The 282,716-nt window shown below is 37.2% G+C and overlaps 1 long non-coding RNA gene across 5 annotated transcripts; it reads left to right on the top strand.

The window, feature by feature from the left end:
- Positions 1–95,761: 95,761 nt before the first annotated feature.
- LOC141492612 (uncharacterized) lies at positions 95,762–250,390 on the top strand. 5 transcript variants are annotated; one of them, XR_012469981.1, is made up of 5 exons: positions 95,762–96,210; positions 96,306–96,366; positions 107,205–107,315; positions 153,819–153,898; positions 249,176–250,390. It is a non-coding gene; the product is annotated as an uncharacterized LOC141492612 (long non-coding RNA). The 5 variants fall into 5 exon arrangements; XR_012469979.1 differs by lacking the exon at positions 249,176–250,390 and adding an exon at positions 231,294–237,166; XR_012469980.1 differs by lacking the exon at positions 249,176–250,390 and adding an exon at positions 195,554–199,944.
- Positions 250,391–282,716: the final 32,326 nt, after the last annotated feature.

Below are 282,716 nucleotides of genomic sequence, written 5' to 3'. Positions count from 1 at the left end.
TAAGAGAAAAGAAACAATTGGTTAATGCCAAGAGAACCATTTTAGAATCAGTTGCCTTCATTCAGTAAGATCATCAGTTAATTAGGACAAAGGTCAAGAATAACATAAATTATGGGAAAGGATAAAGATGAAAAGAAGACATGTAATTACAACATCCACAACCTCAACTGAATTTTAAAAGCTGTGGTACTCTGACAAAAGTGAAAGGAGAAAAGTAAAGATAGTGACCCTATTACAGTTGTAGAAGTTTAACCAATTTTGTAAAAACAATCACCCAAACAAGGAAACCAAAAAAAAAAAACCACAGAAACCATTTCAGCCAGAAACACTTGTTCTACTCACCTAGTAACCTGGAAGCCAAGAACACCATTTAGGAATGTACAGTTACTTGTAAACTGTTATTGAGCATGGAAGAGCATGAATAGTATTATCTCTCAGATCTCTGAAAAATGGGATGTGGGGGAAAGAAACTGCCAAAAGTATATCATTTGAACAATTAAGTCATAGCATGAACTTTTAAAGATAAAATTAGAAGGAAAACAGCAAGCAGAAGTAAAAATGAACTGTTTTTCCTGTAATGACCAATTTTTATCTGTGATTGAAGTAAAATTGCCATATAACAAAGTAGAAATAGTACTCAAGAAAATAAACTCTTAAAAAGTAGATAATATAAGCATATGAACACAATGAATATTAACAACAGAAATCTGTGCTAGAGACAACATGGCTTTTACAGATAATAGAGGGACAGCTAGGTGGCACAGTGGATAGAACACCAGCTCTGGGGTCATGAGGACCTAAGTTCAAATCCAACATTGTCTAGCTGTGTGACCTTGGGCAAGTCACTTCACCCCATTGCCTTGCAACCCCCCCCCCTCCCAAGAAAGATTCTTAGGGATTAATGATCAAGATACCTCAAAAAAAAAGATTATAAAAGAATGGGGAAAATTTTACTTTTTTACTCTCATGAATCTGTAATCTTATCAATGTGGGAATTCCCACCCTTAGTGCAGATCACAACTCAAGGATATTTGCACATCCTGTACAATTCATGTCCCTCTCCACCTATACACCTACCACTGCAGATCCCCCCAGAGTTCAAGAGACCTTCCTCTAAATCATTTAACTTCGCTTGGATAGCAATAACAATACACTTTATCTTTTTTTCTGGTCAAACATTTGTCTATTGGCATCCTTTATGCTATAAGTATACTCTGCAATTCCTCTTTGCATAAAAATTGTACATAAGGTATTGATACTATAAAAAGGCTACTGAAAAGACATTAGTAAATACTGCAGTTTCTGCTTTCTCAGCTATAAAATCCTTGAGAATGGTATATGTGTATATTGAAGGTATCCTTGATGAAAATAAAAGGAAGCAATCAGGTTTTTTCAGAAAACTACATCTTCACAGGTAGAAAATTTTATAGTAAAGTGTAGAAAATGTACAGTTCTGCTCTGCTTATTGCTTACAAAGAAGCTCTTGCTTCAGGAGAGCAAATGTAATCTTGGAAAATCTCATCATCCAATAAAACACTTCTGTTGCACATGTTAAGTTTTTATAAGATTCTTGGATCTATGCAAGCACAGAGATCTTTATCCAATCATCTTTTGACTATATCATCAAAACATGGAGATATCTGCTTATAGAAAGCTCTCAACAGGCATATCTTGGAGATATTTGGTTCCAGTCCACCATAATAAAGTAAATATTACAATAAAGTGAGTTACCCAAATTTTTTGGTTTGCATATAAAAGTTATGTCTATACTATATCATAGTTTATTAATTATGCAAAAGTATCATATCTTAAAAACCAATGTGCATATCTTAATCAAAAATATTTTATATTAAATAAGGTTATCATCTGAACCTTCAGTGACTTGTATCCTTTTTGTTGGTGGTAGGTCTTACCTCTTGCTGTAGCTGACTGATCAGGGTGGTGGTTGCTGAAGGTTTTGGTGGATGTGGCAATTTCTTAAAATAAGACAGCAATGAAGTTTGACTCTTCCTTTTACTTGAATACATAGAAACCATTGTAGGGTTATTAATGACCCGATTTCCATATTGTAGAGTCTCAGGGAATAGAGAGGCCTAAGGAGAGAGTAAGATGGGGAACAGCTGGTTGGTGGAATAATCAGAACAAATACATTTATTCATTGTTTACCATTTTATATGAATATGGTTTAAGGTGCCCTAGACAAATTATAATAATAATATCAAAGATCACTAATCAGAAACCACCACAGCAAATATAATGATAGTAAAAGTTGGAAAATAGAAGAATTACCAAAATATGACACAGAAACATTATGTGAGCTTATATTTTTGGAAGAATGACCCCAACAAGACTTACTCAACCCAGGGTTGCCATAAGCCTTTGATTTGTTAAAAAAAAACACCCCACAATATCTGTGAAACACAATAAAGCACAGTGCAATAAAACAAGGTGTAACTATATACAAATGTATGCAAATATAAAATATATGAGACAAATTATATTTGTATATAGATGTTTACATGGGTTTGTTTTTTTCATATAAGATTGTGAGCTCCTTATGAACAAAGACTGATTTTGATTTTTGTTTTTATCTCCAGAGTTTAGCATGGGTCAGTTGACTTGACTTAGCAAAGTTGAGTCAAAATGATTTGCACAGATAATGAAATTCTCCAGATGTTTCTATTATATATGCTGCTGTACATATTCCATTAAACCCTCAAAATTAGGGCAGCTAGGTGGCACAGTAGATAGAGCATCAACCCTGGAATCAGACAGATCTGAATTCAACTCTAACCTCAGACAGTTAATAATTACCTAGCTATGTGACCTTGGGCAAGTTACTTAACCCCATTACCTTGCCAAAAAAAAAAGCAAATAAATAAATAAAAATACCCCCCCCCCAAATTGCAGTACTGTTTCATAGAAATTTAAGGCCATTCTAAAGGGATCAGTCTAATTATTCGGATGGGAAACACCAAGTGGATGAAGATGTATATTGCTCTTGTCCACAATATTATATATAGTTTGATAGACATTAGTGAATCAGAAGGCATATCTATGACTATGAACTGTCAAATGAGCAGTAGGGCCCAGAATTAAACAAAAAGAAAAATAAGTGAATTGTGTTTAGGAATCTGTATAAAACTTTTATTGTTCCAAAGTTGCTTCCTGCCAACAAAGTCTAGTTTTTGAATATTAAAATTTTCTGAGTGATTCTATATGCTATGGCCAAGAACCATGGGAAAAAACATGATCTCTAAAAAAATAAATTGAAGGTGATCCAAGAGTAATGGAAAGGTGCATGATGGGTAGAAGTACTCTGCAACATGCTAATAATAATGATTTCTGCATGGAAAATAGTGTAAAAGAATTAAAAATATGCATGAATAAAAAAGGGGTGCTCTAGTCACCAACCAATCCAGAAGGATAACAGATGGATAAACTTATTGGTCTTGTTTTGCACTGGCATCCGTTTAATATTAAAAGACCCAGAAGAAATCTGTTAGCATGTTCTATAAACATTCTATGGAAGAGTTAGTGAAGAACATTGATGACCTTTCTCACAAGATGAAAAGGCATGGATAGATTGAGGCCAGCTACAAGTAGAAGAGGTAAAACTAAAGAAATTACAGATATCTCAATGAATGGATCAGTGCAAGCATCCAATCCATAGTACATAGCTTCGACAGTCGTAATCCTGGATGTATTCCCCTAAATATTTAGAAATTAATGATTTCATGCATGGACTATGAATAACAACATTAGCAATAACAACATTTATGTAACAATTTTTAAAGGTTTATGATTGCTAATATGATTTATTGTTTTATGGCTTATTCCATGTTGTTAGAAAATTCTCTTTTTCCCCCCCTAAAATATCAAGTTTTTATTTTTTCTAGAATACCTATAACTCAGACAATCATTAGACATTCTATTAAGATTAGATATATAAAGAAGTCAGCATTCTTTCTATTTTACTATATTTTGATTTGCTCTGAAAATAACTCTTCCGTTTTGCTGAATTTCAAATGTGGTGTTGATGTTGTTTTTCAAAGAGACTTTCAGAATTCTCTGGAGAGATCCCCCATTTTCTAAATTATTTGTTGTGTTTCTTGTTTTTCCATTGAGAGTTATTACATCTGCCCAAATGTCCATCCTTCTCTCTTCCTTTAATTCTTCTGAAAGATTCTAGTGGTTTTTTGCAGTAAGAAATTTTACATGGACTTCATCTATAGGGTTTTCATTTAGTTTGTTTTCACTAAGTATTATAATTATGGGTAAAATCTTTTAGAAAATCCCCTTCTAGCATCTTGAAGATTAGTCTGGTTTAAGGTCTTAAAAAAGAGCAGCTAGGTGTTATAGTAGATAGAATATAGGACCTGGAGTCAAGAAGTCTAATCTTCCTGAGTTCAAATGCAGTCTCAGGCACTTAGTGACCCTGGGTAAGTTACTTAACCTTGTTTGCCCCAATTTCCTCATCTGTAAAATGAACTGGAGAAGAAAATGGAAAACCACACCAAAATCTTTATCCAAAAAATCCCAAATGGGGTCATGAAATATAACTGAACCACACCAAGGACCTAAAGAATTATGTAACAAGGGGGCAGAGCCAAGATGGCAAAGTGAAGGAAGGAATCCCCAGAAGTTCTTCTCCCAAAAACTCCAAATGCTATAAAATTACAACTCTAACCAAATTCTAGAGGGGCAAAATCCACAGAAAGACCAAGTGAAACAATTTTCCAGCCCAAGACAACTTGGTAGATCCCTGGGAAAAGGTCTATTCCACCAAAATTGAGGTAGAAAAGAGCTGTAGCACAGCCTTGATTTCTGGAGTGGAACAAACCAGCCCCAACCTTCCAGGAACAGCCTGCAGGGTCTCTGGGGGCTCCTGGGTCCAAGGAATTTGTAGTGGTTTCCAGACCTCTTGGCCCAGGGATTTCTGGTTGGAGGATTGGAGGATTGGTGAGAGAACTCTGCCCCCACCAAAGTGAGAACAGAATCCTGGCCAGCACTGGCCTCAGGAGAACCCTACCCTGGGAACCTATGGAGTCACCCATCATTTGCTTCCAGAGGAATCAGCCCACACACAATAAGGAGGTGGGGAGAGACTGCAGAGGTCTCTCTCTGCTATCCCTGGGGAAGGATTCTGCTGCTTTGCCCAAACCACCCTAGAGGAGCAGGGACCCTCCTCACAGCTCCAGGGCAGAGGAGAATGCCTGTGGTCATCTATAGACTAGAGCATAGGTAAGAAAGCAGTCAGAGCCTCTCATAAGAGGAGCAAACCAAAACCTCCCAAAAGTTTTGGAAGTACATTTAAATCAGGGCATGGACTGAGGAAATGAGTGAACAACAGAAAAAAAAAAGAAATCTCACCATAGAAAATTACTTTGATCCTATGGAGGAAGATGATATAGTCGAAGTTTTGGTATCCAAAGTCTCTAAGAAAAATAGGAATTGGTCTCAGGCTATGAAAGAGTTTAAAAAAGACTTTGAAAAGCAAGTAATGGAGGTGGAGGAAAAACTGGGAAGAGAAATGAAAGCTGTGCAGGAAAATCATGAATACCAAGTCAGCAGCTTGGTGAAACAAACAGAAAGTTTGATCTTTACTGAAGAAAATAACAAGTTAAAAAACCAGTTTACTGGAAATGGAAAAACCAGTAAAATAGAAAAAAGCAGTTCAAAAGGTCAAGGAAGAGAATAAAGCCTTAAAAAGCAGAATTGGCCAGCTGGAAAAGAAGATAAAAGAGCAACTCTGGAGAAAATAACTTCTTCAAATGTAGAATGGAGTTAAAAGAAGCTGATGACTGTGAGAAATCAAGAAACCAAACAAGCCAAAAGAATGAAAACTAGAAGAAAATGTGAAATATCTCATTGGAAAAACAACTGACCTGGAACACAAATCAGAAGAGATAATTTAAAAATTATTGGGCTACCTGAAAGTCATGACCAGGAAAAGAGCCTAAAGTTCATTTTTCAAGAAATAATCCAACAAAATTGCCTTGATATCCTAGAAGCAGAGGGCAAAATAGAAATTGAGGGAATCCATCAATCACCTCCTTAAACAGATGCCCCTCAAAAAACTCCCAGGGATATTATAGTCAAATTCCAGAACTACCAAGTCAAAGAAAAAAAATACTACAAGCAGCCAGAAAGAAACCATTCAATTACCATGACACTATAGTCAGAATTTGCCAGTCTCTACATTAAGGGCTCATAGGGCTTGGAATATGATATTCCAGAAGGCAAAAGAACTAGGATTACAAATGAAAACTACACAGAAAAAATGAATATCCTCTTTCAGGGGAAAAGATGAACATTCAATGAAACAAAGAACTTTCAAACTTTCTTGTTGAAATGACCAAAGCTGAACAGACAGTTTGATCTCTAAGCATAGAGAGTGGGTGGGAAGGGCTAATTATGATGGATTCAGTGATGTTGAACTATATATTCCTGAATGGGAAGAAGATTCTGATAACTCATATGAACTTTCTCATTTATAAGAGTTGTTAGAGGGAGCATATATAGATAAGGTACAGGAGGAGCTGAATATAATGGTATAATATAATATAAAGATAGAATCATTGTGTGAAAAAGTAATATCCTGGGGGGGGGTGTGGCTAGGTGGCACAGTTGATAGAGCACCAGCCCTGGAGTCAGGAGTACCTGAGTTCAAATTTGGCCTCAGACACTTAATAATTACCTAGCTGTGTGGGCAAGACACTTAACCCCATTTGCCTTGCAAAAATCTAAAAAAAAAAAAAAAGCAATATAATAGGAGAAAAGGAAAAGAGAGGTAGAATGGGCTAATAATTTTCACATACAAGTCAAGAAAAACTTCTGCAATGGTATGGAAGTGGGGAAAGTGAGGGGGAATCAGTGACCCTTCATTTTCATCAGAAATGGCTCAGAGAGGAAATGACATACTCACTCAATAGGGTATAGAACTCTATCTTACCCTAGAGGAAAAAGGAGAGAGAAGGAATGGGAGAAGGGGGACAGGGGAGGGGAGGGGGGTGTAGGTGATAGAAGAGAGGGAAGATCCTAGAAGAGGGTGATCATTCAACACACTTCTGAGGAGGACCAGGGTGAAAGGGGAGAGAGAGAGAGTAAAATAAATGGGAGTGAGGAGGAATAGAATGGAGGGAAATATAGTTAACAATAGCAACTGTGAGAAAAAATATTGAAGCAACTTCTCTGATGGACTTATGATAAGGAATAGTATCTGAACATAGACTGAAGTACACTTTTTTTTCCCTCTCACTTCAGTTCCCTAGAGGTTTCTTTATCTTTTTTTGGGGGGAGGGGGTTTTATGTTTACTTTTACAACAAGATTACTATAGTAATGTGAAAATAAATCATTAAAAAAAGAATTTTTGCAACAAAAAGTTTCATAAGCATGGCAAATAAGAGACATGGCTATAAAATAAGGTGATTTATATTAAAATAAATATATCAGAATTTACAAATCTCAATGAGTACTCTCAAGCTGCCTTTGCTCAGAGTGTTTCTGGAAATCTTGGAATTGCCTGAAGTGTCTGCAATAGATCCTTATGTGTATTCCCCCAAAGAGGCTAATTTTTAACCTTGAAGGGTGGATTGATTTTTGGAAGCAGAATAAAAGTAATTTGAAACCAATTCCTGTGATGAAGTAGGTGATTGAGCTGAGTAACTTAGGAAGCTGGCATACCATTGCACACAATACTTCCTCTCTTGATTCTGGACATTTTCATCAACTGAGTTTGGTGCCTGGATTCTCTACTCCCTCTGTTTCCTTGATTCCCTGGCTTTCTTCAAGCCTCAGCTCAAGTCCCTTTTGCAAAAAGTCTTTCCCAGTCCTCCTTAACCCTAGCATGTTCCTTCTGAGAGGATCTCCAACTTATCATGTATTTCTCTTTTTCTGTTTTGTCTTCTCCATTAGGCTTGGAATTCCTTGAGAGCAGAACCTAGTTTTTACATTTCTTTGCATACTACATGCTCTGTATATAAGTAGACAGTTCATAGTAGTTCACCCACCAAGGTTCTTGAACTTATTGTTTGTGAGATGATCTTAGTGCCCTCCCTTGGGTTCTTGGACTTACTTGTTTGTGAGAAGATTGGCTTGTAGTTGGTGGCAGTGGTGGTGGCAAGGATTGTGGGTGATTATACACAGTGGTGGATTTCCTCTTTGATGTCTATAGGGGATGGCGCAGAAGCAGGACCAATTGTCTGAGGGGGCATTGCTATTTCAGGGACTTAGGCCATCTACCAGAACCAGAGAAAGTGTAGTGATTCAGGGGGTAGCAGTAGTTGGATCTACCTGGCAATGAAATACTGCTGTTCTCTTTCTCAGGATAATTTGCTGTTTCAGCCAGCCTGGTTTGCCTAGAAAAAAAAAATTAGGTTCTAGAAAACACTAATTCAAGGTACCAGGAAAGTCTTTGTGGAGGAGGAAGTTGTTAAGCTTAATCTGAAAAGAAGATAAAACTCATGAAAGTCAGAGGGGGAGGATAGTGCTCTTTAGACTAGGGGAAATTGCTTGGAAGTGGGTGATAAAATAATGAATTCTGGGAAGTCATTCAGTTGATTGATATGTAGAATTAAACCTATCCTGCCACCATCCCTGGGCATCTTGTTGCTACCCTACCCCTTCCTAGAATAATGTCCTCTTGGACCAATCTTCTCGAATAGCTTCTGCCTGGGGGAGGGTTTTAACCCAGTTAACTTCGGGCATCTTGATATCTACCCTGCTTATCTCTTCTTGTTCTGGGAGCAGTAATTGAGTCAATATTGTCCTTGCTTCTTTATAGGACCTGATAATAGATATTCCTCTGGTTCCCTTCACCATTCCTGCCATACTCTTAGAGCAAAGCCTTCTAACATGTGCTCTGTTTCCCACCAGAATATAAATGATACACTCCCTGAGGACAGGAATTATCTGTCTTGCTTTTTTCTTTGGATTTGGATTGTGTAGCTCACTGAGTGCCACAGAAAAGGCACTTGATAAATGATTTTTGATTCAGTCATTAATTTAGTCATGAAGGGGAATAGAATGGAATAAGGTTGAGTAGGAATGTGGGAACTAAATAGAAGAGAGCCTTCATTATCAGGTTGGGTTTGCATTTTAACCTATAGATGATATGGAATTTTGAGAGCAGGGGAATGACATAGTCAGACTTGTTTCTTAGGACTAATCTATTATGTAGAATTATTATATTACTATGTGGAAGATAAGCAGTGGATAAGATATCAGAGTTGGAGTCAGAAAGATCTGAGTTCAAATGTGATATCAACTATTTACTAGCTGTGTGATCCAGGGCAAGTCACTTGACCTCATTTGCCTCAGTTTCTTCATCTGTAAAATGAGCTGGAGAAGGAAACGGCAATCCTTCTTTGCCAAGAAAAGTTCAAATGGGGTCATGGAGAGTCAGACACATGTAAATAATAACAACTATGGGCTAGGCAATGCACTCATACGATTCCTCATTTGTGCCCATTAAAATTTGTCATACTAGATTTGGCCCATTGCCCCTGTCTGTGAACATTTTTGGGGATGCTGATGGCCATCCTCATAACTAATCCCTTCCAGTTTCTTGTTGATTGCAAATTTAATGAGTTCATCATAGAGTCAATTAAAAATATTTTCTATCTTTAGAACTATACTCTGAAAGAATGGGACATGGAATAGGTAGGTGACTTGTGACAGATCAGAAACATGGAGATACTGATCTCAGAAAGTTTTATTCAGCAATGGTTCTATGGAAGGATCTGTGGTAAAGGGTGAGGATCAGAGATAATAAAAAAGTCTCTGCATTCAAAGGGTTTGTATTGTCAGGGAATACAACATATCTTCATTGAGGAGGGAGTTACCACAAACTGGACTGATCAGGTCAAGCTAAATGGAGGAAATAGCTCCTAAGTTGAGCTTTGAAGAAAAATAAGAAATTGGAGGAGGGCGTGCATTCCAAACATGGCGGGGGGAGGTGGGGGACAGGAACAGTATTGCAAATGCAGGGAGGAAGGAGATGAAATATTGAGTTGGGAGAAAGCGAGGCAAGAGTGAAGAAAGTAACAAGCAGGTGTGTAGATCTGGGGTTGGGAGTGCTGCCAGGTGGTTGGGAAGTAGAGTAACCTCAAAGGGAAGATTTACCTACTTTGTGATTTTTTTATTCTGGAGTGGGTTTGACCATGGTTTAATATCTTAGAGAACATTCCAGAAGACAATTTGGCATTTGAAAACTTGTCTTTTCTAAGTAACTTAGGTCACCTTTCTGGCACACACCATTAAGGTATATTTTAAAAAATTTCTTGGCTAAAGCACAGCCATAACTTACTACTTAACCCCCCAAAAAAGTTTCTCCTTATATTATCACATTCAAGGTAACCCACTCGAGTCTTTGTTCAACTACATGGAAGAAAAAAAACAGTTAAAACTGAGTGGCTAATGTCTCCATCTATCACTCTCTCCATCTACTGAGATTGAGACAGAGGAAGCCTCACGTAGACTTGAATCTGGTCCTGAAGTGAGGGAGAGAACAGTTGGAATGAAAGGGACTTGATGGAACAGAACAAGATTGCCCTTGTTTTGTGTCTCTATATGCTAGGAAACTTTGTTGAAATGAAAGTTGGAAATCAGTATAGTGAAAAGCATATTATCAGAATAGGTCACTCTTAGAGGTGACTCTAGGGACTTCATATCAAATTTACTCTCTGAGCTGTAAAAAAAAGTCACCTGGTCCCTCCCTGGAGAGGAGAACCGGTCCCAGAAAAATCAGGGTCCATAGAACAGTTGAGAACAGTAAGATCATCTCCATCTTTCCTGAACTACCATTTCCCAATGCAATATGTTGCTTTTCTCAATCATTTCTTAAAAGTAAACATGAGCTGGAAATACTTGCAATACCTGTAGTTTCTGAGGCTTGACTTCAGGAGTTCTGAGTCCATACTAAATCTGACACCAATAGAGTGAGTCATTAGGATGGAGGACCATTGGGTGCCTAAGGATGGGCAAAATAACCCAGGTTAGAGATGGAACAGGTCAAATCTTCTGTGCTAGGGATCAGGTCATGAGCGACCACAGCACTTCTAGTCTTCATAAAATCAGAGTTTGTAGATGTCCAATCAGGATCAACTCTTTGTGACCCCATTTGTAACTTTCTTGGCAAAGATGCTGGAGTGATTTGCCATTTTCTTTTCCAGTTCATTTTATAGATGAAATAATTAGAGCAAACAAAATTAAGTGACCTGCCCAAGGATACACAGTTAGTAAGTATCTGAGGTCAAATTTAAATTCATATCTTCCAGATTCCAGGTCCAGTGTTCTATCCTCTGCAACATCAAGCTGTCCCCCACCCCCAAAATCAATATAGAGTTGTAAGTGGCCGCAAAAGAGATACCAATTGAATATATTTTAATCCTTGAAAAATGCACACCAACTTCCAACTCACGTAAACAAAATATGCTGAGAGTAAACTAAGTTCATCTAAGAAGTTCTTTTGATGAATCCAAGTCACTGAGTTAGATATAAAAGAATTAAAAAGATGAATCTCCTTTTTGACAAGTAATCTGTAAGTTATCTCTTAGTATGAATCTGGGAGACTTGTGGTAGGAATAAAAAAAACCCCTTTACTGAGATCAATATCCCCTTTTAAAAAAAGTGTGATTCAAACACAGTGTCCTTCTTCAGCCAAAGTCCCCATTCCTTTAATATTCAGTGACTTTAGTAAACTCCAGACCATAAGAGAAGCACCTGAAAATGCAGGATGGCTAATGTTCCATCTTGTTTCTAGGCATCCCTCCTAGTAAGCAGAGCCTGATTGATGATCAGTTACTAGACAAGCATCTTAAAGATCTGGGTTTACACTACATCTCAGATATAAAGAAAGAGGGTGATACAGGAGTCAGAACACTTGTGTTTGACATCACTGCTACTTTCTACCTATACTACCTTGCCAAATGACTTAATCTACTTGGTTCTTAGTTCCTTTATCTAAAAAATGAGGAGTTTGGACTGGAAGGGAAGGGGCAGGAATAGGAGGAAAGGGATTAACTATCTACTATAAATAATTTTACCTCATTTGATCCTCACAATAATCCTGTGAAATATTATCCTCATTTTACAATTGGGGAAACTAAGGCAGGGGTTAAGTGATTTGCCAAGGGTCAAAGAGGTAGCAAGGTCTGAGACCAGATTGGAACTCAGGCCTTTCTACTTCTACACCTATCACTGTATCCACTGTACTGCCTAACTGGGTCATTGAAGCTCCTTTCAACACAAAATCCATGAAATATATAATTATATGATCTGAGTCAAGACACAGCCTCTTTGAACCTTGTTTCCCCATCTATGAAATGGAGATTATAAGAGCAGCAATCTCATAGGGCTTGTATAGGGATAATAGAAAGTAAAATATTTAGTATAAACATATAGAATAAAGCATAAACATTTAAGTTAAACAGCTATGGAAATGTATTATTCTTACAAAACATATGCCTTCTAGGTCCAGTCTTGTGCAGAGTTTGATAAAGTTGAAAAGATTTGTTTTAATGAGTCTCACATTCCTTTGTCTTTCTTATCTTTGCTGGTCATCCCTTGTCTACTCCCCCATTGTTCTCATATTATCTAGTCACTGCCTAAGTCCTCTACCCTTAGCTCATACTAGGTTTGACCTTGATAAACCAGTTCCTCAGTCTCAATATATATTTTCCTTTTTCATTCTGTCAAATAGCCTCCTGACTTTCCCTCCATTTCTCCAAAATCCTTCAGGGTTTTGCTGTCCATTTTCCAAAAAAAATTTGAGAAACTACTAGATAGGAATACCCCTTAAACTTTCAGAATCTGTTTCCTTATCTGGAAAAATGAGGGGTAATAATATTAGCATTGCCATTTTGCAAATTTTTTTCCATGTGGAAAGCCAAAGCATGTTGTTGGGAACAAAATGTGGATGTAAGAGGTATAAGGTGAATTTGGGACTGAATCCTACCTCAGACATTTATTAGCTCTGTGACTCTAGACAAGTCACTTCCCTTTTGGGATCTCACTTTCCTTGTCTAAAAGAGATAATTCTAGATCCCTCCTAGCTTTAATCCTATGATCCTAAGGACACCCAGAATATTTGGACAACTCAAAATAACTATTGAGGACAGTGGTTAAATGGTAGGGTCTGTTGCCTAAGCAGGGATACAGGAGTGATTATCAATCAGTCATTCAACTAGTTTTTATCAAGTTTCTATTATTAGACAATGACTGTGTTAAGTACTGGGGATACAAAGAAAGGCAAAAACTGTCTCTGCACTCAGAGAACTCTGAGTACAAGAGGAAAGGAGAACACAGAACAACATGTTCAACTATGATCAAATGAGATGGATAGAGGTTAATAATGATGGGAAATCTCAGAGGGAAGGCATGACGATTAAGGGAAATTAGGAAAGGTTTCTTGCTGAAGGTGGGCCTTTAGCTGAGACTCAAAAAACTAGAGAAATTAGGAGTTGGGAATGAGGAGGGAGAGAGCATTCAAAGGTAGAAGACAACCAAAAAAAAATGTTTGGAGAAGAACCCCCTCCTTGTTCAAGAAACAATAAGGGGGTGAGTGTCCTTGAGCTACAAAGCAAGTTTAAGGGTATAAGGTGCAAGAATATTGGAAAGGAAGATTTAGAAAGACTTTGAAACTGAAATTTAGAATTTTCTACTTTATCCTGAAATTAATAGGGAGCCAAGAGAGTTTATTGAATAGAGGGAAAGAGGAAGTGATAATGGTCAGACTGAAATTTTAGGAAGCTCAGCTTAATAGCTGGATGAATGATGGGAAAAGACTTAAAGAGGACAGATCCACTAGCAGGCTATTTTTTAAAATTTTTATTTCATTTATTTTTTAAAATTCTGAATTTACGAAATAAAACAAGCATTTCTACAACATAACAGAATAGAAAAAAAGGATAATTGCACATGAAACTGCAAATATATTTTATACCACTTGCTTTTAAATATTGAATAAAGTTATCATGTACCTTTCTCCCTCCACTGCTCTATCCCTAGAGATTGCTAACATTAGACAAAAGTGTGTTTGTGTTTGTGTGTGTGTGTGTGTGTGTGTGTGTGTGTGTGTGTGTGTAAAATCATTCTACACATACTTCTATTATTAGATCTTCCTCTGTATATAGTAGTTTCCTTTACAGGTCCTTTAAAGTTAATTTGGGTATTTATAATAGTCAACATGATAGCCACTCAAGGTAGTAATTGCAATATTTCAGGTATGAGGTGATGACTGGGCGGTGTCAATGACAGAGGAGAGGAGGAGACATATATATGAGAAGTTATAAAGATAGAAATGTCAGAACTTGACAACCAATTAAATGGCATGTGTGTGTTTATATCTGTGTGTATATGTGTATATACCCTCAACAGCATCAAATAAGCTAAGACAAAGGGAGCATTTTGTGGGAGTAAGAAAATGTTTTGGACATATTGAATTTAAGATGTTTATGCCACACCCAGTTTGAAATGTTTAAAAAGCAATTCAAAATGTGAGACTGGAATTCAAGAGAGAGAGATTAGGGCTGAACAAGTAAGTCATTTCCATAAAACTGGTGATGATAATGATGATGATGTTTTTGTCCTACATTCTTGAAAAAGACCACAACATCAGGGAGGTCATCTGCACATGAACTGGATTTGAGTGAGAGGGTGCTATGTTAAGTCACAGACTCACTTTCTCTTCTAGTGCTATCTGGGTCCAGTGGCCAGGTATGGATCAGGAAGACTGGAGATGACCCTGGATTCGAGGCAGTCAGGGTTAAATGACTTGCCCAAGGTCACAAAACTAGTAAGTGTGAAATGTCTGAGGTCAAATTTGAACCTAAGTCCTTCTGATTCCAGGACTAGTGCTCTATCCACTGAACTATCTAGCTGCCCACATTTAACTGCTATTGAAGCTATGGGAGCCAAGGAGAACACCAAGTAAAAAAGTACTAACGAGAGGGAGAGATCAGGGTCATGAGAAAGTCTTGGGGGATTCCCTACTGAGTGGCCATTTGTCATTTTTTCACTCAGGAGAGAATGAGGAAATGAGTTTAAAGAGAAGGATCTAGGCTAAACAGGAAAAACTTCCTGATTTGGGGACTGGTGAAGAACTAAAAATTTATTTTTAAGAAAAGATGACTTTTATTTTGAGGGGGTAGTTTATAGTTTTGCTGGGAGGCAAGATCAAATGACCAGCTGCGTTCCTTACAGCTTTGTGAGTCAGTGACAACTAACTTCTTCACAACAGGAATCCTCTTAAGAAGGCTATTTTCTGATTAAAGAAGCCTTGGTTAGGGAAATTGGTGAGGAAAAAAGAAAATAGTTCCCCATAGTTACCCTCCCTAGGGTAATGGATTAAAATTACAGACCTCATCAGCTCCTTCAGTCCAGCTGGCATTGTCCTTGTTGAGCTGTTCATTTATTTGGGGAATAAAATAGGTAAAATTTATCATAGGAAAATGTACACCTTTGGCACTGTTGGAGTCAGGAACAAAATAAATGATATTTGGTAACCAGAGAATGCTGCCTGAAATACAAATACACAAAGTTAGTTTTTTCTGCCAAGAAACTTTGTAAAGAGAACAGAGGGGTGAAATATGTAGGAGTCTCTTAGCCATTTATGACTCCCCAAATAATACTTAGCCAATGTTGTACCATGTGTAAGCCTGTCAGAGAAAAGCAAAACTCAAATTTTTTGTTTAGTTTCTACTATGATCTACTTCACAGAAAAACTCACGTGAAAATTGCTGTTTTTCTGCCACTGTCTCCTAGGTAGGGTGAGGGGAGTGTGAGTACTCAGGTTTTCTACAAGTAGGGTGGGAAAAGCCAAGTTGGAGCAGAATAATGTCTAAGTGAGAGAACCCCTTGCTACTTCAAAAGAATAGAAACCTAGGGAGATGTAGGAGACACCATCAATTTATTTATTAGCTCCTGGAGTTGGTCCAGTGTAATTATGGTGTTGAACTCCAGATCAGATTCACTTGACATATGAGAAAGTCCATGGAAAAGAATAATAATAAATTGAAAATAAACCTTTCTGTCCCAAGCAGTAGAATATAGAAGGGGCTACTAGGGAACATTGAGAAAGAGCCTCTCAGAGGATGAGATTTGTTACCTTTTTTTTTTTTGCCATATTCCCCCAACTAAATCCCTAAAAACACCAAAGAAGTGTTGGGTCTTGTGCCTGTTTGTTGTTAAGAGGAAGGCTGCAGCGAAATTCAGATCTGATGGATTCTGGGAGATGATCCAGGCTATTCTAATGGCACCATTTTAATCATTTACTGAAAACAGTACAAAAACAAGTTATATAAAGACAGAAACAAATAACATTTGAAAAGCAGACCTATTTTTATGAAACTTTATGGTCCTACAAAAGGCAGTCTCAGTGCAAGCATTCTGACTCTCAAAATATTTCTTCAAGTACTACTTGATTTTTGAGAAAACTCAAAAAATGTTGAGTAAGAGGTAAATAGTTCTCTGTGATTGTGTTGGGTTGTATGTATATTGGGGGGTTAAAAAACAAGACTACAAACCTTGATAGAAACCAATTAAAAAAAAACAACCCAGTTATCGGTACAAAGATATTCATGTTAGTATTACCCATAATGAATAGCAAAAACAAAACCCAAAACTACCTAATCATCCTGTGACAGGAGAATGGTTAAATAAATTGTGGAACATTATTGGCATAGAATTCTATCATTCTATCAATTATAGCATTCCATCAAGACTAGCAGGTGTGGAAATCACAAAGAGAACGAGAAAGAACCATAGGAAATAATACAAAACAAACACTTTAAAAAAATCAAACTGGAAGCATGGAATCTGTACTCACCTAACCATATACCAGGAAATGAGAAAGAGAATGAATGGATAAAGGAAGACTCTCAATGATGACTTAAAGAGGGAGAGGAACCAAAAAACTGTTATAATATTTTATGTATTGAAATTAAGGAATTTAAGTGTCAATTTTTATCTAAACAAGTTTAGTTGTTTTAATGTTAATCTTAATAAAATATTAGCAAAAAAACCCTGCATATTTCCTTTTGAATTATTTAATGTTTTCCAGCTGCTACACAAAAGACAAAGATTAGCACCAGTGTTTTCTACATCTGAAACATCCCTGGTCTGTGCCTTTCCACTGAAGACACTGAAGGTGTAACCTGAGTGGAGGCAGGGCTATCTGACATACACACTGACATAGCAGCATGCAGTTTTCAATTTTTGGTTGGCAAGGGCAACAGCTGTTTAGTTTTTCATTAGGGCCTGGATTAACACTCAGCTAACTTTCTTTTTTCACTGCACCTGCCTCGTTAGTGATCGTATTGGGTATCACAGCAGGCCTGAAGCTGTGATGAACATATGGGGGAAGGGGTTAGGAGAAATAAATAAGGCACCATGTGTTGGGATTTCTATCTGCTATTAGCATCCTTGGGTCATCCTCTTTTGTCCTCACTCATCATGATGATGGTTAATCATTCTGTATTCGTGGGGACTGCAGACATCAGAGAGGTTTATCTTAAAATGATGTTCCAGTCTTCTTTTGGTTTTATAATGAATTCAGTTATATCTTTGGGCAGCACAAGATGGAAGTCAGTTCATTTTTTTAAAATCAAGATATTTTGTGATCTTAGGACATAGAATTAGAAGGATTTCTATTCCAAATCCAGAACTGACTTGTTTGGATCAGATTATATTTCATCAACTATAATGACTGATGAATTAAAAATTGATAACCTAGGACTGTGGACAGAATTTGACCAAGATCCTGAACACTTGTCATCACAGGGTATTCAGAAGGATAGGAGATCCCGAATTCAGTTCAGCCTAGCAGCTGGTCTCATCACCCTCCATTTAGATCAAGGCCACAGATAATCCAGAAATGCTGATTGCACCCATTCTTAATATTCACTACTCACTTCCTACAAATATCAACTGTTTGCAAATTACAGATGCATATGTGACATAGGGGTATTTTGAGTCTCATCATGTCTCACCTTCACTATTGCAATGGCCTTCTAATTTGCCTCTCTGCTTCCCTCTATCTTTCCCCACATCTGCAAAATTGATATTTTGAAGGCATTTATCTATGTCATTCTCTGCTTAAGAAGATATACAAATTTTCTGATATGTCTAGGAAAAAAATACAGCCTTTTCACCTTAGCATTTTAGGTATCTGACTCCTACCAGTTTTCCAGACTAATCTTGCATTACTTCTCTCAAATTCTGTTTTAGCCAAACTAGGCTACATGCCTAGTTTGTCATCAATGACATTCCATTTCTCACTACAATGCCTTTACAGACCCTCTCCCATCCCTGAAATGTAGTCTCTCCTCCACTTCTTGGTACCGCTAACTGCCTTCAAGACATTCAAGTCACATTTAACATCCTATATAAAGCATTTTATGATCTCCAAATTGCTATTGCCCCTCTTTTGATCAATATAAATTTACTTAGTAAATATTTTATTTATAAGTAGATATTTTATATCTACTTACTTGTGTACGTGTTATTTTCTTCAAAAAAAATAAGCTTCTTGAGAGCAGGGAGTGTTTCTTTTCTTCTTTATATTTCCAGTATTTGCTGGTAGTGAACAAGTATAATAAGAAAGAGTTCTTTTCTTTAGGTCCTTATTTTGTCCTTTGCTCCCTTGAATTTAGAATTGAGTTTTTCACCCACTGAATAAGAGAAACATAGATGACTACATTTCCCAAATGGGCCTCAAAGATGAGTACATTTAGATGAGGTCTACATTTCCCATTATGCTGTGTAATTGTGCCATAATCTAAGAGAGGGAAGATGATGGAAGTCTTGATTGGGGCTTTGTGTTCATGATAGAGGAAAAAAAAAAGACTGAAAGGCTTTAAAGATCCTTAAATGGCCTATATCTGAGAACAGCCAAGCACAGAATTGCAGGAAGAAGCAGAATGAGAGAGCAGGTAGAGATCCTGGTGGGTAGCCTTTTTCAAGATGTGGTAACAAAATTATCTCCATTAATGACTTGAATCCTTTCTAAGACTAGTAGTGCATGAGTGTTGGAGAAGATAATTTCCCAAAAACTCTGGGGGAAAAAGGGAAGAGAATGTTTTCAATAGTTAAACTACATGAGATTATTTTTCCATTCAGTATCTATTAAATACTTAACTCTATAAAGACATGACTCCTTCCTGGTCTTTAAGTATGGTGCAACTTGAATTTAGTTAACCTTAGGTGTTCCTGAAAAAATTAGGGCAAATAATCCAGATGAGGTAAATTATCTTCCTAAGTACCCTAACATTGAACCCCAATCCATAAATCCATAGATAATTGGAACAGATATTATTTTGGAAGAAGGGTTCATATGGGTTGTTAATCTGCCAGCTCAAGATGATGGGAGATTTATTCAAGAAGTATGAGAGGTGTTTAAGCATGTTTCAAGTAAGATTTCCTAATTCTAGCTACTTACTTTGAAAGTGTAAGCAACAACATGAGTTTAGAGTTAGTGTGGTAGATTTCTTGTTGCTATATTGCTGGCAGATAAAGAATACATGAAGTATCCTTATAGTGTCAGAGTACTTCATGCAGGCTCTCCCAAACAGAAACCAGAAGACTTCCACAATAGGAAAAGTCTTGTGGGAGAGATAACTTTCTACATATGGTTTCCCTGCCAAAATTCACTCTGATCTGGGTCAAGATTTTGAGAGAAAGCTATTCAAGGAGGTGCTAGCTTTGGCAGGAGACAGAACAGCTGGAACAATTGTATACTAGCCAAAGCATTGCTGAACAAGTTGAAGACCCTAAGGTCTAAATAGAAAGTTCAGTCAATCAATCAAGTGATATTATAAAGCACCTACTATGTTAAGTCTGGTTCAGTGGAGATGACTTGTGGTCTCTTTAGCACATACATAAAGGACCATCAGGAATTAGGTCCCAGAATTCACTCCATATCTATTGGCATTTGGACAAGGCCCACAGTTTCCTGTTCAATTGTGCTTTGGAAAGATTAGTAAAATATGGAAGCTCACAGCCAGTGCATAATTCATTTGAGGGATCTGTTAAAGAAAGCCTAAAGAGCACATGGTATGATACTTTTGTTTGTTTTTAAGAATCCTGGCCAAGGAAGAGAGTCTTCCTAAGAAATCTTGGTGTCAGGGACAAGTACAAGACCAAACTAGAGAGTGGATTCACACTGAGAGATTGAAAGAACTGGTTGTATGCTGGGTTAAAGATAACCTGAGAATGGTCAAGACTATACAATGAAACCAACTACTACTCATAGGGGAGCTGCAAACTCTAGCAAATGAGGACAAAGACAGTAGAATTGTGCATTCAGGCACCAAAATCCAGGCCACTAGCCATGGACAGATGGTGGGTGCCAGATGATGCCTCATATGGGTAAGACTTGAATCAAAATCCAGGAGATTTGAAATCTCATTTTGATAAACTCTTGTGGTTTGGACATATCTGCAAAGATTGCCTCATTTGTTTATTTCTATTGGATTCCTAGCCACCTCAAGAGAGGATAATCCACTCCAAAAAGCTAGCCTTGTAGAGGATAATGAGAGAAATACCCTTCAGACTGAAAACAACATACTGGACCTGGAGTACTGAGAACACAAATAATAAATCCACTAAGACAAACAGGCTAAGGATAGACATACATCCTTTTTTGGAGAACAAAAGTTTGATATTATGACTCAAAGGATCATAGGATTGCTGATTTAGAGTTGGAAGGGACCTTAAAGTCCAGGAAGAAGGCCAAAATCAATGTGAGTGGCAACATTTGAGGTGGGAGGGGTGAAGAAAGTCTTTGAAAGCCTCAAACTAGTTCATATCATGAGCTGCCTCAGGAACATGTGGCCTTGAGACTATCAGGGTATAACCATGGATACTCAAAGGTTTTTTGAGAAACAATTCTCTTTTCTTTATCAAGTGTGAAAATGTTTTACAAATATTATCTTATCCAGTCCTTGCAACAACTCTGCAAGGTAGATGCTATTATCCTCAAATTATAGAAAGAAACTTGCCCAAGTAAAGACCTTCAATGGTCAGCCTACTCTCTTATTAAAGGAATTACAACAGATGACTAAAATGACTGGAAGGAGCAGAGTCTGAGATAATTTTTTTGTTGCCCCTAATCTGTCTATTCAAGGTATCCCAGCAGTCATAGTGGAGTTTTAAGCTAATAAAATTTAAACCTGCACTAAAGGGATCAGCTAGATGTCAGAGTGGTTAGAACATTGACCCTAGAGTCAGGAGAACCTGAGTTTAATTCTAGCCTGGGCAAGTCCCTGAACCTCAGTTTCCTTAACTGTAAAATGAGAATAAGAACAGCTTCTACCTCTCATAGTTGTTATCCACCTTATTCTTAGTGCCTTCCTTTTGAAGAGACACCAATTTATCTTGGATGTATTTTGTTTATATGTTGTTATTTCATTCCTTTTAGACTGTGAGGTACTTGAGATCAGAGATTGGGTGGGTGGGGGGATGTTTGCATGCATTCTTCTGTATCCCCATCACTTAACCCAGTGAATGGCATACAACAGATGGTTTAATAAATTCCTGTGATTGATTGATAGTCAGTTGCTATATCATGTTGTTTCTCTCTCCACAATATCTCTCATGTCTGTCCACTGTCCACATATCATTTCACAAAGTCACAGTCCCAGCTCAGACCCTCACCACTCATCATCTGGACCATAGCAATGGCCTACTTACTGGTCTTTTGTTACAAGGCTCTCCGTCTCTTGTCCATCTTTCAAATAGCTCCCAGAGTGATTTCCCTAAATTAGAAATCAAACACTGTCACCTCTTGACTCTATAAACTCCAATGGTTCCTTATGGGCCCTAAATCAAATACAAATTTGTCTGTTTAACATGTAAGACTCTTCACACCCTAGTCTCTTCCATCTAACTAATTGTCTCCCTTTTAGTCTGCCTTGTACTCTCTGACCTAGTTATATTGGACTACTATTGTTTCTCTCAAGCTGTGCTCCATCTTCAGTCTCCTTGGCTTTGCATTAGCCATCTCTCATTCCTGGAATGTTCTCACTCCTGTACTGAACTTTTTAGTTTCCCTGGTTCATCCCAAAGACCATCTTCTCCAGAAAGTCTTCCCATTACTTGCAACAGCATTTATCTTGAATATGCTATTATACATATATATTAGACTGTAAGCTCCTTGAGGACAGGAATTATTTTATTTTTGCTCCCCCCCCCTTTGAATTCATAGGACCTGGCCCAAGCTTGGCCCATACACCTAACTAACACTGTTCACTTATTGGTTGATTTGGGTACAATTTAGTTCCTAAAAACATTCAAAGGAAAATGAAAATTAATGCTTTAGAATAAGAGTTTTAAAAAGGAGAAGTTATAAGACTGAGAAAGGATTAGAATTAACTTTACAACTGCTACTACAATTTCCAGTTAAGTCTTAGCATTTTTATTCAAAATTAACAGCAAGAACAAGAGGAAATGAAAATTTTAAGGAACAGGAAAAAAAAGAGAAGATTAACTGCCTCTCACCAAAATTAAGCTCACCTATTCCTTGACCTCCATTGCTTCTTGGATTTCTGAGGCTTAAAGACTTAACAGAATTAATCATTTTTTTCTCTTTAGTGAATGACACTATATAAATAACATATTGCAAGGCAAATCAAGGTCTGGATTCTTTTGCCTTGTCAAGTCCATCTTCCCTGAGCTACTCTCCTGAGGTCAGCTAATTCAAACACATTTCCAAGTTGGCCATCTGTGGCCAAAACTTCTCTGGAATTCTTGAACCTTATGGAATATGTTGTTTTGAATCTTTTCTTCACCTTCCAGAAAATATAGGGCAAAAAGAACTCTTCTCACACTATATAACAAGGCTTCTTAACCATTTTTCATGTCATGTACTCCTTTGGCAGAGTAGTGAAACCTATGGATCTCCTCTCACAATAATGTTCATCATCTACATTTATAATTGAAATACTACATTTTAGTTAGAGATTAGTGAAAATGAAGATGAAATTTTCCCCCCCATTAAATTTCATGATCCCCTAACAACTATCCATAGAATTCTTGAGAGTGTATGGATCTAAAAGATAAGAACGCTTGTCCCAGAGGAACTTAGATCTTTAAAAAAAGAGAAAATAGTAACCTGGTTTGGTGGACAGAGTTTACTTAGGGAATAAATATAGATGCCAACTTTGGATCTAAAATAGCATATTAATATGGAAATGTTCACACAAGTAAACCAGTATTTTATCTATACTTTTCCCCAAAGAAAGGGGAGTAGTACTCTTTCTTCTTCTTCTTCTTCTTCTTCTTCTTCTTCTTCTTCTTCTTCTTCTTCTTCTTCTTCTTCTTCTTCTTCTTCTGCTTCTTCTACTGTTTCTTCTGTTCTGCTTCTTCTGCTTCTTCCCACTCCCCTTCCTCTTCCTCCTTCCTCCTCCTCCTCCTTTTTTCTTTCTTTTCTCTTTATATTTTGAATATCGACAAATATGAACCTTTCCAAATACAAATAAGAGAAAAAAGATTGCAAACAAAAATTGTGTTTGATTTAACTTGTTTCCTTTTAAAAGTTCAATTCAACAGATGGTTTCAGAGTTATCTTGCTCTTCATTTCATGTTACATTCTATTTTGCTATTTGATGCATTCCCACATGCAAGTCAAAATATACCATTTAGAGCAACAATCATAATCTCATTATTATCCAGCAGTCAGGGACTTGACTGGTACTAAGGAGAGTTCATTCAGAATGATGCCATAACTATCAACCTGAAACCAGATCACATGAAATCTTTTTTAATTTAATTTAATTCCTCTTTTTTTGCTACTTTGGTTTACAAAGTGCAACTACATAGTAGGTACTATGCTACCTACTGAGTATACAAATTAAAAATGAAGCAGTGGGGCAGCTAGGTAGTGCAGTGGATAAAGCACCGGCCCTGGAGTCAGGAGTACCTGGGTTCATATCCGGTCTCAGACACTTAATAATTACCTAGCTGTGTGGCCTTGGGTAAGCCACTCAACCCTATTTGCCTTGTAAAAACCTAAAAAAAATGGAATTTATAGCTTTCTGAAAGGTAATCATGTGTATACTGAATAAATATGAAAATATACAAAATTAACCTGAAGTAATTTCCAGGACTTTCTTAATAATTAATTTCCCTTAAATCACTTTTGCATCCTTGGAAATAAATTACAGCAAACCATGCTTCTCTCCATTGATCTAGAAGTCATATAAAATTTGGATCCCTTAAAAGACCATGGAGTTCTAGTCTTTCTTTCTTTCATCCCTACTTCACTTGAAGCACCATTTCTATATCTTTGTTAGGATTCAAATGTAGTACTTCCTAGGCCACTGATGATGAAGAGGAAATGTCATAGAAAAAAATGACAAATATATTCCATTTTAATGGTGATCCTTTCTGTATATTTTCCATAGTAATCCTCTTGGGGTCATTGGACTTCATAGGATCCTAGATAAGGATGAAAGTTCTATGGCTAGAATACTACCACCAAGAGAACAATTTTTCCAAATAAGGAAATCAATCCAGTTGAAGATGTGTAGATATTTTAGAAACAATGGTTATTTGTTTGAAACAAAAACCAGCCTGACTATCCATATTTTTTTTTCAAATTTTTGGACTATTGAATAATATCTTCTCTATGCATCTGGCCCATTTCAAGTTGCAAGTCAAAGTTTTTTTTTTTTTTTTTAGATTTTTCAGGGCAATGGGGTTAAGTGGTTTGCCGAAGGCCACACGGCTAAGTGTCTGAGGTCGGATTTGAACCCAGGTACTCCTGCCTCCAAGGCTGATGCTCTATTCACTGGGCCACCTAGCCGCCCCAGCAAGTCAAAATTTTTGACTGACTAGAAGTCAGATGTTTTAGGTATATTTATATCAGGTCAGAATTTTCTTTCTAAAATCTGGGGTTTTTTTTGTTTTTTGTTTTTGTTTTTTTTGCAAAATGTTGCCTTAAAGATCTGCCTAGATCCATTTGCCAGTTCAATTTACACAAGTGGCTCTAACTTTTCTCCTTAATTAATTAATTAATCATTATTATTATTTTTTTTAGGTTTTTGCAAGGCAAATGGGGTTAAGTGGCTTGCCCAAGGCCACACAGCTAGGTAATTATTAAGTATCTGAGACTGGATTTGAACCCAGGTACTCCTGACTCCAAGGCCGGTGCTTTATCCACTATGCCACCTAGCTGCCCTCTCCTTAATTTATAATCTGACAAATCTACAATTCTATTGGCTGTGCACAATAGGATCTTAGAATTAGAAGACACCTTCTAGTTTTCTCATCTGCAAAGTGAATTAGAGAAGGAAATGGCAAGACCCCAATGACTTGACTAAGGTTACAAACATAGTTATCAGTGGCAGAGTTAGGTCTAGGACCTAATCCCTGCCTCTTGGCATAAGGCTCTTTGTATCCAAGTTCCTTTTCTCTTGGAGACAAAGCATTTACTATAACAGATGAATATGGGCCTGTGTCAATATCAACATAATCAACCACAAACATTTATTGACCCCCCCCATATATGCTATAGAATATGGGTTGTCTAGATTCATTTCAGGATGCCGATCTGGGTCAGATATTAAGTAGCAGCTGTAGGAAAAAATTGAAATTGCCAGCTTCTGCCAAGTGCAATTCCACATCTCCAAAGGAATAGTTCATAAAGGATAGATTAAGAAAATCCTGTAGTAAGGAATGCAAGAAAGTACCCAACTAATGTTACATATACATATGTGTTAGTAGTGCCAAATTGTAACTTTTTTGATTATTGTGTACACTGCTGAAAAAAAGATAGGGGTCTATAAAACCCAGTAGAACTTTATATGTCCTCTGTGCTAAATGTTAACTTTTAGAGGTGTCTAAACTTGTATTTACTTGTATTTTAAGATATAGTAAGTCTACTTTTGTTTTACTTTCAGATATTCTGAAAGTTTGCAATTTTTAAAACATATTAACATTTCTATTGCAATCTTTTTTTTACTTGTGAAGTAAATGCATGCCTTATTTTAAATCACTTTGTTTTCATTTGGATGCATATGATCCATCATATCAAATAGAATGCTCTCATGTATAAAAAATTGATTTAGGTTAAAAACAGATCACTCTTCCAATATTTGGGAAGCTTTGATGATGGGAAAATCAGAGATATGGTCTTCTGTAACATGAGGAGGATCTCTAAAGGAACTACTTAACTGCTTCAAGAAGTTAACTATCTTAACTAGGTCATCTGGACTATGGAGATGGTGGATTATTCCCTCAAGCTGGCTAAATTTAATGGGGGGAAGAACCAGACTTAGAAGCCACATCCAAAACAGATTCCTTCCCTGGAGCTTTGTTCACATTCCAACAAGATTCAATTCCAGACATCACAAAAGAGCTCAGGGTAATCTGTTTAAAGACAAATGGAAAAAAATTTCTGTGTACATTTCTTACATACAAGTAACATGTATGTATCCCTGTGTACAAATGCATGCAATTCTGAAATAGGAAATCAGTTTTGAATAAATGATAATCTATAAATATAGGCTATATGTGTATAGACAGCTAGGTGGGACAATGGATAGAGCATGGCCCTGGAGTCAGGATTTCAAATCTCTGACCCTGGGCAAGTCATTTATACCTGTTTGCCTTAGTTTTCTCATCTGTAAAGTGAACTAGAGAAGGAAATGGCAAACTTTCCTAGTATCTTTGCCAAGAAAGTCCCCAAATGGAATTATAGCTCTTACCTTTCACAGAATATTTTTTGAAACATCTGGGCCATATAGAGGATGGAGCACTGAGCTTGGAGTCAGAAAGACCTGAATTCAAACCCAGCCTCAGAAAAGTCCAGCCTTGGGCAAGTCAAATAAACGTTTTGTCATTGGGAAAAGAAAATGGAAAAATACTATTGTATCCTTGTCAAGAAAATCCCATGGACAGAGGTCCACAGGGTCATAAAGAGTTGAACACATCAGAAAAGAAACTGAACAATAATGAATATAGTTTCTTAACCTGGATGGTTTATTTTTTTTTCACAACTGTATCTTGATATTCCTTGGCAATCTCCTTGATATTTTGATATTCCTTGGTAATTTTATGAATTTTATTTAAGACATTTAAAAGCATTCTTCTAAGAAGGACTCCATTAATTTCCCAAAGGAGTCCATGATTAAAAAAGTTAAGAACCCCAATTTCATTTTACTCTTATTTACAATTTTATTTTATTTTACCAACCTCCTTGTTTTATCAGTGAATAAACTAATATAGAAAGGCAAAGGAACTTAGTTGAGGTCATTTGCAACTGATGGAACCAGATCCCAAAGCTCCTGACCCCTACCAAGGCCAGAGCTCTTTCCACCTTATTATGTTGCTGCTACATAAGGGGAAAAATTATCTAATAGAAACGCTGGAAATCCCTTGAGCAGTTGTTGATATCCAAGTTAGACAATAGCAACATAGGACCCTAAACATAGGGCTCACACTGACATTTGAGATGCTTCACTCACCAGGCCAGTGATTTTCTCCTTTCCCTTTTTGCTTCACCCTTTGAACTCAGTGGGCAGAAAGATGGATGGGGAATGAGAATTGGACCCTTGCCTGATAGTGGAAGATTTGAGTAGGCAGGGTGAGTAGCATTGTGCCTTCTAGGATATTGAGTGAACTGTCAGGGCTTCTTAGATTGATGGACCGGGTCTCCACAGTTCAAGTGAAATGGAGAATTGAAATAGTCACGTGGAAAATAGAAGTTTAAAAGTCCCTATCTTAGACAGCAACTTAGTTTTATTGTAGAATAATTCCGTAACTATCAATAATAATGATGATGGTGCACATAAATAAAGGTTGCACAATGAAGACGTGGGTTCAGATTCTATCGTCATAGCCACTATTAGTAAGAAGAGTTATTTTTTTGGCTTGAGTTTCTTTTTTTAATATTATTTTATTTTTCCTTATTTACATATAAAGACAATTTTCAACATTCATTTAAAAAATTTGAGTTCTAAATTTTCTCTCTTCCTGACATGTATAATCATGCAAACATATTACTATATTAGTCATATTTTGAAAGAAGATATAGATGAAAAGGGGAGGGGAAAAACACAGAAAGTGAAAAATGCTATGCTTTGATCTGAGTTTTTTTTTTCTTTTGGAGATGATAGAATTTTTAATAATGAGTCCTTTGGAATTGTCTTGAATCATTGAATTACTGAGAATAGCTAAGTCATTCACAGTTGGTCATAATACAGTATTATTGTACTGGGAACAGTGTTCTCCTGGTTGAACTAGATAATATCCTAGGTCTGTTCTATCTCCTCTATATGATCTTTGTTGGAGTTCAGCCAGGGAAGACTCATATTTGAAGGGGGAATAAAACAGGTCTTCTTTCTTTGCTTTTTCATAACTTTCCTCTCAGATAAATCCTATAATCAACTGTTGGTCACCATGTTATGTACCTAGAGTTTTCTGCTTCCTAGAACTGATGATAAGAGAATTAACTAATGATGTTGAGAACTGTTTGGAGGTAGAACATTTCTGAATTAAAATCATGAGATGATTATAACTTTTCATCCAGACTAGGGACTAGTGTGTTTCTACTTTTCAATCCCCAGTGTCTAGCCCAATCTAAGCCAATTCAAACAAAAAAAGTATTTTTATATATCTGTTCTATGGAAATCACTATGTAGGCATTGAGGATAAAAAGACAAAAAGAAGTCAACATTCTACTAGCATCTAATGATGTTTATTTACCCTTAATTCTCAAAAAAGATTGACATCAAGGGGAGGTGTTGACAAGCACATGAATTGGATTTAAGTGAGGGGAGGTTGTGCTAAGTCACCAGCCTTACTTTCTCCCCAGAGATATCTGAGTCCAGTGGCCAGATATAAATTAGGACACCTGAAAATGGCCCTGGATGTGAGACAATCAGGATTAAGTGGCTTACCCAAGGTCAAACAGCTAATAAGGGTCAAGTGTCTGAGGCTGGATTTGAACTCCCATCCTCCTGATTCCAAGTTCAGTGCTCTATCCACTGCATCACCTAACTGCCCTACTAGCATAGAATAAATATAGAAGTGAATCTACTCATCTGAATTATATAATTTATTTCCCCACTAAAATCCCAATATGGTGGGAACATGAACCTGCATTCTCAAATGATATGACAGTAGAGAGCAAACTCTGATGGGTCCTACTAAGTTGTAAAGAATTTGAGTATGGGGGCAGAGCCAAGATGGCAGTGTGAAGACAGCATTTCCTGGGAACTTCTCCCCTTCAAAACTCCAAAAGTTATCAAATTATGCTTCTAGTCACAATTTAGAGCAGAACTCACAGAAAGACTGAGTGATACATTTTCCCAATCCAAGATAATTTAGAAGTTCCACGGGAAGGGTATGTTTCACCAGGACCAGAAGTTGGGGTCCAGCCCAGGAACAGCTTGAAGGGGCAGTGAGAGAATTCTGCCACACCAGAATGAGTGTTGAGTAAGGTGCACTGGCCCATAGAACCTGCAGCAAGAATCAGGAGAAACCAGTCTCCACCTCCAGAGCATAGCCCATAGATGGTAAGGGGGTCAGGGGAGACTGTAGAAATGTCTCTGCTCTCCCTGGCGGGCAGGACTCTGCTGTTTGCCCACACTCAGATCTAGGTTGCAGTTTGGGCTTCTATACTAAGATAACCAAGCAGGATCCTCCTTACAGCTCCAGGGCAGAGGGGAGTGCTGTGGTCATCTACATATCAAAGCATAGTCAAGAGAGCATAAGACCTTGGAGGAATAAAGGTCCCAGTGGGATGCCCCCCCCCCAAAATCCCCAAAGCCTTGGAAGTGCTGTAAATTAGTCCTGGGCTGAGGAAATGAGCAAACAACAGGAAAAGAAGAATCTGACCATAGAAAATTACTTTAGTTCCATGGAAGATCAAAACACATATTCAGATGATGACAAAATTGAAGCTTCCATATCCAAAACCTCCAGGATAAGTAGAAAATGGGCTCAGACTATGGATGAGCTCAAAAAAAGACTTTGAAAAGCAATTAAGGGAGGTAGAAGAAAAATTGGGAAGAGAAATGAGAGTGATGCAGAAAAATCATGAAAACCAAATCAGTAACTTGGTGAAAGAAATACAGAAAAATACTGAAGAAAATAATATGTTAAAAATCAGTTTAGGTCAAATGGAAAAAGCAAATCAAAGTCAAATGAGGAGATGAATGCCTTAAAAAGCAGAATTGGCCAGCTGGAAAAGGAGATAAAAAAGTTCTCTGAAGAAAATAACTCCTTCAAATGCAGAATGGAACTAAAGGAAGCTGATGACTTTGGAAGAAATCAGGAAGAAATAAAATTCTTCCAAAAAAAAGCCAAAAATTAGAAGAAAATGTAAAATATCTCACTGGAAAAACAACCAACCTTGAAAACAGATCCAGAAGAAATAATTTATAAGTTACTGGGCTACCTGAAAGTCATGACCAGGAAAAGAGCCTAGACTTCATTTTTCAAGAAATAATACAGCAAAATTGCCTGAGAGCCTAGAAGCAGAGGGTAAAATAGAAATTGAGGGAATTCACTGGTCACCTCCTGAAAGAGATCCCAAAAGAAAAACTTGCAGGAATATTATAGCCAAATTCCAAAACTCCTAAATCAAAAAGAAAATTCTAAAAGCTGCCAGAAAGAAACAATTCAACTACCAAGGCTACATAGTCAGGATTACACAAGATCTGGCAGCATCTACATTAAGGTCTCATAGGGATTGGAATATGATATTTCCGGAATATGATATTCCGAGAATCAACTACCCAGAAAAACTGAACATCCTCTTTCAGGGGAAAAGATGGATTGTCAATGAAACAGGGGACTTTCAAACTTCCCTACTGCAACAACCAGAGCTGAACAGAAAGTTTGATTTCCAAGTACAGGACTCTGGTGAACCATAGAGGGGGTGGATGAGAAGGACTAACTATGTGGAACTTAATGATATTGAACTGTTTGTATTCCTGCATGAGAAAAAGATACTGATAACTCATATGGACTTTCTCATTTATAAGAGCTGTTAGAAGCATATATAGACAAGGCACAGGGAGGAGTGGAATATAATGGTATAATATAGTAAAAAGATGGAGTCAATGGGTGATAAAGGAAAGTACTGGGAGGAAGGGAAAGGAGATGAAGAAGCAGCTAAAAAATTTCACAAAAAGAGGCAAGAAAAAGCTTTTTCAATGGAGTGGAATGGGGTAAGGCAAGGGGGAATGAGTGAGTCTTCATTCTCATCAGAAATGGCTCAGAGAAGAAATAACATACACATTTAATAGGGTATAGAAATCTATCTTACCCTAGGAAAAAATGAGAAGAAAGGGGTGGGATAAGGGGAAATGAGAGGAGGGAAGGGGGGAATAGGTGATAGAAAAGAGGGAAGATTGTGGGACAGGATACTCAGATACAATACACTTTTGGACAGGGCCAGGATGAAAGGAGAGAGAGAGAGAACAGAATAATTGAGAGTGGGGAGAAATAGAGTGGAGGGAAATACAGCTATTAATAGCAACTGTAGGAAAAGGTTTGAAGCAACTTCTCTGGTGGACTTATGATAAAGAAGACAACTCACCCCAGAGGCAGAGCCATTGGAATCTGAACACAGACTGAAGTACATTCTCTTTCTCTCTCTCTCTCTCTCTCTCTCTTTCTCACTATTCTTGAGGTTTCTCATCTTCTTGGGGGGGGAAGGGGGGTTTATGTTTACTCTTATAACAAAATTATGGTAATAATATAAAATGAATAAATCTAGATTTTAAAAAAGTAAAAAAGAATTTGAGTATGGTCCATGGACACATTATGTTGTTAGTCTTTCTTTCCTGAGTCTTTCTTTTGAATTGGAGTTCAGTGAGGAAGAACTGTGCAAAGTTATTAGAAAGTCATCCTCACTCTCTCCTCTAGTCATTGGAGTCCAGGTAAGATAAAAGTCAAGATGATTGGCCATGGTCCGGGATACAGTGGGTAGCCTTGTGTTTTCTCAGGAATACATCATACATTGCATATCCAAGAGTCAGCTAAATTAATTTGGGAGTAGTTTGGAATTAGGTCACTTCACAGGCTCTGGAGTCAGGAGTATCTGAGTTCAAATCCGGCCTCAGACACTTAATAATTACCTAGCTGTGTGGCCTTGGGCAAGCCACTTAACCCTATTTGTCTTGCAAAAACCTAAAACAAAAAGGATGGAATTAGGTCACTAGATGATTTTATTTTTGATATAGCAACTCGAGATATAGTATAAAAGTATTGGACTTTGAATCAAAGATCTTGGATTTAAATTCTTACACTCCATTTACTACCTGTCACCTCAGACAAATTTTTTAATCTACAATTAATCTACATAATCTCAGTTTTCTTATCTGTAAAAGGAAGGGGAAGGCATTTTCAGCTCTAAATCTATGCTATAATCTACTAAATCTGAAATGTTAGGATCTTTACCAGATCTTGGAAGTCAGACACATCAAATAAAATCACAATCCACAAAGTATTGAAATATATTAATATGGTACAACATGATAACAGTATTGTAGGAAATATGGTTAATCATAATGGAGGAACACTATTAGGATAAATCTTACAAAATAAGCATAACTACATAGCTACTCAAATACTAATTTTTTTTTTTTTAGGTTTTTGCAAGGCATATGGGGTTAAGTGCCTTGCCCAAGGCCACACAGCTAGGTAATTATTAAGTGTCTGAGACCGGATTTGAACCCAGGTACTCCTGACTCCAGGGCTGGTGTTCTATCTACTGCATCATCCAGCTGCCCCAAGTCATGGTATTTGTTATAAGAGTTTTGTTTCTGGAAAACAGTGTGACAAAAATTAGGCATAGACCCATATCTCACAAAATAAGGTCAAAATGTGTACAGGAGTTAGACATAAAGTGTGACACCACTGATCATTTAACAGATCAAGAAATATTCTACCTGTCAGATCTATGGAAAGAGGAAAAATTTATGACCAAGCAAGAAATGGAGTACTTTATAAATTACAAAATGAATGATTTTGATGCTAATAAATTTAAAATGTTTTGCACTAATAAAACCAATGCTGCCAAAATTAGAAGGAAAACAGAAGGCTGGGAAACAATTTTCACGGCTAGGGGTTCTGATAAAGGTCTCATTTCTAAAATATATAGAGAATTGCATCAAATTTATAAGATTACAAGTCATTCCCCAATTGATAAATGGTCAAAGGATATGAATGGTCAAATGAAGAAATTAAAGCTGTAAATAATCATATAAAAATGTTTCAAACCATTATTGAGAAATGCAAATTAAAGAGAAATACAAATTAAAACAACCATAAGGTATCACCTCATTTCTATCTGATTGATGAAGATAGAGAAAATGATCAATGTCGAAGAGGTTGTGGGAGGATTGGGACATTGATGCATTGCTGGTGGAGTTGTGAACTGATCCAACCATTCTGGAGAGCCATATGGAACTATGCACAAAGAACAAAAGCACCAATCATACCCTTTGACCCAGCAATTCCAATACTAGGCCTATAAGCAGAAGAAATAATAAAAAAAAATGGGAAAAGTCCCACATGGTCAAAAATATTCATAGTGCCTCTTTTTTGTAGTAACAAAGAATTGGAAATTGAAGGGATGCCCATCACTTGGGGAACTGTTGAACAAGTAATGGTATAGGAATGTTATGGAATATTATTGTTCTATAAGAAATCATGAATGGTTGGATTTCAGAGAAGCATGGAATGAATTATAGGATCTGATGCTGAGCAAAGGAAGCAGAACCAAGAGAACATTCTACACATTAACAACATTGTAAGTTGATCAACCTCGATGGAAGCAGCTGCTCTCAGCAGCACAGAGAACTAAGACAAACATATTAGACCAACTATGGACAATGCTATCCCCAGAGGAAGCAAAACAAAACAAAACAAAATAAAACCACTTTACAATCTGATGAACACTACATTCACTTAAGAAAAAAAATTCTATTGTGCATTTCTTTCCTATCCCATGGTTTTCTTTCTTTTCCCTTAAGCCTAATTCCTCATACTGAAAATGACTAATCTGTAAACATGCTAAACATGAATATATGTGTACAATAGTCACCTGACTGTTTGACACTGAAGGGAGGGGGGTAGGAAGGGAGAGTGGAAGAAAATTACATAACTTAAAAATATATATATATGCATATGGATGAATGTTGAAAAACTTTCATAATATGTATCTGGAAAAATAAACTGTCAATTAAAAAAACAAGGGTTTTGCTTTTAACTCTTCCCAATGAAATTGATGAGATGAGAAGGAATGAAAATAGATTTTTTTGTTAATTAAATTTTTTTTATTTTGGAAGAATAATTTTGTTTAGCTTTCATGAATTTCTCATTTTCTAGATGAAAAATAAAACTAAGGAAGTTATATTAGTGGCTCTAAATAGAAGTCAAGGACTCTCTTGGCAATCTGGTGAAGCTTAGGGAGCTCATATAAGAATATGTTTTGGAAAATTAAAATAAAAAACACAGAGTTAGAAAATTAAAATAAAAAACACAGAGTTAGAATCAGTAAACCTACTGTGTGCTGAGCATTGTGTAGAACCCTGGAGATACAAAGGAAGGCATGAGTCTCCTCAAGGAGCTTACAGTCTAAGACATGGTTGTTCATCCATGATGCCACCTTGTGATATGAAACTTGGAATACAATTGCTATGAAGAGACTAAGCTAAATTATGAACCCAATTCCTACTCCACAAATTGAGGTAGTATATGGCAGATTATGACTCTTAAGGTTTTGGGGAAGAGAATACTAGAAAATGTCGGAAAAGCATTGGTGAAAGGGGCAGTTAGATAGTATGACGGCATGATGAAGTCCTGTAGCTTGGAAGGGAGGTGGTTTGAGGAAGGTGATTCTGAATTTATTTCATCTTTCAGAATGGTGCTTTTCTGGAGACCATGAAGTTCATAAAAGCAACCTAGTGGGAAAGAATGAAGTAAATTCCTCAGAGAACTCTCCTTATATGGTGGAGGATTAAGAAGGAGGTCTCCAATATCCATCCTCCACCCTATCCAACCAGAGGGAGTGAGGGTCTGAGGGGCAGAAGGAGTTTCAGAGTTGTTTTCATTTTTTTTTTTAGATTTTTCAAGGCAGTGGGGTTAAGTGGCTTGCCCAAGGCCACACAGCTAGGTAATTATTAAGTGTCTGAGGCCGGATTTGAACTCAGGTATTCCTGACTCCAAGACCAGTGCTCTATCCACTGTGCCACCTAACCACCCCTAGAGTTGTTTTCATCTTACAGAATGATGAGATTGTTCAGTTCAGGGAAGCAACTGGGTGGAAAAGGATGGGATGAATTCCCAAAGACATGTTATATCCAAGAAACAAGTTCATAGATCCCAGATTAAGAATATCTTCTCTAAAACAATGGCCAACTGGCATGTTTCTTATGCAATAAAATGTTATAGCTCTACTCTTATAAACAAAACCAATTCTATTGAAATACAACTATCAGAATATTGATGTACAACGTGGTATAGATCATGTGCAGACCTTATAGGCTTACTCAGTCTTTCCATAAGGAAGATGTTGGCAGATGGCATTCCAGGAGATTTGTGACAGTGTATGAGGATAGACTGTGGATCCTATAAAAGCATTCAGTAACTAGTTCCTATCATTTAACTAGATGGTGGCTCTTAAACTGGATGCAAAAGGATACAAAAAGACCTGCAAGCTTTACCTACTATCTTTTTGTTTCTTTCAGTTCTTTTACTCATGATATCCATGAAGTGAAGGCAGAATAGCTTCATGACTCAATGTATTCAAAGATCATCATGAGGGTATTCCAGTACTCTGACAAGGGATTGATCTTCAGAAGCAACCTTCAGAGTTAAAAATGAAATGAAGAAAGCGACATTTGAAAAGATTGAAGAGTTATGATTTCTGAGTAATTTAATTATTTTTTAATAATGTCAAAATTTTAATAAAAGGATGGTCATTCGACTGTCTCTGTCTTAAACCAAAGACAATCATGATGGTGCACTCATGGATTATATGCCCATTGAAAGAAAGGTGTTCCCAAATCAAATCTGACTGATTAAAAATAATAATAGAATGAATGTAACAATGAAGGACTGAACCTATTCAAATCAATGTTGATTACATCATTTGCTTCTAAGATACCCTCAGCCTTGGGGAAATTATTCAGAGAATTTATTCCCACTCAAACTTGAGTAGAGCACAAAGAGTTTCCTTGCTGAGTGCTGTCTGGATAGAGGAGAAGGTCAGTTCCAGAGACTGAGGTCTTAAAATGAGGTTAAAAGAAAAAGGGAAATCTGAATCTCCTTAAACATAGGTTATTAATAACCATTTCTTTCAAGATTTATTCAACTGTGATACTACCTTGGGATCTGAAACTTGGGAGGACCATTGCTATATAGAGACTAAGCTAAATTATGAACCCAATTCCTTCTCCCCAAACTGAGGTGCTATATGAGAGATGATGACTCCTTTGGGAAATTACTTGCACATGTATCCATGTTATAACTTTAAAATAAATATCCCTTTATAATAGTTAATTTGTGCGAAGTGAGTCAGTGGAACTGGAATATTAACCACTTACAGCTAACAAAAAGGAAAACATAGCCAGTAGGAGCTCAAACTAATTGAAATTAAGAAGAGATATCCCAGGGTGGCTAGGTGGCATAGTGGATAAAGCACTGGCCCTGGAGTCAGGAGTACCTGGGTTCAAATCCGGTCTCAGACATTTAATAATTACCTAGCTGTGTGGCCTTGGGCAAGCCACTTAACCCCATTTGCCTTGCAAAAACCTAAAAAAAAAGATATCCCAAGTCTTCAGGTTCTGGTGGGGAGATGTAAACACCAGACTTTAAGAGAGTGAGGGAGGGGCAAGGCTGAATGACATGTTATATCCAAGAAACAAGTTCATAGATCCCAGATTAAGAATATCTTCTCTAAAACAATGGCCAACTGGCATGTTTCTTATGCAATAAAATGTTATAGCTCTACTCTTTGATACTTTGGCAAATGTCTTGATCCATTTTTGAGAATCAATATAAAGGATGCCTTAACATCATCCCTGCTTTATTACTACCACCATATAGCCATCTGGCAGACTACTGGAGTGGTTGGATTATGTTAAGGTTTTATGAGGGAAATATTGTCTCTAACCATTAGCTGAAAATCAAAGAGGATGTGTTCCCACATTAGGCAGTTTTTGAAACCAGTGTCCTAAAGCTTCCCTTTTATCTTATCTATATTGAGGAGAAGCTTCTTTCATTTCTTTGAAACTTTGAGAGTCCTGGTAGGGACAAGATATGGATGTTATGGAAGACAGATAAGGATTGAGGACAGCAAAGGTGATTGCTGGAGAGGGGTCTGGATGTATTGACAGTTAGTTCTTGGAGTGAGGAAGGCATTGCCTACAGTTATATGTACCAGTGAAGCCTGGTCCAGGAGAAGTGCTATGGTTCCAGCAATCTTTGAAATAGACCATGTAAGCCTAGTAGTTTGGCATATGAGCCTTTACTGTATCTCAGGGCAGAGGCTGTATTTTTTTTGTCATTAGTATATTTAATTTTCTGTGTATTACTTACTTCTTTGTCCACAAACCTCAATTTAAACAAGGAATACTCACTGAATGTCCTGTACAGATACAGAGCTAGAAAAGAGTATAATGTAGTATCAGTGAAAGAGAAAGAGATAAAACAAAGTAAGGACAGCAAAAATCTTCTGTCTTCAAGGATGAGAGAGAGTGAGAGAGATAGAGACACACAGAGACAGAGATAAAGAGATAGAGAGACATTAAGAGGGAGGAGGGGAGGGAGAGGGAGACAGAGAGACACAGATAAAGACAGAGACAGAGAGAGAGAGAGAGAGAGAGAGAGACAGAGAGACAGAGAGACAGAGAGACAGAGACAGAGAGAACCAGTGGGGAAGAGTGATGGACTTGGTAAGGGAAGAAAGACTCAAGTTCAAATCTTGTCTGAGTCTTTCTTGCTATGTGACCCTTGGCAAGTCACGTCACCTCTCAGCTTTAGTTTCATCTATAAAATGGAGTTGTAAAGAGGATGCAATGAGATGTTTTATGTATAGCACTTTTTAAATCCTCAAGTTCTATTATAAATGCTAGCAATTAGTGAACCTCTACAGACCAAGTATGTATTCATGCCTCTCCAGGTTGCACTCCTGACTCTCTAGCCTTTTTTTCCCATGTCCCCACACCAGTTGCCATCATTCCTTCCCCTTTTCTCTAACTCTGTTTTTAAGCTTTTTAAATATTTTTTTCATTGTATGCCCCTATTAGAATGTATTCTTCTTAAAGGGCCTGTTTTTCTTTCAGCTTATATTTGTGTTTCCAAAACTTAGCACAGTGCATGCATACAGTAAGCATTTAATAACAGCTTGTTGATTTGAATTGAATAGATCCAGAGAGTCAGAGTGCTCATGGGAATGAGCCTGAGAGAGAGCCAGGTCTAAAACTTGATTTGTTTCTTTCTCTTCCTGACTCATCAGCTTCCCTAAGGTTTCCAGCTGCAAGACAAAACCATTGTGAGATGTAGCAGTATGACTGTGAAGTGGGGAATTTCAAACCAGAAGGAGGTAAATTTTAAATAGGAATAACAACAAACCATCAGGGAAAAAAGTTGACTGATTCATGAGGTCAAGATATAGGCAGCAGGAATCCGGGGCTAAAAGGACTTTGTAGTGGCCGAGGAGGTCACAAACGGGCAATGGGCCCAACACATTCCATTTGGAACTCAGTAGGGCAGTTACCATCTTCTCTGTATGAAAACATCTATTCATACAGAGGCATTGTAGCATATTGACTGGAGCAATGAACCTGGAGTTAGGGAGACTTGGACTCAAATTCAACCTCGGACACTTAGAAGCATAGTGGTGCTGGACAAGTTACCGAAATGGCCTCAGTTTCCTCATCTGTAGGTTAGATTTTAAAATAAAATGCAAACTTTGAGATTTTTAAAAGTAAATTTCTTCTATATATATGAATATAGTAAACATCAGCACTTCAGTAAAGATCAAAAACCTAGATTGTATCTGAAATAGATTATTCTTCTCTTAGTTTTTTTAAGTTGCATATTAAATTTAACTTAAGGGTGACAAAAATGACCTCTTTGTGTCCCTCTCAGAGTTTTTTGTTTTCTTCTGTGTATTTAAAAATATTTTAATGATAATTCAATTTTTTCATCTGTCATTACCCACCCTTCTGCCTTATAACAAATAGCTATGTTTAAGTCAAATCACTCAACACATACCATATCTATAAATACGCTGCATCATTTCTAGTTCATCATCTCTGCCAAGAGGTGGATTACTGGTTTCACCATCAGTCATTGGAAATCATGATGGCTTGCTGTCATGATCAGAGTTCTCTAGAATTATTTTCCTTCGTATTCTTGTGGTTATTTTATAGATTTTTATAATTTATAAAATTCGGTTGAGTTGTGAGGATAAAAGGATATAACATGTATAAAACAATTTTCAAACTTAAAGCACTAGAGATATGGGACTTGTTATTCTTAGTGGTTTGCTGTTTATAGATACTCATGAAGATCCCACATAATCCTGGAGGCACAACAAAGTCAGTTATATGTTCCAAGTATACAAGAAAGAAAAGGTAGATAATTCATGAGCATGTTTGCTTTAGATTATATCTCAATAGATTCTGAATTAGGGTGTTAGAAGGGACCTTGAGAGGTTGACTAATGTGCTGTCTGTCTTCAGGCATTATTCTACTTAAGCCTTATACAGATGAGAATCTAGTCTATTTTTAAAGATTTCCAGAAAAGGATATGCCATTACCAGCCTCCCCACCCCCCAGTCACCCATTCCAAAGTTTAATAATCCTCCTTGGAATTTTTAAACCTCACACAACCTAAATTCCCCCATGCTGCTATCTAAGCCCATTCCTCCACATTCTATCCCCCATGGAGATAGGGAATAGGAACAGCTGGTCACCATCCTTCCTGTAACAATATTTCATATATTTGGAAAGCATTATCAGGTCACCTCACATGTTAGATGCCAATTCATTTAATCTTTCAGGATAAGAAATATTTTTTCTATCTCTTTAATCATAATTTCTATAATTTTGTTCTGAACTGTGTCTTCTAGTCTTTAGATGGAGAGCCCAGAACTATACACAGTTTACTAAGGGTCTCACTCAGTGCTAAATATAATGCAAGATTTGCCTCATGTTCCTTATATACTTTTTGCAACCTCTCACCTATCCAGAACACCATATCCCATGCTTACTACTCCCTCTCAGTTTATAATCCAAGTTCTTTTCTACTGGGTCCTGTTCTCAAAATCTCCCACTTAGATGTAGGCTGATATTGATAGAGCCAGATAGGTGGTACAGTGAATAGAGTGCTGGCTCTGCAATCAGGAAGATCTGAGCTCAATTCTAGCTTCAGATTCAGTAGGGCAGTTACCATCTTCTCTGTATGAAAACATCTATTAATACAGAGGCATTGTCGAATATTGACTGGAGCAATAAACCTGAAGTTAGGGAGAGTTGGACTCTGGGCAAGTCACTTAACCTTTGTCTAAGTTACCTCAACAGTAAAATGGCAATAGTTATAGTACCTATCTCCTTGCATTATTATGAGGATCAAATGAGAAAATTTTGTAAAGTAGTTAGTACAGTGCTAGCCATCATCATTGTTATTGTTATTGATTTATGGTTCCTACTTTACTAGGTGTTAAAACAATCAATACTCTTGAAAATGACAAAGAATCTATCTGACATCATGGTAGGCAGAGAAGAGATCTGGATGCACTGAATCTTCCTGCATTTTAAGTTATGGTGCTATATTGCTGACTTATGGTTGTCCACTAAAATACTTATTTTTTTCCCTCTAATATTTGCATATAAAATCATTTTTTTATTTTACAATCTTTATAATTTTGGATCAGTTGACTTTACTCTGATCTATAACTCTAGCTAGGCTTCTCAAAAATGCCTTTTTCTTTTCTTGAGAACATTTGTGGGAGAGTGAATGGTTCATGCCTGATCCAATGTTACTATTAACAAATTGCTGCCCAGTGAATACTCCATTGATTCTAAAAGTTTCATCTTTGTATGTGGAAAGGACAGAATTCTATATAACTATGTAGTTACCAGAATATATATTTATATTTTTTAAAGATATACATATATGTATATATAGGCAGCTATGTGTATCAATTTTGTAAAGGTGTTTTGTTGTTCTTAGAGGCAATGGTCCTTCATTCATGAAAAGGACCAATGACATTATGAAGGGGATTTCTTAAATTGTGAGTGCCCTTGATATGAATGGGACAGAGCTTCACAGAGTCATCAGCCTCCTTCCCTCCTTCCTTTCTTAAGTGGTATATTCAACTCTCGGCCTTACTGGTCTTTGTTTATTTCTGATGACTGCTTCCATTTAGAATAATTAGTTAATAGAGTTGTAAGCTACCTTACCTTAGAATATATCTAGGAAGGGTTTTTTTTTGTTTGTTTTTTTAGGTTTTTTGCCAGGTAATGGGGTTAAGTGGCTTGCCTGAGGCTGCACAGCTAGGTAATTATTAAGTGTCTGAGGCCGGATTTGAACTCAGGTACTCCTGACTCCAGGGCCGGTGCTCTATCCACTGCGCCACCTAGCCACCCCGGGAAGAATTCTTAATCTGGAGTCTTATTTTTTAAAAAATTGACAACTATATTTCAAATAGTACAATAGTCAGTAAATCGTCATTAAACTATTATTAGTCAGGCACTGTGTTAAGCCTGGAGCAAACAAATATAAAAAAAAAGAAAAAGCAAAAGAACCCTGTCCTCAAAGAGCTTACAATCTAATGGAGAATGACAAGACACAAAAGGAAGCTGGAAAATGGGAGATAGGAGGGGAAATGGAGGGGAAGGAGAAGGTATGGAATGAGAAGAGTCAATCAGATAAGCCCTAAAGTTGTGCAGCCAGGTGAGAAATGAGAAAACATCTGAGCTGTGCTCTCTCCTTAAAAGATTTGGGGTTCATGGCCCCACCCTCGGATCAGGTAGTAAGGTGACAGAGTACCAAGGTTGATGGGATCTTATAGGATGATGAATTTATTCTAATAATGAACTTTCTGGGACTTAGTGGAGAAACCAGTCAGTCAGGCAAGAAATGAGAAGAGGAATATAATTGTTTTCCTTTATTATCCTATGTATATACTATCATATTATTTGAGAAGGGGTTTCTAGGCTTAACCAGATTTCCAAAAGGATCCATGACACAAAAAAAGGTTAACTCATGATCAAGTCCAGCCCCAGTTAACTAAATTTGTATCTTTCTCATGCAAGCAATATGATACCTGAAAATATACCCTCATCAATCAGTAAGCATTTTTAAAGTACCTACTCTGAACCAGGCACTGATGGGTTTAAAAACACAAATGAAACAATCTTTGACTTCAAGGAGCTCTCTTTTTTATCAGAGGAGATGTGTGATATAGTAATATATACAAAGCAGAAAAAGTATAGATTCATTCTTTTGACCTAATTAAATATGAATTTTTCTATGGAGTCTTCTATTAAGAAGTCATTATTCCTGGGAAGGGTTACACCTTAGTGTGACTCAATTGATCTTTCTGCTTTTCTCCATCTTAGGAGGGATCATGGTGATGTGGGAGAACAGGGGAGTAGTAGTCAATTATTGTAGCTCTATCATTTAGCTGTGTGATTTTGGTAAAGTCAGTTAATTTCTCTGGACTTCAAATTCCTCATCTATAAAATAAAGAGGTTGGACTAGATGATTTTGAAAGTCCTTTTAGTTCTTAAAAAATTATTGCTGGAGTAAGAAGCCTACATAGCTGTCTAAGGAAAATTGATGAAATGAATGGGTTTGAATGAGGTTAAAAACACAGGGAAGACTTTCTCTTCTTCACAGTTTTTTCTGGGTTGTCCTTCCCTTTTACCCTTGAAAACATTTTAAAATCTTGGCAGTCATTTCCCAGTTTAAGCGTTCACTCACTCATGACAACCTAGCTTGTTTTTTTTTTCTTAAATGTTAACATCACAAGATTCTTCAGCAGGGTCTCCAATGTGGGCATTCTCTACCTAAAAGCATTCTTTGCACTCATAGATGATGAATCACAATCATGAATAACAAATACCATTGTTGGGGATTTCCCAGTGCAGCAATTAAAAATGTTTTACAGATATCAACTTGTCCTCCATATGAGGATCATGGGCAAACCTGATTTGATATCTGTCCAGTTTTTGGTAAGGAGACTAAGATAAAAGAAAGTATAATACCTTAAGTCTAGGAATGAATTGTACTTTTCCAATGGATTGGTTTAATGTGGCATGATAGGGAAATTAGTAGTCAAAATCATTCTCCCAACATGCAATAAGTGAAATGGTTTTAGATATTCCATTTTCTAAGGACAGAAGAAGAGCTATGATCTTGGTGGCACCTCTGTAAAAGAAGGGTGATGTCTATTGTACCTGCCCCATTGGCACAGAATTGCACAGATTAACTGAAAATACAATGTATTTTTTAAGTGGGTAAAAGCTATACAAAATATTATGGTATTATTAATTATAACAATATCCTAGTTATTAACAGTAATTATAAAAGAGTTGATGAGGGATTGTTCATTAGAAAAAGAAAACAACTCTAAAGCTTCATGTTTTCACCTCATTATCAAGGGGAAACTGGTGGTTAATGTGATAATCAAATAATGGTTTAGATTGCCCCCTGAGATCCAATTTTTGTTTAGTTTCTGCTAGATACTCACAACTAAATCTGTTTAAATCTTTGATCCCCATTAAGATATAGCAGATGATCTGAAACAAAGCTATCAGCCCTACAATGTTATTGTTTGTCCTTCCTTCTTGAAGATCATGATATCAAGGAGGCAATGAAATGACATGCTGGTGAATTGGATATGAGCATGGGTGGGTGCTGGGCAAAGTCAACCAGCCTCACTTTCCCCTCTGAACCATCTGGGTTTGGTGGCCAGTTAAGAGTTCAGGGTGACTGGAGATGGCCCTAGATGTGAGGCAACCAGAATTAAGTGACTTGCCCAAGGTCACACAGTTAGTAGATCAGCCCTACATAGTTATATATGTATATGAAAGCATACAAATATAGACAATGATCATTAAAGATAGAAGGTACACCCAGGTTTTATTATCTCTCATTGCTCCTATGGATTAGGCTATAATAATATTATTATTAGAACCAGTATTTATATAGCATGTAAAGATTTGCAAAACTCTTTTCATAGTTTATTTCATTTGAACCTCATAACAACTTGGTGAAGTAGGTGCTATAATTATCCCCATTTCACAGAAGAGGAAACCAAGGCTGAGAGACATTAAGTGACTTGCCTAAAGTCTCACAGCTAGTGAGTGTCTGAATCTGGATTGGAATTCAATTCTTCCTGACTCCAAGTCCCAGGCTTTGCAATGTTCCAGCTATATGCAATTATGTCTCAGACAGACTAGAGACCAGTCACTACTTGGGGCTTTATTTTGACATTGATGATATTCTCAAGTTGAGATACAAATTCCTTCTGTTGTTCTAGGTTGCTTATTAAGGGTGACTAATTTATAGCTAATTCATAGCCTTATGTTATACCCTTGGACAAAGATAATTTTTATTTTTTTCCTAATTCTTATATTTTTTATTTTTTTCCAATTACATATACAGAGAGTTTTCAAGATTCATTTTTGGAAAGATTTTGAGTTTCACATTTTTCTCCTTCCCCTCTCTTTCCTCCTTCCTCCCTTTGAAATTGAGTGGTCAGATTTGGGTTATATGTGTATAACTATGTTAAACACATTTCCACATTACTTATGTTGTGAAAGAACAATCAGAATAAAAGAGAAGAAATATCATGAAAAGGAAAAAAACATAAAGCAAAATTTAAAAATTAAAAATAGTATACTTTGGTCTTCATTCAGACTCCATAGTTTTTTTCTCAGAATAGGATTTGGTATTTTACATCACAAATCTTTTAAAATGTTTTGATCATTGTACTGGTGAGCAGAGCTAAGTCTATCATTATTGAAAAGATAGCCTTTAAAAGAGAGAGAGATCAGAGACACAGGAGCACAGAGAACAAGAGCTAGAAGGTCAGACACAGAGAAACGGATAGGACACACATGGATTTAGTTACCTGGAGGGAATCTTGCTTAGTCATTTGTTTCCTACAGTGAACTGTGGATACCAGAAGACTTTGTGCTCTAGGGATGTTTTCAACTATTTTCTCTTCAAGTAGCTTCACAGCTCTTCTCTTTATCTCTGTTTGTCTCTCTGTCTCTGTCTCTCTGACTGTCTCTCTATATTTCTCTTCTCTGTCTGTCTCTGTCTCTCCCTCTCTGAGTAAGGGTCCCTGTAGATAACCATCCCTAATAGACAAAACAAAATCCTAATCAGCATTAGGGCAGTGATAGTCCAGGACAAACATTGGGTACATCTTTTACACCACTAAGATTTACTGCAACCAGAAAAGAATACAAATCATTCTACTTATCTTTTAAAGTGGGGTAAAAGAACAATCCTGAAAGTCAAAGGAATTCTTAAATACTACATATAGAAAAGTGTTAAACAAATCATCAGAATGATTAGTAAAGAATAGGGTACTAGACACAAGCCAAAGTTTTGGAAGTCTGGAATATCCAGCAAATTATCATCTCTTTCTAAGGAAGAATACTAGATATTCTAATGATTTTTGAATTTGACTTGTCAAAGGATTTGGTTCCATTTTGCAAGATATAGAAGTATGTATAGAATTCTTTTTACCATGTAAATATGTATTAGACACATACTTATGTCTAACGGTTAGCCATTTCTAAGGTGGGGGAAGGAAAAAGATAAAAAAATTACACCATAACTTTATTATATATTTACAAGGAATAGCAAGTTGTACATAATAGGCAATTTCATACACATTTTTATACTATGCTATAGAAATAATTATTTCATTTCATAAATCAAAACAAAAGAAATAAAACATAAAAATATATACTAATCAATCATTTAGAAAGATGTGCTCATTACCTCTTATGATATTAAGTTTTGATAGGGCACCTGGGGTAAAGGAAAAAGTGACTGTGTGACCTGAGGCATTTTCCACAGAGAAATAAGGGCATGATAGAGATTCTGTCTATCACAATTTTTGTCTTCTTAAAAGCTATTTTCATCCCTAAGCACTGGATTAAGAGTCAGTAAATCTAGACTTGAGTTTTTATTTTATCTCTAATACCCGAGTGACTATTTGCAAGTTACTTAATCTCTCTCTCTGACTCGGGGTAAGAGAGGTATAATAACGCTTTCCCTTCTCAACTTATAGGATTGATGTGAGTATCTATAAAATGGGACAGCTGGTCTAGAAGTTTCTTCCAGCTGCAAATCCCATTATCCTATGATAAATAAGAAGGGAAAGTACTTTGAAAAAGACTAGATATTGTGTCACTCTAATATGCTATTATCATGATGCCTGATTATAAAAACAAAATCTTATTAAGAATGTGACAAGATCCTCTAAACAAAGTAAATATATCCCTTGATTCTTCTTGATTTGGATGCAAGGTGGGCTCAAGGGAAGCTGGAGGACATAATTAGTCCAAAGGTTTATGAATGACTCAAATACCTCATGTTAGTTGATCATGGGTTCTTTTTTTAATGAATTCTTTTTATGAAAGGAATGTCAACTTGGGCTAATGACAAGTGACAAGTACCTACCAATAACATAAAAAGGGAAACTGATTGGATCTTCACAGACAAGAAATGAGCCATCTCATGTAGAAGTCATTTCATAATCAACTGTGCAAGTATATATGGGAGTCATCTTGTCTATCAGTTAAAGGTCAAAATCCAAGACAAATTAGGGGGAAAAAGCTAAAAATAAAATGATGACACTGTATACAGCTATAGCAGTTATAGATAAGTTGTCGAACCCTGGGAAGTGGGAAATGAACAAAACAAACGACTTTAATTCTGCTCTTCAGGACATCTTGGAGAATTTTAACAGATGCCACATGGTTACCACCATGAGTGAACTAAAAGAATCTATGCCACTTCAGCCAGCAAACACAATTTCTTCACCACACACAGGAAAAAGCAGAGGACAACACTATTAGTGTAAGTTCATTTGCAAAACCCTTATGAAGAAGGAGGATGGAAGAATGGTGAAGAATTGCCTCATAAAACTGCAAAAAGAGGGAAAGAGTAGGCTATAGAGGGTGAGATCCAGCAAGTGTATGTGGCTCGTCCTGAAAGTATTTATCAATTGAAGTAGAAGGCACAAGGGTAGATGGGTGTCAGAGGGGGATAGAACGTCTAAAGCAGGTCTCAATCCTAGAGTTAGGGTGTGTGTGTGTGTGTGTGTGTGTGTGTGTGTGTGTGTGTGTGTGTGTGTGTGTAAATAGAGATAGGGAGAGAGAGTGAGTCAATGAGGCAGAGGAGGAGAGGAAAACAGAGACAGAGATAAGATATTTAGACAGTAAGTAAATACTAAAATGCTTCAATGTATCTGTGATTTCATTTATTTGAAGTTCTTTTCAAACACGAAGACAGCTCACACATCAAACTCTTTTCCATTTTCCCTCCTAAAGTTTGTCACAGAGAATCGATCCTGTATTTTAGAGGCCATTTTCAGTTTGTCCTGATTTTTTCCTGAGGATTCCAGCAACATCCCTCTAGCCATACACCTGCCATTCCCAACTCTTGCCAAGTGACCTAGCCATACCTTCTCCCCCCGCCCTTCTTTCAAGTATTTGATGTCATCTCTTATCCCTGCTCTTCACAATTTCTTATTGGTCATATATAGCAGCCTGCTCAGACCCACTATTTACTTCCCTCTCTTTGGAGGCAACTGTGTTCCATTTTTTGATGTCATTAGCCACACAAAAGTAAGAGATTCCGAATATCAGTAACTCTTGGCAGGGACATGCTGGAGCCATTTCATACCAGTTTACAATAGCTGATTGTTAAATTTTATTATGAGCATTTGTATTTCAGAAATCATAAAAATAATTCAAATAAATCAGAATTTGATTTATTGTTTTGTTCATTATCTAGACTTAAGAAAGGGATGGAGAAAATGTTAGCAATGCAGATGAAATCTTAAAATTATTGAGTATACCTATTCTCCCCCAGAAAGTCAGTTGCTAAATATTTATTAGCAAACCTCTGCTTGCCTATATGCCTACTTTTTTCATCCTATAAAATCTTCTCAAGAATAATCTATATGAAATGCTTATCAGAAAAGAAGTCAGATTTTTGCTGATTTTCTACTACAGAACATTTCTTTGTGATGTCATAATTGCCTGATATGGGATATCAGTGTCTATTGATTACCAAAAAATTGGAATTAATTTGCTAGATTGAAATTCAGTTTTAATATACTCTTTTAAATAAAGCATCTTGAATGCATATTTAAACTTATACAAGATTCCATGATAGACATAACTCTGTTCAATAATCCACTGAGAAGCAGTCTCAGGTAAGAGAATGCCATTGATTACTACTCCCTGGAGTGATGATTAAACATTATTAAAGGGCTTTTATTTTAATTTGCATAATAAACTGATCAACAAAATGAGAAAATGCAAAGTAGAACTAACATAATATAACTTCTAGGTTCCAAACCATTAAGAAATCCCTTGTTACCTTGAGGCCACCTTTGAATCAAAGTAATTGAGTAAATAATAATCTTTTTGTTTACCTAAGGTGTTAATCACTACAGGATATCATCAGGGACAAAGTCCAAAAACAAGGAGGATTCTGTTTGAAGGTCAAGGTTTTTCCAGGTTCTCTTTGTAGATGATATTGTGCTCATGAAACCATGTCACCAAGTCAACCTTAATGAAATTAATGGAAGTCCAGAAGATATTGGTATCCACACTGGAAAAAGAAAGTAGATTATGACATGAATTTGAATGAGTAGTTCATTGAATTCAGCCAGCTTCTACTAACCCAGTTATCTTGGGCAGACTTTAGAGACTGACAATGAACTAAAACAGGAGGAAGAGAATAGATTAGATTGCACTTTCAGTGCTTTCAAACTATTGCATAAAACCTTCTTTGGTGATGTCAAAGAGATGTAAATCATGGAATAATAACACAATCTCCAAAGAATCAAAAAGTAGAGGTGACCCAAAGGGCAATGGAAAGTTGCATGACCAGTAGTACAAGCATACTGCTATTAATGATGGCCTGTGGATGAGAAATGATAAACAAGACATCATCAAGAATATATATATATAACCAGAAAAGGAAGCAGACCAGTCATATGTAATGGAATATGCACAGAAAGACATCCATAAGGATAACAAAGAAAGAGAATGTGAATCATCTCTAGTAGAGGGAGCAGGTTCTGGTGAAATCCATTGACTGAAATATACTCATATTGAAAATATATTGGGGTAGCTAGGTGGCACAGTGGATTGAGCACCAGCCCTGGAGTCAGGAATACCTGGGTTCATATCTGGCCTCAGACACTTAATAGGTGCCTAGCTGTGTGACCTTGGGCAAGCCACTTAACCCCACTGCCTTGCAAAAAAAAAAAAAGAAAACATATTGAAATATTCTCTTACATATTTGCTCAGCACATCCATTTAATCTAATACACTAGTAATTACCTGGTAAGGACACTTCATACACAATGTATTACTGATATATTTAGTGAGGAAACCAATCCTCCCTTGATTTTGGAAACATCTTTATTATCCTTTAGGTTAAGTTCTTGTCCCACAATTTAGTAGATCTTTTAATATATTGCCTGATAAATGACAACAAAAAGTATTTATTCTACCCCAAATAACAACTCTAATAAAACAGTGAAGGATATTATCTATCTTTTTTATATATTTGATATTATCCAAATTAGAACTTCAAATATCGTGTAAAATGAATAAGGTGCTATTGCTGCTTAGGAGTCTACATAATTCCTATAATGCCCCTCCTTTAATAACCTAAATGATATTTTTACAACTTGCTTTTCCCAAGTGATTCTTATAGAGTCATCATCTTTATCCTTAGGTCTTCTACAATGCCATTGGACTAAAGGGACTATTTTACTGTGTTATTTACATGGTATGGAAGGTCTTGGGATGCAAATCTTGGCTTGGTCAAAATGCTAGCCCCATCTAGGTTGATGATGAGTAGAAATTCCTACACCAAGAAGAAAGATAAAAAAGAGATTCCCATCCCAACCATTTTCTGGAAAGCATCTAAACTGTTAATTTATCTTCATGCTAAGTGGCCCTCACTCCGAGTTTAATGAGCCATCTCCAGAAGTAGATGAGTATTCATAGGCCTGTGGCATGAAGAATTGTTTTGAGGACTGAAGTGTGACACTTGGCATTCCAGTTGAGAAGGTAAAGAAGCAACAACACTCCATAACTATGGAAATAATTAACATATTGACAGAAATTCATTTCAGTTTTATGATTTATTTCCAAACTGTATCTAGTTTGTTCCCCATAACATAGAAGGTGCACTCCACTGGTCCGCCGGCTGTGAGAGACTATCAATTCTCCTTTTCACTCACCAAGATTCTTTCCTTCATCCTGGGAAAGAAAGATTCCTGTGTTCCTTTGAAATTATGAGTGGACGATTAAGCAGTCCCAGTTCCTAATAAGGCTGTCCAGATTCTTGCAGCTACATAATGAAGTCCATGTTCTCTACGTAAGGAATGTAGGGCTGCAAGACAAACATCTATTTATATGTTTAGTGATAATGATGTTTATCTACTGTTTAATCATTTGTCTTAAGCCTTACCAAAAAAACAAAAGAATCTGGACTCTTGGTAAATTATTCTGGTATGAACCATTCACATCCAAAAACTATAAAACTGGAAGACTGGGAACAGTACAACTAAAACAACATATTCTTTATGCTATGTACTCCAACATTAACTAATTATGTTGAGGATGAAGATAAGATCCATTAGCAACTTCGGTTAATAAATAAAATTATCTTGAGATGATGCTAGCAGGAGAGTGAGTTGAAACTGTCTGGAGGCCTGGCACTTTGTCTCCCTTTAGAGTGGCATTTTATTATATTTGAGGGGAGTGTCCTTCCCTAGCTGCCCCAGTCTGAACTGAGAGTGGAATGCACTACAGAATAAAAGAGGACCAGTGTAGGACAATGAAAACAGATGGTTCTATGGATAACATGATGGAATGCTAAACTAAAGCCGGGCTCTGACTTGCCTGGAGGGGCTTGGGGGGCAAGGCCCTATTTGGGGATGCCTGGGTTGCTGCTAGAAGCTTCTCCCCTCCCCCACTCCAATTACTTACATTTTTATGAGCCCACAAGTATTTCTGGGGCCCCTTCCATATAAGATTACTGCATACAGTCCTAGGAGAAAGTTTTTCCAATCTGGTAAAAACATAAAAAGCAGTGACTGTCCTTATTTCTGAAAAAATAGGACCAACTTACAGATCAGATGATTCTTCTTGCTTTGTTTTATCTCTTAGAATACTCTAGCTTCCTTCAGGGTTAGGCTCAAGAGCCACCACCTCCTCCATACATCCTGATCCATGTATGTACATATGTATGTATGTATGTATGCTCTGTTCCAAGTTTTTGTAGTTGTTTACTTGATTAATTGTATTTAATTCTCCATGGACCCCATTTGGGATTTTTTTGGTGAAGACAATGGAATGGTTTGCCATTTCCTTTTCCAACTCATTTGAGAGATGAGGACCCTTAGGCAAACAGGGTAAAGTGACTTAGCCAAGGTCATACAGCTAGTAAGTTTTGAATTCAGGTTCTCCTGATTCCCAGGTGGACTCTCCATCTACTGAAATACCTAGCTGTCCTTATCCAAGTTACTTTGTTTTTATTTATCTGTAGCTATGTTGTTTCTCCCCAGTAGTATGAAAGCTTCTTGAGCTGTAGACTTTACCTGACCAAGTGTCTCACATTTAGCAGTCACACAATAAATAGTGGCTTAATTTAATTTGATTCTATTTGTCTACCTTACTACTGGCCCTCTGCTTCCCCTTGTTCTGGTGCCCTCTTTAGACTCTGAACTCCTTGACAGTAAGAATACTGTTTTTATTCTTTGGGTTGTTTTTGTTTGTTTGTCTTGGTTTGTTTTGTTTTTGTATCCCCATCACCAAGCACAGTAGTAGCATAAGTAGTAGATACATAGGAGAAGTGCTCAGCATAATAAATTCTTTTTTTTTTTACTCAACATAATAAATTCTGACTTTTGACTGGTTACCTTGGATTTACTTTCTATATTTTCTGTATCCTGTATCATGTCTCTTTGGATAGAATGTAAACTCTTTGAGAGTAAGAGACTGTATCATCTCTGCCTTTAAATGTCTTGGGGGCTTAACAAATAAATTCTTGTTGATTGGTTATGCTTTCTCCTACACATACTTCCAAAAAATAGGGGGTAGTTACATGATCCATCTGCTCCTCTGTGTCATCTGAGGCCTAGTAGCTGAGGAGGGACAATATCATCAGTAGCAGGTGTTTTTTCAGAGCATAATGCTATTGTACTATTTAGAGCCAGGAAGTATCCAACCTGTATTTTATACAGAAGAAAGCCATCATCCAATGATATCATATAATTAGGTATTTAGAACAGGACAGAACCTCTGCAATTATCTATTCCTAACCCCTTCATTTTACAAATGAGGAAACAGAGGATGGTAGAAGGAATCAAGAATAAGCCATCTTTGTGGTCCAGCTAGAAAAACAGAGAGGAAAGAACCCCTGGACTAGGAGTCCAGAGGTCTGAGTTCTTTTCATGATTCTGGTACCAAATAAGAAGTACTGTGAAATAGTAGATTGACTACAAGCATTGGAGTCAGGAAGACCTTGATTCAAATTCTTCTCTAGAGACTAACTTGGTGACCTTGCACATGTTACTTAAGTTTCATGTACTGCTTTTCCTAATCTATAAAATGAGAGGTTGGACAATAAAGTCCCTTCCAGCTCTAAATCTATGATCCTTTAATCTATGAATTAGCTGAGAGAGTGGCAACAATGAGTCAGAAGACCTGGATTCAAATCCTGCTTTTTCACAATGATAGTGGTGGTGTTTGTCCTTCTCAAAGAAGACAATGACATTAGGGAGGTGTTATCGTGATAATCAAGTGAATTGAATTTGAGTGAGGGGGTTCTGTGTTAAGTTATCAGTCTCACTTTCTCCCCTGAAGTCATCTGAATCTAGTGGCCAAATATGAATCAGGACAACTGGAGATTACTCTGGATGTGAGAAATCCAAGGTCTCATGCCAAGTACCTGAGGCCAGAAGGGCAGCTAGGAGGTATAGTGGATGGAGCCCCAGCCCTAGAGTCAGGAGGTACTGGCAAAGCCTCAGACACTTGACTACATAGATAAGCCTAGGTTCTACTTTGGAGAAGTCTCTGGATTCATCTAAATATCTATTTCCTCATTTATGAAATGAGAAGTTTGGACTCAAGAATTCTTAAACTTCCTTCTAGTTCTAAAATCCTACTTCCTGTATGAATACAAGGTGTGGCCATATTCTGATCCTGGGATGCTTGAAGGAGCAGGGCACACTCCTAACCAAAGATCCTAGCTGGTTTAGAGCTGCTGGAATCCAACCCTGGCAGGACAGCTGCAGAACCATCCCAGGGCAAAGCTTCCTTGACTTTTCTTTCCAATCTGAACTTCCTGGGAAGCTCAGCCTCCTCCTCCCTGATTACTTTAGCTTCCATTGATTGGCCTTTCTCTTTTCTAAACTCTTAGGGCTTTCATTATCTGTTAGGTTTACTTATCTCATAGTTTTCACCCACTGCTTTTGGACACCTGTTGTTTTCTTGCTTAATATTAAGCAATATTAACCTCCCTAATTAGATTATAAATACCTGGAGGGCAAGGATTAATTTTTCTTTTTTTTTTTAATACCCTTAATTTTTCAAATGTTATTTCAAAAGATACTGTTGTAGAAGGTGTGTGGGAGAGGCATATTAGAAAAAGCCCTGAACTTAGTGTCAGAAGGACATTCAAATTCAGCCTAAGACACTTATTAAGCTGTGTGACCCTGGGTAAGTCATCCTTTAACCTCAGTCTACCCTTCTGGAGATAATAATAGCTGTTCCTTCACAGGACTGAAGAAAGGATCAAAAGAGATGGAATATGAAAAGTAATTTGCAATGTTTAAAGCAGTATATAAACAATAGTTATTAGAAACAAGTATTTCCAAAATCAAAGCATTATTCATTTGATTTCCTTTTTAATACTCATAACAATACTATAACATTGGTATTATTATTATTATTATTATTTCCATTTTAAAAATGAGGGCTGAGGCTAGAAGATGTTCAATAATTTGCCCAGGATCACACAAATGGTTAAGTATTTGAACTAAAATTTGAACTTAGATACCCTGACTCCAAGTTCAGCACTTAAGAATATCTAGAAGGACCCTACTGCATGAATTGATAGTGCAATTTTTCTTATTTGTAGCAAAGAAAATAGAGTTAGTAGGATGAAAATTTTAATTTCAAAGTAAAATTATAGTATCTGTGATTATTTGTGTTTAAAACACATTTGCACAGATAAAAAGAATTATATGCATCTCAATTGTCATGCTTGTTCTTTCTGTTGTTAAGATGGAAGAGGGGCACCTAGGTGGCCCAATGGATAGAGCACTGGCCCTGGAGTCAGGAGGACCTGAGTTCAAATACGACCTCAGACACTTAATAATTACCTAGCCGTGTGGTCTTAGGCAAGCCACTTAACCCCCTTGCCTAGAAAAAAAAAAGATGGAAGAAACCAGAATTCTTTCAATTATAATGGTACCTGAATATATATTTTTTGAAAGAATGAATGGATGAATGGAAGTTTGTTGAGAAAACTTTTGAGAGAAAGGTGAGTAATAAGTCAAAATTTTAATTCAATAAGAGAAATATTTGATTATATGGAGATATTCTTAGCACAAATCTTAACAGAATAAATAAATGAAACAGATTAAAGAATTGGATAATGAAAATTTTAAAGATTGTCTGAGATAACTAAATTTAAAGGAACCCAATTCCTCAGTAAGACACAATCAGTCAAAAATTAGTACCTTAAAACTGGATCTTTTGGTTCTTTTAGTCAAATGATCTACACGTGCAAAACTGAAAGCATTTGGATGAGTCCGTTGAGTGGTCTTTTTTCTCTTTCTGATAAAATAGTCAGAAAGGATGCTCTGCCAAGTAATTCATAAAAAACAAACATATTTTTCTAGTTTTATTCTTTATTTTCTCATTTTTAGACATTCATTATTAGATTTATTTCATTTATTGAACTCAAGGTGATGATGGTTCTCACCATGAGAAAGAAATGTGTTCATCTTTCACTGATAAAAATTTTGGAAAGTTACCCTAAACCACAAAGGAAACCCTTAAACAATAATAAATTCTTTCAGGGATTCACTGTGCCTTTCAATAATTCTCATTATCTACTCTATCATTTAAATCATGGACCCATAAACTTTCCTAAATTTATGTAAAACTTTCCTAAGCGGCCTCCTGTATCATCCTTCAACATACCCACTCTAGATCCTAGAAGGGAAGGGGTGGTGGCGAAGAGAACTATGGAAGGCTTCTTTTAAGAATTCCCAGATATTAGAGAGGCAACTTGTTGGCAACTACATTGGATTCTCCCTTTATATAGTTCCCACCCATTTCAGAGGGCCCAGTTTGTGGGAAATACACAGGAAAATACAATTTAGCCCAGTGTTTTAAATTTTCCTTTCATTGATTCTTCAATAAATAGTAAGATGACATATTTTCTAGACATAGCAAACTATTGTCCTTCCTTCTTTTTCCTTCCTTCTTTTCTCTTTTCTTTCCTTCCTTCCTTCTTTCTCTTTCCCCTCTCTTCTCTTTCCTTCCTTCTGTCCTTTTCTTTCTTTTATCAATAGTACATCATGTTCTTTTAAAATATTTCTCATAATAAATTTATTATTTATTATAAATATAAGAAGCATTCAAAGTCCACTCTGCACAATATGGAAAAACATAGACACTTGGAGTTTGCATTCCAACTGTCCAATCTGCTGTTCCCAAATTTGTCATTCCACTTCCCATTTGTGTGCCTTTGAGTGAACTACACTGAATGACTGGATTGCATCTTCTCATCATTATAACCTCTTAAAATTCTCAGCTTCCTTCATGGCTTAGTTAAGGCACAACATTTGATGAGAAAATTATTTCAGGTTTTTCTATCTATTCATTCTCTCTGCCTCAAATTATATTACATTTATTAATTCATTTGAACATTGTATCTATCCTCTACTTTTTCCCTATAGATAAAATTCCTATATGTATGTTGAATAATAATTAGACTACCATCTTTTTTTTTAAATTTAAAACATCTCTTTATAATGAGAAAACTTTCATTATTTCTTCAATGCAAATAGTCCTAGTTCTTGACTTTAGAGACATACTTTTAGTCACATTTAAGAGGGTCCTTTGATGCCTATGATTTTTAATTATTATTTTTGTTTTAGGTTTCTGCAAGGCAAACGGGGTTAAGTGGCTTACCCAAGGCCTCACAGCTAGGTAATTATTAAATGTCTGAGACCAGATTTGAACCCAGGTACTCCTGACTCCAGGGCTGGTGCTTTATCCACTATACCACCTAGCCACCCCAATTTTTAATTATTTTTAAAAATAAATAAGTGGTATATTGTAATCACACATTTTTCCTATATCTATTGAGATGATCAAAATTTTGTAATTTATATATTGTTTGCAATTTTTTCCTAATGTTGCCCTCTCCTTGCATCTGTTATGAAACTATTTTGTCAGTGAATTATCTTCTGGATATAGTTCTATAGTCTCTTTGCTAAGACGCCATTGAAAATCCTTAGCTACACCATTTGGTGCAAAGTGGAATAATCTTATTTTCCCATTTTCTATGGTATTAAAACAAAATATACTTTCTCCTTTTCTCTCTTGACATCAGCTTTTAAAAAAAATTGAAATTTCTGATTTTTTTAGAGTCACTTAAAGCATAGAAGATTCTTTCCTTTTTTATATTTTATTTATTTACTTTTCCAATGACATGCAATAGTAGTTTTTACCAATTTTTTTTGCAAGGCAATGGGGTTAAGTGGCTTGCCCAAGGCCACACAGCTAGGCAATTATTAAGTGTCTGAGGCCGGATTTGAACTCAGGTACTCTTGACTCCAGGGCCGGTGCTCTATTGTACCACCTAGCTGCCCCGTACCAATCATTTTTTTTGCAAGTTTCTGAGTTTTACAATTTTTCTTCCTTTTTTTTTCCCCCTCTCCACATCTATGACAAAAAGCATAGACTCCATATTTATCACCATGCTAAGCATAGATCATATTGAACATTTAGTGAGAGAAGACTGAGATCCAAATGGAAGAAAGAAAACATTAAAGAGAAAAAAAGACATAATACATAAGACAACTTTGAAAAATTGAAGATCTCAAGCTTTAATCTTCATTTAAACTCCATAGTTCCTTCTCTGGATATGGATAGTATTTTTCATTACAAGTTTTTTAAAATTGTCTGTGATTGAAATGAACAATTCCATCATGGTGATCATCATTCCATGGTATTGTTCTTCTGATTCTGCTCATTTCACTCAGCATCAATTCATGCAATTCTTTCTAGGCTTTTCTGAAATCTCATCTCTCATGACTTTTTTTTTGGGGGGGGTTTTCAAGGCAAATAGGGTTAAGTGGCTTGCCCAAGGTCACACAATAGGGAATTATTAAGTGTCTGAGGTCAGATTTGAACTCAGATACTCCTGACTCCAGGGCTGGTGCTCTATCCACTGCACCACTTAACTGCACCAGAACAGTTTTTTCATATGACCATAGATAGCTTTGATTTCTTTGTCTGAGAATTTCCTTTGACCATTTATCAATTGAGGAATGACTTTTCTTTTTTATAAATTTGACTCAGTTCTCTCTATATTCTAGAAATCAGTCCTTTGTCAGAAATACTAGTTGTCAAAATTGTTTCCCAGCTAACTATATTCCTTTTAATCTTGGTTACAGTAGTTCTGTCTGTGTAGAAAGTTTTTAATTTAATGCAATCAAAATTATTCAGTTTGCTTTTTATAATTTTCTCTCTCTTCTTTGATCATAAACTACTCCTCCTTTCCATAGATTTGACAGGTAAGCTATTCCTTGTTTTCCTAATTGGCTTATAATATTCCCCTTTATAGACATAAATCCTGAAACCATTTCAACATTCTCTTGGTATATGGGTATGAGGTGTTGGTCTATGCCTAGTATCTGGCATCTTCCAGTTTTCCCCAGCAGTTTTTATCAGAGTGAAATTTTATCCCAGAAGTTGGAATCTCTGGATTTATCAAAGAGTAGATTACCATTTCTTGCTCTCTCTTTACATCTAATCAATTCCACTGATTCACCACTCTATTTCTTAGCCAGTACCAAACAGTTTTAATGACTGAAGCTTTATAATCTAATTTTAGATCTACTGTGGCTAGTTGCAGAAGATTTTTTTTCTATCCTACCATTTTCTTCCTATATGTGTCTGAATGTTTTAAATGAGTTTCTTATATATGACAAAATTTTAGGCTTTGAATTTTTTGTACATTCTTCAGTTCTCTTTCTTTTTTATGGTGAGTTTATTCCACTCATATTTAGTATAGAACTGTACATTTCTTTTTTATTTTTATTTTTTGTATTTTTCCCTTTTTCTTTTATGTTCAAATTTAATTTAAGTAGTTTGTTTTGTTTACACTAATCCTCCTACTAGCTCTTTTTCTCATTTCTCTCTTTCTTTTACAGTTGAGGTAAGAGTATTGTATCTACTCCTTCCTTTCATCTTATTGCATCATACCATTCTCTGACATTAATATGTAATGCTCCTTTCCAAGAAATATCACTTTAATTCTATCTTCTTCCTTACTCTTCTCCCTTCTGGGATATACCAGAATCCATTCATGGATTTTGAGCTTACACATTTCTTGCTAATTATGTGTCCTTTAAATTTATTGGGTCTCCAGGGACCTGAAAGGTCTCCTCTTACTTCTATGCAGTCCACCTACTAGTATGATTATAAAATTCTCCTTCTTTCCACCCCCTGTTATCCAGCGCTCTCTCTCTCTCTCTCTCTCTCTCTCTCTCTCTCTCTCTCTCTCTCTCTCTCTCTCTCTCTCTCTCTCTTTCTCTTTCTCTGGCTCTTCTTGGAACCCTCTTTTTTTAAGGAATATTAATTCATAAAGAAAGCAATAAGATACAAAGGGAAGTACTTTGTAATCCAAGCCCCAGGGGCCCCATCCTATTTCTCCTTTTTTTACCTTTATCCTATAAATCTCTCCCTTGGAACTCTATGCTTTTCTTTGTACTTTTCTGAGTGGGGTCCCAAGAACTAATTCTTTTCCCCATTCCTCTAGTTAGACGTCCAAGAAGCAAGATTCCCATTCAAGAAGTTGTTTTCCTGAAGTATTAGATTCATAAACTTAGAGCTAAAAAGGTCCTTAGAGGCTATTTATTTAGTCTAACCCATTCATTTTTACAAATAAGAAAAGTGAAGAACAGAACAAGGAAGTAATTTACTCAAAGACTCATGTAATGAGCCATTGAGCTGGGATTCAAATCCACAATTTCAGGTTCCAAATCCAGCAATTTTCCCACTGCATGCATTTCACAGCTTAGGCTTAAGAGGAGTATATTCTCTTGGAGTTCATTTTGTCAAAGACTTGTCATTGATAATAAATCTGTCTCAAGGGAATAAAGATGACCAGTTAGCAGGAACTCAATAGCAAATACTAGGGCAATAAGGCAATTAAAGTAACATCAACTAGATCATTAAAGAAAAAAATGAGTGTAATTGATCTTTTATGTAAATCCTAATGCAAATCATAGCAGAAAATTCAATGAAAGCAAGGGAAAACTGAGTGAGAAATTGTTGGGGGCAGTTAGGTAATACAGTGGATACAGCACCAGCCCTGGAGTCAGGAGTACTTGGGTTCAAATGTGACCTCAGACACTTAATAATTACCTAGGTGTGTGACCTTGGGCAAGTCATTTAACTCCATTGCCTTCCACAAAGAAAAACCAAAAAAAAAAAAAAGAAATCAGTTGTAAAGTCACTAAGAGAGCAAAGAAAATTTGGAAGCAGTTGCAAAATGTATCTTCAGATTAAGAATGAAGAGTATAAGTTTAAATCTTTCTCTAAAGTAAAAGAGTTGGAAAGAAATAGAGAACTGATGAGGTGCAAATCTGGAGGAAAGTTGTTCCAGATAAGGGAAGGTTGAGAAGAGGAGACTCATTCCAAATGAAGAAAGATCACTGCCTAGAATCTGTCTGGGAAATGCTAACCTCTTGTCATTGGCAAGCAATTAGTTATTCCTATGAAAAGTGATTGCCTATACCCACCACAGTCATCTGGTTCCTCCTCTTTAATGTCAAGGAATTGGTTATCATGAGAGATTGAAGAAAATGAAGGATTGGTTCCTCATTCTAATTTTCATTTCCTTTGTAGAATCAAAGATTAGGAGGTAGGGCAATCAGAATCCTTATTGAGAAAGTTCTAGTTCTTTAGGCAGAGGGAATCTTAGGATAAAACAAGAGCTAAAAGGGACAGGGAGGGTCAAGAAATGGAAATAAACTGACTCAATCATGACATGCTCCTGGAAAATAGAAAAATATGGAACATAAAGGAAATAATATAAGTAATAATAAAAACAGCTAACATTTAAGGTTTGCAAAGTACTTTTCATGCATATGCCCCTTGTTGGATAGGGAGTGAAGATAAATGAAGGGGGGAAAAAGGAGAGTAAAGGAAGATAGCTGTACTCAATGAGGGAAAATTGTGTAAATGAGAAAACTATGGGGGGGAAATATGTTAAAAATCATAAATAGAGGAGGTGGCCTTTGAATTTGACTTTAAAGGCTAGATAATTTGAACAAATAGAGGAGGAAGTACATTCCAATCACAGAGAAAAATGATATGGTGGCAGGCATGCTGAGGGCTTGAACAGATCACAGTCATTCTTTTCATATCATGACTTTACCTATTTCTGTTTCTATATATCATGGGTCAGCATAAAAAATTAAATGGGAATTTTTTGAGAGTTTCTCAGAAACTACAGATGATTCACAAAGGCCAGCTGACGACACAGAGATTATAACCAAGTACTTAACCCAAATTTTAAAATAATGTACTATAAACATCCCATAAAAGAAAAAGAATAATTCAGCCCTTTTCTCTGGTATGAAGAAAGAGTCAAAAAATTTTATGCAGATTTTTCATATCATGGGGGCACCATACCCCTAACCCCCATAATGTGGAAGGGATAACTATAGTTTGGCTGGAATGAGGAGTATGTTAATGAAGAATAAAGAATAAAGAATGAAAAGGTAGGACAAAGGTAGGTGAAGAGTCTTGATCTTCAGTGAAGAAAGTTTGAACTTTTCTAGTCATCCAATGAACAGCCATTGTTGTTACTGCTCAGTCATTCAGTTATGTCCAACCTTTTGGATTTTCTTGACAAAGATAAATAGTTTGCCATTTCTTTCTCTAATAGATTAAGGTAAACCAAGGTTAATTGATTTCACACAGTCAATAAAGTATCTAAGGATGAATTTGAACTTGGGTCTTCCTCACTCCAGACCCAGCACTCTATTTGGACCACCTAAGTGCCATTAGCAACTGAAATTAGACTCAAACAATAGTCTTTATAAATGTTATTTCACTTGATCCCTGCATGAACCCTGAGTCAAATATTATTATTCACCCCATTTTGAGGCTAAAGGATATGAAGTTTTGATGTTAAAATTTTTGTTTGTGGTCACACAAATATATGTAGAAGGCAGGCCTTATATCAAGATTTCTCTTGATGCTAGGTTCAGTGTTCTTCTCTATTACACCATACTGTCTCATCTCTGACTAAAGACTAATGAGAGACTTGAATTTAAATCCTTCGTTGGAGAGAAGGTGGAGGCAGGGCAGGAGGTAGGGAGGGTTAGTCCCAGGCATGTTGGTTCTCATGTTCCTCTGTGAGAACTGGAAGCATGACCCAGAACCAATAAGGGACCTGTCAGTTCTTAAATGTCACTGGAGCATCTTGTTAGGACCATTTTGATTTGGAGGAAGGATAGAGCAGAGGGAAAGTTAGGCTATGTAAATTTTTTATTATTATTTTTCTATGTAAATTAAGAAATATCAATAAAAATATTTTTATTTGAAAAAAGATTAAGTATTCTGACAAAGCAAACATTTTAAGAACATCAGAAAGGTAAGAAATGTACATGGGATGGAAAGGGATTCATTACCTTAACTATGATTTAGTTGCCATAAAGTTAGTCCCAAGATAATCCCTGAATATGCTTACTGTACCTCAAGCTCTGCTTTGAACCCAGTTTACCAGTTCACACACTGTGGTCCTTGTCCATTTTGAGATGTTCAGTCTAGAAGGGAAAGATATCAAGTGTATACTCTTGGAGGTAATATGAAACGGCTTTGGTAGATAGTTTTCTATAGTAGTTCACATCTTCAGAGTGAAAACGTTAACTGAGATATGTAGGAATGCAAGATCCATTTGTATCTATTAGTTGTTAAAAATAATTATGTTCAGAGAACAAAACACAATTGTTGAAGCTCTTCAACAAGGTGCTCCTACTCATATTTTAGGATCATTATTCCATAATTTATGGCAGATAAAATCAAAGTGTCCATTTTGTTCAGTATTGACAGGGGAGGCCTTGTGGAACAGGGATCGAAGGACCTGAGATGTAATGGATATTCTGCCACTTACTACCTGTGTGACCTTAGGTACAGTATGTCATTTCCCTCCTCAGTTTTGGCCTTCTCAGCTTCCTTAATTAGTAAATTGATAGATTTACTAGGTTACTTCTATGACTGCTTTCAATTCCTAATCTATCATTCCATATGATAGTAAGTGATGTTTGAAAAAAGGGAGTTATATACATATATATATACACATATAATTATTTATCCATAAACATGCATGTATATGTGTGTATACAGATGTATGTATGTACACTTACCAAAATGTCATAGAAGACTCTCAAGTATCAACAGAAACAGAATTCCCTACAAATGATGTAGCTTTACAGATGTTCTTTTTTGTGGGTGCCATTATGTTGCTTACCTCAAAGCCCAGAATAATAAAAAGCTCCAGTGGTTTCTCATATTAGCTGACTGCACAGGAAAAATAAAATGAATGAATAACACACATTGCTGAGATTATAGTTTGCAGTTTGATAAACAGTCCATTGAGTTAGTTCATCAGTATCTTGGACAAGCACTGAAGATAGACAATAAACCAAGTCACCAAATTGAATGGGAAATTGGGATTTGATTAAATTTAGAAAATTGTACAGTACCTTTAGTGATCCCAAGCTAAATGCTGCTAGGAAAACCCCAGCTTTTTAGTATCAGTGTTCTTCTACTGATGTTCATGTTCACATGAATCATGAATATGATCACAGAAGAATGAAAATTGTAGGTAATTCAAAGACTAATGGGAAGATGCCTGATGGATATAATTAGGTTGCTGAATGTTACCAATGATCACTTATACATAAAAAATTGTATAAAAGATAACAAGGCATAATGACCAGGAAAGGGGGAAAGTCTAAAATATGCCCAGAGTGAGGGATAACAAGAGGACAGACTAAACTCTGCTCTAGTAGTTACCAAAATATGAAATAACTAAAGGAAGATCATCAATGTCTCTATGGAGGAATTAGGATAGGAAGACAAAAAGAGGTTTCAGATAACACTGTTTGAGTTCATTGGTACTCACATCAGTGGAACTTGGATCCCTTGAAAAAGAAAAGATATGATTACATGGCACTTTGTTTTACTATAATGCAGAATGCTTATTAATCTACCTTCACACTATTTAAAAGAATTCAGTCATAAATTTTGCCCAAAGTCTCTATCGTTAATTTGTACCTAAAAATTCTAAATTTATTGAAATGGTGTACAAAGTGGTTTTGAAATCTCTTCTTCCCTGCAAAAATGTTATGAAAGTATGTCTTCCAAGAAAAAGAGTTCCTTTGAACTCAACACTTTTTGTCTATGTTACTCATTTGCCAATTATACTACATAACCTTGGCTTCTCCAAATCTATGCTCTGATGACCCTATGAGTCATGAATTGTCTTATGACATTTCTCATATTGCTACTTAAGCATTTTTTGTATTTATACCTTATCTCTCCAACTATGACATAAGCTCCTTGAGGGCAGAGAACAAATCTTGTTTATCTTTGTTTTGGCATCAGAAAAGTAATTATAAGACTTAGAACTAGAAGAGATTTTAGCAGTCATATAGACTAACACTTTGATTTTATAGTTGAGAAAACTGAGATCCGAGGAAGTGAAGAGATTTTTCCCAGGGTCACACAGGTTGTAAGTGACAGAACCAGGACTGGAACCCTCTCTCTAGTGCACCACAATGTTGACTTTATTGAGTCAATTCGCTATTTTCTGACAATTCTGAAACAATTTAAAGTTATTTAAGAATAGCTTTGCCTTGTCAAAGAAATCCAAAAATTTTGACTAGCCTACATTAATATAGGCATACATGTGCACACAGTTGTACTTACATACATAAACATATATAAAAGTTCTCATAAATATGTAACAAAATAGCACATACTCATTTAGAAATGAGGAAACAAGACATCACATTATCTGCCTACTTATGTTTTGAAATCATAGCTCATCAAAATCACAGAACTTAAAAAGATTAAACGATCACATCAGCTAACCCACCCCCTTTATTTTACACTGAAGAGAATTGGGGCCTAAGAAGATTAAACGACTTGCCCAGAATTGGTCAAGTAGTGTAAGAGATTAGACTTGCTCCATGTGTAGTTCCATGGAATAGAAGGCTTCCTTAGCTGAATGACTTACTAGCTAGTTAGCAACAAATTCAGCACCAGAATTCAGGTCTCTTGACTCCTAGTTCCAATTACCTTTTAAAAGGAGGGAAAAAAATAGAGCTATAAGTCTTTCTTTGTTTCTACCTCCTGGGCAAAAGAGATAACTACCATTCTCACTCCCCCAACCCCACCCCAAACCACTCACATACAGACTATTCTTTCTATAAAAGGTCTGGAAGGGATAATGCCCTACAGTCCCTTGATAAGGAACTCATTGCATATCAAATGTAATGTTTAAATAATCCTATTTTTGCCTTTCCTTGACACAACTGTGTCTGAGAACTGACAGAGGTAGTGGTAGGTAAACAAAGATAGCAGCCAATCAATGAGAGGGGGAGGGTGGCATGGGGCATGAGTTATTGGGGCACTAGAGGTCTTAGTCCAAGAAAACCACAACATGGAGCACCCATCTGCCAGTCAGCAGGGCTGTAAGAACTGTTGTATTTAGTAAGACAAATCATTTGGACAGAGAGATGAACAAGAATAGATTAATACCACATGTTTTGTTCCCATGGAATGGCAAAGAAATGGGGGGGAGTGAAGTGGGGTTAAGGACAAATTGTTAAATGTCAATAAGCCAATTGCCAGCTGTAGTTCTAAATGATTTCTCCAATAATTTGACATTTGGTTACCAAAAAAAGAAAAAGAGAAAGATTAGGAGATGTGATATCAGCTTTTCTGGACATGCAAGGGGAAGACAAGTATATAATTTGACCAGTAAGAAAATAAATCAACAGAGCAGTGAAACTTCCCAAGGAATGCAACCCAGATGCTTATTTTCTTTATCATGACTTCAGGTTAAAAAGAAGCATACAATCCAGGGTATGGGTCCCCAGTGACTGCTCAAAGTGGTATGATTAGAGAGGAGCCCATGTGACAGTGGGCTGCAGCTTTGTTCATTCATGGGGCCCATGGTATGTTCAGTGGGCAGTTTTCCCTTCTGCAAAACTTGTGGTACCACTGGATAGTTAGGTTCTTTGAGTCCTTGCCATCTGAACAATGATGTTCTGAATTTTTATATGGGCAGTCATCGCTCAGTGTTTCGCAAGTCATTTTCCTTGCTTCAGACCATACATGGTTAGGGTTTATGTCTATTTATTTTCAAGGTTCAGTTAGTTAGGTCCTGCAGGACTTCACATGCAACCCAGTGTAAACCTAGAGCTTTGGTATTCTAGAAAAAAAAAGTGTCTTGGGAGTAACTGGGAAAGTTACCCATCTACAAGACTAACAGAGAGAGGCTGTGAACTCTATGGGAATTTCTACAGGTGGGCTCTGACAACATACTTTTTTCTAAAAACAATGTGTTCAGGCAAAGCCCTGATGTTTTAAAATGACATGAAGTTGGCAGAAAAATGGGTCTGAATTATTGCTCTGTTGATGGAATTTACACTTGTCACTACAATGTACTTGCTGTAGGTGAAAAAAAGAGAGCTGTGATTTTGTTCAGAGATAAGTATGTTCAGAATACACTTGCTGATTTATAAGCATCATGCATGGTTCAGGAGGAGTCCCACCCCATGAATGATTTATAAACAAAAGAGAAATTGGGGTGGGAAAACACACTTAAAACTTGGGGTGGGGAAAGACACTGGTGTTGTGGTTCTTTTTCCAGTAGCAGACCCCCAAACTAATACACAAAAGAAAAAACTTTTTATATTGGAAATGAATTATTGCTGAATAGCTTTAGAATATGGTCACATATAAAGTAATGTGTGTATGGAATTTGATGATTTTTGAGCTGAAAGTGACTTGAAAAGAGATGACCTAAGCCAGATCTCTTTTTTTTATAACTGTGAATATGTTTGAAGACTATTGAGAGAGAAAGGAACAGAATCAAATAGTATTGGCACTGAGATTTAATGTACTCTTTTAAAGAAAAAAAAAACCACTGGAGTTGTTCATCGATTCTTGTGCAAACCTCTGTCTTTTCCTTGCATATGGAAATGTTCATGCTTATTAAATTCACAATAAGGTAAAAAAAATTTTCAAGACTGCTGGCAGTATAACAGCTGTTAGTTTTAAAAAGCATGAGAAGAAGCCTTCTGGTAGAAATCTGGAAAAAATATTTTTCCTTTTCAACTGAGACATTGCTAAACCTTTGATTTCAAAGGTATGTACTCACTTCACTTTGTGAACAAGTTCATCACCTTCCACCTCTGTGACTTTGTGCAGGTTTGTCCCCATTCTTGAAATGCTCTTACCCATCACTTCTACCTTTCAGAACTCCTAGCTCCATTTCACTAGCTGAGTTAGAGTTCTATAAGGTCTCTCAAGATCACCATTCCTCACTCCTCTAACTTGTTTATTTTTTTGGATTTACTTATCAGTATATTTGCTGTCCCTCCCACTCTCAGTAAGTGCAATTCAGTAAAGATTTATTAATTTCCTACTACTGTGCTAAGCACTGGAGATAAAATAGAGAAAAAGATAGTTGCCACCATCAAGGAACTTATAATCTATTGGGAAGACAAGACATAAAAGGAGGGATGAAGAAGGAGGCACTAGGGGATGGTACAAGGGCAATTTGTTTAGTGGAGTTGAAACCAGGAAGAGCAATAGACACAAAGTGGAATGAGCTTAGAGTCCAGTTTCTGCTCCTTATAAAGGAAGGCATCTGGAGGAGTTTGGTACCTCTCTAGTGTTCCAATCAGAGAGAAGATGAAACTGAGGGTGGTGGTGTCAATCAAAGTTTGAGTCAGCAGCATAATGATAAGATTAGAAGTGATGAGTTTATCCTGGGAGGGGCATTTTTTTCCCAGGGAAATGAAACCAGGGAGAGTGGCTGATGTAAAAGTGGAGTTCCTCCTTCAGGGGAGGGATTATTAGGTTTTTGTCTTTGTATTTCTGGGGCCAAATATGGTGCCTGGCACATTGAAGGTACATAGTAAAGAACTATTGAATTACTGAATTGAAATATCTCATCTGAGAGGTAAGGTGATAAGAGTGGATTCAACATTGGCCTTGAAGGCAGGAAAACCTGGATTTGAAACATGCCTCTAATATGTGTGAGCTGTGTGATCTTGGGTAAATCAAGGCATCCTCTCCTTCAATCTCAGAAGTTAAGATGAAGAATCATCTTGCCAAAATTAATCTCTTATCCTGTGACTGTAATCTTAATCCTTTCCTATTTCTTTAATTGCTTACTTTAATTCATTATCCCCTCTCTCTGTAAATCTCTTCCTCTCTACTAGTTTCTTCCCTATTGTCTACCCACATATTCAGGTTTAAGAAATAAATAAAAAAAAAACCAGTCTTTCCTTTATAAGCATACTAACTCTATAGCCATTTTGATTTTCCAACATCCCGGAAAACAATTTGAAATGATGTAAAAATAAGTTCCTAACTTTTCATTGTCTTGACCCATAGTTCTTACCACTAGGTTTGTAACTTAAGGAAACTAGTGATGGGAAGAAAATATCCATATGTATAAAAATATTCAGAGTCACATTATAAATAATAGCAAAAATGTGGAAATAAACTATGTTCCAAATGATTAGTAATGGTTAAGCAAATTATATATATATATATATATATATATATATATATATATATATAAATATAATGCAATTTTATCCGCTAATAAAGAATGATAGATGTGAAGAATTCAGAGAACATGGCAGCACTTGTACATCATAATGCTAGATGAACAGCAAAGTTAACAGCAAAAATTAACAGAGCACATAATGACTAAAATAAAGGAAATAAGTAAGTGTGAAGAGTTGCCAACATTCAATTCAAATTCAGTAGACAACACTGGTATCAAGTGATTAAAGTCAAAACATTTTTCTTTTCTGTTATTAATTATTAAACTACAAAAAAAGGAAAGTGACATGTGCTATCATTTACAACTACTTTTTTTTTCAGATGATTCTGCTGAACTGTTTTGAGGGAATAGTCCATGTGGAGATTTGTGCATTTGTTATGATGGATCTGCTGTTTCAAGTCAAAATATATCAATAAAATACATTTTAAAGAAATCTTTCCTTCATCTTTCCATCCCCTCATTCTCCTTCTTTTCACTGCACAAATTCTAGAAAGAGTAGATTTGGCTCATCTGCTTCTCAGTTTCTTGAAATTTGTTTCCAGACCCCAAACTGAAATTGATTTTTCCAAAGTCACATGACTCAGCTCATTTCTCATTCTTCTCGACCTTTCTACCTCTAGCTGATGCTATCCCTTGTCCTTTGTTTTGATAGAAAGACTCCTTTCTGGAGTAGAACTACTAGAACTACTCCAGCACTTCTTAATCTCTTTTGCTATTTCATTGTCCTCTTACCCCTCGTCCAATCACATATTGTCCTCTTAAATTTTGAGCTCATAGGTCTCTATTTAATCCTCCCTCTTCTATCTATTCTCTCATCTGTGTTCTCATTTGCTCCAGGTGAATTCAGTTATCACCTCTATACAGATGACTTCCAGCTTGTATGTCTAACTCTACTCTTTTATCCTGACTCTAACTGCAGACCTCCAGCCTCCAGATGAGATTTCTTCTTTTACCTCCTCCTTCTTCTCCTCTTATTGGTATCCAAAACTAAACTCATAATCCCCCACCCATTTTGTCCCTTCCATTTCTGTAGTCTCAAAAATATATTTGAATTTTCCCTCTCCATCAATCTCCAATATCTAATCAATTTTTAAATGTTATTGATTTTTACTTCTTTAAAATCTTTTCTCTTTTCTCTACTCACATGTTGCCACACTAACTCAAATCCTTATTACCTTTCACTTGTATTACTGTAATAATCAAACACTGGTCTCCCTAATTTCCTCTCTCTAATTCATTCTTTATATATCTGGCAAAAATAATTTTTTTTTGCCAAGGTACAGATCTGATTCCATATCTCAAAAATTTTTAGTGGTTCCTGATCATTTTTTCCACTGCCTATAAGATAGTCTAATAAATTCCTTAAACTTCCATGTAACTCTCTTCACAATCTATTTCCAAATAATCCTTCCAATCTGGTGTCATGTTATTTCACTTCATGAGTTCTCTGGTCCAGCTAAATGGGATTTCTGACTTTGGACTCAATATGCTATACATCCCGTCTCTGTGTACAATGACCTCATGATTGGAATTCAAACCTTTCTCATCATTATCTTTCCAACTTTCCTTAAAGGTCAGGTCATGAGCAACTTTCTCTCTGAGCCCTTCCATCAGACCCCAGCTAAAATTGTTCTCTCCCTCCTCAAATATTCCTAAGGCACTTTGGACCAATCCCATCTTAACTTATATTGGCTTCTTTGTCAGTTCTTTCCTCCCAGTAGAATGTTAGTTCCTTAAGTTTGATGACTGGGTCAGTTTTTAGTCTTTTAATCTCCAAAGCTAAAAAGAATTTTAATTCTTAGATCCCTAACGTTTGTTTTTGAATATTGTGTTTTTTATTGCTTAACTTTGAGTCAGGAAGACTCATCTTCAGGAGGTCAAATCTAGCCTCAGACACTTACTAGTAGTGTGACCCTGGGCAAGTCACTTCATTCTTTTTGCCTCAATTTACTAATGTGTACAATGAGCTGGAGAAGGAAATGGCAAACTATTCCAATATCTTTGCTAAGAAAACCTCAAATGAGGTCATGAAGTGTTGAACATGAGTGAATGACAAAAGGTACAAAGATTAAGGTTCATTTTAAAGGTTGAAGACCAACTACACATTTTACAGAGACAAGAAATATGGACAGGTATATGCTGGCAAATGTTTAACAACTGTTTCAATGAGAGAGAAATGTTTTCATTACTCTGGTAAGGGAAATCATAGACTCAAAGAGACAAAGATATGAGACTTCAGAGATCATCAAATCCAATCCTCTTATTTTATGGATGAAGAATTTGACACCTCAAAGGGGAGAGTAATTTGCCTAATATCATACATCTAATAATTGTCTGAGAGGGAATTTGAACCCAGGTCTTCCTGACTCCAAGCTCAGAGTTCATTTAGTTTGAAATGAATGTTCCCTTATGTCCCAGACCTGTTTCCCATACTTAAAAACTTGTTGGTTTCACTAAGGCTAAAGGGCAGATTAAGGAAAGAAGGTGGTAAATTGGAGCCCTATTGTGGAGAATTTTAAAGGTAGGTGGGGGTTACTAACCTGTTGAGTGTAGCCAGTTTGGCCTACATGTAGAAGATGGAGCAGCATCCAGACAACTTAGGTCATGGGTATCTAAGGAGATTACCAGAAGCAGATCCAGGGAGAGTTTGATGGAAAATGTGATATCAGTTGTGCAGCTAGGTGGTGCAGTGGATAGACCACTGGCCTTCAGAACCAGATACTTATTAGTTGTATGATGCTGGTCAAGTCACTTAACCCCAATTGCCTCACCTGACCCCCCCCCCCCCCAGAAAATTTGGCATCATTTCCTCAGACTGATTTTTTACTGTTTCCAGTTCATTCTCTCCCTTCTCTAGCTTCTGTCATTAACTTCTGCTTTGTTCCTCCTGCAGCTCCTCAACCCCATTCTATTCTCCCTCCTGTTTCCCTGTCACTTTCTCTTGTCTCTGGTCAGACACTTCTGAACACTCCAACCTTCATCCTGGTATTTACTCACCACACAGGAAATAGTACTATAAGTCATGTAATGGAAAGGTTATAATAATTACATAACCTAAAACAAATAGATTAAATAAATAAACCTACATGTCATAAATGTTGCTACATTTGTTTCTTTTCCAGAACTGTAAGCATAATTTCTCTTTTCTTAACTTTGCATAAATGAGTAGAGAATAATTGTATCCAAATACTAAATAATCCTAGACAGAAGGTGAGGGTGAGGAAAAATATAGGTCATTTTTGGAAATAAGAAGAGAGATCAAATTTAATCCAAATATGATCCACATCACCTTCACCTCCCAAATCCTCTGTCAATGGTATTTCCTTCTCTCGGTCATGTAAGTCTGAGAACTTGGAGGCATTTTTTAATTCCTTCCTTTCTTTCATGTCTAACTTCTATTTTTTTTACCAAGTACTATCTCCTTCCCTTCCCATCTACCTTTAAAGTTCTCCACAATAGGGTTCCACTTTACCATCTCCTTTCTTAATCTATCCTCTAGTCTTAGTGAGGCCAGCAATATTTGAGTATGGGAAGGAAGTCTGGGACATAAGAGAGTATTCATTTATACTTTTTTTTAAGATTTTATTTATTTTGAGTTTTACAATTTTTCCTCCTGATCTTACTTCCCTCTCCCCACCCAAACACAGAAGGCAATTTGTCAGTCTTTACATTGTTTCCATGCTATACATTGATCCAAATTGAGTGTGATGAGAGAGAAATTATATCCTTAAGGAAGAAACATGAAGTCTAAGAGATAGCAAGACCAGACAATAAGATAGCAGTTTTTTTTTCCTAAATTAAAGGTAATAGTCCTTGGTCTTTGTTCAAACTCCATAGTTCTTTCTCTGGATACAGATAGTATTCTCCATTGCAGACAGTCCCAAATTGTCCCTGATTGTTGCACTGATGGAATGAGCGAGTCCATCAAGGTTGATCATCACCCCCATGTTGCTATTAGGTTGTATAGTGTTTTTCTGGTTCTGCTCATCTCACTCAGCATCAGTTCATTCAAATGCCTCCAGGTTTCTCTGAATTCTCATCCCTCCTAGTTTCTAATAGGGGAGCATTCATTTCCTCCACCTCTTCCTTTCCCTTCCTTCTCTTTCTCTTCCCTTTTCCTTTCCTCTACTTTTACTTTAGTTTCTCATCATCTCAACTACTATCATTTATCTTGTCTCCTTAATTCCTGTTTTTTCCAATGCAACCCATATTCCCTATACAAGTCAAATACTTCTTCCTACAATTGCTATCAAAGCACTCACCTGCACAATCAAAAACTGATTACTTTGGTCCTGTTTTTGTCATAGCACACCTTTGACTATAACCCCTCCCATAGAACCTTATTTCCCACTATCCTTCAGGGTATACTATTCTCTCTACTCAGTATGGTCTTTTCAGCCTACAACATATTCCCATTTAATCCTGGGAAGTCCCTTAAATTTGTACTGAATCTTCTCTCAGCCTGATTTCCCTCATCTATAAAATAAAGAAAATAATAGCACCTACTTCTCATGATTGTTTTGAGAATCAAATTTTTACATGTAACTACTTAAACCACTATATAAATATTGATTACTAATTTTTATTAACCTGGATTGGGAGACACTCTAAATTGGAGTCTAAAATTGGTTTTCATTGAGTGGCCAATAAAAGGCTCAGTACAAGTCTCTGTGACTCATTTAAGTTTTGATAGATTATAATGAGGGCAAATAGCAATGGTTTTCTGTTCTGACCAGAAACTCTAATTGCCCTCCCAGATTGATATCTTTGGGATGACAAATTGGACCATGATTCCTAACAATGACACTCTTTAGCTATGTGACCCTCTGGGTCTTGGTTTCTTTATCTGTAAAAAGAAAAGGTTGGATAGGATGATTTCCAAGATCCTGTCTAGCTAAAACTCATAAATATAAATATACTCATACATATGATGTAAAACAATGAAAGCAGAATCAGATCAACAATATAACAATTGAAAATTTAAAAAACTCATAAATTCATAGACACAAAAATGGTTGGAAGAACACCAAAAAACTAATGGTGTCAATGGTTGTGGGTGGGGAGGGGGGTGTTCTTGTTAAAGTTTATATACTACATGTATGTCATTGAATGGGTATGGCCCCAGTCAAACTTGAGACTTGGGAAAGAACTTAAGGGTATAGCAAGGCCAAGATCACCCATTGCATCCTGGGTCATCACCAGTGGTCGTGACTGGACTCAGATGACTGGAGGAGAGAGCAAAGCTAACAATTCTTGAGCAGCACCACCTCACTTAAGTCCAGTTTCTGCACAAGTCAAGATCATATTTGATTGGTCCTCTTCAAGAATAAAGGATGAACAAGAATAAAGGACGTATTGGGAATCACTCTAAATTTGCATATAAAGTTTGAGGTCCATAATAAGGAGAGTTTCCAGAAATTGCTCAGGTTCTATTCTTTCTTTGATTTATTTGGCAGTATTGTTTTCACAGATAATCAGCTAATCTATCAAGCAAACATTTATTAAATCTTAGTTATTTGATAGGTTCTATAGATATAAAAAAACAGTAACAACAAAATCCCTGCCCTCAAAGGACTTCTATTTTAATGAAAGAGACAACATATACATAATGCACAAGAAAGATACGAAATAGATGCAAAATATTCACTTGTATGCTGTGAAGGTAGGGAACTTTTAGAATAGTTCTAGCAGGCTGGCTATGTACCCACACCATGGGCTCCCTGCCTGACCAAGAGGAGGCTTGATGATCTTTGAGATCATTTTCCATCTGAAAGTGTGAGTGTATCTTAAAGTCAGCCTTTAATCCAAAGGTTAAGGAAGTCTGTTAGTCTCGTCTTCATTATCTTTGCTGGTCCATGAAATTGCCTATCACTGACAAACTCTTTCCAGGGTGGATCAGTAGGGGTGAGAGGAGGAGATGTCAAAATTTTTGATTGAGGGGGACTGGCACTGGCACAGTGGAAAAGATGTTCCATTTCCAAGTTTGAGGCATGGTGTTGAGTCCCTCCCCACTTTCATGAGGACTAAATTCAAGCTTTTATTTAGACAGGTATTCTAAACATTGCCATGGGGTTGGGGGGGGGGGAAATGCTTTGCTAGGAACCTTGTGATCCCTCACTAAAGTACTATGAGGTCACCTTGGCTGAGGAATGATTACAGGGACGCTTTTCCTTTGTCATAAGGAAGAATTCAAAGGACTCTTCTCCCTCACTGTTCTTCCCCACTTATTCATACCCTTTCACTTTAAAAAATTATTTATTGTAGACTTAATAATCAAGACTACCAAAATAAGCTAAAAAAAGAAAAAAGGATAAAATCACATATAAAGCTATGAGCTCCAGATTTTTTGCGATTGTGTGTGACACAGACCTGTGATTCTAGTTACTAATGGTGATTAGTCCCTAATCTGCAATTTACAGTCTTACAGAGAGTGCTGAGAAACAGCGAGGGCACTGTATATTCTGTCAGGGTCACACAAACGATATGTGTCTCATGCAGGAATTGGATCCTGGTCTTCTGGATTTCGGGGTCAGCTCTTCATCAGTTTTGCCATGATTGCCCCTAAGTTTTTTAAAAGGAAAAATACATATAGGTATATAAACTTTAACAACAAACTCCACCCCCCCCCACCATTGACACCATTTGCTACTCAGTCTTCTAACCATTTTTTGTGTCTATGAATTTATCAGGGCTTATAAAAAATGATGTTGTGTTATGTTGTTAGTCTGATTCTGTTTTCTTTGCTTTGCCCTATATGTTAGTCTTCTATGAGTTTTATCCCGCTAGGACCTTGGAAATCATCCAATCCAACCTCTTCTTACAGATGAAGAAACCAAAACTGAGAGGGATTAATGACTTGCCCATGGTCACATGGCTAACAGGAGTCATTGCCAAGGCTCAGACATAAGTCTTCCCACTCCAAATCCACCAATCTGCATCTTGTATCTAGGCATAATAAGACTTCAAATTGTATGTTTCTTGGAGTTTCTGGGGCTGCCTAGAAATATCATATGCAAGGAGATTTACTGAGCAAGTTCTGGCTGCAACCTGAATGTATGACATTCTATGAAGTGTCAACAGTTCATTCTGTCTGAGTTAAATATACTAGAATAGTGTAAATAAACACACTAGGTAGAACAGTGGGCCTGGGGGGACTACCAAATGAGGGTGCTAAAAAGTCGGCCTGTACCCTGATGGAAAAACTGAAGTAGACTAAATACCTGGCCAATTTCTTCTCTGGAGAGCAGAAGCAAGAATCATTCTCGCCAAGATAATAACTAGGAAGATTTCATTAAATCCTTTTGTAGACAACAAAAGTCCTCACTGTCTTAATTTCCAACAGGAAGGGAGAGATCCAAAAGAATTAACACATGCAAAATGGTTATGCTAGGGCATAAGTAGTAGATACCTATATAGTATAATCTGTGGGGTCCTGGGAAAGGTCCTACCAGTGATTTAGCTATCATTTATTAAATCAGAGTAAGTCAAATCAGAAAGCACTAATGAAGTGTCTACTGTACTAAATAATGGAGATACAAAGAAAGTAAAAAAAAAAATCCCTGCCCTCCAGGAGCTCAATTTCTAATTTCAACTAGACAATTATGTACAAATATATAGGAAAAATTGAGAGTTATCTCAGAAGGAAAATTCTGTGATAAAGAGGGATCAGATAAGTTATTTTTATAGAAAGTGGGATTTTAGTTGAGACTTGAAGGAAGCCAGGGACAAAGGGCAGAAAGATATAAAAAGGCTAGAAGGGTAGGAAGAGAATTGTTATGAAGGACTTTGAAATCCAATCAGAGTTTTGATTTTGATCCTAAAGGTACTAAGAAGTCAATCCATCTTTATCATTAAACTCTAAAATTCTCTTGGTACAATTAACTCAATAGATTTTGTGCTCCGAAAATAATTTTCATGGTGGGCCCAACAGACTCATTATGTGATACCATCCTGAAGGACTTCTGTCCGTAAAGATTCTGGTACACAAACCTTCATTTGGGGGAAAAATAACAAAACTATCTTACTTTTTCCCTAACCCATTAATATAAATAGTCATGAGTAGGAAAGGGCAACTGGGATTTTGTTTTAGGGTGCCGATATGGAGTAGGCACCTCCCTCCTATGACAGTCATTTATCTTGCTATCCTAGATCTTAAGGTCCTCTGTTAAAGTTGTATCATATAGTACAAATGTCTCACTTCCTCACCTTGCCCAGAGTCACCATATCCTTTATCCACTGACAAGTCTCTTAGAGTTTATCTCTTTTGATCATGGCTCTCTTATATCTAATGCTAGTAGTTTGTGGGGCTGTGGTCAGGCCATAGGAGCATAGGTCTGACTCTCTGAAGATAGTTTCCTTCTCCCCGCCAAAAAAACCAGCATCTCAGACTATTTGTGGCATCATCCCTACTCCTTCTGTCCCTCTCCCCCAACAGAAAAAAGGGGGGAAAAGATCCTGATTTTATTCCTGGAACAAGAATTTTTAGTTATAACTCTAACCTGTAGATTACTTTTGGGGGGGGTTGTTTTTTTTTTTTGCAAGACAGTGGGGTTAAATGACTTGCCCAGGGTCACACAGCTAAATAAGTATTGGGTCTGAATCTGGATTTGAACTCAGGTCCTACTGACTCCAGTGTTGTTGGTGCTCTATCCACTGTACCACCTAGGTACCCCTTGTACAAATGATTTCTAACCTGTAATATTTGTGTAAACAAACTATCAACTTTTTGATAGCATTTAAAAAGATGTAAAACCACTACTGGGCCTATACACTCTGAAGAGATGATGAAAAAGGGTAAAAATATCACTTGTACAAAAATATTCATAGCAGCCCTATTTCCAAAAGAATCGGAAATCAAGTAAATGTCCTTTAATTGGGGAATGGCTTAGCAAACTGTGGTATATGTATATCATGGAACACTATTGTTCTGTTAGACACCAGGAGGGATGGGAATTCAGGAAAGCCTGGAGGGATTTGCATGAACTGATGCTGAGTGAGATGAGCAGAAGCAGAGAAATACGGTACATCCTAACAGCAACATGAGGGTAATGATCAACCTTGATGGACTCACTCATTCCATCAGTGCAACAATCAGGGACAATTTGGGGCTGTCTGTGATAGAGAATACTTTCTGTATTCAGAGAAAGAACTGTGTTTGAACCAAGACTAAGAACTATTACCTTTAATTTAGAAAAAAAAAACCTGATATCTTATTGTCTGGTCCTGCTATTTCTTTTACTTTATGTTTCTTCCTTGAGGATGTAATTTCTCTCTCATCACATTCAATTTGAATCAATGTATACCATGGAAACAATGTAAAGACTGGCCGATTGCCTTCTGTGGGGGGTGGGGGGAGGGAAGTAAGATTAAGGGAAAAATTGTAAAACTCAAAATAAATAAAATCTATAATATGGTGCAACATCTCTCAAGGCATAGGAGAAATACCTTCTGCCTTCAAAGTTATGTTAAGATCCTTTAGAAACATTTAAAAGCACAAAAATTGAGGATTTCAGATTCAGAAGATCTGTCAGGGAGAGAGAATAGCAGTTAGACATTAAGACTATATAATTCAGACTGACAAAAGAAAAAGTCAGTTTTAGGGACAGATATACTTGAAAGAGTTAGCACTGTAAAATAGAGGAATCGGAAGACCTGGGTTCAAACTCTGCCTTTGTGTCCATGTCACTTAGTCTCCCAGTGCCCCTGGCAATTATAAATTACCAATAATTTACAAAAGTGGAGAGTTTTCCACAGTGACAAGAATCTGCGGCTTAATGAAAACTTAGATGATGAAGATGGTGATGATGTTGATAATACTTGGAAACAGGGAGTTACACTAAGCATAGAAAATGTCTTTGAGAAGGTGTCATTTACAAGAGGGAATGATAACATAAATACAGAACTTAGGTTTATGTCTAAAGTCCCTGCCGTCAGAGAGGGGAGATGAGAGAGTCCACTTCTCATTGCCTTTCTTTTTTTTTAATGTTTTTAGGTTTTTTGCAAGGCAAATGGGGTTAAAGTGGCTTGCCCAAGGCCACACAGCTAGGTAATTATTAAGTGTCTAAGGTCTGATTTGAACTCAGGTACTCCTGACTCCAGGGCCAGTGCTCTATGCACTGTGCCATCTAGCTGCCCCTTCTCATTGCCTTTCTACCACAAAAAAATCAGGTAGCCTAGGAAGGTCAAGGGAGATTGTTTTTAGGTCAACAAAAGAAAGGTCTTGCTAAAAATTAAAATGTCCAAAAATAAATGAACTGCATCAATAGAGCATAAACTCCTCATTATTAAAAGTCTTCAATAAATGACTAAAAGATTACTTATAAGGATGTCTTTAGCATGTGAATTCCTCAGGGCCTGAAATTTTTTTATTGCTGTCTTTGTGACTTTACTACCTAGCAGAATACTTCATAGATAGTAAGCGTATAATAGATGCTTGATGAAGTGCTAAACTGATGATGTTCATGCTTAAGATAGTAGTGGAACTAGAAAACAATTGAGTTTCCTTCCAACTCCAAGATTCTTATTTTAATATTCTAGTTTGGGAATTTCATGATTTATGTACAAAATAATCAATCTGGACTAAGTTAAACTAAACCTAAATTTGGCTTGCTAATAGTTAAATAAGTCAAATAGAAATCCCCCCAAAAAGACCATGCAAGAGAATACATATGCATTTTGCAATTATGCACTATTTTCTTCTATATTTAAAGAAAAGGAATTTCCATAAAGGATGTATGACTGTATGTATGTGTTTGTGTGTGTGTGTGTGTGTGTATGCATGCAGGCATATGTACTGTACATCTGGCATCAGATCTGTTCAAGATCACTATAAAAATATTATTTAAAACTGAATAGCTACTTTTGTTTACTGCATGGATTACATCATCATCCTGCATAGTTACAATAAACCACCATTTCCCACTTTTATTACATTTGTTATCCAATGTATGGCTCCAGCACAAAAACCCTTATAAAAAGTTATCCAGCAGATAATGAATAACATTTGATTCCTCTCTCTCTCTCTCTCTCTCTCTCTCTCTCTCTCTCTCTCCTCTCTCATTATCACTCTCCAGTTAGGACTGTATCAGATAAGAGTGGAGGAAAAAAAATAATAATATTTGCATTTGTCTTTCATTGTATGGTCTTACATGTTTATATATGCCTTGTCCTGGCACATTATCCATAGAAGTGCTTTAAAAATTTATTAAAGATGATAAGGACCTAAATTAATCCTCCTAACAATCTAGTAAAGAAATTATTATCCACATTTTACAGGTGAGGAAAATGAAACATGGAGAGGATTACTTTCTTCAATGGCCCCCAGCTAACTAGTGCCAGAGCTAGGACTCAACTCTGTCCAGTATTCATTCTTTTATCTCTCCTTGTCTTCCTTTATCATTTTGACATTTCTCATTTTCATGAGAGAAAAGCAAAGTAGGCAGAAGGTCCTATCTAAACCCAGATCATTTCCTCATCTCAAAATATCAAGGACTGCATTGAGAAAGGTAAAACAACAAAAAAGAGAAGAAAAGGGAAAGTAATCTCAAAAGAAAGTAGCCCAAAAAAACCCACCAAAGAAATTGAATAAATAAGGTTTTAAAAAAGATACTTCCAATAAGATTTAAAGAATGTTACTGAGGGGCAGCTAGGTGGCACAGTGGATAGAGCACCAGCCCTGGAGTTAGGAGTACCTGAGTTCAAATCTGGCCTCAGACACTTAATAATTACCTAGCTGTGTGGCCTTGGACAAGCCACTTAACTCAACTGCCTTGCAAAAACTAAAAAAAAAACACCAAAAAAAACCACAACACCAATGTTTTCTGTGTATAAGCAACATATTTAAATACAGTTCAAATGATGGGCTGTAAAATAATTTTTCATGCTTTATCTGAATTACAAAAAGTAGAGATAGCAATTATCATTTCAGATAAGGTATCAGTAAACATAAATATTGAAATACATAAAGGCACCATAGTTAATATTAGTATTAAAAATTAATATTAAAAATAAAAAATAGCTAAGCATTTAATCAGGGAATCTTAATCTTTTTTGTAACATGGACTTCTTTGGCAGGCTGGTGAATCCTATAACCTCTTCTAAGAATGAGGTTTTAAAGTACATAAAGTAAATTACAAAGGATTATAAGTAAATTTTAATCAATCTTAAATATAGTTATCAAAATGTTTAAAAACAAAAAAACAAGTTCACATACTCAAGGATAATAATCCTTGATTTGAGTTGTTCATAACTACCAAAGTATAAATTGCACTTAAGACTTTGAGACACAAAGCTAACTGAATTATAAAAAGAGCTAATTACTAAGGCAACAGTTAGATTGATTTCAATGTGTTTCTCTTATATGTAGACAAATCTAACAGAAAGTAAAACGAAAAAGAATTATAATTATGATAAAATGTTAGAAAATTTATAGTAGAATTGATTAGGTGTTAGGAGAACACACAGAACTCAAAGAAATACTAATTAGGGTCTAGAGATCTTAAATTCAGACAGTCAAAAGAATTAAACTTATCTATGGACAGTAGCAAAATAATGACTAGAATCTTTTAGATTTAAAAGAGAAAACCTTGATGTGGACCAGAAAAACATACACATTTTATATAGTAACTAAATAGCAATAAATTAACCTCAAATATAGGCTATGATTTGTGGGAATGATCTATTTTTAAGCTCCATGAGGAATCTTGGCATCCCTTCTCTCTCCTGGTGTTTGTTCTCACAATGGTTGCACAGTCTGACCTTATAGGGTCAAGCCTGAGTGGTGTGAGTGGGTAGAATCATGCTGAGGGAACAACTTGACTCAATGTCTCTCCATCTGAAAGTGGTTTGTTGTAAAGGATAGACTTGAGATTCTTGAGTTCTAGCTCTCTCTCCCTTTTGTGTGCCTTTGGGCAAGTCATTTAAATCTCTCTGTGACTCAGTTGTTGTAACACAAGGAGGCTGTATTAGATGATTCCAGCTCTAAGCTACTGTGACACCATGTGTGATAACTGCTATTGCGCTCTCTAAAAATGGGTTACTCTTCTAAAAGAAGAGAAAAGAGAATTGATTCTGACTCACATACAATCTTCTAGTCTCTTCTCAAAGTCTTTTGATCCTTTGAGTGTCTTTAAAATCAATAGTAATGGAAGAAAATCAATACTGATGGACAGCTTTTGTCCTTGTTGGTACCTTCCACTCCCCAAACTTCATGAGTATAATCATTGTTTCTGTTCTTCCTGTTAACAGCCTTTGACACGAATCCAGATGTTACCATGTGAATTTCCTCATATTGTTGTTTCCCTTCCTCCCCCAAAACTACCTTATTTATCTCAGACTGTGATTCATGGCAGGAGCAGGAAGCTGGGGCAATGCAGAGCCCTCACTTATCTCTTTCATCTTTGGCTGTTCTAAGGGGCAGGAATAGCAAAGGCAAATCTTTGTCCTCCTAGCCCTAGCTGTAGAAACACAATAAAGCCCAGGGAGTCCCACATGAGCCAGGCGCAGAATGGGAAAGGAAAACAGAGATGTTTGATGGAACAAAAAACCCCAACCACAAATCTGGTTTTGAACTGGGATGTCACTCAGATCAGAATCAAGTACTCAACTATTCTAAGTATATTTCTAAGCAGAAAATGATATTACCTATTCTTTGGAGTTAGAGTTTTTGATTGGCAAAGTACTTGGCAGATAATATCTAGTTAGTGTTTTTAAAGAGGGGAGAATGGGATAGTGTTGACTTTCCAGAGGAGATAATTGGTAAATTCAGAAATAGCATATTGGAGACTTACAACTGAATCTGTCAGCAATTAAGACCATTCAAATTGGTTTTAGAATCTAAACAAGGTCACTAAGAATCTTTTTTAAAAAAATAAAATCAGTTTTCAATTTTTATTAAAAATTTTCATTTAACTAATTTTCATTTGACCTTCCTTCTCTTGACCAGTGAGTCATCCCTTGTAACAAAGAATAAAAAAAGAATGAGAAAAATATAGTTCAGTAAAATTACCCAACATACCACCCAGTTCTGATGGTGTCTGTAGCATTCCTCACTCACTTCTGCAAGAGAAGGAAGGAGGCACATTTCCTCAACTCTTCCTCAGAGTCAAATTGGCCATTGTAATTAAAACATATTCATTTTAGTTTGCCTTTATTCAATTTACATTGTTGTAGCCATTATGACTATTGTTTTCCTGGATGATTCTGTATCAGTCCATATGTCTTCCCATGCTTATTTGAATTCTTCATATTTGTTTCTTATAATGCTGTAACATTCTTGTACCATAAAAAGTTGAGGGATTTTCTTTAACTTTATTTTAATACACAATTGACCTATGAGAGATATCTTGATCCAAAAGACTAAGGTTGTTGACAGCATACTGCAGTGAATAGAGCACTGGTCTTGGAGTTAGGAGGACAGGAGTTTGAATCCAGCCTCAGACATTTTACCTTTTTTTTTTTACTATGTACATTCACTTTACTAGGCTCTGGGTATAAAAAGAATAAAATGGAACAATTCCTGCTTCCTTCTATTGAAAGAAGGAATATGTACATTTATAGTGATACAGAGAAGAAATACAAAATAAATACAAGGCAGTTAAGGATGGGCACTGGTAGATGAGGAGATCATGGAAGGCTTAATTTGGAAAAATAGTTTTTACCCTGGTACTTTTTCCCCCTAGGAATAAAGTGGACTTAATTTAATTTTTTAAAAAAAGTTCATCTATTTTTTTAAACATTCATTCATTCATCCATATGCATATGTATATTTATATTTATGTATATATACAAAATTTCCTTCTACCCTCCCTTCCCATCCCTTCCCCTCAGTGGTGAACAGTCAGATTAACACTGTACATACATATTTTTTGATAAACATGTTTATAGATTAGCCATTTTCAGTATGAGGAATTAAAATTAAGAGATACATGAGATAATTTTTATAAAGTGTTGATCAGATTCTGAAGGATTAGTTTTGGGTTTTTTTTTTTTTTTTTGTTTTTCTTCCTCTGTATTGGTATAACAAAGTCCATAGTGGTCTAATATGGTTGTCCTAGCTCTCTTAATTGCTAACAGAAGCTGTTTCCATCAACAACCTGTGTACATTGTTCTCTTGGTTCTGCTCCCTTTGTTCAGCATCAGATCATTCCATGTTTCTCTAGAGTCCAACCTGTTATGGTTTCTTATAGAACAATAATATTCTATAGTATTCATGTACCATAACTTGTTTAGCCATTCCCCAATTGATGGGGATCCCCCTCACTTTCCAATTCTTTGCCACTACAAAAAGAGCTGCTATGAATATTTTGGAACATGTGGGACTTTTCCCATTTTTTTATGATTTCTTCTGGATGTAGACCTAGAATTGGAATTGCTGGGTCAAAAGGAATGAACATTTTTATTGCCCTTCAGATACTTGACCCTTACTAGCTGAGTGATTTTGGGCAAGTCATTTAACCCTGATTGTCTCACATCCAGGGCCATCTCCAGTTGTCTTGATTCATATCTGACCACTGAACCCAGGAGGAGAAAGTGAGGCTAGTGACTTAGCACAGCAACCCCCTCACTCAAATCCAATTCATGTGCTTGTCATGGCATCACCTCCCTGATGTTGTGGTCTTCTTCAAAAAATGAAGGACAAATATCATTCTAATAGAAAGACCTTCAGTCTAAACCAATGAATCTCTAGGATATAGCTCACCTACTTCTCACCTATTGACTTTCTGACTTCATGAATGACAACCTAGAAGGTTATAAACTAATTTACCCCAATTAATTGCCCTTACAGTGCCTATGTTTTGCTACTGGACTCTGATGACTCTGGAGGAGAGTGAGACTGATGACTTCACAGTTCTGCCTCACTTCAATCAAATTCATTTACAAGTCAAGACATCATCCTCCTGAGGTCATAGATCTTTTTGAATGAAGGATGAACACAATTTATGAGTAGTAGTATCTACCCCTGGGGATCTAGAGGCCAGTATCAGTTGGGTAATGCTGTTATTTCCTCTTCTTCCTACTCTTCTTCAAATGGAGAATCATTTTCCCCCCTCATCAATATCCTTACACATGGTTGCTCTGTCCAAAGAAATATAAATTTTGATCATTTATACTTTGCAAGGTATCTTGGGGTTCAGGGGCTTGGTCCTCCCCTTCCCCATTTATTGTTCTTACAGTGAAGTGTAGAAACTCTTCCAATCTTATCTAGAGTTCAAATTAAACATAGAATAGAGTGAGACAGGGCTGGCTCCAGGACTTCACCTAAAGCAACCATGGCCTAGTTCAGTAGTTCTTTTTTTTGTATAATGGATCCCTGTGACAGTCTGATGAGTCCCATTGACCTCTTCTTAGAATATTGCTTTTAAAAGCATATTTGGGGGCAGCTAGGTGGCACAGTGGATAGAGCACTGGCCCTGGAGTCAGGAGGACCTGAGTTCAAATCCTAACTCAGACACTTAATAATTACCTAGCTGTGTGGCCTTAGGCAAGCCACTTAACCCCACTGCCTTGCAAAAACTAAAAAAAAAGCATATTTGGGATTACAAAGAAAATAAATTATATTAAAATACAACTATCAAGATTTAAAAAAATCAAACAAGCATGCTCATGTCTCCCAGGTTAAGAAGCTTTGCTCTAGGCCCTCCTTTCTCTAATTATGATAGGTCCTCTAATCCTAGTTTGTGTATTTTTGCTTCATGTCAGTTGTATGATCAAAGAAATTATGTGAGTAAGGGACTTACTGCCTAAGTGATCTCTCCTAGGTTACTTATTTGTGCTGTAATCAGAACCATGCTGGAAGGGATTACCTTGTTCCAAAGAAAGAGATTAATCGGATGGTTACAAGAAATGGAGATCTATGGTAGTTGAACTGGAAGTGCCAGGGAGTCAGGCCTAGGTTAGAGTATTGCTGCATTCAATTTTGGAGTTCTATGGACTTAGGTCAAATAGAAATATCTGGTTCCACCCTATGCAATGGAGTGGAGGAGGGAGAAAAGGATATTATAATGCTTAGGCCAGCTACAAGAAGGTTAAAGAAAGCAGGCACAAAATTAGGATGAGTATAATGTCTATCTGCTTGGAGAACTATTGAGAATGGATGTTCAGCTCTTCCCCTTCCAAAGACAGAGGGAGAAGAACAGGAGATGCTATGAGGGGATAATTTCAGGGAGAGAAACCTCTCAAGGGAGTGATGAACACCAGAAGTTAGGCAATGCCAATGGAAAGCTATACCAAACAAAGAAGGGGGGGGGGTAGTAGCAGCAGGAGAGACTTTAGCCCTTCCCAACCTCCATTTCTGTACTTAATAGGGTCGGGGGGGTGGTGGTTAAATTTTGTGGATCAAAGATGGAAGGTATGATGCTGCTGAAGACCAGCTGCTACTACTATCTTGAATAATAGGTGGGAATGGATGGGAAAGGGAGATAAACTATGCTGAAGTCACTGGGGTAGGTACAGGAGAAACTACAGCTCTGTGTTTGCTGAGATCTAAGATGGTGACCTTTCCTTCTCCTGTTTGTACGAATTTTATTTGCTCAAATGCAAGAGAACAAGAGAGGGAGAAGATAAGAAAAAAGGAGAGACAGGCAGAGAGAGACCAAGACAGAGTCAGAGAGAGACAAGACAGACAGAAAAAGGCAGAGACAGAGAAAGAAGAAAGAAGGAGACAGAGAGACAGGAGGTAGTATTAATAACTGAGGTATCTAGAGATACACTAGAGAAATTTTTATTGCAAGTCTTTTATTAAACTTTTGAAACAAAGAGTTTAAATCTGGAATATTTATTAATTCCCAAGCAATGAATGAACTACTAAATAATAGTGATGGCTATTATTAATATTAATAGTAGATGATTAGAGGCTTGGTTGCCTCAGGGTCTCAGACATATCTCCTCTCTATTGTCTCATATCTTCCAGCTGGTTCAAGGAAATCCCCACCATTCCAGAGGTGAAGACAGGTTGGAACTAGAGAAAGTTGCCTGAAAGGAGTGGTTGAAAAAGAATGGCCCCACCCATACAAGGTAGAGGTGGGACCAAAAGGAGAGAAGAAATGATTCTGCTAATCCAAACCTAATCATCCCTATGTGTTTTATATATATATATATATATATATATATATATATATATATATATATATATTTTGTATATATTATTACTTCTAGGGATTAGTGATCTCATCCTGACTATTCCTTCTACAAGGATGATTCATGTTCTAGGCTTTCATTTCCCCCTAGAAGATCAATCCTATCCTCTCTTATCATGGTTTCAATTTAGCACTTGGGTTGTCCAGGAGGCTCACTTTCCCTATTCGACCAGTACACTCTTTTCTTTTCCAGCAACATATGGTAAGTAACTCTGATATAGAGGATTCAGGAGAGATCTGTCTTCAAATCCAGTTTCTGTTTCCTTATCTTTAAGACAGATGGATGGATGGATGGACAGATGATAGATATATGATAGATAGATAGACAGACAGGTAGATAGAGTGATAGAAACAGAGATAGATCAGTAGCTAGATAGGCAGATAGAAAAAGAGAGACAGAGAGATAGGTAGATAAATAGAATAGAGGATTTAGTAAGCTCTTATTTTATTTCAGGCTCTGACTTATGGATACAAATAGAAGGAAGCAAGACCATTCTTGACTTTCAGGAGCTTACATTCTTTTTTTAAAAATTTATTTATTTTGAATTTTACATTCCCCCCCACAATCTTGCTCTCCTCCCCCTACCCCCACAGAAGGCAGTCAGTCTTTACATTGTTTCCATGCTATACGGTGGTCTAAGTTGAATGTGATGAGAGAGAAATCATCCTTAAGGAAGAAAAATATAGTATAAGAGACAGCAAAATTACATAATAAGATAACTTTTTTTTTTTTAAATTAAAGGTAATAGTCTTTGGTCTTTCTTCAAACTCCACAATTCTTTCTCTGGATACAGATGGTATTCTCCATTGCAGAAACCCCAAAATTGTGCCTGATTGTTGCACTGATGGAATGAGCAAGTCCATTAAGGTTGATTATCACCCCCATGTTGCTTTTAGGGCATACAATGTTCTTCTGGTTCTGAGGAGCTTATGTTCTAATGGAGGAAGACAACACATAAAGATACTGAAAAGGGAGGAGGAAGGCTACCCAAGAAGGAAGGGGTTGTCTGCAGTTGAGGAGAAGGAGAGTTCCAAAGAGAGTTTATGTGAGATGGAGATGAAACACAGGTGGTATCCTTTAAAAAATGGTGGTGTTAGGGAGGGAGTCACAAACAAAGAGAAGAGCACACCAAAGGAGGTTTCTCAAGTGTCAATGCTGCAGGTGAGCAGAAGGAAAAAGATTTTGGAGAGTGACTACCTTATACCTATCCCACAAGGCTGTTGTGAGGTTCAAATGACATAATGTTTAGAAAGCACTATATCAGTGTCAGCTATTATTATTACATATGCCTTTTACTCAGCACTTTGCAAGCAACTGTCAATAATAAACTGCAGCCTGCTCACACCCACAATAAATCTTTACATTGTCTTTGGAGCAGTTACAACTTGGATTCTTCTGAGGTCATGGTATTCCGTGATTTGCAGTCATATACCACTTGAGTCAATATGGATGTTTTTAAAAGATGGACTTTTTGCCATAGAGAACAGCTTAAAATCTTTGAGAAGTCTTGTGTCTAAGATATATGTAAAGGTCACGAGAGGGATGAATGTCAGTCAAAGGCAGCTCTACCTCCTGAATAGTGGATGGAAGCCAAAGAACGTGAGAGGAAATAGTGAAATTCCTGGAAATTACATACAATCTAAAGGTTGCTATATATTTATTGATAATATTACATGTAATCATATTGCATCCTTGTAGTATAGCTTTCATTTTAAAGAGTACCAGTGACTTCATGGGGTAATGTCTTAATTTCTCATGAATTGGATTTAAGTGAGGCAGAGTTGCACAAAGTCATCAGCCTCATACTCATTTCCAGACTCTTTGAAGTCAAGTTCCATGGCAAAATTCAGAGTGACTGAGATGGCCCAGGATGCAGTGAATAATCTTGGCATCTTCAGCATCTGACCAAGTTCTAAGGGCTTCATAGCACCTGCTTCAGTGCCTTCATGGCCATTGGGATGTATTGTTCTCATTTGCCCATTCCACCATGGGGAGTCTTCACAAGCTTGGGGTAGACCTCCTTTGAGGTAAGTAAAGTACCTCCTATGAGGTTCTGTCTGTTGAAATTGTTTTACTAGACTGTGGTTGCTGCCCAGACCTTGGCACTCCAGGTGAGAGTTGGGTGAAAGGTAGATACCAAAGGTAGATGAGTAGTCCTAAAAAGTGCTCAGCAAGCCCTCATACCAGCAGTGTTATAGTATAAAGTAGCTTGTATAGCATCTCACTTTGCAGATGAGGAAACTGAGCCATCCAAATAATGCACATCCAAGTGCATTACTGGTTCCATGAACCGTGCTGCCTCAAAATGGAAAAAAAAAAGTCACAATGTGAGGAAAGATGAGTAAAAGCTGGCTAGCTGGAGGGCTTGGGGGAGGAGCAGTCAAATGTAAAGAGCAAAGACAGATGGGTCTGGAGTGAAGAGGTCAACAGCTGAACAGAGTCAACTCCCAGTCATCTGTGCCAACAAAGGGCTAGCATTGTACAGGAAATGGATCCTTTATACCCCCCTTCTTCCCCACTCCACTCCCCAAAGGAGAGATAATCCAAAATTAGTTTCTCTTTTGATTTGGAATTTATCTTATTTTTAGATCCAAACATGGGGTGTCTCTGATGTTCTGGGAAAATACAACACTTCAGGCTAAATAATGGGGCCCCACTCTGAAGGGCTGACTCAGCCAATGCTATAAAGCCAATCCCTTCTCCCTCTAACACCTGTGATCATTCCTTCTGTTTCTAGTCTTTCCTGGGAGGGCAGTACATTTCTCCTTATGCTGAGGTTAATGCATCTAAGCAAAGCAGTCTTTAGGTACCATGTTAACTACCTTCCTTACTCATGGTCTTCTTGTCCTCCATCTGCTACTGGATGGCATGAAGGAGCATGAGTAAATAGAATAAATAGTGTTAGGCAAGGGCCTAAGAAGGAAAGGGGAGGGAAGATGCCAAGAAAAATGGAAATTTTGCATTTTGCAGATTAATTGCAATGAGAAAACTTGATTTCCTCTTATGGAAAATGAGGGGGTTTAACTAAACACCTTTTAATATCTTTGGGTTTCAAAAGTCCTGTGATAGTAAGGGAAGAAGTGATTCATGTGAAACGGACAGATTATATGGAAATCTATGAACCTTTGGTCAGAAATCATGGTAGAAAAAAATTTAAATAATGATTAAAAGAGAGAAGAAAAGAAGTTATGTTTTTGTGGGAGTAAGCCAGCCACATGAGTTTATGGGTAATATTTTCCTAATAACAGATCATGAAATTGGCACAAATGCAAGAATGATAGCAACTTTAAAAAATCCATATATGTAAGATGAGGAACTAGAAGGTCTGATTTTTGTGAAAAGCCAAGCATCTGAAAATTACTGTTGACAATTTCTTCTCTTAGGAAATGGAGAAAGTATGTTCTGAGTCAAATTAAAAACTGGGGTGGAAGAAGGAGACAAGATCATCTTAGGGTCTGTAAAAGCAAGGAAACATTGGGCATAGTGAACTCGGATTTTAAAGTGTCATGGATAACAGGTGGAAGGTAGGAAATACAAAATCAAGGGTGAAAACATGAGAAGACCTTAGAGGTCATCTGGTATAATTGTTTCAATTTACAGATGAAGAAATTGAGTCATAGGAAGTCTAAGGGACTAGTCCAAGATCACAGAAGTAGTTAATTTTCAAAGGTAAGATATTAGTTCAGATCCACTGGGAACAGAATTCTCTTGATACATTCTTTCTCCCCCCTCTATATAGTACCCAGAATTATATGAATTTATAAGAAGAGAGGAAGGGATTACATAATTACCTTTCAGATGAGGGATAGAGATAGGCAGGATCCTGAAATGAAGCATATAGTTTTTTGTTTTTTTTTTTTTGCAAGGCAATAGGGTTAAGTGGCTTGCCCAAGGCCACACAGCTAGGTAATTATTAAATGTCTGAGGCGGGATTTGAACTCAGGTACTCCTGAATCCAGGGCGGGTGCTCTTTCCAATGTGGCACCTAGCCACCCCTAAGCATATAGTTTAATGATAACAAATGAGAGAGAAAAGGTAGAACTCACCAACTCCTAATTTTTATTCTGAATTCTTTATCAAGAGGCTTCATCATGGGGTGGCTAGATGGTGTAGTGGATAAAGCACCGGCCCTGGAGTCAGGAGTACTTGGGTTCAAATCCGGTCTCAGACACTTAATAATTACCTAGCTGTGTGGCCTTGGGCAAGCCACTTAAACCCCATTTGTCTTGCAAAAACCTAAAAAAAAAAGGCAATGACTAGATCAAGAGACACAAATAGCCCCACAGTACTTTTCATTGGCCAGAACCTATCTTAGATATTTTATCTAATTCTAGAAATGCCTTTGTTGTCCTGAGGTTGAAGTCCATTACCTCCATTACTAGAATGATGAAGTCACATCCCATGAGAAATCTTTTGTTCTTGTTGTTTTTGCAAGGCAAAGGGGTTAAGTGACTGGCCCAAAGTCACACAGGTAATTATTATATGTCTGAGGTTGGATTTGAACTCAGGTCCTCCTAACTGCACCATCTAGCTGCCCCGCTATGAGAAATTTTTGAAGAAAAAAGAATTTTTTAGATTAGAGAAGAGAAAATTTCAGGGTGGTAAGATGAAAGTCATTTTCAAATTTTGCCTCTTTTTACTTATAGCATTAATATGACTTTGGGCAAGTTTTTTGTCAAAAATGTAAAAGGAGATTCTATTCAATGACCTCTATGTTCCCTTTCAGCTCTTAAGATCATAACCCCAGTATTTCCCACAGAGCCTGATACCTAAGAAATACTTTAATAAATGCTTGTTGATTGATTGATGATTCAAATATTTGCAAAGAGATTAAATTTACCCTGGTTAGCTCAGGATGGTTGAGCTAATACAAAGAGGTAGAAACTATAGAGACATCCATTGGAGCAGGTCCCAAAAGGAATATCTTACCTTGTGTTATAAGGAGATTCCTGTTGCTAAAAGTATTCAAACAGAAGGTGAATATCAAGTATACTGTAGAGGTGAGATTATTGAGTGGTTGGATTAGATGTTTCCTAAATTCTCTTCTAACAAAATTCTATGATATTTGATTCCCTAAGGATATATAATATCATCAACTTGGGGCATCTCCAACGAGAAGGATTTCAGGTATCATTGCCTTTAGAAGGATATGTTTGGTGGTTGAATGTTTTGGTGCCTCTCGGATCACACCATGAAAGCACCACCACTACTTTGACCCCCATCTTGTTTTTGATAGACACAGCCCGGCATCCTGAACCCAAGAGCCTTGGAATAGCAACACATCCAGACCAACCTTGTTGTAGACCCTCTCCAGGGAAGTCACTCTAATGGAGATGCAACCTGGCAACTGCATCTGCAGGCATTATGGCCAAAGCTATTGAAGACCCAGAAAAGAACATTCTTCCCACCATTGTTCTTGGACCAGTTAAATGGTTCAGCATCAAAAACTGATGTGATTTTTTTGACAGACATTAACATCTGCTTTGCCCTTGCACCCTAAGGATTGTGGGGAACTTTCTTTCTGACTTGTAGCTGAACCCTTCCATATGTATTACTTTCCCCATTAGAATGTGACCTTTCTGTGAGCAGTTTATCTTATTTTTCTATTTGCATTCCCAGCCATTATCACAGTGTTTTGTATATAGTAAGTGCTCAATAATTACTTCATTCATTCAAACAGCTGTCTACTCTGTCAATGCTTAGGACTAGTATGCATCCCAGAATTTTATCCATTTAAGAAAAAAATCTTTTTCAAAACTTGTGATTAATCATTGACCTTACTGGGCCCAGACCAAGGTTCTGGCTTTGCATATTGGCAACCACAATCTCGTCGTCACTGGTCTGTAATGCAACTGGGGTAAAGTTAACTCATTTTCCATATGGTAGGGGGTGCAGAAAATTTAACTTTCCTCTTCATTTTTCCTGGAATGTTTGATCTTTTTCTGTCATGAACATTACACATCACATCTGGGCTATTCAGAGTAATAAAATGTCTTTCTCATTTATAGATGTGGATGATGAGATGTATAGATGGTCCAGGGGCTGACTTTCTTAAATGTATTTCTCTAATAGACTCAGAGCAGCTATAAAATCCTGGCCCTTTTCTAGCAGTTAGACCTCTGTAATTTTCCACATATACATTGTGGCACCTGCAAAGATATGAATGCTCTAACCTGAAGAAGCTTTGGTCTGGCTGCTCTTTTCACTGCAAAGCATGAACTTCATTCAGGTTTTTATTAAAATCAGATGGAGTTTGATGTCATGAAGGTTGGTTTGCCAAAATAGGTACAGTGCAGAAAAGAGAAGATAACCATAATAGATGGGAGTGTTGTTAATCAGTCATCTTCAACTCTTTGTGACAGCATTTGGGGTTTGCGATATCCTTCTCCAACTCATTTGACAGATGAGGAAACTGAGACAAACAGGGTTATGTGACTTGCTCAGGGTCACACAGCTGGTAAATGTCTTAAGTAGGATTTGAACTCAAGAAAATGCATCTTCCTGACTCCAGGTCACACACTCTATCCATTCATCATCTAGCTGTCTCATAGAAGGGAATAGAAGGTCCAAGCTAAGAGACAGGACTTTAAAACAGAATTTTACTTTTCAGAATGTTGGACCTTTTGGCAAGTTTAAATTTCCAGATTCCAGAGGGCCTAGATAGTCAGAGGCTTTAGCCTTCTCTCACCTAATTGAGATTCTGCCTTCTCTACAAAGACCTTCCATGATCCCCCTCTCTCTGTCTCTCCCCCATCAAGTTGACCATAATAATTTCCCTCTCTTGGAATTTTTTTTATTGCACATTGTCTGGGGTTCCCTTTTATACTTATTTTCAATTTGCATTTTATCTTTCTTCATAGTTCATAGATCTGAAGCTGGAGGGGACCTCAATCATTATTCATTTCAGATACCAAACACACAGCCTGAGGCCTGTATATCCTGAGTGAAGTCAGAATGAGATTAAAATGTCATTGAGAAATATTTTTAAAATTTATAATAGAACATAGATGATGTTACTATGTGACTTTCTAAATTAATAAGTAGCCTGTAGGGATTCTTATGTACAATGTACGTTGTTTCTATTTCAATTTGAATTGAATTATTGGAATAGTCTAACCCTTTCATTTTTCAGATGAAGGAACCAGGGCCCAGAGAGAGTAAGAGTCCTGTCCACAGTCACAAGTCTAGTATTCATCAAAGGCAGATTTTTGAACTGAGATTCTTTTTATACTCTAGAAAAAAAATACTCTTCTCCTTGTGCCAATACTGCCTCCCATCTTTGTCTCCCCAGTACACCCAGTATAGAACCTTCAAAATGGGCATTGAAGTGAAAGTGAACAATATGTCTAATCTGTAGCATGAACCATAAGAGTTAATCATAGTTACAGGAGACTTACCCAAGGTCACAAGCTAATATATTCCAGAGTTTAAACTTGAACCCAAGCTTTTCAAATCCCAAGACTGTGGAATTTTTAATTATTCTTTGCTGTTTGCTGATCACTATCACCAATAAGGAGGTTACTGGCTTCTTCAGGTGATGGTAGCATATTAAAATGATTTTTGCTCAGCTGGGCAAAATGATGGATTCTGTTTGTATTTGCTATTTTGTTTCCCAAGCTAATTCTTATTGTAGCAATGATATGGTTTCCATATCATCCCTGATTTCAGGAATACATTACATTACAAACTTTAAAGTTTAATCTGCAGTTTTAATATTTTTCCATCAATTTCTCAAATCTAGACATCCAATCAAGCTCTGATTTGTCTTATTTGTGACTTTCTGAGGTATAATTGTTAACACTGAAAATTGAACCTGCTCAAGCTGGCTCCAGTAAACATGAATAAAACATACATAATTTATATACATATACCCAAGGCTTTGGAGCATACAGGATCATACATGTAGGCATTTAGTTACATATGCACATTTATCAAGGCACTTGTTTATATATACACATATACTCATACATACACATGCATATGCATTTATGTAAATTAGTTTCTATAAGTCAACGTAGATTCATCAACATTCCTTTTTCTAAATTTAAAAGTTTGCTACTATAAATTGACAAGTGAGATTCTGGGATTTAGTTGTCGTATAATTGGGCATGCAAAATGGATGGAAAATCAAGAACATTTCCCCTAAAAGTGAAATTTAATTACTCTGAAAAAATAACACTTCAGATCCCAGGTTGGAAATTCAGTTGTTTAGAACAATAGTTGAAGAGATATATCTACCCCACTTCTGTATAGTGTTGGACTTAGGAAAAGAGCTCTCAAAAGGTCCCTCTACCCTTTTCTCTCCCCATCCCCCATAACCCTGTCCTAAAATCCTGCAGATTCCTGAAATTCCCCAATTTAGATTTTATTTATATATTTATTACATATTTCATATAAATATATTTATTATATATTATAATTTACATATTATTAGACACTATAGGCTTTTAAAAAATAATTATTCCAGAGGTTTTGCAGAAAGCCTTTATTAGTTTCCCCATGTCCCCTAGTTGATGCTAATAACTTTTATAGAGTGACTTTCTGTTTCTAGGGACAGTTAGGTGGTAGTGGATAGAGTAGTGGAATTGGAGTCAAAGAAGACCTGAGGTCAAATATGACCTCAGAAACTTATTCACTGTTTGACCCTGGGCAAGTCACTTAATGTCTTTGCTAAGAAAACCCCTTGGACAGCATTGGCATGCTAGGATCCATAGGGTCTCCAAGATAACAACAGAGTATTGAAACTTGGAGAGGGGGAGGCTCCTTATTCCTCATAACCTTGATTAGGAAAATTGGAAGTAGTTCCCAAACAAAGAACATGCCTTAAATCAGGAACTCATAGCCTAAAATCTATGAAGTTTTAAAAAAATACATATTTTGATAAATATATTTCAATAAAATTGGTTTTCTTTTTATATTTGATGCACTAAAAAGAACATTGTCTGGAAACTGCTTCCAATTTGTTAAAGCAAGGTTATAGCTACTGTTATTTAACCTTGGGGGTTAAGGAACCTCCTTCCCTCCCTCCCTCCCTCCCTCCTCCCCATGATTCCTTTGCTAGGTGGAGGAGGAGGGGAGGCCAGTTACTGCCCCACTGGACAGGCTTGGAAAGGGTGTGAATTCCTCAGACGTGTGTGTGTGTGTGTGTGTGTGTGTGTGTGTGTGTGTGTGTGTGTGTGTGTGTGTGTGAAGGGGGGGTGAAGGGTGTGCTTGCAGATTTCCAGATCTGGAGTAAAGGTACAAGGCTCCTGGTGGATGACCGAATAAGGCTTCATCCATCTTGTCCCCTTAGGACTCTGCCTAAAGCAGAGATAGGACTCTCTGTTCTTGCTGGCAGTCCCAGGGAAGCCTGCAGTGTTTAGGTTTGCTGTGAGCTGGCCAGAGGCCCCATGTGATTTGGGGTGCATCTCCAGCCAGGGCTGGGGAGCAAGATTCTCATGTTAGTCTCCTTTGGCATGGGCTTGTCAGATCCAAGAATGATGGAACCAGAAGGCAAGGGGGGGAGGGTGAGAACCTCAGAGTTGGGGCATCAATTATATTTGGACATATTTCCCCAAAACAATTGAAGCTGAAGAATGCTAGGAAGAGAGGAGGGAAAGAAGAGAGAGGAAAGAGAAGAGGTGGATTCAGTAGACATTTAGTTCAACAATCATCTCTTATATGGATCTACTATGTGCAAGGAGATGGGCCAGGTATGGATATTTAGTTCATTTTTTTTTTCTTTAGGGATGGGGGTTGGGAGGAGTAGGTCATATAATAATAGTGATTATTATTTTTTTTTTTACAGAAAATCAGAACATTTATTTTCACAGTTGTCACTAGAGTCCTCTCCAATACTATCATTCAATGTAGGTAAAAGTCTTAACATGTTAATGAAAACTCTGCTTCCTTTTTCATTTACTATAAAATTTTATCTTATTTTATGGAATAAAATGAGCACTTGTATAACAAAGTATATAATAATAAAAAAGATGATTGCACATGACACACCCTCTATACTACTCATCCTTGTGTGGCTGAGCAAGTAGCAGCCTCTCTGTGCCTCAGTTTCCTCATCTATGAAATAAAGGAAGGACTTAGAACTGATGATCTCTATGATACTTTCCCATACTCAATTGATGATCCATTCTATTATCTTAATATTTCCAAAGGTTTTCATGTACAGTATCCTGTTTGATTCTTAGAACAATCTTGTGATATATGTAAGGACAGATGTTATCTTCACTTGATATCAGAGATGCAGAATCTTTGGATCATTGGTTTAGAATGAGAAGGGACCTCAGAATTCAATCCTCTCCTGAAAGGGGTAGATTATGTTAAATGATTTCTCTAAATGCAAGTATGATAACTTAGATTTCTATGGAGTTGCCCAATGTTAGAAAGCATTTTCTTCAAAATAACCATGAAAATGAAAGTATTATTAATTCCATTTTACTGGGGAGGAAACTGAGGATCAGAAGGTCAGAGAGCTAAGTGGCATAAGTAGAAAAAAATACTGGTCTTAAGAGTCAGGGAGACCTGAGTTCGAATCTTATCTGGGATACTTATCAGATATGTGATCCTGGGCAAGTCATTTAAACCCTCTAAGTATCAGTTTTCTTATCTGTGAAAAAGGGGAATTAATAATAGCATCCACCTCATGGTCGTTTTTTGTTGTTGTTAGGATCAAATGAGATAATGAGACAAGTGTTTTGAAACCTAAACACACCATATAAACATTGTCTGACTCTTCATGATCTAATTTGGGTTTTCTTGGTAGAGACACTGGGGTGTCCTGCCATTTTCTTTTCCAGTCATTTTAAAGAAAAGGAAACTGAGGCAAAAAGGATTAAGTGACTTGCCCAGGGGCACTTAAGTAAGTATCTGAGACTGGATTTGAACTCAGCAAGAGGAGTCTTTCTCATTCTAAGCCCAGTACTCTCTCTAGCTGCCCACAGAAACATTAACTATTATTATTAATGATCCAGGTCTTACTAGCCCCTAAGTTTATAATTCTTCCCACAAGCTGCCTCTCCACAATAGAGCAGCTACTCAGATGAATGAAGACAGGTTTTGTTCTGGTGTAATTGAGCTTTGGAGGGGGAAGAAGGTGAAGTACATGAGAAAATTTAGGACTAAGATGAATTTTAGAAATAGCCTTTTGCTGAAATTTTGAGATATCCAGCTAGGAGACTTGGGAGTGAGGCTGGGACTGAGGGTAGGAGTCTGAGGAGGAATGGGGACATGAGAAGGAAATGTTCCTGTCCCTTCCATCACTATCGATTCATGCCCTATTCAAGGCTTGTTTTTATATCACTTCTGACTAAACTGTTCCTCTTGTTCTGGTCATCTTGTCCTGAATACTATGTCCTAAGACATTATTTTAGAAAAGAGTCCTGCCTTTGAGAAGGTCTATGTCTGGACCCATTTTAATGACTTAAGAGCAGACTTTTCATTCTGAACATAGTATTGCTGTGATAGCTACATAAATCCTCCTCTGATGGGTGAAATCCACATGCAGCCCCAGCCCTCAGGAAAACTGAAATCAGCCAAGTTCATCTTTAATGTTTTCTCTTGAATATCATCTGCTTCTTCCAAGGGTCTAAGGCATTCACAAAGAATCCTCAAGGCCCAGAGTTTCATATTCAGCACAGCTTTCTTAGAGTATTTTTTTTTTTTTGGTTTATGCAAGACAATGGGGTTAAGTGGATTGCTCAAGGTCACACAGCTAGGTAATTATTAAGTGTCTGAGGTGAGATCTGAACTCAGGTCTTCCTGATCAGGGCTGGGGCTCTATCCACTGCATCACCAAGTTGCCCCTTCTTGGGGTATTTTTGCTCTGAACTTTTTATCTTTCCTTATCAAAACTTAAAATGTCTCTGATAAAACAATTTATACTAAGTTGGGGGTAATTAATAACAGCTCTCTGGGTATCTGACTCCCAAGGTAGTCATTCTACTAGGAAACTGGTCAAAGAAATGAATCTCTAATGGTAGAACATTAAGGTAGAACATTAAGTGTAGAGGAACCAGAGGATACCTAGTCCAGACTGCTTTGGTATTATTTCTACCTTGTCACTATCCTGGGGTTAGGAGTCTTACTGTATAGACAATAGCTCTGAAGTAGCTAGAGTGGTAGAGTGGATAGAGCTCTGGACCCAGAGACAGAAATACCTGAGTTCAAATTTAGCCTCAGACATTGCTAGCTATGTGACCCTAGGCAAGTCATTTAACTTTTATTTTCTCAGTTTCCTCAACTATAAAATGGAGATAATAATAGAACCCATCTCCCAAGTTTATTAATGAGAATCAGGGCCTGGCACTGTAGATTATGTTTCTTTGAGATGCTTCCTGGGCCTTTAACCCCACTTGCCCAGAAACTTCTAAAAGTTGTGATAATGCCTGTTGATTGTGAACCTTTTCAAAGGTTTCTTTTAAAAATCAATATTCTCTTAAATAAAGCAGTCATACTGCCTTTCTTATAATATTAAAAAATAATCTGGGGGTGGCTAGGTGGCGCAGTGGATAGAGTCCAAGCCCTGGAGTCAGGAGTACCTGAGTTCAAATTTGGCCTCAGACAGTTAATAATTACCTAGCTGTGTGGCCTTGGGCAAGTCACTTAACCCTATTTGTCTTGCAAAAAAATAAAAAAAATAATCTGGTGATGGAAAGGTTTTTTTTTTTTTTATGAGGAGGAAAGGTATGGGAAGGAGCAAAGACAAAAGATTGCCTGAAGTGTCATCATATTCATTTGTAAAAATTTAACAGAAATGACCTCTTAGCATCTTTCTGAACCTTAGTTTTCTCTTCCTTTTCTAAACTCTTTTTTCAGATCATTTCTTATTTTGGCCATTAATTATAAATTATCTTATGTTATCTTATGTCATCTTTTGCATTGCTGTCTTTGGCTATATTGATCAGTTGTTTTCAGACTTAATGTGATCCTTTATGTCCCCATTTGGGGTTTTCTTGGTAAGTTACTGGAGCAGTTTGCCATTTTCTTCTCTCCTTTATTTTATAGATGAGGAAACTGAGGCAAACAGGGTGAAGTGACTGGTCCAGGTCATACAGCTAGTAGGTGTCTGAGGCCAGATTTAAATTTAAGTCTTCCTGAATCTGCCAGGTCTAACACTTATCCACCAAGATACTTAGCTGTCCTGTTCTGGTCTTTAACTTGTTACTGAACTCTTGTTTTTCTATTTAACTTCTCATGTTATATTTTTTTGTGTGTCACAATTTCCCTAACAACATTGTTAGTGCTCTGAGGTCAAGGATATTGTACATTTTATTTTATTGTGTATATATATATATATATATATATATATATAATATTATTATATTTTCCTTTGAAAACTAAGGGAAGAAGGAAAAACGGGAACAAGTATTTCTCTAGTACCTCTTATGTATCCACCAGGTACTTTACACATAACATTTCATATTGTTTGCTTGAATTCCTTTTCTCAATTGATTTCATAAGGGACAAAGTCAGAAAGAACATCAGACTACACATCCGAAGATTTTCCCCCTTACTAGTTGGACTTGCCCAACCCACTGAAGCCTCAAATTCTCCATCTGGAGAAAGGTGGGGTTGACCTGTCTCTAAGTTTCCTTCCAGCTCTTACAATTACAAGTTAGGGATTCTTTAGCCCTAGCTCTTCTGTCAATCAGCAACTAAATGTGTGATAATAGGTAGAAGAACAGGGCAGCAGGTTGGCACAATGGATCCAGTCAGGAAGAGCTGAGTTCAAATCCAACCTCAGACACTAGTTGGACTATGAGCAAGTCTAGAATAATAAATATTATTAGTAAGCTTATGGTAAGCACTATATAAATATTAGTGATAACCATTTAAAAATATGCATGTATACACAGACTCAATGAATGAATATATACAGGTATGTATGCAAACATACACACACATATAAATTGCAGATTCCTTTCTGTGTATGAACACATATTGGTACATATATACATGTATGTATATCCAGGTAAATGGAATGGATAGAGCACTTGGCCTGGAGTCAGGAAGACCTAAGTTCAAATCGAACCTCAGACACTACGTCACTGTATGATCATTGGCAAGTTGCTTTGCCCTGTTTGCCTCACTTACTCATCTGTAAAATGACGTGGAAAAGGAAATGACAAATCCCTCTAGTATCTTTGCCAAGAAAACTCCAAATGGGATCATGAAGAATCATCTGACTGAAAAAGATTGAGCAACTATCATCTATCTATCTATCTATCTATCTATCTATTCATCCATCCATCCATCATACATACATCTTTCTATCTGCCTGAATATATGTATATATGTATATGTGTATAGACATATATATATGTGTGTAGTATATATGTCCATATACATATATAATGTGTATGTATAGGTATTGATATAGATGGAGCCTCCATGTGTTTTTAACTGTCCTAAGCATTATACAGAATTAATCATTTTAGCTTCACAACAACACTTTCTTCTTTTTTCTTCCTTACTATACGAATGGTAAGGCTTAGTTCCTGTGGAAAACCTTTAGGAGTTCAAGCCATATTCAAAGTGAATAAACCCCATAGAACAGTGCACAATGTGTTGAATTTGGTACTGGGGGACCCCAGAGTTTGTGTGCAACCTGTGTTAGTTTGGGGAGGTCACTTGACTTCCCTGGCTTCAACTTCCCTTACTTGTAAAATGAAGGGGTTTGTCTGTTTGGCCTTGAAGGTCCCTTTCAGCTCTAAACTTATGATACCATGACAAAGCATTCATGGTGCCTCTTGGCTCATCAGTTAGACAGGGAGTCAGCAAGAATGGTGATTATGTGGCCACTGGGACAATAGGTGTCTTTTGGGAGGGAGGTGGAGCCTTTGCTTGGCAGTTTACTCAGACAATGACTACTTTAAGAAAAATCAGCAAACCCAAAGCCAGGCTGAACAACTCAAACTCCATCCCCATGAATAGGACAATAGAAAGAAGCAGTTGATGAGGTAAGCAGGTTCCATTGCTTTCCCAGCCACACCAGGCACCTGCCCATTGCCAAGATTCTTTATGGGAATCACAAAACACTTAGAACAGGGACTACTAACCTGAGGTCTATGAATTTGTTTTTAATATTTTGATAGTTTAATTTCAACATAACTTGTTTCCTTTCAGTATAAGTGAAGACAAGTTGGTGGTGCTTTGGATAAAATGCTGAACTTGTAGCCAAGCAAACTTGAAATCAACCTCAAATACTAGTTGTGTGAATTGGGTGGCGAATCACTTAAACTTTCTGAGCCTCAATTTCCTAATGAGTAAGACAGGGGATAATAATAGCACCTACCTCCCCGAGTCAGTGTGAGAATCAAATGTGAAACACATGGTTGGGGAGGGGGTGAAGAGCAGAACCAAGATGGCAGAGAAAAGACAGGTACTCTCCTGGGCTATCTCAAATTCTCCTCCAAATTATTTTAAGAAATGACTTATAACAAATTCTAGAGCAAGAGAACCCACAAAAGGATGAGTTGAAACAATTTTTGAGTCCAAGACATTCTAAAAGATTGGGAAGAAAGGTTTGTTGCACCAGAGAAAGAGTGGACAGCAGTTCAGTTAGAGCTAAGTCAGTGGCCATATCACAGGAAATCAGAAGCAGGCCTTCAAGGCAACTGAATTTATGGCTGCAGTAACTGCTTCTGCAATTCTCAGTCCACAGATGGTGGTGGTGGTGGGGATCAGACAACAGATCATCCAGGGATTGAAGAGGTCCTTTTGCTGACACTTGATGCAGGACTCTGTTGCATTACTTATAGTCAGATCTGGGTTGCAGTCCTGGGTTGCATTCTCAGTGTGTAGCAGAGCACCAGCACATCAGAGTCTGTAGCCTTTGGGAAACAGAGATCCTGATCAGTTCTAAGGCAGAAAAGAGTGCTTGTGATCACTCACAGACCAGAACACAGGCCAGGAGAAAAATAAACATGCCTTTCCTTATATCATACTGTCTTGAAAAGAACTGAAATTACAGAACTAATTCTGAAAACAATTTCACAAAAAGCCTGAAGCTTGGAAGAATGTCCTCTCTATCCAAGGAGTAGAACCCAACTTTAATATAAAGCTTAAATCAAGAAATGGGCTTGAAAAATGAGCAACCAACAAAAAGATCCTGATCATAGCAAGTTACTATGATTACAAGGAAGATCAAAATACAAACTCAGAAAAAGCCACCAAGTCAAAATACTTATGTTTAAGGCCTCAAAGAAGAATGTGAATTGATCTCAGGACAAAAAATGATTCCTGTAAGAGCACAAAAAGTATTTTAAAAATCAAGTAAGAGAGGTAGAGATAAATTGAGAAAAGAAATTAAATGATGCAAGAGAATCATGAAAAAGTCAACAGCTTGTTTAAAGGAGGCACAGAGGTGCGGCTAGGTCACACAGTGGATAGAGCACTGGCCCTGGAGTCAGGAGTACCTGAGTTCAAATATGGCCTCAGACACTTCTTAATAATTACCTAGCTGTGTGGCCTTGGGTAAGCCACTTAACCCCATTTGTCTTGCAAAAACCTAAAAAAAACTGAATTGGGCAAGTGGAAGCTAATGACTTCATAAAACATTTAGAAACAATAAAAGAAAATAAAAAGAATCAAAACATAGAAGAAAATGTGACATATCTCATTGGAAAATCAAACAACCTAGAAAATAGATCTAGAAGAGATAATTTAAGAATCTCCGCACTACTGGAAAATCATGATTTGGAAAAAAAAAGCCTAGACATCATCTTTCAAGAAATTATTAAGGAAATATTCTAAATATTCTAGAATTAGAAAATAAAATAGAAATCAATAAAAAAGTCCCAGGATTATTACAGTCAAATTCCAGGGTTCCAAATTCAAGGAGAAAATATTGTATACAGCCAAAAATAAGCTATTCAAATATTGTGGAGCCATAGTCAGGGTAATATAAAATTTAGCTGCTTTTATATTAAAGGATTGGGGGAGCAAAGAAGCTAGTATTACAACCAAGAATCATCTACCCAGCAAAACTGAATATAATCTTTTAGGGTTAAAAGTGAATATTCAATGAAACACATGACTTTAAAACATTCCTAATGAAAAGACCAGAGCTGAATAGAAAATTTGACTTTCAAATACAAAAGTCAAGAGAAACATAAAAAAAGGTAAACAGGAAAGAGCAATTCAATAAGATTAAACTGTTTACATTATTATATGGGGAGATAATATTTATAGCCCAAGAACTTTCTCATTATTAGACAGAAGGAATATACAAAGACAGAAGGAATGGGTATAAGTTGAATATGATGGAATGGAATATCTAAAAAAAAATTAAAGATTAAAAAAGTAATGAACTAGTAAAAGATGGAAGGGAGAGGTAGACTGGGATAAATTTTCTCACATAAAAGAGGCATGAAAGAACTTTTACAATGGTGGGGAAAATGGGAGAATTGCAGGAGCACTTCAACCATACTTTCCTTGGAATAAACAGACATATAGTTGGGTATAGAAATCTAGCTTGCCCTATAGGAAAATGGGAAGGAAAGGGGTTAAGAGAAAGGGGAGGGGGCTGATAGGAGAAAGAACCAATTGAGGGAGGCAGTAGTCGGAAACATAACACTTTTGAGGATGAACAGGGTGAAATGAGTGAGAGAGTAGGATAAAAAGTGGAAAGGAAAGTACACAGGAAGAAAACAGGATGGAAAGGAAGGACACATATTGACAACTATAAAAATATTTTTCAGCAAATATCTCTGATAAAGGTTTCATTTCTCAAATATATGGCAAATTTCTAAAAATAAGAGTTATTCCCTAATTGATAAATGGTCAAAGGAAATGAACAAGGCAGTTTTCATGCAAAGTAATCAAACCTATATTTAATATATGAAAAAATGCTCTAATTCACTATTGAACAGAGAAATGCAAATTAAAACAACTCTAAGGTACAAGCCCATGCCTATCAAATTGGCTATTATGACAGAATGATTGATGTTGGAAGCGATGTGGAAAAAGTGGAACAACATTGTTGGTGGAGTTGTGAATGTGAAAATATGAAAATATTTACATGAATTGATACAAAGTAAAGTGAGTAGAACCAGTAGAACATTATACATAATAACAGCAATTACTTAACAATTCTTAATAATACAGTGATACAGGGGCAACTAGATAGTGCAGTGGATAGAGCCTGGTCCTGGAGTCAGGAGTGCCTGGGTTCAAATCCAGCCTCAGATACTTAATGATTACCTAGCTGTGTGGCCTTGGGCAAGCCACTTAACCCCATTGCCTTGCAAAAACCTAAAAAAACAAAAAATCACAAAAACTAAAAAAAAAATAATAATACAGTGATACAATTCCAAAGAACTCATGATGAGATGTGCTATCCATTTCCAGAGAAAGAATTAATGGAGTCAATGTAGATCTAAACATACTTTTTTAAAAACTACTTTTGTTCTTTTTATTAGTTTTGTGCTTGTGTTTTCTTTCACTATATGATTAATATAGAGGTATGTTTTGCATGACTGAACATAAAAAAAGACTAGATGACAACTTTAGGGTGAGAAAAAGAAATGCATTGTATGGGTGGGGAAAATGACATTTATTAAGTACCTATTAGTGCTATGCCCTGTGTTAAGCCCTTTACAAATAGTATCTCATTTGAGCAGGGAAAGCACTTTGCAAATCTTCAATTTCTATAGTGTTCATGTGTATTATTCTTAATCCTCTGTAATCCTGCATATTTTATTTAATGCATTTATAGACATTACTCTGAGAAAGTTCCCTAGGCTTCACCAGACTTCCAAAGGAGTCCATGTGACAAAAAGGTGGAGAACTTCTGACTTAAAATCCAATCTCTTCAAGAATTTATTTGAAAAGGGAAGAAAATTAGACTATAATAGCTAACACATACATTACTTTAAGATTTGCAAAACACTTTACAAATATTATCCCATTTGATCTTCACAATAACCCTGAAAGGTTTTAACTATTATTATTATTCCTATTTTGTAGGTGGGGAAACCAAGGCAGAGAGAGAGAGAGGTTAAGTGATTTGTTTAGGCTTATGCAGCTAGTAAGTGAGGCTGGATTTGAATTCAGTTGTTCTTGATGCTTAGTCCAGCCCTCTCTCCACTGAACCTCATAATTAACTCTTTGTTGGTGTTTTTCAGTTGTTTTAGTCATGTCCAACTCTTCATGACCCTATTTGGGGTTTTCTTGGCAACAATACTGGAGTGGTTTGGTATTTTCTTCTCTAGTTCATTTTACAGATGAGGAAACTGAGGCACACAATGTCATATAGCTAGTCATGAATTTAGAGAATTTCCTGGCAGAGAAAGGACTTTTTCAAAGTCACTTAGCTAACATGTGTCACAGGCAAGATTAAAATTCAGGTTGTTTTTTTTTTTTTTGCAGGGCAAATGGGGTTAAATGGCTTGCCCAAGGCCACACAGCTAGGTAATCATTAAGTGTCTGAGGACGGATTTGAACTCAGGTGCTTCTGACTCCAGGGTTGGTGCTCTATTCACTGCTCTACCTAGCCACCCCAAAATTCAGTTTTAATTGACTTTTTTAATATTTAATTTTCCCTCAGTTACTTGCAAAAACAATTTTTAGCATTTGTTGTTAAGTTCTTAGTTTTAAATTCTATTCCTCCCTCCTTTCTTTTCCCCTTCCCTGAAATGGTAAATGAGATAGATATTACATGTGTAATCATGCAAAACATTTCTATATTAGTCATTTTGTTGAAGGAAACAAAAATAATTTGATAGAAAGTAAGAAGAAAGAAAAAGGAGAGAGAAAGAAACAAAGAAGGAAAGAGGAAAAATAGCATGTGTTGTTATGTATTCAGATGTCATCAGTTTTTCTCTTTCTCTGGAGGCAAATAGCAGTTTTCTTCATGAGTTCTTTGGGACTTCTTGGATCATTGTGTTATTAAGAATAAACTAAGCTAAAAACTAAGTCATTCACTACATCATAAAAAATTGGTGTTCTTATGAGCAATGTTCTCTTGGTTCTACTCACTTCACCTGCATCAGTTCATTTGAGTTTTTCCAGATTTTTCTGAAATCAATCTGCTCATCATTTCTTACTTCTCAATAATATTCCATTACAATTGTATACCTCAACTTGGTCGATCATTCTCCAATTGATGAGTAAGCATCCCCTCAATTTCCAGCTCTTAGTCACAACAAAGAGGATTGTTATAAATATTTTTGTACAAATAAGTTTTCCCCCTTCTTCACTCCCTTTAAACATCTCTTTGTAATACAGGCTTAGTAGTGGTATCACTGGATCAAAGGGTAAGCACAATGTGATAGCTTTTTTGGGCACAGTTCCAAACTCGAACTGACTTTTGTGATTATTCAGAAATTAAAAAAAAAAGACACAGAATTCATAGCCATTAAATCAACATCTCTCTTGGCACTTTGTTATCTGGAGGGGTAAGCAAACTCACTTGACATATTTCTGGGGTCTAGTGACAATTCAAAAGTAATAGGATGCCTTACCATTTCTAGACTGGTCATTTCAGTGCATCTCATTCTATCAACATGTCTATATACACACAAAATTATATTTAAAGTATGGCTTATGAACCTGGAATCCCATTTGAGAAAACATTTGATCTAGTTGGCATTTGCCTTCTCCTCTGCCCTTGTTTGGTTTCCATGGAAAGCTGTGTTTGGGCTAGAGCTCTGAGTATATTTGTCTCAGGCTAACAATCATTTTCTTTCAGCCTCCTGATGTGAAGAACAGGTGTCACTATCCCTAGGGGGTGAGAAGGACTCTGGACCCCAGTAGGAGGCTTCCAGGCTTTCCTGTCCCGTCTATAGGTATCATTCTGTGGGTAAGTTATGACAGCCATTTTGTTGGCTGGAGTATATTTTGGGTATCTCAGTTCAGATGAAATCCCTTTCTCCTCAATGTTTCAGGTACCTCTTTAGGTGTAGAAAATACCTGAGCTCAGGGTCCAGGAGAAAAGGAGTTCCAATTCTGCAAAGCCACATGGCCTTTCTCAAGTCATTTAACTCTTTTGGTTTGCTTCCTTAGCTATAAAATGTGGAGAAGAATGCCTGTTCTCAGGGTAGTTAATTGAAAGATTATAGAGTCCAAATTGTTTGGGACCTTCCCTTAGTCCAACTTTCTCTCACTGAACAGATAAAGAAACTGTGGCCAGGATATGACTTTATGTGTCTGTCACTTTATGTGTCTTCTTAGCAGGTAACCAATCATTCAGCAATCATTTATTAATGTGCCTACTATGTTCTAGATACTGAGTGTCCTGGTGATACAAAGACAAAAATGATTTTTTCCCCCTTCTGTTAAGGAGCATATGTTCTTGGGAGTATATATAGTATAATATATATATATATATATATATATATATATATATATATATATATATACATATATATGTATATATATAATCTAAAGATACTTGGGAGTATATAAATTAAGACAAGTACTATATACATTTATTTATAGTGTGTATGTATGTAAATAGACATATACATGCATTGTGTCCATGTATATTTGTTTATATATATATATACATACATACATATAGATTATGTAAAGTAAATGAAATGGAATTATTTTGTTACTGGTGCAACAGGATAAGAATTAGCTAGCATTTGAATTGGAAGAAAAATGAACTGAAAAGGAAATTCCTGTTTTCTTACAACTTTAAGTACAGAAATTTATTTAAGCCTCACAACAAATCATTTCGAACAAGACTTCTCAGCCTTTTAAAGTGCTCCTATTGGCTATTTGATGAAACCTAGGATGGATCCCTTTTCAGAATCATGTTTTTAAATAGCTGATGGCCATGCTAATTTTCAGTAAAAGTCAGTGAAATGAAGATGAGATTGGGGGTGGGGGTGGGTGGGTGGGGGTGCAATTCAAGTTCTTAGACTTCCTAAAATCTCTCTGTGGACCCCAGGCTAAGAATTCCTAATTTAGCTTTGAAAGTAGAAAAGAATTTGTTTCTGTCTGCTTGGTAGAAAGACTTATCAATAGACACTTAATAGAGATGCTTGTTGAATGTTAATGAAACTTTATATGGTAGGTGTTATTATCTCCATTTTACAGGGAAGGAAACTAAGGTTTAGGGAGATTTCTGGACTTGCTTATAGTAATGAAACTAGTAAGTGTCCCAAGTAGGACCTGATCTCCCAGTTTTACCATTTAGGAATTTAGGCTCTCCACCTTTGCTTCCCACACAATTTTTGATTGTTGGGAGGATCAAGTGAGCTAAGGGAGATAGAACTGCATTGTTTCAGGGAATTCATGAAGACTTTCTTCTCTCGGAAACTTCCACATAGTCTGTTTTCCATAATTCTCCATCTAAATTTACTGATGGAGTAAAATCTTCCTTTCATGCCATGGCTTTGGGTATATTTTAGAACTCAGCTCTCCATGGCCCTGTCTCATTGTGTGATGTTGCATTTGGAACCTTTGAGATAGTAATGAAATTGGCCAGGTAGCTAGATTTGTCTTCTGTGATAAAGTTGACTCCCATTCTCAGACTCTTAATGAGTTATCTTGACTTCTAGGACAAATTTTACAAAATTGTGTCCTATGCTCATAGCATGGGATGTATCCTCGAATCAACATATTAAAGATATTCTGTTGAGAGAACCTAGAGGGAGGAGTAGAAAGAGACCCAGGCCCCCTGTGGGAAGAGAGAAATTGAAAGGCTGCTGCTGAGAGAGCAGACCATCATGAGTCCCATTTTATTTGGGAGGTTGGAAAGGGAGAGGAAACCTATAACCTTATTCTAGCTTTAATTTATTTTGCATCAAACCTCCCCTTCCCTATTTTTGTTTCCCTTTCGAATGAAAACCTCTTGAGGGCAGGGTCTATATTGCTTATATTTAGTTCTCTCGGTGTTTAGCAGAGTTGTGCTTAATAAATATTTTCTTGCTAGCTCCATATATCCATCCATCCTTCTTTCTTTCTATCTATCTTTCATTTATGTATGTATCACTGTATTGTGATGTTTATAAAGTTCAAGAAACAATTTCTGGATCATTAGTTCTTTTGTTAATAATGTTAGCATTTCATATGGTACTCTTCAATGCCAAAGACCCTCATGGTGGACAGGCTTAAGGTTTATAAAATCTTGGAAAAGTGGATATTCTAGCAGATAGCAATCATTTCTGTTTGGCTAACAATTAATCAGAGAATTAATATCATAATGAGGGTCTGACCTAGTCTAATGAACTTTTATTATATTATTAATGCTCCCTAACCCCCAGTCTCGGGAAATCTAATCAAAGATTTATCCCTATCCAAACTTGAGTAGAACACAGTGAAATTAAATTCCTTTATAAGGCTGGGTGGGGACTGGCCAAGATTGAGGAGAGTTAATTCAATGCCCTTCAAGAGACTGGACTTTGACATGAGGACTATTAAAAAACTCTGGATCTCCCCAAATCATTGGTTATTCATTATCATTTCTCAGTATGTATATATATCATCTATTTATCTATTAATTCAATTATATCTAGATATTCTGAAAAACTAGGGGTTAAGGTCAATTGTTTCTATATTGAAGGATTTTGAATGCTGTATAAATTTTGCTGCACTGAAACAAAGTCCTGATTTCCCCACCCTAGTTATAGGTCTGCTCTCAGTCTTGTAAGCTTTGACATTCCAAGAAGGAATCTCTCTTTCTCCAAAAGATCTATTATATTTTGTCTGAGGAAAGATCTGAACCAGAGTCTTCTCAAGGCTATGCCCAGCACTCCGTCTACTAGTTCAAATGTTTCAATAATGTTATGTAATGATAATAATAACTGTTGGATTAATCTGAACTCATAAAAAAATAAGTAATGAAATCAGACCATGTCAGGAGGATGTTTTGTGGTGATGAACAAATAAAATATTTCTGAATGAAACAATAAAGTAATCAGACCAAATTTCTTCAGGGATTTGAGATCATGATCATGTGTCTGAAGTCATATTATGTGTGATCACCACAGTCATCAGCAAAACTAAAAGAAAGGAAATCAAATGGGAAATCAGGAGACTCAAGTCTTACCACTTATAAGCTGAGTTAATTTCTCTAAGACTAAGTTTTTCTAGTTATCAAAAGAGGACAATGATGTCTGCTTGCCTTGCCTCCTCCCAGCAATGTTGGGAAGGTCTATTAGATTTATGCATATGAAAATGCCATCTATCTGTTATCTTCCTGAGCTGCCGCTCTCATCGGAATTCCTCTGCTGGCCACATATACACTTATCTTCTCTGCTCATGTTCTTGGGAAGTTTCTGCTCAGTGAAACAGCTTTTATCAAAAACTTTCCATTTTATTATTTTTCATCAAAAAACTGAATATTTGTCCTGTGGGCCAGAATTTGTGATCAGTTATGGCTCTGCTTCAAGTACATTTTCTAGCACATTTAAAGCCTTTTAAAAAATGATATGATTAAATGTTGATTCATTCTTATTTTTTTTTTTGGTTTTCACAAGGTAATGAGGTTAAGTGACTTGCCCAAGGTCATACAACTAGGTAATATTTTTTTAAGTGTCTGAGGCTTCATTTGAACTCAATTTCTCCTGACTTTAGAGCCAGTGCTCTATCCACTGCACCACCTAACTGCCATATTGATTCATTCTTAGTGTTACCTCTAAGTTAGGGTAAACTATTGGTACATAATTTTTCTACCCATGGCTATTCCACTGTGCCTAGTCCATGTCTATCAAATAGGCAGATCCATTACACTGTGAGGGGTTGGGCCTTAGCCATGGAAGACCCAGCTAACTCTAGAGCAGGCTTAGGACTTCCTAGGAAATTTTTAATCTCGGCACTAGTGTATTACAGTGTCCTTGGCTACTGCACACAGAGTTATCATCTACAGAGACCTGGCAAATAAAAATTGAGGAGGAATGGCATTACAGGGCACATCGTGGTGAATGTGCAGAACAGGACATTCTTACAAATGCCAGGCTGTCCCTTTGAGGTTCAGAAGGGAGAAGTAGACGTTCTCATCTTCCCACTGGAGCGGCTAGAGTGTTGAAGCTCCTGCCCTGAGCTGGCATCCTGATGCTATAGTGAACTGGTTGTGTGACCTTGGGAAACACATTTCAGTTTAGTAAACTTCAGTTTTCTGTTCTGTAAAAGGAGAGGTCTGAACTGGATGGTCTTTAAATCATCCAAGGGTAAGGGTCAACAAAGATGAGCCTGGTTCTCGGACTGTGCCTCCTGTATTGGTGCCATTCCTTTTGGAGAAGTTACTAATTCCCTTCTGGGAAAACAGCCTCTTTGATAGCTTTCAAGAAGAGCAGGGCAGGGGAGGGCAGATTGGTCTCTGGAACCCAGAATATGATTATAATTTCAAATGTTCCCTGACACACAGAAAAACATTCTCTTTGGATCTTCCCCTAACTCCTGTTCTCAGAAATCTGAAGGCACAAAGTTCCTTGAAAGCTTGTAATCTTCTCTATATAAGGTATTCCAAAAAACTCAGTGTATCTATCCAGTATGATGACAAATATTCAGATATTTAAATATTGTTTAGATACCTTCCCCTTCTTATTTTGTGAAATCCATGAGGGCAGGAACTATTTTTGACTTTTATGAAGGCAAGAAACAAATCAGGAGTTTATGTCTGTCTAGAGAGTCAACATGTGCATATATAAATATGTGTAAGTTGAATACATAAATTCAAGATAATATTAGGTGGGAAGGTAGCTTGGAGAAATCAGGAAAGATCTCATATGGAAAGTGATCATGGAACTTATATTTGGAGACTAGGAATTTTAAGATCCCAAGGTGAGGAGGAGGAGGAGGAGGAACCTATTGGGCATGGAAAAGAGTTTATACAAAGATGTTGAGATGAATTATGGAAAACTGTTGTGTATGAGTAGTTACATGGTATGGGAAGGAAACTTATGTATGTTAAGACTGGGGAAAAGGTAGATTGGTGCCCAATTTTGAAAAGTTTTAAATGTCAAAGAGCAAAGTTTGTACCTGATCTTATAGGGAATGGGGGCTATCAAAGGAGTGACCTGATCAGATATGCACTTTGAAAAATGTATGGAGGATATACTAAATGAGGGGAGAGGACAAGATAGGGAGATCAGTTTGCCTTTAGAGAACATAATTTCTAATTATTTTACCCCCTCCTCATTTTTATGGGTTCTTTTCTCTACCATCTTCCTCTCTCTGATACTTCAGGAACCCAGTTCCCTTATTTGATCAGAAAGTCTGCTACAAAAATAAATTAAAATGTGTCATTGATATTTTTCATTTAAAGTGATTACTTGATTTCACTGAATCAGGTATTATTATTAGCAAGCCACTTTACAAAATCCTCAAAACTTCAGTGACACAGTGGATGGAATATTGGATGAAGAGTCAGGAAGACCCTTTTTCCTGATTTCAAATCTTGTCTCAGACACTTACTAGCTAGCTACCTGATCGAGGCAAGTCACTTCATGCTCTTCATATATAAAAATGAGCTGGAGAAGGAAATGGCAAACCACTCCAGTATCTTTGCCAAGAAAACCCCCAAAGGGGTCATGAAGAATGGAATGCTAATGAAAAAGACTGAACAACACCTCAAAACAGATCTTAAAATTGCTGGAATTAACTTTCTATCAGAGTTTATGAATGAAAAAATGAATGAAAAAACATTAAATGTGTTATAGGTAGTACACTTTTTAAATGCTAGGAAAACAAACAGAATAAAACAAATTGAAAGATAAGACTGTTTTAGCTTGCAAGGAGCCTATATAATACATATGCAGTGTTTCAATTGCAAGACACTTGAGAAGGTTCTATGGTCTATAGGGTGCACTGACAAAGCAGATGGTAATGCCCCTTTTCTAATGTTATTTCCCTTGATAAAATTCTATCACTTTTTGATATTAAACTTTATGACAGGGCCAAAGACTTTAGGGACTAGAGCTTTCAGTTACTATGGCTGTGGTACCTGCCAGAAAAATTGATAGGTTGTATCCTCATAATCTTGAATTATTGTCCAAGATGATAGCAAAGGACACTGGGTTGGAAGCATGATTATTTCCAAGGCTATTGGGTTCAGGGTGTGTTGAACTATCTCTGTTGGGGTCTGAAAGGAGATAGTAGTCAAGTTGGTGGTGATAGTTTAACTTGCTGGAACGTTCTACCTTTCATCTCTCCTTTGGCATATCTTGCTGCTTCTTCTAGATCAGATTGTCTGCCTTGTGGGTGGCAGTTGGTGGGGATGCCTGGCCCTTCTCCAGGAGTTTCTTCCCTGAATGATAGCTGAGAAGGCTGGGTTGAAAGCCGGACATGTGGTCTGGGGAATCCTGCAACTGAGGTCCTCTCAAAGTCCTCAGCACTAACCAGCTATGACCCAAGGAAAAAAAATCACTTTGTTGTTCCAGGATTATTTTCTTCATCTATCAAATAAAGGATTCAGACTAAATGACCTCTAAGATCCCTTTTAGTTTCAAATCCATAGATCCTTTGAATCTAGCTCATTTGATTCTTGCAAAACACACACAATTCATCTGTCTGTTTATCTGTTTCTGTCTCTGTTTTTCTGTCTCTCTGTCTCTCTCTGGAAGTGACCAAGATAAAAATAGAACTACTGACAAGGGTACAGTATATAGGGCATTAGAAAGCAAGACCCCCAGGGGTTGGTCCTTGGATGACAGATATACAATCCATTTGTCTCTGTCCTCTCTGTCTCTATCTTTCTGCAAGTGACCAAGATGAAAACAGGACTATTGACAAGTGGGGAAGATGTGGGAGATATAGGATGAAAAGCCAAGACCTCCTTGGGACTGGTCCTTGGATGACAGATAGACAATCCATTTCTTGGTCTGTAGCCCAGTTCATTAGGACTTACTGAACTTGACCTCTATTGGCATAGTTTTTGAGGACTGAAATGTACCACAGCATGAAAAAGGATAGGAGAAGAACATTAGACAATTCAAGATTCTTTACCTATTGTCTTTTAAATTACATTTCTAGTTGTGAATGAAAGCTTTGTTTCCTGTTTAGGGATTTTCAAACATCAACACATTGATGGGGGGAATATTTTAGGGGGAAGGGACTCTTCTTGGTACCTCTCCAATCCCATTTGGAAAACACCAATCCTAAGCAAGGTCATTGGTGATGCCTGGGATAGCTCCTTTGTCTGATTCTGATTCATCTTCTTTGAATCAGGATATATGAGAGCATAGACTTAGAGCTGGAAAGTACCTTAAAGACCATTGAGTATACCCAATTCATTTGGCATGTGAGGTTAAGTGATTTATCTAGGAACACATTGCCAGTATGATGTGGGATTTGAACCCAAATCTTACTCACTTTAAATCTAGCACCCTTTTCATAGAACAACACTGTTCCCTCAATTAAAATTGATCTTCATGTGCCCTCTTTTCCAGGATACCCTTCCTAGAAACTGAGACTTGGTAACTTGGTTTATCTCACTAAAATAATACCAGAGACTTTCCTAGCCCCCTGAACCTCAAAGAGAAGAATCCAATAAAGAAGAGCCCCATGCCTCTGACTCTCAACTGGAGGTTAAGAGTTGTTGCTATATAGATGACAACTTGGCAATGAAGCTATAGGTCCTACATCCCTCAATTTTAAACCAGGAAGACTCTAAACATTAATTATATTTCTTGAAAGTAAAAAAAAAAAGCACTAGGTCACTAGGTCATCAGGTTCTCTTTGCTTTGTGGAAATTAGACCATTCATTACAATAGAGTAATGTTTCCTGATGTGAAAAGGGAATGATACAGTAGAACCATGGACCAAGGCAGAGCAAAAGAACTGGCTCATCTGATAAGGTGGGATATGACCCTGCAAAAAAAGTTTTCTTGTCGTTGCCCAAATTGGAAGTTCCCTATCTGAACTGTCCCAGAATGTCCCTATCTGTATCCTCTCTCTTCTGCTTCCCTCCCCCACCTACTTTTTCTGGGCCATTCTCTTCTCACTCTCATTTATTACCCTTTCCCTCCTCCCTGGGATAGGGTTTCCTTTCCAAGGCCACAGCAGCCAATTGGGAAAGTAAACAAAAATAAAAGTCCTAGAAAATCAGCCTTGCTGAAGAGTTTGCTGATCTTCAGGGAGAACCAGACAGGAAATGTGGCCATTAGGTTCTTACTGACATCCCAGATAATGTAAATTCCCTGTTTCCTTTACAGCTGGTGTAGGACTTGGCCCCTTTGACACAATGAGGGGAGAATCAGTTTCCCATTTATTTAATTGTTGGACCCCACCATGCTGTTTTGGCTTTTAATGATCTATCTCCCAACCCTTCCCCCCTTGGTAAAGGTTCTGTTTTCTTCTCTTTTTCACCTTTGTCACTTTCAGAGAGAGAGAAAGACAGAGACAAAGACACCCAGAAATAGAGAGACAAAGAGATAAAGGTAGAGCTAGAGACAGGAGAGAGATAGGGAGAGTGGGAGACAGATGAGACAGTAAAAGAGCAGGAGTGAATGAGAAAATGAAAGAGAAAGAGAGAGGAAAGGGAAGAGAGAGTGAGATAGAAGCAAGAGAAAGAGGGTGAGGGAGAGAGAGATCAAGGAGAGAAAGAGATAGAAGAGAGAAGGGAGAGAGAAAAAGAGGAAAAGAGAGACAGAAGTGAGAGGAAGAGAGTGAGAGAAAAAGAGAAAGGGAAGAGAGAGCAGAGAAGGGTGAAAAAGAGAGAAGAGAGAATGAATGAGAGGGGGAGAAAGAGAGAAGAGAGGAAAAGAAGAGGATGAGGTGGAGAGAAAGAAGAGAGAGTAAGAGAGCACAACAGTATGGTCCTCTAATGATTTTTCATCACTGCTAAACCTGACTGGATCTTCATGTATGTGCAGAGGTTTTCTTTTAAAGCAGAAGGGAATGTGGTTCTGGATGCTAACTCTCATTTGACATATTGTTGTTATTCTTTCCAGTAAAAACATTTCTCCAAAAGAGAACAACTAGTGGTAACTGAATATGTTTGCAGAGAAGCAGCAATTAATATGCAGTATGTAAAATCCATGTGAAAGTTTAGCCTTCCCTGGACCCAGGCCCAGGCTAGTCCTTGCAGTCAGAATTATCTATGTCTTAGGTGTTACCATTAGTCAGTGGAGACAAGATGGGCTCATCTATGTTTAGCTAAATTGGAAGCCTTGTGGGCTGCCAATGCAGCCTATCAGCTGGGCTTTAATGACTGGTTTTTTAAAAAGTAAATAAGTATGAGATATTGGCCTTAATTTAAGTATGTCTATGAAAAACCATGTCCTCGGGAGCCTCTGTCTATGCTGTAGCAGGACAAAGTCAGGATTCAGTTAGACAGGACCACAGAGATAAATTACCAACATTCAGTAGATAAGGAAACTGAGCCCTGGAGAGGTTAAGCTATTTGTCCAAGCTGAGTGACACCATAATTATCAGAGTCAGTGTGGAACCCAGGCCCCCTGATTCCACCAACAGCTGTACCAAGGTCAATTGTCCTGTGAAACTTCCCTATGCTGAGGACAGTGATACATATTTCCTGTCAGAGGGGAGGCAGCTATTTCATTTGGGCTAATATGATGTCAGTACTTTCCAATACTCTTAATATCCTAGAAATAAGAGGTGATAATATCTAGCATTTCTAAAAATATTTTTTTAAGGTTTGTAGAGTACATATGTGATCTCATTAGATCCTTCTGAGGGAGGCCCAGTCCTCATCTTGATTTTACAAGTAAGGAAATTGAGGCTGATAGGAGTTAAGTAACTTGCCATGGATCACATAGATAGTAAATACCTAAGAAAGGATTTAAACTCATATCTTCCTAACTCCAAGACCAATGCTCTTAAGACCTTTGTATTTTCCTAAGCTCCAAGCTTTACTGGAAACCTTTCTCACATCATCCTTAGAGCCATGATTAAAGATAGTGGAGACCTTTGACCCAGAATATCTGTTTTTCAAGTTTCCTGCTCTTCAATGTGCCTTCTCTTGTCCTGTAAATTCAGAATCACCTCATAAGTTTGAAGGAGATATCTTGTCTTGTATTTACTCAATTCCAAGTTATTTATTGGCATTGATATTGAGTCTTTCTTTACTGAGCACCTCAATAAATCAGAGCGAGAAATGTTGACTCTACAGAATTTGACACAATGAGCTAATATTGATCTTATGGCTCCCTTCATAAACCAAGACTAAAATGCTATTATTTGTATGCTTAGAAACTTAAATTCTTTTCTTTCTGAAGTCACACAGTCTTTTTCAAAGATCATGTTGTACCTGGCCTTTGCTCCAGAAATCTTGGGAGGGCTCACAGTCAAAAACAATAGAATTCTTATGGAGAGGACTCTCATAGCTCCTTCCAACTCTATGACTCCATACCCCCCCACCCCCCAAAGAGTCCATTAAGAGAACTGACCATCCAGTTGTGGAGTGGCTGATTGTATAGAAGATGGGAACAGTAAGGTTGACATATGATGTGGTTTAGCTGCATGCAGTGAGTTTTCCAAATGTTTGGGATCTGGGAGATTTAATTTCTGTTCTGTTCATTCATTGGGTATTTTTCCTCTTCCGCTTTGTATTTGTAACTGTTTTCTTTTCTCCCCGGTTAAATAAAGTTTGAGCTCTCTGTAAGATTCTTACCATAAACCTTTGATTCTATGGCTTTTACTCCCATAGTGAATAAGACAATGACTTAGTTTTTTTTTTTTGTTTGACAGATGAGAAAACTGAGTGAAGCACTGAGATTGAGTGTATTACCAGAGGTCACACAGATAGTTGAGGGTAGAATCTGAAACCCAGCTCAGTTACTAATTTTAAACATGAGATATCAGAGTAGGAAACAATGTGATCACACTAGTTAAGTGAGAAAAAGGGGAACACTGGTACTCCTAAGTGTTGTTGACAAGCATTCAAATGATTTAGTCTTTTTTCCCTCATTTTGTCTTTAGATACAGTGACTAATGAAGAAAAAGGGGCCAAAAAGAGGGAAATGTGAAAGAGCCCCAGTAATCTAATTCACCCTTGGATAACTCAATTGATATCAAAACTACAAAAAGAGCTTTTTAAGATTTCATATGACATTCCTGTTTGGAGAAATATTTAATTTTTATATCAAGAAGTCCCAGGGAGACAAAATTGCTCATTCACAGGATTTTCCCTGTTGGAAATCACCTTAGAAATAATTGTACTCTAGCTATCTCCATTTATGGATGGGGAAATAGATTTTAATTTATTTCTTGGCAAGTTCCTCCATTTTTCCTAGCCTTTAGGACAAAGCAGAGTAGACCAAAACTTTCTTCCATAAGAAGGTCCTTCAGGGCAGTGAAGATTAAGATGATGTTTTTTCTGCATCTTCTCAGCTAAATATCTCCATTTCATCCAACCTGTTCTATGCATAGTCAACAGTTCTTTCACCATTCTGTTTTACAAGAGCTCATGAATGTGGTGCCCAGATATAAATTCAGTAATTTAGATGTGCTCTGTTTAGGGCAGAACACAATGATACTACTACCTTCCTTGTTTTCCAATAACACCTCTCTGAGAAGAGAATAGCTTTTAGCATTTTTTGGAAACCAAGAGACTGTGATTTATAGCACAGCACCCCTCCACTTAAATCCAATTTGTATACTTGTGATGTCACCGTCTTCTTCAAGTACAAAGACAAAGCAGCAGCTATCATCCATCTATCATCTATCTATCTATCTATCTGTCTGTCTGTCTATTTATCTATCTTTCTGCATATGTACTATGTAACTATGTATGCATGTATAAACAAGGGTTTGATATGTGTTCATAATACTTCTGATAATAGTCCATATTTGGAAGAGTCTAGGGACTTCACTTTTGAGAGAGTTGTCATATAATAGAAACTTGGAGAAACTTGAAAAACATTTGTCAAAAGCTGATTTATTGATTGGGTAGAAGGAAGTTGGGGGTACTTTCAAATGGCACTACTAACTACAATCTTAGATGCTTTCTCTTCCACTCCTTCTTAGTCAATCTTTTTGATTCTTTTGTTGACTGCTGTCTGGTGGAAGACAATGTTGAAAGGACAGAGACCTTGGGGTTTCTTCTTACAGAGGTTTACATGGAGCCTGAGAATATAGACTTTCATTCTTTTCCATCTTAGGCATTTGTTATTTTATTTTAGATGAAAGGATAGGAAATTGAGACTTTGAAAAGTTTGAAAGATTAGAAGAGGGAGCCATCTGAGTTCAGGCTTCTATGACTCTGGGAGACTTCATCCATGACTATTAAAGCAATCAATCTAGCATTGATACCATAATAAGCAAGGAGTAACCTTTAGAATCAACCTTTGGAATCTAGCTCAGCAGTAATAAGAGAAAAGGACTGATCCTACCTTGATGCCAAATTTGGACATGAAATTGGGAGAATAAATAATATATAGGGACCAAGTAAAGAATGCACTCACTCTCTTCAAGGTTTAAGGTTTAATGGGGAAAGACTGTGCCTCCAAGGTACTAGGGGAAATGTTTGTACTTTCGTTGTTATAATTTTGAATTTTTAAAAGCTAACTGATAAATTGTTAAATGCAACTGGGGCTTTGGTCACTGGCATCTAATTGTCTGGGGAATATATTGAGTTGGCACTTGAGCTGATAGCAAGAGAGGAGATAGGGTATCCCCAGTAGACTCTGGGATAGTAAGCCCAGAGCACACCAACTTCTCTTTAACCCATTTTATGATTAGTAGCAATGAAAAATGGAAACCCAAAGTCATACAGATAATCAGCATGAGATGCAGAATTTGAACCCAGAAATCTCCTCTTCCAGGGGATGTTCTTCCTGCTGCAATTAAACTGTCAACTTTCATTTTGTAGTCTACTTTTGACCTTCTTGGAGGTGGAACCAAACACTTTTAAAATGTACCAGCTTCATAGCCATAGGTTCACATGGCTACAAATCTTGAAGCCTGCTGAGGAATTTCAAATGCAATTTTGAAATGGCACTATGTTTTCTAGAGCTCAAATTGCTTATGTCTGCAAATGAATCCAATATTTGCCTGAGCAAATGTTCAGGCTCCTCCATGTTGGGTTAAGACAGGCTTGAATTGACTTTTAGATTATCTAGATCCCCTTTGATCTGACACAGTAGTTTGGAAGAATTGTAGCTTTGGGGGATTCAGAAGGATTTTGGTATATCATCAATCTGAAAGTCCTAAAAAAGGAAGAGAGAGAGAGAGTTTTTGGTTTTCTAGTAGAAAAGTAAACAGGAAGTCTATCCTTGAAAGAACTCAAAGGGAAAAAAACCTTCAACATCTTAGATGAACTGTCCCTTTAAGAACTAGAACCTGTAAATGGTAAACACAGAACGTGAGAAGGAAGCCCAATGCTTCAGCAAGAGAGCCTGTCAATGAGATTTAACAGATAGTGTTTTAGGTTCCAATGAAATAATTGCTAATGTCAGAGCAGAGTGTGCTGTTCCATGTCACAACTGCATCTTAAGAAAAAAAATATATTCACAAATATTTATTTTCCTATTTAAATCCTTCTTATAAATCAAGTATTTTTTTCACTGAGGTACACAAAGGAATACAATGAAAGCAACCTGATGTTCAGCACAGATCTGTCACAAAAAGGAAAAGAGAGATGCTGAACCGGTGACAATAACATGGTGCATATCCATTGCCTTTCCCATTCCCAAAGAGTTCAGCAGGCTCCTGAGGTTGCTTCATCTATCATAAAGAGGCAAGCCATGTGGTCCATGCTGTATGTGTTGCTTTACAGATGTTCAACAGCTGCTTAAAGTGCATTAGGCAAGAAGTAAAGGAGGAGAAAGATTAGCCCATGTAAATTTAAATTTGGATTCCTGTATTAAAATAAGAAAAAGAGCAGGTATGGCAAGGTAGTAAAGACCCAGCAGAACAAATGATTTGGGAATTTGTCTAAAGGATTTTGACTTTCCATTTCATTTGATAAGTGATACCTCATGTGGCACTGTATCTGTCTGACCATAAAGGAGGAGATGATGACCATGCGGGATATGATTGCCTTCTATTAAATTAAATCAACAGGTCCCCAAAACCTCCATTTTTGAATATTGAGTAAACTTGTAGATGTAATTAATTAATTATTGAGTCAATGCTGATGATCTTTGAAAGATTTTGTAGAATGAAAGAAATGACCCAACAGGAAATGGGTAACTGACCTGATTTTTCAAAAAAGGGAAAGATGGTAGATACCTCCAACTATAAACTAGTGACGTTGCATTAAATTCCTTATAAAATACTTGAAGGGTTGGTTTGTGCACAGTTGTACAGGGACCCAGGATAAATTCAGGGATTCATCAAGACAAATTTTTACATCTGAAACTCTCACAATCCTAAAATGATGGAAATGATATCTCAGATAATCCCATTATCAAATATGTAATCTGGACTATGTCTGAATTGCCCTCAGGGTAAATTACTTCCTTATTCCCAGTGGTATCAGGCATGAGGGACATTTGGGCTCCCTACATCACATCCCATTGATCATCCCATTGAGAAGGGCACAGAGAAGAAGTTCAGCATTAAAGCAATTCCTTGGAAGACACAGAGAATGGAAGTGTACCTTTTCTAAGACCTGGAGTCTTAACATGAATCTGTTCCTTTCTCTGCTGATAGCAAATTTCCCAGAAGCAATCAAGAGTTGAGAGCAACTTTATTATTTACCAAGAGTGACCAATTTACATATCAAGAAATGTCCCAGCTAAATACCACATCACAATCTCTATTTACCCTGTCCTGAGCTCCACTTATTCCCCAGCTTCTGTGCTTCATTCCCCACCCCCCCAAAGACCATGACATCAGGGAGGTGATGCCATGACAAGCACATGAATTCAGTTTGATGGATTGAAGTCACTTTGAAAAGGAGCGTCTGGTGGAATATTCTTGGCTTCCATCAGCAATTTGGAGGAGGAGTTGTGCTAAGTCACCAGTCTCATTTTCTCCTCTAGAAGTATCTGGGTACAGTGGTCAAATTTAAAACAGGACTACTGGAGATGGACCTGGATGCAAGACAATCAGGGTTAAATGACTTGCCGAAGGTCCACACAGCTAGTAGTGGTCAAATGTCTAAGACTAGATTCTAACTCCCATCCTCCTGACTTCAAGGCCAGTTCCATTTGGATAAAAAGTCTTTGAAAGAAAATATTATGATTTAAGAAAGACATTTGACAGCATTTCTCAAATTATTCTTCTGGACAAGATAGAAATATATGGACAGATAACAATATATCTTGGTGGATTCAATCTAATGATGAGATATGCTCATTGATGGATTGAAGTCACTTTGAAAAGGAGTGTCTGGTGGAATATTCTTGGCTTCCATCAGCAATTTGGATAAGCCTATAGAAAATATAATTTTAAAATCTATGGATGATGCAAAGTTGAAAGGAATGATTGACATGTTGGATGACAATATCAGAAGCCAAAAAAATGGCAAGTTATAATGTTGTGTTGAATGAATAAGATGGGTTTTAATAGGCTAAATGGAAAGTCCTGCACTTATTTTTTTAAAAAAAAATGAAATTGTAAATGTCCAAAGGGCTATAAAACTGTGCATTATCTTTAATCTAGCAATATCACTACTAGGTCTTTACCCCAAAGAGATTGTAAAATAGGAGAAAAGACTTGTATGTACAAAAATATTCATAACAACTCTTTATAGTAACAAAGAACTGGATTTTTAGAGGATGCCTATCAATTAGAGAATGGCTGATCTAATTGTGGTATCTGAATGTGATGGAATACTATTGTTCTATACGAAATCATGAGTGAGTGGATTTAGAAAAGCCTGGAAAGACTTACATGAACTGTTGCTGAGTGAAGTGAGCAGAATGAAAACATTGTGCATATTAATAGCAGCATTTTGTGATAATCAACTATGATTGATTTAGCTCCTCTCAGCAGTTCAACGAGCAAAGACAATTCTAAAAACCTTGTGATGGAAAATGCTATCCACATCCAGAGGAAAATCTTTAGAGTTCAAATGCAGACTAAAGCATGATATTTTCACTTTTTCAATTTGTTTTTCTGTGTTTTTTTCCCTTTCTTATGGTTTTTTTCCTCTTGTTCTGATTCTTCTTTCACAATATGAATAATATGGTAATATGTTAAACATAATTGTACATGTATAATCTATATTAGATTATTTGCTATCATGGTGAGGGGGAGGATAGGAAGAAAGGTAAAACTAAAATTTTACAAAAAATAAATATGAAAGTTATTTTTACATGTAATTGGAAATATTTTTTAAAAAGTATATCTTAAAAAAAATCAAATAGTTTCCATGTGTATAAGATGGGGGAGGTCTGGCTGGTCTTTACTACACAGTCATCTTCTCCCTAATAAATTTATTCTGGGGAATACCCAGAGAAGTTCAACTCTCTTGGTCCCTTTTAAATTCTGGAACTACAATCAAATCATTTCTGTCATTGCTCCTGGAAAGCAAAAGTCAATATAGTTCCTTTCCTTTCACCATCCAAAACAAAATACCCCTCCTTGAACACTTCTCCCCTATATATTGTCTCTTTAAGGACAGGGGTTGCTTCAGTTTTGTATTTGTACTCAGGGTTTAATGCACATTCATTCATTCACTCATTCATGTACATAAGATCTGGGAGATTTAGTTGATTATTTGACACAACAATGTGATGTAGTAGTAAAGTGATCCTGGTATGCATTAATAAAAGTTGAGAGTGCAAAACCAGAGAGAAGTTCGTCCTGCTGTTCTTTGTCCTTGTCAGATCACATCTGGACTATTGTAACCAGTATTTTTTTTTAAAGAAGAGTTTTTGCAACCTGAAGAGTGTCTAAAGGAGGGTGTCTAGAATAGTGAGCGGGGCTAGAAACCTTTCCCTATCAAGAAGGAAAAAACTAGATATGTTTAGCTTGGAGAAGATAAAATGTAGGGAATATGGATAAGAGAGCTGTCTTCAAGTATTTGAAGGGTGTCCTGTAGAAGAGGGATTCTATTTATTTTCCTTGGCCCTAGAGAGCAGTATAAGCAGTGATGGGAGAGGCTGCAGAGAAGTTGATTCTGGCTTGATATAAGAAATAGGTTTTCTAACAATTCAAATTATCCCAAAGTAGAATAGGGTGCTACTGTATGGGAGCTGACTCATGGCCATGGGCAGTCTTGAAAAAGAGGATGGAAGACTTCTTGTTGGAAAGGATGTAGAGGAGATTCCTACTTAGATTTGGGTTTCAATAAAGTCTCTCAGAGATTCCATTCAACTCTGGAACTCTGTGATATTGACCAAGAGGAGAAAAGAGTTAATTATTATTAATCATTATGCATGGACTATTTCTAGTTCTATCATTGAATTTCTTGCATCTTAGAGATCTTCTATTGATTGGCAATTGGGCTGATCAGAGACTAAGATTTTACTGGACCCTCCTCAGTTCTCTGCCAGCACAAACTGTCCCCTAACCTCAAGCAGTTGTTTCAAATACTTGCCATTGTCACTAGGGGGATGGCATCAGAATGTGAATGAATCATTGAGCTCATTACCACTATGAAAGCTATTAAAAGTGTATATTATTTGCCTGCCACCAAACAAATAAAAGGAAATGATACCATATCAGCATCTGAGAGAGGAGGTGTGGTTCAATGGGTCTCATGTTGGGCTAGGAATCCAGAACATTTGAGTTCAAATGGGCATATTTTAGTTCTGTGACTATGAACAGCTCTCCTTTTCCATATCTGTAAATTGGGCATGATAATAACTATTTCACCAGGTTCTTATAAATGAGATAATATATGTAAATGTTGTTTAAATGTCAGATGTGAATTCATCTATTGTCATTAGCCATCTAATGGCAGGAATGTAGTTGCTTATGATATATTATGCTTCTCAGGAATCGCTATTGCTTGGAAGAATGATGGCAAGTCAGTTCAGTAGTTATTGGGAGTTTGTCCTTAAAAAACTGCAGGAAAGCATCAATCTAATGAATTCTTAAAGGACATATTCATTTGAAAATGACTACTTTAAAACTGTGATTCTCAAAGAAAAGAAAATTCTTGAATATTGAAATATATTGGTTTCCATGATCCCGATAGTATAGGAGTTTGAAATATGATAGAGAATTAATTGAAGAATATTTTCAAATATTTGAACTGGAAAGGACTTAGAACATAGAATGTCAGAACTGGAAAGAAAGTTAGTTTCTTGGTCATTTTGTTGTTGTTCAAACATTTTCAGTCATGTTTTACTTCTTGTGACCCCAATGGGGTTTTCTTGGCAGAGATACTGAAGTAGTTTGCTATTTCCTTCTCTAGATCATTGTACAGGTGAGGAAACTGAGGCAAGTAGCGTTAACTGACTTGCCAAGGTGTCACATCTAGTAAGTAATGCCAGATTTGAACTCAGGATGAGGAGTCTTCCTCTAAGTTCAGATCTGGCACCCTATCCTCTGAGTCACCCAGTTGCCTATAAGAGGAGAAACAAGGACAACAAAACTTCCCTCAAAGAATTTACTAGAAGAAACAAATTGACTAATAACAATTCAGCTTTCTATAGCACATTTCAGTTAACAATATATTTTACTTCTACTAGCCTCCTGAGATAGGCCTTGTTACTCTCATTTTCCATTAGCGGTAAATGAAGTTTAGAAACTGTAAATGACTCTAGGATTTATGGAGAGAGGAAGTTTATGACTAAACAAGAAAAAGAGAACATTATAAATTACCAAATGGATGATTTTGATTTTATTAAATTAAAAAGGTTTTACATAAATAAAATCAATGCAGCCAAGGAATGCAGAAAGTTGGGGAATAATTTTTCACAGTTAGTGTTTCTGATAAAAGATTCATTTCTAAAATATATAGAGAATTGAATCAAAATTCTAAGATTACAAGTCATTTCCCAATTAATAAATGGTTAAAGGATATGAAAAGGCATTTTTCAGATGAAATTAGAGCTATTTTTAGTCATGAAAAAATGCTCTAAATCATTATTAATTAGAGAAATGCAAATTAAAATAACTGAGGTATGACAGAAAATGAACAATGTTGGAGAGGATATGGGAAAATTGGGATGGTAGAGAAGTGACCTGTTCCAGTCATTCTGGAGAACAATCAAGAATTATGTCCAAAGGACAAAAAAACTGCACATACCCTTTGATCCAACAACACCATTATTAGGTCTGTATCCCAAAGAAATCCTAAAAAATAGGAAAAGTCACATGTTCAAAAATACTCATTTCAGCTCTTTTTATGGTGACAAAGAATTGGAAAATGAGGGGATCTTCATCAATTGGGGAATGACTGAACAACTTATAGTATATGAATGTTATGGAGTACTATTATTTTGTATGAAAATATGAGTAGTCAGACTTTAGAGAAGCATGGGAAGACTTCCATGAACCAATGCTGAATGAAGCAAGCAGCACCAAGAGACTATTGTACATGTTAACAGAAAAATTGTGAGAAGATCGGGGCGACTAGGTGGTGCAATGGTTAGAGCACTGGCCCTGGAGTCAGGAGGACCCGAGACACTTAATAATTACGTAGCTGAGCGACCTTGGGCAAGTCACTTAACCTCAATGCTTGCAAAAACAAAATGAAACAAAAAAACTTTGTGAGAAGATCAACCATGATGGATGCAGCTCCTCTCAGCAGTTCAGATATCAAGGACAATCCTGAGAGACCTGCTATGGACAATGCCATCTACATGGGGGGGGGGGGGGAACACTATGGAGTCTGAATATAAAGCAAAGCACATTATGTTCATTTTTTAAAAACTTCTTTTTTGCTTTTCCTTTCTTTCTCATGGTTTTCTCTTTTACCTTAGTTTTAATTCCTCTTTGACAACATGACTAATATGAAAATATGTTAAACACAATTGTGTACATGTACAACTTTTACCACACTGTTCCTCTCCATGGGGAAGGTAGAGGGAAGGAAGGGTGGTAGAAAAATGTGGAATTCATAAGTCTGCAAATGGATAAATGTTGAAACTTCCTATACATGTAATTGGAAAAATAAAATAAAATTTCACACACAAAAAGAAACTGTAAATGACTTAGGATCATTGAAGTAGAGACCTTAAAAATCATCTAGTCCAATGTTTTCATTTTTACAAATGAGGAAATTAGCTTCAGAGAGATAAAAATTTTTTCCAAGGTCACACAAATAATACAAGTTGAGACCAAATTTTATTCCACATCCATCTACTTCCTACATGGCCATGCTTCTGACTTGCCCCATGTCATACAGATAATAAAAGAAAAAATTATGAGTTTACTTTATACCTTCTGACTCCAAATTCAGTCCTTTCCCCCCTACCATAGTATCCTACCCCTTTTAACTCATACCTTCTATCTAAAGTTTTGGCAAATCTTACAATTTTGAGCTGTCTCCTCTACCTCAGAAAGTCACCACCCTGATTTGAGTTCTTATCACGTTTTTCCTGAATTAAAACAATAGCCTGCTTATCTATCTCTCAAAATTCAAGTCTCTCCCTTTGCCAATGTATCCCACACACAGCTGCCAAATTAATATTCTTAAAACATAAATTAGACTGTGCCATTTCACAATCAAGAAGTATGAGTGAGTCTTTATTACCTCTAGGATAAAATAGAAGAAAATTCCTCTGTCTGGTATTTAAAGATCTTTATAAACTTGACTCCAACCTACATTTCCAGGCATATTTCATTTTATTCTCCCCATGCAATCTATGTTTCTGCCAAACTGGCCTACTTTTGGCCCCTTGTATACAACATTCTGTCTCCTATTTCCATATTGTTTTCCATGTACAAAATGATCTCTCTTCTTGGCTCCCATTTCTTAGAATTCTTGTTTCCTTAAAGTTTAGCTCAAATGACAACTTTTATAACTGTTCCCTTAGTTGCTGGTCTCTGTATCTTAAAATTTGAGAAATTACTGTTTGTTTACTTTGTGTACACATCCATAGTAAAAGGTAAACCATTTGAGAGCAGGGATCACATTTTACTTTTCTCTTTGCATCCCCAGCTTCTCACATAAGTACTGGTTCAAAGGACCTTTAGTAAATGTTTGTTGATTGAATTTTATGAATTTATTGAATTAATTAAAGAATTTGATAAGGTTCTTTAGGCTTCTCAGTAACTTTGTGGTTCAATGTTCTTTCCTTTCTCACCTGAAGAGACTAGAAGGTCACATGTGGGGGGGGTTAACATTGGAATTCACAATTTCAGTAGGGGTAAGACTAGGTGACCCATGGGTAGTCTTCAAGGTCTAAGACTCTATGATATACCAGTAGAGATGGATAATTTCTAGTGTTTCCCAGTAAAATCAAATTCTTCCTTCAGTATTCAGAAGATCTCCCTGCCAAGGGATTCATTGTGGTGGTTGTAGTAGGGGGAGTGGGGAGTTGTGATAGTGTGCCAGTTATAAAACTGCATGTATTAAAAGTTTCAGAACTTTGGTTCTGCCCTCCAAATTAAATCCTCAAATCTAAAAGAAACATAATTGAAAGGTGGAGGAATTAGTGAGCCCATGCATTTTATACATCTGTAATACTTGGAGTTTATAAACAGTTGAAATGGAAAGGGGTTTAACTTAAGCCCTTCTTGTTACAGATCACAGCTTTAACAACAAACCCTTGAATGCAGTAGGAGGAAATATAGCTTATTGGCAACTCCTTCTCTGCATCTCACATCTGACTTTTCTTCTGTTCATTCATTTAATGCTCAGTTAGTTTCTCTAGGCTATTATACAACCAGCTCACATCTGGCCCTAATGTAACATGGACGTTGACCTCAACTATATGGACTGATTCACTAGAAAGTCTTTGACTCCATATTACAAAAGGAAAGCCTCTAGAACCAGGACCTAGTACCAACACTTGTACTGAGGGTCCCTAAGCTATGGCCAAGAAAATCTGTCTTTGCCGAGAAAAGAATAATGTCAATCCCTTGGAATAATTTTTAATGAAAAAGAAATATTGAGTTACCATTAGGAACACAGTTTCTGGGTGGTTGGTTTTCACTTTGGCACTCAGGACTTAAAGGGGAAAATGCTATGGATTTAATAGTTTCCAGATGTTCTTTTGGTCCCAGATGAAAACCTTGTCATCATTTATGGTTAATATTTTTGTCAGCAGCAGAGTTTTGTTGTAATACCCCCATCTTAGTTGCAGTGACTATTAGTCATCAGAGAAGCACCATCTAAGAACTTAATCCTGGGGTCACTTTGCAGTGTTCCATCTTAGCTCATTTAATTAATAACTGTTTAGTGAGGTGACCTTCAGATCTCCCCTGTTTGTGTAATAAATGTACATTGTGACTTTCTCTCGGATGAAAACCATTCATTGGAGTCATTTATAAAATGTTATGTCCTACAATAACAATGACTGGCCTTACAGAAATTTCATGATGGAATGAAAACAAGGGTGTTTGTGCCAATAACAGATGGCAGCCATCTTGGATGAAGACTGAGAGCCAAAAAGGACATGTTTTGCAAATCAAAAATGGCCTTTCTCATCGTAGGGTTTAGATGAGATGCTTCACACCCTCCAGAGAACATTTAAACAAGTTCTTCCAGAGAAGACCTCTTCGGAGAATCTGCTAAAAGGAAAATCTTGGTCATTGGTACAATACAATTATTGCCATCTGTGCTCACTGAGAAGGGGACAAAAGTTGAACAAAGGCAGAGCTAGCTGTGGGAGACAATTTAATGGTTCTGACTGGCAGATAGTTTAATAATGATGAGCCTAATAGCAGCTGTGCCTCATTTTCCTCACTAATGAAATGACAAGATCATAAGGGGTCTCTTATAAAAGTCTCTTTTAAAAATGGTTATTTTTATCTTGGAAAGATTTGCATGAACTGATGCTGAAGTGAGCAGAACCAGGAGACTGTTGTACATACACATTATCAACATTTTGTGAAGATTATCTATGATAGATTTAGATCCTCTCATAGTTCAGTGGTTAAGGACAATTCTAAACGACCTGTGATGGAACATGTCATCCACATCTAGAGAAAAAAATTGCGGAGTCTGAATAGAACAAAGCAAACTATTTTCACTTTTTAATATTTCTTTTATATTTTTTCTTCTCATAATTTTTTTCTCTTTAGTTCTGATTATTCTTTCACAACATGACTAATATGGAAATATGTTAAATATGACTGTACATATATAACCTCTATCATATTTCTCACTGGTGAAAAACATTATGGAACTCAAATGCTTAGAAAAGATGAATGTGGAAAACTACCTTTGCATGTAATTAAAAAAATAAAATGATACAATATTAAAAAAAAAGAATGGTTATTTTTGTGTCCCTTTTGGAATCACAGTTAATGGCTACAGATTGATCTGGATGATTAGAAATAATAATCACCACTGCTAATCTCAGAGCAGAGCTTTAAGTAGACTATGGTTAGGTAAATATGTGAATTTCTTGAACTATATGAATTGTTTTCAAGTTATTTCCAAGTTTAAACTGTCATTTTAAAAGAAGTGCATAAATGCTCATATTGGCAGAAGGGACAAAATTTCTAAAGTTCACTTAGTGAGAAATGTTTAAGTGACTCTATTCATAGAGACCTGAGTTCAAATAGACTTCAAGTGCCTCTTAGTTGCATAGCCATGGACTAGTCATTTAATCTCTGTCTGCTTCAGTTGTTTAAACTATAAAATAGGAGTAATCACACCACTGACTCCCCCTCTTTACCCCTCCCCAGCTGTTTTGAAGATCAAATGAGATAATATTTGTAAAATGCTTAGCATACTGCCTGGTACATAGTATAAATAAATACTATTATTATTATTAATAGGTATAAATTATAGGACAGGGCTAAAGATCATTAAATTACTTGTCTACTAATTAATTTTGTAAGTACAGAGAAATAATGGAATTTACTTGAGATGTTATATTTTTATATACATAAGGTTGTCTGTGTGTATGTGAATGTGTTTATTTCTATATCTTTATGTATATATATATATGCACACACAGAGGCAAAGAAAATAAGTCCCCAGGTCCTATGTTTGATACCCTTCTGAAAAACCCATGTAATATTTCATTGAAATAACCTTTTCTCAGACCAACTATAACCCTGTAAGTCAGGTGCCATGACTCTTCCCATTTTACAAATGAGATAACTGAAGTTCAGAGAGAGCAAATGATTTTTCCAAGGTCAGACAACTGATAAGTGTTGGTGGTGAGATACACATGCATATAGACATCCAACACTCTATTTACTTATCTACCATTCTGTCTGCCAGTAGTAGAATTTATCCTGTAGATGGAGTCAGGAACGACCTGATTTCAAGTTTCATCCTTGCCTCTTGATGGTTATGGGATCTTTGAATCCCAGTTTCATTATCTGCAAAATGGGAATTATAATACTTACCTTACAAACTTGGGAAGTGCTTTGCAAGTCTCAAATCATGATGCATATGACAATTACTAATAATAGTGGGTTAAAAAGGTGTAACTTTGCTTTTCCTGGTTTTCCTTTTTACAAAGTGTGCTTCCTAGATCTCCACTATTTCATCTTCTTCCTTTAAGCTCCTAAATGTGGGGGAGTGTGCCCATTCTCTGTCCTTGGTTTTCCCTCTCTGCCTTGATTTCATTCACTCAAGGCTTCAATGATCACCTTTATGCAGATTTCAGTTAGAACTTATCTTTATCCATCCCTGGTAATACATTCATTCATTCATTCTAAAAGCATTTCGTCAGTGATCACTCATGTGTTTGATTCAAAGAAATCTTTCTAATGTACCAATCTCTTATTCAGCAATTTCTCTATTGTTTGTAGCTGTGGTTTCCAAATTCTTCGGATCACACATTACTATCAAAAAACAGTTTTTGAGTCTTGTTCCAAATATGTATATATACACTTATTAATAAATTTTATATATAGGTACTACTGTGTGATAATTTATATATATATAATAAGCTTTAAACACTTTTATAAACTTTAAAATTTTAAAAATATTGTTCAGTTATATTTGACTCTTTGTGACCACTTTTGGGGTTTTCTTGGTAAAGATATTGAAGTGATTTGCCATTTCCTTCTGCAGTTCATTTTTCATATGAGAAAACTGAGGCAAACAGGGTTAAGTAACTTGTCCATGGTCACACAACTAATAAAGTGTCTGTTGCCAAATTTGAACTCAGGGAAATGAGCCTTACTGTTACTTCAGGCCAATGTTCTATCTAGTTGCCCTTAAATATCTAACCAAAAATAGACATTTAAAAAAGAGGGAGGTTAAGGAAGGGGAGAGGAAAAAAGCATTTATACTCTTCCTTCCATGTGCTAGGAGATGGTGCTATTATTACTCCCATTTTACACTTGAAGAGGTAGACATAGATTAAGTGACTTGCCCAAGGTCACTATTAGTAAGGATCTAGGGCTGCTTTTGAACTCAGGTTTTCCTGACTACATATCTAGGTGCTCTTTACTCTTTGCCACTAGTGCATAAATATAAAATGGTATTTGCCCTTACATCAAGGTGTGTCTCACTAGAGTTAATTGAGTAGAGGACAACATGGTCAGACCTGTGCTTTAGGAAAAAATCACTTTGGCAGCTGTGTAAAATGTGAAGTGGGGAGAACCTTGAAGCAGAGAGACTACTGAAATAGTCCAGCCAAAAGATGATGAGGGTATTTGTTGATTGAGTAAAGTGAGGTATGAGAGATAGAACAGATATAGAAACATCAAGATTTGTCCACTGATTGCATATGTATTATGAGTAAGGGAGAATGATTTTGCTGAGAATGCTGAGGAAGATTTTAATGTTTAGAACTTGGTGTTTCAAAAATGGTGGTGTCTTCCTGAGAAATAGGAAAGAAGAAAGGATTTGAAGAAAAAGGTAAAGAAATGAGAGCTGAAGAACACTACCCTCTCTTCCTTATCTGCTCATTTTGTGGGACTCAATCTGTTTCACCAAAAATGAAAGGGGTGAAGGACTCTCACTTGCAGGCTGCAGTCCCAGAGTACAGAGGATTTGGGTGCAGGGTTGTGGATAGTGAATGGGTGGGGAAATTTTTCCTGCACCTCTCCTAGTGTAGGCACTAGGTCCTTGTTAGATTATGACACCCCAATGGACCTGTTCCATGGAGAGAGGGAGAGGTTGGGAGTTTCTACAGTCATTGGAGGCCACCAACCAGATGGGTAGAATAGGGAAGTGCTGGTGATAATGAATCAAAGGAATGTTTTGGTTGTGCTGTAAATAAATCCCCAAGGACTGATTATCAAAGGGAGGGTGCGATATCACCCATCTTTCCACCTTCTGAATAGTTAATCACACACTCCTGTCCCTCCCTTTCTCTCAGCAACAGCTTTAAAAAATCACCAGACTAAAACTAAAACAACATAAATCATCATCATTTCTATATATCACCAACAGAAACCCCTGCAAGAAAAGAAAGTAAGAAATATGCCATTTCATTTAACTGCAGATGGTTATCTGGGAGTATACCTGCCAAGACAAACCAGAAACCCTATGAACATTAATATAAAATACTTTTTATGCAAATAAAGTCAGATTTAAATGATTGGTGAAGTATTAGTTGTTTGTGGATAAACAGAGTCAAGATAATAAAAATGACATTTTTACCTAAATTATTCCACTTATTCAATGCCATCCCAATTTAATTAACAAAAAAGAGTTTTATTGAGCTAGAAAAAAATAACAAATTAATTTAGAAGAACAAAATATCAAGAATTATCTAAGGAATTAATGAAAAAATGTGTACAGGAGGGAGATTTAGCAGTACCAGATCTTAAACTATATTGTAAGACAGTAATGATCAGAACTGTCTGATATTGCCTAAGAAATAGAAAGATACATCAATGGAACAGAGTAAACATATTAATACACAATAGTAGATGATTATAGTAAACTTGTACTTGACAAATGTAAAAATTTAAGCTTTTGGGATAAGTATTCACTATTTGGTAAAAATTGTTGGGAAAACTGAAAAGTATCTGGCAGAAATTGGGTATAATCCAGTATCTTTTATTTATTTTATTTCATAAAAGAAAAATTTTATTTATTTTTAATTTTACAATTCTTCCCCTAATCTTGCTTCCTTCCCCCCCACCCCCTACAGAAGTCAGTCTTTACATTGTTTCCATGGTAACATTGATCTAAGTGGAATGTGATGAGAGAGAAATCATATCCTTAAGAAAGAAAAATAAAGCATAAGAGATAGCAAAATTACATAATAAGATAACAGTTTTTTTTAAAATTAAAGGTAATAGTCCTTGGTCTTTGTTCAAACTCCACAATTCTTTCTCTGGATACAGATGGTATTCTCCATCGAAGATACCTCCAAATTGTGCCTGATTGTTGCACTGATGGAATGACATATCCATTAAGGTTGATTATCACCCCATGTTGCTCTTAGGGTGTACAATATTCTTCTGGTTCTGCTCATCTCACTCAGCATCAACTCAATGCAAATCCTTCCAGGCTTCCCTGAATTTCCATCCCTCCTGGTTTCTAATAGAACAATAGTGTTCCATGACATACATATACCACAGTTTGTTAAGCCATTCCCCAATTGAAGGACATTTACTTGATTTCCAATTCTTTGCCACCACAAACAGGGCTGCTATGAATATTTTTGTACAAGTAATGTTTTTACCCTTTTTCCACAATCTCTTCAAAGTATAGACCCAGTAGTATATTGCTGGATCAAAGGATATGCACATTTTTGTTGCCCTTTGGGCAAGATTCCAAATTGCTCCAGAAAGGCTGCATGAGTTCACAGCTCCACCAACAATGTATTTCCCACATCCCTTCCAAAATTGATCATTGTCTTTTCTGTTCATATTAAGCCAGTATCTTTTAAATATCTTTTTTTGTTTTGTTTGTTTTAAACAGCATTTACCAAGATACATGGATATATGACTTAAATATAAAGGAAATATGATAATAGAAGATGAATTTGTGAATAGACAAAAGATAGAGAGAATTGTGAGATGCAAAATGGCTCATTTTGGTTACAATAAATTAAAAAGTTTTGCATAAATAAAACCAATGTAGCAAGTTAAGAAAGCAGCTAATTGGGGGAAATATTTTATAGACAATTTCTCAGATAAAAGTTCTCTCAAATACAGAGAGAATTTTGTCAGATTTATAAGAATATGAGTCATTCCTCAATTGATAAATGGTCAAAGGATATGAACAGGTAATTTTTTGATGAAGAAATAAAAAACTATATATAGTTAAATGAAAAAAATGCTCTGTCATTATTAGATAAATGCAAAAAGAAAACAGTTTTAAGATATCAGCTCACATTTTACCAGACTGGCTAAAATGATAGATGGGTAAAAATAATAAATGTTGGAGAGGAGATGGAAAAACTGGGACACCACTTGTTGGCAGAACTGTGAACTGATCCAACCATTTTGGAGAGCAATCTGGAATTATACTCAAAGAATTTCAAATAATATAACTATTGGGTCTGTTTCCCAGGATGATGATTAAAGAAAAAGAAAAAGAACCTATTTGTTTTAAAATATTTATAACAGTTTTCTTGGTGGCACAAAGAGCTGGAAAAGGAGAGGATGCCCATCAATTGGGGAGTTGCTAAACGAGTTTTGGAATATAATAATGATGGACCAATACTGTGCTGTATGAAATGATGAGTTGGTTGGCTTTAGAATAACATGGAAAGATTTGCAGGAAATAATAGAGAAGTAGAAGCAAGAGAACATTCTGTACAGTAACAGCAATATTGTTTGAAGAACAACTGTGAATGACTAAGTAACTGAGTATTTTATATACTCATAAACTACAAAGGACTCATGAAGGAAGATGCTGTCCTCCAGAGAAATAATTGATAAATGGAAGTATGAATAGCTTTAAACATGTGTTTAAACATATTAAATATGTGTTTAAACATATTAAAGTATATGTGTTTGTGTGTGTTTGAAATGATGGATTTTGGGGGCTGTCCCAAAGTGCAGGGTGGGGAGAGAGGGAGGAAGACTGGAATTTAAAATGTAACAAATAAAAATATTTTAAAAAGAAAAAAAATCACTGCACTATGTAGGACCAAATGCAGCCTAGAATTAGACTCCAAAATGAAATCTGGCTCCAATTTCCCTTTCTTATTTTATTTTATACAACTCTTGACTATAGCTACTCAATCAGCCAATCAACAAGTGTTAATTGTCTACTATAAGGCACTATCCCCAATCTCATCCAGCATTTTTAGCTATACATTTGTACTGAAAATGGTTTATTTCTGAAGAGAATATATACCTATTTTAATTCTTCTCTTTCTTACTAATCCAGTTCAGGTTTCCCTTTGTCCATGAAGTCTTATTTGATTTGCATTAGCTAAAAGTCATTTCTTCCTCCTCAGATTGCTTTACTGAAGTTTGTCAGGGAATCTTCTTTGCTCCCCCCTGCTCCCCATCACATCCCATCTTGCATAATTGATTCCTATTTCTGTATAGATCTGTTCCTCTCTGTTAAGGTTAGGGGCTTATAAACTCTGAATCTAGCACAGTGATTTTCACACTGATTTTATTGAATATATTCAATACTTTAATGACACCATGGTCTAATTGAGATGGGAACTTACTCCAATGGCTCGGGTCCCAATTCATTCATGCTTTCTTATCCTACATAATTTTTGTTTAGCATGAGGAAACTGGGTGGTGTAGTGAATAGAGTGCTAGACCTGGAGTCAGGAGAACCTGAGTTGAAATATAACCTGATACTTACTTACTACCCATGTGAATTTGGGGAATCACTTAACCCTGTTTGTCTCAGTTTCTTCTTCTGTATAATGAACCAAGAAAATGTTCAAATGGGATCACAAAAATTCAAAAAACTGCAACAATATATATATATATATATATATATATATATATATATATATATATATATATATATATACCTTGGATAGAAACCTTAGATTGCTTAGATTGAGGTATATAAGCCATACAAACTCTGGTATGCAATATGAATCCTTAAAATGTAATTGAGAAATCTTTCACAAAATAAATAAAAATATGATAGAACAAATATGTGATTTCTAAGTCAATGTGCAGCCTACAGGGATACTTACGATTAGTTTCTATTTGAGTTTGACATAAATGACCTAGATGGACAATGCCCCAGGTTCAAAATTCAGTAAGAAGAGAGTGAACTGAATTATATTCAGAAAATGACAGTACTTTTAATGAAGTCAAGTTGCTCTCTTGCGATAAAATCCCTTTTGTTTTTTTCTTTTTCAAACCAATCTTCTTCCATTAAAGCTTTATGACTGCACATCCACAGAAGAACCAAAATGAGGGTGGAATGGGCAGGAACTAAATGTTCCCCGGGGACTAAGCAGAAAAAGTCAAATCTCTTTTCCATCTAAAAATCTTCAGATTCTTCAACCTTGCTATCCAGTCCCCTTCTAACAGCTCAGAGAGTGTGATCTTGAGATCCTTCACAATCCTTTCTGCCCTCTTTTGTTCTCTTTCTAACTTATCAATATCTTTCCTAAACCATGGCATCCAGATCATTCCCCATACTTGTGATGCGGTCTGATCACAGCAGAATACAGTAGGATTTTCACCTCCCTAGTCCTGGCCACTGTTTCTCTCCTGGTACTGTCTTAAGTTCTCATGACAATGTGTTGGCTGCTGTTTGACTTTGTCAACCTACATTGTGCTTTCAAGTCTATTGAAATCCCCTAATCTATTTCTGACAAACTGATGTTTATTCATGCTTTCCTTAAATCCCATCTAAAAAAGATACAAAATCTAAATATGATATTTTTCACAGACTTTCATTGATCATCTTTTGATAGCCAGGACTCAAGGCATAATTAGGGCTCACAAGCTCTGCATGAACCCCAAGATTCTCTTTCCTTTCATAGTTTCATACTTCCTATTTCAGACATTGTAACTTAAAGAGGTTACTGTACCTAAAAAAAACCTTTTTAAGTATTTCAAAACTCCTTGAACTCACACAGGGCCAAATTTCTACTACCATTTTTCTAACAGTTACATTGAAACTATAAATGTAAATATACTTCTAATAAAAAAAACAACAAACAAGGATGTCCTAATTAGGAAACACCTACCAATGAATAGCAATGTCTGTCCTGCAACATATAATTTCAAAGCAAGGGTTCTCAACCTAGGTCCATGAACTAGTTTTCTTTTTTTTTTTTTATAAGAGATTTTATTTATTTTGAGTTTTACAATTTCCCCCCTAATCTTACTTCCCTACACCACCCCCCACAGAAGGCAATTTGCCAGTCTTTACATTGTTTCCATGGTATAACATTGATCCAAATTGAATGTGATGAGAGAGAAATCATATCCTTAAGGAAAAAACATAAAGTAAAGGAGATGGCAAGATCAGACAATAAAATGTCAGGTTTTTCTAAATTAAAGGTAATAGCCCTTGGTCTTTGTTCAAACTCCACAATTCTTTCTCTGGATGTAGATGGCATTCTCTATCACAGATATCCCAAAATTGTGCTTGATTGTTGCCCTGTTGGGATGAACAAGTCCATTAAGGTTGATCATCACCCCCATGTTGCTGTTAGGGTGTACAGTGTTTTTCTGGTTCTGCTCATCTCCCTCAGTATCAGTCCAAGCAAATCCCTCCAGGCTTCCCTGAATTCCCATCCCTCCTGGTTTCTAATAGAACAATATTGTTCCATGACATACATATACCACAGTTTGCTAAGCCATTCCTCAATTGAAGGGCATTTACTTGATTTCCAATTCTTTGCACCATAAACAGGGCTGCTATGAATATTTTTGTACAAGTGATATTTTTACCCTTTTTCATCATCTCTTCAGGCTATAGGCCCAGTAGTGGTATTGCTGGATCAAAGGGTATGCACATTTTTGTTGCACTCTGGGCATACATGAACTAGTTTTCAAAAATGGTTTGATAACCATTCAAGATTGAACAAGATTGTTCAAGTCAATAAAATTGGTTTCCTTGGTAATCCTATGTATTTTATTTTTTTCATTTAAAATATGATTGTGAGAAGCATTCCATAGATTTAACCTAGTTGTCTGAGAGATCTATGGCACCAAACTGGTGAAGAATCCTTGCCTTAAAGAAGTTTTGGATAAAGTTTTGGATAAAGAAGGGTTAAGTGAATTATCTAGATCTGCTTCAGAGAAGAGGTTAGAAACAGATTTCTTGCAAGGTTAGCTCTTTGGCCATGGGGCCATGCTGCCTCCTGACCTCTTAAATGGGTTTGCCAAATTCTGTATAAAAGCCTGTATAAAGTTGGCATAACTTCTAGGGCACAGTAGTTCTGTGTTTCATCTCCATCATAGCCAGACATTGTCACATAGAACTTTATAGTGAGAAGAGATCATTGGTCCATCACTTCCCCTTCCATTATAACCATTTAGATAAGACAAATGATAGCAATGGTTATATTTATCAGTTGACTGTTAAAGTGAAAGGTGGGAGGTGGGGAAGCAAAGCAGAACGAACCGTTCTGCTGTTTCCAAAACCTAACCACAGGGAGGCCTAGAAAGATCATTATTTTATTTGATAAAGAGAAGTATTTTGGTGCAAAGTTTTGTGTGATGTTCAGGATCATAAAGTTTTCCATTGTTCTATCCTTCTTTATCTAAGGAGTCACTAGGAAACTATAAGACATTATCAAGGCTCACAATCCATTTTTTTATTAAAGGGAAGGTTTGGTAGTCAAAAGATTAATATTACAAAGATGGAAAATAATTTTATTGCTGAGTATATAAGACTGGTAGACTAATTTGACAGATTTGACTAGCCTAAAAAAAAGCTACTTTTTTAATTAATAAAAGAGAAAATTTTTAAAGAGATTTCTTTTAATTCTTTGGAATTTGGAGATAAACTCCAGTTGGTTGACACTGTAATCTTGTTCCCTGGAGCAAATGGAAACATCTTTCTCACTTGGGTCCCTGAAGAGAAGGCTTTTGAATCCAAAGATCTCAAAGAGCCCTTCTGAGATTATTTAATCTTGGAGTTAATAACTATAGTGTGGTGTGTTATCGTTCCATTTTACAGAGACTTAAACCGAGCTCAAGAGGGGAGCCAGCTTTCCTAATTAACCCAAAGGCAAAGCTTTGCCAGTAGTCTGCTCTTTCACTGACAATCGTTACATCTCATTTAGCTGCAAAGAGAAAGGAAGATGTTATGTACTGGAATCAAGTTTAACCAGCTCAAGAAAACTGAATGCTAATCTTTTAGAATAAGCATTTACACCTTAGAAATTGGTAAATGCTGTAAACCAAGTCTTGATTTATTGTTTGGCCTGTCTAGACTTAAGAAAATCATGGCAAAAATGCTCATTGTTCTTATTCAGTGGTGTCCAATTCTCTGTGACACCGTTTGAGGTTTCTTGGTAAGGATATTGGTATGGTTTGTTATTTCCTCCTCCAGCTCAAAGATGAGAAAACTAAGAAAAATGGGGTTAAATGACTTGCCCAGGGAAAGAAGATGAGTCTTCCTGACTGCAGGCTCAGAACATGCTACCTGATAAAAATGTTAATACTGAAGATTAAACTTTAAAGAATGTCACATATTTTTAAAAACCTTCCATTTTTCTATAAATTTATTTTCTTCATCATTATTATAGATGAGTAAGGATCATGGAAACCCAATGCCATTTTTACAATTGTGTCTTATTAAATCATAAATAAAGATAATAAAATCTAGTTGCAAAAAAGTATCATATATATGTATACATATGCATATATATACATATATATATAATATATATATATAATATATATTATATATTTCTTGGGGTTCCAACCTCGGAAGACTGACTCAGTTCTCCAGATCAGTACAGGAGACTACACTTAAATTTCAACTTCTACAATGACATTATAGAATTATCACATTTTAGAACTCAAAGGGATATTTGCTCACTTGACAGATAAGGAGGGGCAAGCAATACATACAGTGAAAATAATATAATTCATTATTTAGAGGATCCTGAATTCAAATCACAACTCCGACACTATCATTTTAGCAAGTCATTTAACTCCCTGAACCTCAGATGGACTCAATGACCTTCCCAGCTCATGAGCCATGATCCTATGAAACAAAGGTCAAAAGAGAGAAAGTGACATCTGAAGTCACACAGCAAATTTGTGGCAGAGCTACCAGAGGACTATAGGGAAAATGTGCTGTTTCTACTTCTTTTATTATGCCTTTCATGATCTTTGAAATGATTTCCCTGAAGAGAAAACAATGTGATACATAAAACTGGAACTATTGACTCAATTTTTCCTTTCACTTTACCGCTATAAAATCATTCACTTATTCCTTAAAAGTGGTAATTATGATAATGCTTATGAGAGAAGTCATTACATATAAAGTACATTATTTAATCTTTAAACATATTATTATAGCAACTCTGTACAACAGGATCTGTTATTATTCCATTTGACATATTAGGAAACTAATGCTGAAAGAGGTTGTAATTTGTACAGGGTTACATCTGCACTAAGTATTGGAGTTGGAATTTGCATTTAGGTCTTCTTGACTCTAAGTTCATTGGTCTACTAATTATATTATTTGAGAGCCAGAAAATGAGAGATGATATGGACAGGAAGAAAGAAAGAAAGAAAGAAACAAACAAACAAACTAAACAAGAAGGAGGAAAGCAAGGGAAGGAAAAAAGAGAAAGGAAGGAAGGAAGAGAGAGAGAGAAGGAGAGAGAAAGGGAGACAGAGAGAAAGAAAGAAAGGGAGAGAGAAAGAGAAAGAGAAGGAGAGAGAAAGGGAGACAGAGAGAAAGAAAGAAAGGGAGAGAGAAAGAGAAAAAGAAAGAAAGGAAGTAAGGAAGAAATGAAGGGAGAAGGGAGGGAGGAAGAAAGGAAAGAAAAAGGGAAGGAAGGAGGGAAGGAGGAAGAAAGGAAGAGAAAGAAAGAAAGGAAAGAAGGAAGGAAGAAGGGAAGGAGGGAGGAAGGAAGGAAGAGAGGAAGGAAGAAAGAAAGAAAAGAAGGAAGAAGGAAAGAAGAAAAGGAAGGAAGAGAAAGAAGGAAAAGAAAGAAAGAATGAAAGGAAGGAAGAAAAAGAAAGAAAGAAAGAAAGAAAGAAAAGAAAGAAAGAAAGAAAGGAAAGAAGGAAGGAAGAAGGGAAGGAGGGAGGAAGGAAGGAAGGAAGAGAAGGAAGGAAGAGAAGAAAAAAAGAAAGAAGAAAGGGAGAGAGAGAAGAAATAAAGAAGAATGAAAGGAAGAAAAGAAAAGAAAAAAGAAAGAAGGAAAGAAGAAAGGAATTGATATGGAAGTTAGGATGAAGATTGAGGAGGACGGGGACTGAAATATTTAATTTCAGCCTTCCTGAGGAGGAACAATGCCAATTCAATGCCAATGCTTGTGTCTGCACTCAAGCTTTAGTTTTGCCCTCAACCTTGGAAGATTGGCAGCTCCATAACCTGAAATCTAGGATTTCAGATGAATTCAGAACAAACTTTCAGCTTAAGAGTTTTATTCTGCCACTAGCTTTTCCTTTTATGTAAGAAATGGTGTCTATGGTCGTTTTTCTAGAAAAGGTGAGACATTTTTCTAACACTGTTTTCCTGTTCCTTCTTTTAGCTTGTCATTCTTTGGGAAGAGAAGACAGAAAGTTACACTAAAGATATCATTTAGGGGCTGGGGATGGGAGATAATTTCTGAAGGAATAAACTATTATGGTTTGAGTTTGACATTTGTAAAGCTGAATTCTGGAATTTTTTTTTTTTGTTAGGGCTGGGGAGTAAATAGGAGGGTGCACTGATCTCTGACTTCAAATTGGAATTGGTTCTAATGGAGCCCTGAAAATAGGAATGAGATACATACAAATTTAAATAAGTGCAGTAGAGGAATTTCCAGCTGAGGCAATTCCCCCACTTTGCTTGAGGTTCTGGCCAGTCAATCAACAAACATTGATTCAAGCTAATTTTAGTCACTGTTTTCCTTCTCTTGTTCTCCTAGGAATCATGAATTCTGTGATTTCCATTTTTCTCCTAGTGTGTGGTAGCCCTTAACCCATTGGATCTGACCACTAATTTTTGTAGTTTATTGGTAATAGAAGGAGAAAGACCTGCCAATCACTATCATGAGCCTAGCTAAGGCCGTCACCAGGCAAGTCATCATAGAATTCAGCGGAAGATGATAATTAATTTTCACAACAAGCAACTACAATACAATAGGTACAGATAAATAAAGTCCTTTTTTTTTTTCTGGAGGAGAAGTTGCTTCTTCCCTAGATTTGGATAAAAAGAGATTTCCTGAGCCAATATCCCACTCACCACAGGTAGTGGGGTTATGAGCACATAATGAACCACATGACCTATGATCTGGTCTTTGAAGTTAGGATCAGAAGAATCTTAGGACACCCTAGGACTCAGAGCAAGATCGAACATCTGGTGGCTCGACTCTGGATGGAATCCAAGGAGGGGTCTTAGTTATGGAAGTATCTGCATTATTACTTTCCTTTGTATCTCCAGCACTTTCTGCAAAAAAAGCACTTAATAAATGAGATCAATAGATCTCATTCATGGAACAAAACAGTTTTCTAGGACCTTCTATTACCAATAAATGAAAAGATTCCAATGAATACTATTTCTGAATCTTGTACATAGGTAACTGGGTGACTCAGTGGAAAAAACACTGGACCTGGAGTCATGGAGATATGAGTTCAAATCCAGCCTCAGTTATTTACTATCTGGGTGACCCTGTTCAAGTCACTTAACTTCTGTCTGTCTCAGTTTTCTCAATGAGGATAATAATAGCTACCATCTCAAAGGCTTGTTGTGAAGATCAAATGAGATATTTGTAAAGCATTTTGCACAATAATAGGTTCTGAATTCATGCTTATTCTCCTCTCTTTCAGGAAAACCTTCCGAGGGGGAAGTCCTAATTTTAATGCTATGATTTTTAGTTACTTAAATCAAAGCCAAGAAACCAAGGTAACAAATGCCACTTATTTTAAATTGACTCAACTTCTAAGGTATCTCTGAGATCCTGTGGCATTGATCCAATAATCTATGTACTTTGCAAAAGTTTGGGGTGGGGGAGATTGGTCAGGAAGGAGATGGGAGAAGAGTGGCTATAGGATTCATTAACATATCTACTCCTTTGGCTTCTTCAGTCACACAATGGAAGTAGTGGCTACTATAATGCTTGATCTAACCTGATTTCTCTGGACCTTTGAGTACCTGAATGATGTCTATTCATGAGGTATGTTAAAATATTTTTGAGTTGTTTTTTCAGTCATATCTGACTGATACTGCTAAAATGGGTCCTTCCTCCTTAGGTAAACTCAGAATATGAAAATCTGGATTTTAGGCAAAAGGTAAATTAGGATATCCCCTTCCAGTTACTATTCCCACATTCTCAAAGGCCCTTATCATAAGTCAAGGTACAGTTGTCTATTGAAAACAGTTACCAGAGCACATAGCTGTTGAAATATGTTGAAATATGAAAGCATATCTTGGTTGAAATGCTGATGTGATAGATTCAAGATAGGATTGGGATACAGCAGCATCAAAAACGAGTGTTCATGAATCAATTGAAACCAAATGTTGTGAAATGATGATGATTAAACTTAGTCACAAAAAAAGAGATAAAGAAAGATATCTCCTCCAAGTCTATGCAGAGATGGGGGCCCATGGGAGTATAACATTGAATATAATGTCAGATTTTTGAATGTGTTAATTGATTGCTAAAATTTTTCCTTCTTTTTCTTATCCTCCATTATAAGGGATGGTTCTTTGAGAAGAGGAAGGAATAATTAATTATAGCTAGAATTTATATGATGCTTTAACGAACATACAAATGGTATCTCATTTGATTTGCCTAACAATCTTGTGCTGTAGATTGTATTATTGCCCATGTTTTACAGATGAGGAAACTGAGGCAGAAGGAGGCTAAGTGACTTGTTCAGGGTTACATAGTCAATATATGAAGCAGAATTTGAATTTAAGTCTTCCTGACTCCAAGCCTCTATTCATTGTGCCAACTAACTTGCTCATAGGAGAAATATATATAGTAATATAAAAGCAAAAGATACCTATAGAAATCTTTTTTAATAGAAAAATTTTTTTAAAAAGTTCATCTCAGTTCTGAACTGATTGCAAATAGAGGCTGATTTCTTTAATGACACAATGGTTTCATGTACATGCATCCCCCAAAGAAACAGATTAGAGGCCTCAAGCTAGGAATTTGAGTTGGGAGGATTGGCCCTGGATGGGACTACTGTACATAGAGAGTTATTAGTTGATTGTCATATTTTACAACAATTATTTTATAAAATGATATGTATAGGTGAGGCATTGGCAATTTTGCATTTAAGATCAATATAAGATATCATCCAAAATAAAAAAAGAGAAAATTCACACGTGAAGGTAACTTCTTTGTTTATACCTACCTGCTTCAGCCTTATATAAATAAGGAAAAATACAATTTGACAAGAAAACAAAATGCTTGTACTTCATTACAACGAGGGCTATACTTTGAAGATTAAAAGATGTGAGAAGGAAAGGAAGGTAGGTGAAGATAATGGTGAGTAACACTCCATTTTTAAATTTCATTCAAAAATTTGCTCATTTTTAATATGTCCAGGGATCTTATGAACTTTAGTCAACAAGAGGACCATAGAATAGCACCTTATGACCTCTCAATTGTCCAAATTCTACCATCTTAGAAGGTGACTTTTCCTTTCAGGCTTGAGTTGTATTTTGGATGTCTGAAATTTTACATTTCATAGTTGTTATTCTACAATAGTGAGGCAATGATAAATTATGAATCCAGAATGTCAAAGATGAAATACACCAATAACCTTCTAAGAAGTGAACATAAAATGCAGAGAGTCATGGCCAATGTGAGCGTTTTTTTTTGGATATATGCTTATGATGAGGATTTTATTTTTGTTTTTGTTCAATGAGGGAGGACAGATGATAAACATATGTAAAAAAGTTTATTTTTAAAAATTTTAGATTTCACCCATTTACTAAATGTATACACACAGTTTGAGGAGGTCCTGGTCTTGATTTTATTCAAACTAACTAGTTGTGTGAAGTCTATTTAAACCTTAGTTTTCACACCTGTCAAGTGATGGGATTCAACTTTTGTTGTTTAGTTATTTCAGTCCTGTTTAACTCTTTATGATTCCTTTTAGGGTTTTCTTGACAAATACACTGAAGTAGTTTATTATTTCTTTCTCCAGCTTATTTTACAGATGAGGAAATTGGGGCAAATAGAGCTAAATGACTTACCATCACACAGCTAGTATCTGAGGCTGGATTTGAACTCAGGTCTTCCTGACTCTAGGTTTGTCACTCTAAGTCCCTTTTAGCTCCAGAATTCTATGATTTCAAGAATAACATAGTTTGAAAAAACTTAGAAAGATTCAGTCTGGTGGCCAGGGACTTCAAATTACATGTTTGTTTTAAAGTCTAAACATTAATTTATTTTTACAGTAGGTAAAAAAAAGTTGGTCAAGGTAGTTCCTGGACAATTTAGATCGATTTTTAAGCATTTCCTTAAAGAAGAATATGTTCATTGACTTCTGATTGAATCAAAAGGATCAGGCTCAGAAATAAATTTGGAGCCATTCCCTGTCACCTCCTAGAGTGTGGGTTTCACTGAGGATGGTCAGTCCCAAGATGAATTAATTTCTTACTTCACATTCTAGGAAGGAAAGATTCTTGTGGGAAGAGCCACCCATTTGTTGGGCTTACCAAAATGATCTGGTTCTTTTGCATTTCCCATATTTCCTCTGAGATAAGTTCTTACCTGTTCAGCAGGATTGTGTCCTTCTCCTCCCTGCTCTTCCCCAGGCTGTCTTACAGACAGAAGTAGATATATGCTCATTCATGGGACCTGAGGGAAAGCTCTGACAATTCAGGTTCTTGGATCTAACTTTTTGAGTTAACTGCTAGTGATTGCTTCTCTAATAGCTGCAGGTTTGAATATCCTGATATCTGAACTTCTAGTTTAAAGAAAAAAGATTCTCTAGAATCATGATTGCAGAATCTAGTCTTCTAGGCAGAGAAAGGGAATTTTTTTTGAGCAATACACCTTTTATTTTGGCAAAAAGGGCAGATCACACTCCTATGACCCCACATACAGAGAAAAATAGTGTCTAGAGACTTAAGCATTGAGGCAATAAGGGATCTGAAGTTTTTCTTCCATCATCACCATGAGTAATTCAGATGGGATGGGTCAGATTAGTAGATGGGTTGCCCGTAAGCAGTCCCAAGAGCATTTCCCTTCTTGGAGAATCCAATCCTTCAAAATTGTCCCATGAGATTTATTTCTCATGGGTCCCCTATGGAATGCACTAGAGATCAATAACATGGTCAAGTTTAGTGAGTTTCTGAGAAGACCCTATTATGAAGCAGCACTGAGTCTGAAGGCCTTTAGGATCTGGTAGAAGTGAGATTTAATAAAGAGATAGAAACATTATATTCATTATTTATTAGTTATTGTGGATCCTTGCAATGTGTGTTGCTGGTTATTTTTTACATTTATTAATGGGCTCTTGTGAGTCCTCTGAATTTTCTGCATTAACGGTGGATTGAAGTAAAGACTGTTCTGTATAATATATACATGGCTATATTGAGTTCTTCTATGGAATCTGGGGGTCTCTTTAGCCAAATTGGTATAAACTTAGATATAAGCTTTAGGGTAAAATTTCCAAGTGTAAACTCTGGGTGGGGGTAATGACCCAAAGAGAATTATCTTTTAGGAATAACCAGATTCATCTGGTTTTATGTAGAACCAGGGCTTGGTTGCATTGGTCCACCTATTATACTACTGTTTAAATCTTTTTCTTTATAAATATTATATGTTATGACTTGTATGGTAGAGTAGGAGGAAGTCTGAAAAGCAAGCCCTTATCAAAATTTTTTCAGGTTTATGCTGAAATTCCATAGTCCTATGCTTTAAGAATCTAGGATCACTTTTCTTCCACACTGGGGTGGAATCTGAATCATACTAATGTTTTCCTATCTTGAGTCTAAAATGATTCTAGTTCCTTTAAACTTTCATCAAAGAAACTATTTCTCAATCCTTTATGGTTTCAGACCTTCTCTTCAAGATTTCCTCATATTGCCTCAGTTCTAATATCCCACACCAGACACTGCTCAAATATAGGGCTAAACAATGCTAAGTATAGCAGGAAGATTGTGGTCCTCAAACTAAAAATGCTCCTTTCTATGAACACATTCCAATTCTAGGCTCTATATTTTGTCTTTATTTTTCCTTTTCTGAACAAGTCTTGAACATTTGACTCATGTTGTCTCCCATGATCCCTTGATCTCTGTCTCCCACATTTTTTCAAAGCATTCTTTTCTTTCCTCCAACCTCCTACAATATCCCCTCCCCCCTTCCCTCTCAGCAGAGAAACTGAATGCCTATTTTACTGATAAAATGAAAACTATTCATTCAGAGTTTCTTCATCCTCCCTTTTAGACCTCAAAATCCATCTACGTTACCCTTTCCCCCTATTCTGTTCTCCTTTGCTACAGTCTCTAATGAAGAAGTGACTGTTTTAAAATCAAGGTCAATTCCCCTTCATAAGCCCTTGATTCTATCCTCTCTTGCTTTTTTTCTGGGATCTTCTCTCACGTCTTCTCCCTTTCTTTTTCCTTTTGAAGTCTCTTCTTATATACAGACTTCTTTTTGGGTGGCTAAAGGCAGAGTCACCTCTTCTCTGCCACCTCCCCATGCTATCATCCTATAATACTCTTTTCTAGTAGTCAAAATCCTGAAAAAGTAATCAGCACCATTGCCTTCACCTAATCTTCCACTCACTTCTTAATCCCTTGGAATCTGGATTCTAGCTCACCTCTTGGCTGGAATTTTATAGCAATGTCTTCATCATTAACTCTGATCGTTTTTCTCCTTTTTAACCTCTCTATAGTTTTTGATAATGCTGACCTACCCTTATACCTGGATGCTCACTCCTGTTCCTGGCTGAATAAACAACCTTAATTGTGAATATTTTCTGAAAGACTCGGAGGTTTCATCTCTTCTGTCTTCATTCTCTTGGCATAACTCAATAGCTCCCATGGTCCAGTTATCATTAACTTTATGCTGATGCCTTTAAAATTTTTCCATACAGTTTTACAACAATCTCTCTTCTGACCCCTAGATCCTCATCTCCAACTTTCTGCTAGATATCTCTTCCTGGATATCCTAACAGCACCCCAAAAACTTATCTTCTCCTTTCTCCCCACTTTCAAATCCACCATTTCCCCAAATATTCTTTTTTCTCAGTAGAAGTGATTCTTAAACTTCTGAGTATCAAGACTCCTAAATTGTTGAAGACTCCCAAAGAGCTTTTATTTATGTGAGTTATAGCTATCAATATTTACCATATTAGGAATTAGATCCCTGGAAAGCTATGTAAGGGGTCTCCACATTTTGAAAATTACTTCTTTAAATTTTTTTAAAACTTATTTAAGTCAATGGGGTTAAGTGACTTGCCCAAGGTCACACAGCTAGGTAATTATTAAGTGTCTGAGGTCGGATTTGAACTCAGGTACTCCTGACTCCAGGGCCAGCATTCTATCAACTGTGCCACCTAGCCACCCCAATCTTTCCCTTTCTTTAAGGGTCATTTTTATTTGGACTTCCTATATAATTGTTGGTGGGCTTTTCCCCCCATCTCTTCTAAAAAATCTTGAATTGGTTACTGTATTTACATGCTGCATTCTCAAATAAAAAATAAGCTTCTTGAGGGCAGTAACTATTTTTAAAAAACTTTTCTATCTCTCTGCTTTGCATACATAGCATCATACACATAATTATTTGTTGAATTGAATTGAAAGTCAGTTTTCTTGATTTGTGAAATTTGACTGTTTTTGCTAAGTCCACTGGGAAACCAGCTTTTGGCCTATTGTAGGTGTTGTTCCTGCCATCTGTTTTTCTAAAGTGAAGAAATAGGGAGGAGTAAGACACTAAAATAAAAAATATATATATCTGCTTTTCTTCTAAAACACCATGATCCTCTGAGACTCCCATTTTCTTCTGCTCTTTCACTGATAACAATGAAAAATGGTTTTTTGCCACTGCTTTCATTGGCTTAGCATTAGGACTCATAAGTACACAAATAGCTTCCCTGTGGACAAATACATTTAGGAAATTAAGAGATTCAGTTTGTTTAAAGGAAAAACGGGGAAAAAAACCCCCCTTTTTTTTTTAAAGGAAAGTACAGAACAATATGGAGTCACTATCCTGGAGATAAAACAAAGATAGTTACCTTATGAACTTGGAACCTCATGGACTTTGGATGGGCCACCTGCAAAGACCCCTTTCATTCAATGTGGATTTAAATGGATTCTGCTTTCACTAAGTTGTTTGTATTTTAATGGTTTGCTATTTAGTCAGATCACACTTATTTACTCTTTAGGGGAAACTATGAAGGTGTTTGGAGTGAAAGTCCCTTAAGTGGCAATTATCAACCTTAATTGCCTCTTTTGCTGCTGGCTGCCTCAATTTATTTACCATTCTTCCCCAGAATCCTAGAGTAGTGGGCCTGGAGGGAGCCAATCCTTCTTGACGTCTTGCAGTTTGGCTTCTGTCTTGATCTAAAGTCAATTAACTTCTTTTCATGAAATCCAAAGACCTTTTCAAAAAGTAATGAGATAAAATGGAGAGTGCACTGGTTTAGGAGGCAGGAAAGTTGGGAACCTGTTCTCATTTTGCTACCAACATGTTATGTGAGTTCAGGCAAATCATTTAAAGTCTCTGTCTGGGCTTCAGTTTAGCTGCCTGTAAAATGACAGTGTTGGACTTTCTTACTTCTTTGGTCCTTTCCAGCTCTCAAAATCAGTTATTATATTTGTAGCATTTGACAGTGATCTGGCATCTTCCTCGGACATGTTAATCTGTTTCTTCTCTCACTTATCCGATACTCCTCTATATGCTGTTGGTCCTATTCCGTTGTAGGAACACCCCAAGGCTCAACTCTTGACTCTCCATTGGTATCTTCCTTTGGAGAACGGATTCATTCATTCTCTGTGGATATGACTCCCAAATCCTCAATAATGATTTCTCACTTAAGATCAAGTCTTAGGTTTTTAATTATTTACTGGTGTCTTGAATGTGAATTATTTTTCATTACTTGAATCTAATTTATCATCTTCTTCAAAATATACTTTCCTTCCAAGCTTTTTTTTTTTTTTTTAAATCTTTGTCAGTGTACCACCTGGTTACCTAGGTTTGAAACCCGATAGTTTTCTTAAACTAATTTATCTCTTCCATTCTCTGAAGGGAATTGCTTCCATGGCAGGCAACATGGTTGAGTCATGTCAGACAACCACTGGAGCTAACAGGGCAAAGAGGCAGTAACTGAATTCACAAATATTAGAGCCACAATTCCATAGCTGTTAGGTTACTTTTAGAGGATGTGGGCAACAACTCTCCCAAGCATGCCAATGAGTAATAGGAGATAAAGTTCTAATTAAGGTTTTGCATTTTTCTAGTACTATGGAGATCAGCTTTATATTATATAGATAGTGTGTAAGAGGTGTCAAGGATGGGATTCTAGGAGTTTCTTCGACTAATAGTTGTATTGGTGGCTCAACTGGTGGTGGAGAGGATATCACACTGGGTCTGGAATCAAGAACTGAATTCAAATTCAGTCTTAGTCCTTTATTGGCATTGCAACCTTGAACAAGTCATTTAATCCCTATCTGCCTCAGTTTCCTCAACTGTAAAATGGGGTGATAATACCTTATTGGGTTGTTGTTTGTAAAACATTTAGTGCAATGACTGGAATATCACTGTTGCTTAATAATGTTTATTCCCTATCTTTCTCCCTCTCACTTTGCCCTTTCTTTTGAGTGAATTTGTTTTTGAGGTTCTGGTTACCAGGACTGACCAGAGGATGGTCTATTCTGTCTATGCATGTCTATATGCAACCAGAACTTAATATAAAGTGCTATAGAGAGGGAGAAGTTGGGTTGGCTGCAGAGTACCCTGGTTGGCAAGGCAGGGCTGTGCCAAGGGCTAGGTTATTGTCTACACTGGTGAATGTGTGTTGATCTTGTTATTCTGAGACTCCCCCTAGTGACTTCATGAAGAATGCACTTTGAGGACATAAGCTTCTAAGACACTCCTGAGGAGTGGTCAACCAGTCTTCCAGTTGAAGATAATTTACACATGTTTATTAAGCTCCCACTAGGTATGTGAAAAACTCAGTGTTAGGTTCTGGGAAGTATATGAAGGGGGTCTATGACCAGGTTAAGGAAACTGGATACTGGGGAGCCACTGAAGTTTTTTGAGGAGGGGAATAATCTGACAAAAGAATCATTTTAATACTCTAACAGTAGGATGGTTTAGATCAGAAGGAGAAGGATTAAGATCCTTTGGGCAATTAAGAGATTGATTTTTCCTTCAAAATTTCTCTCAGCCTGCTTCTTCCTTTATGCTTTTCTTTTAACGTTCATCTGGGTCTAAGTCCTTATCATCTCATGTTGAATTATAGCATTAACTTCCTAACTCCAATCACTCTCCCTGCCCATTTCCATTTATCCTGCTCTTTGATGACAGATTAATCTTCCTAAAACATTACTTTTATCATATCATTCTCCTATGCAAAACCTCCAAAGATTTACCATTGCTTACAAGTATAAAATATAAACTTTTCTTCCTGATATTTAAGGCCCCTTTCTGCGCAAACTTACTTGTTCCTACTCCCCAACACAAACCACTGCTCCAACTTCCGGTTGATATCCTCCACTAAGTTTTTTGTTTATGCTATTTTCTGGTAATGAAATAGCAACAACAATATTAATAGCATTTTGATATAAAAATGGATATTTATGTAGTATTTTGAAGTTTATAATAGTGCTCTAATCGTTACCAAGTTCTTTCTTTGCATTATTATCATTTTTCATATGAAGTAACCAAGGAATAGAAATAAAATGACTTGTCTAAGGTCTTAGAGTTAGTAGTTTAAGAGCCAAGGCCCAAGTTCAGATCTCTATGTCTTGTATTCTTTCTACTATACCAAACTTCAATGTTTCCTATGTTGGTTATCATCCTATTGTCATTCAAAGTCCTACCCCAAACCCACCTTCTTTCTTTGAAATGTTCCCAAACTACTTTCAGTCCTTTATTGGGGATCCTGAGTCCTTATAAGAGATGTTCAGGAAGGATCAGCACGTAGTGTGAGGTCTTTTCTAAATTATTCAATCTCCGTTGGTGTCTCACCTGTGGCTCAAAGAAGCTCTACCAGGTTCAGCAGTCATCTCTAGGTAAAACTGTCTCCAAGAGGAACTAACCAGTTTGAGGGTAACTGACAGGCCTCAAACCTGTTGGTGAGTTAGGGGATATCTACCTCCGGGTTTTCCCTAGCAGAATGAGCCCATGAATGTTCTGATGGCCGTGAAGGTGGGTGAAACTAGTGCCATGAAACACTTAGAGTTTGCTCAGACATCAGAGATGCCAAGATCATTCTCATCATCCTGGGTCACTGCCAATCATCTTGACTTTTTTTTTTTCAGCTGCTGGATTTCAATGACTCTGGAAGAGAGAAAGAAGCTGATGACTGTGCAAATTTGCCTCACTTAAGCCCAATTCACATGTAAGTCAAAACAATTACTCATATCATAGTCCCTTAAGCAAATAAAGGATGAAAAACAATCATTTTTCATCAATCATTTTTGGGAGAATGTAACAGTTATTTGTCTTATCTCCCCAACCAGATTCAATTTGGTTAAATTCAACATTTAGGAAGAAGCTACTTTTTACACAGTACTTTGGACTAGCAGTTTTCTCTCAAAGAGCTTACAATTTACTAGGGAGGGTATATAGTTCAGTAGAATATTAAGTAGGGTGTGACAGGACTCCAGAACTTTAGTGTGATTTGGAAAGGAAACAATCAACATCATCTCTGCTAGGCAATGGGAATACAAAGACAGCAATAAAACAAACCCACCTTGAGGTTTTCACTGTATAGAAGGTCAGAGAAGCCTTTATCTGGGTGGTACCAATGAACTGAACTTCAAAGGACAATTGGGATGCTTGATAATGATAGTAACAGCTCATATTTAATAGCTCTCTAAAGTTGGCAAAGCATTTCTTTCACAATAATTCTGTGAGGAAGTAATTAATTTTTTTTGTTTTTGCAAGGCAATGGGGTTTAAGTGACTTGCTCAAGGTCACACAGCTAAGCAATTATTAAGTTTTTGGATTTGAACTCAGATCCTCCTGACCACAAGACTGGTGCTCTATCCACTGAACCACTTAGCTGCCCCCTTAGTGACTGCATTTTTAAAATAAAAATTTTTGATAATTTTGTAAAAAATGATCTATATTTCCTAACACAGTCTTCTCCCATCTCATCCCACAAAATTAACAAAAATGGTATCAGACTCAAATAGAAATGAGAACCATTATTTAATATGTAAAGTTTCTGTCTATTGATTTAGTTTTCAAATGTGATATTATTTACACTTCATTATATTTTTATTTATTCATTAAATATTTCCCAATTATAGTTTAAAGTGGTTTCTGCCCTTAGTAGTATTGAGAACTACATCTTGGGGGCTCATTAGGTGACACTGCTGCTTAACAACATTAATTAGAAAACGAAGGAAAAAAGTTCAAGGAAAGTCAACCTAATATATTGAAAAAGTCTGAGATTAACTGCAGTGTTCATCTCCGAATAACTGTCATCCTGAATCATATCTGGTCATTGGACCCAGACGATTCCAGAGGAGAAAGTGAGGTTGGTGACTTAGCACAGCCTCCCCTCACTCAAATCCAATTCACGGACTTGTCATGGCATCACCTCCCTGATGTCATGGTCTTCTTCAAGAATGAAGGACAAGGGGCGGCTAGGTGGCACAGTGGATAAAGCACCAGCCCTGGAGTCAGGAGTACCTGGGTTCAAATCCGGTCTCAGACACTTAATAATTACCTAGCTGTGTGGCCTTGGGCAAGCCACTTAACCCCATTTGCCTTGAAAAAAAAAAGAATGAAGGACAAATATCATCATCACCATCATCATCATTCCCATAATCTTCCTTCCTCTTCAGTGAAATATCATTCTGTGCATTTGAAAGAGGACAGTGAGGCACAGGAAACTCAATCATCTTTCTCAGGCTCACAGTTATTAGCCCCCAAAAAGTCAGTATTCGGAGGTAGATCTCTTGAATCAGCATCCTGCATTCCCTCTGTTACAGCATGATTCTTTGCATGAGGAAAGTTCATCCAAGGATGAATTTGAAAATACATAGAGCGTGGAGATGGGTCAGTCCATCTCCAGATGGGAGAGGGAATTCAAATTTGACCTCAAACATTACTATTTGTGTGACCCTGGACAAGTCACTTAAGCCTGATTGTCTCCCTCAAAAACAAACAAAAAACAAATGAAGATAATAAAAGTGTCTACTTCATAATGTTGTTCTAAGGATCAAATGAGATAGTTTGTTTAAAAAAGAAAGCCCTAGTCCAATGCCAGGCAGATAGTTTGTATGTACTACATAAAAGCTTATTTCTTCTCTTCCCCCTTCTTTTTCCTGTAGGCAACAGGAGCCACTGTAGGCTTTAGAGCACAGGAGGAGTCAGCCTGGTCAAACTTGGACACAAGGCGGGGCTAGCTGGTGCAGTGGATAGACCACTAGCCCTGGAGTCAGGAGGACCTGAGTTCAAATTCTGCCTCAGACACTTAATAATTACCTAGCTGTATGGCTTTGGGTAAGCCACTTAACCCCATTGGCCTTGAAAAATCCTAAAAAAACCCCTCCAAAACAAAAAAAAAAATCTTGGACATAAGGCAGATTATTCTGGCAAGCATATGAAGGCTGAACTGTGGAGGAAGGGAATCTAAAGAAGGGTAGATCAATTTAGTCTAGGCAAGAAATGATCGAGAGGTCTTGAAGAAGGATGGTGTCAGGATTGTGTAGAGAGTTGTGGAGAGATGTGGAGAGGAGAGAGAAGTGAGTGATGTGGAATTGAACTCATTAGTGCATAATGACATTAGATGCGGTCTGTATAGGAAATAAAAGAATCAATAAAACTCCAAAGCTTCATGTCTTGGAAAGTGGGAGATTGATGGTGATGTTGACAGAAATGGAGAAGTTTGGACAAAGGACCAGTTTGGAGGGAGCAGGTCATATTGACTTTGATGGGTCAGTGGACCATCCAGCAGGTATCTGGAAAGGTGGGAATAGAGCTCAGAGGAAAAGCTGAAAATATGGATTTGAGTCATCTGTATAGAGATGATAACTGAATTCATGGAGGTAGATAAGGTTATAGTGGGAGAAATAAGAAGAGGGCCCAGGACAGAGCTAGGCAAAGGAAATTGTTCATTAGGACTAGAATTGTATCATATGCAGATTTTGTATAAAACCAAACATGGTACCTAGCACCTAGCACAGCGAGAAGCTTCCCCCACTAAGTTTAATTGAATCAAATTAAATTGGGAATACCTAAGATTCTCTTCTTCCAGAATGGAGCACACTCCCAAGGATTCAAATTAAATTGAACATACCCAGATTCTCTTCTTCTAAACGGAGACATCACCCCACTGACTCCCATTGTCTACTTTCCATAGCACTTGGCTGTGTTTCAACATGATATACTGGAAACGAATTAGGTCAGAGGTCGTGAATACCCAGGGGCTCTAAGGGCCTGCCCTATTGGGGGGAAAAAAAAACTTCTCTGATTTTGGCCAGGCTGACATTCCTTCCCTGCAGGACTTTATGAAATGTCTGCTCTGACAAATGTCAGTAGAATTGAGATTCACTATGATTGTTTATTTGAAGAACAGAACCCCTGTTCCTGACGTGACTGAGTTCAAAGCCAGGTCTCCTCTTGGATAAAGAATTGGCCAAGGAAATGCTGGAACATCCCTTGTACAATTCCCCACACTGTCAGAGGCAGGGAAACAAATCTTCAAGAAAAATTTCTGTTGTGGCCATAAAACTTTCCCCCATAGAAACCACAGGCAAGAGCAGCAAGGACAATTTCTTCATTGCCTTCTCTTGACTTAGATCCGTGCCTGTTTGTTGGCATTCCAATGACAGATGCCAGGTTGAACCTTTTGTCAAAGGCTTAGAATTATTCATTTTTTTAATTTTTAATTTTTTAAATTTTTTAAATTTTTAAATTTTTTTATTTAATATTTATTCTCATTTTGTACAATTAATGTTATTTTTACATTAGTAAAATATTCTTGTTTAAGAGTAAATGAGATATCCCCTCCCCCCATAAATATAAACTTGCTTCAGCGATAAAGTAAAGGGGAGAGAAAAAAAACTAAAATTAAAAAAAATAATAGTAATAATTGTAGGTATGGCCAGGTGGAGCAATGGACAGAGCACCAGCCCTGGAGCCACGAGCACCTGAGCCCACATCTGGCCCTGTACACCCAACAATCACCCAGCTGTGTGATATGTAAGCCACCCGAACCCCACTGCCCTGCAAAAACCAAAAAAAAAAAAAAGAAAAAAAAAAGACCCAAAATAAAATAAAATAGTAACAATAGTAGGGGTGGCTGGGTGGTGGACAGAGCATTGGCCCTTGAGCCGGAGCACCTGGGTCCAAATCCAGCCTCAGGCACCCAAGGATCACCCTGCTATGTGGCCCTAGGCAGGCCACCCAGACCCATTTGCCCTGCACCCCCCCCAAAAAAAATAATAATAAAAGATGTGCTTGAGTCTTTGTTCTAACACCAACAACTCTGTCGTGGGTGGATCACATTCTTTATGGTAAGTCCATCACAAAAGTTACTTCCATATTTTTCCACCTTTGCCATTGCTGATCACAACTCCCTCCTTTCTTATTTCTCCACTACCATGTACTATATTTTCTCTCTCCTTTCACTCTGACTCTGCTGTAGGGCCGCTGAGTGGCACAGCAGACAGATCCCTGGTCCTGGGGCCAAGAGGCCCTGAGGCCCCATACCACCCCTTAGGCCCAGAATCCACCTGGCCCTGTGGTCCCAGACAGGCTTTCCAATCCCAGGCCCTTGAAAGAAGTAAAAAAGAAAATATGTTATATCTGACCCCCCCCCATGGTCCATCCTCTCCTCCATCACTCACATCCCCCCCTTCCCCCTGTCCCCCCCTCTCCTTCTTACTCCAAATGCCTATACCCCATTGAGTATATATGCTGTTTCCTCTCCTAGCCACCTCTGTTAAGAGCGAAGATTCCCTTGTTCCCTCTTGCCTTCCCCCTTCCATATCATTGCAATAGATCATTATAATAAAGAAAAATCTTATTATATGAAATATCTTGGCCTATTCCCCCTCTCCTTTTTCTTTTTCCCATTACATTTCCCTTTTTTTTCTATTGACTCCATTTTTACACCATGTTTTATCTTCGAATTCAGCTTTCTCCTGTGCTTCAACTATAAAAGCTCCCTCTACCTGCTCTATTAACTGAGAAGGTTCCTATGAGTATTATCAGTGTCGCTTTTCTATGCAGGAATACATGCAGTTCATCATCATTAAGTCCCTCATATTTTCCCCCTCTCCTCCAATCTCCATGCTTCACCTGAGTCCTGTATCTGAAGATCAAATCTTCTGTTCAGCTCTGGCCATTCCAACAGGAACATTTGAAATTCTCCTGGTTCATTGAAAGTCCATCTTTTTCCCTGGAAGAGGACATTCAGCCTTGCTGGGTAGTTGATTCTCGGTTGCATTCCAAGCTCTTTTGCCTTCCAGTATATTGTATTCCAAGCCCTACGAGCTTCCAATGTAGCTGCTGCTAAGTCCTGTGTGATCCTGACTGCAGCTCCACGATATTTGAACTGTGTCCTTCTAGCTGCTTATAATATTTTCTCTTTGACTTGGGAGTTCTGGAACTTGGCTATGATATTCCTAGGGGTTTGTTTTTGGGGATCTCTTTCTCAGGGGGATCGGTGGATTCTCTCCATTTCTATTTTGCCCTCTGCTTCTAGGATATCAGGGCAATTTTCCTGTAGTAATTCTTTGAAAATGATGTCAAGGTTCTTTTCCTGATCATGACTTTCAAGTATTCCAATAATTTTTAAATTATCTTTCCTAAGTCTGTTTTCCATATCAGTTGTTTTTTCAATGAGATATTTCACATTTTCTTCTAATTTTTCAGTTTTTTGGTTTTGAAGTATTGATTCCTGATTTCTGGCAAATTCATCAATCTCCCTGAATTCTATTCTTTGTCTGAAGGATTTGTTCTCAGAGAGTTTTCTTATCTCTTTTTCCATCTGGCCCATTCTGATTTTTACCTCCTCAATAATTTTTTGAACTGTTCTATCCATTTGACCTAAGCTGTTTTTTAGCATGCTATTTTCTTCAGCATTTTTTTTTGGATTTCCTTGACTAAGCTGCTGACTTCATTTTCATGTTTTTCCTGCATCTCTCTCATTTCTTTTCCCAGTTTTTCTTCTAACTCTCTCATTTGATTTTCAAAGTCTTTTTTAATCTCTGTCATAGCCTGAGCCCAATTTCTGTTTTTCTTGGAGTCTTTAGATGTAGGAGCTTGTGCTTTTTCATCTTCAGACTGAGTATTTTGATCCTTCTTGGGCTCATTTGCAAAATATTTCTCAATTGCATTCCTCTTTTTTCTCTGCTTGCTCATTTTTCCCAACCTAAGCCTGTTTTTGGGGTGCTTCCAGAGCTTTTGGGACACTCCTACAAGGGTCTCAGTGTGTGAGGCTCTGTCCTCCCTCCTGGTCTGTGAATGACCATATGCGCCCCCCCCCGCCATGGGGCCAAGGTGGGGGGGCCCTGCTGCTCTTCTGGAGGGGTCTAGGCTGCGATCAGGATCTGAATGTGGTCAGAGCCCCAGAGTCCTGTTCCAGGGGCAGAGGACAGAGCTCTGCAGTCTCTCTTCACTCCACTCCCTCAGTTCAATGGACTCATGCCCTGAGGGCTCCTGCTTATGGGCTGCACCTGCTTCTGTTTCCTGGCTCTGGAATGCAGTGGCCAAGCAGCTTGCTGTGTGCCCTGAGGGCTGGGCTCCATGTGATCACTCTGGCAGAGGTCCCCCGCTGTTCCCCCACTTTGTGCCCTGTGCTCCCCAGGGCGCAGGTCAGGAAACTCCCCTGCAGCTGGGAGCCGTGGCTCCCAGTGTCCTGGGACTGCCTCCGGGAGGCTGAAGGCCTCTGGCAGGCTGCCCCTCCGACCCCGGGGAGCAGAGACTTTCTGCTCTTTTCCAGGTTACCTTGAGTAGGAGCACTGCCTCATTGGGTCTCTCTGTGGGTTCTGTCTCTCGAAAATTTAGTTAAAATCCTTAATTTCTAAGATTTATGAGAGAGCTCCTAGGACACCCTCCACTCTTTTTCACCATCTTGGCTCTGCCCCTCTAGAATTATTCAAGGATGTAACTTTCATCAAGGAGATAACCTGTCTTTGCCTTCTAAGGGTCAAAATAGCAGGGTCCGACAAGTTATTTACAAATCGTATTTTCACTTGACCTACTTTCTTAGTTGGGACTTGGTATAATTTCATCAATAGCTGGTGCTGAAGTTATTTCAGCAATGTTTTCATTGGCATACTACTGCTGACATCTACTATGCACAAGAGATTATGTTGAGTCTGAGGAGGCAAAAAGATATGACATGAGTTCTACCTTCAGGGAGGCATGACATATATATGTTAAAAATATCCATATAGTGTCAAATGGAGGGTGCAGATGTTCAGTAGTGCAGGAGCTGAATAGAGAGAGACATATCTGTACACTAATATTTTTCTTTTGTACAAGACTTTCGATTTTGGTTGCCTCCCTGAGAGTTAAATTAACTTACTCACTGTAGGCTTTAGAGCAGAGGAGGAGTCTTCTTAATTCCTTTTTGGGAAATAAAGATGATTGATATTTACACAGCTCTTTAGTTTTGTAAAGTGGTTTAAATTTAAATTCTACTTGAGCCTTGTGAGTTAGGTATTAAAGTTATTCCCATTTTATAGATGGGAAAATAGACTGAGAATTTAAGAGATTTTCCCATCATTACTTAGTAGGTTTTAAGGGAACTATCTTAATTCAGTTCTACCTAAATCCAGCTGTCTCTTCACTAGGTCTATTCTGCACCCTCACCCTTATCTCCTTCCCACAGGAATCTTGTATTCTGTCTCTGATAGATTAGCTTTCCACTTACTTATCTTTCCAGGGAACTAGACTTTCTTATCACTTACCAGCTGTCTCTTAACCATGCCATTGGACTCATATGCCCTCCCTGCTACCTATCCTTTCCTTTGCCCATTTATAGACTGTCTTCCTCCATTAGAGGAGAAGGAGGAGGAGAAAAGGAGAAAGACAGACAGATCCAAGCCCTTGGGAAAGAAAGGAAGAAAACAATTTTCTTGGCAAACTTAAATGGAATTGGGTCGCTGGATGTTGCATTTTTTACAGATAGCAAATCAAAAAAATTGGACATTAGATTGTGCTTAGTTGATCCTAGCCCTTCTGTAGTTCCAGACTCTTTATCTTACCCTGTGAGTCTCAAGAATACCTCTAGGCAGTTAAGCTCCTGGGTACAGAGCCCCCCACCCAGAAATTTTTCCTCATCCTATCTTACCATCTTAAAGCAAAAGCCCTATTTCCAGGTGTACTCTCTTGGAATGTCAGTCTTATTGACTTCCATGAGGCATCACAGGGAATACAACTCGCTGCACCCCTATCCCGTTATAAATTTTCTCTTTTCATGCAGATGAGAATAGAGATAAAAGTATTTTTCAGATTGTTCTTCACTTTTGTATATTTACATTTTCAATACACTCTTCTCTTTTCTGCTTCTTGTGTGAGGTTTGTCACCAGGAATGAAAGATTTTCTATTCTGCTGATTATTTCTTGTGTAGATCATTAATTCTGCTTTGAAAATTCTTATTTCTCTTTTAAGCTGTTCCTGCTGCTGCGTTTCTATGTTCTCTTGATAATCCACAGGGTCCTTCATCTCACCAGGTGTTGATTCATTTTCCTTTGTTTTGAAATATTCATTCATAGATATATGTGCTCATTTAGATGAGCTGGAGGCCATCTTCCCTTTCCTTAATAGTATCTTCCTTTTTAGTATATCTGCTTTGTGCTCCAAGCTTTTTCTTTCTGAAATCTTTGGTAATTTCCCTCCCTTCCCCCCACCCCCCCCCTTTTCTTCTATCAATCACTTCTTCCCTTTAAAAGGTCCTTTAGGACTGGATCTCAAGGCTGTCTCAACCAACTTCCTTTCTGGACAATTCACAGTTCAATTGCCTGAGACTTTACCTTAATTGAAAAATTGGGGAAAGAGGACAGAACTGGTCCTGGATGGATGCCAGGCCCCTATACTTCAGATAGGATACATACCTTCATGTCAGCATCCTTTCCCAGGTCCCTCTGTTCTTAGTTCTCTGAGGACTATTATAGCCTGGAGAGCAATAACTGGTTGCATTGCAGTCAAAGCAAGCTTCTGCCTTTTGGTTTTCTGCAATGCAGAGGGTCTGTGTGAAAGTGGGGAAGAAATGAACTGTCTAGCAAACCCATCAATGTGCTCATGCAGCCAGACCAGGTCACAGTGTCCCTTAAGAGAGGATGTGATGAATGACCAAGTTAGGGATTTGAGATTAGATTTCTCTGTTGTTCATTGGATTGTCACCTTGTTAGGGTTCCAGATTGGAAACAGTTGAAATTGATTTCATATCTTATATTTAATTCTGATTTAAAACAGATTAGAGAAGTAATGAGGATCAGAGAAAGCATCTAGTCCTCCATTTCTTGGTCACATCAACAAGAAATAAAATAAACTTCACATACTTTTAGAATACCTTTCCTTGATTTCAATCATACTCTTAAATATCTTCTACATTAAATCTCACTCTAAAGTTATTAAAGCAGAATAAAACTGATTGTCACTTTGCCTTATTTCTACCAATTCAATACAATAGAAACATGTTTCAAAAAAAAGAACTGGATTGAGTTAGGAGAAGCCTGTTTTTTAATTGAACACCAAGAAAACTCAGCTACTCCATTAACCAGCACCATGTCATCCATATGTAGATCCACTGATTACAGCAAATGGAGAAATTTTGAGTAAAGTGGACAAATTCACTTTCTTTAACAGTGTCCTTTCCAATGAGGTACACATTGACAATGAAGTTGACACTCACATTGCCATTGTGGGGGAGAAGAGGTATTAGATTAACCACCAACTGAGGGTCTACAGAGTCATTGTGCTGACCTCATTACTGTATACCTGTGAAACATGGACAGTTTATCAGCACCAGGTCAGGAAACTGAATCACTTCCATTTAAATTGTCTTAGGAAGATTATGAAGATCACCCAGCAGGAGAAGATACCAGACATTGAGGGCCTTTCTCAAACTACACTGCCTAGCATTCCAACTGTACTTCAGAGAATGCAACTATGATGGGCTGGGCACAATGTTAGAATGCCAAATGTACACTTGCCAAAAAAGACTGTTTTATGGAGAACTCACACAGGGCAAGTGCTGGCAAGGGGGTCAGAAGAAGAAATACTGAAATGCCCTGAAGGTCTCATTGAATTTTAGAATTGATTGTACACAGCATGGGAGACCCTGGCCCAGGACCACCCAGAATAGTGTGCCCTCATCAGTGAGCTCTATGAGGAACACAGAATGGAAGCAGCTCAAAGGAAACTTTCCATACATAAGTTTAGAGTACCCACCCCAGGTGATCACATGGACTATTTGTGTCCAACTTGTGGTAGAACATTCCAAGTTCATATTGGTCTGATCAGCCACAGTTGGAAACTGTAATCTATCTCAAACACAGTGATGTCATTTTTGGTCTTCTTTGATAAAAAAAAAAGGATAAGAACCAACCAACCAACAAGCTATGTTATTATGGGTCAATCACAATTTCTCTGAGAATCAGTTTCTTCATCCATAAGATGGGAACAATACTTCTTTTACTATTTATCTCATTGAATTGTTTGGAGGAAGATGCTTTGGAAAACTTTAAGTACTGTAGAAATATAGGTAGTCTTTATAATTTTGTCTGCAAATGCTAAGATTGTTGAAAAATTGGCAGGTGGAGAAAGAAGGTGCCTGGCCTATAGACGAAACAAATAATCAATTCTGGAAAAATTAAGGGTTATACTGGATTGATGACTTAGTTTGTGATGTAGATTTAAGATAACTGTGAATGGATTCCAAGAAGGCTTTGTATAAAATGTCTATTCACATAAAGAAGACCTTTTGGAAAAGTCACCCGGTCAATCATCATTCATTAAAAGTCCCTTATATGTCAGAAAGTGAGATTGGCATAGATATTTGAGTCAAAATTTAATTCCAGTCAATGCAAATCAATAAGAGATTGAATAGTCAGTTAAGCCTCCCCAATTAAAAATTTCTACCAATTAAACTGCAATAACCTACAAGAGGATTAACTTATTGAGAAGAGAGGAGACAGAAATTTGAGGTTATATATAAGAAATCAACATAATCATCATAGCCTACCACAAACTCAAATCCAATCACAACATTTAATAGTTTAATTAAGAAACCTGCATCTCTAACAAAGAGTAAGTTGATGGATGGGTTTTTCCCCCCCCTCAATTAAAGACTGTTCTTATGTGCAATTCCTATTTAAGACAGATTTGAGAAGTAATGAGAAAGTATCGCGTCCTCCATTTCACTGGTCACATTGACAAAAGATAAAATAAAGTCCACAAAGCTACATAATACTCTTGTCAGAGGACAAGTAGTAGAAATAACTTTCTTGATTTTGGAATTGAGTACAGAGATTTAATTGTGTTCAGTAACAAGTTTATCAGATTTCTTTTCCCACTTCCAAGCCAAATGAGGGTATATCATTTTTCTCTAAACATCCCTCAACAAACAAACCTTTAACTAGGAGAAGAAAACTAGGGCTTTGCCTCAAGGCACTACCATTTTAGAGGGTGATGACAGTATTTGTATTGTTTAGCCTGAAGAAACAATTGAGTGAAGTACCAACTTAGAAAGAATATTTAATTAAAATAGTATGCTTCCCTTTCTCAGTCCCTATGTAAACTCTTCTATTGGTTTGTTTCTGTTCTGCCTTGACCACTCCCTTCCACCAGAAGTCTCTCAGTGTCCTGGCATCTCCCCCGACAAAGGGCCTTGTGTTTCAAGGTCTAAGATCTCCCCACCAACTATATTCATCCTAAAAGGTTGATTTTAGGGCTCATGATATGACAACTCCCAAGGCCACTAGAAATGCTTAGCTATGGCTTTTCCCAAAGTCCTAGGTCTGAAACCCATTCTTTGCCCCCCCTAATTTAAGTCCCAGAATTGGTTTTTCCATTAAGACATTCTCAATTAGAATTGCAAACACAGAGATTTTCCTGTTGAAACAGCAATAACAGAAAGCTGAAATGAGAAATTACACATTCTCAAATCTGAGGCAATTTTGCCCAGTTTTGGGTCCATGTATCTAAATCATGTGCCACTAAATTGAATGACTTTTATAGTGGAACGGTGGGGAAGATAGAAATGTCCCACAAATCCCCTCATTAGGTCATAGACACATCTGGTTCCCACCAAACAGGCCCTTTCCCAGAGTTTTTTCTTTCAAAGCCTCCCATTTTATTGGGGCTCCCTCCTATTTTATAGGGAGGCACCTCAGCATATCTTTAAGTGACTTGTCTGTCAGGGGCCATTATGGTGATAGAACATGTTGAGCTCTATCTTGCCTGGAAGCCCTGGGGTTAGTTTGGGATTGGGCAAGAATATGTGCATTCTTGGCTTCAAGGGAAATGGAAAAGGAGAACAAATAAATTATAAGCATGAAACTTTGGGTCAGCTTTTCTCCTTAGTTATATTTTACAGCACAAGGATGGGAGACTCTGTTTTATCTTAGAAACAGAAGGGATAGGAATGGGATTGGGGAACTTTAAATTGAATCCAATGGGTCCTAACATTCCTGAGAGAACAGAACACTGTGCTTTGAAGTTTCAGGTCACTTGAATTAGACAGACTCCTGTAAGGCTGACTGTGGGGAGAGGATTTGAGCCAAGGGGCACCGATTCCCCGAGCCAGTCATGTGGAAGATGGAAAGGTCTATCATTGGAGTATTTGGCATTCATTGGCTTCTTCTATGAGACTGAGCCAGATGGGGTGGCTCCACAGACTGTGGTGTTGATTGCAGGAAAGAAGAAAATAGAGGCAGGAGGCAGGCTTTAAGGAAAAACTGGAAAACTCCAAAGAAATAAAGAGGAAACCTGCTTTTTAAAAAGGCATCAAGGTTTCCTGTGGTTTTGTTGGAGGTGAATTTGGAGGTAAGAAAAAGAACATGAAGAGGGTTGGAGGCAGGCAAGGGAAATTGTTGGGATTCCAGTCACTAGACTGCTTCCAAAAGCAGGGCTTGTGGAAGTCTAGTTTTCTCAGTCCTTCCTAGAAATTTGAGTCCAGAAACCTCAGTTATTCATCAGTAAACTCATTTGTCTGAAAAAATGTCATCTCTGTTAACTGTTACCCTGTTAACATTTCTTCTTGAATTCTGGAAAAAGAATTTTAAGTCCAATGACCTTACCCAGAGTGTGACCTCATCAGAGAGGGGCATAAATATCTGGCAAATTCAATGACATCCTATGTTGAGAGACAGAAGGAGCTGCTGAGGCCATCTAAAGCCCTACTCCATCATTTTACAAATGAGGAAACTGGGGCAGAGTAAGGTGAAATGGCTTTTCCCATATCATACAGATAGTAAGGCATTTGAACTCTCAATTTTCCTATTCTCAGAATGAATATTCAAAAATTCAAAAAGAAATAGGTAGAGAAACCAAGGCAGGAAGTCTATAACAATTTTCAGGGATGGTACATATTGACAAATGAGATTTTTAAAAAAATATTTCTCCAAAGCTGGAATTGAATCATAGAATATGCCACCATGGGTAACTGTGTAGTAACTGGACCAATAGTCAGTGGGGAGTAAAATAAGAATAAACTTAATTGTTTGTCAAAGTCTAGGGCCATATTGAAGTTCTGGATGGGGAGGTGAGATCTAAGTAAAATTGCTTTTGTAGAGTGTGTTGGTAAGAGAGGATGAAACCATTCCTTGTATTCCAGATGGAGAAATTATCTTAAAGGCTAGAGCTATGGTTACCTTTCCCCTAAAAGTATATTGAGATTTTAGAGTAAGAGTCAAGTTTTATGCAACTTCTTTGAAGTTTGCAAATGGCTCTGGGTTCATTGGTTTATTTGATACTCATAACAACCTTGAGAAGTAGGTACTTTGCTTATTTGCATTTTGTAGATGAAGACATAGAAGTTCAGATAAGTTAATAACTTCCTAGGAGCATGCAGCTAATTATTATAGGAATCTTAACTCTAAATAGAGTTGGTAGTAGTCATAATAGCTAGCTCTGGTGTATAATATTTTAAGACTTGCACAATGCCTCATATTTAATCTTTTGATCATCACAACCACCCTGGGAGGTATGAGCTATTATTGTACTTATTTTAAAGAGGAGGAAACAAAGGCAGACAGAAGTCATTGCATATATTACTTAATTTTATCCTGAGCCTAACTGTGAGGTAGGTGCAATTATTTCCCCCATCTTACAGAAGGAAGAGGCACACAGTTGGGAAGTATCCGAAATAGGATTAAGACTCCATTTTTTTTTTCATATTCCAAGTCTATCGTTTTACTCACAATTCCACAAAAGAAATTTGTATTCTTCTGGGATCCTGATTGGTATATATTTTTTAAAAAGCAACACATTTTTGATATCTTTCCATCATTCCTATTAAATATATTAAGACCTTTTCATTTCTAGAGTGATCTCCCTAGAGCGGAGAGAGTTGGAAGAGAAGGGTAAAATGATCTATCTTAGCTGATGTGAAAATTGGACCCATCTTGGGAGGAAACTTGACTGAATCTGGAGGAAACTTTTCCTTCAAAGATCATAATGGAAATATAATGCAAAAAAATTTGTGTGTAAGGACCAGTTTAAGGAGAGTTTTAGTTTAAAGAGCTTGTTTGAAAAAAGGAGAGTTTTTAAGTGAGGATTCAATGTTCAGTAGCTATTGTAGAGAAGTTGACTTGATCAGGTCGGCTAGGTGGTGCAGTGGATAGAGCACTGGCCCTGGAGTCAGGAGGACCTGGACACTTAATAATGACCTAGCTGTGTGGCCTTGGGCAAGCCACTGAACCCCATTGCCTTGCAAAAACCTAAAAACAAACAACAACAACAACAAAAAGAAGTTGACTCGATTAACTAACTCCTTTGTATTTTATTTGTATTTATTTTCTTTACTAACAAAAGTTAATATTTATATAGAACCTTCACATTTATAAAATATTTTGCATTTAACTCATTTAATCCTTAGAACTTTGTGAAATAGGTGATATGATTTTTCCTAATTTTACAGATGTAGAAACTGAGGCAAAGTGAGATTAAGTGACTTCTTTGGGTCACAAAGCCAGTAAGTGTCTAAGACTGGGTTTGAACTTAGGTTTTCCTGATTTCAATTTTTATACTCTATCTAGCCACTTTGCCATTTAGCTGCTACATTTCTTTATGTTTTTGTTTTTTCCCTATCAGAAAGTAAACTACTTCAAAGTAGGGATTATCTTTTCTTTTCTAATTTATTTATTTATTTGTTCATTCATTCATCTATTTATTTGTTCATTCATTCATCTATTTATTTGTTTATTTATTTGCTTGTTTGTTTGCTTATTTATTTTTCCAACTATATGTACTAAGAGTGATCAGCATTTTTGGGGGGTAAGGTTTTGAGTTCCACATTTTTCTCCCTCCCTCCCTTCCCTCTTCCCTCCCCTAGAAAGTTATTTATAATAACTGTATAGCTATGTAAAAATATATTTTCACATTAATCATGTTGTAAAAAAAGAATCAGAATAAAAAAGAAAAGGAAACCATGAGAGGAAAAAACCCTTAAAACAAAATAAATTTAAAAAATTGAAAATAGTATGCTTTGGTCTGCATTCAGACTCCAATGTTCCTTCTCTGGATGTGGATGGTATTTTCCATCACAAGTCCTTTAGAATTATCTTTGATTATTGTACTACTGAGAACATTCAATCCAACATAGTTGATCATTACACAATCTTGCTCAAATACATACAGTTTTCCTGGTTCTGCTCACTTTATTCAGCATCAGTTCATACAAGACTTGCCAGGATTTTTTGAAGTTCAACTGTTCCTGATTTCTTAAGGTAGGGATTACTTCATCCATTGTCTTTGTATTTCCCAGGGACTAACACAATATCACAGTAGATATTTAAGGAGGTTTGTTGATTGATTGATTACCCTGGTACAGGAAATGTTCCTTTAAGAAAACTCCCTCTACCAATGTAAGTTGGTCACTTCTCTGAAACTTAAGAGTTTTAGAGAGTTGCTTAGACCACCAAGAAAGAAAATGACTTTCCCAATGTCACAGTCCATTTATATTGGGGGAAGGTCTTGAAAAAAGTTCTTGAACTGGCTTCAAGGCCTGTTTTCTCTCTACTACCCTATCCTTCTGCTCAATGCATTTCACAAAAAGAATAAACATAAGATCTTCCAGAGAAATATGGTACTGTGGTATATGACTCAGAGGTAACCATTGCACAAATTGGTGTATTCTTTAAAACAATAAAATAAACCAATGGTGTCCAACACAAGTAGAAACAGGGTCACCAAACGATATAATAATGATTCCTGCAAGCCACATGTTGACCTGGAAAACCATACATGTTTATAAATTTCTTTTTTTTGGTTTTTAATCCATCAACATATTAAAATCAGAAGGAACAACATTTTGATCTGTTTAGGTATGAACTTTGGAGTGTGATGAATTGCATAGCTTTAGGAGCCACATGTACACTACCTCAGGTGTGGAAGGTATAAAATGTTTGGAAATACTTTGTGTGAACAGAGAATCCAATGCACAACTTCAAAATAAAATATGTTCTTAGTTTAAAAGAAAAAATGTGTTCCTTCATGGTATGTGGGGGGTGTCTTGGGACCTATTACAAAGAACTTGGGAAGATAATACCATTACCTCTGTCCTAGGCAGCAGGGAGCAAGTCAAGGAAAAATTCCCATCCTGTTAGATAAAAAAATAGATAGACTATAGAAACCTGAATAACAAAAGGAAGGAGGATGAGGAGAAAGAGAAGGAGAAAGAGGAGGAGGAGAAGAAAAAATGAGGGGAATGAGGAAGAGAAAGTGGAAGAAATAAAGGGGGAGAAGGGAAATAGGAGATGGAGAAGAAGAGGAAGAAAGGAGAAAGAAGAGGTAGAAAGTTGAAAGGAACAAGGAGGAGGAAGAGGAGAGGAAGAAAAGAGGAGGAAAAGGAGAAGAGGAAAAAGGAAGAAAGGGGAAGAGAAAGATGAAGGTATTGAGGAGGAATAGAAAGAGAAAGAGGAGGAAAAAGAGGAAGAGAAGGAGGATGAGATGGAGAGGAAGCAAAAAGGGGAAGGAGGAAGAAGAAGAGGAGAAAAGACAGGATGAAGAGACAGAGGAGAGAGAGAAAAAGGAAGAAGAAAAAAGGAGGAAAAGGTGGAGATGGAAAAAAAGGAGAGGGGGGGGAGGAGGAAGAGAAGAAAACAGGAATGGGAATGGAGAAAAGTTGGGCCTTGAATCCATTACAACCTTCATTAAAAAAGAAAAGCCTGTAAATTTGAATTTTGACAGACCTAGGTAAAACTATAATAAAATCATCTATCTCTAGGCCAGACCCAGATGGTTCCTGTTTTAGGGACTCTTAGTTGTGGTATAATGGAAATTATGTAGGATTTTGAATCAGAAGACCTGGTTCTCCCAATTTATTGCCTGTGTGACCTTGGGCAAATGTCATAGCATTAATTTTCTCATCTATAAAAAGGTTGCTCAAAGGTCCCTTTTGGATCTTAATCGATGGTTCTGTGAATTGTCAGTCAGAAGAGGAAGGAAAAAAAATCTATCTTATATCCTTGACCAGGGTTTCTTAAACTGGTTTTGAATTTTTTAAATAACTTGATAGTTTTATTTCAATATCATTGGTTTCCTTTGAAGCTTCTTTTATGCATTTAAAAATTATTCTGTGACAGAGAAGGGAATAAACATTTATATAATCCATCTACTACAAATTATAAATATTTTCTCAATTAAGTCTTTCAATAACCTCTTGAGGGAGGTAGCAATATTATCCTCAAGTTGAGGAAATTGAGGAGTTCAGTGATTTTCCTAGGGTGATCTAGTTAGGACATATTTGAGGTCAGATTTGAACTTAGGTCTTCCTGACTCCTGATTCAACACTCTATTCACTACAGGGTCACTGTCTCTAAAGGGGTACAAAGTCTTCACCAGTTTGCCTAGGGGGTCCATGATACCAAAAAAAATTCCTGACATAAACTATATGGGGACAAGCATTTTTTTAAATGTAATTTACTCTTTTCTGAATTAACAAAAATCTATTTTCTCTTTCTTACATAATCAAGTCTTTTTTTTTTGGCAAGGCAATGGGGTTAAGTGACTTGCCCAAAGTCACACAGTTAGGCAATTATTAAATGTTTGAGGTTGAATTTGAACTCAGGTCCCTCCTGATTCCAGGGCCAGCATTCTGTCCATTGTGCCACCTTAGTCCCCCAATCATGTCTTTACTAAATACTTGCTATGTGTTAGAAACTATTCCAAGTCCCAGTGACATAACAGAAATAACAACAAAATGATTGTAGATATAGTCAGAGGTTCAACTAAGCTAAGGCAAAGAGAGAATACCCCTTCCATAGAACAGATCATAGCTCACAAGTACCACTGAAGCAGGTGGTAAATGTTTCAACAACCAGCTCTCTGGGAAAAAAAAAGACACAACATGCTTTCCAGTTTCATCTATATTATTAACACTGTATCCATCATTTTCTATGGCTAGAGTCTTAATATAATCAAAATAAAAAATCAAACTTTGTGACATTTGCCAATTTTCAAGGTTAAAAACCTTGATACTGAAAAATGTAACAACCAGCTCCTACAACCCCATATAAGCTGGCTCCAGCACATCCAGTACTGTTTGTACAATACTATCCTGTAAACTCAAAGCCTATATTTGAAGTTCCCGTGGTACAGATTCTGAGGAATAATTTGATTCTATCATTGTAGATGTTGGATCCCTTCCAAAGCTGTCTTGGAGTTCCACTTTGGAGTGACCCTGATGCCAAGAACCTTTAAGTAGAGTCTTCTAGAGGGATTTTTAAGTTCAGTCAGAGAAGGTGCTAAGCAATTTCAATTTACTTAATTCTAAGTGGGTCAGGAGGACAAGAGAGGCTCTCAAAGTCACTATTTTCCTCCAGGGAAACTAGAGCAAGCATGAGAATCACTTAGTTCTCCATCCAGACTCTTGGGGGTACCACATACTTGGTATCTGGTCAAATGCACCTTGTTGGTTGTGTGACTGGCATTGAAACAGAGTAGAGATAAGAGACTGACAATACTCTTTTGGAGGTGACATTGAGGAGTAGATGTAGGGAAGATGACATCTAATGGTGTGACATGAGTGGGGCCAGGAAACAGAACCAGGAGATTCCCATCAGCCGAGAAAAGCAACTGACAATGTTAAGATGGGAAGAAAACAAGATTAAATGTTAGGGAAAGGAGAGAACAGTCCCAGACTAAAAAATGAAGGAATGGCATGGAAAGCACTGAGCAATGGAACAATGAGAAAGGGAATGAGATGTATCAAAGGATGGGTTGACAAAAGCACAGTCAAAGCCTTTGGTGCGGAAGGTGTATGGTGAACAGTTTTAGAACAAATCAGAATCTTTGAGATAGTCATAACTGTCCTCATCACAAGATATTTTACTTTTTTGCCCCCTCTAAGAAAGAGTTTTGGTGAGTACCTTTTGATTTAAAAAAATTTCTAAATCATACTCAAAATGTGACCCTTGAGAATATAGCTAGTAAGCATCAAAGGCAATATTTAAACTCAGGTCTTCCTGATTCCAGGACCAGCATTTCCATTCAGTATAATATTGTGCCTCTCTAGAGAAGAGTGCCTTGGACATTCTTTGATTCCCACCTCAAATAATATCTTTCTTTTTGCCCGTTTCCCTAACTCCTGTGCTCTGCCAACTTGTTAGCGCTCTCACTGCTACACCCAAAGTTGTTTTCTCTGTCTCTTGCTTGAACCACACCCGAAGGGTCTATTAGTAGCCTTTGATAACATGATGGATCAAAGCCAGGGTCCTCACCCTTGGCGCCAAACCTTTCATCAGGATAACCAGAATTACTTCACCTTCGACTTTTCCTCTGACCCTGCCAAATTCTCCCTTTCCTCCTAGGCTCAAAACTGTGGTAGTTTTAGTCTTCTTTCAATTAGTAGCACAGGTTTTAACTAAATTCCCCTTCTGCCATGCCCACCCTGGAATCAACTTTGCCCCATTGTTCTGAAAGCTTCTAGAATACCCTCTCAGGACCATAGGAGCAAGATATAGAAGTGGAAAAGATCTCAGTGGCCATTTGGACCAGCTCCCTCAGATATCTAGGGAAACGAGGAGGTTTGCTTGTCCAAGGTCCCATAAGCAGGGTTTGAGGGCAGACCCTCTAAGTGCAGTCAGGGCTCTTTTCATACTTTCCATAAGGCTTTGTCTTTTGTCTCTTACCTGCAAGCTTCCTGGGTTGATTGGATGAGAACTAACTTTCCTTTCCCTGTCTAATTTCCAGTTTTGTATTTTTTTCTATCATTCCCACTCCATATACATTCATCCTTTTACTTGTATGAGACTGATAACATACTTTATTTTCTAATTGGGCATTGTTTAAATCTTTGCATTATTGTTTGGACAATTTTGCGTGGGTATTTCTACATGTGTGTGTGTATATACACGTGAGTGGATTTGTTCATTTCTTAGTTTGCGAGTTCTCCAAAGTAGTAGGGAGGTCTGTATATCTCCTTATACAAAATCTTGTACAGTTCCCTAGTCAAAAGTTGCCTGGTTATGTCTAATGATGATGAAGAAGATGAAGAAGAGAAGGAAGAAGAAGGAAGAGGAGGAGGAGGAGGTGGGAGAAGGAGAAGAAGAAGGAGGAGAAGGAGAAGAAGCAAGGAGGAGGAGGAGAAGGAAGAGGGGAAGAGGAAGAGGAAAAGAACGAGAAGAAATTTACTTTGAGAGCGACATTTGGAAGTCATCTAAAAGAGCCCTTCAAAATTAGGAGAATGTAATTCACCAAAGCCAATAAGTGCCTGTTCAATGTGCAATTGCTTTTGAGAAGTCATCTTCTCCTAGGGGAATGATTCCACAAGCTTCCCCTCTGGGTTTTCTCTGGATGTTTCCCTGCTGTTCTGGAATGGGAGGTTTGTTTTGTTTTTTGGTTTTTAATCTTTGTCATTACCTAGGAAGATTTTGTGTTGTACTGACTATCTTTGTTTCTTTTGGCAAATTTGCCTGGGAAATGGCCAAGAAAGGAAGTGACACAGATCCCCCAGTTTAAGGCTAAAACCCCCATAGTTCCAATTCTGGTCATTTCTAGTTAGAGCTTTGTTTTTTCCCTTTTGTTATAATAACCTTCCTGGACTTTCAGGGGATTATTACTCCATTCATATAATGGAAACATGAAGATTCAAAGTTCAGGTTTTTCCCAATTAAAGGAAAAGGGAAAACAAAAAATGCTGACTTAGTTTTGAAAATATAAGCAGTGCCACATACAGGGGACTATACTTCCTAATAAAGCATATAGTACAGAATAAAACCTTTTTAATTAGACATTATTTGTATAGAGAATACTTATACAAAGCCTCTCATCCAAGGTTCTTGCCTTGCTTTGCTCACATGAAACAACATTTATCATCCCCACTTTGTGGATGGCTATGATGTACTCCAGGGATTTAACTGTGTTCCAAGGCAAATAAGGAAGTGATGCTGGAAATGCATCCAAGAGTTCTGACCTCTGTTTTTCAATTTAGACAGTCTTCCTCACCAGCTCTAGAGCAGAGTCCTTAGTTAAGCATTTTTGCAGGCCAGGACCCTTAGGTCATTGCCAACAATCCTTTGAGGCAGGACAGTAAATAGATTTGTAAATAAATCTGCAATAATTAAGATATATACATAATGAAATTTAATATGATCATGTAAGGACATTAAGCCTTACATTATATTTTAAAAATGAGAGGACCTTATTTTCATTCCATTTCTAATACAGAATACCTCACTTTTTTTCTTTGTTAAATGTCTAGATAATATCTAGCATCTCTTTAAGGTTTACAAAGCTATATATACAAATATATATATATATATATATATAGACATAAACATATATCAACATATACATATATGTGTGTGTATATAAAGATATCTCATAGATGTATGGATATTTTATCATATGATCCTTATAGTTTGTGAGGTTGGTGCTTTTATTATCATCACCATTTCACAAATGAGGAAAATACAACCAATTAAGAGTTTATAACTTGGTAATCAGTAAGTCTCTTAGGTAGAATTTGAACTCAGTTCTTCCTGACTCCAAGTTGATCACTATCCATTGTAAGCTGCCTTTATGGCTAAATATCCTCTGGGATCTCTTCTAACTTTACTTTTATGATCTTATTATCCCATGACATAAACCCATAAACTTCTTGAATCCGAGCCATTCTCTACCATTAAAATCCCCTTCCATCTGCTTTCTTTCTCACCGTTAAAGCCCCCATCCCCACAGGAAGCCTTCCTTCTTTTACTATGGAAGCTGCTAAAACCTTTGTTTAGTCTCCTTTCTTCCTTGTGACTAGTGGGTACTTTGCCACCTATGTTACCATAAGAGTTGGCATTATTCTTCCAAGAATAATAGAATCTTAGTTTTGGAAGTAATTCAGTAATTCAGTCCAATTTCTCATATAATGTAAAAAATGACCTCTACTACAATGTTCTGATAGCCCAAGGTCCCCTAGATGAAGCTCCCTTTTCAATTACATTCAAGTTCATAATATTGTTGGAATACTCAAAGGGTTTTCAGTCTTAATAGTGATTAGAAAGTCTTAGGACTTGAAGACCTAACTCTGAGACCCCTCCAGGAAATCATTTTTTTTTTATCAGACCAAGTCTGATGACACAAATTCAAATAAAAAGACAATTAAACAGGATAGAAAGATAAATAAGGAAGGGAGGAAAAGGTTATACTCTATCTGAGATTCCCAGATGGCTCTTTCCCCAGAAACTTATACTGCTATGGTTGTGTCCCAGCTGGAATAGCTTTCAGGGTTCTTTTGACTCAGTCTCTTAGCAGCCTATGGTGCCTTTTGACATGATATTCTAAATTCTAATTCTCTGCAGAGATATTTCTGTTGCCTGCTTCTGGGCCTCTTTCTTTGCTGAGCTATAGCTTACATCAGCTAGAGTTATCTTCATCATTATCAATCTTTTGTGAGATTGCTTAGGTCACAATATATCTCATAACATTGACTATATTTCTAGCTCTTTTACTTGTCAGGCCCATAGCCATAGTTAGTCAACAGGTAAATCAGGTAAATACTTTTGGGGGGGCATCCCCCCAAACCCCTCAGTATAGACTCCCTTGGCCTCAAGTTCTTTTTGGAGTGAGTAAAACCTTATCAGCTCTCATCATGTGCTGGATAACTAGATCAGTCATACAACCATCATCCAGGGGTATAATACCTGCAGAGGAGGGTCCTGCCATCCTGGTCATCACCAACTTCCAAGTGTTGATTTACTGTCAATGACAATCATTGTCCCTGTTTCTAGACTCCTTCAGTAGCTTATCATTTAGGGAAATAACCTTGTAGCTTCTTCTATAGGTGCTACAACTCCCCTCTAAAGCAGCCACAAATACCAAAGGCTCATAAAAGAAATTTCTCATGACCGAAGTCCTTGGCACCATCAAATGACTCAACATCAGAAATAGATATGGTTTTATTAATAGAAATGCCACTAGGGAAGATGTAGGACTATTTGCCTTGTTGTTGTACCATAAGGACTGTTGGGTCTTTTTATCTAACAGTTAGTCTCCTATTATACACACACACACACACACACACACACACACACACACACACACTGTCTATATCATTATAACATGAACTCTTTGAGAATAAAGACCCAGTACCCTTGGTACTTAGTATAGTGCTTTGAATAGAGGAAGTGCTTAAGAAATGTTTTACATTCAATAATTCTTTTATGTATTCATTCAGGCATTCGTTCACTGAGAAATCCCAAGGGCTAGGATGCAGCTTTCAACTACTACCCTGTATCCTATAGTAACATCCACATTGTCAACCTTATCCTAGAACAAACCTTTGCTTGAACATTTTCAGTGACAATAAGACAGACTTCTAAACATTGTATAATTTTCTTTCATTCACATGCTAACCCATCATTTATTGATAAGTAACTGTCTTATTCTCCCTCTCTTCTTCTTCTCTAGGATAAACAATTCTTCCTTTGGTAATTCACTTCCTCTGCACATGATGTAGTTTATCAATATGCCTCTACATGAGTGGTATCCACAAGTGAATATAATACTTTTTATGCTGTTCGACCAATGTAAAGAACAGTGGGACTATCACCTCCTTTTGCTCTGGATGCTGAGTTTCTATTAATAGATCTGAAGTTTTCCAGAATTATGAATATCTCTATTTGATTTCATCTTGAGAGTTTTGAACTATTCCTCCAGTCTGTTATTAATGTTTTTAAGCCTTGATTTTTGTCCTCCATTGATATTAACTATCCCTTTGAATTTAGTATTATCAGCAAATTTGGTAAATATGCTTTTTCCATCTTTGCTTAAGTAACTGATAGAAATTTTGAAGAGTCCAGGACCAATTACATAGCATGGCATGTCCAGAGTTCAAATCCTGGCTCTGTGTGACTGACTCATCTGTAAAATTAGAGAGCTGGAGTAAATAGCCTTGAAGATCCCTTTTGTCTCTGGATCTCTGAACCTTTATCCTCCTTGGTTTGAGGCAGTGTATACTTGAAAGTCTGAGAGCTATTCAGTCAGTGTGTATTTCTGGCAAAGCTGACCATTTCCTGGATGATCCTCTTATGTGTCATGGCACATCCTACACGAAGACAAAAGAAACCCTGGGTGGCTAGATCACAGATCAACAGCATGTCCCCGTTGTACCCCTTATAGAAATATCAACCAATTATTTCTAGATGAGTTCCCTATGAGCATGAACCATGTATATTCTTTTCCTTAGAGACAAATAGGCCATTATAATCACAAAGGTCCTTGCCAACTCTAATATTCTATGATCCATGTTCTTATCTTGGACTTCAGTTCCCTTTAAACCATGCTTGTTCTGCCCTTTGCAATTTGGAAATTTTTCTCCTTGACAGAAAAACAAAAAGGAAGCAAAGTGAGCTGAGTAATCTTGTTTTCTTTCTGTCATTTGTTAACATGACACCAACTGTGCCCAAGAAATGGTCTTATCTGTTCCTTGGACTTTTTTTGCTCTTAAGGTTGCTTGTTTTTTAAAGGTTTGTTTTTCTTACTTTTTTCCAGGTCTCAGCTCATTATGGGGTTTAGCCTTTTCCATCTTGCTTTTTATAAGTTTGTATGATTTTTTTTTTGTCCTTGGCTTTGTGCCCCTTCTCTCTTTTGTATGGAACTCTCAGCAGCAACATGGCTCTGGGTCTAGAGTCAGGAGAACTTGAGTTAAAATTCAGCCTAACAAGTTATTTGAAACTGTTATTTGAAACCCTTAACCTTTGTTTGCCTTAGTTTCCTTAACTGTAAAATAGAGATAACAATAATGCTTACCTCCCAGGATTGTTGTAAGGATCAAGTGAAATGATATTTGCCTGGAACTTGGTTATTTAATTAATAGTTTAATTTATTAATTAATGGTTATTTCCTTCTCCCTTATCCTTTTTAAAAGCTGAACTCTTGGAAGATTATTCAGCAGTCTTACAATCAAGCTAGAATATACACTAGGGATCATGTGGTTTAACCTTCTTGATAGGATCACGTTGTATTCTGGACTTCCCAAAGTCAGGAAAACCTTCATTCAAATCTTGCCTCTGACAATGACTAGCTGTGTGACTAGAGAAATCAATACCTCACAGGGCCTCGGTTTTCTCATCTTCTAAAATGGGATAAAAATGTCTATAGTAACAACTTCCCAGGGCTAGATTTGAGTAGTGGGACAAAGCTGTTCAAAACAAAGAGAATTTTCAATCCAACCTTTGAGGGAATGTATCTAGCTTCTAGATTTATTAACTCTGTCACAATGATAATAACTGACATAAACTTCAAAGGTTTGCAAAGCATTTTACACATATTATCTTATTTGAGTCTTCCAACAATCGTCTAGGTAAGGGTAATAATTATCATCATTTTATAGATGAGGAAACAGAGGCTCAGAGAGATTAAAAATGATGTGTCCACTTAAGTAACAGTATCATTTCTGATCCTACGGGAGCAGGAACTCTGAGGAGCAGTATCTACTGCTATCCCAAGGAATTCCTAGGTAACGATTAAAGTACAAACTAGGGGAGCCGTGACTATACTTCTCCCCAGATCAAAGTGCTACCTTGGAAGCACTAAAAACTAGAAAAGCCCAAGAATTATCTCTAAACACAGCGGGGCCAAAAAGTCTGAAGCCTGAGAGAGATTCCTCCATGCTTGGGACAGAATCTAACTTTAATATAAAGTTCAAAAATCTAGAAATGGGGTGGAAAAATGAGCAAAAAAAAAAAGAATCTGACCACAAAAAAACAACTGTGATGACAGGTAAGATCAAGACACAAATACAGAAGATAATGAAATCAAAACAACTACAAGCAAAGCCGCAAAGGGGGAAAAAATGGACAAAAGTCCCAGATGAATTCCTGGAAGGGCTAAACCTTGTTTCCAAAATCAAATAAGGATGATAAAGGAAAATTATGTAAAGAAATGAAAGCAAAGGAAGAAAATTATGAAAAGATAATAAACAACTTGGTAAAAGAGGCACAAAAAGATAATGAAGAAAAAAACATCATTAAAAAACCTACTATTATTACTATTTTATTTTGGGTCTTTCTTTTCTTTTTTTTTCTTTTTTTTTTTTTTTGGTTTTTGCAGGGCATTGGGGTTGGGGTGGCTTGCATGTTACATGGCTGGGTGATTGTTGGGTGTATGGGGCCAGATGTGGGCTCGGGTGCTCATGGCTCCAGGGCTGGTGCCCTGTCCATTGCACCACCTGGCCATACCTACAATTATTACTATTATTTTTTAAATTTTTAATTTTTTTCTCCCCTTTACTTTATCGCTCAAGCGAGTCTATATTTATGGGGGGGGCATTTCATTTACTCTTAAACAAGAATATTTTATTAATGGATAAAAACATTATTTGTACAAAATAAGAATAAATATTAAATAAAAAATAAAAATAAAAAAGATTTCTATTCCAAACAGAAAAAAACCCAGAACTGACCAAATGGAAAAAGAGGTATAAAAATTTAGTGGAAAAATAATTTCTTAAAAATTAGAATTAGGCAAGAGAAAGCTAATGACCTCATGAGACATCAAGAAACAGTAAAACAAAGCCAAAAGAATGAAAAAAGTAGGAGAATTTGAGATATCTGATCAGAAAAATAACTGACCTGAAAATAAATCAAGGAATTATTTGGCCACCTGAAATTCATGATAAAGAAGTTTAGACATCATATTTAATTTTATTTTTTAGACATCATATTTTAAGACATTATTAAGGAAAACTTCTCTGATATCCTACAACCAGTAGGTAAAATAGAAATGGAAAGAATTTACCAATCATCATATGAGATACCAAAAAAGAAAACTCTCAGGATTATTATGGCCAAATTCCAGAGCTCCCAGATCAAAAAGAAAATAAACTTCAAGTCACCAGGAAAAAAACCAACCCAAAACATTAGAATACTATGAAGTTATAGTAAGAATCATGCAAGGTTTAGCAGATACTATATTGAGGAGCTTAGAATATTATATTCCAGAGGGTAAAAAGAGGCAAGATTATAACTAAGAATGACCTACCCACAAAACTGATAATAATCCTTCAGGGAAAGAGATGGATCTATTTTTTAAAAAAATAATCAGAGGGTTTTCAGGTATTCTTGATGAAAAAAACAATGCTGACTATAAAATTTTACTTTCAAATACAAGATTCAAGAATAAAAAAGTAAATATGAAAATGGAATCATAAGGGACTCAATGAGATCAACTGTTAACCTTTTTGTATGGGAAGATAATAATGTAAGTTTTAAGAACTTTTTCATTGTTAGAACAATTAAGAAAATTCTACATAGGAAAAGGGCATGGAAATGAATCAACTATGTTGGTATGGTATAAAAAATGGGCGAGAAGAAGGATTGTTCTAGAAGAAGGGGAAAGGGAGAGAAAGACTAGGAAAAATCTATCTCACATAAAGGAGGTATAAAAGGAAAAGTTTTTTTAGTGGAGGGGAAAATGATGGGGAGTGAACAACCCTTGAACTTCACATCTAAATTGGTTCAAAGAGGGAATACACACACGCACACACACACGCGCACACACACACTCAATTGGTCTTGGAGATTTATCTTGCTCAACAGGGAAGTCAGAGAGGGAAAAAATAAGTGAAAGGAGGGGGATAATAAATGAGAAAGCAGATAAAAGAAGGCAGCAGTCAGAAATAGAAAATACAACATCTATTCCTATTAAGAACACTAGAAAGCATAGGAATAATAAGTAGTATCTATCTAAAATCAAGAGCAAGTATTAACTGTAACAAGGATAAGCTAGACACCTCAATAAGATCAGGGATGAAGTAAGAATGCTGGTTATCACTGCTAATATTCAAGTTGTACTGAAAATGTTAGCTATAAGAGGAAAAAAAAAGAAATAGAAGGAATTAGAATAGTCATTAAAAAGACAGACTATGACTCTTTGTGGATGATATGATGTTATACCTAGAATCAACTAAGAAATTAGTTGAAATTATGCAACAGTAAAGTTGCATGAATCCAGTAGTAAGACAATTCCAAAGGAGTCATGATTGAAAAATTGTTATCCACCTCTAGAACTGATGAATTCTAGATACAGATTGAAGCATATTTAATTTTACTTTCTTTATTTTTCTTGTTTTGGGGTAAGTGTGTTTTCTTTTCCAGCCTGGCTAATATGAAAATATATTTTGCATGACTTCACATGTATAATTGATAACAATTGTTTACTTTCTCCAGGAAGGGGTAAAGAGGGGAGGATGGAAGAAATTTAGAAATCAAAATTTTAAAAGATGATTATTAAAATGTATATAATTGGGAAATATTTAATTCTATGGTTATTCATATGTGTGTGTATGATTTTTTTTTGAATGTCCAGGGTCACACATCTAGCAAGTATCAAAGGCAGTGCTTGCACTGAGCAAGTAACAAGAACACTGAGTGTTCTATCCTCTACCCCACACTGCCTCCATGTACTTGCAGGTTTGTTGCACTTAAAACTGTGTAAGGGTAGCAGAGATATAAATGAGACATTCAGAAACCTGAGGGTCCTATTGGAGAAGGGCATAGTAGTCATTATTATTAAGAACTTAATATGACAAACACCCATACCAAATGCTTTTTAAATGGTTTCCTTCTGATCTCTACAACAACTCTGAGAAGTGGGTGCTTTTATTATTACTATTTTGTAGTTGAGGAAACTGAGAGAAACAGAGATTAAGTGACTTGCCCAGGGTCACACAACTAGTAAACATCTGAGGTCAGATTTGAAGTTAAGTTTTCTTGATTCTGTTGTCTTAATAACTATTTACAAGATCCCTTCTACTGGAAGTATCAATTCCTCTGGCTATTTAAAGGCATTGTAAGTGGGATGCTGTAGAGTATGCTTTAAAGCTTCTTAACTTGTGAGTGTATTTTTTTAAAAACTTTTTTATGCTTTTGTTTTTATCTCACCATCAATTTTTGCCATCTCATCATGTCACCCAGTTCCAGAATTTGTGAATCTTTTTAATCTATGTCTCTGACCCAGTTAGTTCTTCTTTATGAGCCATTAGTTTGTGGAAAGTAATGAGTGAAGGGTATTTTTCTGGGCAAATGATGCCAGGTCTGTTCCTTGACCTTTCTGCACATTGGCCAGGCAGCCATAAAAATTTAAGAGGAGCCATTAGTGGAAGCATTTCCAGGCCAGGAAGTAAGGTCAAATGTTTATTATTCTGACCTTTCCTTCAATATTTGATATTAGATCTCATTCTCAAGAACATAAATTGAAGAATCTTCCCCAATTGCGTGTTGAATTAGATTGAAATCAATAAAGACCTCTTGTTCCCTTGGATAAAGGGTCACAGCAATGAGTTCTGTCTGAAGTTTTTCTAATTTAGGCTGTAAAACTATTTGAACCTTTATAAAGCAGATTTAAAGAGACTGAGAGATGATGTAAATGTTTCAAAATGACAGGCAGCCCTTTGCCTCTTGTAGCAAGAACCAAACATGGTGGATCAACTTTATATCCCAAAGTGCCAAGGCATATGGTATTATATCACTATTAGTCAGTGCCTTGGGTTGAATGGATTGCTATAACTTCCTTCTAGTACAGTATATTTTATTAGATGTTATGTGTGACTATTGTAAAAGACCGTGCTTACCATGATGGAGCTTACTGCAGGAGGAGAACTCAAAACAGATAGAGAAAATAATCCTAACTTCTCCTCACAAATGCAAGGAAGTGGGGAACCATTCTCCCTCCCTTCCTCTTCTCTCTCTCTCTTTCTCTCTTTCTTGTGTATGAGTGTGTGTATGTGTGTGTGTGTGTGGGGGGTGTGTGGTGTGTGTGTGTGTGTGTGTGTGTGTATGTGTGTGTGTGTGAGAGAGAGAGAGAGAGAGAGAGAGAGAGAGAGAGAGAGAGAGAGAGATAAAATGTCCTTTCTCCACTGGTACAGCTATTTTAGGCATTTATGGGCTTAAAGAAAGAGTTCTCTGAAAGATGATCCAAAAGAAACATTAAATTGTTGTTGTAGTGACTGCTATCAGCTTTTCTGAAAAACCTCCTTGGGTTTCTTATAGACATAAATGTGGCCAGTGGGATCAATTGTCAAGCGACAGTCAATATAATTGATCTGCCCTCACCCCCCGCCAGGCACCTAACCCTTCAGAGCAAGATTAAATGTTGGAATTCCAAACTTTTCAGTTTTACAGATGAGGAAACTGAGGCAAACAGGGTTAAGTGACTTACCCAGGGTCACACAGCTATCAAGTATCTAAGGCTGGATTTGAACTCAGTTCTTCATTACAATCAAGTAGTGATTTATATTTTCAATTCCAATTTCCAATTCCAGCATTCCATCCACTTTGTCATCTGGCTGCCCCAGGAAACTCCCTCTGTAAATAGAAATCAGAACTTTCTATCTCATAGTCACAGAGTTGCTGAGAGCCTTGGTGTCAAATTCAAGTGGAAATAAGGGCCCTAAACTATACTTAGAATCCCTACAGTTGCAGGAGATTTAAAAAAAAAACCACTTATTAACATTATGTTTTATTGAATCTTTGTTTTGTTAAACATTTCTTTATTACATTTTAATCTGGTTCCACTACACTAAAGAGTGATATGAGTCTGACTTACCTAGGATCACCCACACCATATAGTTCTGTTCTGGGACCAGAGTTCCAGGCTTCCTGACTTCTGAAAAGTTCTCTCTACTACTACATGAAGTTGCCTCTCTGCTATTTACTAAGCACCCAATATAGTGCTTGGTACACAGCAGGCACTTAATAAATGTTTTTTGACTGGGTAAAAAAAATTGAGTTAAGTCAGGTCTCTCATTGAGCAAGAGTAAGTAAGGCATAACTGACAAACCACTTTCATACTGCATTGGTAACCAATGATGTAAGAGTCTCATATTGACATCCAAACCCAGAAGGGGATGCTTTCCCCCACCTCTGAAGAGAATCTGGCATCATCTCTGGGCAAATCTTTTCATTCAATAACTCCAGACTTCCAATGAATAACAGGTTTAATTGATTTGAACTTAGGGTTGTTAAGGTAAGAAATGTAGTTTAGCCTTTGTAATTCTGTCTGATCTTTCCCCAAAATTGGTCTCTCTGCGTCCAAGGAATATGCTGCGTATTGCCAAATAAGTCAATTCCACTGTGAGCAAGACACATTATGTTAATTATACAGAGATTAGAAGCCAACTCTACCCCTTTATACTTTTTGCTTTATATATTTTTTGGGGGAGGTGTTGATTTGATCTCACTCCAGTTAGAAGAAAAACCAAGCATGTAACTTGTATCATGCCATTTTCAGAATTCCAGATGTGACATGTCTTTGTTTCCTACTCTGGAATAGTTATTGCCCTACTGACCTACTGTGGCCATAGCAGAACCAGTGGTTCCATGGCCTAGTCTAGGAAGAGGTCCCTGGTGATTCCAACTATGCAACAATTTGGGGAGAGCACAGCCTGGGTGATCCCCTGACCAGAACTGCCCTAGGAAATGTCTCCGTGAGTTTCAGAATTGTCTAGATTGTGTGATTGGGACAAATAAGGTCAAGTCTGACAGAAAAGTGAATCAAGACCAATTATCATTCAGGATAAAATCTCTGTAGCTTAATTATTCTCTTCAATTCAATAACTTATCCTCTATGGGATTCAGGCTTTTCACCTAAAAAATAAGGAAGTTGATCCAGCTAGTTTCTCATTAGAGTGAATAATGAATCCTGGGAAGTGGTTGCATTGCATTTGAATTCACCATATTGAAAGTTATAATTATGCAAAATATGATAATTGGTTAACCTAATGGAAATATGCAGTGTAAATTTGAATGAAACCACTTCAAGGGATTCATAATTTACAATAATGGGGATCTCTAGTTGTCAATAATTTCTAAGGTCCAGATTCAAATATAATTCTTATCAAAGGAGTTCATCCTTTTTGGGTCATGAATCCATTGAGCAGTCTAGTGAAATCTAAGGCCCCCTGTGTTAATTCAAAATGGAAAGAAATGCTAAATTTCAATTAAAGGTAAATGAAAATATGGATGCTTTCCCACCCACTTAAGCACCTAAACTCTCTAAAATCTCAGAATCCCTGACCTAATATTTATTAGATGCTAACAATGATTAAATCTAATCGAATATAACTTCTTTGAGATCAGGGACCACTTTGTTTCTACTTGTGTAACCCTAGTGAGGTTTCCTGCTTAATAAATGCCTGTTGAATTGAATTGAATTGCAGCCCATATTCTAGGTACTGAATAAGATACTGGAATATAAAAATGAGCCAAGATAGAATCTTTGCCTTCAATAAGCTTACAATCAAGTAGAACAGATGATGCATGTATACCAATGAACATAATATAATTATCAGAATAGTGATATCTCAGCAAAGTGCTATGAAAGATCTTAGAAGGACATTGTGAGATCACTTCTAGTTCGAGGTTTGAAGCAAATCAAGGAGGAACTTGTCTTGGAAGGGTATGAAGAATTTCAATTCTTTAAAGCAATATTCTCTTCTTGGACAATAGAACCTTCACCATGGTGAATAAATTTTTTCTAAGCCTCATGGGGACAGAGATCTCATTGTGATTTCATTGTTTCAGTATTCTCCTGGCAAGAAAAATGTAAGCTTCTAGTTTCATTGATTTGTCCATTCACTTAATTCATTTGTTCATTCATTCAACTTGGACCTCTGATTTCATTGTGTAGGGAGCTCCTAGTGAGAAACTTCCCTTGTAGCATTTTCTCTGAAACATAGGGAGGGGGTTAGAAGTTTTCTAGGACCTAGGTTACTGAGAGGTTAAGTGAGTTTTCTCAGTCCCCCACCAATGGGAACTTAAGGACAGAATCAAAGAAACTTAAATCCAGTTCTTCCTGATTATGAGGCTAGATTTCTATTGATTGAGAAGCCTTTTGGTCCTTTATTTATCATGCTGGAATAATTTCCACAAAATGGGCTGCTAGGTGGTGCAGTGGATAGAGCATCTGCCCTGGAGTCAGGAGGACCTGAGTTCAAATGTGACCTCTGATACTTAATAATTACCTAGCTGTGTGGCCTTGGTGAGTCACTTAACCCCATTGACTTGTTAAAAAAAATGATTTCTACAATACAACTTTATATGAATACCCTCCAAAACAAATTTCTGGACCTGGGACTCTTTAAATACAAACACTCATGTTGTTACAATTATGAAAGGTTGAAAAACCAGATCTCATAGCTATCAAGGATATTTAGATATAACCAGGTCTAACCACTTCTAGGAACGCATTAATAGACATTAAATTAGCAAATGAGATAAAGCCAATTTTTAGATTCTAGTTGATGGTTTCAGTCACTGTCAGATAGACAAGGCCTTTGAATCACCGCAGGGTGGATTACAGATGAGTGAGCAGATTTAGTTCAAACAAGTCTTACTTACCTCTGTAATGAAGTTTTTTTTTGATATCCCTGGGATTCCTTGTGTTTTTTCCTATCTGTGGGAATTTGAACAAGTCACTTCACCCACCTCTGTAGGCCTCAGTTTCTTCCACTGAAAACTGAGGGGTTTGGATTAGATAGCCTCAAAGGCTCCTTTAATTCTAGACCTACATCCCTGTAATCTTCCTCACCTGTACTTTCCAGCTCTTCCTAGAAAAGATATGATAATTTTCTGACCCAAACTATGACACCAAAATATTCTTATTAAATAGGGAATCTGATTTTTCCTAACCAATAGATCTGAGTACAATACAATGATCATAATTGTTTTAAAAAGTGGCCCCTCATCAGAAAAAAAATCCTATGACCAGCTGAGTTTTGCATCTACTCTGTGCACTGCCTTTTGGGGGTGGGGTGGGGGTGGGGGTGTCTAGTTACTATTAAGGTCACCTGGAAAAAACAGCTTCAAGATATTTTTAATCCTATATGCCTCTGGCCTTTTAAAATCAAATTTTAGTGGCCTCCCGTGGGTTGGTGAAAGTCCTTTTTTACTGGGATGTTGAAAATCAACTTTACAAACCAAAACTAGACTGGTCAGGTAAAAGGATACGATTTCTCCGTCTCAGCACTTTTGAGATCCTGGTGTTTCAGATTCTAATACATTCAGAATCCCTCACTGCATTTGTCCTATTTTCTCTGTTTATTTATTCATGATCATGCTTTCTTTAGATGTTGACAGCAAAGAACTCATAGAGGTTTCTGACAGAGAAATGGGAAAATCCATCCATTTGACATGAGCCAAATGGAACACTCATCACCTATTTAATATGAATTTTTTTTTAAAACCAAAAACAGATCCTGACCTCTCCACCTGGGGAAATCCATCCTTCATTCTCCTCTTCCCCTTCCTTCCCCAGTCCTTTGTTAGTTATCTCAAGAAGATAGCATTTGTGGGATTGGGCACAGCCAGACTAACTTGAACTTCAAGGAAAAAATTATGTGTGTTGGGAGTGGAAAGCTAAATGGTCAGGGCTGGTTGCTGAAGGTCTGTGTTGATAACCCAGGAAAGCCCTTGTCTACTTCCTACCCTCTCCCCAAACTAAAAATTTGAACATAAGGAAGACTGAAAAGCTAAGCAACAACCAGGAGGGAACATCCCCCAAGAGGATTGGACACACATCTGGAAAGAGAGAGAATGGAAAAATAAAAATGTGCTTTAAAGCCCCAAGTCAAGGGGCCAGAAAGTCCCCCCCCCCTTCAACCAATCCTTGCTGACTCCAGCAAGGATAGATTAGATTTGTGGCCTCAGTTATTATTTATACCATTTATAAGATTCACTACAGGGTTCCCTTGGCATTATTCCAATACAGAAGACAGAACCATAGTTTCTCTCAATTCTACAAACTCCTAGGCTCCCTGGAATTTCCATAAACAATTCCAGACATCTCAGGAATAATTTCTGAGCCCTACTTTCATTAACAAGTGCTTGAAATCAAGCATCCTCCTATAGTAATAAACATCTAAGTTCTTTATGGAAATCCAACTGCCAAAACTCAATTTAGGATTAAAAAGTCTTTCCAAAGTCTTCCAAATGACCTTGCCCCTAAATGGAACACGTATCGTTGGCAGGTAGTCAGTTCTCTTTAACTGGAGGTCTTCAAGCACTGGGTGAACTGAGGATGCCATAGAGGACATTTCTGCCCAAGTTCAGATTGGGTTAGATGCCTCTCTTTTCCCTTGGTCCTTTAGGATTTGGTGATTTCATGATAAACTCTGCCAGATCTCAGCTGTTGATAGTCTTTTTCACACTGATGCTTCCCAACATTAATCCCTGAGGGAAGTTCAACACACTCAGTCAATCTGGATACTAACAGGTGAGGGCAGAAGGAAGGAGAAATCTATTATGTAAAAAAGATGTCCAACCCATTAGCAGTAGCACATTCTAGCATGTAACACTGGATCATTGCCACCCCTTTGCTCTTCTTTACACTATGATTTCTTATGTATTTATTTGTTTGGGTTTTTTTGCAAGGCAATGGGGTTAAGTGACTTGCCCAAATTCACACAGCTAAGTAAATATTAAGTGTCTGAGGCCACATTTGAACTCGGGTCCTCCTGACTTCAAGGTCAGTGCTCTATCATCCATGGTGCCACCTAACTGTGATTTCTGATTTGATTTTAATCAATTCAATTCAGTAAATATTTACTAAGCTTATATTACATACTAGACACCAAACAAAGCTCTAAGGATACAAATACAAAAATGATATAATTCTGCTCTTTAAAGAGCTTGTGTTTTGGTAGGAAGGCCAAGCAATTAGTAAACATATAAATTGTGCTGAGCCTTTAAAGTGAATAGGTCTTCCAAGAGGTAGAGGTGAGGAGGGACATGGGGAACAGCTTGTTTAAAGACTTGGAGGGGAGAGATGAAATATTTTGTGGGAAATGGGTCAAGATCTTCTGAAATCTGTCTGAAATGGGGATATTGTAAAGAACCCAAAAAGCCAAACAGGAGTTTCTATTTTATCATTGAGATGATAGAAAACACTGAAGATTTTTAAGTAGAGGAGTAATACGGTCAGAACTTTGCTTTAGTAATAATCAGTTTGATGGCCATTTACAAGGGTACATTGGATAGGGGAGAAGCTGCATATGCAATAAATCTAATCTGAGAGGGAGACATAACTAGATTGAGGCAACAGGACACTAAAATTTAGAGGACATACAATTAACATATTTGACAGTCTTTAAAGTGAGTTTAATTCCTAATTAGCAAGAACATTTAGTTGAAAAAGTCTGCTAGAAGATTGCATGCGTTATCAATGACACCCCTGTAAGCCATATAGCAACTTTCTCAACTTAATTTGAGTAAATTTTTTCTTTTATTCTTGCTGCTGTTGTTTTGTTGTTGTTTTGCTTTACTCTCCAAGGCGACCATGGCATCAAGGAGGTGATTCCACGACGTGCACATTGAATGAGGGGACGCTATGTTTTCACTTCCTCTTCCAGAGTCATTTGGGTGACCAGATATGGATCAGGACTATTAGAGATGGCCCAACATGTGAGGCAACCAAGGTTAAGTGACTTGCCCAAGGTCATACAACCAGTACATGTCAAATATATGAGTTCAAACTTGAACTCAGAACCTCCTGATATCAGGGTTAGTGCTCTATCCATTGCACCACCTAGCTGCTCTAAAAGAAATATGATTGAACAACTAATAACAAGAAGGTAGAGGGTGAACCCCTGTGATTTTATTAAGTGAAATATTACAAAGTTGGCTTCAGGGTTGTTCTCAAGCTGCTTGCTTCCAGTACCAAAATTGGTCACTATTACTTGAGTCAGAGTATTTGTTTATTTCCATAGGTTCCTACTCCAGCTTGTGCATGTACAAAGAAAACTGCAGGAAGAAGTATGTTAAAGGAAACTACTATCTCTAGCAGGCTGAAGGCGTTGGTAGCTATAAACTGAAGATGTAGTCATCTTTACTCACCTTTTCCTTCCTCACACTTCCAAGATGGATAATCCTATGATTGATATAGTACAAAAGCAAAAAAATGGAATGAAAATTGATAAGAACAAGGAATTCCATGAAGAAGTCACATGTATTTGAATTCATATTCATTGAGGTTAAAATTACATAAAATATGGTCATTAGTTCCAGAGGGACTAATGGGAATATCCAATGTGAGTTCAAAGCTCTAGAGCTACAAATTCAAAAATAACCTCATATGACCTCTCCAGGGGAATGAATTATTTCCACTGATTGCAACCTGACTGTACCAGGCATGCCTTTTCTAATTTTTGAAATATAAATCTCATTGTTCGAAAACAATTCAATTTACATTATTGCCTGGACCTCACAAAAGCATTTTGGGGGACTTTGTAATATCCTAAAACATGCCAGGTTGTGATTGGAAAACTCAGACTTGTTGACTCAAATGCCTGAGAAGAGTTCCATGTTGCAGCAGGTAGCTTCTAGAACTCATCAACAGAGAAATTTCCAATGAGCTAGGAGGATGTTTTGAAAGAAGATTTTGCTTTTGCTACGTGTGTGTGTGTGTGTGTGTGTGTGTGTGTGTGTGTGTGTGTGTGTATGTATATTTTCAAGGCAATGGGGTTAAGTGGCTTGCCCAAGGCCACACAGCTAGGTAATTATTAAGTGTCTGAGGCCGGATTTGAACTCAGGTACTCCTGACTCCAGGACCGGTGCCCTATCCACTGTGCCACCTGGCCACTGCTTTTACTATCAATATTAAAGAACATTGAGGAGAAGGAAGGATCACATATCCAAAGTGTGGGACAGAGCCAAAGAATTTTAGAGGGATGATGCATGGTTTGCTTATCATGACTTCCAGTTAAAACTCACCCCTTACCTCTGTCTTTCTTACTGTCTTTCTGTTCTCTCCTTGTTTCCTTCTAAAAACCATCAAACATGGTCACATACAATGACCTTGGAGAAGCACACACATCGCCCTACTCATGGATAAACATATGTCAATATCCATAATCCAATACAATAAGGATTTATTAAAATGACACTTTGATATTAAATAATTGAAGTGCAGATCATAGTTGAGTTTTCAGTTTTAACAACAAAGCCACACTAAAACTTTTGCTTTAATGGTTTAAAATTACATTAAAATAGCATTTAAATTAGATTTTGGAGGTACTAAATTACATTAAAATTTTAAATGTTTTATACATACATACATATATATATATATATTATATATGTTTTATTTGAACTTCTCAACAACACTGTATGATTGGTAATACAAATAGTATTATTCCTGTTGCATAAATATTGAAGCTGAGGTTCTAAGAAGTTGTGATTTTTTTTCCTCCCAGGATGATAAAGTTAAGATAAGATAGTAAACCCTGGAGGATTGGGTTTAAGGTTTAACTCTGACACTGTGTGACCCTAGGCAAGTCATTCAGCCTTTCCTTCTAGGACTATAAGTGAGAAAGAAAATATTGATCTGAATGAGGGAACCAGAAGCTCTCTCTTCCAATGAAATGACAGATGTCTTCCTAGCCACATAACTAGTAAGTTTCAGAAGTAGGATTTAAACCCTTGGTCTTGATTCCAAGTCCACTCTTCTCTCGGACACATCAACATTTAGGAATACCTATCCTATGACAATGGTATATAAGTTACAAGGAGGAAGGCGGACATTCACATCAATGCAAGGGAGTGAGAGTGAGCTGTGACATGAGGCCAGGGAAGAAGGAGAAGGCTCATTGTCATGACTCTTGACTACTTCCTGTGCCTGTCCAAAGAGTTTAGATGCCTATGTTTGGATAGAAAGTCTTTTGAAAGGAAACTCCAAGATAGCAGAGAAGAGTGTTTTCAGAGATGAATCTAACCTTTGCTTTCTTCACCTTCTTTCCCTGTTCAGCTGAGTTGTTGGATACTTGAGTGATTTTTCACCTGCATTGATGCATCCAATACTTTCTGTAACCTATAAAATTATAGGTAGCAGAGAGGAAGTTCAACTGATGGGTCTCCTTCTAGATATTGGGGGTTGACTGTCAATCAGATTATAACAGGAAGGAGGGAGATACAGTTAAGTCAACTTTAGAAGGTCAACCTAAGTCTCATGGCCCAGGACATTCCCTAGGATCTACCCTGCTAAAAGGAGACCCCAAATAGTATGGTTTGGGGAAGAAGGGGAACTCAAGCACTCAAGGTAATTTTGCTCCAGTAACACAAATCTTGAATTAGAGCTGAAGCAGATGCTTGGCACAAGCCTGTCCTGTTAAAGGTCAGTCACAAGAAACCCCTTCAAGACTTGGAGAAAATGCGCATAGCAACCAACCCCACCCCTAACTTCTTAATTCTGTTGACACTTTAGGAGTGATGCTGATAACCAAGATTCCTTTCCTGATTCTTTATATTCTCTGGACCTTCTTTTTTCTAGTGTAATATCAATCACTAGCACCTGAGATTATTTCCAATTTTTCCTGTTTATTTTTAATTTGAACATATTGTCTAATTTGTTGTGCCCTATATTAGACTGGGGGAACTTGAGGGCAGCGACTGGTTTTCCCTTTCTATGTTTCCCCAGTACTTAGAACAGAGCCTGGCACTTATTAAAAGTTTAGGAAAAGTTTGATGACCTAAATGCTTGTTGACATATTATAGTTTCCTCTGCGTTATATATAATATATACACTGATGTATATAACATATAATCACAGATCCAAATAAATATACATATTTAAAATATTTATATAGAATCTGGAATTCAAAACTTAAAAACAAATGTTAAAAATTATTTTAACATATAATTGGGGAAAACAAAATTTAGACTAAGAATAAAAACGTTTGTATGATTATATATTTTTTTGTGTAGAAGTTTCCTTATTGAGAGTTCCTTACATATTGAAATCATAGATTCACATAAATTACTTATATTATAATAGGTAACATATGATATATATTAAAGCTCATACAATATGACATCAATATTTATATAGTTGTGACATCAGATACTTATATATTAATATTTATATGATTTTATATAATTTATGTAACATTTCTAATGTATAATTATATCATGTTATTTATATTTAGATATATTTAGATAGTATAATTTGTGTCATTTTTATATATTTTATTTAATTATGTAATATATTATTCTAATATAGTATTATATTTTTATGAGGCAGCTAGGTGACAGGTCTGGTAGATCTGAATTTGAATCTGCCCTTAATATTTATTAGCTATGTGACCCTGGGCAAAACTATATCCTGTTTGCCTCAATTTCCCTCATCTGAAAAAGGAGCAGGAGAAGGAAATGATAAACTACATTGATATCTTTGCCAAGAAATCCCCAAATGAAGTCATGAAGAGTTGGATACAGTTGAAATGACTGAATAACAACAATAAATTGTATAGTATAATTTATGTAATATTCATATAGTATTTACAATTACATGCTATAGTATTGTATATTATGTTATACTTTATCACATTAATTATATTAAGTTATATTATATATTCATATGTAATTTATCTGGATCTATGATTTCACTGATGTAAGACACTCCCCATTAGAAATCTTCTCCCAATGTACGTGGTTTTAGAGAGTTTTCTGGGAGCCATGAAAAGTTAAGTGGCTTGTCCAGGGTCACACAGTTAGAAAGGGTCAGTGGTAGGATTTAATGCAGGCCTTTCTAAATCTTAATTCCTCTCTCTTTTTATTGAATCAAGAGACCTCTTGCATATTACTGGTCCTTATCCAGGAGCTAGAGCGCTGACAGACTAAAATTGATTTTTTTTCCAGTTTTTTAAATTTTTGTTCTGATTGTGCTTTTAAATATGCTAGGTACCTCCAATTTCTTATCAATTTGCAACTTTTTTCAGCATGCCATCTAAATTCCGAACAGAAGATTCAAGGATAGATGCTGCCTCAGACACTTATAGCTTATGTGTCCTTGGGAATGTCTCAATGAATCTCAGCTTTGATTTCCTCCTCTGTAAAATAAAGATCACATTAACACAGAGTTAGAGAATCAAATGACATAAGAAATGAAAAGTGCTCTGCAAACCTTAAGGAACTATATAAATGTTAGTGATTATTATTTTTATTTTTTTGGTAATGTTCAAAAGCTCTCATTACAGTGACATCAGACTTTCAATGGCTAAGCTTTGGGAATAATTATGGAACTTGGTAGCTTTTGTGGTTTCCAGGGCTGAAAATATTTATCAGCTTGAGGCTAACCAGGTGGGGAACACTTCCAAATTTAGCTGGTCTGGCCTTCAGGTAATAGACACACATTCTAATGCTGCCCTAGCACCCAGAGGAGACATCCCCTGGGCTTGGGTTCACCAGCATAGGTCACCTCTCCACCTAGCCAAGGTAAAGCTCAGCTTTAATCCTTATAAAGCAAATTATTGACTTAGTGCTTACCTTGGGCCCACTTCCAAAGAGGATTAGTGGAGTCTTACCAAATCAAATAACAGTTATACAAGGACAAATGAACATACTAAATGCTACCCCAGTATAATTCAAGCCCTTTTTACAGATGAGGCCATGACAGAGAGTTGAGGAATTCAGAGGGACCTGAAGAACAAGCACTGGGAATCACTAACAATTTAAAGAAGAAAAATGAAAAACAAATATCTCCAAAGTGAAAATTCCACTTCAGATTTGCAAAAATCTGATTGATACAAAATTTTCCAAGAAAACATCAAGATGGATGACCTCATCAACCAACTATTTATTAAATGTATATTATGTGGTAAGAACTCTGCTAGGGGATATCAAGGCAGAAATGAAACAGTTCCTGCCTTCAATAAAGGTACATTCTTTTTCATGTATGTACTCTTTCTAGAGGGGCAACTAGGTGGTTCAGGGGCCAGATCTGAGTCATGAAGTCTCATCTTCTTGAGTTCAAATCCAGCCTCAGACATTTATTAGCTGTGAGACCCTGGGCAAGTCACCTAACCCTGTTTGCCTCAGTTTCTTCATGTGTAAAGTGAGAAGAAATGGCAAACCACTCCAGTATCTTTGCCAAGAAAACCCCAAATGTTGTCATGAACAGTCAGACACAATTGAAATACCTGCATTTTTTCTAAGTGTATAGATTATAACCCAGAAATACCTCCTTATTGACTATGTTCTTTTCTTCTGGTTCATAGAAATGTTTTCTAGCCTAAAATATTAAACTTCTCTTTAAAAGTTTCTGAGCTATGTCATTGCTTTTACTGGGACTATAGGACGTTGAACTAGAAGAATACTTTGCAATCTTCTACTTTAGAGGGTCTAGGAACTTGGTTTTTAAAATTTTGATAAATTATTTCAATATAGTTGGTTTCCTTGGTAATTCCATCCATTTTTGCATTTAACCCATGAGAGGACACTCAAGGTCAGAGAAGGTTTGCTCAAGGTCAGCATGTATTAAGCAGCAATTCCATACCAGTGAAATTGCCTGGTATTTCTTCTTTGCAACCCCATGGATTCCTCATTGACTATAAGCAGTAGCTCTGGCTCTAAGAGCTGTTTCTACATTCTTCCGTGAGCAGTGGCTGTTTTCCCACTGTATATTTATAAAGTCAGTTCTCTCCCATTTTGAATGTGTATGGTTAGCTTTCCTGTCTTTAAATGTCCTAACACAAAGGAATGCCTTTTGACTTCTCCCAGACACCTGCAACCCTCTTCTTTTTTCTCCCTTTTGGTTAAATGATTGATGATTACTGCTGATGGAGGCCATGAAACTTAGAGCTGCAGTTCTGGGGCAGGCAGAGGAAGAGTGAATGTGGCTGTCATGCCTCCTTGGGAGGAGACTGTTTCAGATGGAGGACCCAGGTGTGAACATTCATTTCGCCCAGATCTACCTACTTCTTCCTTCATTTGGTCAGTCAGCAAACAATTATTCAATGCCTACAATGTATATGGGGTTGTGCTAGTAACTGGTTTGTGCAGACAAAAAAAACAAACAATTCTTCTCTGGAGGAGCTAACATTCTATAGGGGAAGGGGAGGGGCAGACAACATGTGCAGACAAGTAGATGAGAAATATATAAAATAAATACACACTAATTTACGAAGTCTAACAACTGAGGGGGATGAGGAAAGGCTTCATGTTGAAAGTGGCATTTGACTGAACCGTGAAGAAAGTCTGAGATTCTAATAGGCAGAAGTATGGAAGAAGCATATTCAAAGGAATGCTGCAATGGTTCAGAGATGAGGCATGGAACATCAAGCTAGTTTGAATAGAATACAGAGTATATGAGGAAGGAATACAATGCATAAAGTTTGATTGGAACCAGATTGCTAAGGGCTTCTCCAAATGAAGGAGTTTGGATTTTATGCAAAATCTTTTTGGCAATTTTGTAGTTAGCAAATGAGAAAATATTTATAACAAGCAAAATTTATTTAAAAAAATTTTTTCAAAGAAAGAAAAAGCAATAAGCACAGGGACTAGAGTTTAGAAGATGCAATATAAATATTCATTCCTTTCCCCTTCCCTTGATCCTAGAAAAAATGGGGAGCCACTGAAGCTTCTTGAGCAAGAGAGTCATACCATATGATTAGCCGTGTTCTTGTCTTCCAGTGCCTTTTTCCTGATCTGGAAATATCAGTACTAATATCTCTGACTTGTGACTATTACTTTGAATTCTTCCTAATCTCTTGAATTTAGCTGCTTTTTGAACTCTGGTTTGAGTTTATTTACTCAAATGGCACCGTGGATGACATAGAACCTTCTTGCCCCAAAGGCTTCTGTCTTGTCCAAATGGCTACTCCTAATCACGGAGCATGTAGGTTCCAGTCCTCTTAACTATGACTCATGGTGCTGGATCTTCTTCATTGGCTCATTCCAGTTAAAGCCCTTACAGATAAAGTAACTACCCAAAGACCTCAGAAAACTTAGGCAAAGATGGATCTCTATCTCCAGTGAGTTTAAGAATGGTGATCTCAAAGTCACAGATCAACTGAAGAGTGCCCAGAGGCTTCTGATAGGTGTTTGGGTCCCCCCCCCCACCAAACATTTTAAATTTCCAGTAAATTATAGGGCTTTGTTTAAAGATTCCTGTGTCCTTGAGTCCTCCATGGTCTCGTGCTTCCTGTGGCCTTGGATTTTCCTGAACTGGGAAAGCAGTGCCAAGGAGCTCCTCCCCACCCAGCACGTCCTCTCTGATGGAAGCAGGCAGGGAGGCACCTCCAAGGCCAAGCTGAGTCTATGCTAACTTTTCTAACAAAATTTTCTTTGTCTAGACTTAATGGCTTACTTGAATGAAAAATCCCCTCTTTCTCCAGGGTGACTGAAAGCAAAACATAATCAGTTTTTTTCTATTCATTAAAAAAGCACTTTTCATGGGAAAGTGATAGAGGGCACAAGTCACCTAAGACAGATGATAGAGAACATAAATGCTTACCATGTATCAGTCACTGTATTTAGAACATAAGAGAGCTAGAGAAGAACATCCTGACCTTTCTTTATCCTCATGGACCCTGTTGGCAGTCTGGTGAAACCAATGAACTCCAACTCAGAATAAGGAGTTTAAATGCACAAAATAAAATACATAGGTTGGCAAAGAATACTAACTATAATAAAATACAGTCATATATATATATATATATATATATTGCAAGCAATGGGGTTAAGCGACTTGCCCAAGGCCACACAGCTAGGTAATTATTAAGTGTCTGAGGCCAGATTTGAACTCAGGTCCTCCTGACTCCAGGGCTGGTGCTCTATCCACTGTGCCACCTAGCCACCCTGCATGAAAATATTTTTAAAAAACAAATTCATGGCTCATTTATGGTAATAATTCATGATGTAAAAGGACCTCAGACTTCATCTAGTTTAATAATCTCATTTAACAGAAAAGATAAATGAAATTCAGAGACATATGATTGTCAGAGGGAGGAGTTGAACCTCCAGAACCTCCAGATTCACTCTTCTTTTCATGATACAATGCTACTTTGCCTTAACTAGTCTAGACCCTTCTTTGACTTCAGAGTTCAAATCATAATTGGGTTTTTCATCATATGTATTTTATTATTTTTTTCAGTTAACAATCATTGCCTTTCTCTTTCCCTTCTCTCCTCACCCCAGTTGAGAAAGTCAAGTCAACATGCATTTTATTAAATGTCTACTGAATGCCAGCCTAAGCACTGGAGATGCAAAGAAAAGCAATAACATCTAAAAGTCCCTGGTCTTGAGCTCACAGTCTAGTGGGAGGAAAAGGGGGAAAAAAAAAGAAGCAAGAACCAAGGAAACCTTTAGAACATATATCATAAAATGAAAACTGATTCTCATATTGGATTTAAAAAAAGTCTTGTTTTGATTTGTAAGTCCTCTGTTAATGGTGGATAACATGATTTATAATCATTCTTCTTTAATCATAGTTGGTCATTGCATTGATTAGAGTTATTTATTCTTTCAAAGTTGTTTGATTTTACAATGTCGTTATTATTATAGAAAACCTTTCCTTGTTCTTTTCACTTTATTCTGCATCAGTTCACAAGTCTTCCCAGGTTTCTCTAAAACTGTGAACTATATTTCTAACATAATGGCTGTAATATTTAGATGAGAATAAATCAATATCTTTCATTTCTCATTTGCAAACCAATAAAATGCAATCCTAAAAGATAAAGAGAAGATAGTTATTAATATCCCCCCTTTTTCTCATTGAGAAATGAGGAAATGAGATTGCCAGAAATATTAACTAAGAGATCTGGATTCTCAGTTTTGCCACTAACTAGCTAATGGATTTGATCTTCTCTGAGATTCAACTGACATAGGTAAATAAGAGGCTTGTTAAGGTTTCTCACTTCCAGTTCTAAATCACAATTAAGTCAATGGAGAAATAAGAACCTGAGCAGAAATTCCTATTTGAGGGGCAGCTAGGTGGCACAGAGGATAGAGCACTGGCCCTGGAGTCAGGAGTACCTGAATTCAAATCTGGCCTCAGACACTTAATAATTACCTAGCTGTGTGGCCTTGGGCAAGCCACTTAACCCCATTGCCTTGAAAAAAATCTTAAAAAAAAAAGAAAGAAATTACTATTTGAGTCTACTTTCCAATCCTGAAATAATTCTTCTTTTGCTATTCTCCCTTGATGTGCAATCCTTTTCTTGGGAGGGTTTGGGTTTAGCCTTGCCTCAACTGTTAGAAAGATGTGACATTTAAATGTGAAACAAAACATGATGGGACAGATCTATCCGACACATTCTACATTTTCCAGCAACAAAACCATAATTTAAAAGATAATTTTTTAAACTGCCAATTATATAATTTATTACAAGTCTTGCCTCAAGGAAAACTTCTTGAAGTGAGAGGAGATTTGCTATCATTGGTGACAGCATTAAAAAATAAATAAATATAAGAGCAAGGATCCTTTGAGGAAAAAGTTAAAAAGAATTCTTATTTCTACCTTTTTTGAAGACTTTGTACTAGGGACTCTTTTAAAAAAAAGTAACGGGGGGGGATTGCATAAGTAGTCAGGTATGCATCAGAGGATTTAGAACTTAAATAAATCTAGAACTAAGAGATCATCTCAACCAGAAGGACCACCTAGTTCAGGGGTTCTTCATTTTTTTGTGTGCTCTGGATCCTTTTGACAATTAAATGGAACCCTTGGAATCACAATAGTGTTTCTTGTCTGCATTCTGCATTCACAATCAAAGGAAAATATTTTATTCAGTTAGAGATTAGTGAATAAATGTGTTTTTTTTCACCTAAGTTCATTGGAACCCTGAAATCTATTGATCCCAGTTTAAAAACTGATCTAATCTAACTCCCTCATTTTACAGATAAGGGAACTGAGGCCCAGAGAAATTAAGCCACTAGACAGAGTTCAAAACTCAAACCTAGTTCTCTAAGTTCAGGTCCCGTTGTCTTTCCAGTGTATGGAAGTGATAGCCGACCACAGCAAGGAACCTAAATAGACAGGATAGGGAGTGGTGGTACTATGTGGCAATAGATATAAAATAAATAGAAAACACAATCCTTTCCTGAAGGAGTTCCTCAGCTTTTTTTAAATTTTGGTCATTGACAACTATTGTTGTATGAAGGGAGTGCAAAGCTCCTTCAGATTCCCATCTTTGAGTATCATCTTGGATAGGCTGGGAGCCCCCCCCCCCCATTAAATGACTACCTTAGGAGATAGGTGAAAGGAAAGGGGACCATAGGAAGGAGGTACTGGAAAGCCAGAGGGCATTTCAGAGGCCAATTAATCAAACCCCTCCTTTTTCAGGTAAGTAAACTGAGGCTCAGGGAGAGTCAGATACTTGTCCACCTTCACTTGTCCAAGGCCAGCAAACAATAGAGATGGGACTTGAATGATTTTTGACTCCAGATTTGGCAGTCTTGCCATTGTACCACAAATGGCACCAGAGTTCTGGGGCTTTGGGCTACTGGCCTCTCCTTTGTGAAACATGACCAGTGTCATTTTATCTAATTCAAGGATCCTAAGTCCTGTTTATTCTCTTGGTCTGTATAACGTATGGCTACTCTCACTTTAACAACTCTACTGTTGACTCACCATCAGCCTGGATTAAATGGAGAGCCAGAGAATTTAAGAGGCTGGCTCCTGGTTACAGAAGCCAGTCTAGGAAAGAAAAGAGACGGCATTAGAATCTTGTTTTTTCTTGCCTCCTGCTGTAACAAAGGCGCCAACTCAGTCTTGGTTTCTATAAACCAAGAAGGAAATGTTACTTTAAAAAATTAGCTCCTCATTTGAGCTGTCATCTTGGTCCCTGTTGGAAGTCAGTCTGGGTTGAACCCCCCCAAGAACAACTTTTTTCATGTATCTCCTGGTTGGAAAGCTTCTCAAATTTCCATACAAAACAGGCTAGGAATAAATGTGCATGGAGAAATAAAAAAAGCATTTAGCTATGAATATTGGATTTAATCTATAATGAACATTTTAAATAAACCTACTTTCTATCCCAGAAGCCCAATTAGAATTGGCTCTTTTCTTCTGAAATCCTATCATCTTATCTGTACCATTGGTTCTGGGATCAACCACATACACCATTGTGATAACTGTTTCATTTCTGACTTGAAGACTATAAAACCAAAGTCCCTGGGGGTTAAAATGGACCCAGAGGTCATCTAATCCAACCCTTCATTTTACAGATGAGGAAACTGAGGTCCAGAGTGTAGCCAAAACTAGGCACTTAATAAATGCTGATCAACTTGTGTCTCATTGGTTTTGTACACCTTGATCTGTTATTGTTTTAGTCATGTACCTAGTATCCCCATCGAGTTGTACACTTCTTCAAGTCTTAGACTTATTCCTATGGCCACTGGCTTCCTTCAAGTCCCATCTAAAAATTCTATCTTCTACAAACATTTTTTTCCCATTCTCTCTTACTTCTCTGCCTTCCTTCTGGTGATAATTTCTTCTTTATGTTTTTCTGACCTGTTTGCATTAGAATATGAGTTCCTTAAGGCTAGGGGCTGTCTTTTGTCTTCTTGCATAGTACCAACTCTTACTCTTAGCAATACCACCTACCACCTAATAGTCGGTTAATAAATCCTTATTAAGTCACTGACTAACAGAGAAGAGTAACACCCATGATTAAAGGGTTAGAAAATGCCAGATTTTCTCTACCTTCCAAAAAATTGGCAGATCCGCCTACATGACTGATATTCTTTGTTCAAGATATCCACCATGTCTGGAAGTTCTTCCTCATCTCCTCTTGAAGAGACTCCTTCAAGACTCAACTCAACTGTCCTTTCCTTAGCCTTTCCAGATTTTTCCAGCTATTATTCTTGCTCTCCTTCCCATTGAAATGACTTCATGTGTACTTTGTGTAATTTTGTGTATGTTGTATACTCCTATTCCCCCAGTAGAATTTGAGCTCTTTGGGGGCAGGCACTGTTTGGCTCCCCATCACTTTGGATATTATTGGGAATTGATAAATGCTCATTGAACTTAAATGAACTGAGTCAGTCCCTGGGGAATCTAAGATTTGTCTGATGATCTGTTGGGCAGCCCACAGTCCAGTTTTCTAGGTGGCCAAGGTGGGGCCACTTCACCTCCATTGGGATTTGCCTAATCTCTTTGGGAAAAAAACTCCTTTTCTGGGTTTTGGATTTTCCAACCTAAAGAAAGCAGTCTGAAGTATAATTTACTAACTATTCTCAACCTTTGAACTCTTCTCCTTCTCCTCTGAAGAGACTAGAAATTGAGCCCTAAAGACTTTAGATAAAAAATAAGACCACATTTCCTGAGAGGCAGGATTGTTAAACATTAGAAAGGATCACTGAGGGGAGTCCCTGAAACCTCCTTAGGAGGTCTTGGAATTTTCTGTAAATTTATCTTTTCAATAAATTTTCATCTCTCTGGCATGACTTCAGTGTGGACTGAACTTTTCCACATCTCTCCCTTGCTGGGAGTTAGTCTGTAAAAAAGAATGAGTGAGAAACTTTAAATTTTCAGGGACACCATGTCCAGAGAGAGAAGCCTGGTGATCAGCCCTTTATTCCAAAGGAGGTAACTAAAGGGCAAAACCACTGTAACCAGAACAAAAATTCACAAAGAAACCACAGCCCACAAAATGGCCAAAGCAAATGGTAGCAAAAAGAAACCCTGGGAAGCAAATCTAAAGTCTAGACAGGGAATGGCCTGAGGCAACAGGAGAAATCTTGGGCTGCCTCTGGCCTCCACTTTAAGGACTCAGCTCTCCTTAAATTATCCCTCCTGCTCCCCAGACCTGGGATGCTCTCTATTCTGTCCCTTGGTTTCCTTCTGGTCTTGATCACAGTCCACTTTCTGCAAGAGAATTTTCCTGGTCCCCTTTAATGCTAATGCCTTGCCTCTGAGATTACTAAATAGTTATAGTAATCTCACACATAAATGTATATTTATTATTTGTATACATGAATGGACAACTAGATAGAGCTGTGGATAGAGTTCTGGGCTTGGAGTCAGGTCATGAGTTCAAACCTCACCCCATATACTTACTAGCTCTGTGACCCTGGACAAGTCACTTCATCCTATCTGCCTCCGTTTCCTCATCTGTAGAAAGGAACTTGGAGAAAGAAAAAGCAAATCACTCCAGGATCTTTGTCAAGAAACACCAAATGTCAGGGGCAGCTAGGAGAGCAATGGATAGAGCACTGGCCCTGAAGTCAGGAAGACCTGAGTTTAAATTTGACCTCAGACATTTAATGCTTACTTAGCTGTGTGATCTTGGGCAAGTCATTTAACCCCATTGCCTTGAAAACAAACAAAAAAAACCCCTAAAAATAAACACCCAAAGTGGCCACAAAGAATGGCACATAAGCGAAGCAACTGAACAACTACAACAAAGATCTATGTGGTACTTTAAGGACATTTTTGAAGGAACAAATATGTGGGGGCAGGGGAAAGGATAGGGATGGTGGTTGTTTTTTAGGTCATAGGAAGGGAGATGCTGGGACTTCCCATACAGCCAATTGTTAAATTTTCAGTTTGAGTCTTTGCATCTTAGAAATCTGCTAATCAGGGTTGGATATATTGTTTTGTTGGTTGTCTAAACCTAAGAAAGTGATGAAGAAAATGGGAATAAGGCAAAGTAAGTTTTAAAACTGTATGATTTTTCAGAGAACTGGGTGTTACACATTTACAGCACACCCCTAACAGGACAGAGATTTAAAGTTAGAAGGAAGTTCAATGATTTTCTAGTTTGCTCCTCCCTTTTTTTTGGGAGGAAATGGGGGGTAAAGTGACTTTCCCAGGGTCACAAGGCTGCTAAGTATCAAGTGTCTGAGGCCAGATTTAAACTCAGATCATTCTGCCTCCAGGGCTGGTGCTCTATCCACTGTGCCACCTAGCTACTCCAGCTCTCTCATTTTTTCAAATGAGTTAAAGAGAGTTGAAATGACCTCCCTGAGGTGGTGAAGAGAGCAACACAAGCAGGATCTCCATTCATGTGTTCTGACTGAGTCTGATGCTCTTCCACTGTCCTCTACTCCTGCCCATACACATTTCCACCTTCCAGCCCAGGTTTTGAAAGGGAACTGGGACTCTGAGACTACCTGGAAAACTTCTCAGAAGTCAGCTTCCCTTCCCTTGGTTCTTCCTAAGAAGCACAAGGCCCAGAGCACTCTCTCTGACTCCAGTGGCAGTGGGCAAGGCCTCCCCTGGCAAGGAAGGTACACTAATTCCATTTCTTGGCAATATGTAAAACAGGATAGCAGAACAGAATGTGACTTGTACAGACAACTCCATGATATTCAGGAGGAAGACACAGGGTAGACAAAGTCTGTTGTTTTAGTTTTATTTTTGAAGGAGGATGAAGAAAAAAAGAATTTAAAAACAGCCTACATAAATAAGGGGAAGGGAACTGGGAGGGGGGCATCCTTTATGTGGGATCATAGCCTGAAGTTTGACTGGTCTGGATGAGATGTACTATGAACTCACAAAGGGTAAATAAGGAAGGAAGATGCCAATTTGTGAGAAGAACCAAGATTAGCCTGGGTTACCTTTCACCAGGAACCACTGGCTGTTTGGAGGGAGATGAGTTTGGCCAAAAAGCTGCTTTCTCTATAATAAGCACAATTGATATTGAATCTGCCAGAATTCAGAATCTGGCATTCTCTATTAGGAACACTCAAAACAAGTTAATGAACTTTTCATTCTTGGGAAGATTAACTTCCCATCTTAGGCTCTGTGGTATTTTCATTTAACTTGCTTCTCTCCAATGATAGGAGGAACAATTTCTGGGTGTGAGAGGCACAGAGAGATTCTCTCTGACATTTTCTTTTCTTTCTCAATTCAATTTTCTTCTACTATACCTGGCAGGGAATTCCCTTTTGTCTTAAGGATCCATAGATCCCTAGCATAGAAATGTTATCATAGAAATATTCTTTGGGTCAACTGGAACCTGATCCAATGGGAGCACCAAATGACTAAGGACCCCTGTGCCCCCAAGTCTGTTATCGAGGCTCAAATAATTCCTTTGAAAAGGACATTAGGAAAAGCTAGACCCTCTCCTATAATTCTATTGTTTTGCATGTCATATAAAAAACAGCCCTGGCAAGTTCTCTTGAAACCAAGTATGTTAAGCAAAATTAACAATGTAAAAGCATAAGTAGCATTCCACACCTGTAGTTCCCCCCGCCCCCCCACTATAATCTCAACAAAAAGGAGGGAGATAGGACATGTATTTGTCCCCCTCCCCCTCTCCTCCCACTATTTTTTTTTGGTGGGGTGGAAGATACACAATTTTTTTTTTGCTTATCAAAGGAAAAATCTCAATTTGAGAAAAGTATAGGGGAATAGGGAAAATGATGTGTAAAATCAATCAAATTTAAATTCTAAAATAGGTTTAATGAACTTTAATGAAAGAATTTGATTATTTTCTGTTTTATCTGATACTCACTATATAGAATGAAAAATAGTTAAATAGTACACTGCTAAGTGAAGTAATAGATAAGAATGTTAAGGTCTGGAGTCAGACAGACCTGAGTTCAAATCCAAACTCAGACACTTACTAGCTGTGTTATCCTGAGCAAGTCACAACCTTTTCTGAATCTCAGTTTTCATTTATTTAAAAGGACAACCCAATTCTAAAGCTTATTTTGTGAAAAAAACCACTTTTATAAACTTTAAAAATCTATAGAAATGTGAATTAGGTTGTTACGCTTGTGCACATGGGTTGCTTCTAGTTCTTCACTAGCCAGTTCTAATGGTTGCAGCCTTGTTTCTTATGTTTTCTTTTATCTGCCTCACTAAAATATTTACTCATGGCTCTCTGGGGCCAAGGAAAAATCTTTTCTCTTCCAAATAAAAAACCTTAAAAATAATTGAAAACAGTTATCATGTCATGGGCCATTCTGAGGAACTTTCTACAAATTATCCCCCCCACCCCTTGCCTTTAAAGCTTTTCCCTGGGGACCTATTTCTCTTCCTAGGTCAAAGGATATAAGAATAGAATCTTAGAGCTGGGAAGGATGTCAGAGTCACACAGTGCATCCCTGAAATATGAGATCCCTTGACTACACCCTAAAAAGCAGTTTTCCAAGTGATCAGATGATTTAAAGTTTGTAAAGTGGTTTGCAAATCTCACAGCACTACATGAGGGTTAGTTGTTACGATAACAACTAAGTAAATGATTATTATTCCAGTCTTTTTGTTTGAAGACTTCAAGGAATGGGGATTTCATTACCTCCCAAAGCAGATCATTTCACTATTAGTCAGGAGTTACAATTTTCCCCCTTACATTGCCTTATATTTACCACCCTAAAACATCCATCTACTGATCCCAGGTCTGCCTTCTGGAGCCAAAGAGAATAAGTTTTGTTTTGTTATTTTCTTTTCTAGATGACAAACCTCAAAAATAATTGAAAACAGTTATCATGTTTCTCTAATTCATCTCTTAATAAGGCAGCCTAATGTCATAGATGGAATATTGGTTCTGGAGTCAGAAGAATCTCCATTTCAATCCCACCTTAAATGTTTATTTGTTATATGATTTGTGGTTCAGTCATTTCGTTGTTATGAGCTATAAGAGGTGGGGAGAGTGACCCTTCCCACTTAGCCCAGTTTGTGCTTCCACAAATGTGTAAGGCTGAAATTCAGGTTTTTCTGGTGTTGAGGAAAATTTGAAGAACCCAGAATCTAATGAGAGGGGAATAGGTTTACCTTCCACTCTTGCTCATTATACCTGACCTTGGAATCAGGAGGACAGGAGTTTGAATTTGGCCTTAGACACTTAGAGCTGTGTGACCTTGGGTAAGCCACTAAACCCTGATTGCCTCACATCCAGGATCATCTCCAGTCGTCCTGATTCATATTTGGCCACTGGATCCAGATGACTTTGGAGGAGAAAGGGAGGCTGCTGACTCAGCACAGCCCCCCCTCATTCAAATCCAATTCATGTGCTTGTCATAGCATCACCTGATGTCATGGCCTTCTTCAAGAATGATGAATAAACATCACCCCCAGTGGAGAAAAAGCTCTAAGTTCTTTGCAAAAGGTACCCATTAAAAAAAAAAAAAGATGCTCAGGGAACAACATTATTTATTTCCTCCACTATAAAAGAAATACTTAAATATAAATAATGTGAAATTTAGTTGAAAGTTGAAAGACTATACCCTTCACACCTGTTATATAAAATCTTGCTGAGGTTATATAGCTTCTCTATCTGTAATTTGCTCATCTGAAAAATGAATTTGTGATCTACCTCACAGATTTTTTGGTCAGGATTAAATAAAATAAGCTACCTGAGGGCAGATACTGTTTTTGCTTTTTCCATAATGCTTAAATACACCATAAAAATCAATATAGTTTTGCTCATTTGCTAGATATATAAGCAATATTGGGAGGAAATAAATGGACAAAGATGGGTTGGGATAATGAGCACTGACAACAGAGAGGAGGGAGAACTGTTGGATTTTCATTTTTTCTTGTGTTTTTCTCTGCTAAAGAGAATGATTTTGGATTGAAAATGATAGCCAAAAAATGAAAAACAGAAGTTGATATTTAAGCTATGTAGGGAGGAGATAATTGTAAGGAAGTATTAAAATGAATGTGACTAGAGATGGAAGGAATAGAGATGAGTCTTTTCTTTTCCCTTTTTTTTAAAATTCTGAACTTAGTAAATTCATACATGAACATTTCCCATTTAAAAACAACAGGAAAAAAAGAGAATTATATATGAAACTATGATAGAAGATTTTTCTAGAAATCTGATATGAAAGGAAAGAAACTGATAGGATAATAACTTTCTACTTTAAATAAATATTCTTGCTAAGTCTTAGTGAAGTCTTTGTGAGACTTAGTTGCAGGAGAAAAGGATTTTGGCAATTACTCCTAATTCTGATCAAACATCCTCTCCCAACCCAAGCCTTCCCACTGGGGACAGGTACAGCCAAAGAGCCAGTCTTCTCATCCTGGTCGACCCACCATCTTCCTTTGAGCTCCTAGTCCAGATAGAATCTACCTCTTAAAGGCCTGGCAATTCTACATCTTCCCTCCCCCCCCCAACAGAACCCCAACTCTGAGTCTAGCCTCCCAGCACATTTCCAGTGGTAAGATTAAAGACTAGGGCACTACCCACTAGCATTCCTATTCCAATTGAACCCCATATTGTATTAGCTTTAATGAGAGTTTTTCAGTGATGGAATTCAGATAGCCTGAGGGAAAAGAACATGCCAGACTCTGATATCCTCATCTGGAGGAGTTCAAGGAATATTGGTCGTCTTCTCCTTCCTTATCACCAAGAAGACCCTAACTACTCATCCAATGCCTGTGGAATCAGCTGGAAACTCTAAATTCAACCAAGTCCCACTTGTCCTGTTCTAGTTAAAGCTTTAGTTAAATGTGTGTGTGTGTGTGTGTGTGTGTGTGTGTGTATACACATATATATATATTATATTATATATGTATGTATGTATGTATGTATATATAATTCCCCCAAAGCCTCTTCTTCCTCAGATTCTGATTATGAAAGACAGGTTTTTGTACTTCCCTCCATATTTAAATTCTCCTCTCTCTCTCTCTCTCTCTCTCTCTCTCTCTCTCTCAGGATTTTGCAAGACAATTGGGGTTAAGTGGCTTGCCCAAGGCCACACAGCTAGGTAATTATTAAGTTTCTGAGGTCAGATCTGAACTCAGGTACTGCTGATTCCAGGGCTGGTGCTCTATCCACTGCGCCACCTAGCTGCCCCAAATGCTATCTCTCTTGATCCTTCCTGGCTATTAGTAAAATCCTGTCATTTCCTTGGAAATTCAAAAAAAATGATGAGTTTAAAAACACAGGGGCTTTTTCTTTTTTATGCTATTGAAAAAAAAGTTCTTGGCAGCCTCTTCAATGTCCAAGTAGGGCTGGTCCTTCAGATCAGGCAATCTATCTTGAATACTTTTTTCCAATTAAAATTTCCTTATTGCCATCGTCCATTTCTTTGATCTGCCTTTTACTGGCAGATGGGCTGTTATCAAACTCTATTCTAGAAGGATCATTTTTTCTTTCTCTAGTTTAAAACAGAATATGCCTGGAATGGTTTTTCTAGAGGTAATGCTTCTTTCAACATTGTAGATTTTTTTTTTTTCAGTTTCACAGAATGAGAGCTGGATGGGACTTTAGAAATCATCATATCCAACCCTTCCATTTTACAGATGAGGAAATTGAGGACTAGGTAGATTAAGTGAATTACCCAAGGTAATAAGTAGTAAAGCTAGAATTCAAATCCAGATTCTTTGATTACATAACCACCATCCAATCCACTCCACCAAGCTTCCCAAATTTTGTTTTGTTGTAGCAAACCTTTACTAAATACTTGGGAAACATCAAGTACAAAGACTACAGTCTATTTTTTCTGGTCATGAAGGGTCCATTTTTTTTCCATTTAAAGTTATTTATGTTTCTTGGTTTATACTCACTTGGTATACCCTGATCAATGTTTTTCTCTAGCTTTCAAGGGAAGATGTTATAATATTTCTTCATTGGAACTTGGTCCATTGTTATTTTATTTATTTTTCTGTATGGTTAGCTCATTGTTTTTAAGGCTGATCTTGCTGGGATTGTTGTTCCTCTTTTGCTTTGTTTTCTCCTGGCTTTTCCATATGCTTAGCTAGGAAGGGCATCTGATTAGTCACCCTGATATCTCCCAGGGAGTGTGAGTATTGCTTTTAGACTTCTATTCAGCTGGAAGCAACATGAAGACTATATTCCTTGGTTCAGCAGAGAACTTCTTTTGTTTGGGGATGTTTGATAACTTCCTAGCAGTAGAGGAAGAAAATGGGGGTGGAAGAGAAGGACAGTTCGGTGGCTTGTGGACTTTAAATGGTGACTTCTCACCTATGGAAACCTTGAGAACAGAAACGTTTTTATATTTGTCTTTGTAGCTCCAGCAGATAGTTCAGTGCTGGGCCAGACACATAAATGTTTGTTGAATTGAAGGATGGAAAGAGGAATACTGCCGAATGAGTTTTCTGGGTAGTTTAATTTAATTCTTTAAGTGTTAAGTTCAGTGAAAAATTGCCAAAGTTAAGTTGAATGTCAGTTAACTTACAGGTAGCCAACTAGTAATGACTAGTTAGTAGTAGGAGGGCCGCTAGGTGGTACAGAGGATAGAGTGCCAGGCTTGGCATCAGGAAGACTCTTCTTCCCTAGTTCAAGACCTTCTTGGTCACTTATTAACTGAGGCATCCTGAGCAAGTCACTTAACTTTGCTTCAGTTTTCTCAATTGCAAAAAGAGTTAGAGAAGGGAAATGGTAAACCCCAAATGGGGTCACAAAGCATAGAACATGGCCCCCCAAAAATGAATAAATGACAAAACAAGTAAGTAGTGGAAATATAAGGAAAGATTTTTTAAAAATTAATTGCTTAAAATTTGCTTTAAAATGGCTTGATGCTAAATTGATTCTCTTTTATTTGGGTTTGGGTTGCGTGTATGTATGTGTGTCTGTGTGTGCACACACATGCGCTAGGGATGGGTGAGGTTAACTTCTATTCTGGTTATGTTTTTAAATTAAATTGTATAGATTTAGTAGAAGGAACATTGGATTTGGAGGTCTGGACATTTGAATTCAACTGTTTTCAGCCACTTACTAATGTATGACTTTGGAGAAATGATTTCCCTTCTCTGAGACTTAATTACATTAACATAAAATAAAGGATGAAGAATAGATTATATCTAAGGTTCCATTTATTACTTTAGGACAAACAAAGCAGACACTTCATTCCAAAATCTAGTTCCTACTTAAACATGAGATAAATGTTATTCTAAATGAAAGAAAATACTTTTTTTTGTAAAGCTAATTTTAAAATATCTTTTGCATTTTAAATCACTTTTATTTCCAAATATATCACTTCCCCTCCACCTAGCCCGCCATCCCTTTGTAATAACGTCAAAAGAAAAAAATTAGTTCAACCAAACCAATCATGCCATCAATTGTGTTTGACAGTATATGTAATATCTCACCTCTATTATCCCCTGCTTTCCAAAGGAGAAACATTTTCTCATTCTTTTTCAGGTCATGCTTGGTCAGTGTGATTACACAATAACCAGTTTCAATTCTTATTCAGAAAGACTCATTTTAAGGAAACCTGATCTACAATAGACATATGTCAATTTACAAAATAGATAATTTAGGCAATAATTATCTACAGTGGGAAAGAATTCTTCTCCTTTCTGGTCCTTTCTTTTTTGAAGGCTCCTGTAATGATGACAGCAGTTAATATTCATAGGTATAAAGTATTTTTACACACTTAGATTGATACTGAAAATGAATCCCCATTTTACAGGCAAGAAAGCTAAGAAAAGTTAAGTGATGCTCCCAAGGTCACCTAAATTATAAAGGCTGTGCTGGGTCTCAATGCTTAATCATGTGACTTGAAACTCAGTCTTTTTTGTTAACCCTTTATAGAGCACTAAGTTTAATAGTATATCTCCAGATCAGAGGCAAATACTTAAACCTAAGACCTTAACAGACACTGCCAACTAAAGAACATTTAGTGATGCATTGAGGAAAAAAATTCCTGAAATAATAATGGAAATTCAATAGGAAAATAAAAGTTGATTTTCAGAAATACTCATTTACCTATAACATATAAGGATCACATTTATTGAAGGAAGTGAGGTCTATCTGTACTCTACAGTATTTCTAGAATGAAGACTCTATAGTGTCTGACACAGGAGGAATTGTCAGAAGATCCAAATTATTCCCAGGTGTGACACTAACTGTGTACGAATAAATCCAACTCTCTGGGTTTCATTTTTCTCCAGGGTTTGAGGTAGAGGATCTCAAAGGGTGGTTCTAGTATCTTGTCTGAGGTATAGTACAGGGTCAAGCAAGAAGAGAGATGGAAGAAGGAGCTCATCTTGGATAACTAGTTCTGATGATACCAGATGGTTGCAAGTCACAGAATACCAATGATTTCCAAAGAAATTAAGTTGTGGGTCAAATCAAGGTTATATGATGGATATGAATAGGTATTAATTTATTTTTTGGTTTTTTGCAAGGCAATGGGTTAATGATTTGCCCAAGGTCATACAGATAGTAAGAATCAATTTGAACTCAGGTCTTCCTGACTCCCAGGCTGGTGCTCTATCTACCATGTCACCTAACTTCCCCCTATAATGTATTTCTATGGAGAACTGGACAAATGAAACATTGGAAGGAATTTCAGATTTAGTTATATTTACAGATGAATAGATAAATAACTATATAAAATTATATATATATACACATAAAACTACCTATGCAACTATGTAAACATATTACTATGTATAATTATCTAACAATCCATCTATATGGAAAAAAGGATGGGCCAACTGGGCAGCAAGTGCAAGGTACAATTGACTCACTGCTTACATGTTCCATTATAATCAACACAAAACCAAGAAATCTAGAGGAAGTAACTTTCCCTCCCAGAATGTTGGGTATACCCCCTTTGGAGGACAGATGGGACATTGAATAAGATGTACAAAATAAGAAGGTGGGGATGGGTTATAATGTACAATGGTTTAGTTGGGGTACCATATATAATATGAAGTCTTTCCTGGTGTCCTCAACTGCTAATATCCTTCTCTCTGAACTACTTAAATATGCGAATGTATATTTATATTTATATATATGCAGAACTAGAACAACATTGTACACAGTAACAGCAACATTATGAGATGATCAGCTATGATAGACTTAGTTCTCAGCAATACAGTGATAAAAGACAATTCTAAAAGACAGGATAGAAAATACTTTCCACATGTAGAGAAAGAAATATGGAGTCTGAATGTAAACCAAAGCATCCTATTTTCATTTTTTGTTGTTTTTTTCTTTCTTGTGATTTTTCCCTTTTGTTCTGATTCTTTTTTTCTTTTTTCTTTTTTAAGTTTTTGCAGGGTAAATGGGGTTAAGTGGCTTGCCACACAGCTAGGTAATTATTAAGTGTCTGAGGTCACATTTGAACTCAGGTCCTCCTGACTCCAGGGCTGGTACTCTATTCACTGCGCCACCTAGCCCGCCCTCCGACTCTTCTTTCACAACAAGCCTAAGATAGAAAAATGTTTAACATGCTTGTAACATGTTTAACCTGAAATAAAAAGAATGTAAGCTTTTTGAGGACAGAGGGAGGTCATCTCACTTCTGTTTCTGTATCCTCAGCATTTACACAATGTTTCCACCCAGGAGAGGCCGCTGGGTAGTGTAGCACATAGACTTAGAGTTGGAAAACCCTAAATTCAAATCCTCTTTAAATACTTGCTGTGTGACCCTGAGTAAGTCACTTAACTTCTGTCTGCCTTAGTTTCCTCATCTATTAAAAGGGAGTAAGAATAGTGTCTTCCAACAGGGTTGCTGTGAAGATAAAATCAGATTAAAGGATACATGTGCACGAATCACAAATAGGCTATATTTGGCACTTAATATATGCTTGTCAAATGATCGAGTAATTGATGAAGAAGTTCCTATCTCAATGCAATTACAGGTCTAAGTTATGAAATACTTCTTGAACATCCTCTCCTCCAAAGGAGATCATTTTCTGGCTAAATTGGATTAGCAATTCTCATCCCCTCCCCTCCCCCAGGACATTTTAGAACTCAAAAATTGTTGAAGATTCTAAAGAGCTTTTATTTATGTAAATTATGTCAATTAATCTTACCATATTAAGCATTGGTATTAATATTAAAACCATTTAAATCTCATAGAACTCCTGAAAGGGATCTGGACAAATGATCTTTGCAAGTTACTATGGCCAAAAAAATCCATATACAGCTAGCTGACACCTCTTTCCCCATAGCTGGACTAGTTCACATAGTCTGCCCCATACTCTAAACAAGGCTTCTTAACCTGGGGTACAAACTTTTTTTTAAATTAATAACTGTATTTCAATATAATTCTTTCCTTAGTGATCCTGTCATTTTCTACATTCAACATTCTACGCACTGAGAAGAGATCCATTCATAGGTTTTGCCAGAGTACCAGAGGGAAGTTTAGAACCTATTGAAAGTTAAGAATGTCTCTATTTGAACCATTTACTTGTGATTGGTCTTGCTAGATCTTGAACATTGTTGGGAGAGTCTCTGAGAACCCAGGATCATTTTCACATTGCAAGGTGTCTTCTGTAGAGGACTGGAAATGAGGGCTCCTTAAATCAAATTGTCCATCCGAAATGAATGAAGCATTTCTTTCTAGAGACATTTACAGAGCCTAACTCTCTGAGTATTTGATCAAGTGGTAGGTTCATTCCATTAACTCTTCCAATAATGATTCTCGAGTTCAAAAGCAACTAGCCTAAGGCGCCCTCTGGACACTCCTTTTCAAGGCCTGGTAAAGACAAAGAGTCATCTGGCAATAGAGAACTCTGACAAGATGAAAGCCCCACCAAATAGGAGTGGGAAAAATTTCAACTTTCTTCCCCTTGAGGAATAAAAGACAGCTGCTTGCAGAAGTTATGAGCTCTCACTAGGCAGGGGCCAGGAATAGTGAAGACAATTATAGCTTGAAGAGAAGCCTATATACTTTGACCTTTCAAATTGAGTTTTCTTCTTTTAAAAGGAAAAAAAAAACACTCTTTTTTTTAAAATTACAAATTCAATAAACCATCCACTGAAACAAAGTCAAACAAACAGGAGAGATAAAATGAGATGACAGATAAAACTATAAATCTCAAACTATTTATACTTTTCCAAAGGGAAAAATACACTAATAAAAGTTAATATTTATCTAGGCCATTACTTTACATACATTCTTGCATTTGGGTCTCATAACCCTAGGAGGTGGGTATAAGCCTTTGTGACCATTATACATGTCCATTTTTCCTACAGGATGGACTTCCTCTGTTGAATTCATGGGAAGAGTAGGTCACAAATAATAATATTTATGTGCCAGCCTCTGTGCTGTGTTTTAAAAATATTATTTCATTTGATCTTCAAATGAACCCTAAGAGATAGGTATTATTTTCCCCATTTTACAGATGAAGAAACTGAGGGACATAGAGGTTAAGTGACTAAGCCAGGGTCACACAGCTAGTAAGTTTGAACCCAGATGGTAGGCCCTCTACTTTATCCACTGTGACTCTCAGAAGATTATGTATGGATTGACTGAAGACACGTATTAGAGTCACACAGCATGAATGGATCTGGATAGGTGGTAATTAGCACTAATGAAAGAAGATCACTGAATACTGGAGTATTATAAACTTTAATGAAATGATAACATTGATGTTTTATTTTCTATTTTGTGCTCTTCTCGTGATTTTTCTGCCATATACTTATCCCATTTAATTGTGATAATTTCAAAAATATATAACTTAGTCAATGTGTATGTTGTTCTGATTCAATTTTCTTAGATTTATGGAATCAAAGACAAAGGGGGAAAAGGGTATTACTCTAAAATTACTCATTTTACTAATGAGAAATTAAAGTCCAGAGAAGAAAAGTTATTTATCCAGGATCACATAGATAATAGGTGACTGAGCAAGCATTTGAACCCAGGTCACTGATTCCAGGGAGCAGCTAGGTGGAGCTATGGATAGAGTGCCATGACCTAGAGTCAGGAAGACCTAAGTTCATATTTGGCCTCAGATACTTCCTAATTGTGTGACCCTGGGCAAGTCACATAATGCTGTTTGCCTCAATTTCCTCATCTGAAAAATGAGCTGGCAAAGAAAATGGCAAACCATTCCAGTCTCTGCCAAGAAAACCCCAAATGTCATGAAGAGTCAGACACAACTGAACAACAATTTTGACTCTGATTCAGAACCTTTTCCACTCTGCTATGCAGTTCTGTACTTCCTAGCATGAACTTTAAAAAAAAAAAATTTATTTTTTTATTTATACATAGCTAGGTAATTATTAAGTATCTGAAGCCAGATTTGAACTCCAGGACTGGTACTCTATTCACTGTGCCACCTAGCTGCCCCACTGCACCACCTAGCTCGCCACTATCATTGACTTTGGACATCAAATTTAGTTTTCCCTAAACCTAAATTGTACAGGATTATCCCTTGCTATAGCAAAGATCCAACCAACTTGTATCCCAAGAAAACCTCCCCATGCCCCAGGTTGCAGGTTCCTTATCCCTTGGGGTTCTTTCTCACTGCCCAGTTGCTGTTTGCTGCCCCTGTCCATTGACCATGTGGTTACTACTCTTCCTGCAATAACAGAAGCCAAGTTGAGAAATTGGAGAGTCAGAGTTATCATTGTCTCTGGGCCAAGAGCAGAGGTGATCATTTGTCATTGGGACCAGCCCTCTGAAAACTGGGCCACGTAAATATCCAACTTGAAAAGAACTTTTACCAATTACACTAACGCTCATGTATATCTAAGTCAATAAGCATTTGCTAAATAGATTTGAGGAAACAACTAGGAGTCCAGTGTAGACAGGGATGTATGAGAAGCCCAGAAAGATAGAAAGGAGTGTGAAGGGCTAGAAAAGACAGATAAGGTAGTTTATATTTGATCCAGGTGGTAAAAGGGAGACCATAGAGTTCATTGAGTTGAGAAGAGCGATGGTGGGCTGACCTGAGATGTAGGAAAATGCCTTTGACAGCTGAATGTTGTTGTTCGTCCTTCATTCTAGAAAGCCAATAACATCATGAGAATGATATCTAGATTTGTTGGATGGATGAACTGGAGGGGAGAGAGATGAGGCAGAGAAACAACCCTGCAACTTATTGCAAATATAGCGATCCCTTCATTACTTTCCCCACTTTGGTTTCCATATATCATGGGTTGACATAAGATATTAAATGGGAATTTTAGGGTATTTTTACAGAAGTCAAAGACATATGAAGTATAGCAGAGGACAGAGACATTTAGAAATTCAGAAATGCATAAAAATATGATTAGTATTGTATAATATCAACCCAAATTGCATAATAAAGAAACAACATAAAAGAAAAAACCAGATTTTTTTTGATACAAAGCAAGGGCCAAAAAACTTTATAACAATTTTCTAGATCATGGGGCTACCACTCCCCTATTCCCAAAACGTTGAAGGGATAGCTGTAGTCTAGGCATATGCAGGCATGTGTGTGTGTGTGTGTGTGTGTAAGGGGTCTGTCCCATTTTTCTTTTCAACAATCCCCTTCTCTTCTCCTCTTCTCCCCCACCTCAACCCAAGTTTGCTTACCTTGAAGCTATACCTCTGTGGAAAGGAAATTAAGGGATTCAAGTCTGGGGCAAGAAGATAGGAAAGTCATTCAACATGATTTATAATTTAAAGAAATTGTAAATTTCTTGGAAAGTCTGGTGTGGAGTATTCCATGAGACATCCATGAAGAAAGACACAAGAGGAAGTTGGGAAGCTCAATTTCAATGATTTGTGGCACCAATTTCTTGAGTGATTTCAAAGCATCTAAAAATATTTTTTGAGACCTGATCATAATTAGAAATTACATTAAACTTCTCTCCCTCAGGTATTAATGTCTTGGGAAAGTCTATGTACTTTTCTAAGAGGATATTATTCTTTCCAAAGAAACAAACAGCAATATTTTTCGTGTGTGTGTGTGTGTGTGTGTGTGTGTGTGTGTGTGTGTGTAACAGGCATCACCTAAAATGAAACCTTGAGGGAAAAGAAACACTCTGGAATGCCTGACATTTTTTCCTTGTTCTCTCTCTCAAAGAGAGAACCCCACTGCTGGGCATTAGAGTTGACTTGAGCAGAAAAAGGTGACATTGGTGATGGCCACCATTATGAAGGACATGATTCTCTAAGGAAAATATACATCCTAGAAGATGTTATCAGCACTCTTGATTCTATTCTGAATCAAAGGACCAGTTGCCCACCTTTGTATTGCCTCTTTCTATCTCTTTCTATCTTCTATTTGAAGAATAAAATCTGAAACAAAACTGAATTAGAATTTTTCCCTGTTTACAATCCCCTGAAGTTTCTTCTTTCTTTCTTTTTTTATATTTTGTCACTCAATATTTCTGCCTTTTTAGGTATCCATTGTCTTCATTTTCTCCACTCTATTCTATTAAAACTTCTTAGGAAAAAAAATGAGCTAATACCAACAATTTTTTTTTATTCCAGGTAGAATTAAGTCATTGTGTATCTTATTGTAGAAGGATTTTCAGTTTAAACCTTATGTTTAACTATTTAATAAGAAGTATTTAGTTAACCCAAAGATCTAAGAGAGCTATTTGGGGGACAAAGAGCCTTTCTATAAGTTGCTGAAATCATGGTTTCAGGTTGGTCCTTATGGGAGTTTTATAGATTTAGTAGCTAAATACCTAAAACTGTACAGCCCAGTACAGATCTATTAAAATCACATTGACACTTAGAGCATAAAATTTAGAAAATTACTTTTGAGTAAAATGGACCTAGATCTCCTGTTCTACTCCCCCCCCCCCACCTCCAGAACATGTATGGAATTTGCAGACATGAGTTTATGTAAGGAGAATGAAAAAATATACTTCCTCTCACATGTTTGACAGAGGCACGGAATGTGGATCAATACACTCCTAGAAAGTAGCAGTATCTTTGGGAAAACCAGCTCATCTATCTTGTTGGAATGCATCCTCCAACCATATCTCCATTGCTTTTCAACATACATCTGCCCAGGGTTTTCAGAAAGAGTTTTGTAATTTCATCTAAAATATCTGAGGTATAAGAGAAAAAGCAAAGACAAGAGATCTGGCTTTCATTGGCTACTCTGTCACTAACTAGCTATCTGATGTTGGGTAAAGTCCTTCACCCTTCTGGGCCTCAGTTCCTTCATCTATAAAATAAGGCCGTTGAACTAGATGGTCCCTAACACTCACTTCACTTTGATCCTATGGTCAGATAATACCAGATAATCCATTTTAACTTTCCATTTCCATTTCCAAAGTTTTATTCAGTGAACATGCTGATTCCAATTTCAAGTTCCCCCCAGGCTACATACCAGGCTGTCACATTTAAAAGTATATAAAAGTTCAAAGTGTTTTCTCTAGTTTATGAAAAAGAGATTAAACTCTTTGTGAAAGTTATACTTGGTCAACCCAGCAAAGGAAGTCTTCACCTCATGGTTATAGCTCAGACTCATAACTTTCTTGGTCAATAGGAAGGGCTCCTTCCTACCTGTATTTGGTGCTTGAGAATTAGAGCACAGGCCTTAATTATTTTAAGGATCATTAGATACTGCCTTTGATTGCCCATCTGAGTTCAGTTCAATCCAATAAACATTTAAATATTTAGCATCTGCTTTCTGTAATGTAAGACTATACTCTATACAAAAACCAAAAATAAAGTCCTTGTCCTCCAGGTGCTTACTTTCTTCTAAAAGGATACAATATTGATAAATAAATGTGAAGTATATATACAAAATAATTTTAAGAGGGAGAGAGAACTAAGTGCTGAGGGAAGCAGGAATATTAATCCTTCCATGTGATAGGCACAGCCTAAGGCAATGAAGCTACAAAGACATAACAATAACATCAGCAAGATGGTGCAGTGAACAGAGCCAAGCCCTGAAGTCAGGAAGACCTGAGTCCAAATGTGAGTGGCCCTGGAGAAGTCCCTTAGCTCTATTTGTCTCAGTTTCCATTTCTGTAAAAGGAGCTGGAGAAGGAAATGACAAACTTCCCCAGTATCTTGGTCACAAAGAATCAGACATGACTGAAAATGAATGAACAACACTAAAGCATTTGTATGGCAATTAAAGATATAAAAACTTTTAAAATATGTTATCCCATTTGATCCTCACAACATCCCTGGGGAATAGGTATCATTTTTTTTCTTATTTCTTTAAAAAATTATTTTATTCTGAACTTAAAAATAAAACAAGCATTTCTATAACAATGGATTAGGGGATAAAGATGCTTGTATATGAAACTGCAAATCTGTTATCTACAACTTGCTATATACTTTAAAAATATTTAATTAAGTTATCCTGTAATTTTTTTCTTTTTTTATGTCCCCAGCATATGAAAAAGATACTTTCTGCATCAGAGAAAGAACTGATAAATAGAAGTATGTATGGAATGATATAGATATAGCATTCTATACATTATTTATTTTGGTTTTATATTATTTTTAAATATTTATATATAATTATATTTATTCATTTGATTATATATAATTTTATATATAAATATATGTCATTCTATACATCTATTTATCAGTTCTTCCTCTAGATGCAGATAGAATCTTTCCTCATAGGTCCTTTGTAATAAATATATGTTTTTATACTATTATATTATAATAATAAAATATTTATATCATAATTGAATCATAAATTTTAAAAATAATATTATCATAATGCTATTATTTTTACAGTATTTCTTAAATTAATATAACTCTTATAAATCTATTAAAAAAATAAAAGCACCCATACACAAATCCCTCAAAACCTGTATCTTTGGGAATAATAATAATAATGGCTATTCAAGGGGCGGCTAGGTGGCTTGGGGTGGCTAGGTGGTACAGTGGATAGAGCACCGGCCTTGGAGTCAGTAGTCCCTGGGTTCAAATCCAACCTCAGACACTTAATAATTACCTAGCCGTGTGGCCCTGTGCAAGCCACTTAACCCCATTGCCTTGAAAAATCTAAAAAAAAAATGGCTACTCATGACTCTCCTTTGCTTTCTTCCTTTTTCTTATGTAGTACATTAGAAAGGGCTTGGAATTAGGAAGACAAGAGTTGAAATCCAGTCTCAGACATTTAGTTGTTTGATGCTGGGCAAGTCACTTATCCTTTGTTTGATTCAGTTTCCTTATTTGTAAAACAGGGATAGTAATAGAATCTACCTCCCAGTATTGTTGTGAATATAGATTGAGATAATATTTGTAAAGTATTTAGCATAATGGTTAAATGTAAGGACTAATTTATTTTTTTATTAAAGATTATTTTGTGATAGCATGAATGGCTAACACAGTGGGGAGGGAGGGGAGGGGGATGAAAGGAGAGCCTGTAGTGTACCATACAAACATTTTCCCAGTTTCCTGGGTAATAGTCATGAACTAAGAGTTCCAAAGTGTTCTGGGGGCTTTATTTTATGAAAGAATGCCTAACATATGGATTATGTAGGCTTAACACACTATTTCTTAGCTGCATAAAAAAGTGAGATCATTAGTTTTAGCCAGAAATGTAACATAAGAAGAATCTTGAAAGGATTGACTCCATAGGCCTAGGAGATCCAAGTCATAAAGAATTATCTAATGGATTTACTAAGAACCCCAAATCCTGATGTTATGGCTATTTGGGGGTTTTAAATTTTCATTGAAACAAAGAAGTTCTAAAAACAAAGTATTAAAGATAAGAGAGTAGTCTTAATTTAAGGATTTTAAACTAATAAAAACTTAATTTCTTACTTAGGAAAATAATCAAGTCTCTACTGAAAGAAATAAATAAGAAAGAGGGAAAAAAACCCCAGTATGTCTCAAAACTCTTAGTACAATTCTTAACATTTTATAACAGAAAGCTCCTCTAAAACTTTTGAGATACCCTATATGGGTCTATCTTGAGAGGCAATGTGATATGCAGTAATATACAGAGATGGCCTTTAGAACAGGAAGATAAAGTACATAAAATTTTCTGGTTCTCATGACATGCTCTCAACAATGGTTTTTAATCTAGGAGTTTATGAACTTGGTTTATTTTTAAATATTTTGATAACTGTCCATGGACATAATTGATCTCCTCTGCAATCCTAAGTACTTTATTCTGTGCATTTAAAACCTTGATAAGGGTTCAGAAGTTTCACCGAATTGCCAAAGAGGCCCATGACACCAGAAAGGTTAAAAATTTCTGCTCACAAGTTTTAGAAGTTGCAGATTGGTTGCTTCATTGGCAGGAGTTTTTATTAGCTAGTGGGAAACTTGGACTCCGCGTCTGGTTCCCATGGTTCTCACAGGTAAGTCTTTTGCCTTCTCTTGCCAGAATCTGGGCCCCTCATGGCCCCATGTGGGTCCCCTCTCACTCTTAACAGAATCCTTTTATGTATTGTCTTCCATCATTGTATTAGTACCTTCAGCTCTTTCCACAATGTATGAAATTTAACAAATACTCTATCTCTTGATCTTTCTACCTACCTCTCTTTCTACCGCTCTGTATCTCTGCCTCTGTCCCTCTTCAGAAGTTTAGATCTCTCAGTGACATAGAGAGCACTGAAGGACATTCTAAGTAGCATTAATGGTTTATAACCCCACCTTTCCTTCTGGCTTACCCGTCCTGCACTTTGCAGAAGCAGTGCTAAGTTTCACCCTTTGATCTGGGTCCAGCCAGAGATTGGCTTGGATTTTCCATGATAGAGTGGCTTACCCACTTGTGGATAGACTTGTGGGATAATATGGGTCACCCATAACCAAGCAGGCCTTTGGGGAGATGGGGTCAAGGGCACTCACTTAAGGTAGAACACTATGCTAAAAACATTAAACTCGTGGCCTCATCTGGTGGATGGATATGGCTCCTGAGCCAAGTGTTAGATGTCTAAGTTTTTCCATTTTTCCTTTGGAGGTAGATTTCAGTTTTACAGGCCTCTTTCCTATGCCTCAAGTTATTTGGTCATTTTTAGTCTCATCCACTCTTTGTGACTTCATTTGGAGTTTTCTTGGCAAGGATACCTGGAGCAGTTTGCCATTTCCTTTTCTAGTCCATTTTACAAATGAGGACATTGAAACAAACAGGGTAAAGTGACTTGCCAAGGTTCCCACAGCTAGTAAGTGTCCAAGGTCAGATTTGAACTCAGGAAGAGTCTTCCTGACTGTAGACCATGGCCATTGTGCCAACTACCTGCCCACTATGGCTTAGACTTTCATATAAAAGAACAGTCTGGGGAAAGACTCCAGTGGTATTGTCAGTGGTTAAAACAGAACCATCCTGTGGAATCTAGTACTGTAAAAACAAAAATAAAACATGAGGTTTCCTCAGCAGGAACCCAACACTCCATGATAGGTCACTCAGGGCTAGCCATGGCCAAAATGCATGCAAATCAGACCCCATCTTTCCAGAGCTCTGTTTGCTCCATAAAATAGGGGATGCAGATAAGGAAGGTTCAATTAGAGCCAGATGCTGTCTTACTCATGCTGGGCATGTTTTTAAACATGTTAATAGAACAATGGAGTGTTTAAAAAACCACCAAGGAAGGAGACTTTCCAATTTTAATAATATGGAAATGAACTAAATTCAGATGATAACAATATTCCACAAAGTTTTTTTTTAAAGCTAGTGCTGTTATGCTGCAAGAGGTCATGTAGAGAGGAGACCAAGGTCCAAGGCCAAACTGATAGATCTGTGACCCACACCAAGTCACAACCACCCAGAGCCATTTTCTCACATTAAAAAAATTTTTTTTCATTACTTCATTTTTTAATTTTTTCTATTCTCATTTTGTACTTTAATAAAATATACTTGTTTACAAGTAAACAAAATACCCCTCCCCCACGAATATAGATAGACTTGCTTGGGCGAAAAAGTAAAGGGGAGAGAAAAAAATTAAAATAAAAAAATAATAGTAATAATTGTAGGTATGGCCAGGTGGCGCAATGGACGAAGCACCAGCCCTGGAGCCACGAGCATCCGAGTCTATATCCAGCCTCGTAAACCCAATAATCACCCAGCCGTGTGACATGCAAGCCACCCAATCCCCACTGCCCTGCAAAAACCAAAAAGAAGAAAAAAAAAGACCCAAAATAAAAATAAAATAGTAATAATAGTAGGGGTGGCTGGGTGGCAGACAGAGCGTTGGCTCTTGAGCCAGGAGCACCTGGGTCCAAATCTGGCCCCAGACACCCAAAGATCACCCTGCTATGTGGCCCCAGGCAGGCCACCCAGCCCCACTTGCCCTGCACCCTCCCCCAAACAATAATAACAAAAAATGTGCTTCAGTCTTTGTTCCAACACCAACAACTCTGTCGTGGGTGGATCTCATTCTTATGATAAGTCCATCATAAAAGTTACTTCCATATTTTTCCAACGTTGCCATTGCTGATCACAACTCCCTCCTTTCTTATTTCTCCACTACCATGTACTATATTTTCTCTCTCCTTTCACTCTGACTCTGCTGTAGGGTCGCTGAGTGGCGCAGCAGACAGATCCCTGGTCCTGGGGCCAAGAAGCCCTGAGCCCCCATACCACCCCTTAGGCCCAGAATCCACCTGGCCCTATGGTCCTGGGCAGGCCTTCCAATCCCAGCCCCTTGCATGAAGTAAGAAAGAAAATGTGTTATATCTGACCACTGTCCCCTCCATGGTCCATCCTCTCCTCCTTTATTCACATCCCCACCCCTTCCCCCCGCTCCCCCCTCCTTCTTACTCCAGATGTCTATACCCCATTGAGTATATTTGCTGTTTCCTCTCCTAGCCATCTCTGATGAGAGCAAAGGTTCCCTCATTTCCCCTTGCCTCCCCCCTTCCATATCATTGCAATAGCTCATTGTAATAAAAAAAATTCTTATTATGTGAAATATCTTGGACTATTCCCCCTCTCCTTTTTCTTTCTCCCATTCCATTTACCTTTTTTTCTATTGACTCCATTTTTACACCATATTTTATCTTTGAATTCAGCTTTCTCCTGTGCTTCAACTATAAAAGCTCCCTCTACCTGCTCTATTAACTGAGATGGTTCATATGAATATTATCAGTATCATTTTTCTATACATGCAGTTCATCCTCATTAAGTCCCTCATATTTCCCCCCTCTCCTCCAATCTCCATGCTTCACCTGAGTCTTGTATCTGAAGATCAAACCTTCTGTTCAGCTCTGGCCATTCCAAAAGGAACCTTTGAAATTCCCCTGGTTCATTGAAAGTCCATCTTTTTCCCTGGAAGAGGACATTCAGCCTTGCTGGGTAGTTCATTCTTGGCTGCATTCTAAGCTCTTTTGCCTTCCAGTATATTGTATTCCAAGCCCTACAAGCTTCCAATGTAGTTGCTGCTAAGTCCTGTGTGATCCTGACTGCAGCTCCACGATATTTGAACTGTGTCCTTCTGGCTGCTTGTAATATTTTCTCTTTGACTTGGGAGTTCTGGAACTTGGCTATAATATTCCTGGGGGTTTGTTTTTTGGGATCTCTTTCTCGGGGGGATCGGTGGATTCTCTCCATTTCTATTTTGCCCTCTGCTTCTAGAATATCAGGGCAATTTTCCTGTAGTAATTCTTTGAAAATGATGTCAAGGCTCTTTTCCTGATCATGACTTTCAGGTATTCCAATAATTTTCAAATTATCTTTCCTAAGTCTGTTTTCCATATCAGTTGTTTTTTCAATGAGATATTTCACATTTTCTTCTAATTTTTCATTTTTTTGGTTTTGAAGTATTGATTCCTGATTTCTGTAAATTCATCAATCTCCCTGAATTCTATTCTTTGTCTGAAGGATTTGTTCTCCTCAGAGAGTTTTCTTATCTCTTTTTCCATCTGGCCAATTTTGCTTTTTAAAGCATTCTTCTCCTCAATAACTTTTTGAACTGTTTTATCCATTTGACCTAAGCTGGTTTTTAGCATGCTATTTTCTTCAGCAATTCTTTGGATTTCCTTGACTAAGCTGCTGACTTCATTTTCATGTTTTTCCTGCATCTCTCTCCTTTCTTTTCCCAGTTTTTCTTCCAATTCCCTCATTTGATTTTCAAAGTCTTTTTTGAGCTCTATCATAGCCTGAGCCCAATTTCTGTTTTTCTTGGAGTCTTTAGATGCAGGAGCTTGTGCTTTCTCATCTTCAGACTGAGTATTTTGATCCTTCTTGGGCTCATTTGCAAAATATTTCTCAATGGTCTTCCTCTTGTTTCTTTGCTTGTTCATTTTCCCAGCCTAAGCCTGTTTTTTGGAGTGCTTCCTGAGCTTTTGGGACACTCCCACAAGGGTCTCAGTGTGTGAGGTTCTGTCCTCCCTCCTGGTCTGTGAATGACCATAAGCTCCCCCCTCTGCCATGGAGCCGAGGTGGGGGGGGCTGTTGTTCTATGGGAGGGCCTAGACTGTGATCAGGATCTGAATGTGGTCATAGCCCCAGAGTCCTGTTCCAGGGGCAGATGACAGCTCCACAGTCTCTCTCTCTTCACTCCCCTCCCTCAGCTCAATGGGCTCATGCCCTGGGGGCTCCTGCTTACCGGCTCTGCCTGCTTCTGTTTCCGGAGGTCTGGGCTGCAGAAAGACCAGGCTGCTAGCTGTGTGCCCTGAGGGCTGGGCTCCACGTGCTGGCTCTGGCAGAGGTCCCCTGCTGTTCCCCCACTTTGTGTCCGGTGCATCCCGGGGTGCAGCTCAGGAGACTCCCCCGCTGCTGTTAGACGTGGCTCCCAGCACCCTGGGGCTGCCTCCAGGAGGCTGAAGTTCTTTGGCTCTGGCGGGCCGCCCCTCCAACCCCGGGGAGCAGAGCCTTTCTGCTCTTTTCCAGGTTACCTTGAGTAGGAGAACTGCATCACTGGGTCCCTTTGTGGGTTTTGTCTCTCGAAAGTTTAGTTAGAGTCCTTAGTTTATGAGTTTTTATCAGAGAGCTCCTAGGACTCATCCCTTCATGTCGCCATCTTGGCTCCGCCCTCTCACATTAAAAATTAACAGAATAGTCTACAAACCATATCATGGGCAAGTGAAGGGCAAGTAAAGCTTAAACACTATATGACTATTAGATTCAGTCATCATTCTTATGAACATTACAGTCAGCTACTGTAGGAATATCACCCACCTGAGGAGAGGGATAATGGGACTGACTTTTTTTTCTTCCATTCTACTATGCATTTCTCATGTCAAAGGTACAGAGGTCATATTAGACTGATTCAACCCTATTGATGGCGATGGTTGGTAGAGTGCTTACCTTTGAAGCCAATGAGTCCTAGGTTCAAATCACCTTAGACATAAACTGTGTGGACAGGTTAGTCACTAAGTTTTAATATCTGCCTTCCAGGTTATTTGAAGATTCAAATCAATCATGGGGATCTAAAAATTTTAAATCTTGTTTATTGTTATGTTTATTGTTATCACCATTATCAAATATCAATCTCCCATTATGTGCTATGTGTTGTAAGTTCACTTTGCCATCAAAACTGAACCTTCCCAGAGGTCCTCCAGAGTGAATAGATCAAAGATAAAGATGCAAATAATGTAACTGAGAGCATTTGGCCCCATCCTTGGTCAAATGAATCCGGGGAAAAAGTTTCAAAGTGCCAGATGTCTCAATGCCAAATTTTATTCCTCAATACTGACTAGGGTTGGACTCTCAAGAGACATTTAATAAGGGTTTGCTGATTCAGTGAATTAAAATCTTCAGCACTCCCATTGCTGAAACTAACCCGAAATCAGATAAGAGTAGACAAGGGATCTTTTGCCAGAGATGTTAGGGAAACGTTCATAAAATTAAAGTTATCTTTCTTTCCTCACCAGATTAAAGATTCCCACTGAGTAAAGAGCATGGTTAAAAACAAAAACATCATGGCCAGCCTTCAAATGAGATGCCATTTTTATTATGGATGGAGAACAATTATTTTCCAAGGGATGTTTTAGGGTCTTGCTTTAATTGGTCAAATATATTTCCAAATTTCAATTTGCAAAAAAGTCATGCAATCTATTTCCTTGACCTCTGACATATTTGCTCATTTAAACAAGACAACCAATGAGTTGAACAGTTTGATGAAATGGAATACTGTGAAAATATTAAGAATGACATTCTCAGTGGGGATCTCTTCATGAGTTCTCAGAACTTTGTAACATTAGGATACTTTAATGGGTCCAAAATCTCATTCATGGGTGCACTCTGTTCATTAGCACAGATTGCAACTCCCTTTCCCCCAATGCTTTCTCCTTCTGTGCAACTATGGTTTACATTCTGCCATTGGTCTACAAAAGAGGATTCATTCATCCAGTATGAAGGAAGGCCTTCTTTTTGATAAGGCATTCTTAACTTTTTGTATGTCTATTATGGACCCCTTTTGCAGACTAGATCTTTCGAAATTGTGCAGTACCTGTCCTCAAGAAGCTTATGTTTTATTTGGGTAAAATGTAAGTCAGTACAGAATGTATATAAAATTTATATTTATAGTTAAATTTCTGGGAAAAGAGAAAGACACTAGCAAATGATAAGGAATAACAGAAAGTTGACCTAGAACCATCAATTTAACTTTTGGCCCAGAATAGATTATATTACTGGAAGAATTTGAGACTCTGGAGTCAAATTCCTCCTTTGACACTTGTTAGTTCTGTGACTTTAGATAAGACTTCCTAGTCCTCCATTTCTTTTTAATAAATTATATGAATTGAGTCATATTCCTGTTGATAATCATGCTATAAATGAAACCAAAAGATAAAAGGAAGTTAAGCTAAATCATGGGATGGCTCACAGACTTATAGAAAAGCCAAGAAAGAAGTTAACTGAGCTGTTTTTATCCTGTTTCCAAAAACAATGAGATCATCATTTCATATGCTACTTGTTCATCTTGCCTTGCAGTGTTCATGATGAGGGTACATTGATGATTTACATATCGACATCTGCTGCAGAAGATGAGATGGTAAAGAAATTTTGTGAGACATTTGACAGGAGCCTCCAAATTAAGTCATCATAGATGCTGATATTCAGTGTTTTCCCTATGCATATGGATACTGGGAGGACAAAAATAATGTTAGAAATTATGGTTCTACATTAAGAAATGATAGAGACCAGGGGCTCATCAAATGCTCAGATTAAGCAATTGAATAATTATCACAGAAAAATTGAATTAAACAAATCAAGACTGGTAAGAAATGACTGATTATAAATTGAAGCCATTTTCCTATCAGCTATCTGTCTTCTAGTAAAAGTAAAATGAACAGAATGACAAATTAGAAGAAAGAATAATGTTTGTCCTTCATTCTCGAAGAAGTCCATGACATCAGGGAGGTGATGCTATGTCAAGCAGGTGGACTGGATTTGAGTGAGGGGTTGCTGTGCCAAGTCACCAGCCTCATTTTCTCCTCCAGAGTCATCTGGGTCCAGTGGCTAAATATGACTCAGGATGACAGGTGATGGCCCTGGATGGGAAGCAATCATGGTTAAATGACTTTCCCAAGGTCACACAGCTAATAAATGTCTGATTGGATTCATACTCCTGTGTTCCTGATTCCAAGTCAGTGCTCTATCCACTGAGCCATTACACACCTATTACATCTCCATTCTGACCTATTTAAACAAGCTTGATGTTGAAAATAGGAAATGGAGAAAATAAAAGACATTGATTTTGATAATCATCATTTTCTACAGATATTTAACCAACATAAAACAATCACTACAACGAAGAGGCCAAAAGAGACCAGGAATTTTTTTAGTGAGCCAACTTTCTTGCCAAAAGGAGAGATGACAGTGAAAGATTAATCTTATTTAGAATATATAATTTTCAAAATATTACAAAGGATGATGGTGAAAGATAGCAATAACACCTCACAACACAGTGAAGAACTATGGGAGGAGAAAGAACTTTGCAGAAATTTGGTGTGAGAACAAAGCCAGATCATGCCAGAGGGATTTATCAGTGAGGCAGAAGGACAACAATTAGATGAGTAATGGAGCAGACCTGCCAGTGATTCTATATGAAACAATTTGTAGAAGAAAATTCATAAGGGAGAAACTCTCTCCCTCCTATTTTTTTTTGGAAATTTGAATAGTTCTGTAATTTATGTGATTACCCTCCCAACATACATCTTCCCTATATCTTCTCAGTTTATTTGATTCTTATGCATTCCTTCTTACAAATTTTCCACAGAGAGTTCATGCAACATGTTAGGGTCATTCCTCTCATTTTATTTATTGTATATGGGTTCAATTTCAGTCTGTTCCATTCAATGTGGATTTATTTAATAGTTATTAACTGTCTGGCTGTGTTAGGTGCTAAGAATACAACAACAAAAATAAAAAAGTATCTGCCTTCAAGCATGAAGAAAGTAACAGTACAACATGTATACAGATAAATGAATAATACTACAAAATTGATATAAGGTAAATTTCTTGGGAGATCAGGCCCAATCACTAATAATCAAGGAAATCAGGAAGGTCTCTGCACTTGAGTTGAAGCTTGAAGTGGTGACTTCAAGGGAGTCCAGAGGCAAGAGGAGGGATGTAGTGTCTGGACAATGTAGGCCAGCCAGTTTGACTAGAATGTAGACTACATTAGTATTTTTCTGGAAAGGTAGGTTAGAGACTAATTGTGAAGGATTTTAAATGCCAAAAAGAGAAGCTAAGAGAGGTTTTTTCCCCCTAGAGACAATAGGGAGTCACAGAGGTTTCTTTAGCGGGGTAATGAGCTAGACCATTGACTTTTCTCATCATAGATCATCTATTAAGGCATACTTACATTACTTATCTTGTGCATTTCTTGGTTGGCAAGGTGTTGCAACCTCCTCACATCCATCTTGTAGCTTTTTATCACTCTTTGGATGACCCTTCACTTTCATTCTTCCGAGACTGTGGACCTTAATAAATAGGAGGTACAACTCTAATTTCAGATCTAAACCTGAGAAAATGCAGAGTCTTCAAAGAGCATCAAAAGAAGGACATCTCTACTACAAGACAAGAATGATCCCTGACAACATCACCAGAGCTTTGCAGGAGGTGAAATGTCCAAGGAATATGTCCCTGGGGAAAATGAACAAAAGGGTCCTGCTGTTTTCTTAAGATACTTCAAAGATCAATGGCTTCCCAATATAGAAGTTCTTTCCTCACTACCATCTTACCCCATGTAGATGACAAGCATAGAAGAGGGTCTTTAAGCATTGCTGTGGCTATATTTACTGGGCCAACTTGAACTTACTCAGACTTGGGTAGTCAGGTTCATCAACCAGTCAATCAGTCAGTCAATACAAACTCTAGATTTGGATTCAGAGATTCTTTGTGTCTGAATCTTGAGTTTATCTCAATGCCCACATCTATAAAAAGAGGTAAGGGCTAATTAGATTATTTCTAAGACTGTGGCTCTAAATCTATAATTTGAGGACAGTGTAGTTTAGGAGTTCTTAATCTGGGCTGCATGGGTTCATGAATAGATTTCAGAAAAAAAATTCAGAAAAAAATATGTATATATTTACAAATATATTTGTGTGCATGTGCATTTTTTATATAAACACATATTAAAAATACACACATACTCATATATATATATATATATATATGTATATATCTCTAACTGAAATTGAGCATTTTCTTCAATTATTGAAAAAATCCATAGGCTTCAAAAGACTGCCAAAGGGGTCCAGGATACCAAAAAAGTTTATCATTGCCTCATACTCAAGATAGGATAATGACTATCTCTCAGTGTACAAAAACAGAAAGCAAACTGTGAATGGCCTTCTATTGAGTGAGAAGAATGTGCTGAGAAATACTAAGACATTCTAAAAAGGGAAAACTTCCTCTCTAAGGGAAAATTTGTTTCTCAGACAGTCTTAAGAGAAGGCAGGTGGAAGACCCCTTGGTCATGAAAACACCTCTTCTGCCCCCCACCCACCCCTTCATGATTCAACTGGAAACCTTTGGGGCAGCTGACTAGGAGAAACAAAGCAAATTCAGACAAGAAGAGAGAGCCGGAGAGGTTGGTAATGGAACGCAGGCAGCTCAGAAATGGAGACACCAGCTGTTGCAATCTCATTTGATGGCCAGAGGCATTCAGCATGATTAAACAGGACTATTTGAGGCAAGTGACTCTCTAGTTTGTATTTCACAAGGCCTTTTATTGATGGAGAGTTTTGCTCCCCCCTTCATTGCAGCTGCAGGCTTCCCAGAATTAAAGGTACAGTCTCTACTGGACTTTCATTGAAAAGGAGAACCTGGCAGGAATCCCCCCTTTCTCTTCTGACTGGCCTGACTGGGCCTTTCAGCCCTAAAGTACAATGGTCCATGACCCTAGTAGCCTGCCGGGAGCCTGAGGGTTGCACCTGCAAAATATGAGAGTCACTGCAGCTGGAGGAATGTCTGACTACCCTGAGGACAGCTGATGGACATTGAAATTAGCTTATTTACAAGGTCTCTCCATTCTTGACCTTTTTTTGTCTCTGTTTAGACCAATCCCTCCCATGTTTATTGGCATAATTCAAATCCAGTCTACCCAGGCTAATTTCTCCCTTTTCTGAGGTCCTATCTCAGGTGGTGTTAGACTGGCTTGCCCTCAGATCTGCTTAAATGAAGAATACTTTGAGATTAGTACCCTGTTGAACCACTCAAATCATTCTAAATTTTCAATTTTTGAGAGATGATAGGACCACTTAAGTAATTCTAAATTTTCAATTTTTGAGAGATGATGAGATTATAGGTTTAAAGCTGAAAGGGACCTTGGAGATTATCTACCCCAACCACTTTTTTTTAGGTTTTTTTTTTTTTTGCAAGGCAAATGGGGTTAAGTGTCTTGCCCAAGGCTACACAGCTAGGTAATTATTAAGTGTCTGAGACCGGATTTGAACCCTGGTACTCCTGACTCCAGGGCCAGTGCTTTATCCACTGCACCACCTAGCTGCCCCATGCCCCAACCACTTTTAAGGAAATTGGAAACCTAGAAAAACTAAGTCATTTACTCAAGGTCACACAGGCAGTAATCAAATTAGAATTTGAATCCAGGCTCTCTGGTGTGGCTTTCCATTGTACTATATGGCAGGATGATTCTGAAATGGTGTTCCCAGCCTCAGATTTTGGCTTAACCTTCCCCCCCCACAGATAGTCAATGTAAACTAAAGCCCTAATTCAAAATCTTTCTGAATTAGATTTTGATGTACTTGATTCTTCTCCAATGGAAGGACAATGGCCTCCCATGTGTAGACAATTCAAAGCCTGGAACCAGTTGTTTAGGTTTTTTGTTTGTTCTTCAGGGCAGGGCAGATTTGAAACCTGCCAAAGGTTGGGCTTTGGAAACAAGAAATGATCTGAATAGCAGCTACTGTTCCTCTCTCTCTTTGATGAGGTGTAGGAAACAACAATCCCAAGACTACAACAGAACTTAGTGGGAAAGAATGAAGTTCTCCATGGCCCTTCCCACTGACATCTCATGGCAGGTTCAATCCTCACAATGAAAGCCAAAGCCACTCACCTGAGCTAATTAACTTTTCCTTTTGTTATTCACAGAAAGAATTCAGGCACTATTAGTCAGAGGGACTTGGGTGTTACTTCTTTAGAATTTGGGCTTGTAAATAGATGTTGATCTTAGGAAAAAAACACTGGAAAAAATTTCCAAGAGTCTTTTTTGTATTTTATTCCCCTTTCTGTTTGCTATTAGAGACAGGAGTTTCCTGTCTTGGGGAAAAAGTGAAATAACAAATTCATCTTCAGACATTAAAAATATGTACACAATGAATTCAAATCATGAGCACCTGAACTGCTCCCAAAGGACCCAAGGGGGGGAAAAAGGCATTTTTAGTGTAATTCTTTTTTTTTCTGGAGAGATGATGATTCATTGGAAGATTTTCCCAGCATTTCCAAAGCATTTATATGGCCCATTAAATGTTTCAAAGCATTTTACAAATGTTAGCTCATGTGAGCCTTAGAGTCATCCTGGAAAGTGGATATAGCAGGTGGACAAATCCTGATCTTGCCCACAAAGACAATAAGCCTCAAAAAAGGCTAAAAGCATAGACCAATATCACACAGCTAGTGAGTGCAAGTCAGAGATGGGATTCAAACCCAGCTCTTCCTGACCCCAAGCCATCACTACTTCCTCTACCCACACCACTCTCTGTCAATCAGTAGCACTTACTAGATGACACTGAATCAATCCTTTTGACTGTGCAAAGCTTCCTCTTTGGAATTGAAAGCATTGGGTGGACATCAGTGGATTTCATCTAAATCCTTTCCAAACCTTTCTCATTAGACTGTGAGCTCCTCAAGAGGAGGGACTGTCTTTTGCCGTTTTTCCCCTCCTCTCCCCTGTAGGCATAAAGCCTACAACAGCACATGGTAGAAGTTTAATAGATATCTGAAAGATGCAGTGGTTAGAGCTCTTGACTTAGAGCCTCAGGAAGGCCTGTCTTCAAATTCAACCTCCAGACACGTAGTAGCTTCACTCAGTTTCCCAGTTTTCTCATCTGTAAAATAAATAGGAGAAAGAAATGTCAAAGCACTCCAGTATCTTTGCCCCGAGTGGGTCACAAAGAGTCAGATCGACTGAACAATAACAACAATAATTGTCTAGTCATTGGATGAATGACCTTTGGTCTTGATGGAGAAAAGAATCATCATAGTACTAAGCCTTTGTCTCTCACTTAAAATGACAGGTTCTGGGGTGGTGTGTGTGTGTGTGTGTGTGTGTGTGTGTGTGTGTGTGTGTGTCTTCCTCCCTCTATAATGCACGGTGGTTTTGCATCTGGACTTGGCCTAGAATCATTTAAGTCATCAGATCCATGTCAAACTGGGGACCAATGTGGCAAAGATCATCAATATCACATAATTTGTGGTCTCCCTTTCTTGGGAAATATTTGTGGTTACACCTTGAAAATTCAACAAGTTGTTAAACCACACAAAAAGTGTAACCAAATTTCTAGTTCTGCTTTTAAATTGGATTCAGCTAGATGGTTCTGGTCAAATCCAAAATATAATCTGTGCCAAATCCACATAAACTCTAACCAACATGATGGTCTGATGAGAACCACATTAACCAAACCCAGTCTGGCAACTTTTTTTCAAGGATAAGATTCCATACAACTCTGTCAAATATCTATTCTTGCTACAATAATGCATGGAAAGGGTACAACTTATCACTAAAGAAAGAAAAGATACCGTCCCCTTTGATTTTTAAGGTAGATTATGATCATTGGACATTTGTTTCAGCATCCAATGAGGAGATTCTAAGTTCTTAGAGTCCCTTAAGCAGTGGAATCATTTTATATTTGTAATTCAATCTCCTCATATGTAAAAACTCGTACCTCACTGAGTAGCTGAGTGTGACTCAAAAATGAGATTGTGTTTGTAAAGTGTGTGTTATGTCTGTGTGTGTGTGTGTGTGTGTGTGTGTGTGTGTGTGTGTTGTTTTGCATCTAGACTTGGTCTAGAGTCATTTAAGTTAGCAGATATGTGTCAAACTTGGGACCAACGTGGTAAGATTTTCCATCTGCAACTCTGCTTGTTTACTCCTTCAACCAGTATCATACTTCATCCTAGATCAACCGATCCCCGGAAATCTCGTCACTGTGCTAACTGACTCAACTTTTGACAATCAACACCTTCTCAAAGCTCCCAGTTGTCTCACCCCTCTGATATGAAGTCTAGAGGGGCTGGGTCACTTAACTTCCTTTATAGAGACTTAGATCAGCACTTACCAGGTAATTCTTTATCTTCATCTACTTTCTGTTTGATTCGGACTCCTCAGAACATCTTGCTCCTCACCCCCACCTTTTCAACTCTGTTTTGTGTGTTGTCTTCTTCCCTTAGATTATAAGCTTCTTGAAGGCAGGGCTGTCTTTTTGAGAGGAAATAATTATTTTTTCTCTCTTAAATTAAAAATCAATTGTTGGGGTAGCTAGGTGGCACAGTGGATAGAGCACAGGCCCTGAAGTCGGGAGGACCTGAGTTCAAATCCAACCTCAAACACTTAATAATTACCTAGCTGTGTGGCCTTGGGCAAGTCACTTAATCCCATTGCCTTGCAAAAAAAAACAACAAAAAAAATCAGTTGTTGAATGGGAACCAAGGTTTTTGCCCTTTTCTACTTACTCATTCAGAAATCAGTCCTTGCAGGTTATTGAGGTAGCCAAAGGGCAGATAATGAAAGGGACAGCTCTGATCTGTTCAAAAGGTAAAGAAATGTTACTTTAGGTGAATTGATGGATTTTTGGCCCATTGTGTTTCACTCAGAGGGTTTTGAGAAAATGAGGATTCTTCCTTTTGTTTAGATTACCCTAGATAGTGTGATATGGATAGAGAGAAATTTCTTTGACCAAGACTTGAGTGATTAGTCACAGTCCCTAGCTCCTCATTATCATAAACCCACCTCTCATTATAATATTCATTCTTCTCATTAATTGTTAACTAGTCAGTCAGAATTGACTGACACATAAGGAATGCACACTTTTTCATATAAGTTTTGTGTGGGTTCCATGAGGGGATTTTGGCTTTTGAGAGTGTTACTGATGTTTTATTAATTAAATGCTAGTATGATTAATAAAATGACTGACTACCCAGAGATATTTTCTTTTTTCTTATTTGTATCCTCAGTATTTTGCAGTGTTAAGAAACGAGTAGAAATTAATACCTGCTTATTGAATTGAACTGAGCTTAAAATATTATATAAATTTCAGCTATTCAAGTTAACAATTACAAATTGATTTGTTTGATAACAATGAACATTATGGTAATGTAATTTTGAAAATCAGTCTTTTTTATCAGCACAAGACTAAAGAAATCAGAGTAAGCTTCAGAAGAATTCAATATTATGTTTATTGAACATGTCAACATAACTGATATGGAAATATGTTTTATACGATTATGTAAAATGTAAAATGCTATATCAAATTATATATATATATTATAATATACATAAAACATATAAATAAAAACATAAATAAAACATTTTATATATATATATATATATATATATATATATAAAACATATATGCTGTATAAATTGCTTACCATCTTAGAGAGTGAGGAGGGAGAAAATTTGGAACTCAAAATTTTAAAAAAGTAAATGTTAAATGTTGTGTGATGATCAAATGATTAACTTAGTCCTTCTCAGCAATATAATGATTCAAGATAATTCCAAAAGATTCATGATGGAAAATATTATCCAAATCCAGAGAAAGAACTGATGGAATCTGAATGAAGACTGAAGCACACTATTTTCACTTTCTTTGTTTTTTTCATGTTCCTCCCCCTTTTTGGTCTATTTCTTCTTTCAAAACCTAATACAGAAATGTTTTACTTGATTGCACAATATAAGCTATATCAAATTGCTTACATCTTAGGGTGGGATCAAGTGAGGGAGGGAGGGAGATCATTTAGAACTCAAAATTTTATTTAAAAAAGAGAATATTAAAATTGTCTTTAAATACACTTAGAAAAAATAAAATATTATTTTGAAAATGAATTTAAAAAATTTTCTTTACATGTAATTGGAAAAATACAATTTTTTTTAAAAAGAGAACTGGCATTGGTGTTAGAAGATGACTCCTTCTACCATTTATGAACTCTATATTTCTGATTCCTAGGTTATATGTGGTTTCAAGGGAAACTGTATATGGGGGATGTGGGAGAAAGAGGAACCAATCCCAAGGGTGTAGGGCAATATAGAATTCTTTTAGCCTCCTGATCAAGGGAGATGGTAATGATTGGGAGAAAGGTAGAACTTTTTTTTATTGAGAAGCCACTATAAATGTTTTAGACCAACCAGAACTGGCAAAACCTCATGATTTGAGGAAATGACAGATTTAATGAAAACTCAACATCTCTAGTCTGACAGTCTGGGCAGCTCTGAAGAGAAACCCTGGGATGCTCTGTATTTGGAGATTTAAGTCTTGAGTGGCTGAAAAACCTCAAGCCTGTGATGTGGAACATGTGTGGAGAAACAGAGATGGGGGCATGATTGGAGTGAGCCTGGCTAGAGAAAAGGGGTGAAATTATGAATGGCAGATGGGAACTCTGCCACATCGCTAAAGGGGAAAGCCAGACCTCCATGATGCTTTTGATTCCCAAATACTTGCACCCGCCAGAGACTTCTAGGGATAGACTTCCCCAGAGACTTCCCTAGGGAAGATTTCCCCAAAGAAAGTCATTTTGACTGAATCAAGAGTTTGAGAAGTTAAGTCTAGGTCAAATTTGGGCATATATCAAAAAATGTCAATGGGTTGTCAAAAGAACTAAATAGAAATTAAATAGAAAGAGAACAGATCAAGCTACATCTTAGATATAGCCAAGTTCCTTTCTCGCTCAAAAAGAGAGGTCCATCTTTTTGACATCAATATTCTACCAGTGCTATCAGGAGTTCTGTGAGTACTGTGAGTACAAGTTCCAAAGAATTATATGATAGGATCAGATTTAGAGTCAGAAGAATCTGTCTTATTCTATTAGGAAGGTGAGATTGAGGCAAAATCGTAGCTAGGAATCACCTAGATAATGTCTGAGGTAAGATTTGAACCTAGGTCTTTCAAATTTCATAGCCAACACCTTCTATGCTGTCTTGCTTTTCCATGTAAGCTACTATTACTATATTGATTTCAAAGCGGAAATTTTCCCTCTCTGATTGTGAATTCAGACAGTGAAAGAATTCTGGTCATATATTTGTTAGTGTTGTTATTTTCAGTTGAGTCTAACTATCCATGAACCCATTTGGGTTCTTGGCAAAGACACTACAGTGGATTGTTATTTCCTTCTCCAGCTCGTTTTCCAAATGAGGAAACTGAAGCAAACACAGTTAAATGATTTGCCCAGGGTCACACAGTCAGTAAAAGTGTCTGAAGTCAGACGTGAACTCATGGAGATGAGTCTTACTGACTAGGTTCACTTCTATTCACTGCACCACCTAACTGTCCTAGCATCTCTCTCAATCTTGGCCACAATTCTGCCTCTCTCTCATTTTCTTTCAGATCAGTCTTCCTTTCCTGACAACTTTACTCCAGGCTATTTTCCAGATACCTCATGGTAGGGAATTATCTGGCAAACTGCAGGTGAGCCTCATGATACTTTGGCTTAGGTTCAGAGGGGACCAGAATTCAGACTCTCCCTGGAGTTGTAGACCCCCAGGGTAGATCTGCCAGGAGACCAGATGAAACACCATCCATCACTAAACACTCCCACCTTCAACCCCATCAGAACAGGTTCCTCCCTTACTTTGTATAAACATGCTGTTCAGTTTGTTGATCTCACTTGCCCAACTACTGGTATCTCCCACCTCAGCAATATTTTACAAAAATCAACATTTGGAGAATTACAAAGTCTTAGTTTTAAAATTTTTCTAAACCTCAATTTCCTCATCTGTAAAATGTGGGAACTGAATTACATATCTTCTAAGATTCCCCTCAAGTCTAAATCTAAGGATTCAAGAGTTGCTTGACCTAATAACCCTGTGTCCTTTCCCTACTGACGCAATGTATAATTAAAGTAGTACTGTTAGTATGGAGGAAACCCTAGAGACCTTTGAAGTTTCTGAAAATGTGGGCCTCACTGGGAAAAAAGTGGGTGATTCACCAGTGTTTTCCCTTTTGTGGGGAATAGTACCAGTGTATTATCATAAGTCTGGAGAACACCATCCCTGGGAGAAAATGCATAGAAAATAAGAACTGCTTCCATTGTTGGTCTCAAATTTGGATCCTTTCAGTTTTGCTTTTGAATTGAGATAATGTTGTAAGGATCAAGTAAGATGACATCTGAAAAGTGCTTAAATGATGCCTGTCCACCCATTTCTACTAAAAACACTAGAGAGCATAGGAATAAATCGACTGTTCCTTAAAATGATAAGCCGTATCTATCTGAAACCATCAACAAGCATTATATGCAATGGGGAGAGGCTGGAGGCATTCCCAATAAGAGCAGGGGTGAAACAAGGGTGCCCATTATCACCACTACTATTCAATACCATATTAGAAATGTTAGCTTCAGCAATTAGAGAAGAAAGAGGAATTGAAGGAATTAGAATTGGGACAGAAGAGATAAAACTCTCACTCTTTGAAGATGACATGATGGTATATCTAGAGAACCCTAAAAATCATCTAAAAAACCACTGGAAACAATTGGCAACTTTAGCATAGTCACAGGATATAAAATCAACCCTCATAAATCCTCAGCATGTCTATATATGACTAGCAAGATACAGCAGCAAGAGCTAGAAAGAGAAATCCCATTCAAAATAATTTCAGACAATATAAGATACCTGTGTTTACCAAGGCAGACATGGAAACTATGAAAACAACTACAAAACACTTCTCTCACACATAAAATGAGATTTAAAAAAAATTGGGCAAATATCAACTGCTCATGGATAGGCCAAGCTAATATATTAAAAATGACAATTCTACCTAAATTAAGCTACTTATTTAGTGCTCTACCAATCAAAATTTCAAAAAATTACTTTATTGAATTAGACAAATTGTAAGTAAATTCATACAGAGAAATAAAAGTCATTGAATTTCCAGGATTTAATTTGAAAAAGTGCAAAAGAAGGTAGCTTAGCCCTACCAGATCTAAAATTATAATGTATCAGTCATTAAAACTGTCTGGTATTGGCTAAGAAATAGAGTGGTGAATCAATGGAATAGAATAGGCAAAATAGCAAGAAATGATTATAGCAATCTGTTTGAGAAACCCAAAGAGTCAAGCTTTTGGGATAAAAACTCCCTCTTTGATAAAAACTAATGGGAAAATTGGAAATTAGTATGACAGAAACTTGGATTAGACCAACACTTCACATGATACCAAGATAAGATCAAAATGGATACAGGATTTAAACATAAAAGACAATATTGTAAGCAAACTAGGAGATCAAGGAATAATTTACCTGTCAGATCTATGGAAAGAGAAGCAGATTATGACCAAGGAAGAGATGGAGAACATCATTAAAAATAAACTAGATAATTTTGATTACATTAAATTAAAAATCTTTTGCACAAAGCCACTGAAACCCAAGATGAAAAGATATTTAGTAAATTGGGAAACAATTTTTACAACTAATATTTCTGAGAGAACTGAGCCAAACTTATAAAAAAACAAGTCACTCCCCAATTGACAAATTGTCAAAGGCTATGTGGAGGCAATCTACAGATGAGGAAATCAAAGTGATCCATAGTCATATGAAAAATTGCTCTAAATAATTACTTATTAGAGAAATGCAAATTAAAGCATCTCTGAATTACCACCTCACACCTCTCAGACTGGCCAATATGACCAGAAAGGACAATGAGCAGTATTGGAAGGGATGTAGGAAATCTGGGACACTAATATTGTTGGTGGAGCTGTGAACTCATCCAACTTTTCTGGAGAGAAATTTGGAATTATGCCCAAAGGGCAATAAAAATGTGTATGCCCTTTGATCTAGCTGTACCACTACTGGGTCTATACCCTGAAGAGATCATGGAAAAGGGTAAAGGAAAAAAAAATTTGTACAAAAATATTCATAGCAGGCCTGTTTGTGGTGGCAAAGAATTGGAAATTAAGTGAATGTCCATCAATTGGGGAATGGCTTAACTTTGGTATATGTATGTTATGGAACACTAGTGTTCCATTTGAAACCAGGAAGGATGGGAATTCAGAGAAGCCTAGAAGGATTTACATGAACTGATGCTGAGCAAGATGAGCAGAACCAGAAGAACATCTTACACCCTAACAGCAAAATGGACTTGATGGTCAACCTTAATGGACTTGCTCATTCCATCAGTGCAGCAGTCAGGGACAATTTTGGGGCATCTGTGATGGAGGATACCATCTGTATCCAGAGAAAATATTGTGGAGTTTGAACAAAGACCAAAGACTATATTGCCTTTAATTTAAAAAACCCATCTTATTATGTAATTTTGCAATCTCTTATATTTAATTTTTTTCCTTAAAGATATGATTTCTCTCTCAACCCATTCAATTTTGATCAATGTATACCATGGAAACAATGTAAAGACTAACAAACTGCCTTCTGTGGGGGGGGGGGGAAGCAAGATTAGGGGGAAATTGTAAAATTCAAAAATAAATAAGTAAATTAAAAAAATGATGCCTGTCATATAGTAGACTCTTTAGTTATTATATTGGAAGGAATAAAACTGTCCTATTTTCTTTTTATAGAGATTTTGACATAAACAAATGTTGATGTTTCCAGAGAATTTCTTTATTCTTTGAGTGGGGTGAAATGGACCAAAATCCAAGTTTTCCTCAGGGGAAAATATGGGAAGAGTGCCATAAGCTAAAGAGATATTTTTGAGAGACATTCCCAAGGTTGAATCTCATTTTTGCAATGTGGAGTTGCAGTTCTGGGCCGTGGGTTAGAGATAAAACTTGGCCAGCAAATGAATCCTCCTTGATGGAGGCAAATTAAATTCCAGTCCTCTTGCTTCCTTAACCTTACCTCCATTATAAATGGATTGTCTGTGAACAGGAAAACTTCCCAGGGAAAAAATGTATTTCTAACTTTTTTTTTTGGTGTATCATGGACCCTCCTGGCAGTCTAGTGAAAACCATGGACTTCTCAGAAAAAAAAAAAAATTTAAATGCCTAAAACAAAATACCCATGATAGTAGATAAATTGTATTGAAATGACAGTTATCAAAATATTTAAACAATCAGATCATGGACTCCAGGTCAAGAATCCTATTCTAAAAGATGATTTGGTATCATATCACCAACTGATAAAGAATAATAACATTTACATAGTACTTTAAGGTTTAGAAAACATTAGACAACCATTATCTCAGTCAAACATCACAATAATCCTACAAATTAGGTATAATTATTCTTATTTTATAGGCAAAGAAACCAAAAGGCTACGTGACTTACATATTATCTCATATCGAGGAAATATCAGATCAGATATTCAGTATTCCAAGATCAGCACTTGATTCATTTTATTATGCTGTCTGTCTATGAGATTAAGGTCTCTCCTTAGAGTACCAACTAAAATATATTTACGTCCATGATCCTAAATAGCTATAATCTGGGGCATTGTAGTTGTCCCTTCTCTTATTCTGATCCACTTCAATCCATTGTTGTTCCCAACACCATACCTTTAAGCTACCCAATCATTTTTTCCATGGTACTCTCTGAGATTTCTATAACATAGTTAATGAACTAATTTTCATTATAAACACCACCCCCCCCTTGCCCCTGCCTCCATTTTCTTTATCTGCTTACATTCACTGAGATCTCTTCATGAAGCAGCTTCTAGTACTGGATGTACTTTAACTCATACCCCCAATTCACTGTGGAATAGGGTAAGGTGGCAGATTTAGAATTCTCCTTTATCCATTCTCCCCATTGCCATTTAAGTTTCCTCCTCTGCTACCGTTACTGAGTAACTTCTCGTCCTTTGACATTTATTTAATCCATATTTTTTCACCCAATCAAGACTCTAGTTGTCTCCCAACTTCTCCAGGACACTCTCTTTCCTTTCCTCAATGAGTCTTGCCCTCCTCCCCAACTCCTCCTCTGCTAAGAGACTTGAAGATACATATTGATAATCCAATGTACTAACTTTCTGATTTCTCAAGTTACTTATTCCCCATGATCTACTCAACCATGCTCCCATGGCTACACACAGAGATGGTCTCATCCTTGATCCTGCCCTCAGCAAAGTGTTCTACATCTATGCTCATGAATTCTGAAAATCCTTTACCTAAGCACAATCTGTGGTCAAATCACTTCTCTCTCTGCTTTGCTCTGCATCTCCAAACCTTGATCTCAGCATGTCATCCAATCTTTCCACTTCTTGTTTCCTTCCCAGACAACAGTCCTGGTATTGGCTACATTCTCTTCCCTTCTCCACATTGACCTGATTAGTGAACTAGTTCACTCTATATAGGATTCTCCACTAGAAATCCTTCAACCATTTATCCTATTAAAGATCTTGCCCTGCCAAAGTTCAGTGTTAGATTACTTCCGCCATCTATTTTTCTGCTGCTGAATGGATCTAAGGAAAATCAAAAAACCATAATGAATGGATCTGTTATAAATTTATATTATGGTTACCTCAACTGGGCTGTCACTAAAGCAAGGCAATCCTTTTATACCACTCTAATCAATCCCATCGACAAGAGAGGCTTATTTTTATAGATCTTTACATTCTTCTTCAAGCCTCCTATAGTTCCCGTCTTCCAGTTCTCTTAACTAAGAACTTTGCTTCACATATTTCACTGAAAAAATTGAGGCTCTTAACTGAATCTCAGATGTTTTCTATTACTATCTCCTTTACCTCTGCTTCAAATTAAAGAGGTGACCCTTTTCCTTTCCAAGGCAATCCCCTCTACATGATCCAGCAGATCACTCCTTCTATCATCCCTATTGCTCACTAATCTTCAATTATGTCCTAATTCCCACTAACTGTGGGGCGTCCCCCAAGGCTCTGTCATACCCTTTTTCTCTTCTCCCCCTATGTTACATTATTTGATGATCTTAGAAGATCCTATGTATTCAATTACAATCTCTACACAGATGATTCTCAGATCTATTCGTCCAAGCATGACATCACTTTTTCCCAGTCTTGTATCTCCAAGGGCTTAATGGACTTCTTGAATTGGATGCCCCATAGTATTTTAAATTTAACATGTTCAAAATGTACTCATTATGTCCCTCCCCAAAACCTTCCCCATTCCTAAATTCCCTATAACTATAGAGGACACCATTTTCTTCCCAGTTAGGTGGGCTCTAAACCTAGATGTCATCCTTATTTATACTCTCACACATCCTACAGCCAATCAATGCAATCAATAAGAACCATTGTTTCTCCTTTCATAACTTCTCTCCTATTTGCTCCCTTTTCTGCTCTGTCACTGCCACCGCCATGATCTGCCACCTCGCTGTGATTGCTTTAATCGACCTCCCTTCTTCAATTCTCTTTCCACTTTGGTCCCTCTTCTAGTTAACTGTTAAACAGATTTTCTCTGCCATCCATTAAGTTCCAGTAACTGACTTTTGTTTCCAGGATCAAAGACAAAATCCTCTTTGGCTTTTAAAGGACTTCATAACCTGGCTCCTTCCTAACTTCCCATTTTTTTTATACTTTTCTCTAGCACTGGACTCTTTATTATTCCTCACACAAAATAACCCATCTCCAGACACCATTGGCTATCCCCCTCACCTGGAACTCTTTCCTTGCTCATCTCCACCTCCTAGTGTCTCTGGCTTCCTTCAACTCTCAGCTGAAGTCTCATTTACTTCAACAAGAAGCCTTGCCCAGGTCTCCTTTTTCTTAGTTCCTTCCTTCCTCCAAGACCATCCCCAATCTGTCTTTTATATATATTTTTGTTACATAATTGCTTGCATTGTTGTCTCTCCCATTTGACTTGAGAACAGAGAACATCCTTTGGCTTTTATTTTTTGCCTTTCTTGCATCATGATTGGTTAGCACAATGTGTGCCTCAAAATATGTATTTAATAATTGCTTACTTATTGATTAACTTTTAGATTAATGAAAACATTGACATGGAGGAGAGCAACTAGATGGTGATGGTTTGGGGTACCCTCTCAAAATGTATTTACCTTCTGGAGGAAGTTGAATGGACTAAGTGGGTGCTCTATGTTTCTAATCAATTGATCAGAAAAGATTTATTAAGACAAAAATTAAATGGCCTTTTCTCACAAGGAAGTTTCCTTCTTTTTGGGAATACAAATACATATTTAAGTATATATAAGATAAATACAAATAAATTCAAAGTAACCTGGGGACAGGGAAAAGGTAGCAAGAAGTGAAAGATCAGGTATTTTTGTATCTGTTCAAGGGCCCTTGTGCATCCTTTACATCCTATGCATTTTCAAGGCCAAAATAAAGATTGTTCCATACCTAATATGCTTTGAGTACACTGAGCATATTTGGAGAACTTGGAGACCCTAATGGCCACATCTGGAGAAACCTAGTCACAAGCAGTAACTGGAGATTTTCCTGGAGTAAAAACTCCAGGGCAAGGGCAATCAGCCAAAGAGAAAATAGAATTTTTTTTGGAGTTGGGCACCCAAGGATAGGTCCATATGAGCCCAGAATATTATGGAACCCTGGATTCATGGATTGCAAGAAAATCTGGAGGCAAAATCCAAAGAGGGGAAGGGTCATTATAGTTACTAGTAATTGTTCTGGGATATATTGTTAAAGCTGTGATCTGTAACAGAAAGGGCTCAAGTAGAACCCCATCTGATTTTAGCTATTCTTAGACTCCAAATATTACAGATGTATACAATTTAAAGGGTCATTAATTCCTCTCCCTCCCTAGTGTTCCTTTTCAATTTAAGGATAAAATCTGGAGAGCAGGACTGAGGTTTTGCAGTTTTTAAAGTATGCAGCTTTATAATTGGTACAATACTACCCCATTCCCTACCTTCAACCCTTCCTTGGTGAATCTCTTGGCAGGGAGGTTAGTCTTTTGTAGAAAGAAAAACTTTTATTATTATTTTTAAATTGAAGTCTTTGTTTTTACATTATATTCATTTCCTAATATGACCCTTCCTTTCTCCTACCTAGAAAAAACCATTCTTTGTTATGAACATAAAAAAAGAAAAAGTAATTTAGCAAAACTAACAAAAACATTGAACACACCAGGCAATGTCTGTAGCTTTTCTTATCTATAGACCCTCCCCCTGTTCAGTGAAGGAAAAGAGATGTATTGTCTTAACTGGAAGAATTCAATTGTACTAAGAAACATGAGAAGTCATCCATCTTTCCAGGATTATCATAGAGATAGCAAAAGAGTTCAGAAATCTTATCTAACACCTACACAAATCACAAATCTCATTAACAGCATCCTTAACAAGTAATCATCCGATATTTTTAGGTGAACAATGAATCACAAGGTTACTGTGCATTTTGAAATAATGTGTGACCTTATTTTAAATTTTAATTAAAAGCACAAATACCATTAACCAAAAGGTGTTAAAATGAACAATATAATATTAAATGAAGCAGAAAAAGCACTAACTCCTCCATGTTCCCCTCCACACAGTGGACAGTGGAATGGGGAAGTGGACTGCCCTTGCAGACAGACTTTTTTTTCATTTTTGTCTTGAGCTTCCAGTATCTAATTGTCCTGGAATATAGGAAGTCACTAAATAAATACTCACCTAAGTTTCTCAGTCTAGGCGATACCCTTGAATCTTCATTCTCACCCTCATATCCAATCTGTTGCCAAGTTCTGTTAACTTCACTTTTGGAACATCTCTCAAATATGTCCTTCTCTTCTCTGACAGTGTCATCACCCTGGTGGAAACCCTGGTCACCTCAATTCTAGCCTATTTGCATTAGCCTGATAATGGGTCTACTGTCTCAAGTCTCTCCCCTCTCCAGTTTACCTTCTGTTGGGGATATTCCTAAAGCACAGATCTGACTAAAAAATATCAGAAACTCTGTAGCACTTTCAAGATCAATTACAAATTCTCCACTTGGAATTTATACCTTAGGCAACCTCTACAAATTCAGTGACTCTGGGCTTCCTTGTTGTTCCTTATACAAGACAGCCCATCTCCTGATTCTGGATATTTTCCCAGGCTGCCTCCCATGGCTAGAACTCTCTTCCTCCTTGACTTTACTTTCTGATCAAGTCCTACCCAAAATACCCCCTTTCTTTATGTCTTTCCTGATCCCCCCTTAATTCTAGTACTTTCCCTCTGGTGATTCTCTGTCTCTCTCTTCTTTCACTCTCTCTCTCTCTCTCCATGTGTGTGTGTGTGTGTGTGTGTGTGTGTGTATAGTGTGTATATATATATTACATGGGATATATACTGAACACATATAATTATAACAATAATAATATAATTATATATTATGGACATATAGAGACAGGGTCAGAGAGAGATAGAGACAGAGTCAGAGTAAATAATTTACATGTTCTCTACCACATTAGACTAAGTAGGAATTATCTTTCACCCTGTTTTGTATGGCCAGTGCTCCTCACAGTCCCTAAGGTATCACAGGCACTTAGTAAATGCTCGTTTACTTATTATTTATTGAATAAATTAGTAGAGCAGAATTTGATCTATATTTCATGGGCCAGGTGCAAGTACAGCTTTCTGGGGGCCCATGAACTTGGAATGGAAAAAGCATTATATTTCCACTAACCTCTCATTGAAATTTCCAATTTCCTTGCATTTTGAATTAAAAAAGCCAAACACAACCACCAAGAATCACAACACTCTTCTGTGGGGTGTCCCATCCTTTGGGCTTTAGCAGACTGCCAAGGAGCTCTATAACATGCAAAAGTTTCAAAACAAATCCCTCATTTAGGTAATAATATATCAATCATTCACATTTTTAAGCATCCACTATATTCTAGGAATACAAAGATAAAAGTGAATTAGTTCTTGCCTTCAAAGGGATTCTATTTTATTAAAGTAAGAAGAATCTGTCAGGGTGTCTCTAAACTTATCCTTGGAGAAGATGCTCTGACTCATTGGAATCAATCAGTATGCATTTATTAAGCACCTTCTATATACCAGATTCTAAAGGAGAATTTAAGGATATGGACACAAAAGGGAAACAAGAAATATTCCCTTTCCTCAAGGAACAAGAATTACACAAAGACAACACCATCTTAATAATAACAACAAAAGCTGCCATTTTTAAATATTGCTTGAAGATTCATAAAGTATTTTATATACATGATTTCCCTGGCTCTACTGTATGAAATAGGGAATTATCCTGTCCATTTGGCTTTCCTAGCTTGGTGAAAATGGATCTTAAAAAATTTGACATTTATTTTATGTCACCAACAACCTACTGAATTTAATTGTGGCTTTTTTTTCCAACTAGGTTTGTCTACAAGGAAAAGAAGAGGCTGATGGGAATGTCGTAATGGCAGATCCATTTGTCGATAATAATGGAACAGCATTGCAACTCAAATCAATCTGGTGAATTTGGAATGCATGAGCCAGTTTTCCCAGGACTTGATCAACACAGAAGCTGAAGTCTCTATGTGGAAGAGACCAAAAGTTGGACCCAGGGAGTCTCTACTAAGGTATGAGGCCCAATCTAAATCTCTGCTAGTCCCTTTAATCAGCTTGCTATGGATAAGTGGGAGGTCTAGGCTCCCATGAACTATTGAAGAGCAAACAGCTGTAAATGAGACAATCCTGGCTTTAAAATGAGAACAAGAGGCCCAGTGCTCATCCCTTAGACTGAAGTTCCATTGGCAGATTGTTGGACTCAACCAACCAAGGAGGGCCCCTTCTGTTTGGAACTTTATTGAAGTCAACTGTGGGAACCTTCAATTCCATTGATATTTATGAAATATCTGCTCTATATTGCCCCTTGTTTGAAATTCTCCAGACTAGGAACATGGAAATGTTGGTCATCATCCTCTTTGATCAAAGACTTTCTTTTTTAAAAGTTTATTTTATTTTTAATTTGTAGAACAAGTATTTCCATAACATAGTAGAATAAAAAAAAGATGTTTGCAAATTGCAAATCTATTATGTACAACTTGCTATTCCTTTTAATAGATAATAAAGTTGTCATGTATATTTCTTTTTTTTTTCTCTTTTTTTCTTTTCCCTGTCCTCCATCCTGTGAGATTATGCTGGGAAAGTCCTTTGCAAATACACTTTCCCTAAATATTATCCTTTATTATACTGATCATCATCTTTGAAACTTAAAGGGACATCACAGGTAACCTAGTTCAGTAGTGTCAAACTCAGATAGAAATGAGGGCCACTAAACTATACCAGGTTGCATTTTGACTTACAAACCCACATATTTACATTTTCTATGTACTACTATAATTTTATTTATTTTGTTAAATTGTACCTGATTAAATTTTAATCTGGTTTAGGCTGTATTCCAGAGTGACCCTTATGTGACACCTTTGATCTAGACTAATTACCTCAATTTTGTAGATAAAGAAACTGAGGCATAGAGAACTTTTATTCTCATCTATCAGTGGTAAAATTAGGGTTAAAACCTAGGCTCCATAACACTGTAATAACTCTCCAAAAGTCATTAAACCAAAAACTCCTGGAAGACAGGGATTCTTTTGCCTTTCTTTGTATCCCTAGTTCATAGTATCTCATATAATATACTTAATAAATGCTAATCAATTGACTCAATGATTCTCTATAGTTTTCCATTCACAATTCTAGACCTCCCAACATCTTTGTACTTCCAATTACAAGTCAATTCATGTTCCTCCACTTCTCCAGGGACCTCCAAGCCATCTTCATTGTTTCCTCCCAGAGATTTTTTTGAACTGGAAGAAGTGCCCTTTACTTAATGCTTCCTTTTGAGAATTTTTTTAAAAAAGTAATTATTTTCAAATTCTGAGTCTCTATTTCATCTTCTCTTTGGCAGGGTGATTAATGCTCTATTATATTTCATCATGCATCCAGAGCAATTTTTATTATGTCATCAATTTTACATGAATTTAATGTATTTGTTGATGAGCTTTTCCAACTGAGAAAGCTGTTGTCTGCATTTTGGACAACAGTTTTCTTGGGCTACAGCATATGGTATATGAGATACACACCTTCTTTACTGGATTGGTGAACATTATGAGTTTCCTGTTGACAGCTCCAATCGGCCAGCAAACTCAGCTACACATGGCTAAATTTTGTCTTTAAGAAGGAAAAAAAAGGAAAATAAAACAAAACAATTGGCTCATGTAAGTTTTGGCATGCTGAGGAAACTGACTAATCCTAGCAAAAATTGACTCCAATGGCAGAGTCTGTGATTTTACAGCTGAAAACACAAACCACATTGTGCTACCCTAACGGTTATGCCCAGGATGAAATGAAGACAGTGGAATTTACTGGAAGATCGAATAAGTTTGAATCGATTGCTGAGAAGGAGGCTGTCAGATTCTGAAACCCTCCAATTCCTTGGAGTGATGCCTTGGCTTTGGAAATAAAACGTTTTTGGCTTACTCTTGGATAGCTCCCTTCATTTCCCATATCTGACCCAGCTCCACAAATGCTTCAGGGTTAAAAAGATATTAGCATTTCTCTGCCAGTCCATTTTTTCCTCTTTTAATTTTCCTTCATTTTCCAGTCTGCCTCCTCTCCTTCCGCTTCCCCTTCACTCCCATTGAGAAAGCAAGAAAAATAGAACCTATATTATAAGCAAAACAAATATATAGAAATCAACTATGTCCCAAAACATATATAGTTCAATATGTATTCTGAATCTCTTACCTCTCTACCAGCACATCTTATCATTGGTTCCTCTGGTATTATAGTTGATTTTTTTTGAGGTTTTTTTTTTTTAGGCAATGGGGTTAAGTGACTTGCCCAAGATCACACAGCTAGGTAATTATTAAGTGTTTGAGGTTGGATTTGAACTCAGGTCCTCCTGACTCCAGGACCAGTGCTCTAGCTACTGTGCCACCTAACCAGCCCTATAGTTGATTGTTATATGGATCAAAGTTCCTAAGTTTTTCCATGTTGTTTGTTTTTATAATATTACTGCTCTTGTATAAATTATTCTCTCTTCATTTTGCATCAGTTCATATGTCTTCCCAGGTTTCTCTGAAATCATCCCCTTTATCATTTCTTATGGCACAATAGAATTCCATCACACACACATACACACACCCTGTGTGTGTATAATACATCATAACTTAATCATCCATTCTCTAATGGAATTCCAATATTCCAATTTGCCAAAAGGAGCTATTATAAATCTATTCTTGATAGGTGGTGCTGGTTATTTGGGAAAGTTAAAGGCTATATAGGTCAATTTGTTTTGGGGGGAGAGGTAGGAGAGTTAGAAGTCTGTTGGTCTACTTTCCTGAAAAATAGAATCTCTTTCCTACCAGTGAGGCAAAGGGCTGATTCTGAAACTTTCTGTCACCTTTTAGGGATGCTGTGTCATTCCAAGGTGTCATTCTAGGTAGAATTCCAAGGTCATTCCTGGCAAATGTTAGTGTATATTGAGTCTATTACAAGCAATGAGGTAACATGGCTTGGAATAGATGACCTCTGAGTTTTCTAACTCAGATTCTGTGATTCTAGAAGGCAAATGACATTTGTAGGAATGTCACATTCCTAGTCTGCCAAGTTTCAGCTTGTACCTCCATGCCCTATACTCCAGACTATGCACTTCATGTTGACAATATTGTAACGACAACCAAAGACAACATGTTGTTGACATGGAGCATGTACATGATCTGGAATATAAGGCATGGTAGTACAAGTTGAAACTTGGCTGTCCTAGAATGTGGCATTCACAAAAATATCATTTGACTTCTAGAATCACAGAATCTGAGTTAGGAAGGAGCTCAGTCATCTTTAATAAACCATACTGTGTAATTGCTTATAATAGATTCAATAAAAACATTTCTATAATGCTCTCTCTATATATCTGTAACACATTATCCAATATAACTAATATAAATATCTAATACAACATTGCAGAAACATTCTAGAAGCATAGTTGAGTGAATCCTTATATAGTGGCAGAGAGATCTGAGATGCCTTCAGGAAGGTCCTGAAGTTTCAATTGCTTCTAGAAGATTCAGCCTCCTCTTTTTTTTTTTTATCTTCAAACCATTCATATAGCATAGCTCTAGGCTCCCTTTCCAGGTCTATTACAAACTATCCCACTAAATATATTCTTCCCCCTGGCCAATCTGTCCCACTGGCTGTTTTCATATGACAATATCCCACCTTCCATCTTGGTGATTTTCCAGGAGCTGACCCTCAAAGCTGGATTGAAAACTTCAATCACTTTCTTTTAGGGCTCCACATTTGTACCTTCCTACAAGAGACTTTTTTGGGTAGCCCCCCCCCCCCAAAATTCTTTTGTATTTAAGAATAGTTAGTGTTTATTTATTTGGATATGCTGTTTCCTCCAATAGAAAAATATACTCCTTGAAGGCATGGATAATTTCATATTGGTCTTTGTATAGGATTTGATACACAATAGGTGCTTGCTAAATAAAGGACTTGAGGGGAAAAGTTGCTGGGGTCTCCACCTTCTAGAGCCACTAGTGACAGAATTAGAAAGATGTCTCTATAAGCAACAGATAAAATATTCCCTTACCATTTGATAATGAATCATACTTGAAGAAAATATGGCAAACCACTATTTCTACTTAAGAAAAGTGGGTATATGAATAGAAGATAATGGTCTTTCTTTGTACTTTTCATTCAGTAAAGAAAAGTAATAGTCCTATGCCAGTTTTTTTTTTACTGTTACCCCTCCTCAATCCAGAAATCTGGTAAAAAGAGAAACCCCAACACACCAGTGGAGGCTCTAGTAACCAATTACAGAGACCTTAAACAATGATCTGGCCCTTAGATTACAGGAGGAAGAGGGTTATGTGAATTTACTTGGTATTTTTCAGGTTATACCTTTGGAAAAAAAATGTTTTTAAATCTACTGAGTTGGGAGATGGGGGGTTATATTTCAGAGAACAAAGGTATTTTATTCTCCCACTTTGTGTTCATTAATTTCTACACGCACTGCTTTAGGTTTTCTTTTTATGTTCATTTAAATAGGCTGGGATTATAAACATGTAAACACCTTTCTTGAATTTGAGAGTATTGAGATAATATTATGAGATGAGTTTTGTTAGGTAAATAGTCATTTTCAAAAACATAACTCACTTAAAAGATAATTACTGTTGAGAGGCAGCATATTAGAGTCTGAGTCAGGAAGATCTGGGTCAAGTCCTGCCTCTGACCTTGGACAAGTCACTTAAAAGTCTGAGAGTATCAGACAATTCTTGAAAATTCTAAGTTGTAAAAAAATTACTGATCTACATAGGGAGAAGGAATGTTCTCACTATGAGTTCCCTATACCAAAGAAATATCATATTTAGTTTAAAAGAAATACTGGTTTTGGCTCATGGTAGCATATTCCAATAAAAAAAGACTTTTTTTTTCTTGGGAAGGGGAGACAAAAATGGAAAAAAAATTACCCATATCATGTGCATAAAATGGTACATACCAGAGACAGTGCAAGTACATTTCCCAGGCAACTGACCTGGAAAACAAGAAAAATAGTTTTTAATAGTTCATATGTTGAGTAAACATATGCAAGATCCACTCCATTAAAACAGAATGGCAACATGGTGACCTTATTAGCATGCTGCCTTCATCTTCAAAGCACTTTATGACTTCATGAATTGACTTGGGACAAAAGATCAGAGGTTGGCAGGAGGTCTGGGACTTGTGATTTTGAAAAGAATGGATGGGACCCAGATCAAAGAACAATCCCTTGCTTTGTTAATGTGACTCTTTGGTGTCTAAAATAAGCATGAGTTGAACCTGTTTAGATTTCCAATAGTGTCCTATGATTATTTACAAAGGCTAAATGTGCAGTTGTAGATAATTAAGGGGACCTCCTGAAGAGAAAGGGGAAAGATGATACATACCACTCCCCCCCACTTTCTCTAGTTAGAATCTAGAACCAGAGTAGGGTAGAGTTGGTCCAGGACTCTAGAATTACCTTGATTAGGAGAAACTCCCAGACTTCAATATGACACCTGAGGTATTCCAGTCTCTTAGGTCTATTCCCCTGGGGCCAGGATAGAACCTCTGGGTACTAGGAGGTTCCAAACCAAAACTACCATCTAGATTGGTACTCCAGGGACAAGGAAAACTACTTTCATATCTCATCTCATCATACACGGAAAAGAATATTAGATTCAATGAACGGAGATTCAATTATTTTCACTTCCTAGTAGTTAGTTTGGCTAGAAAGCTATTTCCTGGACCAAGTACTTAGGAAAATTCTAGTTGGTTATAGTTATGGTTACAGCGAACTGGATTATAATGGTTTTATATTTACACGATGATTTAGGCAACACTCTGAAAGGGTTAACCCTAATCCTAACAGGTAGGGGTTAGCTCAGACTCTATGGACAGTCTGACAAAGCTATGGACCTCTTCTCACAATTATGGTTTTAAATGGATTATATAAAATACATGGGATTACAATAGTAATCAATTATATGAAATAGACAATGAGTATATTTTTTTAAAGGAAAATCATGGATATGCTTTAAGAACTCCTATTGTAGAGAAAGACAAAAGAGAACAGGTGAGGATTTGTTGCTAAGGGAAAGTACGATATTTACTCCTGATCTTTTCAGCTTTTTTTCTAGCCAGCCCAGCCCTAGCTATTTTCATAGAATAGAAGAACATGAACAGGGGAGATTAGAAAAAAATTTCTTGGCCACAATTTTTCTCAGTTCTTTTCTATTAAGGATTTAAAGCCCTGGAGATCTTTGCCTCAATCTATAGATATGATAAAGATCTGGAAGTAAGATATTTCTAACTGTAATTTAGATGAGAGTTGTACTAAGGGATTCACAGGAAATAGTAGATAGCAGAGGAGGGAGAATTTCATAGAAAAGTTCCAATAAGAAGTGAAATCAGACTGGACATCACCTTCTTTCTGGGTGGAGCCAAGCAGAGTGGATTAGGTTTACAGTCACTGGATATAAAGGAGTTTTGTAATTATTTTGGTACTGATAGGGTAGCCTGAAGACACCTCTAGACTTTTTCTGCATGGAAAAAATCTTTAGAATGACAGCAATTCCAACAAATGGAAGATATCATAGCAGGTGACCCTGTTGAGACCCAATAGGAACCTGTAAGGATGGGCCATTAAAGCCAGAACTCTCCCCTATAGGGGAAAAACTTAGTAACTAATAGCCTACATCTGAGCCACATATCAGAGATCGCAGAATTTCAGATTTAGGCATGAGGTCAGCCTGTCCAAATGGCACCTGAATAAAAATACCCTCTACAGAGTATCTAAGAGTTTATTTAGTCTTTGCCTGAAGACTTCTAATGAGAGACCAACTACAATGTCCCGATACAGACAATTCAGTCCATTTTTGGACAGCTCTAAATTGTTCATTGGAGCAGCTGGGTGGCATAGTGGAGAAAGTGCCAGACCTGAACTGAGGAAGGTTCATCTTTGTGAGTTCAAATCCATCCTCAGATACTTCCTAGCTGTTTTCACCTGGATAAGTCACTTAATCCTCTTTGGCTTATCCTTTTCATATGTAAAATGATCTGGAGAAGAAAACGGCAAATCAGAAATAACTAAGTGGAATTATAAAGAGTCGGACACACCTCAGTAACAACAAATAACAGCAACAATCTTAGCCAAGAAAACTTCAAGAATTGGTAATGATTGAACAGCAACAACTGAACAATTGTTCATTTTAAATGTGCACACACACACACACACACACACACACACAACATACACACAAAACTTCTGCTCATGGCTTCAGATTCTGCCCTTGAAGATCAAAAATGAATCACTCCAGGTGAACTTGAACAAGTAATCTGTGCTTTAGAAGTCTATGCTTCGTCCACAAATTGTGTATGTTTGTATATACATATATTATATTTATTTATTGTATAATATATGTATTTATACATGTAAGTACATATATATATATTTATTTGTGTATTTATTTATAAACTTGTGTCTTTATATTATATATGAGCTCTTTCAGGGTAGACAATTTTCCATTTCTATTTTTGTATGTCCAAATTTGAGTATCCTAACCCATAATAGGCACTGAATAAATGTTTGTTGATTGAGGCAGTCTTCAGTTTGACTTTATTGTCTAACTTCTGGTCCTAGGCAATTTTATTCGCTTTTTCTCAGGTTAACTTACTCTTACAGCCTAGGCTGACTAGCTCATAGCTTCTTTAGCACCATTGCTCCTTCTAGAACAATTCACTGAGGCTTTGGGGTTATCAGAAGTGGGGGTGCTCATGGCTTAAACTCATTGGACTTAATTATGGGAGGAAATTTAGAAATAATTTTCTTGATAGTGGTTCCCAGTGATGACACAGTTGTTCCCTATGAGAGGGCCAGGTGCATGTGATTGTATATGTCTGTAACAAATGGACAGACCAGAACAAAAGCATGGGTTATATCTATAGACAAATACACCAAAAAAAGTGAAAGAATTCTGAATCTTTTCCTATGATAGCTGATGATATTCTTCTTTCCCCCTCTGTGTTTATCGGTCTTGAAAACTCAGGGTCTCTGTCCCATAGATGCTCTGCTAGGCTGACCCAAACAAACATGTTTGAATTGCTGGGACATGGAATGGGGTGGCTGAAGGTCCCTAAACTCACATATTTTGAGCTGGGGACATTAGAAATCACTGAATTCAACCTCTCCTTTCACACATGAGGAACCAAGGTCCAGAGGTTAAAGACATTATCCATGGTATTACAAGGAGCAGACATGAGTTCAGATTCTCTGATTCCAATTCCTATGCCCTATCTAGTGTTCTACAATGCCTCTCAAGATGGCTCCCTGAGCATTTTTTTTCTTTTTCGGGATGGACCATTAACAGGATCCAAACAGTGGAAGGCAGGTCCCTAGTACTTGAGTTTATATTTATCCTTTGTATAAATATATTCCGTATATTTTGAACAAACCAAAAAACAAATCACCTGAGTTTTTGGCAATGATTTAATGGAGAGTGATGGATTAGGATTGGAGTCAATGATGCAGCCAGGTAGTGTACATGTGGGAACCAGTAACACATCTGTGTCTATTTAACCATTTTAACATTCCCTGTTTCTGACAATATGCAGGTTAAGAGTTTAGGTTTGAAGAAAGTTCTCCAAAAACAAAGTGACTGGGGTTGGAAACCCCATATAATTAAGGAACTCACAGGCCCACAGGTCTGTAGACCACCCTGCCTTTAAAAAATAGAATCCATCAGGTCAACATAGATATTTTCTTTAAATTCAAGAGAGGTCAGGCCATCAGGACACATTGGGAGAGGATAAATCTCAAGTTCAAAAAAGACTTGCCAAAATGTTACACCAGTTCTCCCTCCCACACAGTTCCATAGCTTAGAACAAAGTTCATAGGAGCAGAAATTTAGAGCTGAAAAGGATCTTGGACACTCAATTTTACCCAAACTTTCTTTTTACAGATAAATTGCTTTTTTAACCTATTCTCACTTATTTTGCAATTTTTTAAAAAAATATTGCCAATTCTCAATCTCTCCAATTAAAAATTATAGGTCCTGGGTTTAAACCTAAGACCTACGTACCTATACAGCCTTATCTGATACACTGAGTATGCAGTATATTACATTCTTTTCAAGGGACATAGATATACTCCCACTGAAATTTGTTAAGAGAAGATGTCTGGAAAAATGTTAAGCATCTTTTCAGAGACTTTCTCCTTAAAAAAAAAGGAGAAAGGGCCTCCTATTAGGAGTTTTTGCTCCACAGAATCCTGTGAGTTTTGGGACTCCCTGATAAATACAGTCAAGATCAGAGGCAATGAGAATTTCACACTGAAGTAAGATCAGTGAGGGACTCATTCAGCTGACTGCATGGCCTCAATACATGGCCAACCTTCCCTCAACTTATTCCCCTTCCACTCTCCCCTAGGATCCTACCTGAACTTCTCAGATGGCTCTCTACCTCAGCTTTGACACACATGCAGGTTAAATCTTTAATTCTTTCTTTTTTTTAATCAAAAAATCAAAAACTTTATATCCCTGTCCACTCTCACTGACCTCCACAGACCAATTAAAACAAGGGATGGAAAGGGGAAAAGTGAGTTGTATCACATTGGGACCACATTACTATTTATGTAGAAGAGTGAACAAATAAATTAGTGGTTTCTTTTGTGATAAAGAAAATACTCTCCGGAACACTGCTGATCCAGATGAAGTCATCTGGCCTTAACACAAAGCAGATGTGGAACTTTGTGGAGAGCCCCAGTCTTGCTTAAAATTCCCCTGACACCCTGATGACAGTGATCTGCCTCCATATTGTTGTTGGCATTGCTAACAGCAGCAGCAGACTCCATTTGACTTCATATTTTAAACTCAGCCTACAGGCCTAATTCATTAAAAAAGAAGATTTATGGGCATTACAGTACTTAACTATAAATCTAATTTCTAATAGAGCTCGAGGCTGTACTTCAGACAGAAGAAAGGGGAGGAGGGAAGAGTTTTCTAACCAACAGGTTGGTGTTGGGTACTCACCAATGGAAAACATCCCAGTCACCTAAAATAGGTTTGGGTACTGTGGGAAAACAGAAAAGGTGTTAGGGTAGCCAGGTTTTTCAGGTTCCCAGGGCTGTAGAGTTTTAAACTCTATGATAAATATGCTAGAGTGACAGGTCATTTATCTTGATGAATGTTGGCCTCCTTAGCATCATCTTCAGTGGCCAACAGCAGTTGGGCTAAGATCTGGGATGACAGAGAGGCATGAGCCCTACCCCCTGACCTCAAGGGATAACATAGCCTAGTTTTATGAAATAGATGAGGCATGACTATGAAGTTATGAGACTTTTTCCTGATCTGATTCATGGAATCTCTTTCATTGTTTGACATCCAAATGGATGTCCATGTATCAATGAACAAATATTGGGATCATCAAACACAAAATTTCAGATTAACAGTGATATGTCTACTTCATACACAACTGTCATACAATCTCCAAGTAACTTCTTATAAAATAGAGGTAGCTCTTTTCCAAAGTCTCCATGATGGTGTAATGATGGTAGCTGATGTTTGTATATCACTTTATACACAATTATCTTATGTGATCCTTGCAATGATCCTATGAGAATATTACTTTCTCCATTTTACAGATGAGAAAAATGAGCTTCAGAGAAGCTAAGAGGCTTGACTATTGTCCCACAGCTAAGATATTTGAACCCAGATATTTTGGACTCCTGGTCTAGTATTCTATTTGTATTATACCATATTATCAGTTCTTTAGGCATGAGAATCAAAATTGGGCTTATTCCATCCCAGGTCACATAGATTTGTTTCTCTTTCTTCACAGAGTCAGGAAGTATTTTAATTCAGGGAACCCAAATGGAGGAGGGGGAAGGGAAGGGAAGGACAAGCTGAGTAAATATGAGTAAGGACCAATCAACAGCCATCTCCTATTAAACTGCATTACACCTTGGTATATAAAGTGTTCATTGTTGTTTTGCTGGCAAAAACACAAGAAGGGAAGGTATAAAATCCGCCCCTCTGGCGTTGCTCTTAGCCTAGTCTCTTCTCTCAGGTCACCTTCCACAGATCAGGTTCAGTATGCTTTGGTTCTGGTTACAAAGACAATAGAATACAGGTGTTGAGTTAGGGTCTGCTTACAGGGGAGAATAAAAGATGATATGCTGTTCAATTCCACATCTGGAATGACTCCTAGGGGAGCAAGAAAGGGCTGGTGTGTATTTGCACATTCAGAAAATTGGAATCAGAAGGAATATTTCATTAATATTAACTATAGTGGGGCCAAGGACATTATTGATATGATATTAATATCAAATTAGAAACTGGATGGAGGTGGGTTTTAGGAAAAGGTGGCCCTCAAGTCTCTTCAACAGTTTTACCACAAAAATGCTCTCTTTCCTTCTGTCTTTCCTCTTGCTCACCTTCCTGCCTCCTTTCCTCTTTCCTCTCCTCTTTTCCCCTCTCTTCTCCCACCCTCTCTCTCCTCTTCTCCTCAATTAAAATTGTATTTAGCAAGCTAATTTACCAGTGCAGTATCCAAGTTTTTTTATTTACTATCTCTGAGATGTTCAAATGAAAAATACCAGGTATCAATCACTCCCCATATAAAAAAAATGTCGGCAATGTATTTCATGCAGTCATCAAAGATGCTAAAGTCATCTACTGCATCCTGGGTTCAAGCCAGACATCTGACTTTTGTCCTGGCATCAGACTTCAATATCCCTGGAAGACAAAGTGAGGCAGATGACTTTGTTTAATTGAGTCACTTAAATCTAATTCACAAGCAAGTTGTGATGTCACTGGTCTCCTAAAACAAACCTAGTTCTTTGCATATTGCCTCCCTTGTTAGAAAAGGAGCTTCTTGAGGGCAGGAACTGTTTCTTGACTTTTGTTGTGTCTCCATCACTTTTCAAATGTCCAGCAAAGAGCAAAAAACCTAATAAATTTTTGGTGACCAATATTTACAGGATTTTATTTAAGCCTCACTATCTCCATTTTATAAAGAGTCTGATGCTCAGAGAAATTCAATGACTTTGTCCAGAGTTCATATGTCATCATCAGAAATAGAATTTGAACCCAAATTATTTTGATTTCTAGTCCAATATAATCCATTATTCCATATTATCTCCAATTCAATTTAGTAAATATTTATTGTATGGATTGTGTACAAGGTCCTGAACATACAAACTAGGAAAAAACAAACAGTCCTAAATTGACTTTAAATGACATGCCCGAGGTGACACAACTAGTAAATGTCTAAGACTGAATTTGAACTGGTTATTCTGACTCCAGGACTTTTCTGCTGAGTCATCTAGAAATTACCTTAGTTGTCTAAATATGAAGGTTTCATGTTGTCCTTGAGGTCCACAGAACTGCTCAAATTTCTGTAATCCCACTGTTTGGGAAGAAATAGACACATATCTCCCAACCAGCATATTGACTAACGTGAGTATAATACTCATGCCAATCCAGTGGTTTCTGCCCAAGCAGTCCAATGAATTTTCCAGTCAACACTTGATCCTACTAGATGACATTTGGCAAGAAATAGAGCCAGGTTGACCAGACGTGTTCCAGTGCTCACAAAGTTCCAGTGGTTGAACCAAGGCTAGTCACTGAAATGAAAATTATTTTAGTGCCTTTGAATTTTCCCTTTCAGGAGAGTATGAATGCACAGCCATGTGTAACTTGGGAGATAAACCAGAGATATAGCAATATTTTCAAGGAAGGAATAATGCTCATTTAAAAAAAGAGGGATTCTTGAATGACCATTGGTAAATGATAAAAATTGAACCATTTGGTAAGTCAGATCTAGGAGATTTCCATCTCCTTCCATTCTAAAAGAAAACTGAAAGGGAGAGGAGCCCCCAATTCAAGACATATAGATGCCATTGACCTTCCTCTTGCACCGAGTGTTGCATTTGGAAACCATCCTAGGTGTGTGAGTGTGCTTTCACACACAAGAAAACAAGTGGGTTTTTAATCTAAGTAGGAGATCTGGGATATTATGCTATGTTCTCTCAGAGGTCCACCCTGGACTTGTCATTTCTTTGTGAGTGTCAATGAGCAAAATTACAGCAACTTTTAAGTGGCACAGTGGAGAGAGCACTGACCTTGGATTCAGGAGAATAGGAATTCGAATCTGGCCTCAGACACTTGACTCTTACTAGTTGCTGAGCTTGGGCAAATCACTTAACCCAGATTGTCTCACATCTAAAGATATCTCCAATCATCCTGATTCATATCTGGCAGCTGGACCCAGATGGCTCTGGAGGAGAAGAGAGGTTGGTGACTTAGCACAGTCCCCCTTACTCCAATTCACATGGTTATCTTGGTATCATCTCCTGATACTGTGGTCTTCTTTGAAAATGAAGGACAGGGGCAGCTAGATGGCACAGTGGATAAGCACTGGCTCTGGGGGTCAGGAGGAGGTCTAATTCAGAGTTCAAATCCAGACTCAGACACTTAATAATTACGTAGCTGTGTGACCTTGGGCAAGTCACTTAACCCTATTGCCTTGTAAAAACTGAAGAAAAAGAAAATGAAGGACAAATATTACAACACAAGGATAAAAAAACAAAGATTAGTTAATTTCAGTTCTGAAGCTCCACATTTTACCTAAAATTTTAGACACATAAATTAAAAAAAAACTTCAAATATCTTAAATTAAATACACACTTATTTTAACTGATCCTATTTGTCGGTGGATATAATTGTTTCCTGAAATCATGCACTGGGACATTTATTTACAAGAAATGGCCATAGCCTCTTGAACTCTTCTCTCTTTCAATTTTGAACTTTTTTGCATTTATCTTCTGCTTGTTCTCCTGGCCCACACTGGGTCTTATCTTTGACAAGACCAGCTCCTTTCCTGACTAAAAGAAGATAATGAATGCCCTTGAATCAGTAGTAAAAAGTTCCATCTTTGGCTTCCACTGCTTAAAACTGATGCCTTGATGAGGTAAACAAAAGCCACTGATGGAATCAATTAGGATGGAAGTTAAACAGTTTTTAATTACTCTATTCCTACAATAATGCCCATGATAAAGTTTTAATGATTGCCCATTAACTTGAAGATAAACTGTAAATGATTTTATTTGAGATTTAAAGCCAAATACCAGGAAAAAAATGCTGGTTTCAGTTCCAAGACAAATTTCATATCATTTCCCCATTACATACATGCTCAAAAGCAACCAACTTGCCATCTTTTCCACCAGTGTAACATACTATGCTATCTCCCATTTCCTTTTCATTTCTTTCAGTGCCCTCCCTGTTCACCTCTGTCTAGGCTCAACTCAAGAGCCCCTTCCAATACTGAGATTTCCCTACTTCTTAGTGTCTGTCCTTCCCCAGCCCGCATTACCACTCTCAATCAAATTATATGCTGCATTGACCTATCTGTGAATGTTTAATTTATGCCTCAGTCTTGAGAGGAGTCTGTTTTCTAATTTGTCTTTGCTATCCAAAAGCCATCACAGTGCCTTGCAAATAATAGGTTCTTAGTAAATGTTAATTAGTAAATGTAATTAAAATTTTTTAAAAAAGAATGAATAAATGAATGAATGGTGCAAATTGAAATCTTAATGTAGGGGGCAATAAGTAAATTCTATTATTGCCTAATTCCTTTATTGTATTTTTTTTCTTCCTAGAAGAGATGAAAAGAATCTGTAGATAAGACCAAAAGTAGCCCCATATTTTCAGGAGGGCTGCTCTGTTTACAAATTCTAATATGCAGACTCTTTGCAGATTCTCATCTGCAAAAACCATGTATAGATATCCTCTAAAGTCCATTTTAGCATTCACATTGTAAATTCTATAAAGCAATGAATCCCGAGAATTATTAATTGTTGTTTAGTCATGTTTGACTCTTGGTAATGCCTATATTGGGGATTTTTTTTCAGATACTGAAGTAATTTGTCATTTCCTTCCCCAGCTCATTTTACAAATGAGGAAACTGAGACAAAGAGGGTTAAGGGTCACACAATGTCTGAGGCCAGATTTGAGCTCAGGAAGATGTCTAGACCTGGCACTCTGTCTACCTTGTCACTCAGCTGCCTGGAATCATGAAGATCTGGGTTCAAATCCTATATCTTATGCCTTGTAACCATGGGCTATTCCTCTGACTGCTCTGAGTCTCAGTTTTCTCATCTTTCAAATGGGGATAACACTATTTTTAGAGTTAAATATAAGAGGTATAAGCATGGGTATGCTGAAGTTAGCTTGGTCAGTTTGAGAGCCAATTAATTGATAACCTTTCATTATGAGCATTTATACCTTAGAACTCAGCAAATGTTACAAATTGGAGTTTGATTTATTGTTTTAGTGGTTATCTAGTCTTAAGAAAAAATTGGAGAAAAAATTAATATTGCAGATCTTGCCTAAAAGTACATCTCATATGTGTGTTTATATACATATTTATATTATATGTGTATGTGTATGTATAACTATGATAGATATATGAGCTGATTGTTATCCATTTACCAGTACTTTTACTTCTGTGCTTGTGACAAGTTAAAGGTTAACAGATGCTTAAATGAAATTATCTACATAAAGTGTTTGTGAATCTAAAACCCCATCAAAATGTGAGTCATGATGAAGAAGACTTAGTGGCTATTCTATGAGCCTTCTTAACCCTTCTTTCTTTCTCTACCAAATAGGATATAGGGTTCTTTCAGTAACAAAAGAGCCTAACCCTCAACCCCCCCACCTATGTCACCCTGGGAGATGAATGAGTTCCTAATTTAAATAGGGTGTTCTCCAGATCTCAAGGAACTAGGGTGTTTCTAAAATCTCAAAGAGACTTCAGTATCACTAGCATAAAATAAACTGTGATCTAATGAATTGTGACCAGTTCCAGGAAATGTGGTCATAAAAAGAAGGTGGTAGTCTATGTGGTATTTAGAAAAAAAGGACGGCCAAAGAGTGAGATAAGCATCTGGCTGTGGCTCCAGGATTGCCCAGGGGAGAGGGTACCCTGGCCAACTGTCACCAGAGTTCTGATTCAGTCTACAGGCTGAATGCAGTCATCATAGCTGGATCACATTTATCTAATTTATCTAATTCAATACTACAGAATGCAAGATCTCAGGAACACACATTGCTATATTTTACAGATGAAGAAACTGATCCCCAGAAAGACCTAAGTTGTCCAGGGTCATATAGTGACCAAGATAGATCTTGAATGAAGATCTACTTTGCAGGATCCTTTCAATACAGGACACTGGTATGAGATGGTTCCTCTCAAGCTCAGTTGTGTTACTTAATTATTATATATTCTTTTTATATGAACTGCAACATGTGGTATCTCTAAATGGTCCTATGGAGATAGCCCTTGACTTGGAGTCAGATCTGGAACCACAAAACCTACCTCAGACACATATGCACATATGAGTTGCATGATCATAGACTAGTCCCTTCCCTTGTCTAAGCATCAGTTTACTCATCTGTAACAAAAGGACAACAACACCACTTGTCTCTTGGGGCTATTGTGGGGATCAAATGAAAATGTCTGTAAAACACTTTTCACTACTCTATGTAAATGTTTTTATTGCTATTCTTATTAGACACAATGTTGGTTGGACTGAATTATTGAATTAACTTGAATCAAATAATTGAATTAACTTGTCAGAATATCATGATATAATATTGCATACAATGAATCCCTGCTTGTCCTACCAGCTCCTCCTAATCTCCCCAAACATACTCGAACTTCACTGGTTGCTGTGCCTTCATCATATCACTCTGATGCAACATGGTGGCTACTCTCTCTCTTGCTGTCTTATATCTTATGCAATTCCTCATATGTAAACTGAGGATGATGGTAAATGCCTCAGAAGGGTTGCTGTGACCAAAGCACTTTGTAAAATGAAAAGGGTTAGACAATATTATTCAATATTTTATCCATTCTTAGAGCATCCAGCTTCCTGGTCTCCTTAATCTATTACTATTGCTGATGCTGCCCCTTGAACTCCTTCAACTGGTTTCTCTTCTCAGTGGTTTCACTCCCCAAAGTCATCTCACCCTCTTCAGTGGCCTTGGGAAATAAAAATGGCACTCTGTCATTATGAGACCACAGGCTCTAAAAGATAATCAGATTCAATGCTCTGGTTTTAGAGAGGAGTAGAATTGATTCTCAGAGAGGTCAAAAGATAGAATATATTTAGAGTCAGCAGAGACCTTAGAGGCCATCACATTCAACTACTTTATTTTATTCATGAACAAACTGAGACACAGAGATGAAGTGATGAGACCAAAATCCCAATGATCATAAGCAATAGAGCACTTCATTTTCATTCATTTCATTTCATAGCCATTTTTCATTATGCATATTTGAACCCATGGCTTTTGATTCCAAATCCAGAGTTCTTTCCACTTCACCATGCCAAGTTATGGGATATAAAAATCCATCCTCATTATTTATGAAGGAAGTATCAAAATCTTGTCATTAAAAAACAAAGGACACAATGACAACAACAGAACAAACATAACTCAGTGCCCAAATGTGCTGTTTCTGATTGATTCCTTATTAAATTTTACCTGAGCTTAATTTTAGACAGTCCAAATGCAGATGCCTTTAATTTTCCTCCCTTCATTCATGATATACACAAATGATGCCTCTGGGCATTTGAAGGAAACTTAATTTTAAACAGCTAAGCCTCTAGGTTTAGAAAATTTGCTCAGTCTGAACATTGACTTCTCATCACACATGGCCAAGTTAACTGTTGGAAACAGACTTAATGGTGCTGTTTCCTCTTTTGGAGGAAAGATCTGCCATTCATTTACACAACACACTGTAAAAGAAGAGGAATTTGCACGATGGGTTGGGGTTGTTCCCCAGTGACCTGGATCAACCGTCAGCACTCTAAAATACCCTTAAGCTGGATTTTTAGACTAAAGAACCCATCACCTCAATGAAGGAGGGTTTATCAATTCTACAATGCCTGTCATGCTTAGGTTTTATTTTTCAAAATCAATAAACACATGAGGAAGAAAATAAATGAATCAATATGATGATTCTCAAACATTTACTGAACACTAATGATGGCACCAGCAATGTCAACAAACTTTATTAAGTGCTTACGTCATTGTGGATTTGTTCTAAATGCTGGGAATGCAAAGAAAGGCAAAATAAATAGCTCTGGTTCTCTAGGAGCTCATATTCTAATAACAGAGACAACATGTAAATACTTGGGTAGTTACAAGATGTGTAGCAATGACAACAAAAATAATATTTTTGTTATTGTTCAGTCAATTAAGTCACATTTAAATCTTTCTTTGAGAACTCATTTGGAGTTTTTGTTTGGATTTTATTTTTTAAATAATAGTTTATTTTTTTCTCAATTACATGTAAAGATAATCTTTATTATTTATTGTTTTAAAAATTCTTAAGTTCCGGATTTTCTCCGTCCCTTAACTCTCCCTTCCCTAAGAATGGCAACCAAATTGCTATAGGTTGTATATGTGAATTAGGCAAGATATATTATCAAATTAGTCATGTTATGAAAGAAGAAATAGACTAAGAAGAAAAAAAAATCATGAAAAAATTAAAATGAAAAATAGTACCCTTCAATCTTCATTCAGATTCCATCAGTCCTTTTTCTGGATGGAGACAGCCATTTTTTCATTGTGCATATTTGGAATTTTCTTGGCAAAGATACTGAAGTGATTTGGCATTTCCATCTCCAGTTACTTTATAAATAAAAAAAATGAGACAAACAAGGTTGAGTGACTTGCCAAAGGTCACGCAGCAGGTAAGTATCTGAAACTAGATTTGAATTTTGGAAGATGAGTTTTCCTGACTCTAGGTCTAGCAATCTATTCACTGTGTCACCTAGCTGCCCTCTAGTACATATAAGACAGGAATAACAACAACAGACATTTATAGAGTGTTCACAAGGCATAAGTCACTATACTGAGCATTTTGTTATATTATTACTATTATTATATATTAAATCATGCTTTAATATAAAATTAGATTATAAAATACCTTATTACTGTTGTTAGCATTATTAATTCATTTGATTCTTACAACAGTCCTGGACTAATATTACCCCCATTTTACAGATGAAGAAATGGAAGCAAATAAAAGTTAAATAACTTGCCCAAGGTCAAACAGCTGGTAAGAGGCTGTGGCTAGATTGAAACTCAAGAGACCTTGACTCTGTGCTTTCTCACCACTGCAACACTTTTTCCCCTTACAAAGCAGATGGGAGGTAATCTGAGAAGGGAAGGTATAAGCAGCTGAGGTTACTGGAAGAGCAATTCTGCCTAACTTGAACTCAATTCACAGGCAAATTAAGATACTACGCTATGATGTCACTGGCTGGAAGAAATCTCCTGTAAAAGGCAGGATTTGAACTACTGTGTCTTGAAGGAAGCCAGGAGAAGTAGGAAATAAAGTAAAGAAAAACAGAACTCTGAACAATGGAACGACCAACCTTGACTCCAGACAACCAATGACCAAACAAACTACTCCTTTCAGTAGGAAAATGGCAGACTACAAAGGAGGAAGCGCATTTTAGGCACAAGGGGGAACAGTGCAGAGGACAGGTAATGAAAGGTTACAATATTATATTACTATTCAAGTAATATAATACTTCAAGGAACAGCAAATAGATCCATGCATAAAGTATAAAAAAAGTTTAGAAAGGGAGGAAAGGGTCAAATTATAAGGAAAATTACAACATCACTGAATGGGAAGGAGCTTCAGAGATCACTTCATACACCCACTAAGAACCCTTATAAGAAAACCTCATCAAGTCATTAAATAGCATTCAATTAAAGGCTGTCCATGATAGGAAATCCATTCCCACTGGAGGTCTTACATCCCATGTATGGACAACTCCAACAACTAAGATAGAGCCCAAATCTGCCTCTCTGCTCCTTCCAGTCTTCTGTCCTGATTTGGCTGTGGGGCCAAGCAAAACAAGCCTAATCTCTTTTCCATGAAACAGTCCTTCTGGTACTCTTAGATAGCTTAGTTTGTTTACCCTCAAGTTCCTTTTCACCAGAAGAAACATCTCCAACTCCTTCAAAAAATCTTTATGTGACAGGTTCTTTAATAAAAAAAATTTTGGTGGCGTAGTGGATAAAGCACCCGCCTTGGAGTCAGGAGTACCTGGCTTCAAATCTGGTCTCAGACACTTAATAATTACCTAGCTGTGTGGCCTTGGGCAAGCCACTTAACCCCATTTGCCTTGCAAAAACCTAAAAAAAAATTTTTTTCTTATGGTTTTTCTTTTCATAATGCCCCATCCCTTTATTAATATACCTTCCCTTCTTAACAAGAAAGTATTGTTCAGTTGTGTCCAACTCTACATGATCCCATTTGGGGTTTTCTTGGCAGAGATACTGCAACAGTTTGTCATTTTCTTTTCTAGTTCATTTTTACAGATGAAGAAACTGAGGCAAACAGGGTTAGGTGATTTACCTGGGGTTACACAATTAATAAGTGTCTGAGGCCAGATTTGAATGCATATCTTCCACATTCTGGGTCCAGTATTCTAATTATTGTGCAACCTGATTACTTCTTTGCCCACAAGCTGCTCCCATTATTGTTAATAGTTAAGTAAATTGTTTCTTTGGTACCATTTGCTTTATTTTTCATAAATTCATACAAGATTATTTCAGTTCATTATCTCTCAGGAAGCAATGATAACCTCTCACATTTATATTTGCTATTGTTATTTAGTCTTTTCAATTATGTCTGACTCATCCTGATCCCATTTGGAGTTTCCTTGGCAAAGATACAGGAGTGGCTTGCCACTTCCTTCTATTGCCATTTCCTTCTTGTATTCACATACTATACTGAATACGGCCATTCTATTATGGATAGGCATCTTTTTTTGCCCAAGTATTTTTTCCTATTTGCTTTGTTTTTTCCTCTCATGAAAGGTACTGTCATAAATTTTTTTTGCCTATATCTATCCCAAATGTTCCCAAATCTAAATCCAGTTCTTATTTCACCCTGCCACATGACTACTATAATCAATATAATGATTACTGTTTTATAATAGATTTTGAAGTCTAGAAGTACTATTTCTCTTCTAATCCTCATTTTTTTCTTTCATTATCAACTTTAAAATTTATTTTATTTTATTTTTTTAATTTATTTTTTATTCTCATTTTGTACAAATGTTTTTTTTACATTAATAAAATATTCTTGTTTACAAGTAAACCAAATACCCCTCCTCTCCCATGAATATAGATAGACTTGCTTGGGCAAAAAAAGTAAAGGGGAGAGAAAAAAAATTAAAATTAAAAAAAAAATAATAGTAATAGTTGTAGGTATGGCCAGGTGGCACAATGGACGAAGCACCAGCCCTGGAGCCACGAGCACCCGAGCCCATATCCAGCCTCAAAAACCCAACAATCACCCAGCCATGTGACATGCAAGCCACCCGATCCCCACTGCCCTGCAAAAACCAAAAAGAAGGAAAAAAAAGACCCAAAATAAAATAAAATAGTAATAATAGTAGGGGTGGCAGGGTGGCAGACAGAGCATTGGCCCTTGAGCCAGGAGCACCTGGGTCCAAATCTGGCCCCAGACACCCAAAGATCATCCTGCTATGTGGCCCCAGACAAGCCACCCAGCCCCACTTGCCCTGCACCCTCCCCCAAATAATCATAACAAAAAATGTGCTTCAGTCTTTGTTCCAACACCAACAACTCTGTCATGGGTGGATCGCATTATTTATGACAAGTCCATCACAAAAGTTACTTCCATAGTTTTCCAACGTTGCCATTGCTGATCGCAACTCCCTCCTTTCTTATTTCTCCACTACTATGTACTATATTTTCTCTCTCCTTTCACTCTGACTCTGCTGTAGGGTAGCTGAGTGGTGCAGTAGACAGATCCCTGGTTCTGGGGCCAAGAAGCCCTGAGCCCCCATACCACCCCTTAGGCCCAGCATCCACCTGGCCCTATGGTCCTGGGCAGGCCTTCCAATCCTAGCCCCTTGCATGAAGTAAGAAAGAAAATGTGTTATATCTGACCACTGTCCCCCCCATGGTCCATCCTCTCCTTTATTCACATCCCCACCCCTTCCCCCTGCTCCCCCCTCCTTCTTACTCCAGATGTCTATACCCCATTGAGTATATTTGCTGTTTCCTCTCCTAGCCATCTCTGATGAGAGCAAAGGTTCCCTCTTTCCCCCTTGCCTCCCCCCTTCCATATCATTGCAATAGCTCATTGTAATAAAAAAAATCTTAATGTGAAATATCTTGAACTATTCCCCCTCTCCTTTTTCTTTCTCCCATTGCATTTCCCTTTTTTTTCCTATTGACTCCATTTTTACACCATATTTTATCTTCGACTTCAGCTTTCTCCTGTGCTTCAACTATAAAAGCTCTCTCTACCTGCTATATTAACTGAGAAGGTTCATATGAGTATTATCAGCATCATTTTTCTATGTAGGAATACATGCAGTTCATCCTCATTAAGTCCCTCATATTTCCCCCCCCTCTGCTCCAATCTCTATGCCTCACCTGAGTCCTGTATCTGAAGATCAAACCTGTTCAGCTCTGGCCATTCCAAAAGGAACATTTGAAATTCCCCTGGTTCATTGAAAGTCCATCTTTTTCCCTGGAAGAGGACATTCAGCCTTGCTGGGTAGTTCATTCTTGGCTGCATTCTAAGCTCTCTTGCCTTCCGGTATATTGTATTCCAAGCCCTATGAGCTTCCAATGTAGCTGCTGCTAAGTCCTGTGTGATCCTGACTGCAGCTCCACGATATTTGAACTGTGTCCTTCTGGCTGCTTGCAATATTTCTCTTTGATTTGGGAGTTCTGTAACTTGGCTATAATATTCCTAGGGGTTGGTTTTTTGGGATCTCTTTCTCTGGGGGATCGGTGGATTCTCTCCATTTCTATTTTGCCCTCTGCTTCTAGAATATCAGGGCAATTTTCCTGTAGTAATTCTTTGAAAATGATGTCAAGGCTCTTTTCCTGATCATGACTTTCAGGTATTCCAATAATTTTTAAATTATCTTTCCTAAGTCTGTTTTCCATATCAGTTGTTTTTTCAATGAGATATTTCACATTTTCTTCTAAGTTTTCATTTTTTTGGTTTTGAAGTATTGATTCCTGATTTCTGTAAATTCATCAATCTCCCTGAATTCTATTCTTTGTCTGAAGGATTTGTTCTCCTCAGAGAGTTTTCTTATCTCTTTTTCCATCTGGCCAATTTTGCTTTTTAAAGCATTCTTCTCCTCAATAACTTTTTGAACTGTTTTATCCATTTGACCTAAGCTGGTTTTTAGCATGCTATTTTCTTCAGCAATTTTTTGGATTTCCTTGACTAAGCTGCTGACTTCATTTTCATGTTTTTCCTGCACCTCTCTCCTTTCTTTTCCCAGTTTTTGTTCCAACTCCCTCATTTGATTTTCAAAGTCTTTTTTGAGCTCTGTCATAGCCTGAGCCCAATTTCTGTTTTTCTCAGAGTCTTTAGATGCAGGAGCTTGTGCTTTCTCATCTTCAGACTGAGTATTTTGATCCTTCTTGGGCTCATTTGCAAAATATTTCTCAATAGTCTTCCTTTTGTTTCTCTGCTTGCTCATTTTCCCAGCCTGAGCCTGTTTTTGGGGGTGCTTCCTGAGATTTTGGGACACTCCCACAAGGGTCTCAGTGTGTGAGGCTCTGTCCTCCCTCCTGGTCTGTGAATGACCATATGCGCCCCGCTCTGCCATGGGGCTGAGGTGGGGGGGGGGTCCTGCTGTTCTATGGGGGGGCCTAGACTGGGATCAGGATCTGAATGTGGTCAGAGCCCCAGAGTCCTGTTCCAGGGGCAGAGGACAGAGCTTGCAGTTTCTCTTCACTTCCCTCCCTCAGCTCAATGGGCTCATGCCCCGGGGGCTCCTGCTTACCCGCTCCGCCTGCTTCTGTTTCCTGGATCAGGGCTGGGGAAAGACCAAGCTGCTTGCTGTGTGCAGTGAGGGCTGGGCTAACTTTAAGATTTTTGACCTTTTGTTTCTCCAGATGAATTTTGCTATGAGTTTTTGAAGTTTTATGAAGTAATCTCTTGGTTATTTTGCTGAGAAGACACAAATTAGTAAATTAACTTAGGTAAAGTCATCATTTTCATTATATTGGCATGAGACAACAATGAATGAACCACTATTTATTTAACTCTACCTTTATATTTACAGAGAATGATTGATACTTGTTTCCTTATAAGTCTTGAATCTGTCTTGGAATTTAATATTTTAGAGTTTTTTTAGGAATTTCTTTTTCTATTTCCTTTGGCTATTTAAAAAAATACAGAAAGGCTGATGATTATGGTATGTTTATTTTATATCTGCTACTTTACTGAATTCATTATTTCCACTAATTTTTTCATCAATACTAATATTCTTTAAGTAAAATGCCCTATCATTTCAAAATAAAGATGATTTTTTTTTCTCTTTGTCTAGGTTTATTCCCTAAATTTGTTTTTCTTATGCTATTGCTGTGGATATTGCAATAATTATATTAAATAATTATGTCAACAAGGAATACCTTTGCTTTACCTCTTATTTCATGGAATGACATTTAGTGTTTCTCCTATACAAATAATGCATTTTGGGATTTTGAAGCATGCTCAATCCTTTTATACTGGTTAACTAAATAATGCTCTCTGATTTCATTCCCATGACTGATTTTTGATTCCCTTTAGAACTCAGCTAGATCCCACCTTTTACAAGTCACCCTCCCTGATTCTCTCTGTCTCTCTGTCTCTCTGTCTCTGTCTCTCTCTGTCTCTCTCTGTCTCTCTCTGTCTCTCTCTGTCTCTCTCTCTCTCTCTCTCTCTCTTTCACCAATTGCTAGTGTCTTACCCTTTGAGATGACCTACTCTGTATTTATCTTGCATAAATCTAATTATTTCTATACTGCATCCCCATTAGAATGTGAATTCTTTGAGGATAGGGACTTTTAAACCCTTTTTTGCATGTAATAAATGTTTTTGGTCAATTGATTGATCCTATTTATTCTTCTAATGAAAAAAACCCAGTTATTCTTGTGCTTTTTAGTATTTTAAAAAATAAATCCATGCTGCATTTTTATTAAGCGATTTTTTCTTTTCTATTGATATATTCAAATGACTTTTAAAAAAGAATATCTTCTATTTGATATGATCTTCATATGCGAATCCACTGAGTGCTGTGAGAGGGGCAGAAATACTTATGAAAATTCAAGCTATTTTTTTCTTTCAGTTCCATGATGGATGATATTAGATTGTTCTCTGTCTCTAGCTTCCAGGACTATTTGGGTTTGAATTCAGACTGAAGATAAGGTTTAAGCATAGTGAGTTGTTCTGAATGTTCCAGCCTTGTAATCACTTCTTTATAAAAGTATAATAAACTTACCAGTTTATTGTTGGGCACAATCTAGTTAATAAACATAAAGTAATATATAATATCAAAAAATACACCAACAATGAGACCAATTCAGGTTGGCTGACTGACCTTTACCAGTGTTGACAATATTATAATCTAGTTCTCCTTTTTCAACGTTTTTTGGAAATCACCAAAAAAATTGATGTTAACAGCATTTCCTTCATAAGAAGCAAGTTACAGCATCTAAGATCACAGCAGAGAACTCATATTATTGCCTCATCTTGGGTTGCTCAGAATTCTGGTTTCTTAGAGACTATATCAATGAAGCTATGTAAGCAATCAGAAAGGTTCCAAGTATGGACCAGTTGATGGTCTGTGAGTCTGTCATCTAAGGACTAGCTTAGTTTTTTTAAAAAGTTATCATCAAATACTGAATTTTTTTTCAATCACAATTTACAAAGACTTCTACTAAGTCATAATGGGGTCAAACTCTCTGCCCAGGGAGACTGTACTCACACATGTGAAATTATGGGTTCCTAAGGTATTAAATATGGTTTATCTTGAAATACCCCTCATGGATCATAAATGTGTCATGACTGAGGGAGTTTGCATAATTCAGTGAAACCAAGAACTATGATATGCATAGTTACCCAAGATGGGCTGGTCATAATGGAGAGTTCTGCCAAAATGATCCCTTGGAGAAAGAAATGGCAAGCCACTCCATTAGCTTTGCCAAGAGAACGCATTGACAATATTAAAATGATAACAATGGAAGACATAAAAGCCTGTGGTGCTATAGATATGAAGTCATGAAGAGTTGGACAACATCTTGAATTGGGTATATTATAATCTGATATCTTCCTTTTTAAATTTTGCTTTTGCTAGAAGGCATCCCAAGCCCCAGAACTCCCTGGATGGGAGTTCTAATCTGGCTTCAGACACTTGACTCTTACTAGCTATATGACCTTGGGTAAGTCACTTCACCTGATTGCCTTATATCCAGGACCATCTCCAGTCATCTCCCTCACTCAGATTCAATTCACGTGCTTGTTATGGCATCACCTTCCTGATGTCATGGTCTTCTTTGAAAATGAAGGACAAATTATTGTTTTATTAGCAATACACCTATAAACTACCTCCTAAAATGATTTATTCCTGTAGCTGCTTAACCTGTCATCTTATCTTGGTTTTAGTGTCACATCAGATGGTGACATTTTCTGAATTCATCTCCATACTCTAAAGTATACTCTATTTGGCACCCATAGCTCCTTATGCATTGAGTACAGTAGTCACCTTAGATGGCTGTTTACCTATTTTGATGACATTCCCATTGCTCAAAATATTGGATTTCTTCTTTGGAAATGGCCTCAGTCTTCTCAGTCTCAGGAGTTCCTGAGAAAAGTTAAAATGGCTTTTTCCAGTCATAGACAGTCAATATAAATCAGAGGTAGCATTGACTTGTAACCTTATCTTTTTTTTCCAGGTTTTTGCTACATTTTGGGGTTCATTGGCTTGCCCAAGGCCACACAGCTAAGTAACTATTTAGTGTTTGAAGTTGCATTTGAACTCAGGTACTCCTGACTCCAGGACCAGTGCTCTATCCACTAGCCACCCCTGACTTATCTTTCTTGTTCCAAGTTTCAACCATGCTCCTTCTCAAAGTTAACATAGAGTTGGCCCTGGGGTGCATGATGATTTGGAAGAGAGAGATATTCTAAGTCCCAGGTCTCCAATCCCCTAACCCCCTCTCATAATAGAGTGATCCTAGAGGTAAATAAATGGGCAGTAAGTTGGGGGGAGGAGAGGAGTAATGATTTTGAAAAGCACTAGTTGTGACTCCTCTGCTTATGCTAAAGAAAAAGAAAAAAAGAGGTTTGCATAGACATGTGTTGATTAGGAGATAAACCTATACATATAACAAATAATTATAAATTCTTTTTGATAGATGCATGTTATAATATAATAATAATTTAATAACTGTGATAACCGCTTTACAAAAATGATCTCACTTCATCCTACAAACATCCTGGGAGGTACATGCTATTATTATCTTCATTTTACATATGAGGAAATTGGAGGCAAACATATGGTAAATGACTTTGTCTAGGGTCATATAGCTGGTGTTTGAAGCAGGATTTGAACTTGGGTCTTTCTGATTCCAGTTTTTACAGATGAGGAAACTGAGACAGGCAGAGAGTAGATGACTTACCTAGGGTCACACAGCTGTGTGTGAAGAAGGATTTGAACTAGGATCTTCCTAACTCCAGTTTTTAACAGATGAGGAAACTGAGGAAGGCAGAGGCCAAATGACTTACCTAGGGTCACAGAGCTGGTAAGTGTAAGGCTCTTGATGGAAGAGAGACTTTTATCTTGTTTCTCCTGATTTTAATAGAGTGTGGATGGGACATAGTAGATAATAAATGATTGGGGAAGGTCAAAGGAGGGAAAAAGGAAATGCAACATGGCTTGCTATGGAACTCCTGTGATTGTTTCTACTCTCGACGATAGATCGGGCAATGGAATGAGAAGAATATCAGACTTCAAGATGGGGGACATGTGCTCACATCCAGATTCTACCACCTGTCAGTTGAGTGAATGACACTTAGACTTTCTGACCTATTGTCTCCTTATCTGTAAGAACAGCAGATACTTCCTAGCTATGTGACCCTGGGGAAATCACTTAACCTATGTTTGCCCCAGTTTCCTCATCAGTAAAAAAAAAAAAAAAAAACCAAACTGGAGTCAGGAAGATTCAAATTCAAGTCCTGCCTCAGACATGTACTAGCTGTGTGACCCTAGGCAAGTCATTTAACCTTGATTACTGCAAAAAAAAAACCCAAGAAACAAACCAACAGCAGAATGAACTATCAGGCAGTCAGAAAACATTTATTACTGTAACCCCAATTCTGTGCTGGGCTTACAAAGCAAGGTAAAAGACAGATTCTCAAGGAGCTCCCAATCTAATGGGGGAGACAATACACAACTATGTACAAATGGGTTATATACAGAATAAATTAGAAAATATCCACAGGAGAAGGGTAGCAGCTTTAAGCAAGAATGGAAAAAGTCTCCCGTATAAGTGGGGATTTTAGCTGAGACTTGAGAAAAGCCAGAAAGGAAGCTTGAGGGGGAAAAAAAACTCAAGGGCTGGAAAGAGAGTTTTAGAGAGATGACTCAGAGGTCAGAGAGATGGTCAGAGTGACATGTTTTATGTAACTAATATACTCTGGAAAAGTTGTATGATTATTTTTCAATTATTTTTCAAATGAATTTGAAAACTTGCTGTCTGAAGGAATTTTGAAGCAAGAACATTTGATCATGTTAATTGCCACTCTTGTTTCATAGGCCAATTCAATGTATGTATTTTGCACATATATATATATATATGTATATACATATATATATGCACACATATATATAGCATATATATATATATATATATATATATATATATATATATATGTAAGTATATGTATGAAGGTGTATAAGGGCAGCTAAGTAGCACAGTGGGTAGATCACTAACTCTAAAGTCAGAGGACCCAAGTTCAAATCTGGCCTCAAACACTTGACACTAACTGTGTGACCTTGAACAAGTCACTTAACCCCGATTGCCTACTATCCAGAACCATCTCCAAGTCGTCCTGATCCATAAATGGCTCTGGAGGAGAAAGTGAGGCTGGTGACATTGCATAGCCTCCTCACTCCAATCCAATTCACTTCCCTGATATCAAGGTCTTCTTCAAGAATGAAGGACAAACACAATACCACTACTGGGTCTATACCCTGAAGAGATGATGAAAAAGGGTAAAAACATCACTTGGACAAAAATATTCATAGCAGCTCTGTTTGTGGTGGCAAAGAATTGGAAATTAAGTAAATGTCCTTCAATTGGAGAATGGCTTATCAAACTGTGGTATATGTATGTATGTCATGGAACATATTAGAAACCAGGAGGGATGGGAATTCAGGGAAGCCTGGAGGGATTTGCATAAACTGATGCTAAGTGAGAGGAGCGGAACCAGAAAAACATTGTACACCCCAACAGCAACATGGGAGTGATGATCAACCTTGATGGACTTGCTCATTTCATCACTGAAACAATCAGGGACAATTTGGAGCTATCTGTGATGGAGAATGCCATCTGTATCCAGAAAAAAGAATTGTGGAGTTTGAAAAAAAGCCAAAGACTATTACCTTTAATTTAAAAAAAAAAACTGTTATCTTGTTATGTAATTTTGCTATCTCTTATACTTTATTTTTCTTCCTTAAGGATATGATTTCTCTCTCATCACATTCCACTTAGATCAATGTTACCATGGAAACAATGTAAAGACTAACAGACTGCCTTCTGTGGGGTGGGGGGTGGGGGGAGGGAAGTGAGATTAGGGGGAAAATTGTAAAATTCAAAATAAATAAATAAAATTTTTAAAAAAGAATGAAGGACAAGCAACAATGTGCATAGTATGTATATGCATATATAAACATATCATATATGTGTATATTTATACTGTCTGTACTATATATAGTTATATGTGCACAAATAGGATTCAAACATATATACTGCATATATGCATATCTGTTTCCCATGTATCCTTCCAAGCTAACCTGGTGCTTGCTAGGCATTTAATCAATGCCTGTTGGATTAGATTACTGGGGCTAACCAGATTTGTGCTCCCAATCTCTCAGGGTGGCTAGAAGGAGAGGGGACCTTAGAGGTCACTGGGTCCAACCCTCTTGTCCTAAGAGGCACAGGAAGTTTTGGAGACTTGCCCAACATCCTAAATCTAACAAAATATCTGGGGTGAGATTTGAACTCAGGAGTTCTGGACACTAAGTCTGGAACCCTGTATTTTGTAATCCTGAGAGAGTTATAGAAATGTAAATGTGGCTGGCATCACTCTTGCGGACCTTCTGGGGATACATTAAAAATCATGAGATTCTATCATTTGGGAGGCTTAAGCAGCGCCACACTGGGCAGGTAGGGAGGCACAGCCTCCCCCAGGAGGGAGCGGAGGTCTCTCTTACCCCAAACTCTGACAAGATCTCATCAAGCACATCCCATCCAGTTCTGGCACCTCATTACAAGAATGTTGTAGCCACCCAGGAGGGGAGTCAGGGCCAAGAAATAGTTCTGATTAGGGAAACGGACAGGTTGATTTATGAGGAAAGTCTATGAAGCAGAGCCATAACTAGCACTAGATAACTGAAGGGAGAAGGCACCACCAGGGGAGAGGAAATATTGAATGCAGTGGGAGGTTTATGCATCTCTGAGTGTGCAGGCGGGGGGCTGCCGGGGGTAGGGGGGTTGTTTCTTGAAACATAATGGATGAAACCTCCAAAGAAGCCAGGCAACTGGCTTTGGGGAAAACTCTTTCTGATAAGCAAAAAGCAGAGAGTAGCATGAATTTAGAAATGGAATGCTTATGGGTCATCTACTGTAACCCCTTCAATCTTACAGATGGAAAAACTGAGGTCTCAAGGGGCTGAGTTGCCCAAAGTCACAGGAGTCATGAGCAAGGGAGCCCAATTCAATCCCAAATCTGTCAGTTCCAAATTCATTGCTGTTTCCACTGGGTCACATGGAGGTTAGTTGGAGGGGGTGCAGGGGGTGAGGTCAGCAGTGGTGAATCCCCAGAAACAGTGGGATTTCTGAACATTGCAACTGAGCCAATCAGTGTGGGAAGCAGTAGGTCTCACCCCACCACATCTTCCATTTAGAAATTGGAAAATCAGATCGAGGCCCTGGCAACCGTTACCGAAGAACGTTCTCTGGATTAAATGAACACAGCAGGCCATCCTCCTTCCATTCGACATTAGTGACTCAAAAATCAAGTTGCTAGAAAATCACATTCCTTTCTGCAAGCAACAGAATTGAAGGGAAAGTGATAGAAACTGAAGTTACTTTGGTTGGTGGAGGCATAAGAACTATATAGAAGTCAAATGGAAAGTGAATATCAGGGTAGGAAAGGATCCTATAGAATGATGTGAAAGGTCATGAATTAAGTCTTGGGCCTTGAAGGAAGCTGTTTTACATTGTTTACATTATGGACACTCTTCATAGATGAGAATCACAACCCTAACATCTTATTAAGTAACTGTTATTATTAAGCCATGTGGTGTCTTAGAAAATTCTTTGCCTAGTGACCAGACTTCTGGGATGAGCTTCTCCAAATTTCTCCAGCTGGACCTTTGATAGAAGCACAGAGATCACATCTAAGCCTAAATTTGGAGTCTTTCCAGTTTGGCAGGACCTGAAAGATCTTACTTAGTCCTGGGGAACTGAGACACATCTCCATTCTATTTGGTTAATTTTCTTTTTCCTTCAAGCTCCACTTGATCTTGACAGACTTTATAAAAATACTCTCTGGTACTAAGCCAATGACTCCCACTGAAGCTGGGCCTCTGATTTTCAAAAAAAAGACCTTAGTCTTTGGGGACAGAAGGGGAGATGAACCAATCAGAGATTGAGATGTTCTATCCCTTAGTTTGATCCAAGAAATCAGTCTACCTTATCTGGTCCTATAGGGTCAATCACAGTGCTTCATGAATGTATCTGGACGGATCAATTAGCCTATCGGGACTTGCATTTCTGGGAGGTGAGATGGCTGTTGTTGAAGCTTTGTTGATGCCCAACAACACAGAGCAGTGTAGACAGATCTCATATTCATTCTAGTGTCTTCTTTGAATGCTCATATTCTGTTCTACCACATCTAAGTGGATGCCTGTTTCCTTAGAACATCCCTCCTTTCCCCTACTTTTACCCATTTTTTTTCCCCTCTCTCCTCTTGGTTTCCCTCTTCCTCCCAAGTCTGAGAAGGGAGTCAAAAAAAGGGCAGTATAGACAAAGTTTTCTGGTTCTTTTTCAACAACCTCCCCCTTCCCTTTAATTCCACCCTGAAATATTTCATATCCTACCCTCATGACTCACCCTATATTGAAGCTGGCTCCATCTTCGGTTCTATGTATGTTTTTTGGTTTAGTTATGAATTATTTTCCCTTAGAAAATGAAGGCAGGTGATACAATGGACAGAGTAGAAAGAATTCCCTCTGGGGTGGCTAGGTGGTGCAGTGGATAAAGCGCCGGCCCTGGAGTCAAGAGTACCTGGGTTCAAATCCAGTCTCAGACACTCAATAATTACCTAGCTGTGTGTCCTTGGGCAAGCCACTTAACCCCATCTGTCCTGCAAAAAAACCCACAACCTAACAAAAGAAAGAATTCCCTCCCACTGGAATCCCCTATACTGATGAAATCACAAGTCTAATCCCTATTTGACTTTTGTCACTGGCTGAGGACTATGGCTACCAAGAACTTTTCCCCAATCTGTGAAAACTTAGGAAACTTTCTTAGTTTGCAGCTAAGGTATGTGGTTTCATTTCATTTTTTAAGAAGTGAAGTCTTCCTAGTTTCTTCCCTTTATTGAAAGTTGTGACATGATGTATAATCCATACCAAATTGCTTGCCTTCTTGACGTCAGGGAAGAGAGAAAATAGGAAACTCAAATTTTTTTTTTTAGGTTTTTACAAGGCAATGGGGTTAAAGTGGCTTGCCCAAGGCCACACAGCTAGGTAAGTATTGAGTGTCTGAGGTCAGATTTGAACTCAGGTACTCCTGACTCCAGGGCCAGCGCTCTATCCACTGCGCCACCTAGCCACCCCAAAACTCAGAATTTTTAAGAGACAAATGTTAAACATGTATTTGAAAGAATAATTTTTTAAAAAATAGTCTTTCACACTCATCTGCCTGCATTTTCCATATCCCATAAATGGGACCAGGTTTATGAACTTTCACAAAAGAAAAAATAAAACCGGAAAGCAATTTTGTTCAGTGTCTCCAGTCAAGTGAATGTTCCTAATACATACCTATGGTCTTTGCAAGCTATTCAGTCCAAGCCCCCTGCTCATTTTCTTTTATTTTTATGTGTCTGGTATAGAAAGGGACCATATAATAGACCTGCCCATTCATCCTACCTGGGTGAAATCCAAACCAACCATAGTTGCCATTCTTTTAAAAGATAAGCTACAGATTAGAACGTGAAGGTTGGAGTGGGGTAGAGTGGGTGAAAGTTGGATGACG

This window comes from Macrotis lagotis, chromosome 7 (genome assembly GCF_037893015.1).
Source record: "Macrotis lagotis isolate mMagLag1 chromosome 7, bilby.v1.9.chrom.fasta, whole genome shotgun sequence".
NCBI classification, from domain to species: Eukaryota; Metazoa; Chordata; class Mammalia; order Peramelemorphia; family Peramelidae; genus Macrotis; species Macrotis lagotis.
This window is presented reverse-complemented; position numbering and strand designations above follow the sequence as displayed.